Source organism: Arachis ipaensis, chromosome B8 (assembly GCF_059453495.1).
Source record: "Arachis ipaensis isolate K30076 ecotype BB chromosome B8, ASM5945349v1, whole genome shotgun sequence".
NCBI classification, from domain to species: Eukaryota; Viridiplantae; Streptophyta; class Magnoliopsida; order Fabales; family Fabaceae; genus Arachis; species Arachis ipaensis.
Genome location: NC_142443.1, coordinates 140,134,600 through 140,376,968, shown reverse-complemented (window position 1 = coordinate 140,376,968; position 242,369 = coordinate 140,134,600). Strand labels below are relative to the sequence as shown.

General features: G+C 32.7%; 21 protein-coding genes and 2 pseudogenes across 32 annotated transcripts; 10 read left to right on the top strand and 13 right to left on the bottom strand.

Moving 5' to 3' along the window:
• The first annotated feature begins 21,260 nt into the window (after positions 1-21,260).
• ERD1 (Clp ATPase) lies at positions 21,261-27,479 on the top strand. Its single transcript, XM_016315243.3, has 12 exons — positions 21,261-22,726; positions 23,206-23,369; positions 23,466-23,695; positions 23,780-23,888; positions 23,974-24,104; positions 24,776-24,877; positions 24,963-25,244; positions 25,357-25,451; positions 25,549-25,843; positions 26,060-26,293; positions 26,439-26,672; positions 26,988-27,479. Exons 1-12 carry the CDS (start codon positions 21,963-21,965, stop codon positions 27,294-27,296), a joined length of 2,949 nt encoding a protein of 982 aa, XP_016170729.1. The 5' UTR covers positions 21,261-21,962; the 3' UTR covers positions 27,297-27,479.
• A 945-nt stretch (positions 27,480-28,424) lies between these two features.
• On the top strand, positions 28,425-32,147 carry FRI (FRIGIDA-like protein). Its single transcript, XM_016316272.3, has 3 exons — positions 28,425-29,448; positions 30,875-31,050; positions 31,142-32,147. The coding sequence occupies exons 1-3, from the start codon at positions 28,554-28,556 to the stop codon at positions 31,937-31,939; spliced, it is 1,869 nt and encodes a 622-aa protein (XP_016171758.1). The 5' UTR covers positions 28,425-28,553; the 3' UTR covers positions 31,940-32,147.
• Positions 32,148-41,111: 8,964 nt separating this feature from the next.
• Positions 41,112-43,866, bottom strand: LOC110265395 (uncharacterized). Of its 2 annotated transcripts, none has more exons than XM_088497210.1 (3): positions 42,423-43,866; positions 41,953-42,341; positions 41,112-41,877 (listed from the first exon to the last, which is right to left on the bottom strand). In XM_088497210.1, exons 1-3 carry the CDS (start codon positions 43,183-43,185, stop codon positions 41,407-41,409), a joined length of 1,623 nt encoding a protein of 540 aa, XP_088353336.1. In that variant the 5' UTR covers positions 43,186-43,866; the 3' UTR covers positions 41,112-41,406. The 2 variants fall into 2 exon arrangements, with proteins under 2 accessions (XP_088353336.1, XP_088353337.1); XM_088497211.1 differs by having other exon boundaries at positions 43,238-43,866.
• Positions 43,867-44,455: 589 nt separating this feature from the next.
• On the top strand, positions 44,456-47,210 carry LOC148550088 (uncharacterized). 2 transcript variants are annotated; one of them, XM_088497205.1, is made up of 3 exons: positions 44,456-45,084; positions 45,981-46,369; positions 46,445-47,210. In XM_088497205.1, exons 1-3 carry the CDS (start codon positions 45,072-45,074, stop codon positions 46,913-46,915), a joined length of 873 nt encoding a protein of 290 aa, XP_088353331.1. In that variant the 5' UTR covers positions 44,456-45,071; the 3' UTR covers positions 46,916-47,210. The 2 variants fall into 2 exon arrangements, with proteins under 2 accessions (XP_088353331.1, XP_088353330.1); XM_088497204.1 differs by having other exon boundaries at positions 44,456-45,899.
• A 6,279-nt stretch (positions 47,211-53,489) lies between these two features.
• LOC107612852 (GDSL esterase/lipase At1g71250) lies at positions 53,490-60,578 on the top strand. The gene is made up of 6 exons (XM_021110165.2): positions 53,490-55,330; positions 56,675-57,059; positions 57,137-57,264; positions 57,702-57,944; positions 59,330-59,588; positions 60,261-60,578. The coding sequence occupies exons 2-6, from the start codon at positions 56,798-56,800 to the stop codon at positions 60,482-60,484; spliced, it is 1,116 nt and encodes a 371-aa protein (XP_020965824.1). The 5' UTR covers positions 53,490-55,330; positions 56,675-56,797; the 3' UTR covers positions 60,485-60,578.
• LOC107612851 (pentatricopeptide repeat-containing protein At4g21065 pseudogene) lies at positions 53,543-55,589 on the top strand (annotated as a pseudogene). Its single transcript, XR_015896555.1, has one exon. The product of XR_015896555.1 is annotated as a pentatricopeptide repeat-containing protein At4g21065 pseudogene (transcript).
• Positions 60,579-60,999: 421 nt separating the features above from the next.
• Positions 61,000-61,924, top strand: LOC148550087 (protein SUPPRESSOR OF GENE SILENCING 3-like). The gene is made up of 2 exons (XM_088497078.1): positions 61,000-61,162; positions 61,552-61,924. The coding sequence occupies exons 1-2, from the start codon at positions 61,005-61,007 to the stop codon at positions 61,775-61,777; spliced, it is 384 nt and encodes a 127-aa protein (XP_088353204.1). The 5' UTR covers positions 61,000-61,004; the 3' UTR covers positions 61,778-61,924.
• A 151-nt stretch (positions 61,925-62,075) lies between these two features.
• Positions 62,076-65,197, bottom strand: LOC107612850 (putative pentatricopeptide repeat-containing protein At5g08490). Its single transcript, XM_088496750.1, has 2 exons — positions 64,871-65,197; positions 62,076-64,786 (listed from the first exon to the last, which is right to left on the bottom strand). Exon 2 carries the CDS (start codon positions 64,764-64,766, stop codon positions 62,139-62,141), a length of 2,628 nt encoding a protein of 875 aa, XP_088352876.1. The 5' UTR covers positions 64,767-64,786; positions 64,871-65,197; the 3' UTR covers positions 62,076-62,138.
• A 556-nt stretch (positions 65,198-65,753) lies between these two features.
• LOC107612854 (mitochondrial import inner membrane translocase subunit TIM17-2) lies at positions 65,754-66,784 on the bottom strand. The gene has a single exon (XM_016314610.3). It carries the CDS (start codon positions 66,644-66,646, stop codon positions 65,981-65,983), a length of 666 nt encoding a protein of 221 aa, XP_016170096.1. The 5' UTR covers positions 66,647-66,784; the 3' UTR covers positions 65,754-65,980.
• Positions 66,785-75,599: 8,815 nt separating this feature from the next.
• On the bottom strand, positions 75,600-77,407 carry LOC107612495 (uncharacterized). Its single transcript, XM_016314185.3, has 3 exons — positions 77,237-77,407; positions 77,007-77,144; positions 75,600-75,860 (listed from the first exon to the last, which is right to left on the bottom strand). The coding sequence occupies exons 1-3, from the start codon at positions 77,405-77,407 to the stop codon at positions 75,717-75,719; spliced, it is 453 nt and encodes a 150-aa protein (XP_016169671.1). The 3' UTR covers positions 75,600-75,716.
• Positions 77,408-87,733: 10,326 nt separating this feature from the next.
• On the bottom strand, positions 87,734-92,728 carry LOC107611767 (amino acid permease 4-like). Its single transcript, XM_088496934.1, has 6 exons — positions 92,575-92,728; positions 92,130-92,360; positions 91,505-91,598; positions 90,617-90,831; positions 89,280-89,413; positions 87,734-88,369 (listed from the first exon to the last, which is right to left on the bottom strand). The coding sequence occupies exons 1-6, from the start codon at positions 92,726-92,728 to the stop codon at positions 87,734-87,736; spliced, it is 1,464 nt and encodes a 487-aa protein (XP_088353060.1).
• A 1,718-nt stretch (positions 92,729-94,446) lies between these two features.
• On the bottom strand, positions 94,447-97,748 carry LOC107612520 (uncharacterized). 3 transcript variants are annotated; one of them, XM_016314214.3, is made up of 4 exons: positions 97,619-97,748; positions 97,282-97,367; positions 95,769-96,680; positions 94,447-95,564 (listed from the first exon to the last, which is right to left on the bottom strand). In XM_016314214.3, exons 2-4 carry the CDS (start codon positions 97,342-97,344, stop codon positions 94,683-94,685), a joined length of 1,857 nt encoding a protein of 618 aa, XP_016169700.1. In that variant the 5' UTR covers positions 97,345-97,367; positions 97,619-97,748; the 3' UTR covers positions 94,447-94,682. The 3 variants fall into 3 exon arrangements, with proteins under 3 accessions (XP_016169700.1, XP_016169701.1, XP_020965821.1); XM_016314215.3 differs by lacking the exon at positions 97,619-97,748 and adding an exon at positions 97,539-97,563; XM_021110162.2 differs by lacking the exon at positions 97,619-97,748 and adding an exon at positions 97,441-97,465.
• A 399-nt stretch (positions 97,749-98,147) lies between these two features.
• Positions 98,148-103,368, bottom strand: LOC107612521 (uncharacterized). Its single transcript, XM_016314216.3, has 12 exons — positions 103,001-103,368; positions 101,986-102,132; positions 101,743-101,857; positions 101,545-101,639; positions 101,337-101,440; positions 100,967-101,004; positions 100,372-100,607; positions 100,110-100,203; positions 99,811-100,001; positions 99,343-99,562; positions 99,062-99,229; positions 98,148-98,616 (listed from the first exon to the last, which is right to left on the bottom strand). The coding sequence occupies exons 1-12, from the start codon at positions 103,199-103,201 to the stop codon at positions 98,462-98,464; spliced, it is 1,764 nt and encodes a 587-aa protein (XP_016169702.1). The 5' UTR covers positions 103,202-103,368; the 3' UTR covers positions 98,148-98,461.
• A 1,228-nt stretch (positions 103,369-104,596) lies between these two features.
• On the top strand, positions 104,597-106,502 carry LOC107612523 (Thioesterase superfamily protein). Its single transcript, XM_016314218.3, has 3 exons — positions 104,597-104,895; positions 104,990-105,139; positions 105,962-106,502. The coding sequence occupies exons 1-3, from the start codon at positions 104,722-104,724 to the stop codon at positions 106,103-106,105; spliced, it is 468 nt and encodes a 155-aa protein (XP_016169704.1). The 5' UTR covers positions 104,597-104,721; the 3' UTR covers positions 106,106-106,502.
• A 453-nt stretch (positions 106,503-106,955) lies between these two features.
• CDPK9 (calmodulin-like domain protein kinase 9) lies at positions 106,956-110,164 on the bottom strand. The gene is made up of 7 exons (XM_016314217.3): positions 109,314-110,164; positions 108,597-108,740; positions 108,328-108,480; positions 108,132-108,247; positions 107,628-107,795; positions 107,318-107,542; positions 106,956-107,239 (listed from the first exon to the last, which is right to left on the bottom strand). The coding sequence occupies exons 1-7, from the start codon at positions 109,870-109,872 to the stop codon at positions 107,081-107,083; spliced, it is 1,524 nt and encodes a 507-aa protein (XP_016169703.1). The 5' UTR covers positions 109,873-110,164; the 3' UTR covers positions 106,956-107,080.
• A 14,840-nt stretch (positions 110,165-125,004) lies between these two features.
• LOC107612949 (Protein prenylyltransferase superfamily protein) lies at positions 125,005-138,625 on the top strand. 2 transcript variants are annotated; one of them, XM_016314746.3, is made up of 20 exons: positions 125,005-125,518; positions 125,634-125,775; positions 126,253-126,584; positions 127,159-127,240; positions 127,313-127,604; positions 127,964-128,022; positions 128,273-128,362; positions 128,741-128,832; positions 129,000-129,098; positions 129,198-129,275; positions 134,991-135,075; positions 135,206-135,264; positions 135,392-135,461; positions 135,808-135,899; positions 136,470-136,532; positions 136,688-136,754; positions 136,926-137,195; positions 137,426-137,548; positions 137,695-137,847; positions 138,116-138,625. In XM_016314746.3, the coding sequence occupies exons 1-20, from the start codon at positions 125,103-125,105 to the stop codon at positions 138,209-138,211; spliced, it is 2,760 nt and encodes a 919-aa protein (XP_016170232.1). In that variant the 5' UTR covers positions 125,005-125,102; the 3' UTR covers positions 138,212-138,625. The 2 variants fall into 2 exon arrangements, with proteins under 2 accessions (XP_016170232.1, XP_020965816.1); XM_021110157.2 differs by lacking the exons at positions 134,991-135,075; positions 135,206-135,264.
• Positions 138,626-139,918: 1,293 nt separating this feature from the next.
• LOC107612951 (protein DYAD) lies at positions 139,919-143,906 on the bottom strand. 5 transcript variants are annotated; one of them, XM_088496262.1, is made up of 8 exons: positions 143,781-143,906; positions 142,194-142,547; positions 141,736-142,119; positions 141,596-141,653; positions 141,420-141,509; positions 140,589-140,881; positions 140,348-140,435; positions 139,919-140,255 (listed from the first exon to the last, which is right to left on the bottom strand). In XM_088496262.1, exons 2-8 carry the CDS (start codon positions 142,469-142,471, stop codon positions 140,160-140,162), a joined length of 1,287 nt encoding a protein of 428 aa, XP_088352388.1. In that variant the 5' UTR covers positions 142,472-142,547; positions 143,781-143,906; the 3' UTR covers positions 139,919-140,159. The 5 variants fall into 5 exon arrangements, with proteins under 5 accessions (XP_088352388.1, XP_088352389.1, XP_016170235.1 ...); XM_088496263.1 differs by having other exon boundaries at positions 142,194-142,479; positions 143,781-143,862; XM_016314749.3 differs by having other exon boundaries at positions 139,919-140,435.
• Positions 143,907-155,709: 11,803 nt separating this feature from the next.
• Positions 155,710-159,744, bottom strand: LOC107612952 (DYAD protein). Of its 2 annotated transcripts, XM_016314752.3 has the most exons (9): positions 159,431-159,603; positions 158,511-158,659; positions 157,829-158,175; positions 157,364-157,747; positions 157,222-157,279; positions 157,056-157,139; positions 156,641-156,927; positions 156,349-156,463; positions 155,710-156,251 (listed from the first exon to the last, which is right to left on the bottom strand). In XM_016314752.3, the coding sequence occupies exons 3-9, from the start codon at positions 158,113-158,115 to the stop codon at positions 156,156-156,158; spliced, it is 1,311 nt and encodes a 436-aa protein (XP_016170238.1). In that variant the 5' UTR covers positions 158,116-158,175; positions 158,511-158,659; positions 159,431-159,603; the 3' UTR covers positions 155,710-156,155. The 2 variants fall into 2 exon arrangements, with proteins under 2 accessions (XP_016170238.1, XP_016170237.1); XM_016314751.3 differs by lacking the exon at positions 158,511-158,659 and having other exon boundaries at positions 159,431-159,744.
• Positions 159,745-161,578: 1,834 nt separating this feature from the next.
• Positions 161,579-173,103, bottom strand: PDR2 (phosphate deficiency response 2). The gene is made up of 21 exons (XM_088496239.1): positions 172,555-173,103; positions 172,369-172,461; positions 170,473-170,675; positions 169,872-169,944; positions 169,604-169,776; positions 169,349-169,520; positions 168,426-168,530; positions 168,212-168,322; positions 168,028-168,114; positions 167,744-167,926; positions 167,584-167,634; positions 167,379-167,504; positions 167,004-167,083; positions 166,607-166,715; positions 165,641-165,769; positions 165,387-165,452; positions 165,214-165,285; positions 164,042-164,193; positions 163,692-163,803; positions 163,483-163,599; positions 161,579-162,969 (listed from the first exon to the last, which is right to left on the bottom strand). The coding sequence occupies exons 1-21, from the start codon at positions 172,801-172,803 to the stop codon at positions 161,884-161,886; spliced, it is 3,549 nt and encodes a 1,182-aa protein (XP_088352365.1). The 5' UTR covers positions 172,804-173,103; the 3' UTR covers positions 161,579-161,883.
• Positions 173,104-189,683: 16,580 nt separating this feature from the next.
• LOC110266143 (uncharacterized) lies at positions 189,684-196,319 on the top strand. Its single transcript, XM_021110154.2, has 4 exons — positions 189,684-190,259; positions 191,305-191,352; positions 191,694-191,766; positions 196,000-196,319. Exons 1-4 carry the CDS (start codon positions 189,766-189,768, stop codon positions 196,204-196,206), a joined length of 822 nt encoding a protein of 273 aa, XP_020965813.1. The 5' UTR covers positions 189,684-189,765; the 3' UTR covers positions 196,207-196,319.
• Positions 196,320-199,721: 3,402 nt separating this feature from the next.
• On the bottom strand, positions 199,722-201,260 carry LOC148550086 (uncharacterized; annotated as a pseudogene).
• Positions 201,261-204,415: 3,155 nt separating this feature from the next.
• Positions 204,416-208,339, bottom strand: LOC148550085 (uncharacterized). The gene is made up of 5 exons (XM_088495929.1): positions 207,009-208,339; positions 206,332-206,513; positions 205,465-205,683; positions 204,778-205,218; positions 204,416-204,642 (listed from the first exon to the last, which is right to left on the bottom strand). Exons 1-5 carry the CDS (start codon positions 208,337-208,339, stop codon positions 204,416-204,418), a joined length of 2,400 nt encoding a protein of 799 aa, XP_088352055.1.
• A 22,994-nt stretch (positions 208,340-231,333) lies between these two features.
• LOC107614026 (uncharacterized) lies at positions 231,334-235,978 on the top strand. The gene is made up of 3 exons (XM_016316235.3): positions 231,334-231,784; positions 233,233-233,304; positions 233,700-235,978. Exons 1-3 carry the CDS (start codon positions 231,775-231,777, stop codon positions 235,829-235,831), a joined length of 2,214 nt encoding a protein of 737 aa, XP_016171721.2. The 5' UTR covers positions 231,334-231,774; the 3' UTR covers positions 235,832-235,978.
• Positions 235,979-242,369: the final 6,391 nt, after the last annotated feature.

Sequence of the window (242,369 nt, the reverse complement as noted above, 5' to 3'; positions counted from 1 at the left end):
TATATACTAAAATTAGTTATTATATATAAATATATATTATTTAATTTATTTTTATTATATATTTTATATTTTAATATATATTTTATACTAATAATTGAGTTTAATATATACTTAACATAGTTAATAAAAAAATTATGATCTTCTTAATTATATCTTACTTTCATGTATAATCGGTATGAGCGAATAAAAAAAATATATTACCTAACAAAATTGAGGAAAAAATTAAAAAAGTAATAAAAACAAATTAGTTTCATTGTATGTTTTTATTATTTTTAATAGCTTTTTGATATTTTTACTTTTTAAATAATGTCATTAATTTTAAAATATAAATATTAATAAAAAATACTTCTATTTATATTTAAATGAAATATAGAAAAATCAGTCAACGAGTTATAGCTCAAATGGCATAATTTCTCTATACTCACTAAGAGGTTGCAGGTTTGAGTCTCCCTATTTTCGGTAAAAAAAATATGAAAAAATCAACTAATAAGAATAAAAAATGTAATTTATATTTTAATTCAATTTCTATAAAAATTATATTTTTACAAAGTTAAAAATTTAAAACAAATCAATTAACAGTTTTTAAAATTCATTGAAATCTATCTTTCAATTCATTAATGTTTAAAAACTCTTATCGATACTTTTATTTTAAAAAAGTTAATACAAAACATAGGCTTAGCATGAATAAATCTAAAACATACGGTTTTATAGCTCTCCATTAATGGTGCACAATCTTTTATAGTACTAATATTTTTTTAATATTTTTAATATTATAAAGAAAAAGAGGCATGCTACACATACAAGCCTTTTTGACTTACAAGTTATACAAGTTGTTCTAAGTCAAAAAAAAAAATACACGCCCCTTCAACAACACGTTCACTCTTCGTCTTCTTCCTCAATCAAAACGCAAACCATCAAGAAAAAAACACGCCCCTTCTACAACACGTTCACTCTTCCTCTTCTTCCTCAATCAAAACACAAACCATCAAGATTCAATGGACATTCAAAACAAACTACTACGATTCTCCAGAAACGTTCCAACTCCTCGCAAAGAGTAGAAGAAATCAAGAAGAAAAGATACAAATCTCCATAAAAAATCACCAGAAAAAAGGAAGAAACGTTATTCTTTTAGGTTTTTCTTCTAGATTGTCTCTGCCATGTGCATCATCCTTAACCAGCAAAACATTAAAAGATTTCAAGAAGAAATATACTGTCTTTTCCTGTTTTTGGTGTATTTTTTAAATTCTTTAGGTGTATTTATTTAATTCTTTGGGTGTATTTCTGTAACCGTTTGGGTGTATTTCTGTAATCCTTTCTATAACTGTTTGGGTGTATTTCTATAACCGTTTGGGTGTATTTCTGTAATCGTTTAGGTGTATTTCTAAAGTTCCATTATCTTCAAAACGATTTCAAAACTTGATTTCAGAAACCATGAAAATCGAAAAAAACGAAGTAAAGAGAGAACGCATGAAGGAGATCCAACAAATTTAGCAAGAAACTCGAAAAAGAAACGAAATCTTTTGAAAAATGGAAGTTATATATTTGTGTATTGATTGATTTGAATTGATTTAAAATTCTGTTAGAAAGACACGTAACAAGCAGCGCGTTTAATGAGTGAGTTTCGTTCAGACTTGTAAAGCTTGTAAATGTAAAACACTTGTATGTAAAGATTAATCCAAATAAAAATTGTATCACCCTTACATGTAAGTATAACCAATTCTTTTTAATCAATCAGACAAAAGAAAAAAAACTCTTTTTAATTAAAGATAATATGATTTTTCATATATTTAACAACAAACGAAAATTGTTATGTAGTCCGCGAATTATGTCTTCTACCTTGGGTAGGTGATGTTATTATGCCCTTAATAAATTTGTATTTTGGTTAAATATATATAAAAACAAGTTACTAACTGTTTCATAAACACCTAATAATTTGTCGTATAAGTAAGTACATCCTAAGCTGTACATATACAAAAATGATTTGATCACTGTTATAGGTCCTTAAATTTATTATTTTTAGCTAAAATTTATACGAAGATAATTTTGTGTAAATTATTATTATAAAAAAATTATTTTAATTTTAATAATATTTAAAAAATTATTAAAATTATATAATTACCATAATTATCATAATAATAATAATAATCGTTATAGCATGCATTTGTATATAAAACCCTAATGGTACACACTAATTAAATGCATGTAAGATTGTGCACAAAACTTATATCAATTTTATTGGGTGTTGGGTAGGTATATAATTCTAAGATGGCTGCTATTTTGAACTCGAAATTTGTTTAAAATTTTACATTTGATAAGGTTTTATTTTTTTTTTATAGTTGAATAATTCTTTTTTCTTTAAAAAAAATGAAACAGACAAAGATGGGAGAAAAGGAGTGAAAATAAAAGTAAATATTGCATTAATACAAAAATAATTTCTTTAAAAAAATTTAATATTATTCATTTTCTTTAATTTTTAGAGAATTATCAATATCAAATACTGATTAATTCAATTCAACTGAATTAATTCTTGAATTGGATTATTTGGATACAAATTTTTTAGATTAATCTTTTTTTTTTAATTTATTACAAATTTTATATCTATCAAAAATAAATTTTTTAAATAATTTATCAATATAAAACGTAATTTACTCTATAAATTGATTTTTAAGATTGAATTAGACTCATACCATTTCAATTCTAATATAATTATTATCAAAAGTTCAGCCGAAGAGGATATAATTTTGACCAAGGGTCAAAACTTGACACCTGTAGTCTATGTATCATGTAACACAAGTTGATCATCATTACGAATTTAACTAACTTGATTATTAGATTTAATTTATATATGGATCCAAAATATTTTCAAATATTAGGAATATTATCTCCCCCTAATCATATAGCAAATCAGTTTCTAGAGTTAATATTTAAAATAATTTTCAAAATTCTATCAACTCAATTTGATTCTCCAATTTTTAATTGACTTAATTTATATTTTAAAATTTTAAGATGTAGCTCAAATTGACCCTTTACCAACACCCTCCCTCTCCCTCAACAAACAACAACATTTACAGCCTACTAACATCCACACATTTCTACCCCCAATATTATATATGAAGAATCTTTCTAATAATTGATCTTTTTCTTTCTTATCATCATTATCACTATCTTTTCTCTACTAATGTCTTCCCTTTCCAACAAACAACATTAACAATCACTAACATTAACAAATTGAAGAAAAATAAAAAAAGAAAAAAAAACACAACACTACACTTTAAATTCTTTTTAATAAGAACATAAAGATGGTACAATAGGTAAGGGTGTTTTAAATTTGAAACAATGGATAGTGTGACTATGTGATTGATGGTAATATTGGGAATGTATTGCTCAACGTGTTTGTTAAATGTGGTTACATAAAAATGGAGTTCAAAATTTTTAATATGATTGTGCATAAGGACGTTATTTCTTGAGGTGCCGTTATTTGCGACATCACGATGAATGGTCATGGTAAGCAAGTATTGTAACTTTTTTCACAAATGGTAGTTCATGGTGTTGCCCCTAACGATGTCACATTCATTGGTTTGCTATCTACTTGCAGTCATGAAGGAATGGTAAGTGTAGGTGTTATGCTCTTCAAAACTATGGCGGTAAAAATGTGTGGGTGTTGGTGAGTTGTGAATGTTGTTGTTTGTTGGGGGAGAAAGAGTGTTGGTAGAGGGGAGGTGGTGATTGTGATGATAAGAGAAAGAAGGAAAGGCATGTGGTGAAGTTTGGGTGCCACATTATCACTTTGGTGATGGAGTTGGACGAAAAGGTCAATTTAAGCCACGCCTTAAAATTTTAGAGTATAAATTGGATCAATTAAAAATTAGAAGGACAAATTAAGTTAGTGGTCAAATTTGAAAGTTATTTTGAGTATTAACTCCGGTTTCTACTAAATATATATTTAGGTACTAAGATACAAACATAAAGACACAAAATTATATTTAATAGGTGAAATATAAATAAAAATATTGTATTCTTGAAAACTAAATTAATGTATTTTATATTCTTTTTTTGATAAAAATAACATAAAAATTAGGAACATATACAATTTATTATATTTATTTTTTTTATTATCACTATCAAATTTTTATAATTGTATTATTATTTTTTATTCTAAAGGTTGTGTAAAAAAAATTGAAATAAATTAATTTTTTATTTTTTATTTTATTTTATATTCAGTTTATTACCTAATTTTTATATTTTATTTTTAATATTTTATTTTATCTTATTTTTAAAAACAAATGCAGACCTATGTACTGCAGAAAACTCCAAATATTATTGTCAATTATTTATCGTTAGCATGTAAGTGTCCAATGTGCTGTATACCTAAATATATATCGAAAAATCAAACACCTAAATGGGAGGAAGGCACATATCATGTGTGACACAATTGTGGATTGAGTTTTGGCACTTTTGATTCAATTATTTTAGCTATTTTGGATCCATGTGCCTCTTTAGAAAGATATTGAGTCCCTCTAACAAAAAAGTTTTATAAAATAATGGTATCTTTTGCCAATATAACTTCTTTATTATTTTATTATTAGAATCCCGAAACATTTTTGCTTTATTTAAGGAAACCAAATAAGCATCTTATAACTTATAAAAGTTTGCCCTACAAAAAAAGGGATAAAAGACAATATGTTAATTTGGATTGGTTTTTTTAGTAATTTTTTTTATATAAAGTATTTTTATTCAATTTAAAATTTATTTAAATACATTTAAAAAAAAGTACTTTTATTAAAAAAATAAAAATAAAAGATGTTATTAATATTTAATTTTTTTTAAAAAACTTATTCAAATATAAAATAATTTTTTATTATTAAAAAAAATCTTTTTTAAAAAGATAAAAAAAATAAGTACAATGACTCCTTATAGTTACTTTTTAGCTTTTATTTGTTTTTAGGCTTAATTATGTATTAGGTTGACTCTTATAATTTTATCAAAATTTTTATATTTTAAAATTTATAATTAAATTCTTATATTAAATAAAAAATTTTAATTAGTTTTTTTTAAAATACATTTTTTGTTGAAATATTTATTATTCTTATGTTTGATGTAGATTAAATTATAGAATATACTAAAAACAAGTATTTTAAAATGATTGTGTTTTTGCTAAGAGTTAATAACTAGTAATGATTTAATTATAAATTTTTATTTAATATAAGAATCTATATACAAAGATTTAAATTATAAAAATCTAATTAAAAATTAGTAAAACTATAAAAATTAGTAGAATTATTAAATATTATTTTATGTTTATTTTAATAAAAATATATTTTCCTATCAATTATTAGAAATAGAAAAATTTTCTTGCGGACAAAATAAATTAAATTTACTCTTTTAATTAGTGCTCTGTCCAAAAAGAACGAAGTTGGATAAGTATTTCCAAATCATTGCTTTCAGAGTATCACAATTAATGAGTAAAAGTTTAAATTATATTTTTACCATCTTAAATATATTAAACATTTTGGAAACTTTTTTCTTTTGTAATTGCACTACAACAAACATTTTTAATGAAAAATTTTTAATGACAATAACATAATAATTATTATATGTCTTATTTAATTTATGTTTTTGTAGTAGTTATATATTTATTGTTATATTACTATAAATTATAATGGTAATTATATATTTTTTGTAATTATTAAAAAAATTTATAAATTATATAATTATCACTAAAATTTTTTAGCGATAAAATATACGACGATTAATATTTTATTATCAATAAATATATTCATAATTATTTTTATTATCGCAAAAAAATAAAATAAATGACCATGTTTACTTTTTTTTTTTGGTGACTAATGACCATGTTTACTTAATACGCCTTTAAGAGTGCTGTTTTTATTTTAATATATCTAGCTCTTACAAGAAACGTGCTAAATTTATAAAATGTTACTTACATTACATGTGTGAACTTGACTGAATTTATATAATCAGTTAGAGATCGAGGATCATAATTAATAAATAAAGTTCTCATAATGCTTTATTATAAAATAATTTTGCACTATAAAATAAGGCCAATAGGCTTCTCCACATACCTTTTTTTGTAAAGGCAAACATGGAATGCTACTTTTTTTTAATTGTTATCTGTCACTTGTATTAAATTTGGTGATGGTTATGGAGTTTAAAATAGTTGTCTAATTTATTAAAAAAAATAAAATAAAAATTTAATTTTAAAATATACAAATAAATAATTTTTAAATATTTAAAATTTACAACAAAAAATAAATTAAATAAATAAAAATTAAACACTAAATTATAGTTATCATAAAATTCACCATTAAAATTTTGGTCTACTTTATTTACAACAATCCTCACTATAAATAAATTAATTAGTACTTTTTTATTTTTTTTTTCCTTTCCAGTGTTTAAAATAAGCATTTAAAGAAGTAGTTGTGCACCAGGGATGGTAAGAAAACTTTACCAAAAAAGCAACGAACAAACTACAAAGGAGGAGGAGAAGCAGAAATTAACAAATATATATCCTTGATTAGATAATATAGGAATTAACTAATATATATCTCAAGTAGATTTAAACTCTTTTTTATCTTTTTTGGGGTCCTTAATAATGAGCATAAAAATATTAGGTAAGTTTCAATTATTTGGTTCAATTCTATGAAGTACGGACACTTCGTTGAGTTGTCGTGTCCGCGTGTCGGATACATTTTGGACACGACACTCACTGACACTCGTTTGACACGCGTGTCTGCTGTGTTCGACCGTGTCTTAATAAAAAATAAAAATTTTTTCTCCAGACACACCTGGACACACATGGACACACCTAAATACTATCACGTATCAGCGTGTCCTGTCTTATTCTTAACATATATTTTTAAAATAAATTTAGATATAGTATATATTATTATTTATTAAAAATAAAAAATATTTTAAATACTTGATATAATTAAAATAAGACATTAAAAATAATTAAAAATTTTAATTTATATTTTAATATCAATAAATATCAAAATATCATTACGATTTATCTAAAAAATACTTTATATTTTATATGTATACGTGTTTCCGTGTCATATAAAATTTTAAAATTCGCGTGTCGGCATATCCCGAATCGTCTCGTATCTCGTGTCCGTGTCAATGTCTATGCATCTTACATATATATTAACTTGGTTTCCTTAATTATTACTAGCTAGAAAAGATTATGAACCTAGCTACTAGCGAGCTAGTCTTCTTAATTATTACTTTAAGTGCATTCAGATGTAATTATTGTGACGGAATAATTTCTAATGATGTGTAATTTATTTTTTATGAGAATGTCAAAAGAAATAAATTATAGATTATTGGACATTTATCTCTCTTGTTTTAGAGTTGAATTTTGTATGAAATATAAGAAAAATATAAGACAACAACAAACAACAGCAACAAAATCTTGTCATATTAGGTGGGATCAACTTCATGAATTAAATAACGCTATTAAATTTTATTGGTGAATTCTACCAAACCCTCTCTAAAATAACATGTAAGTTACCCTTCATGATGTGTCACATTTTAATTGGTCATTACTTAACTATAGTTGGATTATTTTGTAATTTATTATTTGAAATGGGTAATTGTATAATTTCTTAAAATATTAAAATTCTACCCCATTAATTGAAGCACGTTCTCACGCAATCTCTTTATACAGTGCATCATTTCTTAACGAGTCGTTGAATTTCCATGGCTTGTAACTTCTTCGTTCTTCTCAGTATAGTCAGCACCGACTTCCAGTATAGTCAACACCGACTTCATTGCTATCTCATGTCCTCTCACTCAATCTCTTTTTTTTTTTTTTTTACCATGAATCATTCCTTACCAATATAATTAATGGTTAGTTTGGTTATTAAATTTTTTTCATTAAAAATAATATATGGAATATATATTCATATGTAAAATATAATATAATATAATATAATATAATAAATCTATTAAGAGTACTTAAAAGTATAATTAAAATCAGGAATATACAAATATAATAATAAAATTTGTACTCTAAACAAGTAAACATATCTTTTATCATACATAAATTATTTAAAAAAATATAAATTATTAAAATTAATAACACAAATTTAAAATGATAAAATTCAACTTTCTTACAAGTAATTTTTATAGTATTTTTATTCTTTTAATTTTTAATTTATTAATATTTTATTATTTAATTAATGATTAAACAAATTATTTTCATGAGAAATATTTTTTGTATCATCTTAAAGAAGAGACCAATATACCAATTTAAAAATTAATGTAAAAATAATATTTTAAATAAAAAATAATTAATATTAAAATTTTTAAATACAAAAGCAAATTATATAGATATTCAGGATATAAATATAAAATACATGTTTAAAATAAATAAAGGAGACAAAAATAATTATTTATTTCTCATGAGTACTTCCATTTTATCTGTTTTATTTATTTTATGCATATATTTTATATTTAACTTTTAAATATTTATACAAATTATTTTTATATTTAAAAATTTTAATATTAAATATTTTTTATTTAAAATTTCATTTTTACTTTATTTTTTAAACTACTATATTGGTCTCTTCTATAAGATAATACAAAACATAATTTTTTATAAAAATAATTTGTTTAATCATTAATTAAATAATAAAGTACTAATAAATTATAAATTAAAAGAATAAAAATATTATAACAAATACAGTAAAATATTGGATTTTATTATTTTAAATTTGTATTATTAATTTAAATAATATATTTATTTTTTAAATAATTTATGTATGATAAAAAATATGTTTACTTGTTTAGAGTACAAATTTTATTATTATATTTATATATTCATGATTTTAATTATACTTTTAAGTATTTTAAATAGATTTATTTTATTATATTATATTTTAAATATGAATATATATTCCATCTTGTAATTAAATAAATATATATTTTTTTAATAAAAAAATTTAATAACTGAATTAACCATTAATGATGTTGATGTTGGTAAAGAGTGATTCATGGCAAAAAAAAAAAAAAAAAAAAGAAGGAGGGGGATTGAGTGAGAGGACAAGAGATAGCAATGAAGTCTGCGTTGGCTATACTGGGAAGAACAGGGAAGTTACGAGCCATGGGAATTCAACGACCCGTTAAGAAATGATGCACTGTAGAAAGAGATTGCGTGAGAACGTGCTTCAATTAATGGGGTAGAATTTTAATATTTTAAGAAATTATACAATTACCCATTTCAAATAATAAATTACAAAATAACCCAACTATAGTTAAGTAATGACCAATTAAAATGTGACACATCATGAAGGGTAACTTACATGTTATTTTAGAGGGGGTTAGGTAGAATTCACCAATTTTATTATGTATCATGTCTACAGAGAGACTATTTATATATAGATCTCGTTTAACCACCTCGTGAATGGTCTTCTTAGGTCTTTCTCTATCTTTCACCTCTTGTCCATCTTCCATCTCATCCACGACTAGGTGCTCTGTCGATTTTCTTCTCACATGTCTAAACCACCTGAGACGCGATTCTACCATCTTTTTCACGATAGGTGCTATCTCAACACTCTCTCTTATATCTTCATTCTTTATTCTATCCAATCGCGTATGACCACTTATCCATTTTAACATCTTCATTTCTCTCACACTTAGCTTATGTTTGTGCTCTCTTTAACCGCCCAACACTCTGTACCATAAAATATAGTGAGACTAATAGTAGTGCAATATAATTTACCTTTAAAAAAAATATAAGACATGGTTGATTTTTTTGTTATGTTTAATTTTAAAATGATACAAAAAATAAAATAAAAAGCAAATAAAAACAAAATCAAAACAACAATAATAGTTGTATTATTTTAATTATTTTGGCATTTCTTTTACAAAATTCTATAATAATAACAATAATGCAGATCAAATATGTGCTAATTTTTTATTGTTGTTTACATGTATAAAAGGAGATTCGAATTTTTGATACTTATTTAAGCAGACAAAAGAGTTGGCCGTTCAAGCCACCAAGATTGGTTAAATACGCGCTAAACTGTTATGCACAATTTGTGTAGCTGATCAATAATGAAACTTTATGTGGGAAAAACAATTAAATAAAGAAGACTTGAAAAGTTGCTCCATTAACATTGAAGCGTGACAGTGGTAGGGTTATCAACTACACTATAACTACCCAATCTTGCATTTCTTTATCCTTCTCAATGGGAAATAAAGAAAGTGCAACATTGCTTTTTTTTTTTTTTTTTTAATTAACAAATTAAAAGATGATAGAACAAACTCTTGCTTTGGGATTACGACATATCTGAGTCTCCCAATTTATTTTTATTTGACGATTTCATTCAAATATGATTTTTAATCGTATATATTTAAGTGAAATAAAGAAAAAAAATATGACAGAAAATTTTATATAATGAAAATTATATTTGATCGTTCTTGTCAAGTAAAAAAATAATAATAATTGTGAAGAATACATCTTTTTTATAATTGCCCTCAATTTATTTTTTATTTGAGCAATATCTTAAATTAATTTCCAAATTCCAATAAAATTTCATGAAATATATATTTAATCTTTAACAATTTTAATTATCAAATTAGTTTTTTATTTTTCATTTTGCTAAACATAAAATCAATCATCAGATTAGATTCTTTTATTAGAGGCTAATAAGTTTAATCAGAATAGATATTAACTATTTTTCAGTTTCAATTAGTAGTGTGCTAGTTACTTGTTAATTACTACCTTATATAAGGATGTTTATTATTGTAATTTAAAATATGTTTTCTACTATCAGTAAATTCCATTTTTACTTTCTTCCAACTTTATAAGTTTAGAACCGTAGCAATCCACTATGAACTTTTTATTTATTTATTTATTTATTTATTATTATTATTATTATTATTATTATTATTATTATTATTATTATTATTATTATTATTATTATTATTTTGCTCTACACTAATTAAGTTCGTACAGAACTCAACTTTTCTTCATTTTTTTCTTTTTCTTTTTTCACCTTTCAAACACATCTCTAGCAACCTATCATTTTCTTTTCCTCAATTTCTTTTTGTTGTGTCTGACCCTAATTTCACGAGTTAAGATTTGAAAAAACATAAAAAAATTCAAAAATGTAGGCAAACTCTATTAGCCTCTAACAAAATAAAAATCTAAAAACTTTTGGTTATTAAAATTTGTTGGGATTACTTTTTCTAAAAATAAAAAATAAAAAATGAATTACAGCTAGTGATATATATGAGCACATCAAGTCATTTTACATGGTTTTTTAATTTATAAGAAATATTAGTGTAATAATTCATAAACAATGAAACAAGATATATATAATTTTAATAAAATCTATAAAGTATATTTTAATTAAAATATTAATTCAATAAAATTTCTCCTTTTTTTTTCCAATCATTCAACATCCAGAACCACACAATCAAAAATCAAACCCAATAATAGCACTTAGTCAACATGTTCTTCCACAAACTTGGGCGAGGGTAGAAAATTAAAGAAGCCTATTGACATTCTGACATAGGGGGTCCTTTATTTCTCGCTAAATTAATTAAAAAAAAAAGGTATTAAAAATGAGAATTTGATGCGTGAGATTTTCATTTGGTTTTTGAACTCTTAAGAATATTCATATGGATGCTATATAAATAAACTGCAACTTGGACTCATGCACATGCCTAATAGTTGGTGTTATGATGTAACAATGCACAATTTTTCAACTTGGTAATGCTAGGTAAAATAAAAAAAATAGTCAAAATTTGTCTTATTTAATATTTATTAATAATTATAATAATTAATAAATAAGATAAATTATGACTGTTTTCGACTAATTTTTTTGTTATCAAATATTTCTGTTTTCAGCTCAGCCAAAAGTTCAATAGAAAAATAAATAAATTTAAATTGGTCGAGTAATCAGTTCACTCATGTGTTTAAGTAAATATTGAGAGTTCGAATATCATTTTGTTCATACAGTAACTCATTAACTAGCTGTAGACTGTAAAAACCTACTTGCCTATACAAAACGAAAATGGATGGATATTCTCCTTTCACCCAAAATAAATAAATAATATAAATTCTATAGTAGTGTTTTTTAAAATCTACTCGCCTAATTCTTAAACAATACACAGTAAGGTTGTCAAATTCGCGAGTCTAGGTAAATTCATAGAGTTGACCTAAACTCAACTCGTAGACTCGTACGAATTTGCCTGTTATAAATTTTTTTATAATATATATATATATATATATATATATATATATATATATATTTTAACAATTTTAATATCAAAACACATAATAAATTAACATAATATTACAATTATAACAAGTACTTTAGAACATACATTCAAATCCTTCACAGGTATGCATCTAGTTCAACATAAAACACACAATCACACAATCAAAGCTTCATATAACACAGCTGAAAAAAAAAAGGAAACAACAAAGCAACAATTAAATGTTCTAATAAAATAAAAGTCTAAAACTAAAATCCTCCAATATCTTCATCTTCCATGACATCAAGTCATCAACATCATCATCTTTACCATCTTCATCAGAAACATCATTTCTTTTAACATTTTCAAACATTTTGTATTTTTGTCCCCGAATCAACAAATCAACAAACCAAATAACTAATTTAACAAAGTTATCCACTTATCTTTATCTATATCTGAATAATAATTAGAAATTATTTCAGAGTTATCAACTAAAATACAGAATTTCAGATTCAGTTGCAAAGTTATCCACTAAAGTACTAAATAGTTGCAAAGTTATCTATTAAACAGTTGCAAAATTAGTTATTACAGAGTTATCCACTAAACAATTACAAGGTTATCCACTATCAAAGTTGATAAATAATAAATTCAGATTTCAGATTTTAATTGCAAAATTATCCGCTATCAAAATTGATAAATTCATAACTAACACTAACAAATAACAACTACAAATTATAAGAAACAGCAATTAAGGAACAAACTAAATTAACACCAACATTTTAGAGTTAATAACATCCTTGGCTTCATGAACAGCAGTACCAAGAAACTATAAAGAGAGAAAGGGATTGAAAGTTAAAGTGAAAAATGCAAAAGAACCATTAAATTTCATTAAATACACAATCCAATCCATCCATAAACCGTAAAACCAATTTATTCATTATTCATGAACAATCAACACCAACTGTCCAACTAAGGTGGATGTGAGCATTTGAAATAAACCAAATTTTGCTAAGTTTAGTACCAGTCTTTCAGATATTCAGATTCATTAACAAGTAACAATTAACTAACACTAACAACTAACAAATAACAACTACAAATTACAAGAAGCAGCAATTAAGAATAGATTAAACTAATACTAACATTTCAGAGTTTTAGTCTTTTAGATATTCAGATTCATTAACAAGTAACAACTAACTACTAACGCTAACAACTAACAAGAAACAACTAAAACTTACAAGCAGCAACAATTAAGAATAGACTAAACTAACACTAGCAAGTAACAACTACAAAATGCAGCAATTCAGTAACTAATTCTGTTTTTAACCATACCTTAATCTGAATGGATGAATGGAGTCAGACAAGCGACGGGCTGTGCTGAGAAACCAGGCATTGTTGTGCTGTGCAGGCAGACAAACGACGGCAGCATCGCGGATGGCAGAGGACACGACAAACGACGATAGCGTGGCGGATGGAAGAGGCTCCATGAGTCCACATGCTTTGATGCAGAACAGAGCTAACGGAGGGCACAGAACAGAATGAGAGAGTGAGAGTGAGAGAATGGTGGAGAGGGAGACAGTGACGAGTTGCTTGGGGAACGGGGAACGTCGAACAGCGGCGAGGGATGGACGGCGGTGAGGGACGGGCTTGGAGCTTGGAGAAGAGAGTGAGGGCTTGGAGGAGAGAGTGAGAGTGAGTTAGCGCCGTTAGGGGATTAGGGTTATGTTGCTGAGTTGCTCCCTTTTTTTTTTTGGCCCAAAACGACGTCGTTTTTGGCGAAAATGGGCACCCAAATCAAACTCGCTGACTCGCCCTCAAACTCGCGAGTTTGACCGAGTCAACCCAGAAACGAGTTTGTATTCGAGTTAACTCGATTCCACTACCTAAACTCGTAAACTCGTACGAGTTTACGAGTTAACTCGCAAGTTTGACAACAATGATAGACAGTAAGTACACTTTGATGTTCTTGACAGTTTATACAGTCACACTATTCTATCAAGAAAAGTTTATGATATAATTTTAAATATATATGACATGATGCCATTATTTAATTTGACAATTATTTTAAGATTTACATGATATGACATTTAATATTCATGCATTTTATGAAAAAAATGATATTAATTATCTTCGTAAATGAGTGAAGGTAATATGGCTGTGTTGAATTTAACACTAAAAAAAGTCAGTTTTTTGTCACGTTTTTAAAGTATGTCGAAATATACGAAAAAACGTGGTGATAGCTTTTTATCACACTTTTTGAGCTATCGAGACGCTTTTAAAAAGGTCACATCCGCAAATGTGCCAGTTACTCTATCATCACGCTTTTGTCGATCTATTGACATACTTTTTTGTCTGCCACATTTAAAAACGTGGCCATATGTATGACTTTATAGTCACGCTTTAAAAGTGTACCAAAAAGTGGACACACAACCATGCTTTTGAAGCGTGCACAGAGGATTGGTTTTGGCCACGCTTTGAAAGCGTGCCGATAAGAAAAGATATGACTACACTTTTTAAGCGTGCCAATAAAATAATATATGACTACTTTTAGTAAGCGTGGTTGTTGATGACAACAAAAAAATATAGCTACGCTTAAAAAGTGTGCCAATAGACTAATTTCAAGTTAATTATTGTTACTAATTACTGCAACAAGAGAAATGAAGATGCCATGATATATTGCTTAACATAAATAATGAAATAAGAAACATTCAATGTTTGGAACTCAATTTCTAGAAGCATTATCGGGGGGAAAAGGTACTAGTTTGTTTTAAAACTTTGTACATATTAATCATTTTTTTACTATAAATAGTGGAAAAAAAATTGCCTTCACATGTAAAAATAATATAAATTAAATGACCAATCTCAGCTAATAAAGACAAATTGTTCTTAAAGGAAGGACTCTCCAAAAATGAAACTAAAATGGGATAAAAGAATGCTGGATCATCTTTCATTCTTAAGCCTCTTCTTCTTCTAAACCAGTAGTAAAAGGAAAACTTTAAATTTAACTTGATCTTGTTATTTGCAACAGAGGGTTGCGAGAGAGGGCTCAGAGAAAGAGCTGGGTGCGATGGTTCTCAGTAGTGATAAAAGGTTTTCAGCAGTGATAAAGATGAAGGATTCAGAGAGAGGAATGAGTGCGAGGATTCTCATTAGCAGTGATGAATTGGTTCTCAACAGTGATGAAAATGAAGGGTTGGAAGAGAGGACTGGATCTTTGATGGCTTGAGTAGTGAAAAGGGTTCTCACTTAGCTTCTTTAAGGTTATAGTGTTTACCTTAGAAAAAATTAAAGTGTTTGAAAAAAAAATTAGTGAAAAATTAATTTTTTTTTTGTAGGAACTCTATCACTACAATTTTTTAGGGTGTCCAAATAATTAGAGGATATGTGCACGCTTTAAAAATGTGATTGTAGGAAGACAAACTAGCCACGCTTCAAAAGCGTGTCTGTTTTTCTCTATTGCCATGCTTTTGAAGCGTGACAAAAAAAGCATAGCCAAATTACTACTCAGTCACCATCCTCATAAAAGCGTCCTTGTTTTTCTCTATGGCCATATTTTTGAAGCGTGGCAAAAAAACAAAAAAGAATAGCTAAATCACTAATAAGTCACCACTCTCATAAAGCGTGGCTATTAACTACTTTTGGCCATGCTTTTAAAGCGTCACAAGAAAAAAGTGTGCCGACAGACTTTTTTTCTTATAGTGCAAGCCTGTTTTGTTTTGTTATTTGTGATAAACCATAACAGGATAAATTACAAAAATGATATTTGAAAATATATTTTGTTGACATAAATAAGTCTAAAAGATATAAATAATAAATAAATTTTTAAAAATTAAAAAATATAAAAATAATTAAATATTAAATATATATTATCAAAAAGTTTTAGAAATAAGATAAATTTTGATATCTTTTGCAAGCATAAAATAAAACTTTTTTATTCTTAAAATTTGGTAAAAAAAAATTGTACTATGAAAGACTATTAGAAAGATTTAATTATTAAAACAGATTATTAATACAAAAATTATTAAAAATAATTAATTTTATAATATTTAAAGAAAATGACTAAATCTTTTTTTAGGAAGATAAATATATTCTTAAATAATTAATTTATTTATTTCTGTAAACATATTTTTTTAATTCTTTATTATATTCAAATCTTTATTTGTACACCTTTATTTATAATAATAATAATAATAATAATAATAATAATAATTTATTGCTGTGAATCTCAAATTTTCAATTCACCATTAGTAAGTTTTCTTATTCATGTCTTTCTTGTTTATTTTTTATTTAAAATTATATGATTTGAAATATAGCGCTTATTCACGTTTTTTTTTACTTTAGCTTGTTTGGGTGATCTTCTAAGAAAAGATCTTTTTTTGAGTTATGTTTTTTAAAAAGATCTTATGAAAAAGTAAAAGTAATTTTATATTTGAGTATCTCATGCAAAAAGATCTGTTTATCTATCAATTATATTTGGGTATAACAATATAAAAGTACTTTTTTGTTTATTTATTACATGAAAAACATCTTTTTTTAAGAGAAAAAATCTTTTAAAAAAAGATGTAAATTACAGCTTCTCAAAAAAGATGTTTTTTTTAGTGCTTTTATTTTTACTACTAAAAATTTACCAAACATGCTAAAAAATAAAAAAAGATATTTTTTCATTAAAAAAATATATTTTTTATTAAAATAATGACGCCCAAACAAACATGATGCCTAAGCAATTTCTCGCATTCTAATAAAAAACCATGGATAAAATCTTTTCCGTAAAAAATTACTTCTCTTCATCCTTGTATGTAATAATAATAAATGCCTATTCAACATCTTTTCAATTTATAGGACTATTTATTTTAAGTTTAAGGACAGTTATATTTATTTATGAAATTGTACATACAGAACAGAAGAGCGAAACAAAATATCACCAAATGACCAGTATTTAACTGATGATGTGCATATGATGCCAAATGCTACATACTCCAAACAAATTCTACAAGTGAAAATTGTGTTTATGGTTTCTTTCATGCAAACTTTGTTAATTGCTTTCTTCCTTTTGGAGTCCTTGACCTCCTTTTGTTCAAAAAACAAAAAGATTCTTTTGAGTAAATTTAAGAGATTCAACGTCATTTTTTAATTTGGCATATTTAATTTTGATCTTTAATTCTGTTAGTTTCTATTATTTTATCATTTCAAGTTTTATTTTTTGATCCTTAGTTCTGTTAGTTTCTATTATTTTACTAAATTTATGATTAGGTCTCTATATTTTTTTAAAAATATCAGAGAACTATTAGAATTTATTATTTTAGACTATCACTTAATTAATCATTAATTCAATTCTTTTAATCTAGTTCTTTTAGTCTAATTATCTAATAATATACTTTATCACATATTTTTAAATATTGATGTCTAACTAATAATAAAAAAAATAAATTTTGATGATTTTTTAGTATTCTTCATTTTTTTTAATTAAATTTTTATACTATTTCTAATTCTGTAATTGGGTCTTTTTCATATCAATATATTAATCTCGCTAAAACTAAATTTGATCTCTTAAGATGAAAAGATTTTATTATGAGCCTAGACCTAAAACCTCATTTCATCCTTAATACCCTTAAGTTAGTTAGAATGTATAGATTATAATTAGTTTTTTTTTAAGAGGAAAAAAAAATAAACACAGACTCTCATATAAAATCATTAATAGAAATTTTTTTTTTTTTTTTATAAATCAAAGATTCCGAATAACAACTTTTCGAGAAACGAAATATCGAATAAACATATTTTGGACAAGATGTGTTTATTAATTTAAATTTATATTAAATACAAGGATGAAAATAAAAGAAATAATCACCTTTATGAAAAACAAAATATAATTATGCTATATATATAAAAAAAATTATTAAATTTATTATCAATATAAAATATATATTAAAATTGAGTTAAACAACTCCAGCTATTGTTTTTTTTTTTTTTTTTTTATAGAAATGGGCAGAATCTTTATCTGGTTTTTTTTTTTTTTTTTTTTTTTGGTTTATGATAGCGGTCTGAATGGGCATTCATGCATTAAGATTTGGGCAGAATTTCGAAACACGTACGTGCCCATATCTGATCTTGAGAACAACCCTTGTGAGGATTGAAGTGGATAATTGGCCACCTTGCAAAGTTGCAATGTTTTATGACCAAATTTTTTTTGTATCTTTATTCAGTTTATTGATTAATTTTTACAGAAATTATAATTTGATGGTTAAAAGTTTAGTTTAATTATTCTGTCGGTTTGTATGATTCTACTGAATTTTTAATTAGGTTAAAAATATTTTTTTAATTAAATTCCTATATCATATTAAATTTTGTAATTAAATTCTCGTCGTGACAAAAATGTTAGAATTAACGAAATATTGCGTTAAACAAAACGAATATGCCTAACACTTGACTGAATATTATATATAGTTTTAATAAAATATTCTGTTAGTTTCAATATTTTTATAACGGTAGAAACTTAATTATAAAATTTGATATGGTATAGGAACCTAATTAAAAAAATATATAGAGACTTAATTAAAAATTTGGTGAAACTATAAGAATTAACAGAATAATTAAACCTAAGTTTTAAAGTGTATACTTTGAAAAGATTATGTTTATTTTTTTACAATAATTGTTTTAGAAATTTTTTAAACTTCCGTGAAAAATAAATATAAAGAAGACCAAAACAGACGTAAAAAAATCTAAAATTAAAATTAAACTATCTTAATTATATAGAATATATATATTATATTATATATATTTACTTAAATGAAGAAATGAAATTTTGGCACACTTCATTCGAAAAATGCATTCAGTTTTTTTTTTTTATTGTAAAAAGAAAAGTCAAAGAATCAAATGTAATTGTCAAAAGTCAACCTTCGCACTTTCCCGTATAATGAAGTAAATTCTATCAGGCAGTCATAACTTGTTTTATTTATCATTCATTAATTGTTGTGAGCAATAATTAATGCTAAATAAGATAAATTTTAGCTATTTTTTTTATCTACATAACATTACCCTATTATATATATATATATATATAACTTACCTTTTTTTATTCTTACTTAATTTATATTCATAATTTTGTGATGCTGTTTTTGTTCATATTAAAAGAAAAAGATACTAGCTTCTATCTCTTATGCCATCATATACAATGACTCTTATTATTTGTACGCTGTGAAATTTAGGAATAAATTCTCTTATTTTTTTATTTAAAAGGATAAAGTGTGTTTTTTTTAAATTAATTTTATAAATAAGATAAAAAAATATGAAAAAAACATTAAAAAATTTGAAATTATATTTTACTCTCTCAACTGAAAAAATAAAATTAAAAGAATCTATTCTCTGAACTTAAATACTTTGTTAACGTATCAGGTTTATGTTTTTTCTTTTCTATTTACTTGTGTTTTAATAAACAAAATTCTTTAGATACAATTGGATATATTTAACTATAATAATGTGTTAGCATATCCAATATCATTTTTGGTTTAAATATTTAAAATAAATTTAGAAATAATATATATTATTAATTATTAATATAATAAAAAAATAGTTTAAAATATTTTATATAATTAAAAAAATATTAAAAATATTTTTTAAAAATTTAATTTATACTTTAATATTAATAAAATATTAAGATATTATTATAACTTATATAAAAAATTCTTTATATATCATGTTTCTGTATCTAACAGAAACTTAAAATTGGTTTTGTATCATGTATTATGTCATACTTTGTATTTGTATTTGTATTAGTATAATAATATCCATACTTCATAATTTTTTAAATAACTAGGCACAAGCATACTGGAAATTTGGATATATGATATATGGTACATGTAATTACGATTATCATTATTTTAATGAGGATGATTCATTAATTACGATTCGAAATCTTAATACTTAGTTAAGCAAATTAGTAAACTAATTACTAAACCACTTAAATTAATTTCTTTCTCGAAGTTAACCAACCATTTTTTTTGGGTCAGTAGTTAACCAACCATTGAAGGTTATGAAAGATCCATACATGTGGGCTGCTTCTCTTCATAGGCCCATTTCTTGTGCAATTACGGTCCAAGAAACTTAAGAAATCACTATTATACCAAAGAAAAAAACCTTAAGAAATCACTAAGAAAATTTAATACAAACTCATTCAAGTAATATTTTGAAAATCTTGAAAGATGAGTTTCTGTGATAAGTATTTTTCTTAGAAATTCAATAGTGATCGTAAAAGAAACATGTTGGATATTATGCAATTAAAAGTTTGGAAAAGCTCATAAAACTTTAATTAATTATGGTATTAACAAATGAATATTGAGATTATATTATTAGCCAAAACAATTTTGTTATGAAATGTGAATATTTCTATCAAATTTTTGTAAAATGATAATGCTGGTAAACGAGAAAATAAAATCACTTTTAAATTAAGATATTGGACATCATATAAATGATAAATATTATAATTTAATGGAAATTAATATATTTTTTTTTATTTTTAGCAATCTTTCATTTTAAAGAAGCTAAATTCAAATATTTTAAAAGAAAAATAAAATAATAAATAAATTCCTAAAAATTTATATTTTAAATAAATTAATCTCTAAAAAAAATAGTACCAATGAAGTCTTTTAAAATATATTTTTTTAATATACTATCTTTAAATTAATCCCTATAATTAAGATAGAACACTTTAATTTAAATTAACTTATCTACATTTGTTATTTTAAAAAATTTTATTAATATTTTTTTAAAAATTAATCTATCTAAAATATAAACTTTTAAAAATTTATTTGTCACTTTTTTTTTTTAAAAAAATATGTTCATTATGTTGATTGAAGTTGTCTAAAATTATTTTCAAATGAGTTATGTTACATGTACACCAAAATTCAGCCACCAAAATCAATCACCCAAATCAACCACCCGTATAAATATATGTTATGATATAAATACACATTAAAAATAAATTAACCACAGTTATTACCACTTACTAACTTTAGTCTTTGCATAATTAGTTGGAATTTCTTTTTATTTTTCGCTAGATACAGTTGGAAAGTCGTGACAACTTTCTAGTGATTCTGACAGAAATCACAGGTAATTAAAAAAAGATTTAAAATGTCCTAATTATAATTTATTGGCATATTATCTGGCTTGTCAAGTATTTTTATCCCTATTACTCTAAATTTAACTTGATACACCACACGGCCTAACAAATAATTATTATAAAATTTTCTTAGTATGAACTGGAAAAATTAAAAAAATGATTTTTAATTAAAAAAATGAGGCGATTGAAGAAGGTAGTTGCGGGAAGTCGATGTTCACTGACCTTTTTTGGCGTTTGCCACCTTTGATTGCTCCAAGCAACTCAGGCCAAATTCCAAGTCATACAAAACCCAAATTAAAGAATGGAAAAGAAACTTGTCTTTCCCTCCTCTTCTCCATTCTCATCTTAAAAATTTCAAAGGTGACGTGTCTTCCATGCTCACTCTATACCTTCCTTCCTTCCTTCCTTCCTTAGCTTCGAAAGCGAAATCCCCAAACCAAACACAAAACCCTTTCTCTTCTTCTTCTTCTTCCTATTAATCAACGAAACCTTAGCTTAATCCCACACTTAATATTTTCTTTATCTCCCTTCATTTCCTAACACCAAAACACAGAAAACAAAAACTTATTAATTAAACCGATCGAACCAGAAGATTAAATTAAATTAAACCGGAAAGTTTAAGAAGATGCAGGTTTCATCCTCACCGGTTAGCTCACCGTGGTTCCGAGTCAGCTTCGGTTCGAAAAGCCGTTACAACCAACGTTTCCAATCGGAGTCATGCTCAACTTCTTCAACCGCCACTGTAACTGCCTCCTATTACAACTCTCCATGTATTAACGTCCTCTTCTCACGCGCCGCTCCAGCGCGTTGCAGAATCAACACCACCTCCACGGGTACCGCCACCGCTGCAACCTCGCTCTCGTTTTTGGTTAATCAGAGAAACGCCTTCACCGCGGTGGTGCGTTCGCCGATCGCAATCGGCGGCGGCGGCGGTGGCAGGAAGGTAATTAAGAAGCGAAGAGTCTTCACCGTTTCCGCGGTTTTCGAGCGGTTCACGGAACGAGCAATAAAAGCGATAATGTTTTCGCAAAAGGAAGCGAAATCGCTGGGAAGTGACTTGGTTTACACGCAGCACCTTCTGTTAGGGCTCATCGCTGAAGAGGATCGTTCAACCGACGGGTTTCTTGCGTCTGGTATAACGGTTGAGAAGGCACGTGATGCCGTCCGAAGTATATGGCAGAGGATTGGTTCCACACGTGACGACGCACGTGATGCTGGCGAGAAAGGTGGTTCGGCGAGTCACGTGCCTTTTTCTATTAGCGCAAAGCGTGTTTTTGAGGCGGCTGTTGAATATTCAAAGTCTCTTGGGCATAAGTTTGTTGCTCCTGAACATATAGCAGTTGCTTTGGTTAAAGTTGATGATGGAAGTGCTAGTCGAGTCCTTTATAGGTAGGTACTCACTAATTAAATTAATTAATAATTAATTTGATTCGAGTTTTATTTTTTAATTTTGACTAATTTGATTCGGTAGATTATTTATTATTAGACTTAATATATTTTTTTGTTACAAAACAGGCAGTTAGTTGGAAAAAATTGTAACTAAAAGAATATTTGTGTCTATTGTTTCAGACACAGTATCCAAATGTAGCTTAGATCATAACTATCTTTAATGCTTTTTTTTTTATTTGGAAAAAAATTACAAAGAAAGACAGTTAGAGTTAGTTATTAGTTACTGATTCTGTTATTGTAGCTCATCAGCATGTAAAATGTAACTATCTAGTCATTAAGCAAGTTGGTAACATTTAATTTGTTGAATAATTTTCTGGTGAAGGTGATTCCTCAATTATTGATATTTAGAAGTAGGACTATGTATAATCAATTGATTTTTCCATTGTTTTTATTTGTACACTAATATGATATGATTTCAGATTGGGGGCAAATGGAGGCCAGTTGGCAGCTGTGGCATTCTCCAGATTGCAAAAGGAGATTGCTAAAGATGGTAGGGAGCCAAATGCGGATTCCAAGGGATTGCATGACAAATCCATAGCAAGAAAACGTTATGGTGCAGGGTCCTCTGCCGCCACCACCAAAGGTAAGAAATTTGTTGTTGTAAGTTTTGTTATTTTGTATATACTTTTATGTTTGGAGGCAGGGAAGAATTTTTTGTGATCATTCTTATGATTTCCAGAACCGGATGCCATCTCACAATTTTGTGCCGATCTCACTGCTCGTGCGAGTGAAGGACTAATCGATCCTGTTATTGGCCGAGATACCGAGGTGCAGAGAATTGTTCAAATACTGTGCCGGAAAACAAAATGCAATCCCATTCTTCTTGGTGAACCTGGTGTTGGAAAAACAGCTCTTGCCGAAGGGTTGGCAATTCGCATTGCTAAGGCAGATGTTTCCCCATTTTTATTGGTGTGTTTCTCATCACTTCTGAAGTTCTTCTTCAACTGGTTTGAATGCTTTGGAGTCTTAATTTTCATTCTCTGTTTTCCGCAGACAAAACGTGTCATGTCTTTGGATGTTGCATTGTTAATGGCTGGGGCAAAAGAGAGAGGAGAGTTAGAGGAGCGTGTTACAAATTTAATAAAAGAGATAATAAGTGCAGGTGAAATATTTTTACAATAGAAAAAATTGTAGAATAAATTGGAGAATACATTGCTTTAGCTCTCATAGTTTTTATTGCAATGCAGGTGACATCATTCTTTTCATTGATGAAGTTCATACACTTGTTCAGTCCGGGACAAGTGGAAAAGGAAATAAGGGATCTGGCCTTGACATTTCCAATTTGCTTAAACCTGCACTTTCAAGGGGTCAACTTCAGGTAATTATTTGTCTCGTGTCTTCAGATTTCCTAGTTTCCTTTGTTCAAAGTGTTCATTGAAGATGAACATGTGTTCAGTTTGAAGCCTGGTTTACAATTGAATGAGATATAAGATTTTAAAGGTCAAAATCTATGGTTACTACACAGCTGCAGTTGTTTTTACCAGTTACCACTTGCCAAAAGCAATTGTACTGAAGCTTAAACTTGGTTTATAATTAACATCTGGAAAAGCACAATACGAGGTTGAAATTATTTTCGAGGATTTCTTGATGAAAAAACTAGGAGGTTGCCACCTTACTTGGAGTTAGATTGGCAACTTGCCCTAATCTTCAGGTATTTTTAGGATTAGTCCATATAAGCTACTTCAACGAGCAAATTTACAAAGTTTAATGGTCTAAATGAGAACAAGAATGTCGGAGTGCATGGACAGGGCTGTAGAAGGGCAAGTCTATGATTACTGTACTCAGTTATACTCAACAAACTTCAAGTCTATGAATACTATGTACAGGGATTCTCTTTTTCTTTTGAATAACATGTTATCTGTTCTTATTGTTATTATCATCATGTTTCTCTGAAGTTTGGGTTTTGGGGTTAAAAGAATCAAGTTACAGCATGTACTTGCTGCCACGTTGTCTTCTAATCAAAGTGCAATAACTTTACCTACTCTACAGTGTATTGCATCTACCACCATCGACGAATACAGGCTTCATTTTGAGAAAGACAAGGCATTGGCACGAAGATTTCAACCTGTTTGGGTTGATGAGCCAATTGAGGTTTGTATTCTATCTTCAAATCTATATCATTTCAACATAGCATGTAATCATAATTCGATTTCTTATCAGACTATATTGGCAATAGGATGATGCAGTTAAGATACTTATGGGTCTACGTGAGAAGTACGAGTCACACCACAAATGCATATATACCGAAGATGCCCTAAAGGCTGCAGTTCAGTTGTCAGCGAGGTACATAGTCGATAGGTATCTACCAGATAAAGCTATTGACCTCATTGATGAAGCAGGAAGTAGAGCTCATATTGAAGCCTTTAAGAAGAGAAAGGAACAAGAAACTTGTGTACTTTCTAAGGACCCTGCTGATTACTGGCAAGAAATTAAAGATGTCCAGTCAATGCATGAAATGGTATTGCATTGCTTACTGCATTCTCCAGTGTTTTTAATTTTATTTTATTTTTGGGGGTTATGAGTTGCTTATAGCTTCAGTGTAATACAACATTTCTTGCTCACTGGTTCAGGAAAGCAAGCTTAAATACTACGGCGCCTCAAGCATTGACGATTCTAATGAACTCATACTGGACTCATATTTAGCTTCTGAAGCCAATGAAAATGAGTACGTTACTTCATCCGGAAAAATGCAACCATACCTTTATATGCATGTATATCTTGGTTTGATTCCTGAGTGGCCGGCATATTCTTTTTCTTTTCAGACCTGTTATAGTTGGACCAGAAGAAGTAGCCTTAGTTGCTTCCCTCTGGTCGGGAATTCCTGTTCAGCAGCTCACTGCTGACCAAAGAACTCTTCTGTTAGATCTTGAGAATCAGCTTCGGAAACGTGTTATTGGACAAGAGGAGGCTGTTACTGCCATTTCTAAAGCTGTGAAGAGATCCAGGGTTGGCCTTAAGGATCCTGATAGACCTATAGCTGCAATGTTATTTTGTGGCCCAACTGGGGTTGGAAAAACAGAACTCGCAAAATCTTTGGCAGCATGCTACTTTGGATCGGTATGACACTACAACTTTATACACACTGTTTGTTTCGAAATTAATAATTGGAAAACATTCTTTTATCTAAAATGTTATTATCGCAAGAGAGCTTTTCTTTTCATTTTCTCCTTATAATATGCATCTTCACTGTTATTTTTCACTGGTCTGAAACTATTGTGTTGTGGACTTGTGGTTACTGCTTCATCACTTGAAATTGTTTGTTTATATTTTCAGGAGGCAGCCATGATTCGGTTAGACATGAGTGAATATATGGAGCGGCATACTGTGAGCAAATTGATAGGATCGCCACCAGGTTATGTTGGTTATGGAGAAGGAGGCATCTTAACTGAAGCTATTAGAAGAAAACCATTCACACTGGTACTACTTGATGAGATAGAGAAAGCTCATCCAGATATATTCAACATTCTTCTTCAGTTGTTAGAAGATGGCCAACTTACTGATTCTCAGGTTTGTGAATGTTGCTGTGAACCTTAATTTACTAAATATTTTTACATGAATCTCCCATTTCTTCCTTTCCTGCATCTTCTCCAAGTAAGCATGCTACTGGTGTCCTCATTTTTATATTTGTTGTTTGTGAAACTGGATCTGACAGGGTCGGCGAGTTTCATTTAAAAATGCATTGGTGGTGATGACTTCAAATATAGGGTCTAGTGCCATTTCTAAGGGTCGGCACAACTCCATAGGTTTCTTGATTCAAGATGACAAGAAAGCATCATATAGTGGCTTGAAATCGATGGTAATGGAAGAATTGAGAAATTATTTTCGTCCGGAACTGCTCAACAGGATAGATGAAGTGGTAGTGTTTCAGCCCCTTGAAAAGTCACAGGTTGGTTCAGTTTCGGTTGAGTCTAAGTCCATCAATTGGTTTTCTTTCAAAGTCCAATTGTTTTCAGTTTTCACTTATAAGCACCCCAAGGATTTTAACTAAAACTAATATCTTTGCAATTTAGAAACTTGTTGAAAAAATCTCCAGCTGCTAATACCTACAGGCATTCTTTTAATTAAAAAAAGTACTAAGGTTTAAAAAGTAAGAAAGGATAAGTTGTCTTTCGGAATTTTAAAATCACAAATTAGTCATTTTGTACAAAATTGATACAATGAGAGTCGAGAGACATATTCATGTTATTCTTCTTTGTTTCAGTTGCTGGAGATATTGAATCTGCTGGTGCAAGACATAAAGAAAAGGGTAATGCTTCTAGGAATAGATTTGAAGGTTTCTGAAGCAGTGAAGGACCTTGTTTGCCAGGAAGGTTATAACCCAACATATGGTGCCAGGCCTTTGAAGAGGGCCATTACATCAATAATTGAAGACCCTTTGAGTGAAGCATTCCTTGTAGGACAGTTCAAGCAAGGTGACACTGTCCTTATTGACTTGGATGCAAATGGTAACCCCTTTGTTACAAATCAACTTGACAAAATTATTAACATATCTGACGCAAGTCATCCCTGAAACTAAATGATGTAAAGAAGAAAAGTAGTGCAATATAGGGTATACAAAAAATACACGTCTATTGAAAAATTGTTTTGGCTCTTCTTTGTTAGCTTAGGCAAGGAATTTGTTTCCTATGTAATGAGCAACACAATCATTCTTTGAAATTTATACAAGAATATACATACATATACTTCCATACAATTCAATACACTTCTTCTCTCTCTCTTTAAAATCAAGTGTTAAAAATGGAGTGACATACTGTAACGATAACTTCACAAGTTCAGTTCCATACCATTCATCGTTATCCAAAAATGCGAAATCTTTTTGTATATAGTTAGTAACATAAGAATCTCACTTCGTCTTTTGGTACACAATCTTAAATCTTACATAAATTAGTTATACTTTTGTTAATAATCCTACAAAAATGCAGAATCAAATGCTTATACACTAGTATCTACTATTAAACCACATATTTCAATGTAAAAAAATATATTGTTATATTAACAAAATATTTAGTTCAATCATCAATATCATAAAACCCAAATAAACATGAGTATTTAATTATATGCATTTTATATCATCAATGTACAACAATTAAACTTATAAAGTTAAATTATTTTATTATTGTGCAAATTTTTAAGAGTTTTCATTGCTATACACAACTTCTTTCTATGTGATAATGCAAGATTTAATGTCAAGATAAAATTATCTTTTATAAATACACGGCAAAGAAATTTATGTCATATTACAGTCAATTTTTTTCTTCGATATATTTTTATTTTTCTTTATTTCCATTTTTATTAATGTAAAATTTGAATTTCTAGGCAAAAGATTATATATTAAAATTAGAATTTAAATTATAGTTCAATGTAAAATAATTTATACATTTTAATGTTTGTATTAGCATCTGGTTAGACAAATTTTACTGATCCCCCCTTCTTATGAGTGAGTTTTAGTGTTTTACACTTTTGTGTATAGTAAGCAATCAAATTCATAAAGTTAAATTGTTTCATAATCATACAAATTGTTATTATTCTTTTTTGACAATAATTTTTTTTATCTGTACATTTTTCAATGTCTTTCTTTCTCTTCTCATGGGCCATAACCTATTACTTTAGGCCCATTTTTTAGAACCCCTTCACTGGTAACTGCACACTGCTTCCTCTGCTTCCTCTTCCTAATCATCTTCCTTCCTTTTTTTCACAAAAAGCATTCAAAAACGAAATCCACTTTTTTATTTTATTTTATTTTTTTAAATTAATTCTATTTTCTCCCATGGCGTCCCCTTTAACCGTTAAGGAAGAACAACATAAACACCTTCAATACGATTCCCCGACAGCAACAACAACCGCAATAACCGTCAAATGCGAGCCCCAAGACCTCCCTAACAACGCTTCCCTTACTCCGCCGCCGGAAACTGAACGCGCCGCCGAAACAATAGCTAAATCGGTGAACGACCTCAACAGCTTCTCCGTCGCGATACAAGCCTTCAAGGCAAGGTACGATGAGCTCCAGAACCACCTCAACTTCATCGACAAAGCCCTCGACGCTAGGTCGAAGGAGCTCGAATCGCTACCGTCTTCAAACGGCGTCGTTCCGTCGGAGCCGCCGCAGGCCGAAACCCTAGAAGGCACCGAGGACGAGGTTCTATCACTCTGCCAAACAATGTGCAGCCGCGGGTTGCGGAGGTACGTGATTTCGCACATCTCTGAACCCAATTTGCTCCGGGAGAAGGTTCCGGCGGCAATCCGGAACGCTCCGAAGCCTGCGAAGATCGTGCTCGAGTGCATAGGGAGGTTCTTCCTTCAGGGAAGCAAGGCGTATATGAAGAAGGACTCAAACATGGTTCGGGCGAGGGAGGCATCGGTGCTGGTTCTGGAGTATTATCTTCTCTCTGGCTGCGTTGGTAGTGAGAGCAATGTGGTGGAGAATTCGGTGAAGGAAGAGGCGAACAATGGCGCCGTTGCGTGGAGGAAGAGGTTGATTGTGGAAGGTGGTGTGGCGAAGGCTTCTGAGGCTGATGCAAAGGGTTTGATTCTTTTTATTGCTTGTTTTGGGATTCCGGCTGTTTTCCGAAACGAGGACTTGTCGAATTTGCTGAGGTTGAGCAATGCCAGAGAGATTTCACATTTGCTTCGCCAATCTCAGACCCTTCTTAAGAGGGTTTCAGGTGAAAATTTCAATTTTTTTTTCTTTAATTGCGGTTGTGTTGTGAATTACTGCGATTTTAAAAAATTGTATTGTAGATAGTTTTGAGGAAAACGTGGCTGGCTCTTCTTGCAGAAGCAATGTTTCAGTTGCAATGCAATGCAAGAGGTTGCGTATGATCAAATTCAAATATTTGAACTTCATGAAATTTAGCAGAATGCAAGAGCTACTGCATGATAATGTTTGGTTCTACTGCTTTAGTTTTGAACTTCATGAAAAATGAGAGCTGTTTCGTTTATTTGGATTGTTTAGGGAAACTGTTTCATACAATTTTTTGTTGAAACTTGAATGGCAAACTAATAAGCTGGAATCTGCATGTTGTTGTAATCATGAAACCCTCAAGGATAAAGTGGCCAGTAGCTTTTATCCATACACTTGAATTTGGTTCAAACCTCAAAGTAAATATCTTTTAATTCTTTTAGAGGACTAAGTATCAGGTGCTCTGCAGGGACTCTTTGATCGGCATCATTATTACATTGATTGCAATTATGAGGAATAATTGTACTTTCTCTTGTATTTGTGGAGGCATTACGAATATGAATCCTTATCTTTTTATAGATATAAAACAATAGGCTCTCAATGCCTGTCAACTTATCTTTTATGTCAATGCACATCTGACAAGCCATTATCATTGCAATCACCTGATTTTATTGTCAGGATTATCCTCATTTATAGCGCATTATAGTTAGATTGTTTTTTTCTATGATGGATAGGATAATGTGACCCAGAAAGAAGAGGGACTTTCTATTTTCCCCTTTCTGGAGTAGTATTAATTTGTAAGTTATAACTACTTGCTACACTGTTGGTATTGTATATGTTAAACCCCGCCAAATTGACTTTTTCAACTTACTTTGAGTTACATTGCTGCTAATCTGACATAATTCAACAGTGGGCATTTTCATTTTATAGCAGAAGCTTTTGCAATTGAGAGTCTTAGAGTTAAGCTAATGTCGTTATTTATATTCCTTCGCATATTATAGGAATGCTTGTTACCTAAACTACATTACTGATTTGGATATTACCCTGTTGGCATTGAATTTTCAATTTTTCAAACTACTTGATTCTCTTGTGACAATTAAGCCTAATATAGTTTAGAATGACAAATCATTTCAAGCTTGTTTGGTGGAACAAAATATATGCAGTGGGTGAAATTTTGAAGTAAAGTGCAGTGCATTTATCTTGTAAAATTTTCCATTCTTATATCATTAAAATAAATTGAGAAGAACTTTTCACCCTCTACCAAGCAACAATGATTGCTGATCTAAATTTTTCCATCCCAATCTGATTGCATTCTGCCCTAATTAACCCTTGAAGATTGATTTTGTATAAATATGTTGTATTCTGAAGCGTTTTCCACAATCTGAATAATTTGTCTGTTTCGGCCACAGAAATTGCCGATGGAATAATGAAAAAAGGCTCCGTTGTTGAAGCAGTTGACTTGGCTTATACCTTTGGGTTTGAAGAGAAATATTCTCCTCAGACAGCACTTACATCATTTCTACAGAAATCTGAAGAAGCTTGGAAGAAAACCAAGAATGGGTCACACGATATTCCTAGATTGCTGGTATACTCTAGTTGAATAGCCTATGCCGTTATCTTTTATTAATTGCTTTCCATTATGAATATTGACCTTGATGGTATTTTATCTTTTACAGAAGGAAGCAAATGTAAAATATTTAGCTGCTTTGAAATCTGTAGTTAGCTGTTTGGAAGGTCATAAGATCGGCTTGAATGAATTCCTTCCTGGGTGGGAACTTAAGGATAAGATTAGCAACTTGGAAAAAGATATTAGTGAAATCAAGAAAAGAATTGAAGGGAAGGCCGTAGCGCCCAAGAGAAAAGTGGATAAAAGTAATCCCTCAAAGAAAGTGAAGCCTCCAGAGGCTAAACGACCAAAGTTTGCTCCAAAGGATCCGTCTATCGCATCACCTTCAGTTGCTGCCTTGCAAGAGCATAGGATTGCTAGGCATCTGGATGCCAACAGCTCATATGATGTTCCACTCACAGCACATTTGCTGGATGGGAGATCCTATGGCTACTCAAACAATTATCCTGCCACATCCTCGCTGCAACTTGGATCTGTTTCAGGATCCTTGCCAGAAAGCTATCTTGGTGGTGCAGTGGCGAGCGGAGTTAATATGGTTGGAGGAGCCATAGCTAGCTCTGCTATGTCAGCCGGAATCACTGCCACAACTAGTTCATATTCTGGCTATCAAGGAGATGCGAGATTAGACAATGTTGGGAACAATCATCTTTATAGATGGCGTGGAGTAGGGGAAGGCGTATCTTCTGATGACTGGTCACTGGTGCAGCGTTATGCTGGACAACCTACATCGGCACAAGCAAGTGCAGATGGTTTTGCAGGCATGCCTGATTATCGCTCAGTTGCTGCTGCTAGCTGCGGTGGAGGTTCTGATTTGTATAGCTTTGCCGATGCAGTTTTTGAATTGTAGTTATTTTTGGCAGGAACCTCGTCGGCGTTAAATTGCCTTTTTATTTTTTGATCAGTTAGAACTTAGAAACAAAACAAAGCATCTTCCCCGAGATTTTTTACCTGCCTTTGGAGAACAAGCAGCATAGTTGTACAATGTTAGTGTATGTATGATTTCACAGAATATATCCTTCTTGGAGTTTATTAATGTTATTACAGGAATAACCATAGCATTGTGTGCCTTGCTTGCATATTTACCCACTTTTCCAAACAATACTTTGTTAAAAACCACAGAAAGAAAGTGCCTCTTTCAATTAAGTAACCTAAATTTCAGTATGGAGAATAGAAAAGCTCTATCCTCGGATAAATAAATCTCCCTTTAGAGAAGATAACTCACTCTTTTAAGTTTTAATAGACATTATATCAAATAATAATAATAATAATAATGAAAAGTACTAGAAAAAATTTTCTAAAATGAGAAAATTTATAAAGTAATAAAATAAATGATTAATCTTTGATATGTTTGTAATTTCTATTATGTGCAAGTCTTAGCACTTTAGTAACTAGATTAGGCTCTTGTTTTTTTCATTTTATTAAATTGTTGCTTGATCCAAAATTCCAAAATGCCAATGTTGGCTTAATTACTTGCTTACTTATAAGATAAATTTATTCTTAATTTATAAAAATAGATGGATAAGTTTATCCACATTATTTATAAGACATCTTTCTCCTTCTATTAATGTCATGTCAGTAATATTATTTATTTGGCAAAATTTTAGAATTAGTCACTCAATTTTTGTCAAATCAACTATTATTTCTAAATCAACAAAAAAGTAAAATATACAAAAATATATACAAGTAATAGAAATATATGCAAATTAGGCTGCAAAATTACTAATAACAATAATTAGAAATTAATAGTGTCTAATCAAATTTGTAACCTACAAGAATCTATATCTCTATATTTATTATATTTTCCTGTTATAAACAATATAATAAATTTATAACCCCAATAATTAATTTATTAATTTCTATAAATAACTCATTAAATGTAATAAACATTCATATTACAAATGTCATAATAATCTATTAATCATAATCAATTTTACGTTACAAATATTCAAATTCCATACTATTTGAACTACTTATATAAGTCTCTTATCACCATTTTTTCAAATAACATCAAATTTAGCACAAAAAATTTATTTTTGCACTACACAACATCTCGAACTTACTCAATGGAGTATTATTCTTTTGAACAATATCACCAAACAAACAGACAAAGTTCGCATGGTTCGTCTATGAAAATCATTAACACCCACAAATGAAGAAGAGTCTCTTTACTTAGAAATGATTATATTAGATGAAAAGGTACAAAACAAACATATTTATTATATTTTTAAATTGAATTCACGAAAAAAATACTTAAATTATTTTTGCTTTCTATACTTTTTTATAATACTTTATATATAATTGTATTTTAATATCGTTAAAATTATACTTCTTTCAATATACTTTCATTGTTCCTTTTCTAATAACTTAAAAAAAAAATAAATGTAATCAATTTTTTTAACTAATTATTAACTATGATTTACTAATACTGCAAGAAACATCTTTTCATGTAATTGTGAAGAGAAATATGATGAACATATTCAAACATTTGTTATAAGAAGGAAAAGTCTATACTATAAAAAATTTAAAAATAGAAGATGCAAATGATTTGTATAGACCAATTAAATATATAATGAAAGCAAACTTTTTACTCACAACTGTTGTGAAAGAAATTAAAGATTCAGTGCATGTTTGGGCGCCATTATTTTGTTAAAAAAAGATCTTTTTTCAATGAAAAAAGATCTTTTTTTATTTTTTAACGTGTTTGGAAAATTTCTAGTAGTAAAAGTAAAAGCACTAGTAAAATCAAAAAAAGATCTTTTTTGAGAAGCTGTAATTTACATCTTTTTTTAAAAGATCTTTTTTCTTTAAAAAAAAGATGTTTTTCATGTAATAAATAAACAAAAAAGTACTTTTATATTGTTATACCCAAACATAATTGATTGATAAAAAGACATTTTTACATGAGATATCCAAACATAAAATTACTTTTACTTCTCTATAAGATCTTTTAAAAAAAGATAACTCGAAAAAAGATCTTTTTTTAAAAGCTCACCCAAACAAGCCCTCAATTTTGAACATTTTTCAATACTATTTTAAATTTGCATCACTTGAGACATTATCTGACAGAGTAGGTAAAAAAAAATATTAACAGATAATTTCACTTTATACTATTTCAATTATTCTTATTAAAAATAACTTATTCAAAAAAAAATTCTACACATTTTTGTTCTTTTTATTGTAGATGTCATTGAAAAATTGCATGCACATCAAGGGATTAAGAAAAAAGAAAAGCATACAAATTTAGGACACATCTTCAGAAGAAAAATATATATGCAAAGATGGAACAAACAATACAATAGAAAGTACATACAACTCAACAATTCATAAAGAACATACCTTCACAAGAATCTATGACAGAAAGAAGAAAGTAACAACTCTAAAATAACCAATAAAAAAAATAGGACGAGCGTCACATAAAAAGATTAAATCTATTAACTAAAACAAATGCAAAAAACAAACCACCAAATAAAAATGTCACTTTGTATAACTCTAACATCCAAATCTTTTGTATTACAAATTATTTTAAACAAAACACATTTTAAATTTAACTTTAGTTTATACATATTTAATTTTATTTTACAAAATATAATCATTTTTAATATTTATTATATACTATCATTAATTTATCGCCGGCGCATTGGGCGGATCTCATTCTAGTGGAGTTAAACCCCAAAATAGTTCCTGAGATTGGCGTCGTGCACTAAAATCATCCCTGAAATTTCAATTGCACTAATTACGTCCCTGAGATTGACAAAAATGCATCACGTTAGTCCCTAACCCATTTTCTATTAATGGCGTGATGACATATTTTGATGACGTGGCATATTAGTGACACGTGGCATGCTGACATGGATGGTTGTGACACGTGTCACAATGCTATCTGGCCACATGTCTCTTTGTGTCACGTGTCGCAACAGTATTCAATATTCATCCACGTGTCATCCATTATGTCATCATTGTAGATGCTCCAAATTAGTCCCTCACTTTGCATCAAGTGACTTATTTTAACCCCTGAAATTGAATGTCCTGCACCAAATTAGTCCATTCATTAGTTTTTTCTCATTTTTTTAAAAATTTAAAATTTTCAATATTTTAGATACATTAATTTCAATTTTATTTTTTCACATATCGTTTAAATACAAGTGCTTTTATAAAATTTTTTAAAATTTTAGTTTTAATTATATAATTTTTTTCTATAATAATTTAACATTGGTAAATTTTGTAATATATAAGTATTGATACAACCGTTATACGTCGGTTACGAATTATAGCTCGGCGAATCCCTTTTTAATCGGCACATTAACTTTGCCGACTTTATGGCATTAAACCACTATGATCGGTTACACAGAAACGGTCAATAAACGGCCATCATCTCCGAGTTATAAAGGAAACAGCTGAAATTGAAAAGGTAGATCATCGTTCTAAGCTAAAATAACTCTTCAAATAATTCTCTTTAGCTGACTTGAGCGTCGGAGTGCTTTTTGCAGGTGCTCCCCCCCCTTGTTTCACTTGGTGGTCGAGGCATATTGAAGTTCTCCAACAAGGTCGGACGTTCAACCCTCCAAGGAGACATATAGCTCGGCCACAACCAGGCAGGAACATTTGGCGCCCACCGTGGGGCCGAGGTTATAGAAAAATTTTCTTTCTAGGCCCCAAAATACCCTAACATCCATTAATGGCTGATGTGCCTCCCCCTTCTACGTCCGAGCTCCTTCGGATGGTAACCGAGCTTCAGCAGGCAAATCAACGCATGGCTGAGGCAAATCAACGTATGGCGGAGGAAAATCAAAGAATGCAACAACAAATTCAGCAGATAGCCAACGCCCGCCTTGAGCACAACGACACCCATCACGGGCGAAACACCAATGATGAGCATCAATCCCACCCAACGCATGTTTCGGAAACCCCTCAAGATGATGATGGCGGAGATCCCCATAACAATGAAACCTCGCCCAACGACGAGGAGGATGAGCCTGACAACTCGGCAGGACCTTTCACGGCCGATATTATGAACTTTCAACTGCCTAGACAATTCACATTGCCAACGACTCTAACTCCATATGATGGTTTGGGAGATCCAAAGCAACATATCAAAAAATTCCGATCTATCATGATCGTTAACGGTGCATCTGATCCTATTTTATGTCGTTGTTTTCCATCCTTTTTAGATGGTCCTGCACTTGACTGGTTTTGCTCTTTGCCTGCAGATTCCATTTCACGTTTCCAGGAGTTAGCAAAACAGTTTGAAGATCATTTTGCGGCATCAGCAATATATTTACATGATTCCGATTACCTGACGACTGTTAAGCAAGCCCCTCAAGAAAGTCTGAAGGATTATATCACCCGTTTTACAAAAATAGCCATGCGGATCCCCGACCTTCATCCTGAAGTACATCTCCATGCCATCAAAAGCGGCCTCCGCCCAGGAAAATTTCAAGAAGCTATTGCAGTATCCAAGCCAAAGACGTTAGCCGAGTTTCGAGAGAAGGCGAAGGGGCAAATCGATATTGAAGAACTTCGACAAGCTCGGAAGGCTGAAAGGTCGTCGGCTACTAAAGACGACGACAGACCTCGGGACAGTAAGAAGAACTTCAGACCCACCCCCCGCTATGAGACATATACTCAGTTTAATACGAAGAGGGACGATATTATTAAAGAGATTCTGAACTCCAAATTGATTAAACCCCCCCGTAAAGCTGGCAGTTACCCTGAACCGAAGAACATCGACAAAAGCAAGTACTGCACATTCCACCAGAAGTATGGTCACACAACCGACGATTGTGTGATCGCCAAAGACCTGTTAGAACGCTTAGCAAGACAGGGACACCTTGATAAATTCATCTCGGGTCATATGCAGAAGAGAGCTATTCCGACTTCAGATCCATCACCTGCACCACCATCATCATCATCATCGAAGGACAAAGAAAAGGCTCCTGCTCAACCTAGAGGCATAATCAATTGCATCTCAGGCGGTTATGCCGGAGGAGGACAAACAAGTTCGGCTAGAAAACGTACATACAGGGCCATGTTAGCACTTGGAGCTACCACGAGCAATCCTCAGCCAATGCCAGACGTGCCAGAGATGACCTTCTGCCAGAACGACTTTAGTTGCCAGGACACCAACTTGGATGACCCCGTTGTCATCTCTATCCAATTGGGCGACTTAATAGTTCGGAAAGTGCTGCTAGACCCAGGCAGCAGCGCCGATGTGTTATTTTTTACTACATTTGAAAAAATGAAGCTAAGTACTAACATTTTACAACCATCTGCAGGAGACTTGGTCGGATTTTCAGGAGAACGAGTTCCAGTTATGGGTTCAGTGTGGTTACAAACCACACTTGGTGAGCAGCCTTTATCTAAAACACATGATATCCAGTACCTTGTTGTTGACTGTTTTAGTCCCTACAACCTTATCTTAGGAAGACCTTTTTTAAACAGATTTGCTGCAATTGTATCCACTGTTCATCTGTGTGTCAAGTTCCCTGTGCAGGATAATATTGTCGCCACAATCCATGGAGACCTACAAGAAGCCCGATATTGTTATAATACAAGCCTAAAGCCTATCAAGAGAAGTTGCGAGCGGCGTGTAAACTCCATCAGTGCCGAACAGCCAACGCTGGCCGAGCTTGATCCCAGAGCCGATTTTCAAGATCGTCCATCACCAAACGAGGAGCTAACAAAGCTTATATTAACAGATGACCCGACAAAGTTTACTTTCATAGGATCCTCCATAAAAGACAAGGAAAGGGAAAAGCTCGTCCATTTTCTGCGGGAAAACACTGATCTATTTGCTTGGACATCAGGAGACATGCCAGGCATTGACCCATCTGTCATTACTCATAAATTGGCATTAAGCCCGGCCGCCCGACCAATATCCCAGAAAAAACGAAATCTTGGAAATGAGAAGAGGCTCGCATCTATGACCGAAGCCAAAAAGCTCATTGATGCAAATTTCATCCGAGAAATCAGGTTTACAACCTGGCTGGCCAACGTCGTCATGGTAAAGAAAAATAACGGTAAATGGCGCATGTGCGTCGACTTTACAGATCTTAATAAAGCATGTCCTAAGGACGCCTACCCTTTGCCGTCTATTGATACTTTAGTTGATAACTCTTGTGGTTATGGTACCTTGAGTTTCATGGATGCATACTCTGGTTATAACCAGATCTTTATGCATCCATCAGACCAAGAAAAAACAGCCTTCATTACTGAATATGGTAATTATTGCTATAATGTCATGCCTTTTGGCTTAAAGAATGCAGGTGCAACATACCAAAGACTGATGAACAAAGTCTTCGAACAACAAATAGGTCGGAACATTGAAGTATATGTGGACGACATGGTCGCCAAGACGAAGGTCGGCCACTCCCATATTGAAGACCTTGCTGAAATTTTTGGCCAAATCCGAGCTTATAACATGAGGCTCAATCCGGAGAAATGTGCCTTTGGTGTTCGAGGAGGAAAATTCCTCGGCTTCATCCTTACTAGCCGAGGAATTGAGGCTAATCCTGAGAAGTGTCAAGCAATCCTTGATATGAATAGTCCCACAAACATCAAGGAGGTTCAGCGATTAACAGGGCGGTTAGCAGCACTATCCAGATTCCTACCATGTTTAGCATCCAAGTCCTTCAGCTTTTTCCAATGTTTAAAGAAAAATACGACTTTCCAATGGGATGAAAACTGTGAAATGGCCTTTAACAGTCTAAAGCAATTTCTTTCTGAACCCCCTGTTTTACAGAAACCCAAGGTTGGCGAGCCGTTATATTTATATTTGTCAGTTACTGATATGGCAATTAGTTCCGTCCTTGTTGCAGAAACTAAGAGTGCTCAACGGCCAGTGTATTTCGTGAGTAAATCATTGCAGAATGCCGAGCTTCGCTATCCGAGATTAGAGAAGCTCGCCTATGCACTAGTTTTTTCGGCAAGACGACTACGCCCATATTTTCAGAGCCACACTATCAATGTTAGAACTTCTCAACCATTGCGACAAATACTCGCCAAGCCCGAGCTTGCAGGACGGTTGATAAAATGGTCCATTGAACTCTCCGAGTTTGACATCCATTATCAACCACGAGGATCTATCAAGTCACAGTACTTAGCAGATTTCGTGGCCGAATTCACAGGATCAAGCTCGGATACGAATATTGCAGACTGGACATTATTTGTTGATGGGGCTTCAAACCCTCATGGGTCTGGAGCAGGAATACTTTTGGAAAACACGGAAGGAGTTGTTATTGAACATTCTCTTCGATTCTCATTCAAGGCTAGCAACAATCAAGCCGAGTATGAAGCCCTAGTCGCCGGGCTCAGGTTAGCAATTGAACTACATATTGACAATTTGCAAGTTTATTGCGATTCTCTTTTAGTTGTTCAACAAGTAAAACAGAGTTTTCAAACTAAAGACCCAATTTTGTCAAAATATTTAGCAATTGTCAAAGACCTCATGCATCGTTTTTCAAAAGTTGAAATTAACCATATAGCGAGAGATCAAAATCACAGGGCCGACATATTATCCAAACTAGCTACCACTCAGTCACACACTGCCTCACTTTTACAATCCACCCTCCATGAGCCGAGCATAAATATACTTAATATCTATCATATAGACGATGAAGATAGTTGGCAAGACCCATATATTCAGTATCTTAGAAGTGGAGAGCTTCCAAAAGGCCTCCAGAACCTAAAAACGTTCAAAAGACAGGCATCTTTCTTTACATTACTGAATAACAAATTGTATAGGCGAGGCTATTCTCGACCATTGTTAAAATGCTTAGACAGGTCAGAGGCCGACCTGGCCTTAGCTGAGGTACATGAAGGTATTTGCGGAATGCATTCAGGAGCAAGGAGCCTAGCACAAAAAATTCTTCGTGCCGGTTTTTACTGGCCGACCATATGGAAGGACAGTCAGCAAAAGGTCCGAACGTGCGACCATTGCCAAAAACATGCCCCGATTATTAACATCCCTGCCGAGGATTTGCATCACTCAACGGTAAGCTGGCCATTTAATCAATGGGGGATGGATATTTTAGGACCTTTCCCTACAGCTCCAAGACAGGTAAAATATTTAATTGTTGCAATTGACTATTTTTCTAAATGGATTGAGGCTCAGCCACTTGCTAAAATTACATCGGCTCAAATGATATCATTTGTCTGGAAAAACATAATTTGCAGATTTGGTATACCTCGTCACATCTTAACTGATAATGGTCGCCAGTTTACCGACCATAATTTTAAGACTTTTTTACAGAATTTAAAGATAAAGCAGCATTTCTCCTCAGTAGAACATCCTCAATCCAATGGCCAGGCTGAAGCTGCAAACAAGGTTCTCCTTCAAGCTTTAAGGAAAAAGCTCGACGATGCTAAAGGACTATGGGCCGAGCTTGTCCCAGAGATTTTGTGGGGTTATAATACATCAACACACTCCGCAACTAAAGAAACACCATTTCGTTTGGTATACGGATCGGAAGCGATGATACCCATTGAGATATCACAGAGCTCCTTAAGGACACAAGCCGAGGATTATGACCATGCTCGACGAGCCGAGCTCGATTTACTAGAGGAAGTGCGAGCCGTAGCGGCTGTGCGCCATAAAGCCTTACAACAGCGAATAGGTCAGCGCCACAATAAAAGGGTGAAGCCAAGATCCTTCCACGTCGGAGACTTAGTATTGAGGAAAACCGAAGCAGCACGAAGGCCACCCACTCATGGAAAACTCGCAGCGACATGGGAAGGCCCCTACCGTGTTCACCAAGTGCTCGGAAAAGGAGCATATCGATTGGAACAATTAGATAGCACGGTACTACCTAACACTTGGAATATTCAATCCTTGAAACAATACTATAGTTAGCAATGCAGAATGCTGGCACTCTTTTTCCTACCTTGAGATTTTTCCTAAAAGTTAGGTTTTGCTCAAGGAGGTTTTAACGAGGCTAGCTTACCAAATTCAAGATGTAAAGGTACTGCGTCAGAACAATATTTATCTTCTTGTTACGACTTACTTTGTTTATGAAAATCTTATGTTACATACTTATCCATTCACAAACGGTATCTTATCAACACAAAAGTCGCATTAGACTCAAGTGCGCAAAATCAATAGCTGACAATCTTTCAGCACCTAATAATGATCAAACCCCATATGACGGTATCAGCTAAGCAAAATCTATGACAATAAACTATTCAAATATATTGTCAGCAAACAAAATAACAGTCACTAAAGGGGCCATACACACTTTAATCAAAGCACACAGTGTTCATGAGAGTATTAGCATCCCTCAACACATCACAAAATATAAAACTAATTACTTCAAACATTTCTTAATCGGCTAAATTATTATTACCCTCTTCCTCCACAACTTCTTCATCATCAACCAACTGACCATCCCGAACCACCTTGCTCGGATCCAAAGCGGTAAAATCCTCTTCAGGATGTAAGAACTTCGCTTGAATAACGGCACGTTCAAAACCCTCGGCAAAAGCATCAAGGATCTCAGCTTCATGATTAGACTCCATATGTTTCAATTTTGCTGTAACCTCAATAATCTGGTCGCTCATTGTAGACAGTTCATTTACCTTTTTTCCTAGAGACTCTACTGCCCTTTCATGATCCTCTTTCACAAGTTTCAGCTTTTCTTTTGACACTGACAGCTCCTCTTTAAGCTCGGTAAGAACAATTTCCTTTGACTTCAATTGCTCCTTCAGCTCAGTTATCTCTAAACTATTACCCAGCATCATCTTATGCCTTTTTTCCTGACTTCGCCCGATGCTAACTAGTCGAAAACCTAGAACCTGCCCAATACCAGAAAATCAGTTAGAAGTTTTCAAAAAATATATACATATATCATTACATGAAACAAAACCGACCTGCATGAATTGATCTATCCCAACATCCCCAACTTCCTCAATGCGAGCAACGTCGGGAGCAGATTGAACAATCTCATCCGCCAAGACATTGAAAGGGAACTTTTTATCCCACACAGACGAGCCATCACCCTCTTCTTCGAAAGAATGCAGCTTTTCTTGTTTAACAGTAAAATTCGATAACTCACTCAACGGTACCGCTTTTTCCCCTTCCTCCAGATTAATCACCTCAGATTTTCTCTTCTTAAAAACAATACCCTTTTTCTTCTGTGCCGGTTGGTTAACCTCAACCTCACCCTCTACCTTCTCGGCGTTTGAAGAAGACCCTTCAAAATTTTTCATTTTAAACCGGGCCCTCATGCTCGAAGCCGAAACTCCAGGAAACCTCCCGCCTACAAAAGAAACACAACCTTATTGAGAACAATTAAACAATATAAGCAAACCCAACTTACGTAGCGCAAACAGTGCCTCACCAAGGTATTGCACAACAGATGCTTTATCCTCTTCCCAAGGAAGCAAATCCGACACCGATACTAAACCACCTCGGTCAACCATTTCCATCAAAAAACTTATAATACATTCATTCCGAGGTGTTATTAGTTCAGGCCCTAGGATATGATTGGGTTGACAACACCAGTACAGGGGAAACTTCTCCCCAAGATGTTCATCTAAATAGAATGGAAATTCTTCATCTACTGGCTTTACCTTGAAGAACATTTCCTTAAAATCTTTGAAAGAAGATTTATATAGTTTGAAAACAGAAAATCCAGGAGTACTATTCAAGTTAATCCAGAGACCTTTCCATACACCCTTTGCTTGAAACAGGGAGAAAAAAAGTTCCAAATCAGGTTTAATCTCCAAAAACTCCATTAGGATTTGAAAACATTTAATGAACGCCCATCCGTTAGGATGAACTTGAGAAGGTGCGCAATTCATTTGGGTTAACAAATTGCATTCAAACTTAGTAAAAGGAAGTTTTACAGATAATTCCTCAAGCACACAGCTATACATATAAAAGTTTTCAAAACCTTTACTTCTATGAAAAATTCGATCCGTACGGTTGCATGGCAACAACTCAATATGAAAACCAGGTCTGACCATCTTAGACATATTCAGACCCTCGAAACTCTCTCTGTCAAAGAACAGAGAAGCCCTTATCTTCACATCATCATCTACCCATTCATACAAATCATCATCCTCTACTTTAGGAAAAGCTTTCACCTTTTTGTCACTCATTTTTCTTTACAGAAATTAGGAAAGAAGCAAATAAGAAAATGCAGTTACTTACCTCTTCTACTCATTGTTTTTGAAGGAAGATGAAGTGTAAACAGCAAACTGTAAGCGGAACCTGAAAAGAAAATTTCCTTTTCCCATTCATTTAATGAAACCCTTTCAATTCCAAGCCGTAATCATGGCCATCAATCCAAGACCCACTTCCAACGGTTCCAAGCCTACTTAGGAACTTGAGCCTTGCATTGAAAACTGTTGACATTCATTTATACCATCATAGCAGTTACTTTTTTAACTAATATTAATTGACGTTACAAAGTAATGAGTCAAGTTGAACTGGGGGCTCCATCCCTGCGCCGAGCTATAATTCGGCCATTTAATTTCAAAAGCTCAACCTGCCTCATTTAAAACACAGGCTAAGCTTGGGGGCTGTGATACAACCGTTATACGTCGGTTACGAATTATAGCTCGGCGAATCCCTTTTTAATCGGCACATTAACTTTGCCGACTTTATGGCATTAAACCACTATGATCGGTTACACAGAAACGGTCAATAAACGGCCATCATCTCCGAGTTATAAAGGAAACAGCTGAAATTGAAAAGGTAGATCATCGTTCTAAGCTAAAATAACTCTTCAAATAATTCTCTTTAGCTGACTTGAGCGTCGGAGTGCTTTTTGCAGGTGCTCCCCCCCCTTGTTTCACTTGGTGGTCGAGGCATATTGAAGTTCTCCAACAAGGTCGGACGTTCAACCCTCCAAGGAGACATATAGCTCGGCCACAACCAGGCAGGAACAAGTATGTTATTATAAAAAAAGAATTATATGATTGATTAGACACATTTTTTCATAAAAAAAATGTATTTTTAACAAGAAATCAAGAACTAAAATACACATTTTTTTTTTATTCTTATGAAATACATATTTTCATTGTGTGAAAATGGACTAGACCGAGGGCACTTCAAGCATCCTCACTACCATCTCCGACATCTTTTGTCTAGACTGAAGAGGTCGGAGATGGTAGTGGGGGTGTTTGAAATATCTTCACGTCAACTCCAAGATTGCGGTTCAAGGTACTCGCAAGAGAAAAAATATTTTATAAAAGCACTTGTATTTAAATAACATGTGAAAAATAGAATTGAAATTAATGGATTCAAATATATTGATTGTTCCTGCCTGGTTGTGGCCGAGCTATATGTCTCCTTGGAGGGTTGAACGTCCGACCTTGTTGGAGAACTTCAATATGCCTCGACCACCAAGTGAAACAAGGGGGGGGAGCACCTGCAAAAAGCACTCCGACGCTCAAGTCAGCTAAAGAGAATTATTTGAAGAGTTATTTTAGCTTAGAACGATGATCTACCTTTTCAATTTCAGCTGTTTCCTTTATAACTCGGAGATGATGGCCGTTTATTGACCGTTTCTGTGTAACCGATCATAGTGGTTTAATGCCATAAAGTCGGCAAAGTTAATGTGCCGATTAAAAAGGGATTCGCCGAGCTATAATTCGTAACCGACGTATAACGGTTGTATCACAGCCCCCAAGCTTAGCCTGTGTTTTAAATGAGGCAGGTTGAGCTTTTGAAATTAAATGGCCGAATTATAGCTCGGCGCAGGGATGGAGCCCCCAGTTCAACTTGACTCATTACTTTGTAACGTCAATTAATATTAGTTAAAAAAGTAACTGCTATGATGGTATAAATGAATGTCAACAGTTTTCAATGCAAGGCTCAAGTTCCTAAGTAGGCTTGGAACCGTTGGAAGTGGGTCTTGGATTGATGGCCATGATTACGGCTTGGAATTGAAAGGGTTTCATTAAATGAATGGGAAAAGGAAATTTTCTTTTCAGGTTCCGCTTACAGTTTGCTGTTTACACTTCATCTTCCTTCAAAAACAATGAGTAGAAGAGGTAAGTAACTGCATTTTCTTATTTGCTTCTTTCCTAATTTCTGTAAAGAAAAATGAGTGACAAAAAGGTGAAAGCTTTTCCTAAAGTAGAGGATGATGATTTGTATGAATGGGTAGATGATGATGTGAAGATAAGGGCTTCTCTGTTCTTTGACAGAGAGAGTTTCGAGGGTCTGAATATGTCTAAGATGGTCAGACCTGGTTTTCATATTGAGTTGTTGCCATGCAACCGTACGGATCGAATTTTTCATAGAAGTAAAGGTTTTGAAAACTTTTATATGTATAGCTGTGTGCTTGAGGAATTATCTGTAAAACTTCCTTTTACTAAGTTTGAATGCAATTTGTTAACCCAAATGAATTGCGCACCTTCTCAAGTTCATCCTAACGGATGGGCGTTCATTAAATGTTTTCAAATCCTAATGGAGTTTTTGGAGATTAAACCTGATTTGGAACTTTTTTTCTCCCTGTTTCAAGCAAAGGGTGTATGGAAAGGTCTCTGGATTAACTTGAATAGTACTCCTGGATTTTCTGTTTTCAAACTATATAAATCTTCTTTCAAAGATTTTAAGGAAATGTTCTTCAAGGTAAAGCCAGTAGATGAAGAATTTCCATTCTATTTAGATGAACATCTTGGGGAGAAGTTTCCCCTGTACTGGTGTTGTCAACCCAATCATATCCTAGGGCCTGAACTAATAACACCTCGGAATGAATGTATTATAAGTTTTTTGATGGAAATGGTTGACCGAGGTGGTTTAGTATCGGTGTCGGATTTGCTTCCTTGGGAAGAGGATAAAGCATCTGTTGTGCAATACCTTGGTGAGGCACTGTTTGCGCTACGTAAGTTGGGTTTGCTTATATTGTTTAATTGTTCTCAATAAGGTTGTGTTTCTTTTGTAGGCGGGAGGTTTCCTGGAGTTTCGGCTTCGAGCATGAGGGCCCGGTTTAAAATGAAAAATTTTGAAGGGTCTTCTTCAAACGCCGAGAAGGTAGAGGGTGAGGTTGAGGTTAACCAACCGGCACAGAAGAAAAAGGGTATTGTTTTTAAGAAGAGAAAATCTGAGGTGATTAATCTGGAGGAAGGGGAAAAAGCGGTACCGTTGAGTGAGTTATCGAATTTTACTGTTAAACAAGAAAAGCTGCATTCTTTCGAAGAAGAGGGTGATGGCTCGTCTGTGTGGGATAAAAAGTTCCCTTTCAATGTCTTGGCGGATGAGATTGTTCAATCTGCTCCCGACGTTGCTCGCATTGAGGAAGTTGGGGATGTTGGGATAGATCAATTCATGCAGGTCGGTTTTGTTTCATGTAATGATATATGTATATATTTTTTGAAAACTTCTAACTGATTTTCTGGTATTGGGCAGGTTCTAGGTTTTCGACTAGTTAGCATCGGGCGAAGTCAGGAAAAAAGGCATAAGATGATGCTGGGTAATAGTTTAGAGATAACTGAGCTGAAGGAGCAATTGAAGTCAAAGGAAATTGTTCTTACCGAGCTTAAAGAGGAGCTGTCAGTGTCAAAAGAAAAGCTGAAACTTGTGAAAGAGGATCATGAAAGGGCAGTAGAGTCTCTAGGAAAAAAGGTAAATGAACTGTCTACAATGAGCGACCAGATTATTGAGGTTACAGCAAAATTGAAACATATGGAGTCTAATCATGAAGCTGAGATCCTTGATGCTTTTGCCGAGGGTTTTGAACGTGCCGTTATTCAAGCGAAGTTCTTACATCCTGAAGAGGATTTTACCGCTTTGGATCCGAGCAAGGTGGTTCGGGATGGTCAGTTGGTTGATGATGAAGAAGTTGTGGAGGAAGAGGGTAATAATAATTTAGCCGATTAAGAAATGTTTGAAGTAATTAGTTTTATATTTTGTGATGTGTTGAGGGATGCTAATACTCTCATGAACACTGTGTGCTTTGATTAAAGTGTGTATGGCCCCTTTAGTGACTGTTATTTTGTTTGCTGACAATATATTTGAATAGTTTATTGTCATAGATTTTGCTTAGCTGATACCGTCATATGGGGTTTGATCATTATTAGGTGCTGAAAGATTGTCAGCTATTGATTTTGCGCACTTGAGTCTAATGCGACTTTTGTGTTGATAAGATACCGTTTGTGAATGGATAAGTATGTAACATAAGATTTTCATAAACAAAGTAAGTCGTAACAAGAAGATAAATATTGTTCTGACGCAGTACCTTTACATCTTGAATTTGGTAAGCTAGCCTCGTTAAAACCTCCTTGAGCAAAACCTAACTTTTAGGAAAAATCTCAAGGTAGGAAAAAGAGTGCCAGCATTCTGCATTGCTAACTATAGTATTGTTTCAAGGATTGAATATTCCAAGTGTTAGGTAGTACCGTGCTATCTAATTGTTCCAATCGATATGCTCCTTTTCCGAGCACTTGGTGAACACGGTAGGGGCCTTCCCATGTCGCTGCGAGTTTTCCATGAGTGGGTGGCCTTCGTGCTGCTTCGGTTTTCCTCAATACTAAGTCTCCGACGTGGAAGGATCTTGGCTTCACCCTTTTATTGTGGCGCTGACCTATTCGCTGTTGTAAGGCTTTATGGCGCACAGCCGCTACGGCTCGCACTTCCTCTAGTAAATCGAGCTCGGCTCGTCGAGCATGGTCATAATCCTCGGCTTGTGTCCTTAAGGAGCTCTGTGATATCTCAATGGGTATCATCGCTTCCGATCCGTATACCAAACGAAATGGTGTTTCTTTAGTTGCGGAGTGTGTTGATGTATTATAACCCCACAAAATCTCTGGGACAAGCTCGGCCCATAGTCCTTTAGCATCGTCGAGCTTTTTCCTTAAAGCTTGAAGGAGGACCTTGTTTGCAGCTTCAGCCTGGCCATTGGATTGAGGATGTTCTACTGAGGAGAAATGCTGCTTTATCTTTAAATTCTGTAAAAAAGTCTTAAAATTATGGTCGGTAAACTGGCGACCATTATCAGTTAAGATGTGACGAGGTATACCAAATCTGCAAATTATGTTTTTCCAGACAAATGATATCATTTGAGCCGATGTAATTTTAGCAAGTGGCTGAGCCTCAATCCATTTAGAAAAATAGTCAATTGCAACAATTAAATATTTTACCTGTCTTGGAGCTGTAGGGAAAGGTCCTAAAATATCCATCCCCCATTGATTAAATGGCCAGCTTACCGTTGAGTGATGCAAATCCTCGGCAGGGATGTTAATAATCGGGGCATGTTTTTGGCAATGGTCGCACGTTCGGACCTTTTGCTGACTGTCCTTCCATATGGTCGGCCAGTAAAAACCGGCACGAAGAATTTTTTGTGCTAGGCTCCTTGCTCCTGAATGCATTCCGCAAATACCTTCATGTACCTCAGCTAAGGCCAGGTCGGCCTCTGACCTGTCTAAGCATTTTAACAATGGTCGAGAATAGCCTCGCCTATACAATTTGTTATTCAGTAATGTAAAGAAAGATGCCTGTCTTTTGAACGTTTTTAGGTTCTGGAGGCCTTTTGGAAGCTCTCCACTTCTAAGATACTGAATATATGGGTCTTGCCAACTATCTTCATCGTCTATATGATAGATATTAAGTATATTTATGCTCGGCTCATGGAGGGTGGATTGTAAAAGTGAGGCAGTGTGTGACTGAGTGGTAGCTAGTTTGGATAATATGTCGGCCCTGTGATTTTGATCTCTCGCTATATGGTTAATTTCAACTTTTGAAAAACGATGCATGAGGTCTTTGACAATTGCTAAATATTTTGACAAAATTGGGTCTTTAGTTTGAAAACTCTGTTTTACTTGTTGAACAACTAAAAGAGAATCGCAATAAACTTGCAAATTGTCAATATGTAGTTCAATTGCTAACCTGAGCCCGGCGACTAGGGCTTCATACTCGGCTTGATTGTTGCTAGCCTTGAATGAGAATCGAAGAGAATGTTCAATAACAACTCCTTCCGTGTTTTCCAAAAGTATTCCTGCTCCAGACCCATGAGGGTTTGAAGCCCCATCAACAAATAATGTCCAGTCTGCAATATTCGTATCCGAGCTTGATCCTGTGAATTCGGCCACGAAATCTGCTAAGTACTGTGACTTGATAGATCCTCGTGGTTGATAATGGATGTCAAACTCGGAGAGTTCAATGGACCATTTTATCAACCGTCCTGCAAGCTCGGGCTTGGCGAGTATTTGTCGCAATGGTTGAGAAGTTCTAACATTGATAGTGTGGCTCTGAAAATATGGGCGTAGTCGTCTTGCCGAAAAAACTAGTGCATAGGCGAGCTTCTCTAATCTCGGATAGCGAAGCTCGGCATTCTGCAATGATTTACTCACGAAATACACTGGCCGTTGAGCACTCTTAGTTTCTGCAACAAGGACGGAACTAATTGCCATATCAGTAACTGACAAATATAAATATAACGGCTCGCCAACCTTGGGTTTCTGTAAAACAGGGGGTTCAGAAAGAAATTGCTTTAGACTGTTAAAGGCCATTTCACAGTTTTCATCCCATTGGAAAGTCGTATTTTTCTTTAAACATTGGAAAAAGCTGAAGGACTTGGATGCTAAACATGGTAGGAATCTGGATAGTGCTGCTAACCGCCCTGTTAATCGCTGAACCTCCTTGATGTTTGTGGGACTATTCATATCAAGGATTGCTTGACACTTCTCAGGATTAGCCTCAATTCCTCGGCTAGTAAGGATGAAGCCGAGGAATTTTCCTCCTCGAACACCAAAGGCACATTTCTCCGGATTGAGCCTCATGTTATAAGCTCGGATTTGGCCAAAAATTTCAGCAAGGTCTTCAATATGGGAGTGGCCGACCTTCGTCTTGGCGACCATGTCGTCCACATATACTTCAATGTTCCGACCTATTTGTTGTTCGAAGACTTTGTTCATCAGTCTTTGGTATGTTGCACCTGCATTCTTTAAGCCAAAAGGCATGACATTATAGCAATAATTACCATATTCAGTAATGAAGGCTGTTTTTTCTTGGTCTGATGGATGCATAAAGATCTGGTTATAACCAGAGTATGCATCCATGAAACTCAAGGTACCATAACCACAAGAGTTATCAACTAAAGTATCAATAGACGGCAAAGGGTAGGCGTCCTTAGGACATGCTTTATTAAGATCTGTAAAGTCGACGCACATGCGCCATTTACCGTTATTTTTCTTTACCATGACGACGTTGGCCAGCCAGGTTGTAAACCTGATTTCTCGGATGAAATTTGCATCAATGAGCTTTTTGGCTTCGGTCATAGATGCGAGCCTCTTCTCATTTCCAAGATTTCGTTTTTTCTGGGATATTGGTCGGGCGGCCGGGCTTAATGCCAATTTATGAGTAATGACAGATGGGTCAATGCCTGGCATGTCTCCTGATGTCCAAGCAAATAGATCAGTGTTTTCCCGCAGAAAATGGACGAGCTTTTCCCTTTCCTTGTCTTTTATGGAGGATCCTATGAAAGTAAACTTTGTCGGGTCATCTGTTAATATAAGCTTTGTTAGCTCCTCGTTTGGTGATGGACGATCTTGAAAATCGGCTCTGGGATCAAGCTCGGCCAGCGTTGGCTGTTCGGCACTGATGGAGTTTACACGCCGCTCGCAACTTCTCTTGATAGGCTTTAGGCTTGTATTATAACAATATCGGGCTTCTTGTAGGTCTCCATGGATTGTGGCGACAATATTATCCTGCACAGGGAACTTGACACACAGATGAACAGTGGATACAATTGCAGCAAATCTGTTTAAAAAAGGTCTTCCTAAGATAAGGTTGTAGGGACTAAAACAGTCAACAACAAGGTACTGGATATCATGTGTTTTAGATAAAGGCTGCTCACCAAGTGTGGTTTGTAACCACACTGAACCCATAACTGGAACTCGTTCTCCTGAAAATCCGACCAAGTCTCCTGCAGATGGTTGTAAAATGTTAGTACTTAGCTTCATTTTTTCAAATGTAGTAAAAAATAACACATCGGCGCTGCTGCCTGGGTCTAGCAGCACTTTCCGAACTATTAAGTCGCCCAATTGGATAGAGATGACAACGGGGTCATCCAAGTTGGTGTCCTGGCAACTAAAGTCGTTCTGGCAGAAGGTCATCTCTGGCACGTCTGGCATTGGCTGAGGATTGCTCGTGGTAGCTCCAAGTGCTAACATGGCCCTGTATGTACGTTTTCTAGCCGAACTTGTTTGTCCTCCTCCGGCATAACCGCCTGAGATGCAATTGATTATGCCTCTAGGTTGAGCAGGAGCCTTTTCTTTGTCCTTCGATGATGATGATGATGGTGGTGCAGGTGATGGATCTGAAGTCGGAATAGCTCTCTTCTGCATATGACCCGAGATGAATTTATCAAGGTGTCCCTGTCTTGCTAAGCGTTCTAACAGGTCTTTGGCGATCACACAATCGTCGGTTGTGTGACCATACTTCTGGTGGAATGTGCAGTACTTGCTTTTGTCGATGTTCTTCGGTTCAGGGTAACTGCCAGCTTTACGGGGGGGTTTAATCAATTTGGAGTTCAGAATCTCTTTAATAATATCGTCCCTCTTCGTATTAAACTGAGTATATGTCTCATAGCGGGGGGTGGGTCTGAAGTTCTTCTTACTGTCCCGAGGTCTGTCGTCGTCTTTAGTAGCCGACGACCTTTCAGCCTTCCGAGCTTGTCGAAGTTCTTCAATATCGATTTGCCCCTTCGCCTTCTCTCGAAACTCGGCTAACGTCTTTGGCTTGGATACTGCAATAGCTTCTTGAAATTTTCCTGGGCGGAGGCCGCTTTTGATGGCATGGAGATGTACTTCAGGATGAAGGTCGGGGATCCGCATGGCTATTTTTGTAAAACGGGTGATATAATCCTTCAGACTTTCTTGAGGGGCTTGCTTAACAGTCGTCAGGTAATCGGAATCATGTAAATATATTGCTGATGCCGCAAAATGATCTTCAAACTGTTTTGCTAACTCCTGGAAACGTGAAATGGAATCTGCAGGCAAAGAGCAAAACCAGTCAAGTGCAGGACCATCTAAAAAGGATGGAAAACAACGACATAAAATAGGATCAGATGCACCGTTAACGATCATGATAGATCGGAATTTTTTGATATGTTGCTTTGGATCTCCCAAACCATCATATGGAGTTAGAGTCGTTGGCAATGTGAATTGTCTAGGCAGTTGAAAGTTCATAATATCGGCCGTGAAAGGTCCTGCCGAGTTGTCAGGCTCATCCTCCTCGTCGTTGGGCGAGGTTTCATTGTTATGGGGATCTCCGCCATCATCATCTTGAGGGGTTTCCGAAACATGCGTTGGGTGGGATTGATGCTCATCATTGGTGTTTCGCCCGTGATGGGTGTCGTTGTGCTCAAGGCGGGCGTTGGCTATCTGCTGAATTTGTTGTTGCATTCTTTGATTTTCCTCCGCCATACGTTGATTTGCCTCAGCCATGCGTTGATTTGCCTGCTGAAGCTCGGTTACCATCCGAAGGAGCTCGGACGTAGAAGGGGGAGGCACATCAGCCATTAATGGATGTTAGGGTATTTTGGGGCCTAGAAAGAAAATTTTTCTATAACCTCGGCCCCACGGTGGGCGCCAAATGTTCCTGCCTGGTTGTGGCCGAGCTATATGTCTCCTTGGAGGGTTGAACGTCCGACCTTGTTGGAGAACTTCAATATGCCTCGACCACCAAGTGAAACAAGGGGGGGGAGCACCTGCAAAAAGCACTCCGACGCTCAAGTCAGCTAAAGAGAATTATTTGAAGAGTTATTTTAGCTTAGAACGATGATCTACCTTTTCAATTTCAGCTGTTTCCTTTATAACTCGGAGATGATGGCCGTTTATTGACCGTTTCTGTGTAACCGATCATAGTGGTTTAATGCCATAAAGTCGGCAAAGTTAATGTGCCGATTAAAAAGGGATTCGCCGAGCTATAATTCGTAACCGACGTATAACGGTTGTATCATTGATAATTTTGAATTTATAGAAAAAAAAGGAGAAAAAACTAGTGAAGGGATTAGTTTGGTGCACGACATTCAATTTTAGGGACTAAAATGAGTCATTTAACGTAAAGTGATGGACTAATTTGGTGCATCTACAATCATGACATAATAGATGACACGTGGACGAATACTGTTACGACATGTGACACAAACAGACACGTGGTGCAACTATCCACACGTGGCGCAACCATTCACATCAGCATGCCACGTGTCACTAGTCAACACATCATCATACCATTATACGTGGTTAAATCATGGAGTGACACGTCTCACTAACACACCATGTCATTATGCCATTAATAAAAAATGAGTCAGAGACTAATGTAATGCATTTTTGTCGATCTCAAGGATTAAAACCTCAAAAACAATTTTAGTGCAGGAATGTCAAGGAGAATTTTGGGTTTAAGTCCATTCTAGTGTGAAGAAAGAATGTTGTTAAACAGGTCTCTTAGAAGATCCACTTAACGGGTCTCTTAGAAACAATATCCGACGTTGTTGTTGAACAATGAACCATGAACAATGTATACAAGCTGCACGCTAACCTCATCAAAACGGGGAACCATTCCAACCCTGTTTCCCTCCGAAGCTTCGTCCTCCAGTGCGCCCGATCGCCACTACCCGAAGCTCCACGCTATGCAGCCACCCTCCTCCTCAGCCAGCCCACCATCACCGTCCCCGGCGACCCCTTCCTCTTCAACACCCTCATCAAAACCACCCCTTCTTCCCTCTCCATCTCCCTATTCGCCTTCATGCACCGAACCCCCCACCACCCTTTTGATCACTTCACCTTCCCCCTTGTCCTCACCGCCTTGAAAAGCCATCTTGACCCTCACCATCTCCACTCACTCATTATCAAGCTTGGATTCTACTCCAGTCTCTACGTTCACAATGCACTTATTGGTGCTTATGGTTTTCGTGGGTCCATTCAGTTTGCAGTTAAGGTGTTTGATGAAATGCCCCATAGGGACTTGGTTTCTTGGTCCTCCTTGATTTCTTGCTTGGCAAGGAACGGGATGCCTACTGAAGCTCTTGGGGTTTTCCGGCAAATGCAGGTCCAGGAGTGTGGATTGAAACTCGATGAGGTTGTTATGTTGAGTGTGGTGTCTGCGGTTTCGAGCTTGGGAGCATTGGAATTGGGTATATGGGTTCATGGTTTTATTTTAAGGAGTGGGATTGATGTTGGGGTTCTGTTGGGCACTGCGCTTGTTGATATGTACTCAAGGTGTGGGTCGATTGACAGGGCGGTGAAGGTGTTCGATGAAATGCCACATAGGAATGTTGTTACTTGGACAACATTGATCAGTGGGTTTGCAGTTCATGGCAGAAGTAGGGAGGCCTTGGAGGCATTTCACAGGATGAGGGAGTCTGGTTTGAAGCCTGATCGCATTGCTTTTTCTGGTGCGTTGGTGGCTTGTAGCCATGGTGGTCTTGTGGAGGAGGGTTGGCAGGTATATGAATCCATGAGAAGCGAGTACCAGATGGAACCGATGCTGGAGCATTATGGTTGTATGGTTGATCTCCTTGGTCGAGCAGGATTGCTTGATGAGGCTTTTAAGTTTGTGGAGGAAATGCCAATCCAGCCAAACTCTGTTATTTGGAGGACCCTGCTTGGGGCTTGTGTGAATCATAACTATCTTGCATTGGCTGAGAAAGCCAAGGAGCGGATCACTGAGCTGGAACCCCATCACGATGGTGATTATGTGCTTCTGTCGAACGCCTATGGCGGAGTTGGTAAATGGGTTGAGAAGGCCGGGCTGAGGAATTCGATGAGGGAGAATAGGATTGCAAAGGAGCCTGGCTGTAGTTGGCTCCATGTTGATCAAACAGTTCATGAGTTTGTATCAGGAGATAATTCTCATCCACAATGGGAAGAGATTTCAAAGTTTCTAGATTCAGTTATAGACACTGTGAAAGTTGGAGGTTACACCCAAAATACCTCCAATGTGCTGCATGACATCCAAGAGGAGGAGAAAGAACATTCTCTGGGTTATCATAGTGAGAAACTGGCAGTAGCTTATCTGCTTCTTTATCATAGGGATAGAAGGACCATCAGGGTTATCAAGAATCTTAGGATTTGTTATGACTGTCATAGTTTCATGAAGCATGTTTCAGGTATCTTTGACAAAGATATCATTATTAGGGACCGAAATCGGTTCCATCATTTCAATAAGGGATCATGTTCTTGTCGGGATTTTTGGTAAAGCATGCAAGTTCAACCTATAACCTATATTTCAAGTCCTACACTCAACAACTTGCAACAATGTCCATTTATCTATTTATAATTTCCATGCCAAATTCAGGTACACTTTCACTTCCTAATCACTAAACAAGCTTTCGTTTCCATTTTTAAAAATATTAAGGATACATATTATGTGATGTGTGGGAACCATGTCGACTCACACATCATTCACCGTTGGATGAAATGTGGACCCCAATTAGCTTGGGTTCATAGCCCATCCAATAGGATATGGTCGACATAGTATCAAATACAATGTATATACACATAACACATCTCTTACAACTATTATGCTTAAAAATAAAATGTAGTAATCTTTTATCGATTAGTATCTTGAATGTAAACATCAAGCATTTGTAGAAATTATGTATTTATGTTGCCATTGTAGTTTCAGTTCCTGTGGACACCAAACTATAAATATCATATAAAACTATCTTTTCCATTTCTACTGAATTTCGATAAGCCAAGTTTGAAAGATTTAAATTTCTTTTTTACTTGGTTATATTAATATGTAAATAATTTTTTGTTGAAACTTTATTTGATAAAGGATTATGAATCTTAATTATTATATCCTTTGGAACAATACTACATCCTTATTTGTGCTTGTTAGAAGTCATTCCAGATAGGTGTAAAAGATAAATAAATGAATAAATAAATAACAAGTAAACGGAAGCTTCCAACCCTATTCCTTGATTAGAAACTGACACGAATTCTTTTAGCATATCTATGGTTAATATGCATGTTCTACGTGCTGACATGGTACAACCTGCAATTTGCACATGAACTTTTGTTCCATGTCCAGTTTCTCAATCCATAGGTTTATCCAAGTATTTTAATTATTAGGGTGTTCAATTAGTTCATTTTCCCCATAAATTATTTAATTAATCCAATAAAATGACTCTAAATATAATAAACTACCAATTTACTCTAAATATAATAATATAATAATATAAAAGCAAATGCTTTTCATGCTATATGGGATACGGCACCACCTTGTGAAGCAACTAGCCCATGCGTCATGTTTGGCCGTCTGTCCCTGAATGGATTGTGTTGCATGAGGTTTTCTTTGTTGTTTTGGCTCTCTTTAGTTTTGTCGGTGGCAGTACATGTATATTTTTAATCGAAAAAGTCCCAACTCCTTGCATATTCTTAAAGCACATTTAATGTATACCCGAAAAACATGCACAATCAATATATATGCTTGATAAGTATACAGCTCATTATGGTGCGAAGACAGAATATAGCATCACCTTGAGTAACCAAAATAAACTTCTTTTGTTACTTTCCATGCTGGTGAGGGGTTTTCTGAAGTGTGAAGGCAATAATTCAGTGTCCATTAAGACCCCAAAGTGATCACCATATATGGTAAGATAGCATGGTCATGACTGAAAATGCCTAATATATGCAGGAAGATGGGAGAAAAAGAGAATAAATGTGAGAAGCACAAGAAATACATATCCATTATTTCCTTATAAGTAGAACTTGATTCAATTTAGTTTTCAAAGCATCAAAAACTAAAAGAGCTAAACAGATGGTGTGTTCGCTAATGGTATGGATTGCGTTTTGGACTCTGCTTTTGATTTCTGTGTCGGTAAACAACGTGTCCACCGCGACACGATCACCGATGCCACCATTTTCGGCTATGTTTGTGTTTGGTGATTCATTAGTGGATAATGGGAACAACAACTACCTGGCCTCTTTTGCAAAGGCCAATTATGTACCTTATGGCATTGATACTTCATGGGGTCCAACTGGGAGATTTTCAAATGGAAAAATGCTTGTAGATCTGCTAGGTACATAACTTTTTGCCTTTTTTTTTGTAATTACCAAAATCATAGAGTATCTTTGAGCTGATAAAACAGTTTTGCAGGTGAATTCTTTGGCCATCCATATCTACCATCTTTTGCAGCTGCTCAGATACAAGGCAGGAACATTACCTGGGGAGTAAACTATGCTTCAGCTGCAGCCGGGATACTCGATGAGACGGGGAGAAATCTGGTAATCTTTGTACTGATTAGTTTTGTTATTTTTTGAAAGGCGATTATTCACATGAAGATGTCTTCGTGTGAAGATGACAGCTGAGATCCAAGTGATTATTAATGTATTTAACTAAATTAATTGACATAACATATGTCCACATTTCAGTTATCATCTTCATATAAAAGACATCTTCAGGTGAATAACCACCTCTTTGAAAATGTATTTTATGTGAAATTCTCACATCTCGTGATCACATTTATTTATGAACGGGTCACTTACAAGTAAAACAGAAATAACATGGGGGAAAAAACATAGCATCTAAAATTTTCAGATCTATGTAAACACATTTTTACTCTCCCACTCACTCACCCCTGTAATGTTGCAATCTAAAAATTTCATACGAGAGTGTATATTCCTGTATGTCCAGATTTTAACTAACGGATTAAACGACACAGGGAGCACGCATTACCTTCAACCAGCAGGTGCAGAATTTTCAAACAACCGTAACCCAGCTGAAGACAACAATGGATGACATGAATTTGAGTCAGTATTTGGCGAAGTCATTGGCAATAGTGAATCATGGAAGCAATGACTACATAAACAACTATCTCTTGTCAGGACTATATTCATCAAGCTTCCTCTACGACCCAAAAACATATGCTGATATACTCATACAGCAATACAAAACTCAGATTCAGGTAAATTTTCCAATGCATCTTCTTGAAAAAAAAAAACGTTAATTAGGTCCTTGCTAATCATTTTGTTAAAAGAGTTTGAAATGTTCTTGGAATATTTGTTTTTATATTCAATGTAGGATCAATTGTGTAATATTCTAGAAGCGAATATTCTAAGATTATATATAATATAGAGTAAACTACCATTTGTACCCACAAAATTTGAAAACGCTGATATATCTACTCATAGAAGAAGAAAATTACCATTTGTACCCATGAAACATAAACTTTTGCTAACAAAACTATCCAAATCCAAAAAAATTATTTGAAATTTCCAAATTCCCTACCACTACCACTTACTCCACACCACCACTTTTTCAATCCCAAACCCACCACCGAAACTCTTCCTCACCACCACCCTAAACCCTAACCACTACTATCACTCAAAATACTTCCCGTGCCTCCGAGGAACATTCCAGAAACAACGATTATTTCAACCAAACACAGAACAAGTACAAACTTCAACCATGTCTTGCTGTAACCCAAAGAAAAGAAAGAGACGCACCTGGATTTAGGGTAGAGTCCTTCCATTGAAGGGGTAGCAGATGTGACGGTCATAGGATACAGATCCCAATCCGTTGGTTCTCCTGGGAGCATTTTATGGCCGCCATGAGGGAGTTCGACACCAGAGGTCCGTCGTCATCGGCAGTAGAGGAGGTCGATGAGGGTTTGGAGGAGGAGAGGCGGTCGAGGGACACGCTGACGGAGAGTTATAGGGCGCGCAGCTGGAGGCGTGGGGAGACGGATACGGCTGCGGCTACCGCGGTGACGACAGTGCGCGTTTGGGTGATTGCATCGCTGAGGGAGGAGGAACGGAGGGCCAAGAGAGCGGAGATTATTTGGAGGGAGGTCGTCTAGGAAGCTTGCCGATTTTGGATGGCGGCAATGATGGTGGTAGTTGGGGATGAGAGTGGTGGTGAAGAAAAGTTTGGGTGGTAGTGGGATTTGAGATTAGAAAAGTGGTGGTGAAGATAAGGGTAATTTAGGGATTTTAAGTAATTTTTTAGTGTTTGGATAATTTTGTTGTGCGGAACCCATATTTCATGGGCACAAATGGTAATTTCCTTCTTTTATGGGTAGATATGTCAGCGTTTTCAACTTTCGTGGGTAGAAATGGTAGTTTACTCTATAATATAAGATAACTACTAGTAAGGACATAACTAAAATTTTATCTAGTATAGGGATTAAATTATAATGGCTTAATTGAAAATTTAGTGAAATTATACGAACTAACAGAGTAATTAAGAGAGATGCTAGGAGATATAACAGAAACTATCAAAACAGTGTCTATAATCTGTTCTACATTTATTGCTTAATCTTAACACATGGAAGGTGCTACTATTCTGCAGCGTCTGCATGATTTGGGGCTGAGAAAGTTCTTGCTGGCAGGTGTTGGACCACTCGGTTGCATACCAAATCAAATATCCAAAGGCCTTTTCCCATCAGGAGTGTGCGTGGATGATGTCAACGCAATGGTTGGAATTTTTAATGATAGATTGAGATCCTTGGTTGATGAACTGAACACACAATACAGTGGTTCATCAATTTTTGTTTACGGCAACACTTATGCAGCTCTCACGCAGATTATACAAGACCCAATTGCTTATGGTAAGAAATGTCCTTAATTATATGGTTATTAATCTAGGGGGTGTATTTTGCTGCTCCTTAATTAATAATGGCACTCCTTTATTATTATTCCTAAATTGTCCTCAATTTCTATGAGCTTTTCTCATTACCGAAAACATAAAATAATGAAAATGGAGGGTAATATGGACAAATTATATAAAAAGAGTGACATTATCAAATTCAGGAATTGCAAGAGTAAACACCCAACCCGGTCCCTGTCCATATCAAATTAGGACAACGCGATCCCTCACCAAAAAAGTAACCCACGCCGGGATCGCGTTACTTTTTTGGTGAGGGAACGCGTTATCCTAATTTGATATGGACAGGGACCGGGTTGGGTGTTTACTCGGAATTGCAATAATGTAAACTATATTGAGTTCTCCTGGAGGTAAATGTATTGCACATGAGGCTAGGGGAGGTTAGTGTCATGCTTATAAGAAAAGTGATTATCACATTTCATAAAATCTATTAACACAAAATGCCTTAAAGCTTAAACTTCAAAGGAGGTTAGTGTCTATGTTTTCAAATAAAAGAATATCATAATTACAGAGTCAAAAATGAAGAAATATCATGTGTAATATCATTTAGTCTTAGAGAATAAACGTTCTTTTCCATTATCATCATGGCATGATGATGTATTTTTTTCATTTACAGGTTTTGTTGTGACTGGTAGAGCATGCTGTGGAGTTGGAAGTTTTCAAGGACGGATAAGTTGCTTACCCTATTCCATTCCATGCAGAAACAGAGACCAGTATGTGTTTTGGGATGTCTTTCATCCTTCAGAAGCTGTGAACAAAATTCTTGCTCAAAGAGCATTCAATGGATCATCCTCTGATTGCTACCCAGTTAATGTGTCTCAGATGGCACTATTATTCTAGCTTACCTATATTTCCTATTGGGCAAACCATAACTTCAGTTGGTATACAAAGGATCACATTATTATCAATAATTATTCAACAAAATTCAAAGTAATTTCTAAGGGTGAATTTTAGTATTGATGGATATCATTTATTATTGAGTTGTTAGAAGCCTTTTATAATTTTTGTGTTTAAGCTGTTTCTTGATGCATATTTGCTTTACTTGTGTTATAAATGTCTAGCGTATGATTGTTTCTTGAGAGTTCAAATATGATTATGCAGTGAACTGTTCTATTGAGAAGTTTCATATGTAATTACTACTTTGTAGTTCATTACAAGAGTGCATGGCATGTTTCTCGCTCAAAAAAAAAAAGGAAAAGAAAAGAATAGAGATTGTTGTTTATGGATTTTGTACTTGGTTGGTTTCATCCTTAATTTCTTTTTCGTCTGGTGAGATGTGTTCTGTAATTTTCTCTAGGTCAAAAGTGTATGTTTGTCATGTTATGTTTCTGACTATTGTATCCTGTGTCCCAACCGGAAGATGTATATGCAAGAAAATTTTTTCAAGGATCAGATTAAGTCAATTCATGAGACAAGGATTGCAAAGGAAGATGATTTTGAGAGGATGCAGCAGGAAGAACGTGAGAAGGTTATGCAGTCAAGTACTGCTCCTTTTAATGCAGAGGATCGAAGACTCAAGTAAGCATTGGTCATTATTGAGTGTGTTTTATTTTCCATTTGCATCTGATGTATAGCTATTTTGTGTTCAGGTAAATTTTTATGGAGTTAGTATTCTCTAGATTATTCACATGAATTAGGTTTTCTTCCAAATCTATCCCCTTCAACCTTCCAATTTGAATAATCTAGAGAATACTAACTTCATAAAAATTTACCCGAACACATAATAGCTATACATCAGATGCAAATGGAAAATAAAACACACTCAATAATGACCAATGCTTACTTGAGTCTTCGATCCTCTGCATTTAAAGGAGCAGTACTTGACTGCATTTGTGATACAGTAAAGAATGTGGTTTAATTATGTTGTGAGTGCTGTTTATGGTGAATTTCTGTTTCTCTGGATATAGGGCGGATGAATATCTGAAATTTGTTGAGGTCCAAGACAAAGAAATGGAGAACTTTGTTGCTGAAAAGGAGAAACTTTTGCGTGCTCGTGAAGAAAGCATTGCTGCATTGAAGCACAGGCATTGGGAGGAAGAGGTGCAGATGGAGAAGAACTTCGATGAACAACTTGCAAAACTCATGGAAAAGTATTCACCGCCTCAATCAGAGACCGAAGCCAGTGGTACCTGATGATTGGGGATGCAGAGACTCATACAGAGAGATAACCACAACTAAAAAAGATAAAGATAAAATCACAATTTATAGAATGACTGTTCAATGTTGGGTACTCAGATTTTGGTGCTCTAGATATTTGAGAATCTGACAGATTTGGTACTTTATTTTGGTTTTATTTAGCTGTTGTTTGAAAGGCCAATCTTGAAATTTTCTTGCTTGCATGCGGTACTATTAATAACAATAGTTTTTAACTTGGTTGATCTTCAAATTTGCGTATTGGGAAGCCTAATTTCTTATGGTTGCTCTTTTGGGTATTATCAAATGTGTTATGAAACATTGATTGGATGCCAGTTTCTTAATAAATGCATAACCAAGATTACGCTAAAAACTCTATTGGTTCTTTAATTTGTTGATCCAATGTACATAGAGTACTGTAAATAATGCTTCTTTGTGAGTGGGAACAATCCCCAGCCACAAATATATTATGTTTCTTCTCAACTTCAATCCAACTGCATCCTGCTGGCTTTTTCAAATCTTTGTTCTTCATCATCTTTCTAACCTCCATGACCCCATCCCATCTAGCATCTGCTGCATACAAATTCGATAAAACAATATAGTTTCCAATGTCGTCAGCTTTGATTTTGAAGAGATGGTTGGCTACAATGCGCCCCAATTCGACTTCATGATGGATTTTGCAGGCACCAAGCAATGACCCCCAAAGGCTGGCATTAGCTTCAATTGGCATCTTCGTGATGAGAGAATATGCTTCCCTAACTCGGCCACCTCGAGCGAGTAGATCCACCACACAAGCATACTGTTCTGCATTTGGTTTCATACCATGGATTTTCTCCATTGAATAAAATATCTGCAGACCTTCATCTACATGGCCGGCATGACTGCAAGCTGATAATACACAAGTGAAGATAACATGATCTGGCTTGATTCCCATTTTAAGCATATCAGAAAAAATTCTAAGTGCTTCTTCACTCAAACCATGCATGGCATACCCACCAATCATAGCAGTAAACATAACCAAATCCTTAACAGCACTTGAGCGAAATAGCTTATTTGCACAACCTATGATACCACATTTTGCATATGCATCTAAGAGGGCTCCTTTTAGGTGAAGATCCTCAAAACAAGAACGAATAATATAGCCGTGACATTGTGTTAGCAAGTGCGCCGATGCCATTTGTGTGCATACCGGAAGGATGCTCATGATAGTCACCTCATCAGGCTTCATCCTTCGAGCTTGTAACTCGTAGAACAGTCTGAGAGCTTGATCCCGACAATCATTTTCAGCATATACGCGGACCATAAGATTCCAGGTGGTAAGATCTGTCTCAGACATCCCACTAAAAATCATATTTGCATCATGATGTGATCCTAAACTCACATAACCTGAAATCATCGAATTGCACGAGACCAGATTCCTTTTTTCTGATAGTTTCTGAAACATTCTGTTAGCATAGTCCATGTTACCACATTTAGCATATGCATCAAGTATTGCATTTCCAATTGTGGGAGCAGTGTCACTAAATAGAGATCCAGCCTTAATAGAATAATTGTGTATTTCTTTAACCTTTTCTACTACCAAGAGAGAAGCACAAAAATGGATTGTGGCCAATACTGTGACTGAGTCAGGTCTAATTCCTAGTTTAAGCATTGAATGTAACAAGCTGAGAAATCTTGAATGATGCCTCTTCTCTCCAAAGGCATCAAGAATAGAATTCCATGAAATCAAATCTTTCCTAGGTATCATATTGAAAGTATGATATGCTTTTTCTGTATTGCCACATTTTGCATAGAAACTAACTAAAGCATTCCCAACAGTAGTATCTTCAAAAAGATGATGGTGTCTGAAGATATATGCATGGATCTGTTTCCCTACATGCAAGTTTCTCAATTGAGCACAAAGTGGAAGTATGCTAACAATAGTCACAGAATCAGGCAATAGCATCTCTAGAGATACTAAATTACTCAATAGATGCAATGCTTTTAACCATTCACCATTTGATGTGAATCCTGCAATAATAGCATTCCAAGAGACCAAGTCCCTTGCATCCATTGCCCAAAATAAAGATTCCGCTTCCATCATCCGACCAACTCTTATGTAGAAGCTAATCAAAGCATTGGACACAGAAACATCAGCTGACAGTTCAGCCCGTTGCAGCACATAAGAGTGGATTTGCCTTCCATACTGGTATGCAACGTTCTCATCAAGCAATGCACAAACAGGCAGAATATTTGCTATAGTGGCATAATTTGGTTGTGTAGGCCCTTTCACCATTGAACCGAACAACGTAAATGCGTCTTCAAACAAGAGATTCTCAGCAAGACCTGCAATCATTGCATTCCATGAAACAACATCTTTCTGACCAATGTCATCAAAAACAGCATATGCATCATGAGATACCAGCCCACACTTTGCATACATTGATATAAGAGCATTCCCAGCAAGGGTGTCTGCCTGAAAACCAGACTTAATCACATAAGCCTGCACACTCTTTCCAGCGTCGACATCCCCTAAACGAGCACAAACAGGAAGAACAATAGCAGCAGTAACCGAATTGGGCATAGCCTCCCCATTGGAGTGCATTGTCCGAAACATCCTTATCACATCCAAATCGTACTTCATGGACCCCGAAAACCCAGATAGAACAATGTTCCAAATGACAGAATCACGGTGGCTGAGCTGATAAAACATCTTATTACATTCAACAAGCCTGCCACATTTTGCATACATGTTAAGCAATGCTTTGTTGGTGACCTGGCAAGCATCATGGCCCTGCTTAACAACATAGCCATGAAGAGCTGTGCCCAATTTGAGAGCCAATAGGGCAGAACAAGACTTGAGAATTGAAGCAACAACACTGTGATCGGGTTTAAAATCTGCATAACCCTTTATGCATTGATGGAAAAGGGATAAGGCTTCTCTGTGCCTGGAATCAACACATAAGGTCCTGATCATGGAGCCCCATTTCTTGAAATCGTGCTGAAGCATGCCCTTCTTCAAAGAGGAAGCTACAAAATACGGGACTTCAACATTATTAGAATACCAAGTGAATTCAGAACAATGGATAGTGAAAAGCTACACAAATTTCAAACCTTTAAGGCTTCCAATTCCTCATTTTCATGCCACAATTGATGAAGGAAAAAAATATCTTCTTTGGCATTTTCACAAACAGTTGGCGTGCTCATTGGAAATGTCCCGGCGAGTGCTTATTTATAACTGCATTTTGTAATCTCCGGCAGCGTTTGCTAAGATTACTTCCCACGGCGGAGCAGATAGCGAAGCAGAGACCGTCGGAAAATAGCAGAATTTTAGAGATTTGGAGGTTGCAAATCTGAAATTTAGGAGCAGAGCCCAAAATCAGAACTCAGAAGTAGGAATTAGGATTATCCAACTAACTTTTGTTTCCTTTTTCATCCTCCAATTTTGTTTATATAACAGAGTCATTAAATTTTTCAAAATACAGTGATCTAACTGCTAAAGAAAAAAGAATAACATAAGTCTGATGCAATTATAATAGCAGCAAGCATGCAGATAATCTTTATTAGAATCTGCAGAGTTTGTGCAATTAAAGGAACATGTTCATTATATTATATAGAAAAAACTGATACAGTATCATCTTCTAGTTAGAGAGGTTCCACAGTAGCATTGTATGCCGAAAAAGGTTCTGGTGATTAGTGAAAAAGAAAAGAATGATGACCATCAAATAATGAGTTGAACACACAGTCCAAAACAAATATTGAAGGTTGATGTCTAACAAGACCTAACTTCTAACAAGATTGATATTCAATAACACATTTCCAAAAATATTGAGAACTGGATCGTACTCAGAGAATTAAAGAACAAACAAACACTGAGTTACTAATCAAACCCTCTAGAATATGCTTCTCAACCATGCACATGATAATATCATTATAATATTATTGGGATAAACTTCCTTAAATTTGAAAACTTTAAGCAATAAAGAAAGAACTAACATTTGCAGAGTGCAATACTAGCTGAATTCATTTATCCTTCTAAAAAGTTCATACTTTCATGACAAAATCAAGCTACAAAGCATAATAGTACAATTTAATACAATAATATTAATACAATAATCTCAGTCACTGACGGAGACTCCACCTAATAGTAATAAATTACCCCAAAAAAACCCTAACCCTTGAATTTGTTCCCCAACAAGACCACTTATTTCCATTTTTTTTCTTTCACTTGTACTCGAAATTCGGCACCGGTGGGGCATCAAAACTCTCCAGAATCTTCGTTTCGCTTTCGCCGCCAACAGACGCGGGCTCCTCCTTCTTCCCTCCAGCGAAGAGTCCACCAAACCAAGAAGTTTTAGCCTCCGATTCTGAGGCCGTCGGCGGAGAAGGCTGAGGACCGTGCTGACCCGGAAATCCGACGCCTGAAGGGTAACCGGTCAGCATAGGCTCCTCCGTGAGAGGCGGCATCTGCGGTGCATAGAAGACCTTGTTGAGCATGATCCCAGCTCCTTCAATAAGCGCCAGCAAGACACCACCGAACACGGCAGAGCGCGTGGCGACGGTGGGTCCCTGACGCATGGAGAGAAATCCTCCGGTAGCAAATCCAGATATGACTGAGTTCCATGGATCCTCCTTCTGACGAACATAGACCATGGTGCAGTCGAAGGTGGAGAAGAGTCCACCCCAAACCGCAAAGCTTCCACCCAGTCTCGGCGCGTTGAGACGCACTGCCTGTGACGCGCCGACGAGGCGTGAACCCTTGGGAGAGTTGAAGAAGCCCTTGATGAAGTGAAAGCCGGAACCTCCGACGGCTCCCATGCCGAAAGCGCCGCCTATGTCGTCGAGGATGCGATCAGGACAGGGCTCGCGTGTTGTCTCCGGGGTTCCCATGGCAATCAATTCGATTCGGTTTCTCTCTCTCTCCAAAGAGAAGAAAGAAGGAAGAAGAAAAAAATCGAACAATGTAGGGTTTTCTGACGGCGTGAAACATAAAAACCTTGCTAAAGATCCAAATATGGATTTTTCTTTTTCATTGAAAACATAAAAAAATTATAAAATTTTTTAAGTAATTTTATATTTAAATTCATCCAAGTTATTTGAATTATTTTTTTTTTCCATCTTCTTGTTTTGGTTTTTTAATTTGATTATGGAAATAAAAGTGGTGTTAAACTCGAACATGGAGAATATAGGTGCTTTAGAGCTATGTGGTGTAAGTGGAACAACTCGGAGGGTTCGAGTTGCGTTGTATATTCCATTTCATGAAAAAATTAATAACAACAAACAACTCGGAGGGTCCGTTTTCTAGTTTCGGAAATTCATATTTGATCAACCACAAGTCGGACCATGCGATTTCTTAATCAAAATTTTAAAATCAAACAACTCGCATGGTCCGATTTATGTACTCTGATTTTTTCAATTTTTTTAACACAAATCAAACCCTACGATTTGTGTATTCTAAATTTTTTTCACTTTTTTAAACACAAATCGGAAGGTCCGATTTGTGTACTCCCACAATTTTAAAAAACACCAAAAATTACCATGTTAAAATATATCACTTATTTTACTCCCATATCAAAATTTTTTAGCCTCTTGTTTTAATGTTTCTTTTTTTTATTCGAGATGTATGTCTTCTTTTTTTTTTCCTCTTTTTTTAATTATTTTTTAATTTTAATATCGTCATCATCAATAAGACTTTTTTTTTTCTCTCTTCTTTTTTTATTAGAATTTTGTCTTTTCCTTTTTTTTTATACTTCTCCTCTATCATTATTATATTATCGACATTGTCTTTTAAGTTCTAATACACATCGTCGTTATTGTTATTATCAAATTTTTGATAATATTTTCCATTCATTCTATCACCACAGAGAATCAAAATCAATAAAAATATTAATCAAAATATTAGTATTATTGGCAGAGACAATAATAATAAGGACAATTATAGGATACAGATGTATATATACAGATATTCTCTTTAGTTGAATACAAAAGTGACATGTGGATCTATGCTAATAATTGGGGGGACAACTTGATCATCTTTCTGAGCAGTTTGCAGTGTTTGCAGGGCTCGTTTATATAGTTCCATATTGAAGCTAAGCTGGTGGAAAGAAATATCATGGATGGGCTTATCATTGTTGGGCTATTATTTTGTTATTGAAATATTGTGTGGATTTCATCACTTAAATCAAAATGCTGTTGGACATCACTTATTTTTGGATCATATTAACTGATGCTATGCATATCACTTTTTTTTAATTTTTTTTGTCATATGTATTTATATTTATGAATGTAAAAATTATATTTTGTATAAATATAAATTCTAATTTATTATGATATTTTATTGAATAAGTACTTATGTAATAACAATTATGTTATATTATAATTTTTATCATAATAATATAAATTTTAAATTTATTGTAGAGTCAAAATATAAAGTGTATATTACATTGTAACATTTAAATTAATATAAAATATTGAAAAAAGATTTATTAGGTTGTTTGAATCAACAAAATAAAATAAACATAACAGCAATACAATTGTTTTAAGAGACTTGTGTAAAAAACTAATATTAATATGCATTTACAGATAAAGAAATTGTAAATGAGTTTAACTCTCTTCAATTTTAGAAAAATTATGCTTGGAGTTAAAAAATTATGGCCTATAAATGAAGCGGACTTAAACAGATCAACCCATTTAATTCGCTCAGTTAATTTAATTTTCTTCACTTAACTTAAAATTTTGAATTATAAAATTTTTAATTTGAAATTTAAATAGATATAATTTACATGAATGATTAAATTTAAGGTTTAATTATTCTGTTGGTCTCTATAGTTTCATAAAATTTTCAATTAAGTCCTTATACTTTTTTTTCTTTTTAATTGAATTTTTGTACCAATTTTTTTTCAATTAGGTCCCTCTTAGTAGTAATTTCCTTAATTGTATAGGGACCCATCTAAAAAAAATTGGTACAGGAACTCAAATAAAAGGAAAAAAATGGTGTAGAGACTCAATTGAAAAAAAATTAGTGCAGAGACCCAATTAAAAGGAAAAAAAGTATAGGGACCAAATTAAAAATTTTGTAAAATTATAGGGACCAACAGAGTAATTAAACCTAAGTTTAATTGAGTTAATAGTCAAATTAGTCCCTGAAAGACGAGACATTCTTTAAATTCTGTAGAGACTCAATTGAAAAAAAATTAGTGCAGAGACCCAATTAAAAAGAAAAAAAGTATAGGGACCTAATTGAAAATTTCGCAAAATTATAGGACCAACAGAGTAATTAAACCTAAGTTTAATTGAGTTAATAGTCAAATTAGTCCCTGAAAGGCGGGACATTCTTTAAATTCATCCCTAAAATTTTTTTTCCATCAAATTGATCCTTTAAATATTACAAATTAATCATATTTGCCCTTCAGTAATTTCATTAACAATTTTCATCAACAATTGATAATAAAAATATTAATTAACAACATACATAATACTTGACATAAATAATTAGATTTTAACTAGATATATTTATCAAAATCTATTAATTTAGTTCATTTTTTCAATTACATAAACTATATTTTCAATATAACTTAATAACTAAATTGATAAATTTTCATAAACATGTTTGGTCAATATTTAAATAAAAATTGTTAATGAAGTTACCGAATGACAAATCTATCTATCTATTCTATTATATAAAAATTGGATTTTTGCACTTAATGATAAAGTTGACGTGGCATGTTTCTAAAAATATTTTTTGATTTATTTCTTTTAACACATTAAATATAATTTATTATAATAGATTAATTATATCAATTAATTGATTTGATTAAATATTTAAGTATCATATAATTTAATATTATGTATATCAATTAATTGAATATAATTATTAGAGTATAATTAGGATAATTATTATTATTATTATTATTATTTCCCTTCCCTATTGCTTATATAATTATATGTTAGTTTAATATAGCTTTCTTTTCGGACACCGTATTAGTATCAGTATTATATTTAGACATTTAGTTAATGTTGGAAATTGGAATGTTTTATTGGTTTGTTGGGGAATAGGATCACATATATACTTCGGCTCTTGTTTGATTTATTCTAGTAAACTAATACGCAATTTAATTGATTAGATAAGTTAAATTTTAATGGTTAAAAAAAAAGTTTTAGATATTTTTATTTGACTAATTTTTTAAAAAATTATGTTTTTAATTTTATATTGAATGCCTTTAATTATTTATAATTTTATTATTTTTTAAAAAATATTATATTTTATATTATGTCATATTATCGGATCATATACTATCCGTGACGAATATAAAAAATTTGAACCTAGGAGCAAAGTATATATAATGCATGAAACAAAATAAGGGAAGTAGAGTAGTAGTTTAAGTTTAACAACATAATGGAAACTATTACTATTTAACATTTTTTATGTCTTTCTTTTTTAAGATGATTAATTTTTTGTTTTTTTATTCTTTAGAATATTCAAATAATATTTTTATTTTATTTATTTATTTTTCTATATTTGAAAAATATATATATATTTCATATTATTTATTCAATACAAAATAAGCATTTTCAAAAAATAAAAGATCTTATGACAATTATTTTTATGCTGAATAAATACTTTTACTGAAGTAAAATGTATAAAAAAAATTGATTGGTAAACTGGTTCTTTATCTATATTTTATTTTTATCAAATAATAATAATAATAATAATAATAATAATAATAAGATAGTAATAATGTTAAGAAATAAATAGTAATAAGATAATAAAGTTATATTTTTGAAAGAACATAAATAAAAGACGAATAAATGACCATTTGTATACATAAAAGATGAAAACGCTCACATATGTATCCACACTAGATCGAAACTAAACTTGTCCTCGATGCCTTCCGTGTGACAAAAGTACCTTGTCTTTGGAGGGTTAGAGTGCCACGTAGGGTACTTTTGTTAGGGGTGGCAAAGCGGGCCGGCCCGCCCCATAAACGGGACGGACCGGTCCGCCCTGCCAACTAACATGGGTTCAAAATGCTAGCCCGCCTCTCTTTATGGCGGATTGGCGGGCTAGCCCGCTTGACTTTTTTTTTTTAATAAAAATTATTAAAATTAACTAAAAAATAATAATTAAAAAATTAAATACAAATAAAAAATAGTTAAATTATAATATAATTTTTTTACTATTTTTTTAAATTTTAACTTTAATAAAATTGTTTAAAATAATATTTGCCAATAGAATCATCTTTATTTTAAAAAATAAGTCACATAATTTGAGCATATATACGAAATTGTAAAATAAAATAAATAAAGTTAATAACTAAAAGAACAATAAAAACAAAAAATGAAAAAAAATGTTTAAAAATTCTATAATTATTAATTTCATAATAGTAATCACTCTATTATTTAATTAAAAAAATAAAAATAAAAGTCTTCGGCCTCACGGACCGGCCAGTCCCGTCCCACGAAAACCCGCCACTTTGGCGGTGCGAGTTTGGCGGATTTTTTTAATTTGGCGGGCTCCAAATCCTAGCCCGACCCGCCCTTTTTAGCGGGTTTAGCGGATCGGCCCGACGAGCTCGACCCGTTTTGCCACCCCTACTTTTATCACACGAAAAACATCTTACGTAGATACAAGTTTAGTTTCGATCTAGTGTAGATACATATGTTAGTATTTTCATTTTTTATTGATATAAATGGTCATTTATTCAATAAAAGACTAATAAAACTATTTTAAAAAAATTAACACAATTAAGTTTCTATGCTATCTCATTAATCTCATACAAATATTAGGATTATGTCTACGAACTTAATATCTTAATGTAGTAGATCTAAAAATATAGATCATTGCAAAGTTATATATAAACTTTATATTAATTTTTCTATTCTTGTGTTTCAATCTTTAAAATTTTTTACAATTTAAATTAAATGTGATATAAATTTTGCTATTTTAAAATAAACTTTTTAAATCATCTCGATTTCTCGAAATAAAAATAAATGGTTCTAAATCAGATAAATATGAAAAGAATTAGAAAGTATTAAAAAAATAAATTGACATGAAGGCAGCATAAATTTCCATTTGAGACTCCATTATTACTGCTGATTGCTAAACATGGGCTGCTTTCTCTTTTTTTTTTTCTATTAACAAAATCCAAACATTTGAGGTCCAATTCATTATTTAGAACATCCAATCCAATGCTGCCACAACCCAATCCAGAAATCCACCAACTAACACTAGCAATGGATAGGCTTGACTCAAGCCACAGCCACCATCACCCAGACAAGCCCTGACACCAATTTCTATCTGTCGATCTAATAGTGAACCAAAAAGAATATCTGTATATCTGTACCAACTTGCATCTGTACTGTAGAACGACCCTAATAATAATAGAGAGAAAGAAAAAAAGAAAGGAGTAAATGAAAAAAATTCAAATAAAAAAAAAAGAGGAAAAAGAGATAAATATAGTGGTATAGTGGTAGTGACCATGATGATAATAAAAAAAATATGAAGAAAAAGAAAAAGGAAAAAAAGAAGAAAAGGAGAAAGAAGAAGATGACAAAATCCCATAACATAAATTAAATGACTTGATGTACTTGGATGTAATAAAATTATTTGAATGTATAACTGGATAAATATATTTATTCTTTGTCTAATGATTAAAAATATTAAATTTTTTTACGTAAATATATAATTATATTTATATATTTTTAAATAATATATTTAAAAATTAATTATTTTTCTAATATAATAATATATTATTATATTGTATAAAATTAAATTCTTACACTTATATTAGTGGCTTAAAAGTATATTTGCATTTTTATTTATAATATAAATATAAACACTTTTAGTCTTTTAAGTTTCAGTTCTGCTATCCGGTGTAAAAGAATTTTTTTTATTTAAATAGATTAATTTATAATTTATTAATTTCTGTAAGTGGAAAAAAAAATTATAAATTTATGTGCTTTTTTTTGTGACTAATTTATGTGCTTTTAATTATAGGTCGTACCTTTTTAGATGAATTAAAATATAATCTTATTTTTTTTATAGAAGTAAATATTAAATTAGTATCTAAAAAATTCTGATAATGATAAAATGATACCTGATTTTTGTTGTTAATAAAATAATTTTTAAAAGATTTTAAAAATTGACAAAGACACTCAATCATAAAAGAATGACATCATAGTGAATGAAAAACGTTAATGTAACCATCGAAAGAGAGTTCTGATAATGGCAGAAAGCTCCGACGATCTTCTTTTTCTTTTTCTTCGTGTTCGCTGCTTCTTCTTCTTCTTGAACATGTTACTGCGTCCCCTTCCGCTACAGTAGCAGAAGAAGAAGATCGCCATGACACACTGCCGCACTTCGTCACGTTTTTTTTTGTTCGCCGCTCCTTCTTCTTCAAAACGCTTCAGCCATGGCAATACCTCGTCGCGTTCTCGTGTTCGCCGCTTTATCTTCTTCTTCAACATGCCGTTGTGTTCCTTCTGCATCCCCTCCGGCCTTCGACATGGCAGCACCTCGTCGTTGCGTTTCCTTCCACTGGAAACATCGAAACTCTTTGCCATCATCGAAGTTCTCTTCGACGGTCATATCAACGTTTTTCATTTACTGTGACATCCTCCTTTTATAGTTTGGCAATTTTGTTAAATTTTAAAATTTTTCAAGGACTATTTTGTTAATAAAAAAATTCAGGTACTATTTTGTTAGTGTCATAATTTTTTTTATACCGATTTGGTATTTACCTCTTTTTTCATAATTAGGGGTGGCAAAAGGCCGTCCCGTCTCGCTCCACCAAAAGCACGCCATTTGATTGTAGTCTGTCTCGCTGCGTTTGTTTTCAAGAGCAGAACAAGACACTGAGAATAGGATAAGACAAGACACTACACTGATGGATAGAGACACAAAATTTTGTGTTCTTGTATTCTGTTTGGCGATAAACTAGAGCAAATTATGAAAATTCAATTTATTTTCATTTTTTTTCATTAAAAAATTTGAGATGAAAAATATAATAATAAAAAATATAATTATGAAAAATTAACAAGAATAATGAAAAAAAATAAAAAATAAATTGTGTCCCTTGTTAGTGTCTCTGTGTCCTTCCTGTCAGGATGGACACAAAATACACTAATTCAGTGTCTCTAGACACATTGTCTCTGTCCATGTCTCCTCTGCCAAACACGATTTTGTGTCTCTGTATCCCTATCTCAATGTCCTATCTCTATAAACAAACGCAGCCAAATTTCTATCCCATCCTAAAGTCCGCTAATATTTATTTTTGTTTTTAATTATTAAATATTAAAAAATATAATTTTACAAACATTTTAATAAACTTATAATTTTTAAAGACAAAAGAAATTATGATTTCTAAATTCACAAACACTAAAGTCTTTATAATTTTAAATATCTAATAAATATAATCATTAACAAAATTTTTTAAAACAAAATAATAGAATGCATGGTCCATAAAAGTAATTGCATGTAAATTTTTACTTAAATACTAAGAAAAATATTACAAGATTAATATTTATTAATATTAACTAGTATTTTAAGTTAATATTTTGTTTTTATACTATTATTATTAGCATTTAAAATTTATAATTTTAAATTTAGTACGAAAATATTTTTGTTGATCAAGAATAAAAATAATAAATTTTATTAGATATATAAAATTGGCTAGAACAAACTAATATTTACAACAAAGACACATTACAAGAACAAAAAGTTATTGGCCTGAAATGAAAAAATAAATATTGACGTGAACAATTTACCACCTTTTTTTTCTTGTGTTGTCTCTTTAGGAAAAAAAATTGTTTTCCGTGCCTTATTGTCTTATTGTTTCGATCATGTTAAAAATGATAAAATAAAAATTTTAAATAAAAAATATATTTAAAAAAATACTAAAAAATTATCAAAATTTATTATTTTTTATTATTATTTAAACATTAATATTTAAAAATATAAGTTAAAATATATTGTTAAATTATTAGATTAAAAAAAGTAGACTAATGAATAAAAATGATGAACAAAAATAATAAATTCAACATTTTTCATAAACAAAAATAATATAGTTCAAGTTCTTCTTTGTTAAAAGAAAAATTGAGATGAGTGTACCATTTACTCTTTTAGTGGCAATTTTAGGCAATAGATATGGTTTAAAATTTTATAAGAAAAATATTAGGCAAGCAATATTTTTTAGTACCTCTGTTTTATATTATAAACAAAACTCTTCTTCATTTTCTTTTCACTAATATTGTTGGCACTAACATTTTCTATTTTATAGTTAACCATTAAAGTTAAAACAAAATTCATCTTTTATTCACAACTCATAAATATTAACTCTAAAAAAATACGAAAATATATCCTAAATCTTGATAAATAATTGATTTCAACCCTATTTAAATAGTTAGATGGTAATCAATAGAGATTAATAATCATCTAAAATTATAATTTTAAGAGGTTCTTAGAACATGATAATTCCATACTTCCATAAAATTTATTTAGTTACACCAAATTTAAATCGAAAGGTTCGATTTGTAACTTAAAAAATTTTAAAATTATATTTTGTGAAATTGACTTTTCGATTTTTGTACTCTAAAATTCTAAAATTTAGTCTACATAAAATTAGAACATTCGATTTCTTTATAAATTTTATTATCACTCAAATCGGATAGTCCGATTTATTAATTAAAATTTTAAAAAAAATTACGTTCCATATTAAAAAAAAAAAAAAACACGCAAACTAATCATTCTAGTAGATAACACACCATCTTCGTCCATTCTTAAAAAAAATTAGCCACATTGGGAGAACTTAGAAGAACCTGATCTTACATTTTTTTTTCTCCTATAACAATCTTACTCGTAACAATAACAACTTAACTCCTGAAATTGCAAGAACAATGTCTCCCACAATTTTAATCATCAAAAAATATATATTTGGTGGCTTATTCAATGACATGTTTGATATCATAACTTACTGGCAAGGGCAAGATATTTGGTGTGTCGACCTTGAGCAAAAATTTTGCCACTCTTTTTCTTTCTAAACTCCACACTAACAACAGCTACAGCCTTTCCGAAACGTAGAAGCCTTGCATCGATTTCAATCTCCTCCTAAATAAAAACATCAAACAAAAAATCAATATTGCTTATCAAAAATAATATTTATATACTAAAATTAATTATTATGTATTTATGTATAAATATATGTGTTATTTAATTTATTTTTAATGTGTATTGTGTATTTTAATGTATATTTTATACTAATAATTCATTTAGTAGCTGATTTTAATATATGATTTTTGATATGCAGTTATATTCAGTTTAATTTTTATACAATTTAATTTCTATACAACAATTTTTACAAAAACAAGAAAAATAAATACGCTTTTTAATTTTGGCGTTTGCTTTTAGTAATATTTTTCAACCATATTGAGATTTGGGATATTTTTTATGTGGAGATCACAAATTTAAACCTCGAATTTGTGATTTTTAATTTTTTTTTAAACATGCAAATTCGAGGATTAAATTTATATTTTAGTATTAAAAAAATTTTTAAATGTGAAAATTAGATCCTCTAATCTGTTTTACGGTAAGAAAATGTTTCAATACAAATTTTATTATTTTTTAAATCTGTGAGTCTAATTTATTATTTAAAATTTTTAAAAAAATCATATAAAAAAACTCACTGAAAAAAATAGGCAAATAAATAGCCTCATATTACGGGTATGGGGAATGAAAATCTTTCAGAAATCTGTTTCAGTAAAAAATTTATTCAATCTAAAGGTCACCTCCTTTTGTTTTTTTGTTTTTTTATTTTAAGAAAAGAAAAAAATGATTATAAATCATAAAATAAGTCACCAACCAAACAATAACATGTATATAAATATGCCAGTAAATTATAGTTTAAATAATATAATTTTTCATATCCACTTAAAAATCGCGAATTTCAGTATAATTCTTAATTGAGATAATACTCAATTTGGTGCCTGGAGTTACACTCGAGTCTCAATTTAGTTCTTAAAGTTTTAATTGCCTCCATTTTGTCTCCAAACTTTTCAATTGACTCTGTGACAGAAACCATTGTAGGAACTAACGTGATTAAAATTTAAAAAGTTCAGGAGCTAAATTGAGACAATTGAAACTTCAAGAACTAAATTGAGACTCGAGTGTAACTTCAGGACCAAAATGAGTATTTTCTCTTCTTAATTTAAAAAAAAAAGATGTATATAAATATAAATAAATGTGATGGACACTAACATGGAGATAGGCAGCATCAAAGTATGAAACATTGATCTCAACAGAAACTCCGGAAGTCATGGGGGATGGAATTACTGCTGCGCCCACCACATCCACCAGCAAAGCGGCGGCGCCACCGTGAAAAGAGTTGTTAGAATTCTACACAACAATGAAAGAAAGAAAGAAAGAACAATTCTCATAATAAAGCAATAATAATTTAATTAGATAAGAGTATAGATTATAATTATTACGAGTAAACGTGGCGTTATGTTCATGGAGCAAAGCACATGGGCAGGCTCCATGAGATGAATTTGGAGGCCATTCATACACAAATGTTCTATGAACTTCCATGGCAATCCATCTACAACTGATGCTCTTTCCATTCCTTTCTCTAACATCTTCTTCACACATTCTAACTCCATTTTTTTTCAATTGTCGTAGCAGTATTTGCGGCTTTTTATTCCATTTGCTAGTTGTTTGATTTGGAGTTTTGGACCACTTTTATTTTTAATTTGAGTAATGTTTTGCATTCAAATTTTTTTATGAACCAAATTTAATTAAATTAAATAATAAAATTTAAAATAATATTTTTTTTTATCGAAGATATGAAGACTCGAACCCGCAATTTTTTAATTGAGTATGAGAAGACTATGCCATTTGAACTATTGTTTCTTGGTAATTTAAAATAATATTAGTATAACTGATTTTTGTTATGTTAAATTAATTTAATTTAACTTGGTTAATAAAAAGCTTTAAATATATAGTATTATTTTTTTAATTTATTCCATTTTCACGGATCGGATGGCAATCAAAGATTTACACTATGTTTGGATTAAAGAAATTTGGAAGGAAAAAAATTTAGAAAAAAAATAAATAAAAAAGTAAATTTTTTTCTTTGATAGGATGAGAAGAGAAGTTAGGGGGAAGAGAAAAAAATTGATGTGAGATCCATGTTAAAATTTTTCCTTCAATCATGCAAAAAAAAATTGATGAAAAATTAATAAATTACAAATTTATTTTTTGTGTAACATGAAAAAAGCAATAATAAATTATAACTTATATATAATATAGATAAGAGTATTAATATAATTTTATTTTATTATAATTTTTTCTTTTTTTTACTTTTTTTTTTTCATCTCAACAAAAAAATCCACTTTTATTTGCTTCTATTTTCTTTCTTTTTATTTTCTTTTTTTTTCAATTTTTTTTCTCTTTTTTCATCTTACATCTAAATAATACCTTAGATTTACGAATTAAATTGGACCATTTATGAGAATCAATGAAGTTTTGCTATTAATGGAAATATTAACATTGATTAATATAAAATTAATTTGGATTAATGGAGTAATTAGTTCATTTGAATTCGAATCTATCTTATACATGCATTAATTTATTGGCAAACAACAAATTTTTAAATGAAGATTAAATTCACGACAGATTAATTTTTAGTCTGTGGAACTAAAAAGATCCGTAAGCAACAAAAAAACATTGATTAATTAAAAATTGTAATAAAATAAAAAAATTGTAGTAGTTGATAGCGAAGTTATCGGATTTCATCATATACATGACATCGCTTAGTAAAAAAAAATTCCTTCCTAGATTAAATGACTAAAAACAATTTATGACTACAAATAATCGATAATCGATAATCGATGGCTCTACAGATTAAAAATAATGGTCGTGGTCAAAGAGGCACAAGGATTAACAAAAAAATAACATACCTTCAAGTGGGTATTTCACTTTGAGTGTGTAGAATTTTCACAAGAAAATATTTTTTTTTCTGTAATTTAGAATACAATAAAAGTATAATTTTTAATTTTGAAGAGAATTCTAATTCTCAGCTTAGTGTTCAAACTAAATCAGACTAAAAAAAGTCTCATTTACAATTTTATCATTACTAAAGATTGAAATGTCAAAATTATTCCTAATAAATAAATAAAGACAAATAAAAAAACTACAAAGACAAAATAATAAAAAAACACACAATTCATTTCTTTCATACAATTAATTGTTTTATCTTTTAAATCATGAATTTGAATCTAAAATAGAATTAGAATTCATTTAAAAAAAAAGAATTTTTTTTCTCACTTGAATACTTTCCAAACACACTCTTTATATTTATAGGATATTTTATTAGATACGAGAGAATTTTTTATAAAATTTATGCCAAAATTTGAAAAGAAGCATGTCACTAAAGAAAAACTACCTTGCTACAACCTCCAAAGTATCACCACTTCACCAGTATTATAAGTTAGAAATAGCTAGTAGCATCTAATGCCACGCTAGACACAAGAAAAACCACGGCGTTTGATTTTGATGCGCAATAAAAGCAAATGCAGCGTCATTTTTGTTTTATTTGGACATCAAAACAGTTTGCGCATGCGGTTTTTATCTTGGTTAGACTTTTTCATTTTCTCCACTTTTTTCTTCTCTTATTTATGGCACCACTCTAGATCCTCTTCTTTTATCCACGAGCCACTCTAGGTTCTTTCACTCTTCATCGGCATTAGCACACTTTTTTTTTTTTTTTGAACAAAGAGAACTCAACACAATGAAGTGGAGCAGTAAAGATTGAATGACACTAAAAACAAGACATAAACACAAATAACAAAGATAATCCGTTGTCATCTCCGACATTGCTATTAACAACCAAACGGATCAACTCCACATCATTTTCTATAATTCGAGAATGACATAATGTACACCTTTAACACTTGTCTCTAATCTCTCAAAAACTCTTCTGTTTCGCTCCACCCAAATGTTTCAAATAAACCGCAAAGAAGCCTATTAGTCATTTCTTTTGCTCCAACTTTTCGCCTACTACTCCTGTCCAACTCTCAAAGAACTCTTTAACAGACCCTGAAATGACCTATGCTCTATCGGCATATAACACACTTCTAGCATTAGCACACTTTTTCTTGCCAAATCATAAATATAAATATAATATTCACACTATTGATTCCAAGATCACTTACTCACATAAATGGCATTATTATATTTTACATCACTCAAATTTAGTAACAGTTATAAGAATATAAGAAATTTTTTTTTGAAACAAACACTAAAAGCCCGTTTGAAAAGCTTTAAAAGTAATTTTTTTGAGCTATTGACTTATGAAAAGTAGTAGTATTAATCTCTGGTGTAATTTTTAAAATCAAATTGTAACTTTTTAAAAAGCTATTTAGGAGCTTATAGAAAAGTTAAAAAAATTACTTCTCTTATAATACTACTACCTTTTTTTATCACATTTCTTTTAAAATAAGCATTTTTAGAATTAAAAACCCAAACACAAAATAACTTATTTATAAACTACTTTTAATATAGTCATTTATTTATTGTTTAAGCTAATTTTTTAAAAAGAACTTAATTAAACTGTTTACCCAAACTAGGCCTAAACATTTTTATTCATAGAGAGATAATTAACAACATACATATGAAGCCTTTATATAGACAAACCTTCATAATAAAATAATAATTTTTATAACAATTAAGCACTAGTTGTAATGATTCAAGAAACAAGTAGAAACTTTGACTAGTCAAATTTCTTGTTCAATTTTACTTCAAATTTTTAGTCATCAATCTTTAAACTTTCAATTCATGATTCATCATTCTTCTAGTATGGAGGTGATGAGTGCAACTTGTTCATGATTCTTCCAATTTGATTTGTAGCCTCCAATTTTGACTAAGATAAAGTTTGACTTGTGATTCTTCTAGCTTCTAGTTTTATCATTTATAATTCTTGTAGTTTCTAATTTCATGATAGTTCTAGTATGGTGTAGTTGTACTACTCTCTTGAATATTCTTGATTTAATTATCTAACATTGCCTCCCTTAAATCAAGCTCGTAAAATTTATCATTCAAAGCATCTTTTTCAACTTGTAAAATAACTTTATCTTCAACGGTTTTGTAAAGATATCTGCAACTTGGTCTTCAGTGGGACAGTACTCAATCACAACTTATTTCTCATTTACCAACTCTCTAATTTTATGAACCCGAATATTAATATGTTTCGATCTTTCACGAAATACTGGATTTTTGCAAAGTGTAATAGCTGACTTGTTATCGCAAAATATTGTTGTTGGAGTACTTTGTTTCTCATTCAAATCCTCAAGAATTCTTCTAAGCCAAACTGCTTGTCTTGCACAACTTGCTGCTGCTATATATTCTGCTTCTGCTGTAGAGAGTGCTACTACTGGTTATTTTTTTTATGCCCATGAAATTGCACTAGAACCAAGATGAAATGCAAATTTCGAAATACTTTTCCTTGTTTCTATATCTCCAGCCCAATCACTATCAGTGTAACCAACAAGATTCACTTCATTAGTATTTTCATAATAACTACCATCATTTAAAGTACCTTTGATATATCGAAGAATCCGTTTTGCCGCTTGCAAATGGTTGGTGTAAGGCTCTTCCATAAATCTGCTAAGTAATCCAACTCCAAATACAATATTTGGTCTAGTTGCAGTTAAGTACTTCAGACTTCCAATCAAGCTTTTGTAATATGTAGAATTTATTTCTCTTCCTTTATCTTCTCTCAACAACTTGAACTTCTCTTCGACTGGAGTAGGAACTGGCTTTGAATGTTCCATCTGAAATTTCTTCAAAATATCATTTGCATATTTCTTCTGAGAAATGAAAATTTCATCATCCTTTTGAAGAACTTCGATGCCAAGGAAATAAGACATCAAGTCCATATCCGTCATTTCGAAGTGCTTTATCATAGCCTTCTTAAATTCTGCAATTATCTTTAAATTGTTGCTAGTAGAGATTAAATCGTCAACATAAAGGCACACGATCAAGATATCTCCAGGTTCAACGAACTTGATATAAAGCATATTCTTAAATGGACATCTTTTGAAACCATTCTGAGTGAAATAAGAATCAATCTTCTTGTACTATGCTCTTGGTGCTTGCTTTAACCCATACAAAACTTTCTTCAACTTGTAAACTTTATCTTCTTCTTCAGAAACTTCATATCCTGCAGATTGCTCAACGAAAGTGCCATTTAGAAATGGAGACTTAACATCTATTTGATGTATCTTCCATTTATTTTGAGTCGAGAGTGAAATAATCATACGAATAGTGTCTAATCTAGCAACAGGAGCAAATACTTCAAAATAATCGATACCTGGTTTTGTTTGTATCCCTTAGCAACTAATCTCGCTTTGAAACGATAAATTTCACCATTGGATTTGTACTTAGTTTTGTAAACCCACTTTACTCCAATCGATTTCTTATCTGCTGATAAATCTATCAGCTCCCATGTGTCATTCTTCTGAATGGCATGAATTTTCTCATCCATTACTTTCTTCCAATTGTTGTCTTTAGAGGCTTCTTCAAAGTTCAACGGCTCACAATCTGAAAATAGAGAAAAATTTATGATTTCTTCATCGGATGGATCGTTGTCATTGCCAACTTCATAATCTGCTAATCTAGCAAGTAGTCTTCCCTCTCTTTGCGATCTTTTAGATGATTCTGGTTGTTCAGCTGTGTCAGGTTTCCTTTCTTCTACTTCATCACATGTATTTGGAATTATAGTCAGCCATTTTTCTGTCTTTGTATTCTAATCCCACATGCCTTTTTCGTCAAACGTCACATCTCTGCTGATGATCACTTTCTTTGATTCTGGATTATACAGCTTGTATGCTTTTGAGTTTGTGCTATAGCCGATAAAGATACACTTCTCGTCTTTGTCATCTAACTTCTTCCTTAATTGATCTGGTATGTGGGCATAAGCTATATATCCAAAGACTATGAAATGATGGATGGAAGGCCGCTTTCCACTCCAAGCTCCCTCTGGAGTTTTATCACGAACACTTTTTGTTGGACACTTGTTTAAAATATGAACTGCTGTTGCGACTGCTTCTGCCCAAAACTCTTTAGACATTTGTTTTGACTTGAGCATGCATCTGACCATATCCATGATGGTTCTATTCTTTCTTTCATCAACTCCATTTTGTTGAGAAGTATATCTAGTTGTTAGTTGGTGTTGAATTCTGTGTTGCTTAAAGTAATCTGAACATGCAAGATATTCTGTTCTTCTGTCTGTTCTGAGAATTTTGATTTTACAGCCACTTTGTTTTTCGACAAATGGCTTGAATGTCTTGAAGGTATCACATGCTTCTGATTCAGAAAGTATAACCATGTATATCTACTAAAATCATCAATAAATTTGATAAAATACCTACTACCACTATTGCTTGGAACTTCAACAGAACAGAGATCTGAATGCACAATTTCAAGTAATCTTCTTGCTCTCTATGGCTTTCCTGTAGGGAATAGATCTCTGTGCTTCTTTTTCCGTTGACAAATCTCACAAACACAATTGAAAATATGAACTCGTGATAGACCAGAAACAAGTCCTTTTCTTGACAGGTAATTTAGATCAGAAAAATAAAAATACCTGAACCGTATGTGCCACAACCAGTTATCATCAAGTATCATAGAACTCAAGCAAGAGGAATAAACATATTGAATTTTTAACGGAAACATTCTGTTGAATTCATATTAATTTATTTATGAACATTCTATTGTTATTAAATACAGTGCAATATCCACGATAAATTATCATCTTATATCCCTTCTCAAATAATTGCCCCATACTCAGTAAATTGTAATCAAGTTCAGGAGCATAGAAAATATCAGAAATATAACTCAGAGAACCATCTTTCAATCTAATTGGTATATGCCATTTTCCTTCAATAGGGATCTTTGTACTATTACCAAACTTCAATAATAGTTTAACTGAATCATCTAGTGAAGAAAATAACTCATCTCTACCAGACATATGATTACTACAAGCATTATCCAAGTACCATATATTTTCATCTTCAGCACATGAATTGCTTGTAAAAAATAAAGCCTGAGTACCCGGATTATCATCAATCAATATTTTGATGCTAATTTTCTGTAACGTGTGCTTGATTGTTATTCACCATTTTGAATCTGCAATCTGCTGCTTTGTGTCCATTCGAAATTGGTTCTTTCTTGATAAAAATTGCCTCGACCTCTTCCTCGGTTGACAGGCCTAAAATTCGTTCCACCTCTTTCTTAGATTAGGTGGTGTAAAATTATTATAACTTCCTTGGTTGTAATTGCCACAGCCTCTACTTCTGAAACTTCATCTACCTCTATTTTGAAGATTGAAACCACGACCTCATCCTTCTTGTGTATGGTTTGATTCTGCAACATTGTTTAAATTCACTCGACTTTTCAGGACTTTCTCGGTTGATTTTTCTAGCTTCTCCAGTATTCTACTGATGTGGCTTTCCATGGTTCCTTGTAACTCTGAAATCGTCATGGTATCCATATCGTGGGACTCTAGTATCATAGTCACCACATTATCATACTTCATCGGTATGTTGCGAAGAATTTTCTCCACCACTTTACTATCAGGCATATCTTCTCCATAGACTCTCATCTTATTGACAAGATTTGTAACACGAGTAAAATATTGCTCAACATTTTCTGAGCTAGATATCTCATACCTTTCATATTCTCTTCTGAAAGACTGTAGCTTTGCTTTTTGAACTTTATCTACGCCTTTATATGACAGCTTCAACGTGTTCCATGCTTCTTTTGCACTTTTAGCATTTGCTATTTTTTCGAACACCGTATAATCTATATCTTGATGAATTTGAGATAGCATAAATTAATCTCTCCTCTGTTGGGCAGCATCTGCTCTTTCTTGTAAACTCGGTTCAATGAAATTCCATAAGTTCTGGGCCTTCAAGTGGGTAGACATCAAAGTCTCCCAATAACTATAATCAAGTTTTCCATCTAACTTGGGACCGGACCATACAATATTGAAAGTGTTTGTCATACTGACTTTATGAATAAACAACTATGTGAGAACTTTCACACATCTCACAAACTCTCAAACACCAGGCGCTAGATTAACCAGCTCTGATACCAAATGTAAATATAATACCCACACTATATTGGCCCCAAGATTACTCACTCACATAAATGACACTATCATATTTTTCATCACTCAAACTTACTAACAATCATAAGAATATAAGAGAGAATTTTTGAAACAAACACTAAGCATTTTTATTCATCGAGAGATAATTAACAACATACATATGAAGCCTTTATATAGGCAACCTTTCATAATAAAATAGTAATTTTTATAACAACTAAGCACTAGTTGTAATGATTCAAGAAACAAGTAAAAACTTTGACTAGTCAAATTCCTTATTCAATTTTGCTTCAAATTTTTAGTCATCAATCTTGAAACTTTCAATTCATGGTTCATCATTCTTCTAATATGGAGGTAATTAGTGAGTGCAACTTGTTTATAATTTTTCTAATTTGATTTGTAGCCTCCAATTTTGACTAGGAGATAAAGTTTGACTTGTGATTCTTTTAACTTCTAGTTTCATCACTTATAATTCTTGTAGTTTCTAATTTCATGATAGTTCTAGTATGGTGTAGTTGTACAATTCTCTTGAATATTCTTGATTTAATTATGTAACATTGCCTCCTTTAAATTAAGTTTGTAAAATTTATCATTCTAAACATCTTTTTTAACTTGTAAAATAATTCTATCTTCAATAGTAATTTGTCAAAATCTCAAAGTTTTTACTTCATTCGGTATATGTGATGTATATGTCATTTCAAAGTGATTTATTAATTTATTAATAAGTCTTTTAATAGCAGTTCTACCAATTATTTTATTGTGAAAGGTCAGATCAGTTTATTCTCTCATAAGTACTTTCATATTTGGCTTAGTAGGATTAAGCTCAACAATGAATTTTAAAAAATTGTTTAAAAATTTTCCTTCTTTACTTATGTTGATTCGTGTAGAAATTTATTCAAAAAACTAAAATATTAAAGAATACTATATCCTTAATCATAAAATATCGATTACTTGTTGAATTTTATGAATTGTGTGAAAGTTGGATACTCTAAAATCATGAGTTCAAGAGTTTCATAAAACTCTTTTGATAGAAAAAAAATGTGAATGAAAGATCTCGTTGAATTGAATTGTGTCCATGAATTTAAAAAATAGCGAGAATTCTTGATCTCTCTCAATTTGAAAATCCAAAATTTGGATCGATGTCCTTTCACCGAATCCTCCTAATAAATTGCATTGATTTATATGAAAGATTTCATCTCAATTGAAAAATTTAGTTATTCACCATGTAAGAAGATTTCCGCTAAACATCCGTGGTTAACTAGTTAAAGTACCCAATTTATAATTAGTGAATTGGTAGGTTCAATTTCTATTGGATGTACGCCAATAAAACACTTACTTAAATAAATATTTTTTAAATCTATTTTATATATTATGTATTTCATATCCTATAAAATAATATTGAGAATAAAACTATCGCTATCAAGATAACAAATCTTTTATTTCCGTTCTGAATTTGTAATAAGATCAATTAGAACAAATCACACACTCATATTTCAGAAATAGAAAAAGAATAAAAATTCTATGGCCAAACTACCAAAGTCAAACTGAACCGAACTAGAAATAAAAAATTAAAATGGGGTTTATCTCTTTTATTTTTTTAAAAAAAGATATAAATAAAAAAGATAGTTAGTCGATTCATATGAATCTAATTCATAAATTTTTTTTTTACCGAATAGTTAGTCAAATAATTTTTTCTATTTTTTTTACCAAATCAAATACTTTCTTATTTATACTTTATTGCATATAATTTAACTCCATATCTATAAATATTCAATCAATAGAATCAGATGTGTTATGTTATATAAGAGAATTTTCATTTCTCTATTTCTGTCAATTTTTTAATTATCTTAGATTTTAAATGCTTTGTCTAAAATTATTTGTTTACACAGCAATGATATTCTTTGTTTCTCTTTTCTATCTTTGGATTGAAAAATACTTAAAATGGAAGGAATCGTAGCTAAATTCTTAACTCCAGCAGCAATAAGCAGATAGAGCCTTCAAGTTCAATCACATGTTGAGTAGTTTTAAAAATGTTCAAAATCAGTTATCATATTATATATATATATATATATATATATATATATATATATATATATATATATATATATATAATTTAATTTAAATTTAATATATATTTTATATTGATAATTATTTTAAGTGACTACTTTTAATATATACCTAATATAATTGAATTAGTTTATATTAAAATTTGTGGTACATTATTAGATGAAAAAAAATCCACTTTTTGTATGCATAACTTAGAAATAATGAAAGAGTAATAATAATAATAATAACAATAATAATGGAATAAAATAGAAAAGATAAGACAAAAGAACATTTTAAGTAGGCCCATTTTAATAATTATATGTTTAAAAATAATTTTGATTATTACTATTTAAGTATTATTAATTTGTCAAACTATGTCAATATTAATTTTTCTTATAATAGATCTTATTATTCAGTATCTTATAAAAGAGGAAAATGGCCAAACAAAAAAAAAATAATTAAAACAAAATAAAAATGAGAAGTGATAAAAAAAAATTAATATTTCAATAGAATTATTGTGCGGTAATAATAAAAATTAGTTAATAAAAAATACAACTAATAAGTAATTAACATGGTGGAAACTCAGATACAATCGATTTCACGTAAAATTGATAACTGAGAGCCGTTAGATGAAAATTTAGTCAAATCAGTCAAATCATCCAACGACTCTCAGCTATCAACTTCAAACTATCAACTTCATATGAAGTCAACTGCACCTGAGTTTCCACTAATTAACATAGAATGTTAGATGAAGGGACTTGCGAAGGGACTTGGGCTACAAGTTTGCACTGAATGGTTTATATGTCTTAAGGTCAAGCAAGACACCAACTATGGACCCAACAAGAGCAGCAAGTGTTACCATGAGACAAAACATACTTAAACTTTGCAAAAGAATCCAACTCCCACTCCATTTTGGGATCTTCTTCTGCTTGATATGCATTTCCACCGGAAAATAAACTGATAACGGCCAAAACCCTAATGCCCCAATTACTCCCAATATATCATTAAAGAACGGAATTAACATTGCTATAACAGTGCTTACCACAACATACAATGATCTCCAAACTAGTCTAAATATGTTTAAGTTGTATGAGGATAAAAATGGAATTTGAACTTTGTGTTCTTTTCCAAGTATTTCCCATTTTTTAGTTGCCCGTTCTTCAATAAATGCAAACAGGGGTTGAGAATAAACTTGGTATGCTCCCGCAAGTTGAATGAGTAGCGTTAAATTTGCGATGTCAACGAGCCAAAATGGTTTATCAAATGCGGTGAGTAAGTTCCCTGGTGCTGAGTTTCCAAATGCACCATAACCTATGCACCCACAAAGAACGTAGAATGTTGTGGTCGTTGCAATACTCAAATTTATAGCCCTCTTCATTGTTCTTACTTTCAATGGAGATTTTATAGTATCCTGTTCAAAAAAAAAAAACCGAAAAAAAAAATCTGAAAAAAAAATCGGAGGAGCCTGCTGAATATAAGGCCATTACGACTCGTTTTTAGGTGTCCTCCTCGAGATAACGTCATTTAAAGAATAAGGCTCATCACAACGTAAAAAAAAAAAAAAAAAAAAAAAAAAAAAAAAAAAATCAGAAAAAAAAATCGGAGGAGTCAATGTATTATTTATACTAATTAATTTACATGTAAAAAAAAAAAACAGAAAGTCTTTTCTATTACTTTTTAAAATTAAATTTTTTTGACCAAGTTAGTATCTTGAATAACAATTATATTAGATGTACAAAAAAACTAGTTATTCATATAAAATATATATTGAAATACAAAATATATTTTAAAAATAAATTAAATAATACATGTATTTATAGACAAATGTATTAAGCTTGTCCAAAATAAAAAAATGATAAAATAATAAAATAGGACTCACATATAATAAGAGTTATAAATTAAATAGTAATTAACTCTTCACTTTATTGTTTTACCAATTTCTTTTTATTTTAAATGATCTAAATTCTACACCAAAACTAATTTTTTGTGTAAATAGCATTTTTTTGCATAACTAATATATTTAGAATACAGTTGTGTTTAAATACATACAGTTTTTTGGTTGGTTACTATATTAGTTCCTTATATTTTGTCTTGTGTTTAAATACATTTTTTTCCAATGTATTAATGGAGTGACATTTATTTTAAGATGGAAATTCAAGTGAAGTCAACTTCACGTGAAATTGATACCTAAAAGCTGTTAGATAATTTGACTAAATTTTTATCTAATGACAGTCAAGTATCAACTTCACATAAAGTCGACTTCACCTGAGTTTTTACCTTATTTTAAAACTAATGATTAGGAAATAGAAAAAAGGGTATACCTGAATTTCAATGAGAATATCAGAAAATGAATATGCAAAGGCTATGTTGCCAAGAGCTTGAAATATTGCCCACACTTTTTTGGCGTGTGTTTCTGCTTCAGCTCCTGCTATGGTACCCTTGAAACCACGGTTTTCTGTTTTAAGTAGATCCAAACAAACAAAATATTAGGCAACAATTATCAAATGTTTTCATATCATAAATTATTTTTTATCTTCTATTATTATCATAACGAGTGATGAATCCAAAAATTTTAGAAGAGAGGAGCCAAATTAAATACAAAATAAATTAAAATATAACATATAACAAAAAAGTCAACAAAATATAATTTATTGTATATAAGTCAAAATTAATAATTATATTATATAGAAATTAATATTTAACTACATACTTTAAAATTTTGATATTTTTAATTTTTTCTACGATATTTCATATAATTAAAATTATTAATTTATAATCTAAAATAAAATTTGAAACATTCTCTTTTTTAACATATATAATTATATAATCTGCTAAAAATTTGTCTTTTATCTTATTTTAAACTCAGGTTTTAATAATTTTTATTGTTAAAAAAATCTATTCAATTGTTTCTATTGTCATAGAAAGAATCAAACCAAGAAATTTTTTTAGTAGTTGTTGTTCTTTTTACATTAATCTAAACCTATTTTTTTCAATAATTTTTTAATTATTTATATATTTATATACATTTATTTTTTTAATCCTATTTGTTAATTGCTACTAATATATTATAATACACATTATTATTTATATATATTAAGTTATTAACATATAAATTTTTTTTTAGTATAGAATATATTTAATCTATATATATACATATTATATAACAATAATAAATTAATAGTACTAATTTTTTTAAATAAATTTGGAAGGACTATAGCCACCTTAACCCCCTTAAATCCGCCGCTGATCATGTAGAGGTTCAATTTGATTTTTGAGATTGCACTTATACTTTATTTTTAGTCCCAAAATTTTTAAATTAAAGTACTAATTTTAGTCTTTATGATCAATTTCATATTATTTTAGTCACCAAAAAAAAATTCATATTATTTTATTAATGTATCACACAAAATGATATATAAATATATCACGCAACATATTAATAAAACAATAATAGTTAACCAATCAGATACTAAAATGACTTATAAAATATTAGTCAGACAAAAATTAAATTGATAATTTTTGAAATTTTAGTGACTAGAATATAAAATACCACCAAATTAAACCTTTACTCATTAAGGCATATAATGATTTGTGTTCAACAATAGATGATGTTAATTATATCAAGCAAATTTAAGTAGTAAAACAAGTTAAACATAACCTGAAACTTGAGCAATTCCAAGAGCCAGACCAATTAAAGAATAAGTGAAGGACATGACTGAAGCAAGTATTGAGAGCCATCTCATCTTATGAAAATTAGGAATTTGAGAAAATACAAGTTGGATGGCTCCAAACCATATTATATAACGATTGCCAGAAACATGACATGTTTTGTTCTCACGAGAGGAATGTATACAATTTGTCTTTGTGATTGTCCTACCAATCAAAACCAATAAATTGTAATCAATTTCAAGCATAATTATCTTTTTTTTATAACTTCTATATGCTAAGATTAAGTAATTTTAATAACAAGATAATACAGAAATTTTTTTTAATTAGATTATATTTATTTATTTTATTAGTATTATCAAAGAGTTTAATTTTTATATACTATTAATAAAATAAGAATACTGAATATTATATATATATACTAACAATAAATACAAATTAGGTTAAAGAAAAGTATAGATAAATAATTTTTAATTAATCAATTTTAAACAACTGAAATTAATAATCATTAATTTTGTATTTTTTAAAAAGTAAAATTTAATATGGAGTATAATTTAAAAACTCTTATGGGCTTCTTGTTGGCTAAATGTTACAGAAATTGTTAAAGTTAATTATCTAAAATCTTACCAAATTAGTCTACTATGAGAAATTAGTTTTTTTTTTTTAATAAAAAAAATAAAGCTCAACCTTCCAATTTTTATCCATAAAAAATAAAATCCATTTAAAAAAAAAGTGCCAAATTACCTCAACTTACCATTGAAATGGACTTCTTTTTATAATTATCATTCAAAAAGTCTATTACTATTTTATATATATATATATATAAATTGACCAAATGAAATCGATTTCAAAGATAAACATAAGAGTTAACTAAACTCACATCATACTAATGGCGGCCGCAATTGTATATCCTATTGAAGTTCCATAAAGATTTGCATACTGTATTATCCCACAAAAAATAGAATTTTTTCCTCCTGCAAAATAATTATGACATATCCAATATTATTTATGGAAATATTTAATTTTCAATGTATTATACTTGCTATCATAAGTTAGTTTTCTATTTTTCAAAACACCTTGTAATGAAATATATATGACCACTAAATCATAATATTTTATTTGTAAATAATATTACTCTATTTTATATGAAAATTTACCTTTTTTTTTTAAATAATTTTGTAACAATCTCAACTTTAAAGGAGAGAAAAGTTTGTTAAATATAACTACAACAACAAAATATCACTGTACTTATTAATCATTAAATAAAATTATTAGTCACAGCAAGATTCATATTAACATCATCAAATTTAGAACATCCATACCGAATTAAATATATATTTTCAAGTTCAATGTGTCATTTTTAATATTATGTGAATATGTGATTGCAATTAAAAAAAAAACATAAAACACATAAGATCATCTATATCTCTTCAAAATGCATTCTCAGATTGAAAAGGATCTGTAAATGTAAAATTCATATATAACTTAATTTTGTTTGTACTTACCTAGAATGTTATCAACCGCTTCCATGTACGTGTAGCTCCTCTTGCCAGTTATGGGGTCTCCAGCACGATAACAATTGGCAAGAAAATGTGAAGTATACAAAGTGAGAAAACCGAAGATCATCACAACAAGACCACCACTCCAACCTAATTGTGCTATCGACCATGCTAAGGATAAAGTTCCCGATCCAATTACTGCTGTTATTATATATGAGCTAGTCATCCACATGGTTCCTGCACCAAGTATAATATATATCAAATATCATAAAAAATTATATTCATTTGAATAATTAATATGTAAGTTAAAAACGTTATTTACAGAGCATTGAAATTAAATCTATTCATATATAATCAATGACAGCTTCAATTGTTCTTTTATGATTTTCTTATAAAAGAGAAAAAAAAAAGATTGTAACGATTGATTTAATTTGATTTGTATTATTATTACCTGTTCGTTTTGGGCTGCCCTCCTCGTCATAAAGTGAGACATCTTGATGATGGCTAACGGTGGTTGTTGTGGCGGCGGAAGAGATTTCATCAATCATGTTTTGTGTTGTGGCGGCTGAAGAGATTTCATCAATCATATTTTGTGTGTTATGCATGGAGACTTCAAAAATATGACTATTCTACCTTACAACTAATAACTGTAAAAGGGAATTAAGGGGAACAATAGTTATGGGACTTCTAATGTTGCGATAATCAAGGGGAATGAGGATTTTGTGAGATCAGTTGTTAATCTAAGAGGAAGATTAGGAATGCATGCAGTTAATGATTAGAAATAGGTGAACACTAATCTGTAGATGGAGAATTTTATAGGGAATAGTGTAACGCAGCTATATCTTTTAAATTAAAAATTTAAAATTTAGAGGATCCAAATTCAAAATTTTAAATTTAAAATTTAAATAGATATAATTTAAATTAATAATTTAATTTATATATTTTAATTAATGATTTAATTTATATAATTTAAATTAATAATATGCTAATATGTACCTTAATTCACGATTAGGATCGCTTAAGCAATGTAACACACCTCTACAACCACTCATAATAAGGATTGTAGTTATGTCCTAAAGTTGCGTTACATTATTCTTTATTTTGCAACGTCGTATTCTAAAAAATTGAGGTGTGTAATCTACACATGTAGACATAGTAGCATTCACCTTAGAAATAATATGCTAATTATAACAAATTCTGAACTACTTAATATACAAGCATGCAATTCAACTGATCTTTTTTTATTTTTATCTTTTTTTTGTTAGATGACTTTTTTTTATTTGATTTGATTTAATTTTTTAATTTTAATGTATTGTGAAGCCAACAAAGGCCATCCAATTCAGCCAAAATTCAATATATTTTTAATATTTAAAATTAAAAATTATTATACAATAAAAATAACAGATAAGAATTTAACTAGGTACTTTAAGTCATAGTAAAATATTTGAGCCAACTAAACTATTATTTAATATTTATTTTTTTAAGAAGTACTACTAATTTTTTTATAAAAGGTTTGGAGGCGGACATGTCCCTCCATTGCCTCACTTAAGCTTGCCTATAGTATAAAATAGTTTTATATATGTATTCAATTATATATATAGTTTTAGAGTTTTAGTGTCGATCAATCCGACGAGTTTAAAATAATTGATAGTCAAATATATACTAAAATAACCTATATTAATCAAATCATTAAAAAAAGAAGTATCAAATTATTTCAACTTACCACTCATTGCTATAATGCATTAACATTAAATTATTAAAAGAGATCTCTTTTTATAATTATCATTCAACATTCTTTGTTGATTTTCTTTGATACATTAACAATGATCAAATTTGAAATTAGGGTCTCAAACTCTCAATATTATTAGATAACTCATGATAAACATATTTGGATTGTACTCACGAATTAGTTTGAAGAGTTTAATTTGATGCACATGCACTGACAATGTAAAACATTTTACATAGTCATGCAAACAATTTACATAATCCTGCAATCACAACCTGTTTTTTTTTTGTTGACCATTCTCACAGTCAATGTAAAAAATAATTAGTTTTGCTAATGTGACGTTATGTGATTAGATACACATGTAAAATGATTTTACACTTGCAGTCCATCGAAATTAAATTTTAAGTTTGAAACCAAAAGTGTAAGGCATGCCATGCTACATTTAGATATAGTGAATGGTTTGATGTGGAGAGATATTAAGACCCGAAAGATTGATAGTGATCTGTTCTTGCTTGTGATGTTGGTAAAGTACTAGTGAGACATACTGAATAATGTGTTTTCTTCTCTTTCTTTACAAGTATTTTATAGAAGACGGACTTCCCTACAACGTGCACCATACATAGCAATGTAAATGAATGATTTCTGTCATCATGTATCTCATACATTACATTCCTTTGGCAACTGAACATGAATATTTTACACCAGCATTTTGTAAAAACTGCAAGTGTGTCTTCCTTTTTCCCTGGTCCAAGGATGATATTTACAATTTCATAGAAGCAAATGAAATCTATTTTGACAGGATTTGCGCATAGCCGCCATAGCTGAAGGTCACCTTAACAATGTATTGGCACTGCCCTGCAACAATCAAGGAGGGGCCTATAAATGTTGTTTTGAGTTTGCTGCTTACTTACAATAAGTGGCTGAACCCTGTATGAACTTGTTCGAACGAAAACAATGCAAGTGGTAGCCTTCTGTGAAATGACAGATGCATTGACTATCATTTTGCTTCTTATGTTGCCATTTGTTGTTCTCTCTGGATGAGTTACCACTACATCAGGCATCTGCAGTGGATTAGAGTGGGAATCACTGAGTTGCTCTTTATTATAAATCCTGTCCAAGCTTTGAATCGGTATCTTGTTGACTTCAAGATTCTGATTGAGCTCAGTGTCGTCTTCTAAAGCATTTAGAATTCTCTTGGCTTCCTTGGAAAAACCAATGGCGCGCCAAGCATCGGCAACCAGTTGTATAGTGGTTGTTTCTGGGGCAACACCCCTCCCTTCCATGATAACAAGTAATTCTTCTGCTTTCCAAGGTTGTTTTGCTTCTCCATATCCCCATATTAAAGTCTCATAAGTTTTCAAGTTTGCCGGAGTTCCCATTTCATGCATTCTGTCATAGAGTTTAACAGCACGGTCCATTCTTCCTGCGGCACACCATCCACTGATGATGGTAGTAAAGATCACAACATTTGGATGGACACCATATTTTCTCATGGAAGCCAGAAGAGCCTCGGCTTTTCGTGGCTGTCCAGCACGCGCATAACCTTTTGCAAGGATGCTGTATGCGTGGATATCAGGCTCTATCCCAGCCTTCACCATGTCTTCGAATATCTCCTCGCAATTTTTCATAAGACCTGCTGAGCTCCATCCATTCATGATGGTACTAAATGTCACCACATCTGGTTTTATCCCAAATTCTTCCATCAATGTTAGTGCCTGCCCAATTTTCATTTGTGAGTTACTATTTTGATCACAAATCTGATACTAAATAATTATAGACCAACGTGATACAAGCACAAAATATACATGCAACATAAGATTACTATCTCAATATAAAAATCTTGCTCTCTTTTATTATAGAAGGGAATGCTTAAAGGAAAATGTTGGATCTCATAAAAAGCATCAGATATGAGAACTCACCTCATCTACCCCATTTGTGTCTGTAATGTCTAAATATCCTTTGATTAGAGAGTTGAAAATGACGAGATTCGGTTGAACTCCAAGCTCCTTCATTCCGTAAAGAAACCTTAAGGCCTCTGTCATATTGCCTTCTTTACAATAACCACTTATTATGATACCACAAGTTCGTTCATTAGGTCTCACTCTATTGTACTTCATTTTCAATATCAACCTTTCTGCCTTTTCTGTCTCACCATTCTGAGCATAAGCCCTTGCGAACGTGTTGAAGGTGACAACATCGGGCTGCAGGCCCGACGCTACCATCTTGTACATAACATTCCATGCCTCTTCAAGATTCTTCTGGGTGCACCAGGCTTGGTTGAGAATATTATATGTTCTCTCGTTAGCTTTTACATTTTCATCCTGATCCATCATCTCTAGCAATTTCATAGATTCGGAAGGCCTTCCGGCAACTCCAAATCCTTTAATGAGGGTATTATAAGTACTAGTTGTAGGTTTACATCCATACTCCTTCATCTTCTGAAAGATTTTCATGGCTTCATCAACCTTGCCAGAATCGGAAAAGGCGTTGATCATAGCATTGAGAAGTATTGAATCAGGCTTCATTCCATTCTCTACAACTTTAGAAAGAAGCGAATTAATGGATTTGAAACGCTTCTGGCGGGTGAGGGCAGCCACAAGAGCTGTGTATGTTATAAGAGTTGGCCTATGTCCTTGTTCTGTTAAACTATTGAAGATGGACTGAGCTTCCTGTGGCTTCCCCCTTCCAATCAAAGTATTCATCAGTTTGGTTCTTGAATAAACTGTTTGACAACTGTTGTCCCGTGTGCAGATAAGGCAGCGAGATTGATCACGAGTCTCTTCTCGACTAGAGCTTAACTTACTTTGGTTATTCCTGTATTGCTGCAGTTCCTGTTTCACCATTGCCAAAAGTTGACAATAAGCTTCTATGAGCCCATCAGACAATAAGTTTATGAGTTCCTAAGTACTAACTGTAATATACTAATATTCAGGGTAACTTTGCAAATAAAACATGAATGTTTCTAATCACGTAATCATTCGAGAAAGAATAACTCATGATTTGAGATTATTGTATGGAGGAAATTGAAAGCAACACCGTTGAGTGTGTTGCAAGAAACAGTAAACTTGAAGAAGATTATTCAATATTGGTAAAAATGAAGAACAAGTAGCCTAACTGATTATACATGCTCTACACTTACATATACAAGCAGTACCTCTGCCTTGGCCAGCAAGACTAACAGCACTAACTAACTAAACAGAACCTAATAGAATATTAACTACCCTGATTCTAATTCTGTTTGCATAATTACATTCATATCCTTTTCTTTTTTGTTATTATACTTCACAGAAATGAAGATCAGTATTGCTGTCTAAAGGCTCGACATGATGGGAATAGTTGAGGCTAATCACAGTCAGAGTCACAGATTAAAGTAAATGTAACTGAGTAAGGGCATAATGAATTTGTCATAAAGTAGAGCAGTGGAGAATATACCATGAGTGGTAAATCTTTAAGACCTTCATTGCTCATAAGGGCTCCCTTTTGGGTGCTATCCATGATTCTACCCTTGGCAGCTCCTCCTGAAAGATTGTTAACTATTAGTGATCAACAAACCCTAAACATGTCAACCTAAGTGATAATGATAATTTAAACCTTTCATGCTCGAATCACCCATCCAAAGTGAAATTTTGGACCCAAAATTAAAGGTAAAGAATAGACATCAACAAGATTCAAAAGATAACAAACAATACTGGTAATTTATACTGCATAGTCAATGCAAGATGATGGTATGGTTTCGGAGGCAGAGAAGTTGAAGTAGAGGAAGGGATACCTCTGTAGAACAGTTGAGGAGCTTGTGGGAAGAGTTATGACAGTTAGAGAGAGTATAATGTTATGAATGTAGAAAAAGTAAAATAGCAATTGGAGTTTAGTGCCTTCGTGTGTGTTTGTGTGTGTGTGGCATACACACCGGAGATTCTTATCCACACATTATTATCATAATTAGATTTCCGAGGAGTGGATCACGCCACGTAAGCTTTCTATTGGCAAGATTAACCATTCACCACGTATTCCACTATTCCCCTCATTCCAACTACACTCGCTGGGAGCTCCGTTTCCAGACATTCTTTTATTAAAGATGCCATGTTGAACCATTAGGAATTAGTCTTCTAGCAGGACCAAATCCTTGTTCATTTTTCTATTGTTCATGTAACTTTCTTTTTTCTCATATCAAAATATGCTGCTCTAGGCATGATGAGAGGAGGGAGAAGATGGTGCAAGAGTAAGCTACTAATCTAGTTTGCTGTGGCCTAGATGATAATAAAAATGTGCAACACAACTTTCAAAGTTACAATACAAACAATTTAGTAGAAAGATAATTTAATTTTTAAAAAATACACTAGGAAAGTGGTAAAAAAAAAATACATGTAACCGGTGACATCTGAGATGACAAATATAAATAAATAAAACTAAAGATATTCTTGTTAAGGAAATTCTACTTCACAAAACACAAACAAAAAGCTGTATAGATACTTCATCCTTCAGTCCTATCTAATAGCAAATGTAAAGCAAAGAAAAAAAATGGGGGAGAAAAATAAATTAGTCCCCATTTGAATTCTGCAGTTTATGGTGTTCACTGTAGAATTCTATCAAAAGTGGCCGACAGGAAACTAAATCAATTGGTTTTCTTCTCTTCTTCCTTTGCAGCAACCACCTCTGAAGATTCCACAGCCTGATCGTCCTCCTCGCCTCCAAAACCAAACTCATTTACACGTTTCTTATCCACTGGATAGATCCACCGTTGGTATAAATATATGAGGAAGATGAGATCTGAAATGAAGGAAAGGGTAAAAGATATCAAGTTAATGAAAATATATTAAGAAAATGACAAGGGCGACATAATTAACATTTGCATGGACCCTAAGTAATGAACTAGGATGAACATCAGGCATTGGCCACCATACTAGTAGATTGAACGACAAAAGGCCCCCTATTCTGTCACAAAAAGGTTAACCGTCCCCACAGTCATGAAAGGTTAGACAAAGCTGCAATATAGCACAACAAAACAAGTTCTGCCAGACCTATTCTATAAATTTGGTACCACCTCCGAATCTCTAGAAAGGCAAATAGTCGAAAATTGGCATGTCATTTGTAGGAGGAAAGGAAAAGGAAAAGAGCAAGGTGTTCTATATTACATGCATATAATCCTAGAGGACATTATGCTTGGTATATGTGGCAGTTGCAGAATAGCATGTGGTTATGATCCCAATCTTACCATCGCGGAAGACAGAGAGACGATGTAGTGTTGGCATTTTGATGACAAAGGCAAAAAGATCATCAATGATGGTATTGAGGAACTTGTAAGTCATTTGTCTCCAAGGTAGATGAGCAACAGATTTAAGCTTGTAGTTGATGAACAACTGAGGGCACATCATAATAAAACCTGCGCCAGTTTCCAGTAGAGATTAGAGATCAAACTTAGACAAGTTATATATATAACTGGTAGTATCTCCTCCAGAATACAATTATAGTTGAATGAACTAGAAGAGTGCTTACCAAACATGTAGACACAGCTTGTGAGTGAAGACAAAATCCAAGAATACCAACTCTTGTGACGCTCATACATCAATGAGTAAATGGAGAAGCCAACAACAAGGAGAAATAGAACATAGGATAAATACTTCATTGCAATATCATCATACTCCTTTGTCTTGTTCCTTACATATGACTCTCGATCTCGGAGCCTCAACATAGGTATCTTTCCTGTCCTATCAATCTGGAAACAAAGAAGAGAATAAATTGCAGATTGCAGAAATCAAACAGCGTTGAAGAACATAAGTATTCTCATTCAAACAAAAAGGTCGATAAAACAGTGCCAGTAAGTACTGGTATACATGAGGATACACAGAAGTTAGCTAGAAGTCATTTCTCAGGAATGGCAGTTTTACACGACAATCACAATTATCAAATATGGTGATATACTAAATGAAAAAAAAAAAAAGAACAGAATATCACAAACAATACCTCTATACGCATGGCTTTTCCAATTTTCCAGAACTCAATAACAACGCCAATTCCAGAGCTTGCAAGAATCATCCAGGAGGTGTCATTGTCAAGCAGATAAAGGAAGATAATAAGCTGACAAATAAAGCTCACAACAACGGTCTTTGCAGACAGTCCCTCCATGGATTTATTTTTGTTCCAAAATTGGATATCTGGGAAAAAAGAGAACAGTCAGATGAAAGGCTATGACTCCAACCAAAGTCATCAGAATCTCCTTGATGGAGCAACTTTCCTGAATATTGTGATACAAAATGACTTACCATTCTTGAAAGCCAAGAAATCAAAAACAGAATGAAGTAGAGATACGATCATCGTAACTCCCAGGAGGTAAGGATTTCCTTCCAAGAATACCCTCTGACATAAATAAAAACAACTAGTCAAGAAATAGGAAAAACACAGGACTTGCAAATTATTCTCAACATTCAACAAGAAGATTCCAACATATCGATTAACTCTACTAGATATGCCCACATCATGAATTAAATCACACAACATTTTGCCAAGAATTTCTAGATAACAGACCTTTAATTCATCAGCTTCGCCTTCAAGCATGCTTCCATAATTACGATGAATCTGAAATGACTGGTCAATCTGCATGAATAATTGCCACTTTGTCATACTAATGGGACCAACCTCCAGATTAAGTGGTAACTCAGTTACTGTCTCATTCAAAGCTATCAACTTATCCCTGAGTAACCAGAACTCATTGAAAAAGACAGTTGGATAGTAGTTCCCAGTGAAAGGATCGATATTCATGTCTGGGCATTGTAGTTAAAGAAACTCATACATATGATCAGCTAACTTGCATTTCATAGTTGATGGAACAGAACATGATAGAAGATCAAAACATGAAAGGAGAGAGCATAAAGTTGTTGGTGCAAACGTATGAATGCGTTAAGACGGAATTTATATTTTAAAATTAAAAGTGAATAGAATACGACCATAGTGACAATAAGCTGTACAAGATCCTCCATCTAGAAGTTCTCCATTATTTTACATTAATGTTGCATATAATATAACCATACTCTATACAGAAGATATAGTATACAAAAACCAATGCCAAAACAAACTACAATGGGAAGGTAGCGAAAAAGAAATTAACAGAAAACAAGGATACATGGAGCAATGTTTGGTGGTATGCCTGTTTTTGGATACCTGCAAACAGGAAGAGTACAACATTATAAGCAGCGTTAGAAAGAATATCCATCAATAACTGGCTCAGACACTAGAAAGTAAAGGATGATCAGTCATGAGAATGGAACAGAGAGCCATGAAAAGGGTGAATTTCAGTAATTGTCATCACAAAGTACCCATTAAACTGTTTTATTTAGGATGGAATCATAGTTAAGCAGCTTAATCATCTACAAATTTGAAATGTTCCAATCAGAAAGCCTAATTCACCACTAAAAGAAAGGTGACACAAAAATTGGATGCTCATTCTTATATTTCCCTCATGCAAAGCTAAGGACCAAAAATAATTGACATACTGTGTGAAGTCAGCAACCAAGTTTATAGTTATATTTGGTTTCCAATATGAAACCCACTCGACAGGGCCTTCATCCTTAGAATCATCTTCGGTATCATCAACCACCTACAATAACCAAAATTGCTATGTATTGAGATCATCGCATAAAATCAGCAAGTGCCATCATGTTAAGCAACACTGAAAAATTGAAAAACGAGTTACGAGCACACCTTGGATGTCGCTTGGCCCTCAGTAGAATCCGGTGAATTCCCCAATAGACTTTTCTTTTTATCTGCTTTTGACTTGGGCAAGTATATCACAACAGCTGAAGCCAATAAAAAATAGTGCTGTCTTGTAAACCCTTAAATTTAAACTAAAAAAAGTAACAGAAGTATCGACGAGAAGGGAAAATAAATAAGAAATCATACGATGTGTTCTTCCAAATGCTGCTTGAGGTTGGTATTCTGGATCACTTGGGTCAGGTGAGTATCCAGAATGTGCAAAGAAAACATGAGCATACAGACTCCCATTGTTCTTCAAAGCCTGAAATAAAGAACAAGTCACAACAAAGTTCAATATACTTGGGGAAAACAAAATACTTTTAAACTTTCTTCAGTAATCAATGAAAGCAAATCATGCACCACAAGAAGTAGCAAGTCAGGAAGTCACACCTCAGATGGGTGATACTTCAAAGTAAGAGTCCTGGTACTCTCAGGTCCCCAAACAGCATATGGAATATTGGTTTCATGCCAAACAAGAGCACTTTCACGACCAAAGTCGTTGAACTTCTCACGCTCAGAGATATATAACCACATGTCCTAAACAAAATCACCATAAAAAAAGAACATTAACAAGTACCAAGACAAGAAGCAATATGACATAGGATTATAGCAAACACTTTGAATTTACTCCAAGTCTCCAACAGCAGAACACAGACAGATAATATAATAATACCCACAAGCTCTAAATTAATTTCCTCCATATCTTTCACCATGAGTTAATCTTTGTAGAATAATAACCTTTCATAGGCTATGATTGCAATCATTGCATGTAGAAAATGGTGGTTAATGGCAAGAAAAGAGCAGCTATTATATTCCACTTCACCCCTCAACTTCCCTTTCTGTTCCGTTAGGATCCACTCACTTTCATCATCCATAAAACTCTCAATTTAGCCTTCAGTTTTACCTAGCATTCCTTATTGAGCAATTGTCCTATTTTACATAAAACCCTAATTTTCCTCGTACAATTTCTTTTCACATTCAATTATGATTTTTTGCAAGTCTAAATCAGATATTCGGAGTTAGTTGACCATACTCGGACTGATATGATTCAAACCAAATCGGCCAACTACGAAAAAGTAAAGCTCTCTTATTCACAGGTTTTCTCCGTTCACATAAACTGACCCAAAGAGCATACTCGATAGTAAAAAAATCAACCAACCTAAACTGCACAGCGAAACTGTGCAGAAGGAAATTTCAGTTAATAAAAAAACCGCACCTAGAAGTTACAAAATTCATAACTCAGTCTAAGTAACTAAGAACAAAGGGCGCAACCTAAAGAAGGGCACTGAAATTTCCGAAATCCACATAAATCGATTAATCAACGAGCATAACAGTATGGAAGTTAGTGAGAGAAAGTGAAAGAGAGAGATCACGAAGAAGTGAGAGAGTGAGTGTAAGAACGAACTAGTTGCTGGCCTTTCTGGAAGAGATTGTTGATGAGAGCAGAAGGTTCGGTAGGTTTTTTAGGAGAGAAAAATTTGGAGGCGAAGTACCAGAAAACCGCTATGCGGATAATTCCGGTGAGGCCAAAGCCTCCTTGTTGTTGTTGCTGTTGTCTCCCTTGCGGTGCCTGGCCGCCTTGAGCTGCGGCCGTCGGCGGCGCCATATTCGGCGGAGAGAGGGATAAGGCAGGCGGTGGCGGCGGTAGAATCGAGGATCTAAAAGGAATGAGAAGGATACGACGGAGAGTTAGCTTTTTCGAGTGCGTAACTAAGTGCGGATATTTATAAAGCTAAAGATTTCTCCCAACTTGCCCTCACTTCACTTGCGCATATATATAAGGTTTGTTTGGCTCATCTTATTATGTTTAGATATAATTATATAAAAATATTTTTTATTTATTTATTACATAAAAAATATTTTTTTTTAAATAAATTTTTAAAAAAAATGTAAATTATAATTTTTAAAAATTTATTTTTTATTTTTTATTATTAAAAATTTATTAAACATGTTAAAAATAAAAATAAAAATTTTTTTTATTGAAAAAAGATCATTTTTTATTAATTTAATGGTGTCCAAACAAATATATCAATTTAATTTAATTTTGATTTTCAGTTAAAATAAAACAATTTTACACGTTAATTTAATTACATAATTACATATCAGTAAAAATAATTATTTTTTATATTAATCGTATAAATAATGTTTGATAAAATTATTAGAGATTATTTTATAAAAAATTCAATGTTAAAATTATTTGATATTTTTGTATTTAATATAATAAAAAAATGTCTTATTTTAAAAAAAATATGTTTATATTAAAAGAAAATATTTTAATTTATATTTCAAAGTATCATTATTCATCTTTTTTTTTTTTACCAAAAATATGAGACTCAAACTCGCAACCTTTTAATTGAGTATGGGGAGACTATGCCATTTGAACTATTACTCATTGGCCATTATTCACCTTACTTGTTTCTAACTAAAAAAGTATATTAATATGTTAGTGTCATCATCCACATGCACTAACCTAAGTTAATAATAATAAAAATTGACATACAGAAAAAATAAAATAGACTAACATTGAGATTGATTTATGTATTATCTTTTTAGAGACTAAAATATTCACTTTTAAAATCTTCTATCATATTTTTTGGAGATTTAAATAATAATTGTATCCAAAATCTGTCCGAATAAAATCTTAAAAATTAATATGTGAATTAATTTTTTTAAAAAACTAAAATGTCCACTTTAAAACCATAAGTATTAATTTGAATAATTACTCAAAATTTAGGCATATTTAATTGTATGAAAAAAGTTAGTAATAATATGATCGCATGAAACTAATTTGGATTGATCGGTCACTTATTCGCTTAAGTAAGTGTGGGGTTCGAACTTCACCTTATGCATGTAATAACCTATTAGCCAGACCATTAAATGAAACTCAGATCTGCAACGAATTAATCTTTAACGTGTCGAATTAATGATATCGTGGGTAACAAAACGAATTAATATTTGACGTGTCGAATTAATGATACCGTGGGTAACCAAAAAAAAATATGATCGCATGACTTGGTTGACTGAAATGCAAAGACAAACGGGAGGTTGAGGAACAAGAGGAACAAGGAAAACAGTGAGTGTATTCGATAAATCGCATCGCAGAGAAGAAAGAAAGAAAGAAGGAAAATGAACTTGGAATCGGTGAAGAAGTACTTGGAGAAACCAGGAGGTGACACGTCATCGCTTGTGGATGAACTCCCTCCAAGATTCTTGGAACCCTTAGTCCTCAATGCACTTCGCGTCGATCTCGTTGAACCAGGCCGAGTCCTCTGCTCCATGAAAATCCCTCCTCGTTTACTCGTTCGTTCGTTCGCCCTTACCTCTCAATCCTCAACAATTTCGATTCTATTCTGTTTACTCTCTCAATTTCGCTAATCGCTCTGTTGTTTCTTAGAATTCCGGCAACTCGTTGCACGGCGGCGCCACCGCCACCATGGTGGATGTGGTGGGTTCAGCTGCGATTCCCACCCTAGGGCATATGTCTGGCAGGACTGGGGTTTCTGTGGAGATCAATGTTACATACTTAGATGCTGCATATGCTCATGTTAGTATCTATCTATCTATCATCATTCATTTCTATTTATCTTTACCTTTTCTTTTCTTTTCTTTTGTGTTCTTTTAGGGGGAAACAAAATGAAATTGGCCGCTATCAATTGTCAAAATGTGCAATTCCACACTGAATTTGTCAAATGGTGAAAATATGTGGAATCTTTTGACAAATTCAAGTTGCTTGATTTGATCTTTGTATAAATTGTTTTGCGGCTGTGATGTGTTTGGTAATGGTTTGCTTTGTTTGATGCCTCAAGAAGCTGTTGGAATGGTCCCTTTGGCTTTCATGAATTGATCAACCGTATTGTTGGTTCAAGTGATATTGAGTCCTATGAAAAAAAGGAGTATATATATATAGGGAGAACTTTATTCCCAATATGATATTGGCCTAGCTCAAACTAGAGTACCTATCATTTTTAAAAGAAAAAGGTTTGAATTTATTGTTATTCACCTGAGCGCAGATAGATTGCAGTATGATATGATATCTTTCGCTCTTTGTCCGTCTTGCTACCATGAATTTGGTCACTGCTACAAGCTCTATTCAGTCTGATATCTGGTCAAGAAACAAAAATTGGGAGACCCTCAAAGATAAAACCTATGATTTTATCTGTTGACACCCTCTTTAAACTATTGCAATTGCTTATGATTTTGTGAACTATGCTCTTTTCTAATTTTGGCATGAATTGATTTATTGTTCAGTATGGATGAGACTTTGTTTTTCGATGAGTGGAATGGAGGGATCCGCTTCTTGGTTTATGATATTGGATGTTGTTGATTTGATGATTTCTTTTTTATTTGTGGCCTTCTGTTATGTTAGGAGGAGATTGAGATCGAGGCCAAGACCCTACGTGTAGGAAAGGCAGTAGCTGTTGTTAGTGTCGAGTTCAGGAAGAAAAAGACTGGCAAAATTTTTGCGCAGGGGCGTCATACCAAATATCTTCCGCTTGCCAGCAAGATGTGAAGGCAGCAACTATGCTAACGAAATAAGCAGTTCCATGTTGGCTAATATTCGCAACTGGCAAATATACGCATTCGTCACTCCTGATTTAGTTTCTTGCAAATGCTATGGTTGCTACATGTGAGATGTTACCCTGAATGATTTATAAGTTCATATTGATGTGCAGACACAGCTCATCATTGTCACATGAAGTGGCCATAACCAGCTCCTCTTTGTGACTTCATAATTTATACATATTGATTTATAGGAAAGATTTATTTTTGGGTATGTATGAATTCAGGAGCCAGAACTTATGCTAAAAAGATTTATTGGAATCTTGGATCTTATAAAAGGCAAGTGTATATTTTGTTTATCTATTTAGCTGACTCTATTTAGTTTTAAATAAGGTTCATTTGTTGTAGCTGCGTGTGCCTTTACATTTTACATTTTAGCCTTCTAAATACCACTTATTTTAGGTCAGTGCCTACTGATGCAACTACAATATCAAACATTACAGTCCTAAATTTTCGATTAGTTACCCAGCAATACTTGACAGATTCATTGGTCCATAGAGGAACACACTGAGGTTGATGACTAATTTCTGCAGATATTCTTCAACAATATAGACAGGAAATGCTCAATGCAAAGATTTGGCTTCTCTAAAATAAGGAGATTTGTACAACAAAAAAACGTGAAGGATTAATCAAATCCTTGGATCAATGATAACTTTCATTGTATGTGCGTTCCACGGAATAGTTCTAAAGTGATTAACATGTCTTGTGGAAAATATGATAGTTGATTTAATTTAGTCTTCCAATTTATCATTGTTTTTACTTTATATTATTTGTAATTATATCCTTTTAATAGAATTAGCATGTTTTAGCCTTGTGTACATCTAAAGAAAAACACCTTTATAATAATGGGTTTATTCTCATAAATACAAAATTTGGTTCATGTCACCAAAGTTTTTCATTGTTCAGAATTTTCACCAAACAATTACTAAAGGTAATCATCAGCAGATTGATCAGATCCATCCCTTGGGATTCCCAGAGCATCTCTGAAATTGAGTGTTCTTCTCATAGTTCGCCTTCCGATCGCTCCGCCTGCATTACCTTTTCTCATCATGGCAGCAAATTCGCCATAATCTATTTGTCCATCCTGCATCACAAGTCTTCCATTAATCCCTAGTAATGAATCTATGCTCAATTTATAATTGCAGGATAAAACAGTGCTTACATTGTCTTGATCAATTTCCTTGACCATTTCATCAATATGGACATCATCCAAACCAAACTCCTTACAAGCTTGTTGAATCTCATCAATGGTTATGTAGCCACTTCCATCTTTGTCAAAATAAGAGAATGCTGACAACAGGTTTTCCTCTCTCTCAAGCTTATTCAAGTGAACAGTAGCAGCAATGAATTCACCATAGTCAATTGTACCACTGTTATCAATATCAGCCTGTTTCATACAACATCATAAGATTATGTCTAATCCTTAACTTGGAAAATTGGATTCACTAAACAAATGTTAACATTGATCTTACTGCATCCATAAGATCCTTGATTTCGGATTCCATAAGTTCAGATCCTACTTTCTTTAAACCAACTTTTAGCTCTTCAAATGTTATGGTTCCGCTGTTGTCTGCATCAAGCATCTTAAACAACTCTTTCAGACCACCAATTTCTTCCTCAGAGAGCCTCTCAGCAATAACCTGGAACGAGTAAGCAAAAGTTTTGAAATTGTAGAATTAGGATCAGTTTCAAGCTCCTGGTGAAAACAATGAGGTTCTGATAGAGTTCCAAATGTAAGATTTAAGCTGAAAAAGTGAAAAGCTCTCAAAACTTTTGGTGTCTTACAAATTATAGATATAATTGTTGCTTGAAATTCAGGCCAAGGCTTTGAAGAAAGTGATCTTAGTTACATTCATTAATTTCTTTCAATTCAATGGAAAGTTTATCTTAGCAAATATAATTAATCACTTTCTCATTCTATCAGGAACAGATTACTGCATTCTTAGCCTTAACAAGATGTTATAAGAAAGCCTTACGCGCAGCGCCATCTTCTTAAGCTTATTCATTGCGGAGAACTGCTTCAGGCGCGATAAGACAGCAGAATCAAGAGGTTTATCCGGCGCAATATTGTCATCAACGATCCACGGGTGACCTGACACAGAAAAAGATGAGCTATGAGCTGTTTCGTGCAAATCAAGTTACGTGCTCTTCAAGATTTAATGATAGACTTACAAAGTACTTGGTGAGCTGTGAGCCTTGTTTTTGGATTTCGGTCTAGCATTTTCCGGATTAGATCCTTTGCGCTGCCGGAAATGCTAGGCCATGGCTCAGAGCGGAAATCAAGTTTTCCCATTAAAATCTGCCTGAAGATCCCTTGCTCCGTTTCTGTTGATCAAATAATTTGCATTAGTACTTTTTTAATTTTGGTACTTTCATTATTCAATATATCTAGATACAGTTTCGAAATTAATACAGATATTTTGGAACAGAGGGAGTAATACCTGCCCAGAATGGTGGCACTCCACTTAGTAAGATGTACAAGATAACGCCGGCACTCCACACGTCTAACTCTGGTCCATAATGTTTGCGCAGGACTTCCGGCGCAACATAGTAAGGGCTTCCAACAACATCAGTAAAAGATTCACCTGAAAAGCACAGACAATCAAATATCATTTTTAAACAGTAAACTATGCCTTAAAGAGATTGAGAAATTTAACTATTTAATTGTCTTCAAGGCAAGGATCTTAAGTTCAAAAGCACTTGAAGATACATATATAGCCATTTTCCAGAGTTCAAATATTCAGGTATATATATCTCTTTCTCAACTTGATCAGATTCCAAATCAAATGATGAAACACCATTACAAACTACAATCAATTGAAGATCCATAATTTCAATATTTTCACCATATGGCCATGATATTTAACCAAAATCAATAAGATTTAAAGTCTGATCACACAAATTCAAGAAGATAGTTAAGGCCAGAGTCATGAAACAACATTTTAAATGAAATCAGACCAATACATCAAATCACAAAAGCATTGTCTGCATTTTCTAGTTCTTAAAAATGTCAAAAACAATCGAATAAACGGGTCACCCTAATCGCGCAACAAAACATTCTTAAACATTTGCTTAAATACTATTCTTTCCTCATTAAGTAGTATCAAGGAGGGATCTATAAGTAACTGAACCAGAAGCTAGAAGCAAAGGAAACAAACCTGGTTTGTAGAACACAGACAAACCAAAATCAGTGGCTTTAAGCTTAGCATCTTCTTCAACACTATCAAACAAGAAATTCTCAGGCTTTAGGTCTCTATGCATGACCCCAAGAGAGTGACAAGACTCAACAACCTCAACAATGGTCTTAATAACCTTTGCAGCCTCTCTCTCACTGTATTGACCCTTCTTCACAATCCTATCAAACAACTCACCACCCTCACAAACCTCCATAACCAAATGAACATTTGAGATGTCCTCATAGGTTCCATGGATCCTCACCACATTGGGGTGCTCGGATAAATGGTGCATTATCTGAACCTCCCTCCAAACATCATCATAATCCTCTTTGCAGAAAAGCTTCTTCTTTGGGATTGATTTGCAGGCATATTTGCATCCTGTTGTTTTGTGTGTGCAAAGGTATGTGGTTCCAAATTGACCTTGACCCAATTTTCTTCCTAGAGTGTAGACTTCATTCAGATTTTTTGTTCTATAAGGCAAAACCCATGTTGGTTTTGGTGTTAAGGTTGTATTTTTGGTAGTAGTGTTGGATTTGGCCATTGTTAAATCTTGTTTTATGTGATGTATTGGATGCTGTTGTTGCAATTTGATGAATGATATTGATGATGGCTACAACACAAAGATGATGATGATGATGGAAAATAAGATCAAAGATCAAAGAAAGAAACAAGAATGTGTGAACAAAAGACCCTTTTAATTAGGGAAGACTTTAAACCTATGACTGTGTCAATTGTCAAAGATGAGATATGAGTCCACTCTTTTTTGTGTAGCAATAAAGTGTTTTCAACTCTCAACTTTCAAGTTTCAACTTCACACACAAGCAAAGATATTTGTTGTTTGAAGATTTAAAAAAAAATATATATGGGTGTGTTTATTTTATTAATACCAAAATTTGATGCTCAAAAAGGAAAAAAGCATTTCCATGAAACAAAAAAAAAAACAATGAATAAAGAATCTTTTTCATTTTTGTGATTGAATTATGTGTATCCCTTTTTTATATTACCACTTTTGCTATGGACTTTTGTGCTGTATTGGAAATGGTGATGGGAATTGGGGAGGTTATAAGTGGAATATCTTGGAAGCCATAATAAATACAATAATGCTGTTACTTTTTCATTCAAGTGGTGTAAATAAACTATGCTTTGGCTGTTGTCTTATTATTGTAATGGAATTAATAATTTCTAATCTAACTCATTCAGTATCATCTTGAAATGAGTTTCACATTCATGATGAAACGGTATGGTAATTAGTTTATTATATGCATGAGTTTTTTTTTTTAAGACTTGCTGATTTTACATTAAAAAAAGTTTCTATTTGCACAAAAAATTACCCACCAAACAAACTATCATATATTTATATATAACATATAGTATTTAATGGGTTATTCCTCTATGTCATTTAAGTATAATTTATCTTTTGTAAATAATTAACATATATTTTATTTTATATTTAGTTTTTTTGATAAAAAATTATATCCATTAATTTCTGAACTATTATTTTTCAATAAGATAGATATATGTTTATTGTGTACTTTTATTATTTAGTATTTTAAATGTCTTTAATCTTTTAGTGATTTTATTTTTAAAAAAATAATATAAATAAAATTAGGATAATATTAAAATGATAAAAAAAACTTAATTAACAAAATGAGGAGTGAATAATATATTAGAAAAACAAATAAAATTATTTTTATAAAAATAATAAAAAAACGGTTAAATAAGTATTTGTGTCTATTGAGCCATTAGTAACACTTAATTTATTTTTAATGTTTATTTTATATTTTATATTTTAATATATACTTTATATGAAAGACTGGTTTAATAGTTAATTTTTTATGTATATATAATATAGTTGTTTTATATCAATCCCCATTTGACACGATATGATCATTACCAGTGTATTTTTCGAAAACAAAAGGGTACATTATTTTTTTTAAAAATGATAATACCACTTCTATTTTGATAATATTATTCTTTTTTTTTATAAATTTATACAAATATATAATAAAAAATTATATGAAAAAATGATATTATAGAAAATAAGAATAATATTATTATTTCTCTAATTTCTATTGTGTAATAATTATATGATAAATTTAAAATTGTGCATTTATTTAATGCATGAAATAATTTTTTTTCATATTTTATTTGAATATGAAATATTATTTTTAAATTAAAACACTAAATAATTCCTGTCATTTAGATGTACCATATAATTATATAGTATATATAAATAATTAAATATCTAATGCATATTCCGAGTTATGCAAACTTTAACTGTGTATCAAATTAATTAGAAATGCAATTATTTTGTGTTAAAAATGTGAATAAATTCTCATAGTGGTCTCGAGATTGACGTCGTGCACCAAAATTATCATTGAGATTCCAATTGCACCAATTATGTTTCTGATATTGGAAAAATTACACCAAAGTAGTTCCTAATCCGTTTTTCGTTAACGACGCGCTGACGTGGCTTGATGACGTGGACTTTTGGTGACATGTGTCACCTCATGGTTTGGCCACGTGTAACGATACGATGATGTGTTGGTCAACGACACGTGGAATGCTGACGTGGATGTGTATGCCACGTGTCACAATGCTATTTTGCCACGTGTCAGATTATGCCACATGTCGCAATGCTATTTGTCCACGTGTCATCTACTATGTCATCGTTACATGTGCACCAAATTGGTCCCTTACTTTGCATCAAATGACTCATTTTAGTCCCTAAAATTGAATGTCGTACACCAAATTAGTCCCTTCATCAATTTTTTCTCATTTTTTTTATAAATTTAAAATTCTCATTATATATTTGAATACACTAATTTTAATTTTATCTTTTCACAAGTTATTTAAATATAAGTGTTTTTATAAAATATTTTTAAAATATTAGTTTTAATTATACAATTTTTTCTACAATATTTTATTAAAAGAATTATGTGACATATTGATATTGATTTAATAAAGAGTGTAAGTTAAGAGTATAATAATATTCTCTAATACAATTTTTTTAACATTTAACACTTTAATAAATATTTTAAAAATATTTGATAAGACACTTATTAACTAATATAAATTCATTATTCTCATCTATTTTAAGAATGTCCGATTTCTCATATAATTAACTTCTTACTAAATTAATAAGATAGATTTATACTGTCGATTATAATAATTCATTTTATCTATAACTTAGTTAGGCGACTTTTTCATATATTACACTACTAATGAAGGGACTAATTTGGTGCACGACATTCAATTTCAGGGACTAAAATGAGTCATTTGATACAAAGTAAGGAACCAATTTGGTACACATGTAACGATGACATAGTGGATGATACATGGACAAATAGCATTTGCGACACATGGCAAAATAGCATTGTGACACGTGGCATACCCATCCATGTCAGCATGCCACGTGTCGTTGACCGACACGTCATCATACCGTTACACGTGACCAAACCATGAGATGACATGTGTCACCAAAGGTCTACGTCATCAAGTCACATCAACGCGTCGTTAACAGAAAATGGGTCAGGAACTACTATGGTGTAATTTTTCCAATCTTAGGAACATAACTAGTGCAATTGAAATCTCAGAACAATTTTAGTGCACAGCGTCAATCTCGAAGACCAGTATAGGAATTTACTCTAAAAATGTATATAATAGATTTGTCAAATTTATTCTCTAATAATTTTCTCCAAAGTGTACGAACCAATTGTCTATATATTAGTTTGGTAATGTTAGAGAAACAAAAAAAAAAACAGTCAAAACTTATCTTATTTAGCATTCATTAATTGTTGCGATAATTAATGAATGTTAAATAAGACAATTCTATTTATTTTTTGTTAATTTTTTTGATTACCAAATATTTTTTATATTAGTTTAAGCACTGTATAATATGCTTCTTAGTATTATTCCATTCTGAGTAAGTAGTTATATAATAGTACCTTATTATTATATTATTATTCAAAATATTGAATATTGAATTTTCATCACACAAATAAATCATAAATCATAGACTAATATTGAAAGTAGTTTGTAACATATTTATTATGTCATTATTGACAAGTTTTACGGCTAACGTCTTAATTAAATCTTACGGTTAAAGTTGAGTTTATTATAGTAGTAAAAGTAGCTTTCTGAAACTGAATTTTTATTATTAATGTAAAGCCATTAATATTAGTAGCATTAAATCATTAATATTGATTGAGCCGGTGGACGTGGTATATCTAAAAGTGAACCCCATAAAATATTATGTGTCTCTCCCTTTTTTTTTTTTTTTACTAAAGATAGAAGACTCGAATCTGCAACCTCTTAATTGAGTATGGGGAGACTATGTCATTTGAGCTATTATTCATTAGCTCTGTGCCTCTCATTCAAAAAGACAAAAATAAAATATATGAATACAGAACTATATATTAATTAAATTGTCTATAAATATAGAGAGTAAAAGAGAGAGTTATTTGCCAATGAGTTATAGCTCAAATGACATAATCTCCTCATACTCAATTAAGAGGTTGCAGGTTCGAGTCTTCTATCTTTGGTAAAAAAAAAAAAAAAGAGAATTATTTAAAAAAAGTAGAGAGCATGAGTATATGATAATAGATATATAATTGAGATCTTGTGGTTTAGGTATTCACATGGGTGAAGATAACTAATTAAATTAAATAAAAATAGAAATATTAAAAACAATTTCGAGTTAATAAAGTGTATATAATACACAAACTTATGCTATGGTAAAATTTATAATGACAGAAATGTATCTTCCATCTAGAATGCTAGAGATAATAAAAAAATCATTTGAATATAATAATTTTTTATTAATTATTTAAATTAGTCGCTCACATTTTTAATATCAAAAGTTTTTATTCTTCATCCTCTAAAATACACCAAAACAAATGTCTAAAATTTAATTTTGACAGACAAATTAATTTTTTATCATATTTTTTTTATCAGTGACCAATAAAAAATATTAATATAAAAAGATTGACACATACACTCATATACGTAATTATCAAGTGTCTATGGTACAAGTAAGACAAATCATTTTTTGTTCTCTTGAACAATAATAGTGGTCAGATTTCCATTGGAAAAAGTGAAATGGAGTCATTTTTTGGGAAAATTCCCAAATAAGTTAAGAAGGTGGTTGAATCAAAAAATCCTTTTAATGTTTAATAAAATAATTTGTGTAATATACTAAATTTAAGAGATTATTTGTAATTTTATCTCGTCTTATATTGTAGAACAAAAGATAAAAGAAAATACAAATGTATTTTAATTCAATCACGAAGTGTAATATAACATACGTCCAATCTTTACTACGATAATGATAGAATTTTCAATATAATTAATGAGGATTACAAACAATAATTTTAAGAGACTCACACTTTTATAAACTATCTAAGTTATCCCAAGTTTAGTAATTACCTAGATACTAACACAACCTAATTAAAGAGAACCAAGTGCACTCTGACGGCCAGCGCTTTCGAAATCAAAATACTCAAACAAAAAATTAAATGGCTTTTGTATGTACTACTTTTCTTTGTCTTTTGTATCTCTCAAAGTAATTAAACTTAAATCAGACAAAAAAAATATGATAAAAATTCAGGTGAAGTCGACTTCACGTGAAATTGATACCTGAGAGTCGTTAGATAAAAATTTAGTTAAATCAGACAAATCATCTAACAGCTCTAAAGTATCAACTTCACGAGAAGTCGAATGCATTTGAGTTTCCACCAAAAAAATATATGAATGCCTTCAAATGACAAGGTAACAAAGATTGTGTCTATTCTGAATTAAGCTCGAATAGTTGCCTTCTTTCTTGTTGGATAGCTTCATATATAAAGGTTGATTGCTTCCTTCAATGTTGGAATCATTTCTAATATAATCAAGCTAGTCATTTACACATTAATGGTTATGGTCGTTGGCATTGAAGAGGAAATTCTTCCTTCTTTAATTCCATCCAATGTGCATCAGCTTTCTTTCCATATATAAACTAGTTCTTACTTGTAAAAAATCAATCATATAATATTTTTACTTAAATAATAAATTGTTTGATTGTAATATTTAATTATCAATTTATTAATACTTACAATATTCATAAAAAAATATATTAAAATATTATTAATTATGTTTATTATTACAAAAAACCAAATCAATTCTTGATTTAATATTCTTGACTTCTTCTATTCCTTTCATCTTCTCAAAACATGATAGTAGCAACTAGAAAGAAAACAACCACTCACCAATAGCAATACCTTCTCTGTATTAACAACAAGACTTTTCCATGCTGAGTGAATACAAGTTTGGAATTGAAATTCATGGGTATCATCTTCTATGCTTTTATTTATTTACTTTCTCTTCTTCCAAAAGTAATTTCTAGTCTTCTCTTTAACGTCTTTGTTCCCAAGTTCTTCCTTTTGAACAATTTCACTCCACAAAACAACAAAATTAAAGTTGCGTTTGAAATAGAGACTAAGATTAGAAGACAAAGACTGAAACTAAAATTAGATTAAATATTTGTATTATGTTTGGTGTAAAATATACTAAAACTAAATTATATTTTAGTATCTTATTTGATTCAAAATAAATATAAATATAAAATGAAAATATTTACTAAATATCCTTAGTTATTAAAAAAAATATTGTTAAAATTTTAGTATCTTGTATTCTCAATTTTTGAAAATTCTAAAAGAATTAAAATTTTATATTATAAAACTGAAATTTTAGTTCAAATTTTTAACCACTAAACACAATATTAAATCTCAATTTTTTAGTTCTAATTATAATATCTAAAAAACAAACACTACCTAATAAAAAAGTTCTTTTTGAGCATCAACATCAACAACTTTTGAATTACTTTTTTACTCACTTATTCATCCAAATCTTGCATTTCTGAATGTTGTAAAATTCTTCTTTTTCCCAAATATTTTCATCCCAACAGTTGTAACTCTCCGAAGATTTTATGACTACAACTGCATAGTATTTTATACTAGGACAAAGATTCATTTATTTTATTCAAACATGTGGATTCTTGACTGTCACGTATGCGAGTCAGCGCCTCCATATAAGCATTTTTTTATTAGATGTTGGTAAAATATTTTGGTTAAAAATTGATTTATTTGTTAGAATTAAATTTTAGATATTTTTTTTTTGTATATTTTAAAAGTTAAAAGATTAAAATATTTAATATTAAAACTTTTAAAAATTAATTTAAATAATTATTCTAATAATTCTAATATTCTGACAATATAAAATTTTATTATAGTACTAATACTTAATATTATATACAAAATACTAATATCGTTCTGCACTAATATACCCCGTCAAGAAAATACGATTAATATAAAAAATATAAATCAAACCTCCTCCTCTTATTATTATTATTATTATTATTATTATTATTGTGCAAGATCGCACCGAAAGTAAAGAATATCAGAAAAGAAATGCCATGCAATGGTCACGTGTCTCTGGCTGAATGAAAACGAAAGTTTGAGTTAGACGGTGTTTTTAAAATAATTTCTTGGCGTTTTTTTCTTAGAACAAGAAAGGATATCTATTTTGCATTATTTATTAATAAAAAACATTTTGGTCACTAGAAAAAGGGGGAATAATACTGTATCATACTATCATTATTTTCAATTTGTGGGAGGATGGCATCACATGCCATGCAAATGCAACTTTCTTTATCATTGATTCATTGTGTACTTTTTAAGGGAAAAAAAAATTAAAACAGGTTTATTTGAAGCGTATTATTAGGAAGAGAAGTCATTACTCATTAGGTATAAGTGGAAATGAGCACCAAAAATAGGTTAAACTTCTAATTATCATTAGTGACATTTATTCCGTAGCTAGATTTAACTATCTATTGTGCTAGCTGTTATATTTATAATATTTTATTATTTTAAAGAGAAAACATGGACAATTATGTGTGCATGCGTGCGTCTTGACGCTTTTTAATTTGAATATGGAAACAAAGGAAGTGTTGGACTAGCGTATGAGAAGGAGTGGTGCTTCACTTCGTTGTGAGATCAGAGGAAGCAGAATTCGGAATCTGCGAGTTGTGTCCCTCAAAATGTAAAAAAAAAATTACCCAGAACAAGAAAAACGAAGGGTCCGAATTCCACGTTTCAGATTTCAAATTCCATCAGCTGCAAATCGGATCATGCGATTTGTGAAGACCCTCCGATTTGTGTACTCTGAATTTTTTCGACTTTTTAAATACAAATCGGATACTCCCACAATTTTAAAAAGCATAAAAAAATACCATATTAAAGTATATCATTCATTTTGCTTCCATATCAAAATTTTTTAGCCGCGTCTTGAGTGGGTGTTTTTTTTTAAATAATTTCATTAGATAAATAACAAAAATGGTGAATAATATAAACAATAGACTACATTCCAAGTTCATTAAATATGAATAAATTCAATTAATTCAAAATTTAAAATTTAAAATTAAAATTATTTTTTTAATTTATTACTTACGTTTTTCAAAAAAAATATTATTTCTCTATATTAAAACGTTGTTCCCTATACTCTTTCTTTTTTTAATAGCACATATACCTAATTTGTGATTAAATTTAAGTCAATTTGGTTGTTTCATAATACTTAGTACCTGCACAAAGTATGGGAGAGTGGGAGACTAGAGATGTGTTATTGTATGTTTAGGATAGAGTATATTTTTTTCCTTCAATGTTTTAAAAAAAAAAAACTAAATATTTCTAACGCTTATTAGTTTATTTTAATTTTATTTTTTATTTGTATTTATATTTACAATTTAAAAAAAAAATAGGAATGTTTTTAAAAGTATTTAAGGTAGGACTTTTTAAAATAGTATGTACTTATCAAAATTAAAAGAGTAAAGTAATTTTTTGTCTCCGACATTTGGAATAATCTAAAAAAGTTGTCCTTAACATTTAAATTATCCTAATTAAATTATTAACGTTTTAAAATCGTCTCAATATTGTCCTGCCGTTAGTGATTTATTAATAAAAGGGTAAAGTACTAAATTGGTCCATTACGTGTGAGCGTAATTCTGTTTTAGTCCTTAAGGTTTAAAGTGTCATATTTGAATCCAAAAAAGTTTCATTTAACTTCAATATAGTCCCACCGTGAGGTCAAGGTTAAATAATTAACGGAATGTCCTACATGACAGCAGTACAAGAACAAGGTCGATAATCTGGAGCTCTAGAGGCACAAAATCAATCGTGGATGCATCAATACATTTATTTGTCATTTTTCTTACAATTTAAATGAAATATTTTCTATATAACTAAGGAGAATGATAAATAAATATATTGATGCATCCACGGTTGATTTTATGCCTCTGGAGCTTGTACTTGTTCTCCAAATTATCATTCTTGTTCTTGTACTGCTGTCATGTAGGACATTCCGTTAATTATTTAACTTTGACCTCACGGTGGGACTACATTGAAGCTAAATGAAAACTTTTTTGGATTCAAATATGACACTTTAAACCTTAAGGACTAAAACAGATTACGCTCACACGTAAGGGACCAATTTAGTACTTTACCCTTAATAAAATTGACGGTGGGACAAAATTAATACAATTTTGAAACGTTAGGGACTTAAATAGGACAAAAATAATAGGAACAAAAATGATACATTACTCTTAAAAGAATTACCAAATCAAGTAAAATGATAGTAGATTTTAACAGAATGAATTGCATTATGAATTTAAGATTTTTACTCATACTTATAAAATGACTAGTATATAAACTTTTGGGAAAGAAAAAAAAAGAACATGTACATATACAATAAAGTAAAATGTCTCTAATGTATCGATTTTTTTTAATATTTAATTTAATTAACCTTTATTTTTAACTTTTAAATAAATCTTAATTTTTTTTCTTCAATAATTTTAATTTTTTATGACAGATACTTATTTAATTTATTTTTTATTTTGCTCTTAATAAAAAATAAAGTTACTTAAAATAAAAGTATTGCGATTAAGAGTAAAATTAAAAAATAATTTTATTTATAACGAAAGTCATTTGATTAAGAATAATTTATTTAAATGCAACTAAAAAAAATTAAATAGTTATCTACCATAAAAATTAATATTATTGAAGGATAAAATTAAAATTTATTTTAAAATAAAAAAAAGTTGAACTAAATTAAACAATAAAGAATTTTAGTACATACATTAGAGACATACTTTATTATATATGTATCATGCTTATTTTTTTATTTTTTCCGGAAGTTTATCTACTAGTCGTTCTAGAAATATTCTATGATGAGTGTTCGAGAATTCGGGTGGTCGGTTGATGACAAGGTGCTCGGGGTGAAGATGGGAACCTGATGTGAACTTCCGTTGGGAGGAGCTGTGTACGCAATCTGTCGGTTGGTCGGCGGGTGGGGCCACCTGCAAAGACACTCCGACGCCAAAATGAGTGTCTGTACGATAAGGCGGCTAGGTTAGAGTTTTGGTGACGTACTTGAGGAGAGGGGTAGGTCCCTCTCCTTTATCCTCATTCGTTGGGTGGGCTTTCTTACTCGGGTCCAGCCCCTTGGAAGCTTCTGCCAGCTGTATAGATCTCCTCCAGGAGATTGTGTCACGTGAAGGACGTATCACTGCTCGACCGGGTCAGAACAGTGCCCCCAATGCGTCAAATCGTGGGGCTCACGACTGACGCATTAGCTTAGCCTGTGTTCTCGTGTGAAGTAGTCTCTGCCTAACGCGACTTCATTGGCAGGGCTCACGCCTATGGCGCTTTTCTCGCGCGCGTGAGTTTCCCCAACCGTTGCTTGAAGGCATCGCTTTAATTGATTTGAAAGGTCATAGAAAAGTCTATTATACCCTCGACCTTTCGCGCTTCTCTTTCTCTAGTAGCGGTTACTATCCCGTCTTCATAGCATCACTTCATTTTCTTCTTTCCTTATTCCTGTAACTGCCCATCATCCTTCATTTTCCTTCATTGTCACCACCATTTGCTTCATTGTGTCTTGATGTGATTATCCTCTCTCGTGGATTTTACTCTGTCCATGAACTCACCACTGCCTGTTTTCATCCACCCTCTACGTTCATCTTTATTGGTAAGTAGCCACTTGTTTGCATTACTTTACTTTACCTTCTGCCATTATTATGTTGGTTTTCTTGTTTTGGTTACCTCTAGGGTCAAACTTGGTTTTGTTAGATAGCTTTTAGGAGGTGTCATAGGTGTTTTTTCCATGATTTAGGCTAGAACGGTTTAGTGTAGAATAACGTAGTTTTAGCCTAGGACCTGCCTCCGACCTTATGATTTAACTTAAGTGGTGCCCTTACTGTAGATATGGCGATGCGATCTCCCGTGAACCATTACACGTGGTATACAACCAATGTCACAAGTACCTCTTCCAGGTTAACTGCGAAAGAGCTGCAAGAGCTCTGTGAATCGGGAGCACTGTGCGGAGGTAGTCCCGAGGAGGTGAACTATGAGCTCTTAGTCCCGGGATCCAAGAACGTGTTTGTCAACTCAACATTGATGCTCCTCGCGTCCTTGACTGGATGTGGGTGTACAAACCCATGTTTACCACTTCGGGGGTCCGGATGCCCTTCTCCCCCTTTATTCTGACCCTCTTGAATAGATGTGACGTTGTTCCATCTCAACTTCACCCGAACAGCTGGGCTGCCATCCGGTATTTTGAGATGATTTGCGAGTATTTAGAACTCCTGACTACTGTAGAAGTCTTTCTCTTCTTCTTTCTTCTTGTGAATCCTTCTCGAGAGGATAAATACAAGAAAGGATATCTCTCCTTGCGGATGGTGCAAAACCGAAGAATCTTTGGACTCTTCGAAGATTCTTTTCATGGTTTTAAAGAAACTTTCTTCAAGGTGAGGCCGACTCGAAGTCGGCACCCTTTTTGGCTCACCCTTTCTCAAATTGTTAATAACTACAAGATAGTTAGATATTAAACTTAATTTATAAAATGATTTAGATGTAGAATATTATTTGTTAGATAAACTTTAGTATAGCTTTTTACAAACAAACAAACTATATAAATTTGCATAGACTAAACTATCATTGAAAAAGTTAAGGGATGGCTTAAAAAGGGATATTCTTAGTATATTGGACTGTTGGACCAATCTTTTTAGTTCGACAAATGAAAATCGAAGGACTCTTTGACAGTTAATGTTTCTTATGTTCATATTAGTGATTCGAAGTTCAAGATGCAAGATGTTTGGAGGAATGGACAGAAGTGTTTAGAAAAGTGTTATTTTTTTTCTCGGATAATGCGTTGATTGGGCTCAGCAGATACAATTCTATTGTTCAATATGAATCATAAGCTAGTTGGATCGGAAGATATTTTAACTTTTATACAATCAAAAATGGGTATGACTGAATTGCACAGAGGATTTTTAATTGGCAGCATAACAATAATTGATAGTGGATATGAAAATTAAAAATTTTGGAGAAGATCAAATTCCTTGTGTGGCTTGCTCTTCATGAAGATTTGCCTACTGCGTCTCTCTAAACTAAAAGAGATATTGCTAATTCTAATATTTGTCCTCGTTGCTACAATTAGGGGTGGCAAACGGGCCTAAACCCGCCGGGCCGCCTCGCGTAACCTGCCAAAAAAGGCGGGCCGGGCTGGAAAATTGGGACCGCCAAATAACAAAAGCCCGCCTAACCCGCACCGCTTAAACCGTGGGCTTTGGCGGGCTTTGGCGGGGCGGGGCGGGCTTCCCCGCCGGGCTTTGTGTTTTTTTAGTGAGGGGGTATTTTTACAATTTTTTTGCCAAAACCTAACTTCCCCCAACCTAACTTACAAGAGTATGAAGATAAAAATTGAGTGATTTGGATTATGTTTATTTTGCTTTGGAGAGAATATTTATACTTATATTTTGGATGAAAACTTGGTTTATAATTATGTTTATTAGATATTTATAATTAAAAAGATTTTAATGTTTATGAATATAAAAAATATAATTTTTATGCCTTTAGAAATTATAATAGTTAAAAGTAAAAAATAGAAAAGATTTTTTTATATTTTTATATATATATTATTTAATAGTTAAAAGTAAAAAAAAAAAGAGGATACTTGGCGGGCTTAGGCCGCCGGCCCGCCAGCCCGCCATTAGGCGGGGCGGGCTGGGATTTTGGGACCGCCTCACTAGGCGAGGCGGGGCGGGTCAGCCCGCCAAAGGGCGGGCTTCTAGCGGGGCGGGGCGGGGCGGGGCGGGTTTCCCCGCTTGCCACCCCTAGCTACAATGGAGTGTAATCTGTTTTTCATTGTTTGCGTGGCTGCAGTATGGCTAAAAATATGTGCCATAGGATCGACTTTTCTTCTCAATCTTTTTTCTCGAACTATAACTTACTGGATTGGTTTGCTTTAAATGTTAAGAAAGATGATTTTCTTTTCTTATCTGTTGTGTGGTGAAATTGGCGAAGTTGCAACAATGACATTTTCAATTCTGATCAACCTTGATCTCCAACTAAGCTTCAAATTCTTGTATATAATTCTTGTCAAGATTTCAACAAATCAGTTCATGCCCGAAAATTTAGTGCCCCTCCTTTTTTGTTGATTGATTGGGTAGTTCCACCCGTGAATAAGTTTAAGATAAACTGTGATGCTAGTTTTATGGGAGATATTGATTTAGCGGATTTTTGTTGTATCATCATAAACTTAGTTGGCGAATGCATGAAATGTTGTGCTAGTCTTCTTTTATCTAGTTCAATTCTTAGAAGGGAGCTTTTTGCTATTTGGCGGGATTTGACTTTAGTTTGGGAGATGAATCTTCGTGATGACATTTGTAAAACGGATTGTCTCAAGACTATTCTTCTTATATAAGCTATAAATGCCTCCGTTCATAGTTTTTGGACTTTGAATAAAGAAAGATATTGTAAAAAAAAATTCAACATATGGTGATTAGAGACTGATGTGCTTCTCTTAATTTAGTGCTGCGTTCTATTAATATTGTTGTTGACTCTCTAATCAAAGAAGCTGCAAAACATAATGAGCATTATAAAGAATGAACTACTCCTAGTGAGGATATCAAAAGGCTAATCCAAGAAGGATTTAAGAAAACTTTTAATTTTTTAGTTGAAGAGTTTGCCGTTTTCTTTTTATTTTTCTATTTTTTGTTAAACAAAAAAAATTAGTTTAAAAGAAATAATTTTTGATAAAATAAATTTTGAAAAAAAAATTTACATTTATTTTTCAAAAATAATATCGACAAAATAAGCCAAATATAAATATTAAGTGAATTTTTTCTAATTTCTTTTACATAAATGACAAAAATTTTAAAATATTTAAAAAAATCTAACAATCAATTTTTTGTTATTTATTTATTTTTAAATATTTTTTAAAATTTTTTAACATTAGTTCAAAATCAAATATATAAAATGTTTGTCATTTATAAAAAAATAATATTTTATCAAATTGAGTTCAATTTTAAAAGATTATAATGTATTTTTTTATAAATATTTTTTTGCTCAAAATTGAATATCCAGAGGGAAAAAACCCCATAATTTACCTAATTTGTAGGTGTGTTTGTCGAAAGAAATGAATTCTCTCAATTTTTTTTAGCAATTGAAAGAGTAAAGTGTGATTTTTCTACCATTAATTTTATAAGTAGGATAAAAAATAAATATAAAAAAGAGGTCTGCTATACATACAAGTCTTTTTGGCTTACAAGTCTTACAAGTCCAATAAAACACACGCATTACACTTAATTAACGCATTACACACTTCCACATTCAAGAGTAAATAAAACGCACGTTATTCAACAATTTCCTGTTTCCAAAGCGCGCTACTCACCATGCATTATAAACGACTCTTCTTCTTCTTCCTCCATGAAAATAATTTTCTTGCCAAATTTGAAGATAATGGAACTTCAGAAATACACCCAAACGATTACAGAAATACACCCCAACGATTATAGAAATACACCCAAAGGATTACAGTAATACACCCAAACGGTTATAGGAATTCACTCAAACGATTATAGAAATACACCCAAAGGATTACAGAAATACACCCAAAGGATTTAAAAAATACACCCAAAATTCGTTGAAGTACACCTTATGCATATTTCAGAACTTTTTCTCTTTCTCCTCCTCATCTTCTGCTGCTTCTTCTTCTTCAAAAACAATTTCAGAGCTTGATGTCAAAAAACAATGAAAATCGAGAATAAGGAAGAAAGAAAACAGAGAGAAAAATACGTAAATAAAGAAGAAGAACAGAAAGAGGAAGAAGAATGTGCAACAAAAAGGAGAAGAAGGAGAAAGAGAAGGCAAGAAACGAAAGAAAAGAAGAAGAGGAAGAGAAAGAAGAACGTGCAAGAAGAAGAAGAACGAGAAAGAGAAAGCAAGAAACGAAAGAAAAGAAGAAGAAGAAGAGGAAGAGGAAGAAGAACGTGCAATAAGAAGAAGAAGGAGGAGAAAGAGAAGGCAAGAAACCAAAGAAAAGAAGAAGAAGAGGAAGAGGAAGAGGAAGAAGAACGTAGACCTTGCATTGCGTTTTTGGAGTTTATTCGTTAATTAACTTATAAAGCATACAAGCCCTAATGACTTGTATGCAGAGCTTTTCTGTATAAAAAAATAATAAAAAATTAGAAATTATACTTTATAGTTTATACTCTCAATTTTTTTTAACAATTGAGAGGATCCATCTTCAAACATCGTATGTGAGGTCATGTTGGGATAAATTGGTACTTAATGTTAATAACTTAATAACTTAATATTAATATTAACATTTAGTTTAATTTAATATGTAAAAACCCTAAACCCCTGAAGGTGGAAACCACCGGCCTCTGAACCCCCAAAAAACATGTCCACTCTTGAACCTCAGCTTCTGCACTTTCGCGCCTACGAGCTCCGCCTCATCCGCTGCACCCTCACTCCTCCTCCGCCCTCCGATTCCCCCATTCAATCCCCGCCGTCCGATCACCATCTCCACACTCTCATCAACCACCTCCTTTCTTCCATCGAGTCCGGTTCCTATCACCAAGCTCTCACCTCCGACGCTTCCAGACTCGTCTTCGGACTCGCCAATGACTCGCCCCTTCCGGACCCTGTCAACTCAGTTGACTCGGCAGAACGATTCTACTCCGAGTTGCTCCACCGCGCCGAGTTCTTCGTCGCGGACGACTCGGTCGGCGACTCCGACAAGGCTTACATGGCGATTCTCGTGCTGTGCATCGCTGTCGCGGCATTTCTAGGGTTCACTCAATGCAACTTCACCGGGTACGCAAATTTTCAAATGCTACTGAATTTATTTATTTATTTATTTTTGCGTTTCTTTCTAATTTAGCTGAGAAGTGTTAGCTGAATATGAATTGGAATTTGGATTTGGATTTAGGCCTATGAAAGGTTTACCGCGATGTCCGTTGCCTATGGAAGGTGGCGGCAATGGTGGTGAATTCGCAGAGTGGGACAATTGGGCTCGCAATCAGGTTATGGCTGCTGGCTCTGACTTGCTTGGAAAGTTCTCCAATCTTCAGGTACATTTTAAGCATTAGAAGTCACTGTTCCATACATTGCATACATGATTACATTGTGTATTAATCACAAAAATGGCTTTGTTTAATGAAATACGGAGATATTTTAGTTGAGCGAGAGATAGTTGTAGCATGAAAATCTCTTGTTGACATTAGTATTGTTTGCCATTGGAGTGAATTGCTACTCTGGCGTAGCAAGAACAAATGTTATGCTGTGAAAACTTAAAAGTTGATAATTTGGCAATTTGGGTGCTGGAACAAAATCAATGTGGTAGGTACTGAATGAGCAATATTTGAATTTTTGAGTTGCTGAATGATTAACAAAGTAACTTCTAATCGTAGTTGAATTTGAAATAGGTTGATTCCATCAGAATTGTAGGCCATCTCCACCCCCCTTCCTTTTTCTTTTTCTTTCTCTCCCTCTCCATCTTCTCTCTTTCTGTTTTCTAATTTTAGTTTTGCACATCTATTGTTTTGTAGTACATAGTTTTTTCTAAGATGTTGCTTATGCGGATGAAAGATTTGTCATTTCAAGGAGCGATATCTTCTGCATGTGAGATTAGAAGCCTTTCATGGTGGCTTGCAAGGGTTTTGCTTCTTCAGCAGAGAATTTTGGATGAGCGGTCTTCTTCTTTGTTTGATCTTTTGCATGTATACTTGGGTGAGGCTTCGCAACAATTTGGCACTTCAGAAGGTGTTAGAAGTTATTGGGATGCTAATTTACGTGATGGAGAATGCTTAGCTATTGTCTCCATGTTTCATTTAGAGGCTGGAATTATGGAATATGCCTATGGACGAGTAGATCCTTGCAGGTTAGTTACTCTGACGTTTTATTCTTTTTTAATTATTGTTTTTATTAATATGGTTGATAGTCAATTCTTTCTTTGGCATGATTAGGTTGACAAATATTCTTAGTATAATTCGTTTGGCTGTTTTTTATGGGAATGGAAGGTCCACTTCAGTCCAAGTTACTTTCAAGGCTTGCATTATGTACTTGTATATAGTGCAAGGACTTGAGAACATTTCAAGATCGATCTCTGTGTGTAATGCAGTAGTCTATCTAATAGAAGTGAATATTGATTTTATTGGTTTGATGACATGCATTTGTTCGTTCTTGTCAACTTCGAACAGGAAGTTCTAACCCAATATGTTTGACCCCCTTGACCTCTTTCACATTTTTATTCACTTTTAAGGACTTTCCATGAAGTAAAATATGGGTTGGAAATGCAATGGGTTTGAAATATTCAAATTAATATGATTCTTATAATGGTAGAAAACAATTATGTTATGAAATTTTCCTCGGGAATACTATTTGAATGTTTAAATAACTGGTACTTTTGATTCTCCTTTGATATCTTTCTATGCTGAAGTACCTTTTTGCATCAGGACACATTTTGAGTCGGCTGAGATGGCAGCTGGGCTTCAGCTTTCAGTTACTGGGGTGCTGGGTTTCCGTACTGTACATCAGGTAAACTTAGTAAATTGCACAATTATTTTGCTTGACTGAGCATGCCTTCTAATATGTAGTTCTTGGGCATAGGTAGAACCAAAGGCACAAATGGTACTCGTCACAAACACATGCTCATCAAACAATGCGGATAACCACTCTTTGATGGGTAATGGCACACAAAGAAGAGATTCCAGCTCTGGTGATGCATCTGACATACTTATGACACCAAAATTGTTAGGAAATTACGATGACACTAAAACTGGGTCACAAGGAATAGAAAATGGTGCTCAGACTACTCCCAATTTGACAGCAACACAACAGGCTGTAATTCTGGCATATTGCCTTCTAATCGAGAAGAGCTCCAGACATGATGAATTGCAGCGTAAGTTGCCTTGAAAATACCTCTGCTTTGGGGGATAAAGAGGTCTTCTAGCCTATATATGGTGTTTAGCTAAGGTTAAGAAGTGAAATAAAGAATGGAAATTGGATTAGATAATGTTGAACATTAATGGCTTTACCTGTCTATAGGTCTTTATCTAAGCCCCCTTTTTCTTGAGCTATTTCTCAAATGAATAAATTTTCATTGTGGGTGCACGCAAGAGGGAAGGGGGTGATAATTGCTATGAAATAGCTATTGTGTTGATAAGATTTTTTTTACTATAAACTATTTTAGATACTAAATAACTTAGTTCATAAAACACATTAATTCACTTAATTTCTGGCTTGTGAAATGTGTTTCAGGATGGGATATGGCTCCTTACATTGAGGCAATTGATTCCCAGCATTTGTTTTATTTCATTGTAAGTGTGCTGTCAGTGTGTTTTCATATTCCCTTGGAGATTCAGATTTTTTTATATTTTAAATATAAAATTTCAGGTAGTCCTGAGTGAAAACCTAGTTTTTTCTTCCATTTGTTTTAAAATGAGGCTTTTCAATGTACCTAGAAGGAATTTTTCAGAGCGAAAGGCTTTTAGATTTCTTCTTTCAATCTTCTTATTTTGTATTATCCAAAAACTACTATTTGTTTGATAATTTTCTTGTTTGCATCAGATACGATGTTTCTGCGATATCTTGCGTATACAATGGGAATCATCTCGAAGTCGAACAAAGGAGCGTGCTTTACTGATGATGGAGAATTTGGTACGAGTTATGTTGATTGACATGTCAATATGGGATCTCTAAGTGTATATAATTATTCTGACATATCTTTCTCTTGTATGTGTTTTTAATTAGAGGTGACAATGTTATACTTTTTTGCTACTAAAGAAGATACTATGCTTGCATTTTATGCGGACCAAAATTGGGCCATTCAATCTGTACTTTACTACCTTGAATTGAAAACGTCAGTCAATTAAGTTTCTTTCGGTATTTTGCATTGAAAGAATCCATATTTATGTAAGCATCCTTTCTATTTTGTTGGTGCTAATGTTTCAACATGTGAATTGTCTTGATTTGTTCATTGTGGCTTAGATTCATATAGCTGCAGCAGTTGATAAATATATACATCATCTTTTGCAGGTGCAACGTATTTATGAATCTTCTCCAGTTGTAGCAGAAAGAATTCCTCTTAGTTATGATGTTTATATGCCCAGTATTTCTGCATTAAGGAAGTATGACCTTCTGCTCTTTAGGTTCTTCAGATAAAAAAGAGAACTGAATTTGCATGACACCCCCCCCCCCCCCCCCCAAAAAAAAAAAAAAAAAACCAATTTCCTTTCTTATATAATCAGAAGTTAGATAATTCTCAATCTCTAATGTTTCCTTCCTACCAATTTAGGGAATATGGTGAGCTTTTGGTTCGCTGTGGTTTAATAGGGGAGGCAGTGAAGGTATTTGAAGATTTAGAATTATGGGATAATCTTATATACTGCTACAGGTATGATAGCTGAGATGAAAAAGTTGAATGAATTGTGTTCTCTTACAATTCACTCATCAAAGCAGTGAAATCTCATTTTATACTTGATTTGGAACTCAGCTTATTGGAGAAGAAAGCCACAGCTGTTGAACTCATCAAGAAACGTCTTTCAGAACGACCCAGTGACCCCAGATTATGGTATGTTTCTCGGCTTATTTTATTTTCATCTTTCGTATGTCATTGCCTAGACAATTTGATCCACTAAAATATAATGTTTGCTATTACTTGCTGATGGACTTTGTATAACTTATTTCAAATATCAGCAAAAAATAACACTCGCCTTTTTGGTTCGTCTATTTTTTTTTTGGTGACTGATAAATGGGACACAAAGAACAACTAAGGGAGAAACCATCTCCATCCTAATGGTCTCTTCTACGACACTACAAGGGAGATAAAACTCAGCATAAGATTGATAATGCTTAGCCGCCGTCTTCGCAAGAAGATCAGCTGCAAAGTTCGCTGTCCGCTGAATCAATTGAACATGCACCGCCCAATTGCGCTCTAGCATCTCATAGATCTTGAAAAGAATATCATTATCTTCCCTTCTCAACACAATTCGGTTATTATTGATCCACAAATAAGCCTCCAAACAATCTGTTTTGCAAATGACCTCCTTGTATCCATTTTCCCATGTCAAACAAAGACCCCCTCCAAATCGCAAAGAGCTCACACCAAAGGATAGGACCCACAGGAATGCTAGCTGAACAGCCCAATGCTAGCTGAACATCCCAACAACCAATTACAGATACTATCCCGCACCAAGCACCCAAAACCAGCAAGTTGATCTTGCTCAAAGAGACTAGCATCACAATTTATTTTAACATTTGTTGGCGGAGGGAACCAAGAATCAATAGAAGAGGTATGCGTAGTCACCTGATTAAGCCCCTTAGCCAAGACGTATTTAGATGCTGAATGTCGAGCAAGCATGAGAACCTTTTCCTTGCTCCAACTGTCATTTAGATTGAAAATGTCATTGTTCCTATCCCTCCAAATCCACCATAAGCCTGCTCCGCAAAGATTGCTTCGCTGTTCTGGAGATTTAAACGAAGCCAACTTCTAAAATCCACCAAGGCATCCCATCTCCTCAATCCCACATTCAAACTTTCCCAAATTGGCTTTACTTTATCACAAAATCTGAGGCAGTGCTCAATAGTTTCTAGAGCTTCATTGCATCTAGGACAAAGATCAGGTGGTGTCATACCTCTTCTGAATCGGAAGCTGGCCATGGGGATGGCACCATGCAAGCACAGCCAAATCAAAGCCTTGACTTTTTCAGGAATACTCGTACGCCAAAGCCACAACCAATTCTCATTAGGGTCTCAGGCAACCTTTCTTTTTAGAAGCCATTCATAGCCATCCTTTGTGGAGTAGACCTTGGTAGCATTAGCATTCCAAACCCAGGTAGCTGTGTTTCCTTCCTGCACGGTTGGGTTAAAATTTGAAAGATCAAGCTCAAGAGCCTCTGGAAGAATTGTACAAAGACCATCCAAGTGCCATCCAACCCCAAACCACACGTCGCCTAAAGAGAGACAAGTGTCTGAAATATGAACAAAAGGGACCTCATGAGCAAGACTCCCGGAAGGTCTCCAGGGATGATACCAAAAGGATTGAGTTAAAGGGCTAGTACTCCAAACATAGCCATCACTCAGTCTACCAGTTGCCTTTGTGATGTCACGCCATATACCTGAAATTTGCGTAGGACGCACAAGGTCCAAACTCAACGTTCCATGCACATATTTAGCTAACATAATGCGCACCCAAAGTTTGTCCCTCCCATGAAAGAGTTGCCAAACCAATTTACCAAGGAGGGCAATATTAACACAATGAGCATTTCAAATTCCTAGACCCCCATACCTCATTACCTCTTGGGTGTAGTAACCGTATTCCACCCCACCAAACTCGAGCACTGCTCATCTGTCTTCCCTTTCCACAAGAAATTACGCATGATAGCATCAATCTTAGAGCACATCTTGTTGGGGATACTTGCATTTGGTAAATGGGAAGAGAAGATGCCACATATTTTATAAGACAAAGTCTGCCGGCTCTATTAAGGAGACGACCTTTCCAACTAGCCAATCTGTTCTTTATTTTCTCCACCGACTCCAGGCAAACCGCTCTAGTCGCCCTCGGATGGCTAAGATTAACCCTCAAGTATTTACCTAAATTATTGGCAAATCTGATAGATGACACACCAGCCAGCATGTCTCTACTACTATACGGTACACTCTTAGAACAAACTACCCTGGACTTCCCAATGTTCACTTTCATGCCCGAGGCCTTGCAGAACAGATTCAAAGAATGCATGATCTGTTGGACTTGAGTTCTGCTTGCTTTACAGAAGAGAAAAAGGTCGTCCGTAAACATAAGATGTGAAATATGAGGACCCCTCGGAGAAATAGCAATCAGGTCCCAATCCCCTGAGTCCACTGGGTTAGAAATAGAGCAGGCTAACATCTCCATACAAAGAACAAAAAGATAAGGGGACATGGGGTCCCCTTGACGGAGCCCACGTTTGGGTTGAAAACCTTCTAACCTACTACCATTCCAAAGAATCGATAGGGATGATGCTTGAATACAATTCATAATGAGCCTCCGAATAGAGGTAGGGAAACCAAAACAACCCAAGGTATAATCTAGAAACCGCCCGTCTACCTTGTCATATGCTTTTTCTAGATTAATCTTGAAAGCCATAGCACCCTTCCTTGACTTAGTTTTCTTCAAGAAGTGAAGCACCTCTTGTGCCACAATAATGTTGTCAGGGGCTCCTCTCCCGGGAATGAAACCACCCTGATTCGGACTTATAATATCAGATAAGAAAGGTCTCAGGCGACTCACTAGCACTTCAGTCACAATTTTATGGACGACGTTGCCAAGAATGATAGGTCGAAAGTCCTTCATTCTACTTGGGGAGTCCATCTTAGGGATAAGCACTATAAGAGTTTCTAACACGGAGGGATTAAACAGGTCACCCTGAAAAACCCTCTGCACTAAGCTCCACACATCGTGCCCCACAACTTTCCAATATTCCTTAAAAAAGAAAGCTTGGAATTCGTCCGGCCCTGGGGATTTGAGAGGGCTCATGGAATCTACTGCTGCTTTAACCTCCAATAATGAAACAGGTCGGGTCAGGTTCTCACAAGTTTCTTGACTAAGAGAATGCCTTGGAAACTCACCCATACAACCTACCTCCACCGGATCAATTGAACAGAAGAGATTTACAAGAAAAGCCAACACTTCTTGTTGAAGAAGAGCTGGATCAGAGGACCAAGACCCGTCACTCACAAATAGACCATGTATCTTATTCGCCTTCCTTCTAATAATAGTCTGCATATGAAAAAACTTCGTGTTTCTGTCGCCATATCTCACCCATTGTTCTCGAGACTTCTGAAACCAGGGCAATTTTTCCTGGGCTGTCCTCCCTGCATCTTCGTTCCTCTTCTTTACAAGCAACATCATCACATATTTCTAGCCTTCTTTGGAGGTCGTTGAGCTTGCTTTCAAGATCCCTCTTCTTGATAAAAATATTCCCAAAAACACGAGAGTTGAAATCAAGAGAAGACTGTTGCACCTTTATAAGTTTTCCTTGTAAGTGAGAATTGTTGTCATTCCAGGCTTGTTGAACAACACTCTTATAAGAAGGATGAGTGGCCCAGGCAGCTTGGAACCTAAAAGGTCTACTACCCTTCTTGGCTGGAATTCCAAAGCACCTGATGAGCAAAGGGCAGTGATCCGAGTGCAACCGACTAAGTACTTCTGTAAATGCTTCAGGAAACATAATCCTCCAACTGGTATTACTATAAGCTCTGTCTAGCTTCTTGGCCACCTTCCTATTCCCCTGAACCCTCCTAAACCAAGTAAAATTCCTTCCTGTTGTTGCCAGATCAAACAAATTACAAGTATCTAGGACATGAGAAAAATAGCTCCTGTGAGAAGCATTATAGAAGCCCCCGTTTCACTTATTGAGGATGTAAAATTTCATTAAAATCCCCAACTACAAGCCAAGGATCCTGGATAGTCGTTCCAAGAACAGAAAGATTTTCCCATAATTCACCACGGTTTGCAGGTTGGGGACTACCGTAAACTGCACTACAAATCCAGGTTTTTCCACCCCTATCAATTGCAACAGACAGACATTGTTCCATGGTCACAATCACTCGACATTTAGCTTTGCCATCCGAGGATAAAAACCAAATACCCCCTGTGTCCATTGCCTTCCACAATTCCCACCGGAGTAAACCCCAAATTTTCCCAAAAACAATTTCATAGTACTAAAGACAACATGGGTTTCAACAAGAATAACAAAAGTAGGATTAAACCTTCTTACCAATTCCTTGCTGTGTACTCAAGTCATCCTGTTAGAGGCTCCTCTCACGTTCCAGCTGATCAAGTTCAGAGAATCACTATCCATAAAAACCAGGCTTGATGATGGAACATCGATGCTAGCCTCTCATGTTGAGGGTCCTCTGTCACCCATCTTGGTTTCCCCCTCCACATTTGCACTGCAGCCATTCTTGTCTTGGGCATGCTTAATTCCTCCTCTTATAACTTACTTTGATAAACGGTGTAGTAGAATGTGGAACAATGCCATCTTTTCACCCTCAACCCCCCTTGGTGATGCCACCATACCAGTCTCATCGTCGTTGCCACAATCTTGGGCCACATGCCCAAAACAATTGCATCTTCCACAAATAAGATGCAAGTTCTCATACTCAATGTTATACTCAAAGCCATCGATCATAATCTTCCGCTTCACTGGCCGTCCAAGATTGATTTGCACGCTCGTGCATATTTACCACGCTCTGCAGATTTGGTGGCCAAATCAACCTTCATAGGTTTTCCCACCGTTTTTGCTATGTTTAAAATAGCCTTCTCACTGTAGTACCAGATATTAAGCCCTGTAATTCTTATCCATACTAGAGTAGAACCAAAGGTATCTCCACACAGTTTGAAAGAAGAGCATCATGGCTTGGCTGCCATGTAGTTCCCTCCGATCATCCAAGGCCCCCCAAGCAAAAGTCGCTCTCTATCCTCCCACAAGTCGAACTTGATGAGAAAATAGCCGTAACCCACATCCAACACCTCATAGCCGCCTTTGGTCCTCCAAACTCCCCTCAGCTTGTGAGTAATGGCTGTGTAACTGAAAGTTTTGCCAAGGACCTTAATGATAATGGCATCCCGATAAGGTGCGGAAAGGATCTCTCTCGCCTCTTCAGTGAATTCCACACTAGGGATCTCCCCGTCTGTGATGACTGCTATTTTGTCTGCATCAAGAGAATCCACCACATGAGAAACCCTAGCGGAGGAGTCACCCACCACTTTGTCTCGAAAAGAGACCTTGAAAGCCTCTTTGTCCTTCAGAATCTTCTCTCCATCTCCCATACCCGGTACTGCTTCTCGCCCCCCATCCTTCGTGATTCCAGACCCTCCACCTTCCTCCAAAACATTCTTACCTTTCACTCCATGATCATTGATACCCTTTTCTTTCAAGACTCTCACCCTGTTACCCTCGCTGCGCTCTCCCCCCTCCCCCGCTCTCCCCACTCATTGTGTCTTTTTTGGTTCGTCTATTTATGAAAAGGAAGTCTTATTATAACAGAAGTTGCTCACCCATAATTTTTAGATATCCCAAAATAGGAGCTTTAATGGAGTACTGACTTGTATTTAGATTACATATGGCCTGTAGTTTTTGTTGGTCCGAAGATATTTGTTAAAGATTATTTGGCTCATCTTGTTATTTAGTTTTTTATTCGATTCAATCATGAATCAGTCATGATGGGTGACATGCTAGCTGGCACTATACAAGATTTTATGCATAATTTATTTCACCTAGTGCTAACAATTTCTAATTTCTAGGTGTTCATTGGGTGACATTACGAATAATGACACCTGTTACGAAAAGGCTCTGGAAGTTTCAAATAGTAGGTCTGCTAGAGCTAAGGTGCTCCTGTGTTTACATTCGTTTGCTCGTTGCTGCCTGTGTGCTCTACAAACTTTCTTATGCCATATTAGAAAATTTTAAACTAAGATTATTATCTTTTTAACAAATTTCGTTATTCTTTGATCGATAGCGTTCTCTGGCTCGCAGCGCATACAATAGAGGAGACTACGAGACATCTAAAATTTTGTGGTGTGTGCTGTAACCTGAAGCTTTTCACTATGATCCTTGCCTGTGTCAACTATTATTACATTTATAGTTTTTGGTGTTTTGACAACATTGCTATTTAGTGTGATGTGCTTTTGTTCACTAATTTCAGGGAGTCTGCAATGTCAATGAACTCTATGTTTCCAGATGGTTGGTTCGCATTTGGGGCTGCTGCATTGAAGGTGAATGAAATACTAATAATTGTAGTGGCTATTTTGGCTATTGCCACCATTGACATGTGGCGACAATCTACTAGATTAGGCCAGCTTTGGATAATTTGACAATTAGTTGCATGTGTGCACAGATTAGCACAGTAGCACTTGCATAGCTGTGTATGGTTGTGTATGCAATTGGATATCTGTGGCATCACCTGTTTGGCCTGTTAGGATGGGAACAAAATTACTCACATGCATTTGTTATGCTGACTAGGCTTGTTCCCTACCCCCCCCCCCTCCAAAAAACAAAAAAACAAGAAAAAAAACTATTTTTTGTTATCTCGTACTTTAAACTAACCATGAAATTTTACAGGCACGGGATATTGAAAAGGCTCTGGATGCATTTACCCGTGCGGTTCAACTTGATCCTGAAAATGGGGAAGCTTGGAATAACATTGCTTGCTTGTATGGAATTCTAGCTTTCTTGTTATATTTAAAAATTATAAAACAGCTTAAGCCTGTTTAGTTTGAGTGCTTTTTTTTTTTCCCTTCGGTGTCTTATTTAGTATTTTGTGAAGGAACAAATAATAATTATTAATTCTCAGTATTCTCTTTCAAAAATCTTTAACATATAAAGCAAAATGAAAGAAAAATGTGCATTTTTATCATTAATTGGAAACATAAAATGAAAATAGAAAATGTTTTCTAAATCCGAGTTAACTCTTAGTTTGTTTCATGACTTGTTTTCCAGCAAATGCGCTCGCATTTACAACATGTGCATAAGTATCTTTCCCCTTTTGCATCCTTAGAGTTTGAGCTACCTAACTAATATATACAAAGTCAATCTAACTGTCCCGAAGTGAGTTTGACATTGTAATAATTTTTCATTTTCAAACTGCTTTTTACCATGGTTTCATTGTCCTGATCTGTACAGAACAGAACTCTTTTTCAGAAAAAAAAAAGAGAGATTCAATAGTGGTTCATTAACTATTTTCTTCTAGAGTTTACTTATTATGCATTTCACTTTACATGCAGGCATATGATCAAGAAAAAGAACAAGGAGGCCTTCATTGCATTTAAAGAAGCCTTGAAGTTCAAGTATTATATTCATCCCTTTTATTAAACTGCTTTAAAGATATTTCTGGAAAAAATATGCTCGTATACCCGGTTGTGTGTATACAGCATAGCATGTGTATTAGTTCACAATCATTAAAATTTGGGGTTCATAGTAACATAATGATACTTGATGACAGACGGAACAGCTGGCAACTCTGGGAGAACTATAGTCATGTTGCTATTGATGTTGGCAATATCAGTCAGGTATTTGCTGCTTTCCCATATTCTTCTGTTGATCAAAACCAGTATTAGTTTTCATTGCATATGGATATCGTCTTCTATGTAACAAGAAGTATGAAAGATGAGATTTGTTTTCTCTGTTGTTCCATTATCTTTTGTTCTTTGTCACTCATCAAGTTTTATAAATTCTTTTAGGCTCTGGAAGGTGCGCAGATGGTTTTGGAAATGTCCAACAATAAAAGAGTAGATACAGAACTACTAGAAAGGATCAGAACGGAGGTTGAAAAGAGGCGCTCAATAAGTAATTCGGTGCCATCTGTTGCAACTGATATTACACATTGTACAGATAAACTTCAGTTAGATGATTCTCAATTAGAACTTCAAGAGCAATCACAAGCTTCTGATGATGGAAGATCACGTGAAACTGAGCAATTGATGTTGTTACTTGGAAGAGTTCTACAGCAGGTATACGATTATATTAATCTTCTGTTTATGTGGATCCCTTTTACTCAACGAAGAGTGTGGCCAATATGCACTGCCAACACCTCCAGAGGGGGCCATGGGAAAAGTGGATCATCTGCTTATTATAAATAGTATTGAACTGTAATAATGTTTCCTATGAATGTTCATAAGTTGATGCAAAAGATAGTTGGCACACAGAAATGTTCAGTTTAATATTTAATTCTCTGATGCAGATAGTTAAAAGTGGGAGTGGATATGGACCAGATATCTGGGGCTTATATGCAAAATGGCATAGAATGAATGGAGATCTCATTATGTGTTCTGAAGCCCTTTTAAAGCAAGTTAGATCACTCCAGGTATGTCTCACATGGTTGGTTAGATAGTTCTACCTTTACGCAAGAGTAAGAGTTATATACCTATGTCCGGTATCAAAGAATCTGTGCATTTGTATCGCTACAACTATGGTGAAATTCAATTTTATCATAGTATTATGTTTTCTTAGGGATCTGATACTTGGAAAGACAGAGATCGCTTCAAGAAGTTTGCAATAGCATCCTTGGAACTTTGCAAGGTGTACATGGAAATTTCCTCATCTGCCGGCAGAACTAAAGAGTTATATACAGCTGACATGCATCTGAAGAACATCATCAAACAGGCAAGATGCTTATTCTGAAGTTAACATCAAGTTCTTCTTTACCACACATAAGCCATGGTTTTGCGGTTTCAGTTGTGTGTTGCAAGATCCAATACGACACTAAATGGCATTACAAATACAAACAAGCCCTTTGAAACCTGAAAATAGAAACTGGACAACATTTTTTAGTTTATGGGCTCTGCCCGCTTTCATGCTACATATAGAAATATGCTTTTCAAGCATGTTGCTCATCCTCTAAAGTTTTTTAATTTATTATTTATATTCTCAGGCTCAGAGCTTCTCTGATACAGAAGAGTTCAGGGATCTTCAGGCTTTCCATGAAGAAGTGAAGATCAAACTCCAATCGAATTCAACACCTACCTAAAATACTTGTGGAAACATGATCAAATAAGTTGTTTCTAACTAAGGTTTCATTGGTATTCCTAAGATCAGAGGCTAACCCATCAAACTTGAATATATTAAGAATGGACATGTTGCTTTCTGCATCCATCAACAGAAGTAGTCTAAACTCTAAAGCTTGATTATAGAATCCTTGATTTGGATTATATATGCTGAAAGTAATCAAGCTGTGCCTATGTATCATATCATGTATGTTCTATATTTAAAAGTGAGAGAAGTGTTAAGTTTTTTGTGATGTTTAGATGCAAAATTCATCTCTTATTGTAACAATGTTACATGTTGTAATAGCATGATAATCTTTATCACTAAATTACATGAAGAGAGTTATAATACTCAATGTAGATGATGTTTAATAAACAGTAAAGACGTGTTTTTGATATTCAGTTGGTGAAGGTTGCAATATACACAAAATCTGCAATTTGAGAAAATGAACTAAACAGTGCACACTTATAATCTAAAGATCAAGGTATACATTGTTGCCAATTTGCCATGCATTATATTTTAAAATCCTCGTTATCATGCATTCATGCTTACTCTTTCCTCTGCTGACCAAACATCCATCCATATGAAGAATTAGGAACATAAGTACTACACACGATAGAAAATTAGAAACTCATACATAGTGGAGATAAAAATCAAGCAAGAGCTTGGTAAGGTCCGAAACAGAAACTGAATAATAAAATCATAGCAAAGCTTTAGAGCAAATACATATATTCATTAGTAACATCCAGTTTTCAGCAGCAACCCCTCTTCTCTTTATAGACATATTTGCCAACGTTTCTTCGAATTTTTGTTCTATATAACAAAGACCGTAAGACACTAAGACTTGTATTTTTCACATTAGGATGCATGAATAGCTGCTGCTGGGGTATATGGTACTAAACGTTCAATCAATGCGTGGTTTGGTTAGAGTTAAGTTGAACTCTGAGAAAAACATAAATATGCTAGTACATACTAATATGGTTTGTTCACTTGCAAAACTCAACACGAGAAAGATTGACACATGATTTATGAAGATCTTAAATCCCGTCGAAGCCATATGCCTTTTTCTCAAGTCCATCTGTATACAACTGTTTTAGACACCTTTTTATGTTTAGTATTAAAAATGATTGATAAAAAAGTGAGAGGATAGAAAATGTCTTATATACCATAAAATGTTATTTTTGAATAGTATAATCCAATTGATACTCTAGAAGAAATTCTGATAAAATTATCAAAATAGGTTATTTAACTAAAAGCTGGCCACTGAAATTTCCACTCTCACCTCAACAAATCCTAGCAGACATGGAGAGTTGTAGGGAATGGTTGAAGAACTTTAAAAGAAAGAAATGAATTTCGCAATATTTTAGACTCACTCATGGAAGGACTGAAAATTACGAATAATGATAGCTACATATCCTTTCCGATGACAATATCCGTAGGGGTATATGGTTCATTTCTAAAACTTGATATTAAACATCTCATTTTACAAGTCCCACAAAAAAAAATCTAATTTTAGAACTTCGATCAATTGTCGTGGTGTGATATACGAAAAATTATGGACGTATTTTGATGTTTACATGATAAAATTCAATGCTGTCTTCTAATCCATATAGCCGACTGAACTAGTGGTATAAGATTTTGTCGTTGTTTGTTGTCACACTAAATTTTTATTTATCATAATATTAAGTAGGCGAAGAAAATAGCCAATTTGATTGGTAACCCCACTGAAGACAGAAGATCTACATATCATAACCGATTTTACAACAAAAATGTGAACATCAGAACCTCTTTGAAGGTAAGTGGTTAGCAAAATATTTGTGGAATCAGACTCTTAAAGCCGTACAATTTCTAAACTATAACAATTTTAAGTTCAACAAAGAATAACTAGGCTCTTATAATCCTACCTTAGCTTTCATACATGGAATTGATCTCTATTTCATTGCCAACAGACTAAATATAGCATTTGAGACCTCCAATAGCTGCTGCTCAATTCTCTCTCTCCATTTGAATATATCCTTATACATCTCCTGTGAGAAAAGATGATAAAAAATGAAAATATTATGCTGAAAAACCATTTATAAACATTATTAAAGTGGCATGTACACACTATCAACATCACCTGAAACATCACCAACGAGTTGTCAAGCTCTGACTTTGAGTTAACAGTAGTAGATGAATCAGGGGTCACATTTGGTTGATCTTGTTTCCTGGGAATCAATTCCATCAAATTACTACCATTTTGAGAAGGAAAAAAAATTATTGAAAGCACAAGAACATGTCTTTTGGTTGGATCATTTTTCCAACTTGAAAGAGGGTGAGGACTCGGGGATCGGATTTAAAGAGTTTGACTTTATTGTTACCTCTTTGCGTAGGTTAGATCTTCACTAAGCTGCTGAATTGGCAGGGAAGAGTTAGGATCTTCATGTATGACCTCTTGTTGAACATTAAGCACCCCAGAACTCCCAATCCAAGTAGCAAATTTGTCTCCATGAATATGGTCTAGATTGGTACTCCCTATCCAATCTTTCCAGGTTTCTTGAGGAGGGAAAGTTGGACATTCCTTTGAGTCTTTGAGATCATTCAATTTATTTGTTATTTCTGCTAGCTGTTGCTCAACTTTAGTTTTCCAAACCACTAAATCACCATACTTGCCCTTTCAATACAATACACAACACTATAGTAAGCCAGAAATCACACGGACAAACAATCCAAAATTGAACTCACTGAACAAAACCCGAGGCCCATTAAATCTTAATGGATCTAAAAGTCCTTAATATGTTTAGTTGAAAGCAAGTTGAGAGTCTTAATTAACATACGATAAATAATTTTAAATTAATGTCACTATTGGTAATATTATTTTTTAAAAGAGAAAAAAAAATTGAAACACAAAAATATAAATAATTAATAAAGGATAGAAAAGAGACGCTTGTGTTACAAATACAACAACAAAATATTAGTTGAGAAAAAAAACAATAAAATAGCATGCAAAGGAAAAACTCAACTCCTCATAAAGAAATTGAATGTAAAAGCAAGTCCCTCTTGCTTTAGAGTATTCAGGAGTTTAAATGTTCAACATGAACTTCATAAACCTTAATAATAATATGTTTTGAGTCAACGAAGAAAAATAAAAAATAAATAAGGAAAAATCTGTCTCCTTGTGTGATAGCACAACCAACTATGCAATTAGTTACCTGGACATCCTTCAGAGAAGCCATGATTTCCTTTACGTGACGATCAATCACAACTTTCCACTTCACAAATCCCTTGCGAGTCTCTTGAAACTGAATCACAACACATAAGCAATGTAACACCATGAAGTGCTTTATAAAAGAGTAAATCATTGAACACCAAATTATTCAACATTTACCTGTATCAAACTGGTTTCAGTTTTTTGTTGCTGCTCAGCAATGAGCTCCTGCATACATCTGCAACAATAAAAATCACTAAAGAAAATAAAGTAGCTAACATGCAAAAGTATTTTTAAAATTAAGTTTCCAAGTTTTATACTTCTTCAGTTGGGCCATTTCTATTTTAAGAAGTTTCAGTTCATCAGATGAATTAGAAGCCGAAGAGGAGGTACAGCCTTCCAAAGATACGGATGGTGGCATCCGGTAAGAAAGCTGCAACTGTTCCTTTTGGTGGATCTTGTCCAAGTCAACACTCTCCAACCAATACTCCATGATTCTGTTGGTATTGAAGCACCTACGGAACCGCTCAATCCCACCAGGTGCCACTTTACCGTCAATGTGTTTCAGCAAGTGGTCTAACAGTCCAGTATCACTAATGTGCTTACGAGCAGCCATTCTTAATGCAGGTCGAGTTATTGGATGTTCAAAAGTAGCACCTTCAGCCTTTAAAATCTCCCACATTCTTTGCTCAGCCACTTTATACCTAAATTACATAACTGCATTAACTTAGTATACATTGTTATTGAACACAATAAAAATAATACCATATTTTCATACCTCTGGGATGACCATCTATTCTTACTTTCATAGTTGTGAGTCTTGAGCTTGCTAATACTTTGCCTCTGACATGACTCCTTCACCTCCCTAAGCTCACTAAGGCTAAGTCGCTTCCTTTTCTTAATTTCTGGCAAAATTTTATTGTTAATAATTTCTTCTTCTTCTTCATCATTCAGTAACTCATCCTCGCAAGTATCAAGAGAACTTTGACTTTCATATCCCTCATCCTCATGCTGACCAGTGAACATCATTCGATGACGAACACCCAATTGTTCCATCTTAACATCTATCAATTAAAGCATCCTTCGCCAGATCAGTATATTGCTAAAAATATGGATCTTGAGATCAGTAAATCTGCATTAGGATTAGAAACATAATAATAATTAAACAAACCTAAAAGTTCTGTTCAGTAATACATCAGGTGATATAGGTTAATTTAATTTAAGATTTCATGTTATGAATCTAAGATACTGCAACATGGCATCATTTCTTACAAGTTAAATAAATCCGGCTAGTACCAAATGATGACCACATTAACTCATTGTTTTGTATTATATCCAAAAATATTATGCGTTAAACCAAATAGTTCTTAAGATTCCAAAAGATTCCAATTTAGGGGAGATTTCTTAAGGGTGGAAATAGTTCTATTCCAAAAGGTTCCTCAGTTACAACTCCAATTCCCTAATCTTAGTTCTTAAGCGCAAGTATCAGTACTATTCTGTGTGTATACATCATGCACATTAGAGAAAACACTGAACTACCAAAATTTTGTTCATAACAAAACAATAGTACACAAATAGATGGCCACCAACTTGACATATTGGCTAAAATATTCGTATAACTAAGAACGTTAAATTAAAAGATGTCATAATAGTAGACATCACTCAACACTCATCAGTCATCAAAATGCTTGCTCATAATAAATAAAAATTTCAAACACAATAGATAAGTGAATGGTGAGAATGAAACATGACTCAAACATGATAAGCATTGTTCAACTAAAAGAAACCGGATCAAGCATGAGCATTTTAACATGATTGAGTCAACAAAATTGAAACGGACACAGCCATTTTCAGTATATTTAGAAATCATTCTCGCCAACCTAAGTACATTTCAACGAAGAAAACAGTAAATAAAGCAAAGCATACATCCCATACCTTAAGTAACACCACCAAAACACACAGAACAAGATCACAGTGACGAAGCACTTAAGCAAAACGCAAAACAAGGTAACAAACCCTAAAATCAATATCTCTCACTCTACCAAAGTCTCTCAGGCATCAACAACAACCAAATCAAACATTAAACTGATAAGAAAAAACCAGCAGGACGGACTAATGATTAAAACAAGGTTAATCTTCACAGGAAAACAAAGAAATGCAATGCAACAAAAGCTTATGCAGCTGAAAAAAGAAGGAATAAGAAAATGTAGCCGATTCACACAAAATGCAACAAGTTCATTGCATCGGAACACGGATATCCCCCAAATTTATAGGAATAAACGCATCTAAAAACCTAATACAGTAAGGCACGAAACGTGAATCGACGAAAAAATAGTGGCAACGAACATAAAAGTAAGAACCCTACCAATCGGTGGAGCAAGGAAGCGAAGAGAGAAAGAGAAAACGGTGAAGCTTTTTTTGTAAGTTTCAATAATAGCACCAAAAAAAGTTTCAATAATCTTTTAAAATTGTTGTGATAAGGATACTTTATCATACCTTACGTGGATGACCATTTTCCATGATATATAGTTTCCCAAGAATGACTTCATTTAATATGAAGTTGAAAAAGTTACCTAATGTACGTGTATAAATAGAGGCTTAAGCCTCTAACAATTACACACAAGCAATAATACAAATACAAAAATCTTCTCTTTCTTTCTACGTACAAAAGTTCTTTTCTATTCATATATTACAACAACAACAACAGAATAAATATATTATCCTTCCTTCCTTCTCATACAAATAAATCCTCTTTTATGTTACAATCAAATACCCTTCTCCTTATATTACTATTACAATTCTTCCTCTTCTTTTATTTTATAAGTATTTTAAATTCTATTTTCTATTACTCTTTACATATAATATTAATAGCAATATTAACCATCTTTATTATATTGAGATAGTATCAAATGCAAATCTCTCTCTCTTTATTTTTAATACTTTTCCTTATCTTTGTATATATATACACATTACACCATATAATATTATTATATATATATAAATTATTATTGGGCTAATTATTTTAATACTAGAGTCTTCTATTTATACATCTCTATTATATATATCTTTTATTTCACAATACGTTATCAGCACGAGACTCTGATCAAATTTTTAGGAAGACTCAGGTAACGAATTTTCATTATGTCGAAGCTCTCTCATCTTGAATTCAATGCTCTTGATATATCTGGAAACAATTATTTATCATGGATACTAGATGCTGAAATCCATCTTGATTCAATGGATCTTGGAGATACCATTAAGGCTGAAAATAATGCATCCCAGAAGGATAAAGCTAAAGCCATGATTTTTCTCCGTCGTCATCTTGACGAAGGATTGAAAAATGAGTATCTTACATTAAAAGATCCTGCAGATCTTTGGAAAGACCTTGAAGAAAGGTATAATCATCAGAAAACGGTGATACTTCCTCAGGCCCGATATGAATGGACGCATTTGCGTTTACAAGATTTTAAATCTATAAATGAATATAATTCTGCAATGTTTCGAATCACCTCACGAATGAAATTGTGTGGGGAAAAAATAACTGATCATGATATGTTGGAGAAAACTTTCTCAACCTTCCATGCCTCGAATGTGCTCCTGCAGCAGCAGTATCGAGAGAAAGGGTTTAAAAAATATTCTGAGTTAATTTCTTGCCTTCTTGTTGCTGAACGCAACAATGAGTTGTTATTAAAAAATCATGAAGCGCGCCCAGCTGGCGCCGCCCCATTTCCTGAAGTAAATGCGGCAAATCATTACCCCAGAAGAGGTAAATGGCAAGCTTTTAATAACAAGAAAAATTATGGAAGGAAAAAGAATTATGTTCAAAAGAGAGGATCTCACCAGAAGTGGGACAAAGAAAAGAATATTGGGCAGAATAAATCAACCGAGGAGAAGTGTTTCCGCTGTGGTGGAAAGGGCCATTGGTCTCGTACCTGTCGTACCCCAAGGCACCTAGTCGATCTTTATCAGGCATCTTTGAAAAAGAACGACAAAGGAAAGGAAACAAATTTTGTTTCAAATGATGTTGAGAACTCCACCACTCATTATGATGTATCTGATTTCTTTGAGGATCCTGAAGGAAATATTGGTCATTTGATCAATGATGGAATAGTTTAATATGTGGGATTGTGAAGTATATATGTAAATAAATAATGTAAAAAAAAAAAAAACTTATTGTTAAGTTTTATTTTCTATGTATTTAAGTTTCAAATGTGATGTACATAAATAATGAAATATTAATGAATTTTGAAATTATTAAATGTGTCAAATTTTAAAATAAAATTTTAGTATATGACATTATTTTATGTACAGTATTTCTTAGAAAATAATTCTGATCAAGTATTCAATTTAACTATGCATACTACTCATTTTATTATTATTTGTTTTTGAAGAATGGTAAGGACATGTAATGAAGATGTATGCCTTGCGGATAGTGCAAGTTCACACACTATTCTCAAAAGTGATATATATTTTACCCATCTTGTGCCAAAAGAAGAGTGTGTTAATACTATCATTGGCTCAGGCAATGTGATTGAAGGCTCCGGAAGAGCTGTAATTTTGTTTCCTGGAGGAACAAAATTTATAATAAATAATGCACTATTGTCTACCAAGTCTCGAAGAAACTTGTTGAGTTTTAAAGATATTCGCCGAAATGGATATCATATTGAGACTATGAATGAGGGAAATCATGAGTATTTATGTATTACAACTCATGATTTAAATAAGAAAGTTATATTAGAAAAATTACCCTCACTTTCATCTGGGTTGTATTATACTAAGATTAGTGCAATTGAATCACATGCCACTGTAAACCAGAAGTTTACTAGCCCAAATGAATTCATAACTTGGCACGACCGTTTGGGCCATCCGGGAACAACCATGATGAGAAGAATTATTGAAAACTCTCATGGACATTCACTAAAGGACCAGAAGATTCTTAAAACTAGTGAATTTTGTTGTGCTGCATGTTCTCAAGGGAAGTTAATTTTAAGGCCATCACCAGTAAAGATTGGATTTGAGTCCCCTGAATTCCTAGAAAGGATTCAAGGTGATATATGTGGACCTATTCATCCACCATGTGGATCTTTTAGATATTTTATGGTCCTGATAGACGCATCTTCGAGATGGTCACATGTGTGCTTATTATCTTCTCGCAACCTGGCGTTTGCGAGATTACTAGCTCAAATTATTCGATTAAAAGCACAATTTCCAGAGAACCCAATTAAAGCAATTCGTCTTGATAATGCTGGTGAATTTACTTTCCAAACTTTTGATGCTTATTGTATGGCTAATGGAATAAGTGTTAAACATCCAGTAGCTTATGTTCACACACAAAATGGGTTAGCAGAATCACTTATTAAGCGTCTCCAATTAATTGCTAGACCCTTGCTTATGAGAACAAATCTCCCAACCTCGGTTTGGGGGCATGCAGTTTTATATGCTGCAGCACTTATTCGTTTGAGGCCAACGAGTTACCATCAGTTCTCTCCTATGCAATTAGCTTTTGGCCAGCAGCCAAATGTTTCCCATTTAAGAATATTTGGGTGTGCGATATATGTTCCCATTGCGCCACCTAATCGCACCAAAATGGGACCCCAAAGAAAATTGGGGATATATGTTGGATATGACTCTCCCTCTATAGTGAGGTATCTTGAGATACAAACTGGTGATGTGTTTAAAGCCCGGTTTGCGGATTGTCATTTTGATGAATCAAAACTTCCAACATTAGGGGGAGAGAATAAGTTTCCTGAAAAGGAACTTAATTGGAATGCATCATCATTGATGCATTTAGATCCTCGATCAGGACAATGTGAACTGGAAGTTCAAAAGATTATACATTTGCAAAGAATAGCAAATGAATTGCCTGATGCATTTTCCGATACAAAGAGGATAACCAAGTCGTATATACCAGCGGAAAATGCCCCAATTCGAATTGATGTCCCAGTAGGACAAGTAGCCACTGAAGCAAATTCACGCCAGAAGCGTGGCAGGGCGGAAAATGCCCCAATTCGAATTGATGTCCCAGTTGGACAAACTGCCACTGAAGCAAATACACGCCAGAAGCGTGGCAGGCCTGTCGGTTCCAAAGATAAAAATCCTCGAAAGAGAAAAGAGGTAAATACGATTCCTATTGAAAAAGACATAGTAAAGACACCTGCAGTTGTCCAAAATTTTGATATAACGCCAGAAGACGTTCAGGTACCTGAAAATTGTGAAAATGACGAGATCTCGATAAATTATGTCTTTACAGGAGAGAAATTGGACCGAAATAAGACAATTGTCAATGAAATATTTGCATATAACGTGGCATTAGATATCATGCATGAAAGTAAGGATCTTGAGCCAAGATCAGTTGAAGAATGTCGACAAAGAAATGATTGGCCAAAATGGGAAGCAGCCATGAAGGCTGAATTAGACTCACTTGCAAAACGTGAAGTCTTTGGACCTGTAGTCCGTACACCAGAAGATGTAAAACCTGTTGGATACAAATGGGTATTTGTGAGAAAACGAAATGAGAAAAATGAAGTTGTGCGCTACAAAGCCCGACTTGTGGCACAAGGTTTTTCACAAAGGCCCGGTATAGATTATGAAGAAACGTATTCCCCCGTAGTGGATGCGATAACCTTGCGTTATTTGGTCAGCCTATCTGCATATCATAAACTGCATATGCATTTAATGGATGTGGTAACAGCCTATTTATACGGCTCATTAGATCGTGATATCTATATGAAAGTCCCCGAAGGACTAAAGATATCTAAACCATCCAATGAATATTCGCAAGGGTTATACTCAGTCAAATTGCAAAGATCTTTATATGGTCTAAAGCAATCTGGACGAATGTGGTATAATCGTCTTACTGAGTATCTGGCCAAAAACGGTTTCAAGAATGATGATATATGCCCGTGTGTTTTCATAAAGAAAACTGCTTCTGGATTCATTATAATTGCTGTGTACGTTGATGATTTAAATATCATTGGGACTCTTGAAGAGATTCCAACAATTATAAAAATTCTAAAGGAAGAGTTTGAGATGAAAGATCTTGGAAAGACTAAGTTTTGTCTCGGCCTGCAGATCGAGCATATAAAAGACGGGATCTTTATTCATCAAACAACATACACAGAAAAGATCTTGAAAAGATTTTACATGGATAAGTCACATCCATTAAGTACCCCAATGATTGTAAGATCTTTAGATGTGAAAAAGGATCAATTCCGTCCTAAAGAAGAAAATAAAGATATCCTTGGTCCTGAAGTACCATATCTTAGTGCCATTGGAGCGCTAATGTATCTTGCTAATAATACGCGACCTGACATATCATTTGCTGTGAATTTACTAGCAAGATATAGTTCCTCTCCAACCAGAAGACATTGGAGTGGAATCAAACAAATCTTTCGATATCTTCATGGGACGGTTGATATGGGTTTGTTTTATCCCTATGGATCCAAGTCACAATTAGTTGGCTATGCAGATGCTGGATACTTGTCTGATCCACATAAAGGAAGATCTCAAACAGGATACCTGTTCACATATGGTGGTACAGCTATATCTTGGAGGTCCACGAAACAGACGATTGCTGCAACATCCTCTAATCATGCTGAAATACTGGCGATTCATGAAGCTAGTCGCGAGTGTTTTTGGCTGAGGAGTCTGATTCAATATATTCTATCATCATGTTGACTGATTGATCATAAGATAGCTCCAACTGTCCTGTTTGAAGATAATACAGCATGCATTACTCAACTTAAGGGTGGATACATCAAAGGTGATAGAACAAAGCATATTTCTCCCAAATTCTTCTTCACTCATGACCTTCAAAATCAAGGGACAATTGATGTCCAACAGATCCGTTCAAGTGACAATCTGGCAGATTTATTCACAAAGTCACTCCCAAAATCCTCCTTTGAAAGATTGGTACATGAGATTGGGATGCGCCGATTTCGAGACATTAAATGATGTCGGCAAGAGGGGGAGACTGTACTCTTTTTTCCTTGGTCAGGTTTTTTTCCCATTGGGTTTTTCTTGACAAGGTTTTTAATGAGGCAGTCCCCATCACAAAGGATTTTGTACTCTTTTTCCTTCACTAAAGTTTTTTTTCCCATTGGGTTTTCTTTAGTAAGGTTTTAACGAGGCATAATCCTAAATGGTCATCCAAGGGGGAGTGTTGTGATAAGGATACTTTATCATACCTTACGTGGATGACCATTTTCCATGATATATAGTTTCTCAAGAATGACTTCATTTAATATGAAGTTGAAAAAGTTACCTAATGTACGTGTATAAATAGAGGCTTAAGCCTCTAACAATTACACACAAGCAATAATACAAATACAAAAATCTTCTCTTTCTTTCTACGTACAAAAGTTCTTTTCTATTCATATATTACAACAACAACAGAATAAATATATTATCCTTTCTTCCTTCTCATACAAATAAATCCTCTTTTATGTTACAATCAAATACCCTTCTCCTTATATTACTATTACAATTCTTCCTCTTCTTTTATTTTATAAGTATTTTAAATTCTATTTTCTATTACTCTTTACATATAATATTAATAGCAATATTAACCATCTTTATTATATTGAGATAGTATCAAATGCAAATCTCTCTCTCTTTATTTTTAATACTTTTCCTTATCTTTGTATATATATACACATTACACCATATAATATTATTATATATATATAAATTATTATTGGGCTAATTATTTTAATACTAGAGTCTTCTATTTATACATCTCTATTATATATATCTTTTATTTCACAATAAAAATATTATTATTATTATTATTATTATTATTATTATTATTATTATGCTGTGTTTTGTTTCTCTCAAATAGGGGTGTGCATGGCCCGGTCCGACTCCGAACACTTTGGAAGCTATTTTAGTGTGATTTCACCGGATTTAGGGCCGGATTCGAGTCTAATAAATAGACCCGAATCAAACCCGATTTCACCCGACCCATACACACCCCTACTCTCAAATATAGATTCACGATAAAGGCTGATTCAGGTTTATTCGAAGGAAAAAAAAAAAGATATATTATATTATAATATTGTGCTTATTCTTAAACATACTTTAAATAAAGAGTGTTATATTTTTTATTAATTAAATAAATATTAATTTTTTTATTTATTATATTTAATTATTTATCCTAATAGTTCATATTTAAATTTTAGTATTTTGAAGTTAAAATATTTTATTTTTTATTTTTATTATTTTTAATAACATGTTAATTTTCAAAATGTACTTAACTCTATTTTTTTCAATGCATAACTACCTTCACCATAATATTGTAGTATTTTCTCTCTGAAGATCGAAAATTAGACTACAGTTCAATGTAAAGAATAATTTTTTAAATTTAGTTCTAGTGTATATTTTGAATCTCTTAAAACTTACTTAAGGAATAAATAAACTACCCACTCAATGAACTTAAGTTAGGTACTTTACCTAAGTAATCTTTTAATTTGGAATATATAAAAAAAATCTTAAATAATATAATTACAAAAATAAGTACAAAATAATTGTTTATACTATTTAATATTTTATACTTATGATCAACTGTTAAAATCAATAGAATTATTACAATTCAAAAACATAAGCTTGTACTTATAATCCTCACTTCAAAATAATGCTTTCGCTTGTAACTATTTTTTAGCTTAAAATTATTAATTGTAATTATAATCGAGTTAATATTCAATTTGGTTTCTAAAATTTAAGGTTGGATTTTAAATTGAGTTTTAAAATTACAATGGACTCAATTCATAAAATTTACAATAGTTAAGACTCACTTAGAAAGCTTTAAAAGTAATTTTTTTGAATTTTTTACTTATGAAAAGTAGGAGTATTAATATTTGATACAATTTTTAAAATTAAATTGTAATTTTTTAAAAAGCTATTTAGGAACTTATAGAGAAATTAAAAAAATGACTTCTCTCATAATAAAAAATATTTTATCACATTTCTTTTAAAATAAATATTTTTAGAACTAAAAATCCAAATACAAAATAACTTATTTATAAGTTACTTTTAATATAAATATTTATTGTTTAAGTTATTTTTTGAAAAAGAGCTTAATTAAACTGTTTACCCAAATTAGACCTAATATTAGCCCCCAAAAGAGAAGAAGAAGAACACAAAAATCGTTTCACATAATTGGAATGTGTGTATTCATGCTCCACTAATAAAATTTATTTATTGAATTTAGACCAACTTAATTAAATTTAATTATAAAAAAAATTTAAATATATAACATAAAAAAAATGTCTATTTGAAAGCTTCTATGCTACTGTTCTTTACTTCTCTCTCAGTTTTATTGGCTTTATTGCTTCAATTTCTGATGGAGCTTCAACATAGAAAATAGGGCAATTTTCTTAAATAAATAAAATTGACATCAATTTTATCTGATTATACATTTTTAAAAGTGAAGACACAAATGTATTTTTTTATAAATTCATATAAACTGCTACTAATAGTAGCAGATTAGGTGATGATGAATTTAAAAAACTTCAAATTAATTTAATAATGATCAAATATTATTAAAATAATTAATCTTAAAATTATTAATTTGAATTCTAAATCACATTTGATTAATTAATAATTTTGTTGCCTGCAAATTTTGACATTGGGCATAAAGAAACTCAAAGTCCAAAATGGTTGGCAAAAATAATCAGTCTTGTGTAAAAAATATTTTAAAATATGTGGCTGAATCATTATTGTGAAAGTTGGGCCAGATTTTGTTGAACAAGTCCAAATTAATCTTTGCTACAAGACTATCATAGCTTGGTCAGAAAAATTGAAAAAAAAAAAAAAGAAGAAAGCTAGGTTGCATGCTTTCCACGGTTACCCACTCTTATCTTTGAATGGATTTCAAAGTGGGAATTGATTTTATTGCTATCAATGAGTTACACGTTACTAGACATGGGTAATGTAAACATAACTCATTTTTATTTTCTTCCTTAATTCCATTACAAGCTTTTCTCTGTTCTCTCTCCTCTCTCTTTCGGTCATGTCAAGCAGAAAAAGAGGGATGAAGCAAGTTATCAATAAAATTTACAGAGAAGCTAGAAGTAAGAAAAGGGCTAAGGTGATGATATCCTTAGCAAAAAGAAGATCCACAATAGGGTGTGGCTGAGATCTTTGCCACTAATAGTAAGATGTGGTGAAAAAGTCTCAAGCTCTCCATACCCGAAAATGGAAGAGATCCAACTCGGTCAGAGAAGAAGATCCCTGGCATGGCTCGTCTCTACTTTTGATCAACCATCACAGAAGGTAGCTACTGTAGCTACGTAGAGGAAGAGGCAGAAGATAGAGCAGATGGAGCTGTCAAGTATCAAGGACTCATCAAGGGTAGAAATCCTTCTTGGGGACCAAGTCAAGATGGAAGGTTTAGATTGATAAAGCTTGATGAGATGGGATGAGGTTGAGGTAATTGCATGTTGGATTTTGCATTCGGTTTTCTCTTCTCTCTCTCTGGCCGAACCGGTTTGGTATTGAAGAAGAAGATTAGCTCGGTTCAACCGTTTCAACCTTGGAGGCTTCCTCTTCTATAAAAGGGAGAACAGTCAAGACTTGAGACAAGGAGAAAAGAGTGAAAAGCACAGAGTTCTCATAGCTACCCAAACTAACAGAAGTTCTTCTCCTTCAATGTGTTTCATGTTGTATTTTTCTGTTTAGTTTTGTCTGTCTTGAGTCTCATGAAAAAAGGCAAATAGTGAGGTTTGTATGAAAAAGTCATAGAGCGAAAAAATGCAGAGTATACAAAATTAAAAGAAAAAGCCATAGATGTCCTAGAGGTCCTTTGTACATCTGTGTTGTGTATCATGATTCTGTGGAAATTCCCTTGCAAGTTGGGTTAACACTTAGCAGTTGAAAACTTGGTAGGTGACCAAGTCAAGTTCAGGATTGGAGATAGATTCTAGACTTGTCCCGGATAGGAAGGGTAGTTCCTAGGGAGAATTGGTGTCTATAATCAAGATGATTATAGTGAAATTCCATCATTGTTGTGATGGAGACTGGATGTAGGCTGCATTGCACTTGGCAGCTGAACCAAGATACTTCTTGGTGTGATTCTCTCTTTCTCTTCTACTCCATTTCAGTTTCTGTTGCTAAGGAGACAAAATTAAAAAATATCTCCTGACTGGGTACGAGACAAAAAGAAAATGTCTCGTGTCTGTTTATGAGACAAAACGCAGAAAAATCTCCTGAAGGTAATTTAAAAGGCAGCAAGTATAACTCAGCAAAAAAGAGGCTAAGATTCAACCCCCTTCTCTTAGTCACTGATAAACCATCAAGGGAGAACGTAAATCGCTACTGTAACCGCGGTTTACGTGCATTGAGAGGTGAACAGAAACCGCTATAAACAGCAGCAGTTTCTATAGAACGTTGTTTGGGAGGTAGTAGTGGTTTATGTGTGTTAGATGTTGAACGTAAACCGCTGGAGGCAATAACGGTTTACGTTGAATGTGATGCCCAATTGCCCAGCTTCAAGAGTGTCTAGTATGTCAAGAGCTTCCAATTTGAAATGGACGCTTCATTGTGGTAACGCTCAAGTTTCTCTCATGAATCAAAATATTCACGCTTCTATTTGGAATAGCTCCCCTCATATTAGACATTAACAATGTCCATTTTGGGAAGAAGGTAGGCTCGTAGGCATTACTCTTGGATAGCGCCCTTTGAGTTGAGCGTTACCAACATCAAACTTTCTTTGCATGCTTTGCTTGTTTCTTGAATAATATGTATTGCTTACATGCTTCATTAAGTGTCGTTAACAACGCCTTCAACATGCATGCTTCATTCTTTGATTCACGCTATTAACATGCATATAAGTTTCATGAATTAACGTTAGTGCATGCATGTGCTATTAATTAATAATGAAATGCAAAAAGCATGCATGCACTAACGTTAATTCATGAAGTTTATATGCATGTTAATAGCGTGAATCAAAAAAACTTTGGCGTTGATAACGCCCAACTCAAAGGACGCCATCCAAGAGTAATACCTGCGAGCCTACCTTCTTTTTAAAATAGACATTGTTAACGTTCAAAATGAGAGACGTTATTCCAAATAGGAGCGTGAATATTTGATTCACGAAAAAAACTTGAGCGTTACCACAATGAAGCGTCCATTTCAAATTGAAAGTTCTTGACATACTGGACACTCCAGCGGTTTACGTTCAACATCCAATATACATAAACAGCTACTGTCTGTATCGATTTATGCTCAAACAACATTCTACAAAAACCGTTGTTGCCTATATCGATTTCTGTTCACCTCCCAATACATGTAAATCGCAACTCCAGTAGCAGTTCTATAAATTCATAAAAAAATACATTTTTGTCTTCGTTTTTAAAAATATATAATCAGGTAAAATTGATCTCCATTTCATTTATTTAAGAAAATTACCCTAGGAAATATGAATACATTAATCTCCTATGCATTTGTCAACCTCGTTAAGTCTTGTCTAGATGTCCAATAATAATAATAAGAGTCTAGTTAATATATTAAAACTACTAATAAAAAAAATTATTATAAAAATTTTTCAATACAATTAATGTACATCTATTAAAAAAAATATTTAAAATTTGTTCACATACAATTTTTTTTTATGTAAAATTAATAATTAAAAACTGTTAAATAATAATTTAATCAAAATATGTTAAATCATCTAATATGTAAATCTTTATACTAATAATAATCTTAATTTATGCCTTAAGAAAACATGATAGCTAAATCCCAATAATAATAATAACAATAACTAATAATTCCAACGATACGTCCATGTTGTGCCTTAATTAGATTATTGCCAATAATGATTACATTAACATCAGAGAAAAATAGCGATGGGGAAATGGAACCAAAATTATGTCAAACTGATTATTTATTATATAATTAGATTAAATGAGCGGGAATGCAAATCTAAATACAGGAGAGAAAAAAAAATCTTCCTTCTTCAAGCGTCGTCTAAGCAAATACCTTCAAAAGATCGTGACACAATACAAACACAACTTCCAATGTTGAATAAAATGGGGGAGGGGATTAGGGGAATAGTTAATAAAAATGTAAACTGATGTTGACAATTCCTGGCAGAAAGGTTAATTATGTAAGAACCATATTTATTTTTTAATTTTAAACTTAAACATTAATTCAAACATTTTTCAATAATAACAATTTTCATTTACCTTTAATTTTATAAAATGCAAAAACAAACTTTCTTCCATCACTCATTCTGTTGATAGAAGCAGGGGAGTTGAGCAAAGAATTATGGGCAAATTAAAATTAAGAGTACAAATATGTGATCAGCGCTACTATAGAAACTGTATATATAAATATGAGACAACTTGTCCCTCAAATATCTGAAGTACAAGTTTTGAAGAAAGATCGTTGTAGCTAATTAGTTAAATACGGTAAACCCTAAACTAAACTAAAAAGGAATTGGCATAATCATTAACCAAGTCAATAAGAAAACAGTAACATTAAAATAGAAGCTCCAATGAGTACCCTACCTAGATTGATTACCCTAATGCAAAATGCCAATAAAATTTCAATGATTTGCAGCTCGTTAAGCATGTGAGAGTGAGACCTAGAACCTCTTCTATTAACTTTGGAGGTTTAGCAAAGATTTTTCAGGATCAGATTGTTAATGCTGTACAATTTCTAAACTCTACCATTTTTCACAGTGGAGGAAAAAAACATATGGACGAGGTGGTTATAATCCTATCCTACGCTTTGAAAATGATGTCTACTTCATTGCCAGCATACCGTATACAGTGTTTGATAACTCCATCATCTGCTTATCAATTTGTTCTTTCCATTTGAATATATCCATGTACATCTCCTGAGGGGGAAGATTATAAAATAATCATGAATATATGCTACTGAAAAAAAAATTCAAAAATTTATTTAATATTTTAGCAGAATCTACGGACTATCACCTGAAACATCATCATTGAGTTGTCATGGTCTGACTTGGAATTAACAGTCGTAGACGAGTCAGGGGTCACATTAGGAGGATCTTCTTGTTTGAAAGGCACCACCTCCAGCAAATCACTAATGTTTTGGAAGCCAGAAAATGAAGAATACATAGGTAGAAAAAACACTTTGGTTCAGTTCAATTTTTTTTCCCACCCAAAGTTGGGCAAGGTGAGAGTGGGAGGGGACTGGAGTTTGAATTCAAACAAATATGCTTGTTTCATTATTTATAAAAATTGACTAAAAAAGTATTACCTCCGCTTGTTAACCAATCCTTCGCTAAGTAAGTGCGTCGGGAGGGATGTGTTGGGGTCATCAAGTACAATCTCTGGTGGAACATTAAGCAGCTCAGAACTTCCAATCCAAGTTGCAAATTCATCTTCCGGTAGGTTAGTATTTTCTATCCAATCTTTCCACCTGTCTGAAGGAGAACTAGGGGGAACACATTCCCTTGATGCTTTGAGATCACTCAATTTATTTGTTATTTCGGCAAACTGTTGTTCAACTTTAGTTTTCCAAATTGCAAATTCACCATACTTGCCCTGAATATATATGAATTCATCAAATTGCAAAAATGTAAAACTCAAATATGACAGAAGTCCAACATACATGGTTCTCATTGAATCCTATTAAACAGGCTGAAAACTAGAGGTGATACACAATTAGTTACCTGCACACCCTTTAGAGATGCCATGATTTCAGTAAGGTGATGATCAATACCAGATCTCCACTTCACCAATTCCTTGTGAGACTCCTGAAAATGATGTTCAATAAGAACTACACAACGTGATATGAGAGATGCAAATCAAAGAGCTTTTAAATTATTAAATATTTACCTCCATGAGACTAGCTTCACTCTTCAGTTGCTGCTTGGCAACGAGCTGCTGCATATCTCTGTTGTGCAAATAAAATCATTAAAGAAAATATAATAGCAACTAGAGAAAAATATTTTGGGATTTCAGTTTCCAAGTCCTATACTTCTTCAGTTGGGCCATTTCCATTTTAAGTAGTTTCAATTCATCAGACGAATCAGTCTTCTGAGAAGGGGCACTGCCAGCCCTAATTGTTAGCGGTGGTATCCAGTAAGGATCCTGCACCCCTGCCAGCTGGCGGACATCATCCAAGTCAGCACTTTCCAACCAATACTCCATGATTCCTTTGGTGTTGAACCATCTTCGGAAGCGCTCAGTACCTCCAGGTGCCACTTTACCATCAATGTGCTTCAGTAAGTGGTCCAAGAGTCCAGTATCGCCAATGTGCTTACGTGCTGCCATTCTTAATGCAGGTCGGGTAATTGGCTTTTCAAAAGTTGCACCTTCAGCCTTTAACACCTCCCACATGCTTTGCTCAGCCAATTTATACCTGAGTTATGTAACTGCATCAAAACTTAATATATCTTACTAATAAAAGCACACAACAGAAAAGATTATTGTCTTCTTTTACCTCTCAGTTGACCATCTATCCTTACTGTCAGGCTTTTTTGTCTTAAGCTTGCGACTACTTTGCCTCCCACATGGCTCCTCTTTTACCTCTCTGAGCTGACTAAGGCTAATTCGCTTCCTCTTCTTAGTTTCTGGCAAAAATAATGACTCAGTATTAATGATTTTTTCTTCTCCTTCTTCATCATTAGATTCCTCTTCCTTAGGGAAGTCGGGAAGCTGACTTTCATATCCCTCATCCTCGTGCTGACCCATGAATGGCAATCGATGACGAACACCCCACTGTGCCATCTCACTAGGTATCAGTTAAACTATCTCAATTGTTCTGTTAGGTCCCTCAAGTTCTGTACACTGCATAAGCACATAAATGTAATTCAGAAAAAGGATTGAATGAGTGTTCATCCATGTTGAAATCCCTAATGTTAATGCAAGGAAGTGTCCTTACTATTCAACATGAGCATGCATACAAGGGATTTTGGCGTTTTGGAAGACGGAGAGAGGGGGGAGCACAAATAAACAAAGGAAAAACAAATACATTCTGACCAACTTGCTATCATGCCTATTCTTAACTACATGTTCCTGACCTGAGGAACATTGAACTACTGCAAAGGCAACCATCAGCATGATTGCGTGTTACGTTAGGCATAAAATTTGCATCAGGACGATAATTTTTGTAAATTAATCACCTCGGCCAAAAGAGAAGTTTTAGCCCTGAGATTCTATACGAGAAATATGGGAAGTGGGATCAGATCATCTCATCATCACCCCCATAATGATCTCGTTATCTCAACCGTCCATAGTGATCGATAGGCATCAATGTTGACCATCTAATAACCTGACAGCACCGGATATGACGAGCGGCAAACAAATAAAAGGGAATTTTATCAACATAAAGTCATAAAAACGGTCAACAGTGATGATTAAAAAAAACCTGATCAACAACCAGCATTTAACAATGACAGGTTTTCATTTAAGTCGATCCTCACAACAATTTTTCGCTAGCAATATAAATCATGCTCACAATTCACAAACCTTAAAACAAAGAAACCCCGGAAAGCAAAGCATACCCAGTAGCCCATACCTTAAGTAACACTAACTTTCCACTGAAGAAGAACAACAGGTTTCTTGACACACAAGGTTGCCCCAACCAGCTTCCATAACTGTTAAATTACGCATCCGAAACCAAAAGAGCAGGTGAACAAACCCTAACTCAAGATCTATCAACTCCATCCCAATCTAGCACACATTCACTAACAACCAAATCAAACGGTAAAAAGATTCAAGGGTTCAGCAAAACCCCACCCTAAGTCCTAAAGTTTAAAAGACAAAATTTACCTACACAAAAGTCTAAAACACATTGGCATCAGCATCAAATCTCAGAACACAAATCCACATAAAAAAAGAACTTGAAAAGAAAAAGTAGGAAAATAGAATTTCGGATTAAACACAATGCAACGAGTTAACCACATCGGAACTCCGAAAACCCCCAAATCCAAACACCCAATCACGAAAATCAGATGTTTACAACCAAAAGAAAACCTAACAATCGAAATCACACAACGTGAAATCAAAATAGAAAACGAAAGATGAGAAAGAGAAACCCTACCAATCGGTGCATCAACGAAACGTTGAAGCTCAGAGAGAGAGAGAGAGAGAGCGACAGTGTCCAAGTAAACGAAACGAAACGAAAGAAACCCCAATTGTTGTTGCAGCCGCTGCTACAAATAATAACGTTTGGAGAAAACGAATCCTCTTTCTCTTTATTGTGTCATTGTTTTTAAGGTTTTTTTTTTTTCTTGTGGGTTTTTTGGGGTTTTCACTTTTCAGAGTTTTCACACTTACTGTTTTTCTTTTTTTTTTTTTCGCACTCTCTCTCTCTCTCTCTGGCTCCCTTTTAAATAAATACCGAAACTAAACCCTAACCGCCAAAACCCCACAAAAGCTTGAAATCATTAATCAGTACTGAGTGTGGGGTCCACTTGCTTTGGACTCTTGTTAATGGCGTGTGGCGTTTCCGCAGAAAATTTTATTTTATTTATAGTAAAAGCCCTTTCCCTTCGCCAAAACTGCGAAACGGTGCCGCATTCGCCTGCGGTGCTCTCTCTCCTTTTTCACATTTCGAGAGGATCCGTAGAGTTGAGTTTTATTCTATTTCAAATTTTCAACGTGGATTTCATTATTATTATCCTGACTAAAATTAGTTATAAATAATTATTACTTGGTATTTGATTAAGAATTTATATAAAATAATATAATAATTATTATATATAGGAAATGTACATTCAATAATTATTATATAATTACTTTTGCATGACAAAAACAATAAAATTGTTTATTTCTTATGTAAAATTACGAGTTATATACTTTATTATGTATAATAAAGTTTAATACCACAAGTTTTATGAGTAAATGTATATACGAATTATAACACGTGGGTTGGGTTAGCCTGTTTTAACTTTTAACTCAATAAATGATAGATTGACCTAATAACATTCTTGACACATTAAGTGTTTATTTGTGCGTTATATATTTTGATAAAAAAAAATTTTATTTTTTAATATATTTGATAAATTTTTAGTAGTAAAAGTAAAAGTACTACAAAAATAAAAAAATATATTTTTTTTTGAAAAACTGTAATTTATATTTTTTTTAAAAGATCTTTTTTTAAAAAAAAAAGATATTTTTCATGTAATAAATAAATAAAAAATTATTTTTATATCGTTATATCCAAACATATAATTGATAGATAAAAAAATCTTTTTGTATAAAATATCCAAAAATAAAATTATTTTTACTTTTCTATAAAATCTTTTAAAAAAAAGATAACTCAAAAAAAATCTTTTTTTTAGAAATTCATGCAAACAAACCTTAAAATTAGTCAATTTAATATGGTTCACGTAATCTCATCATATATGTGAATTGAGCATGTTTTGATCCAAGTAAACTATATTTTTATCTACAAAAGATTCTATATTTTATGAAATAATCCCTTAAAAAAATGACATTTTGTCATCCAAAAATTGTTGTGACAAAATACATCACTTTTTTTCATAAGTGACATGACTTCCAATTTTTTTTGTTAAAATATATAAAAAAAGATTTAGAGGATATATACAAAAATTGATCTTTGCATCTTATTTTCAACCTTTTTTTTTACTACTCACATAAAAACTAACAAAAAAACATTTACTCTGACATAAAATTATTTTTCAAAGCAATTCTACAAAAAAATCGCATCAAAATATAATCCCTAGACTCCTATTTTGAATATCTCTATAATTAGTAATTAGTGCATTTTGTCAAATTGATATTGTTTTTGAAAAACTAAAATATCATTACTTTCCTTTCAAAATTATTTTGCCAAAAATTAAAATTAAATCCTTTTGAGATTCAAAATGGTATTTTTCTTTCCAAATTCCTATTGGCACGGAATCTCTGCTCAAATGTGAGGACGGAGCACTCCTCTCAACAGTGTTCCTCATCTTTTGCAGGTAGAATTGTAGATGTTGTAAACCAGTAATGTAGACATTATTATATACTTATATAGGACCACGGGTTCTTCAGCAATTATTAACACAACCTGGTCAAATACTTTACCTAGTTGCTTTGCTTTATTTCTCTCTTTATAACACCCAAAATAAAAAATGTTTATACAAATGTCTATATAATCGAATTCTCATGTTCACATATTTCAAAATAGGTCATGTAATTTCCACGAAGCTAGAAGTAAATCTCTAGCACCATACTTAACAAATGCAATTAAACACGTTCTTATCATTGATCCAAATATTCAAATAAACTCGTTTAACTTGGTAAGAAGTTGCAAAGGAAAATTAGTTTAAGTTCGTTCCTGTGTTTGGTAAAATGAATAGTAGCATCTAAACAATAAAAAACTCCTGTACTAAGCAAAACATCTGAGATAACTAGGGAGGGCACGAGCTCTAAAATTCATACCTTTCTCCCAAAAATGATTTTTGACATTAGATAATCTCTCCGTCCATCAAATGGGAAAATAACTATGAGACTAACAAAATTCATCGTGCCAAGTATTTCTCCTAACTAGACCTCTTTTTTCTTTTCAAAGTTAGATACCGCGTGCCTTTGGCGCTTCTTCCATGCAGGGATCTTGCCAGGGAAGGCCCATCTCAATAGTCTCTCCCATGAGTAGCATATCAAAAACATTAGAAGTGCCCATATTAATAGTTTGTCCCTCAATCCCACTGGGAGTGGCACCAACTTCAGCCAGTCATTTAAGTCCCTGAAGAGATCAGATGTAATCGCTGTAAAGAAACCTACGGCTGCTATAAGAGCATACCGGAACGGCTTGTTTTCTGAGATACTCTGGTTGAAGGGATGGCCCATGTAGTTCACGGCAAAAGTAGCAACCTGAAGCATCATGCTGACCATGTATGAAACAGTGTTGACCAAGTTGGGATGAAAATCTGCATCTGGTTCGATGCATTCATCTGGCATGTATTTTTCAGCCTCTTTCACAGATGAGATCAAGAATAATAAGTGAATGGCAAATTGCCCCATAAGGGAAAGGAAAACATAAGCACAGAAGATATTGGGGTGGGGACGTTCAGCTGAGAGGGTGGGAAGAGGGCGAGCATGGGAGATAAAGAGGAAAAACGCAGCAGTGAAGACACCACTTATTGTGGCCTGCACATCACCTAGCTTGACACCATCCAGATACATGACACTCAACACGTATGCAGTAGCAAGGCAGTTGAGGCCCAAAATTTTAAACATCTGGAGGGTTGTCACCAGGGTACTCCGACCTTGACGAATTATGTCAGTGGTGGGAGCAACAGATGCATGCTTTGCAGTGAAAGGGGATGCCATTGACGCATCACCAAGCTTGACAACGGGGGCACGGCCATCTTCCTCGTTAAGCTCTTCAAACATCTTCTTGAGCTTCTGTCGTTGCATATCAACAGCTGCCTGATGACGGTTGATAGGATCTGATTTTGAAGCAACTGTGGCTTTTGAAGTGCCTTCTCCACTCTTTCCAGGCGCTTCTAGTGCAGGCCTGGATTTCTTCGTTTTGACAGATTTTGAACCTTCTTCCCCAGCTGACTCTTTAGAGGAGTTTCCACTTTGAGTTGGAGGTATCGCATTTAGAAGAGCAACTCCTACATGGGCCTAAATTATAAGTTAGCCTCGAGTTATTCAGCTTCTTGGTAAAAGATACTTGCAAGTTACTAAAGAGCTATTATGATGCGAGTATGAGACTATTAGTATCACAGGTTACAACCAACGATAATATATAGAATGTCGATGCAAACATATATTTGACTAACTAAGAAAAATATCAGAGCGCTCATAATCACTTACTTTCAAAATCCATCTAAAAGAACTTGTGATTATAAGCTGTTTTAAATCCAAAACAAACCATGCAGACATATTGTCTTTAATGCAAGAGATTTATTAAAAGAAAGCAATCTCATTTAGATATCCAAAAATAGTTGCAGTTACTTCCGTATGAGGTTTTTGAATATGCTTGATTTCTTGGTAGATGCAGAGGTTGTAATTTGTCAACAGACTGAAAACTTAGGGCCTGATTGGTTTTTGTTTTCATTTTCAGTGCTTTCTATATTTTCTCGTCATTTTTCTTAGCAAAATCATGGAAAAAAAAAAGCTATAAACACCAATAACCTGTTTCAATGCCCCAACATCATTGGTTCCATCCCCACACATCAAAGTTATCCGTCCCACTGTCTTGTAAGTGGTCAGGATAAGTTCTTTCTGTTCAGGTGCAACTCTAGCAAACACCTGAAATAACAATTCAACAATGTCATGACTCATGATAATTGCAGTACCAAAGACTCAGCTCTAATGTTTAGTCATTAAAAATAGATCAGAACCTTCACATAAGGAATAACTCGAAGATGAGCTGATGACTGTTGCAACATTTCAAAGCAATCACCTCCAACACACAGATCATGAGTTTCCGATAAAGACTCAACCTCTTTCTCGCTGAAATCAATTAATATGTGATCATTTTAGAATATGAGATACGCATGACTTCTAAAATAAGCTTGGAAACGATAGGGTCCAAGAACTAGAGTTTAATTATTTGGCAGAGAGACGGATATAATATACCTTTATCACAAAACACAGAAAACTAACTAGGAAAGCAAATTATAGAAGTTAAAAACAACGCAACAAAAAATCAGAGAGAAGATAGTGCAACCAGGAAAAATGAGAAAAATACCTGTAGGGAATATTTGCAGTCTCATCAGGGGACATCCATTTATATCCCACACCATCACTTGCTGGGCCAAGGATTAATGTAGGTTTTGATATAATATGAACTTGGCTGGCAACATGGCAAGCTGTCAGAGCTTGGTCACCAGTAATCATCACCTAACAATTCCGTAGAGAAAGATGTCTTTGGTTAGCTGTTACAGTTAAGTAAGGACTAAGAAGCTCCTAAATATGGCATACCAAACTATCCATCTGCCCCCACCCAAAAAAGAAGGGGGTTCAGAGGTGGTTAACATAAATCAATAGAATACAATAGATCAAACATTGCTTACCAAAACCCTCGAGTATTATTAAAAAAAAGCAGGCAAGCTAACCAAAAGACAATAAAAATGTATAGTGTTTATTTATGTCATTGAGTGGCAGTATTTCCATTCTTGATTGAACTCTAATCATAAAACTTTTGTACTAAAAATTTTTGGGGTTCAAATTTCTACTATTCCTCAATGGGTTATACACAGTTATTTTGATGCAAGTTACTTGAACAATAAAAAAATTAACAAGGATTTGGTCCTGCTAAAAGACTAATTCCTAATGGTTCAACATCACATCTTTAATGGTTTCCCTCTACCCATGAACAATATCACATTTCCAAATCATCTGCTATTGACTTCGCATTATTAATGTCTTCTATTCTATACGAGCTACCCCAACCTTGTATCCACAAACCCCAGTTTTATCTCACTTATGATTAATTACACGGATCAAACAATGTTATGATGTTCTATTATAAACACTTCATTCTCTTTAATGATCTAATCTCTAATCTTATTATTCTTATTGAACTTGGTATGCCGATCCACCTTGATATATTCATGTGTATGATTCTGTCCTTTTAAGGTGTTATTGATAAAGCCTTACTACAAGAAAGTTAAATAGTGGATTCTACTGGCCTGTATGTGCTCAATTCCAAATTTGTTGATCATATACAAATCAATCAATAATCAGAAGCACCTCTGACACTGATATTGACACCATTAAAACAAAATAGCAAATTTTCAAGAAGGGAAGCTGACTCCCACTAGATACTTGAGCTTTTAGGTTGTCTACAAGGAAGTCTTTCACAGCCAAGAATGAACTAGCGTTTTTCCAAGAGAAGTTGATGAATCAAAGCCTACTTACCAAGTCATGTGAAGACCCTTTCAGTTCGGATAAAACAATAGCCGAATCTGACCTTATAGGACAATTAAATACCTGAAAATAACTTAATACCAACTTAGTATCATGTCGACAAGAAAAATTATGTGCATTGACGATAATGATTAATGAATATGAGGAGGAGGTAGATTAATTACCACAAAACCAGCAAAAGTAAGTCCACTCTCTACTCCATCCCTATCCAAGCCTCTAGCTTCACTGACCTTCAAGAATTAAAGATATAGTTAGCAACAGTTGAAAGCATAAAGGTGGTAGCTAATGATGAAGGAAAACAAAGGGAGAGCAGAGGAGAAGCAGAATGGGGAAAAAGGAATGTCCAATACACTTATTAACATGAAACAAAAAAGAAAGTTGGATATATGTCAAAAGAGTGAACCCATGAGATTCATACTGTCATGTCAGGAAGAGACTTGTAGGCCAAAGCAAGAACACGAGACCCCTGACGCGTATATTTCTTGTAGGTTTCAACATATGATGGTGGTACGTCAATGAGCCTATCTTGAATAATTTCTGGGGCACCCTGAAAGTCCATAATGACTTCATTAGAGGATTCGTTAAAGGCCAAAGCACACTAGTTCCTAGAGTTTAAACATCTTCCACAACATAAAGATGCATGCACAGTAAGGTTCATTGTTGACCAACCAAGCAATAAAGAGTAAGAGGGAAAAAATAAAGAAAAAAAAAAACTTGGAAATCAGAATGAAAAGACTCCAGGATTTTGAATGGCACTGGCACCAGTTCCTACACATACTTCATTGTAGAATGCCACATCCATAAAAGCTCTACATAAATCAGGTTAAGTTTACTGGTCAGCCAAAATCAATAGACCCAACTGCCAAACCCCATTCCACCAAAACAAGATAAATAATTGCAGTGATGACATTAACTATTATTTACCAACACACTGTAGCATTCAACATGAATGGATTAGTTATAAGTTCAGGTAGCAAAAGAGAGAAACAATAGAAAATGAGCCTTTTGTAATCAAATAGTAGGGTTCAATTTTAAAATTAACATGTAATAAGCGCTAATACATGTAAATATAATTCAATCAAGACAGGATGGCCAAAGATTTATGTGAAATTTTTTACAATAACTTTTTTACAATAGTATCAGCATATATAAAACCAAAATATTGCAATAACCGAAAATAGTGAAACATGTTATATTTAACTGGCAACCAACACTTTGACCCAAGAAAACAACAAAAGAACTAAAGAAACAACAGTGGGTATTATCATCCTATTCTAGAATCAAAAGAGACGTGCCCCAACTTAAATCGAAAGGATTTGATTATGTAACATGCATGAATAGAATATTACAGATATTAAAACAGGACGATAAGCAACCAGCAAACCTTCACAAAGGCAAAAAACTCCTCCTGAATGCGAACAATAACAGCCATTCGTTTTAAGTGAGATGCAAAATGGTACCGCTGAACAATTTGGACAGGTTGGCCACTACCCCTACAATTTGAAAACATATCATGACAAATCAAACACAATGTATTGAGAGCTGCAAAAGTTACAAAAGAAAAGCACAAAATCTGAGAAAACATGAAGATAAACCAAAAGATATCATAAAGGCTATTTGTAACATAATCACACAATCACATAACTGTATCAACCCAATCATAAAAAGTTTCTATGTCATAAATCTCACATGAATTAAAAAGACAACTGAACTGAAAAATTATTTATCTAAATCATAGAGAGGACATGCAGAATTGAAAAGCAAAAATAGATTTAACTTACTTTTTTGGAACAGCCTTCTCATCAGATTTATAACTCCAATCAATTCCCTTAAGTGCAGCCTTCTCAAGAGGATCACCAACCTGTGGAACATTAAGGAATGCATAAGAATGTTGAACATAGTAAACAAAAAACAATAGAAAGGATAAATAGACATATATACAAGTCCTGCTAGCTCTCTATCCAGAATTATGAAAGATAACGTTAAAAAAACTAATAACGATCAAGTTTCCTTACAAAAATCTACATTTATATATACACACACACTCTCTCTCTGAAATGTGACAAGCTACTGTGTTTTACTAAGCACTAGAACTAAGACTGAGAGAGAGAGAGAGAGAGAGAGAGAGAGAGAGAGAGAGAGAGAGAGATGCATACCAGCTTATTATCAACAAATACCAAAGCATGGCAAGAAGCCAGGATTTCTACAGTTCGCACTGGCACTCTACTCATGTCAGATTCCAAATCAGTGGTTCCATTCAAACCAACAACTCCAGAAAATTCCTACATCATAGTGGGGAGAAAAGTTATGGAACAGAGTATGGTCTCAATTGCTAGGTAAATACCACCGCTGATAGCATACCATGTCATCAGATGTCAGTGTCCCAGTCTTGTCAAAACAACATATATCAACCTATTGGCAAGTTCAAAAATTCAATAAGTACCACTGTGAATATATAAGCCACATATAACAAGGAAAGGATGTACAAGAGCAGAAAAAATAGTGCCAATACTCCAGGTACCTTCCCAGCAAATGGTATTCGGAAAGGCTCTGTGCAAAATATCCCACGTCGCGCCAATGCAATCAGGGAAGTATTCACAGCAATTGATAACTCCATCGGTAACTCGGGCGGAATCACAGAAGTAACAATAAGTGAACAACTTAGTATAAGTTTGTACTTGCTTCTTGTGGGATCTTCTAATCCCTGCACCAAACAATTAACATCACAATTCACTATTCAGACCAAGCCATGTCAACTGTGACCTTTCAATTCTCGTATAAGAAGTGAAGAGGAGAGGGGGAAACCTTGATAAGCACATAACCAGCAGCAATCAGAGCAAATACAACCAAGAATAAGATGAACAGTCCACTTTCCCAGCTATTGGCAGTAACCTGTGATATAAAATTTAGAAAGCCAAGAAAATACATCAATTCATAAAAAAAGGCACTGGGGTTACATGCTTGGGCAAAATAAACTGCATCAATTTACCCTTTCTGTGGAGAATAAGATTGTTCGCATCAACTTTCCTTGACTAGTTTCAAACCCTGTTCTAAGCACAACAGCCAGGCAGCCACCATCAGGCGTTTTCAGAGGGAAAGTCTGAATCCAGCAAGATTTGCCAAAAAGAAACAAGATCAGAAAGCATGAGAATAACCACCTTCACATCAATCGAAAATGTATAAATTTCCTAGCCTGAAATCACCTTATCTGGAGTGTGCTGCAGTATTTTGGTTCCACCAAATAAGACATGACTTTTATCTCGCCTTATTGACAACTTCTCCTCATTTCCCCTTCCCATGATTGAAACCTACAAGGATGTTCAAATCTAAATGAGAATCATCCGAGAACAATGTATGATCCAGCACTCTCTCTTTCATGGGAACGTTTGGGCCGGGGACAATATTGAATCCTCATAGTCAGATACATTATGTCACAAGTAAACATGGACAGCTGGACATGCATAGATATTCAAAATTATGAAAGAACAAAATCATAAACTGCATAGGATCAACACTGCATAGAAATATGGACATGAAAACAGGGGCAATCCAATCAGACACAGCAGGTCGCATAGAACGCTGGGCAACAAACCACATATTGAGCAGAATATTTGATCATATCAGAAACATCCGACTAAAGAAGTTACTCAGCTTACAGGTTTCACAATTAGTTTGCACAGAAGGCTGGACAAGAAACCACATATTGAGCAAAACTTTCTATCATATCAGTAATATCCATCTAAACAAGTTGATCAGCTTAAAAGTTAAAACTCAATTAGAGCTTAGCAGTTTGCAAAGAAGGCTGGGCAACAAACCACATCATACCAGTAATATCCATCTAAACAAGTTGCTCAGCATACATGTTAAAACTGAATTTTCATAATTGTCCATCAAACAGGATATATAACCAGCAGAATAGTATGCCATTTCCAAGGGGCCGTCAACAAATTACTACTACAGCAGGCAACAATGTCTAAACCAGAAAAGAAATAGAGGTTCCAATTTGCCAAACAGGTAAGGGGTCATCTACTCAGTTTAACAAAATATAATCACCAACCCCCAACAAATGACTTTATATTTTTAAATATCATATATCCATAGAGAGTAGATCAGAAAAGAGAAACACCTTCCATTGAGGAGTAGACTCGCCTGTCAGAATAGCTTCATTCACAATTGCATTTCCAGCCAATATAAGCATGTCTGCAGGTACAGACTTCTCCTCGCCATTCTGACCAGAAGAGCGTCCTATAGAGACAACATCCCCAGGCAAAAGATCCGTACCAGAGAGTTTAACCCACCTATAATCCACACAATATGTAAGGAAAAATAAAATTTACTCCATTGAAACTAAATATTGAGTTTACAAAATGAGACAACATACTTGCCACCACGATGGACCATAAGGATCTGACTATCCACTCTAACACGCCTTAACTCAGTAAGAGTCTTCAACCGACTCTTTGCCATGGTTGATTCAAACATGAACAGCATAAATAGAGTGAACAAACTGTAATACCAATATTCATCCAAACACCAGAGACCCACACAGAAAACCTGATCAAGATAGAAGCAGAAACTAGTTAAGAGTTAGCAAGGAAAATATAGACATATAAGAGAAATGAAGAAATAAAGCAATACAGAACGAATACCTGAAAAACAAAAAAAGGCTCCATGCAATGCTCTTTCATCAATTTCTGAAAGGTTGGCTGAGGATAATCAAATCTGCAATATCGATATGCAGACATTATAGAGGGCAATACTAATGAACACAATGATTAGAGCACGGATTAAAAAGTAAAAAGTAATCAAGATTGTCAAAAGTAGGCCATTGCATCAATTGTAGTTAAGTTCAGCACCAAAAATTGTTATGCGGGGCAGTAGATGCAAATGAAATTTACAAGGGTAAAGTATGTTTTTTGTCCCTAATGTTTGTGATTTTCTTCAAAAATACCCCTAACGTTTAATTGCACTCAATTTTGACACTAATGTTTTTTATTTGCATCAAAATTACCCATGGACGTTAAATCCATCTAAAATATTAGGAACAAAATTGAAAATGTATAGGGGTAGTTTTGAAACAAATCAAAAACATTAGGGACAAAATTGAATGAAATCAATGAATCAAAAAAGTTAGGAACAAAATTAAATGAAATTAAACATTAGGAGTACTTTTGAAAAAAATTACAAACGTTAGGGACAAAAAGCATACTTGCCAATTTATAATAAAGGACAGAGTAAAAGGAAACTCACACATTCCGCCCCCATTTCTCTGTAGCAGCAAGGATTTTAGCTTCAGAGCCATGCCCACTACACTTGAGATAATGTCCAAATGTTTCCTTTGTAGGATAAGAAAGTTTGCAAAATGTTCCCTTCTCATTTGAAAATACAAAACACTGTTTTCTAAACTCAAAGTAAATCTCCTCCAGATCCGTCGCCGATGAAGAACCTGCAGGCTACAGATGCATTGATGCAAACACTTAACCTTGTAGGCAACCAAACCAAGAGCATCTAAAAGATGAAATGGGTAAAACAAAATAAAAACTCCATCTGAAAGTCCAGGAGGCAACAGATAGATGGATTCAGAGCATGCACACCTCAAAACTAGTAAGCAGAGCTAGCATGCAACAAGCTGATTTTAAATATCAAGCAAAAGGATGCATTGCATATTCACAGTGCAGTCTGCTTTAGACATGTTGAGAAATATCAAAGTAAGGAATCACAAGTGGGCACAACTACAATTAGCAAATACAAATATGATATCAAAACACGCATTTCAGATATAAGGTAAGCAAATATGTACATATAGGCACATCTACTTATTCCTTTCTTACCCGAAAAAGCTAACCTGCTGGTTCCTTAAGAAACACAAAGAAAAAAGAGAATAAGACAACCAAGTACCTCATGCATATTCAAGGTGCATTCTACTTTAGATATATGGAGAATTATCAAAGTAAGAATTCACAATAGTGCATAACAAAGATCACTAAATACCAATATGCGATAACAAGCATGTGTCAAACAAACTAAGCTACAATTGCACAAATAGGATTGTCTATTCTTTTCAAACCTGAAAATCGTGATTCCCTATCAATTGCTTAAAAACACTTTGAATTTTTTTTGGTTTGCATGGCCGTTTTGTGTGGGGTGGGGAGGGGGGATCCAATGTAGATATACGTGACCCAACCCTCACAAGTCGGAGAGGCTACTTTTAGGATTTGAACCCATGACCTCTAATTCACAATGTAACAACCGTATGCCAGGATCAAGGCACACCCTCTAAAATAACCATCATCCCAACATCATAAAGAAGCTAAGATGATCACCCATGCTGTAAACAAGGTAGCAGAAAAAACTGACATTGAAAATTCTGGCCTTCCTTACAAAACATAAGCATCTGGTTAATGCATAACACTTATCAAAGCTCTGTCTTCTACACCTCTCAAAACCTATATATCAGCATATGAGGAGTTGCAATAAATCCCTGGATGTATACAACTTGTATTAGTTCTAGACTTCTAGTGAGTAGTAACCATACCTGCACTCCAGCCACATGCCAAAATACATAAAATAAATCAAACCCCACCCCCCCCCCCCTTTTTTTTTTCCCCTGGGGACCTGCAATTCTCATTCAAGTTTGCACCCAACCATTTTCCATCCCAGTTCACTCAAAACCAACCAGCTTACAAGGTAAATTCCACATACAAACTCCACAACTCACCAAACTACCATCCAAATTCTCCAGTTCATTATTTTGTAAAACACAAATTCCCAGATAAAGCAATACAGATATCCAGAAGAAGAGAAACAGTCACTCCCATCCATCCTATAGTCCAAATATAAGGACACGACCAGTGTTCAACTATCACTCAGTCAAATTCCAAATATACCTTTAAGTCTTCCATCCAGTAACATTGTCCTCATTCAAGTCAACAACACCAAGAAATGCACATCTCAATGAATACCTCACTTCTCATCACAAAACAAAAGCGCAAAATCAGGTCTAACAACAACTGCAGTTCAATTCATCCCCAATCACTCAACACGCAGTCAAACACTTAAAGACAAGTCTAGCAAACACTACTTCAGATAATAACAAGTACATCCATTTCAAACAAAAACTAAATTGATCCTAAACCGCAAGCTTACAATTTTCCGAAACCTGAGCGGCACGACCTCTTTGGAACCAGAAAACTTCGCCGGCGTTATCTTGCAAGAATCAGCTTGGTGAATATCTCTGACCTGAACGCAAAAACACACAAAGAAAAAGACATAAAAAAACTCCGCTGATCATCAACGCAAAGCAACAGCGTCTAGAACACGCGCGTGCCGTACCTTGCTGTAATGTGCAAAACACTTGAAATCAACGGACCAACCGGTGAAAAGCCAAACGAGGATATGGAGAGCAACGAGGCCGCCGAAAACGATGGCGGCGTCGACGAAGTCCAGGCTCGGGAGGATCGAGGCGAGCCATACGCCGTAGAGAACGGCGAAGGGCCAAACGTCGATTCGCCACGGCAGTTGTTTCTTCCGCATCAAATCGACGCGGTCAACCACCTTGCCGCCGACGTGGAAGCTCGACATTGCGCCGCAGCCGAAGAATAAACGGTTACGGCAGCTGAGGAATCGAATCGTAAGATCGATGGATGATTAGGGTTTTTGAGTTCAGATCTGAAGGGAATTAGAGAAAACTGAGATTTGAGGAAAAGATAAGTTCGGGGTTTTGAGGTTTTCGAAGAAAGTTAGAGAAAAGTGTCTTCAGTTCCCAGCTTTTTTGGGGCTGATTACTGATTACTGATTACTGCGGTTACCACGATGATTTTAGTAACTTAACTAGTAAAGCTGCATTGCTTGTTTCTTGTTCTAAATTAACCTTGCACAAATTCTTTGATTCTTAACATTTTAGCATTTTAATTTATTTTAGATTCCAATTTGATCTCAAAAAGATTTTGGATTGAACATTTACGTTGGTAAAATTTTTTTTACCTTTTAAGATTTTCAAAAATTTTGTTCACGGAAATGGTCCTATATATCACCTTAAATTAAAGAATTCTGCTAAGTAGATAACAAAAATTGCGAATAATGTAAATAATGGGCTGCACTCTCAGGTCTAATAATCTCAACCTAATTACCCATCCTTATTTTCACTTTTACCGTTTACCTGCACTAAACCCTAATTTCATCATTCCCGGCATTATCTCCTCCTGTACTGCCGTCTACCGTCACCAGTCACGAAGCTTTTCTGCGCCGCCGCCGCTCCATTTACATGGTTCGTCGTCGCTCGCTACCCCTCCCTCCACTCCGCGCCGCCGCGTCTCTTCCCTCACGCACCACTCCTTATCCGCTATTGAAGCCCGCGAAATGCACGCCTCTTCTTCTACCTCGACGCGTCGAAATTTTCGTTCTGCTATTGTTCCGATGCTGCATCTCTGGCCAAGCCTCCACACCACGCCGTCGAGTATTCCCTGTCTTCCACCGCGCGTCGCAAGTGTTCATTCACTCCATTGGTATACAGTAGGTTAGTATATAGTTCGGGATTTATGTTACAGAGGAAGTTAAACTGTATGCTTCTTTTATATACCATGGATGTTTCTTTCCAAGTATATAAGATACTAGATGTTATATACACCGGATATTTCTTTCCTATCCATATAGTCATATACTATACTGGATGTTTCTTTTTAATGCGCACCTCGCGTCAGAACTCTCTCTGGCAGCGACGAAGAACTGTGGAGGCGGAGACAGGATGCGGTGTGACGGTGGGATGAGAAAAAACCGGGACGTAGTGTGAAGATGTATTTCGAGGAAGTTAGATTGCCTAATCCTAATTATTCAAATTCAAAAATATTATTATTCCTAATTAAATAAAAATCTAATTTTTTAATTTAATTTAACATTTTTTAACCCGTTGTTTACGTTATTCACAATTAGCGTTGTCCCCTACACTTTCTCTAAATTAAAAATGTAAATACACGGATTTTCAAAATCGATTCAATCCGAACAAAATCTATTAATTGAAAAATAAAATAAAATAGATCAAAATCAAAAAATTAAAAGATTAATGTTCTTGCCTGGAGAATAAATCGGCTCTTGTGACGGATGGTTGCCGAGCTATAATCTTAAAGGTTGAATGGCCAATCCTTCGAATCCGAGCTTTTCTCTTTGGTGAGATGTGAGAGCGTGAGCGATGGAAGAAGGAGGAGTGTACCTGCAAAGGCACTCCAATACTTAAGTCAGTATTGTGTATTTTAAAACTGTCCAAAAGAAGGTACTTTACCTTGCTTTTGTATGGTGAGCTTTTCGTTAGTTACGATTTGAGCATTTACTTCGGATTGGAGGGGATTGATAACGTATATGATCGTTGTGCCGTTTGGTCAGCGGCTACGACTGAAACGTTAATCGGTCGAGTTATAGCTCATAAAAACCGAGTTGTAACGTGTGATACCGAGTTATAACTCGTATTTGTAACTGCCATATCAATTAATATTCTGCAATTTTTTTAGTTTGGTTTGATTTTTAATTATAGTAGGAATAATCTGAACCAAGTCAAACTGAACTGATAATATACCAATAAAAAGGTCATTTACGCTAATAAAATGAATGGAGTTCAAAATTACACAAATTTTCTAAATTAGAATTGGTTGCATACCTTGTCCTGAACATTTCTATATAAATCAAATCAAATTGACTCGATTTACGCTATTTACATATAAATCGAATCAAGTTGATTTGATTTAGTGAAACGATGCGTTTTGGTAACCCGTAATAGTTTACCGTCGAAATTTTTCGACAGTAAAGATGGCGTAAATTCAAATCATGCACCCCTTCCCCCTCATTCGAACCCTCACCAACATCACCACCATCCCTTTCCCTCTTGCGCTCCAGCCACCACCATCGAGACCACCGCCGTCGCCACACCTCTCCGTCACTATCAACCCCCACTGCCGACACCGCCTTCTTCTCCTTCTTCCCCTCCCTCTCAGCGTCACCGCGGTCCTTTTCTCCTTCTCCTTTCGCCCTTCTCAGCCCATTGCCTACAGCTCCCTGCTCTGGCATTTCACGACCGCCACCTCTAGTGCCAGTAACAACTTGGTGTCGTCACCTTCCTCCCTCCTTCTCCGTTGCCTTCTACACCTTGCATTCAAGGTTCTTTGTTTGGACTTTTTTTCTTTTCAAATCCTGTTAGTTAGTTTTAGTCCATTAGATTGGTTTAATTAGTTTAGTTAGTTTAATTTTCTATTTTAGTGGATTTAGGTAGTTAGGATAGTTTAGTTTAGATTTATAGGTTCTAAATTGTTGCTGAAAGTGTCTGAAACTATTTTCAGTTTGCTGGTTGAATTAATGGAGAAATTGTTGCTAAGTGTATTTGGTTAATTATTTGATTGTGTTCATCCACTGTGTTAATTGCTGTTTTGTTGTTTTGCTATTTTGAGTTAATTAGACTACTGTCTAATGAATTTATGATCAATGATGTTGACTTTTTTTTTGTCATTGATGTTGAATTTTGTGAATTGGTGTTGCAAAGATTATTTGTTAATGCTAAGTTATGTTGTTTATGACTTTGGATGCCCAATGTTTGTCAATATACCTCAAAAAGCTTTTTATTAAAAATTTTGGTCAATCTCTTGAAATCATTGCTTGCTCTCCTCTTGTTTTGACTATTTGCAATGATGAAATTTGATTTGTTTTTCCATTGACCGACGTTTTTTAATTTTGAATGTTTGAGGTTTGTTACCTAATATTGCAAGTTTGATACACTTTACCTTATGGAATTTGATTTGTTTAATTTTGGTTTATTTTAGTTTAGATTTGATTAGAATTTTAATTTTAATTTTCAATCAGTTTCAAAGTTAGTTCAATTTATTTTTCTAATCTTAGTAAATTTAGTTTTCAATTTTGAATTGTTGAAGTGTTTGGAATTGTCTAATTGTATTAATTGTTGTGTTGATGACTGTTTTACTGAAAAATTGTTTGCTAATTTGATATTTGCAGATATATCGATAGGTAGAGGTGCTGCGAATCAGGTTGCTAGTCGTGGTCTTAGCCGTGGTCGAGATAGAGGGAGGGTTTTTTCCGGTAACCCCGGGACTTCTGCCTCCTCTCTCTCGACTCTGACTACCTCGATGACGCCACAAGTTGCAGGTTTGGCGGACCAGCCATTTATTATGGTCCCTAACCCCAACTACGCTCCTTCGTCTACGGCAATGACACCGCCTCCTACTGCTCAGCAACCTGCATCCACGTCGACGCCGCCTCCAGCGACAGATGCCGCAGTCCCGGATTCCAACCATGGCAGTGAGCCAGCAGCTGATTCCCCACCATCACCTCTCATTGTATGGTGGATGATTTGGCCTGATGGTGACATGGGGTAAATATCAAGTTGAGTCTCATGTATTTCCTGTTTATTGGTTATCGCTAAAAATACCTGAAAATTGATTCTAGTTTAGCAAATTTAAGTTTAAATGTTGGTTAGTGTTTTTAAGTTTCAATGATTATGATTAACGTTGTTGCTAAAAGTTCCTAATAATTGATTAATGTCTAGTGGATTTAGGTTTCTTTGGTTGCTTGTTTAGTGTTTCCTGTTTCAATGATTATGGTTGTTGCTGAAAGTTCCTGGAAATAGATTTTTTTAGTAGATTTAGGTTGATTTGGTTGGCTGACTTGTGTTTTTTAAGTTTCAATTATTATGATTAACTTTATTGATGAAAGTTCATGCTAATTGACTCCTATATAGTGGATTTAGGTTTATTTTAGTTGTCTGTTTAGTGTTTCCTGTTTCAATGATTATGATTGTTGCTAAAAGTTCCTTAAAATAGATTCCTTTTTAGTGGATTTAGGTTGATTTGGTTCGCTGGCTTATGTTTTTAAGTTTCAAAAATTATGATTAATTTTGTTGATGAAAGTTCCTACTAATTGATTCCTGTTTAGTGGATTTAGGTATATTTGGTTGCGTGTTTAGTGTTTCCTGTTTCAATGATTATGGTTGTTGCTGAAAGTTCCTAAAAATAGATTCCTTTTTAGCGGATTTAGGTTGATTTGGTTGGCTGGCGTGTGTTTTTAAGTTTCAATGATTATGATTAACTTTATTGATGAAAGTTCCTGCTAATTGATTCCTATCTATTGGATTTAGGTTGATTCTTGTTTGTGGGTTGTTAGGTTCGCGCCAATAACAACGCGTGTATTTAGGAGATGACCAATGTTATCAAACTGATGTACAACCATCTCTGGCCCAACTACACGAAGATCCTCGCTGAGACCAGAGACCAATGGTTTCAGAAATGGGCGGTAATTAATACTTTTTTATGTTCAAACCTTTTTATTTATTTTATATCTTCTATCTTACTTAACTAATTTTAAAGTTTCTTTGTTGCAGCTGCACTTTATGTGGGACGCTGAACACGACCTTACCATTAGGAAGATATTCCACCATAAAATAGGTCGGCGGCTCCAGCAGATGTTGGATGATGTTCGTCAGGAGCGGGACCACCGGACACAATGGCTCCGACCGGACATAAAGAAGGCTCTGTTTGTTCATTGGGAGACCGATGAGAAGTTCCGGCATCGGTGTCTCACCAACAGAGCTAATAGGGCATTGGCCAGGTCGTCCAAGTGTACTAGCGGCTCAACGATCTTCATGAAGACGAAGGCCAGGCTAGTATGTAAAGTGACTTTAATTTTGTTAATAACTTAGTCATATTCTTCTGCATACCAATACTCGACATCCTAATCATATTGTTTCAATGCAACATGTGTAGTTGAAGTTGTTGGATCGTGAGGCAACGTTGGCAGAGACGTTCAAGTACACCCACACGCTCAAGGAGAACAAAGAGATACTTGCTGATCAGCAGTCTCAGGACCATTATGTGAGTAAACATACATCTAATTATCTTCTACTATAAAATTACTAGAGATTAAATGTATATCTGTCGGCGTACTAATCACAATAACTTGTGTTAATTACACAGGAGTCCTACATACAGAGACTAAAGGCCACAACTCAACAGTCTCAGCAAGGTGGCGAGGATACCGCCGATGGATCTGCAGTTGTAGTCGTCGATCCCGATGCGGTTGGCACGAGACCGCCTCAGCGTCGAACAAGAACCGCATATACAAGATGAGGTCATTTTTCGCCAGCAGTCTCCGTACATCCACATTCAAGCCGTCATCGGGCTCTGCCACCAGTCGAGCCATCGAGCCCAAGGAAGGTGTGGATTTGGAGCTGTAAGTGCAGGAGCTCTAAGGCAGCAAGCTCAGAAGCTTAATGATTATCGAGAGAGGTATCAGGAGATTCTCAACTACGTGACGTCTATAGATGAGCTCATACTGGAGTGGAGGGAGTCTCTGGAGCGAATGAAGTGTATAGAGGCTCAGATGGAGGTGTACCAGGCCCAGATGCCGCTGGTATCAACCCTACTGGTGGCAGCAGTCCTGCAGGTGGCAACAGTCCTGCAGGTAGCAGTGGTCCTACTGTGGGTGGCAACTCTCCTGCTGGTGGCATAGGGATATCACCACCTTCTGCGCCGTCAACTAGGGCCATGGGACCGACGACGACGACTACATAGATATGTAGTTATTAGTTTTTCATTTTATTGTTTCATTGTATTTATTTGATGTACTTGACTTTTAATTTATTTGAACATTGTATTATTTATTTTAAATAAAAGTTTTTCATTATTTATGAATGGACCACTAACTGTGTGAAAAAAATTAAGTTTAGAATTAAATTTGACCATTTATTTCAAATTAAAAAAAAAAAGATAAAAAAATTGACATTACCGTCGGAATTACCGTAGGAATAATCCGACAGCAATAGTGTGCGAAACAATATTTTTTAGCGCCAAAAATACCGCTGGTAGAATCCGCCGGTAACCAATTGGTTTTCTGAGACGATAATCTGTCGCAACTTCTGACATTAATTACCATCGGATGAAAAAATTTAGATAGTAAATATTTACCAGCGAGGTTTATACTTTTGATTGTTTTCGACGATACTTAGCGTTTTTCTTGTAGTGTCAATACTAACCAATGATTTACAATGCCTGAAAGCCTCGATACACGGGGGGATGTCCAAAAAAGCCAATGAAAATATCCTGATGACTCATCGACTTGTCCACCAACTTGCACAGGACTCGTCTTCAACACCCCACACTACGTGGCATCGTTATCTGCACACCCAGTACCCATCTCGGCAACTCATTAACGACTCTTTCCAATCTCTGTAAATATGCGCAACGACCTTCTGCTTAGCCAACCAAACCGTCTTATAAGTCGGTATGAATCTAAAATGTGCCTCTGTCGCATTCTACAATACCTTGAGCGACATGGCAACATCAGCTCTAATCGCAGGGAGTATGAAAGCCAGGGAGTATGAAAGCCAAAATAACATGATAATCAAGCATCTTGTGATTATTAGATATCGACGTGGCCAGACAAGTACGAGGCCCATTGTACTGTCTTATGTAACACCCTAAGTTCTTATACTATCGTGGAGGTTTTTTTTTTTTTTTTAAATAAGGTGCCACACTTGATTAAGCAAAGAAATGGCTAAATCGTTACGCAAGGAAGGAGTAAATACGTGTAGAGCGCAAAACGAGTAGCGCTAAAACGTTGGGATTTGGATTAAAGTGAAATAAACATCTTAACCATGAGTACGTTTCAAAATACTTATAGGAAACTAAAACAGGAAAAGAAGCTAACTACGTTCTAAACTAATCTCGTCGAAGAGGCTCCCCTACTTGCATCCTATCCTATCCTTGATCAGGAGTCTTTAGTTATTCACGAATCGAGGTACCAGGGGTCTCCCTTCAACACCCTTTTGCGCAGTGAAGACCCGGTTCCGTTGTGTGGGATGAACCAAAACTCGACGGGGTGCCGAAGTGGGGGAATAGGGTACGTATTCCACCTTTGGACTTCCGCAAGGGTTCAACTTCTTCTCTGGTTCCGCCTCCATGGTGTCTTCCTTCTGGCCAGGGTCGTCGGATTCCTCTTCCTCGGCCTCGGAGTCCGACTCGAGGTGTACCACCTTAGGTGACCGCTTTCTAGATGTTGAAGCATTCCTATCTAGGAAGGTTATGACGGGCAGCTGGGGTTCTTCTTCCACGGGTTCTCGACCTAAGTGGATAGTCTGGAGCACGGTAGTAGTGGTCGCAACTACCCACGCGTGCTTTGAGGGGTCATACTCAGAAGTTACCCTCGGGGGGCACTGCGTCGTCTCTATCCGCTGTGCCATGTTCCTCTGGAGATAGTATGGGAAAAGAAAGGGAGTGAGAACCTAACGTCTCAGTAGGAGTGCTATGTAACACCTCCATATCCATCTCCAGCCCACGTGCGGGATTTTAAAAACAAGCGTATAACATGGCATGTAATATGCATCTTCTTTTTTGTAAAACATGTGTGTAAAAGAAAGGGAAAACATATAGGAAAATAGAAGGATAACATCAACACAATCATAATTAAATCTAAGGAAAACATAGAACTCAAGCTTTCATTCGTGCCTTATTTCTTTCTTAATTTATAACTTATATGGAGGGTATTGAGCTCAAACCGGTATAAGTGGGAGTCCCCTTCCCTTACCGAAGGTTCTTATCCCAAACGTTTTGGCGATCACCTTCCCTTACCGAAGGATCATCTCGATCGATCACCTTCCCTTACCGAAGGATCATATCGATATCTTGTCTTTGGGGGTCACCTTCCCTTACCGAAGGATCATTCCCTCAGTTTAATTTACAACCAAAGGTTATTTAGACATACACAAGAAGGGAGTCATATAAAAAGATATATTATTATATAAAATTGATGGGATAGTCTCCTTCCCTTACCGAAGGTTTTTATCCCAAACGTTTTTCGATCACCTTCCCTTACCGAAGGATCATATCGATATCTTGTCTTTGGGGGTCACTTTCCCTTACCGAAGGATCATTCCCTCAGTTCTTTAACAAGTACGGTTATTTAGGCATATACAAGAATGAACCATGCGAGAGGAGAGGCATATATCATGATAAAAGAAGCATGTTTGAATAAGATTTTATACGAAAGTAGGTACTCTCGTCCCTAGAGGGGTATAAAATAAATGTACATTATAAAAAAATAGGATATTAATTAGCTGAATAAAACAATTATAAGAAAACATGTACTCTTGACCCTAAGAAGATATTAATGATATAAGGGGTCATTTAGTTGCATATAATAAAATAGGGTTCCTTGAACAAGATATAAAAAGGAGCATGTACTCTCAATATTAAAGGAATAATAATAATGTAACGGTATCAAATGTCATGTAAGGGCACATAGTAAAATTAGGGAATGTTAAATAATTTAATAAAACGTTATAAAGGGGCATGTACTCTCAACATAAAAGGAATAATAATAATGTAACGGTATCAAAGGTCATGTAAGGGCACATAGTAAAATTAGAAAATGTTAAATAATTTAATAAAACGTTATAAAGGGGCATGTACTCTCAACATAAAAGGAATAGTGATTAAAGGGTCATGTAAATGCACATAAAAAAGATATGGGATACATATTAATGGATTCAAGAGGGTATAAAAATAGATAATCATGCTCAGTGTAGATGAGAAATAAGCAAAGAATAATTCATGCCATAAAATACATGAAAGGTGGTAGCCATGCATGGATGGAAGAAAACAAGATAAAGCATACTACATGCCAACATAAGTAAGAAAGGCATAATTTCCTACCTTCTTTTCTAACGCTTCTTTGAGCTTGCCTCTTGTGTTTGCCCACAGAATGTTATTTCTTTGTAGAGAGAGAAGGGAGAGGATAAGTGTTTGAGAGAAGTGATTTTTCTACCTATGGGTGCTCCCCTATTTATATACATTTGGGGATGGGGTGGTTGGGGTATTTTAAATTTCAAACTGAGGGTGGTTACCAGGTTCCTATCCAAAATTTCAAAATTCTAAACTTATCTCCTAACTGATTTTTAAACTTCAAATTTAATTTTGTTTCTTAAAAGGGGCGGTTGTTACATCTTACCTCTCAGATACCCTTCCACTGGTGAAGAGTGATCCGAATCAACTATGTGCAATCGTTGCCAAAATTCTTACACTTTCCATGGTACTTGCAAAGATCAGATTCCAACACTCTGTACTCGATCCCACGGCGGATGCTATAAGTCTTTACGCTTAAGACAACCTCCTCTTTTTTCTGAAACTGCTGGCCAACTTGGAACTTAGCTAGACCTTCTATATCCTGTGTATCTCTAACCCCAAATCCAGAAGTTACTCCATGTAACCCATGTTGTGTCATGGCCTCCAAGTTTAAAGTTGAAAAGTGCGGTGGATACTGATGAGTTCTTGAACTAAGTGCTCCACCACCCTCATCTGGAATACTCATCGATATATCATCATTACTATCATCAGCAATCGTGTCGGGCTCTACATCATCATCATCATTATCACACAGTACATCTTCAACACCATCTGGTGCTCCACCCTCCTCGAAAATAAGGATCATAACACGAGTACCGGCCAACGCAATAGTAAGCTCACCGAAGAGTCAATTATCACCTATTTCTCTATCACAATCGGGTTTAGATCAGCTGCGAAGGACATAAATGCAACCAAAATGCCTCAGGTGCAATCACATGCACAGATGATGAGGAACCAACAGGCATTGAACTAGAGGCAGATGGCATTGCAGCAGAGTGAGGATTCCGGTTCAATCCTCCTGAACTACATAGCACGTCTACAAGCTTGGCCAATAGTTTAGGAGTCCTTTCCTCAGAAAACTGATGACAACAGTGGAACATAACTTGCGAATCTTCGTCACTGTTTATGATGAAAGAATTGTACTTCACACCACACGTAAAACAAAAAGTGAAATTCTATAGAATAATTTCTCCACCCGTTTGATGTCATGCTGTCCCAGTTTTCGGATTATAGTATTTTGAAACTCAATGAGACTCTTAGAAGGTTTGTTGAAGACACTCAACGGATCCTTATTAGTAAATTTTATTCCCGATCGCATTTTTTTAATCGACTCTCTATAGTGCAAGAACTAAAAAACTATTATCATTAGCCATTATGAGTCCCACTATGATGAGGATTTCATGTTCAGCTCCTATTTATATATGTAACTATTATGAGTTAAGTCTTAAAGTGTCCCTAAAGTTATACTCGAGCTTCAAAGTGGTCATTGAAATTAATAGTTACTCAATTTTGTCCCTGAACTTGTACTCCGGGACTGATACTAGTCTCCAAGGCATTTTTCGTTCATCGGAACACTAAAAACGACTTCGTTTTATATTTTTTTAAAAAAAAAAAAGAAAAACACCCGCTTCCCTAGTCCTCTTTTCCCTTTTCCTTCTATACTCCCTTTCCCTTTTCCTAACCCCTTCTCAGTTTTATTCTTTTCCTTCCCCTTCCATGTTCCCCTTCCCCTTTCCTATTTCCAGTTCTCCTTTCCCTTTTCTTTCCATGTCCCTTTCCCCTTCTCCAGTTTCCCTCTTCCTTTCCCTTCTACGCTCCCTTTTTCCTTCTCCAACCCATCTCCAGTTCTCATTTCCCTTTTTCTTTTCGTAATCACTGCCAATAAAAAGCAATACTTTATAACTATTTAAGCAATTCAAAAGAAACAAAATAATAATTTGTTAATTCACAGAGAGAGACCATGGAAGATGGAGAGAATTGTCATATTCTGCTGAGAAGAGGTAGTAGAAGAGAGAAAGGTTATAATCATGACCTATCTTCCTCTCAGATGCAAGTTATGACTTTCTTCTGTAAGGCTCTATTGCCTTCTCTCCCATTAAACAAGGAACAAAATCATGCACTTTTAGTCTTCTACAATATTTTTGGTTCTCAGGCTCCATTAACTGATGAGGTGAGTTTTGTTTTATTCATATGAATCTTGCATGTGCTATTTTTTTTCAATGATCATCACAAACTTAGCCAATTTGATTCAATTATTGTACTTGAATCTTTAGTGTTAGTGTGTTACAATTAAACAGTAGAGAAGAATTTGTGAATTGAATAAAATTTGGAAGGGAAGGGGAAGGGGAGGCTGGTTTTTTTTTTTTTTTTAATAAATACAAAATGACGTCATTTCAATGGTCTCCAATGATAAGGATGGACGAAAATTATTTTAGGGACTACTATAAGTTATGGAAGACAATTTCAGGGACAAATTTGAGTAATTATTAACTTCAAGGATTACTTTAAGACTCGAGTGCAGGTTCAGAGACTATTTTGATATATATATACATAATAGTCTTAAATGATATAATATTACATTCATGTTTTGGATGGTTAAATCGAATCAAGTATATTCCACTTACTGCATGTGGTGTTATATATAAATCGCTCGTTGATTAAAAAAGTGGAAAACAGGTTAATTTTCGAAAGAAAAAATCCACGAACACCTTTTTTTTGTTTAAATTAGTATTAGCACACTAATTCACAGCTTTTTTTTTCTTTGTCAGGATTAAGCGTGTTAGCTTAGCCGGGTTGAATTGGATCTCAAGTTATCTGAAATATAAAATTACTAAGCCCATTTAATGTTTTATTTTCACAACCTAATTTTAAAAGAAAAACTCGTTCATTTAAATCGAATAAACTAATTGGTCTTTATCTAATAAATCTAAGAGTATTTTAATAGTCAGAGTAAAAATAAAAAAGTATTTTTTATTTTTATGATTATTATTTTTATATTTTTATAAATACTTAAAGAATATAACAAATATAGATTAATCGATAAATTATTAAAATTTAAAAATAATAATTAATTTAATATAAAAGATTTATCATAAAAATAAAAAATTAAATTAATTATTTAATTAATAATCGAATTAATCCATTCAACAGGTAACTTATCCATTTAACCGCCTCGGTAAACACGAGAGAAAGAAGGTTCGAGAAAGGGAAAGCAGTTGGTCCGTACAAAAATACAAAAGTAGTAGCGAAAAGGGAAGAGAAGAGAGAATAATATTCGTTTGCGTGAAGAGGTAGTAGTGGTGGCAGAAGCTATCTGCCAATCAGGGCACACGGTGACGAGACAAGAAGAAAAGAAGCATGCAGCACAAACAACACTAATTATGCCTCACCTCTCTGCCTCCTACTGCCTTGGAAAAGAACCACATTACCTCCTATTTATTCATATCCCACCTTCCCCACCCGCCTTCCTTTCCTCTTCTTTCCATGTGCACTAAGTATCTTCTAACTCGACATACCAAAAAATAAATTAATTGAGATTATATTTAAAAATGAATCTTACTAAAAAGTTAATGGAGTATTTATATAATGTATATAATGAGTTATTTATTTGACTCAATATAAATTAAAAAATGAATATTTAAAATAAAATATTATTAATTTTTTAAATACAATACACTTATATTATCCAGAATAACCATTCAGTATCAGAAATAATAAACATATGATATCCTACTGAATCGAACATCCCTATAATCCTATTGTATATATTGTATAGATATTCTATTGGCTCCCTATACTTCTTTTTTAAAAATTTATCTTAGTTAATGAGTTATTATATTTATAAAATAAAATAAAATTTAAATTTTTAATATTTACTTAAACAATTTAATAAATTAATTACTAAATTAATTTTGCTGATTTCTTTTCATTTGATTTTGAGATTTTATTATGCTGTGTTTTTAATTTTGTCGTATTTCTTTTTTATTTTTAAATAAATTTAAATTTTTTTAAAATAAAATACGATTTATAATTAAAAAAATTCTTGTTAAATATAACTTATTCCGGTGTATATATGTATTTCTAGAGACGATGATAATGGTTGTCATTGTTAAATATAGTTTATTTTTTTTAATTTATAATTAAAAAAATCCTTAAAAAAGTCATGCTTGTTGTCTGAGTAATTTTTGTGTACTCTTATATACTGTTCGTAGATTTATATACTATTTGGTAGGGGTGTGCATGGCCCGGCCCGGCCCGGTCCCGAACACTTTAGGGGCTAATTTGGTGTGATTTCATCGGGTTTAGGGTCGGGTATGGGTCTCAAAAATAGACCCGATCATTATTTCGGGTCGGGTCTGGGCCATAGCTCGGATCACCCGAAATCGGCCCGGTGGCCCGGTCATTATACATAATTAATATTTTGTGTTATTAGTGATGGATGATGGCTATTATTATGTAAAATTTAAGTGTTGTAAACCTTAATATTTTGTGTTATTAGTCATTATATATAAGACTATAAGTTAATATTTTATGTTTAAAATGCATAAGACTTTAGACTAATGCATAATCTTATGTTATTTATATTGATTTAAATATTTGGTGTTATTAGGTAATATTAGTATTGATTATGGTTATGCTTTAATTTTAGAGAAGAGTTGGTTCTTATTATATTTTTCTAAGTGAATTTTACCATGTCAAATAATGATTGGAGTCTTGGAAATTTGGATATTTTTACATGCTAACTTACAAGAAGGTATCAAGGTAATATAATGTTAACGGCCCGGTTTTCACCCGGTTTTTACCCGGTATAATCGTGGCCCGAAAGTGTATAGGTTTCATCGGGTCTAGGGTCGGGTTCGGGTCTAACAAATAGACCCAGTATATATTTCGGGTCGGGCCTGTGTCACATCAAACCCGGTTTCACCCGGCCCATGCACACCCCTACTATTTGGAGATGATGATAATGGATTAAAAAAGTAGGGTTTAAAATATTTGAAGGGAATTCGGAATAAGACAAACTCTATAATTTTTATAGAGTTCACAAACTTATTCTAAAAAAAATCGTATTTAAAGAAATAAAATTCAAAAATAATATTTGAGAAAATATAGATTTTTTTTTATTTTATTTCTGAAAAAAATCCATTAAATATACCATAAAAATATTTTAATATTATTTATGATTATATTTTTATGATATATTTAATATATATTCTTAAGACATAAAAAATTATAAAACTCTTGATTTTATGATTAATTTTATGATATTTATAAATTGATGTTTAAATTTTATCTAATTTATTTTTATAATAAATTTTAATTTTTTATAATTTATTTATTTTTATATTTTTTAAATTAAATATTAATTTTTAATGTTTTTAATAAATAAATACCATTCTTTAGACACCATAATATTCATCTGATTTTATTCTCTGTTGCTTTAATTTTTGAATCCCGAGGAGCAGCGCAACCCGAAACCCAAGTAAATATCGCAGCTCCTGAAATAACAAAGGAAGAACAACAGAAGAGATAATATCTTTAGTTCCCAAAAAAAAAAAAAAATCAAAGTTAACTAATATTAATTTAAACACAACAGAAAATAAAGTATATATTTAAATTAATTCTTTAAAGATTCAATTTAAAATCTCCTAAGAACCAATTTAAATGTTTATTTTAAAAAACACTAAGTGATTATTAATATTTTTTAATGAAAGAACTTTAACATGTATTTAATAGTCAAATATAAATATATACAAATTACTGATTAATATTTAGTAGGATATATTAATATTTAATTTAATGTCATAATTAAAATAATCGTAAAATAAATTATAAGATTGAATATAAACAATAATTGTTTAAATTGATTAAATATATATCATGTCTCAAGTTTGATTTTTTAAGACAACATATATATATATATATATATCATAAATTTCGTGGTCAATCTTCTATTTATTGAAAGATAACTTATAAAATTAGGAATTATTTGACTTTTCAATCAACTAGTATCCAATAATTTACACTTACTAACATAAAAAAGCAATAAAAACAATGCAAATTTTACTTTCAACTTTTTTAAGGATTTTGCTGGAAAATTTACTATATGTTACGAGGGAAAGATGTATAATAATATTCAAAAATATTACCTTCGCATTAAAAATCAACCACCGTATATTTATATGTTATTTTATTTATATATATATATATATATATATATATATATATATATATATATATATATATATATATATATTTTAAAATATATTTTTATATAAATAATTGAATTATTAACTGATTTTTGATGTACAAATAATATATTGTGAAATATTTTATTTTTTGCTGTAACAACTCAAGGTTTTTAGAAAATTTTCAAGTAAAAATTTATTCATAAATATACAAAATTAATTTTGCGAATGTAAAAATTAGTTTAGTGTATTGACAAAAGTTCTAAATCTTAATTTTAGTCATAGCTAAATTTTTTAATATTCTAAATTTTTATAAATAAAAATAAATTTTTTTTTTGTAAATACAAAATTAATTTTATTTATTTATAAATAAATTTATTAGTGTTCTTAATTTTTATAAATACAAATAGTAGCAATTTATTATTTCTCATTCGATATTAGTAAATTAATATTATTTTTTATTTATTCAGTGTGTGCATATATAGTCATAAATATATACAAGACTAATTAATTAATTTAAAATTACTTTATACTACTCTAACTAAGAAAATATATAGAAGAAAAAAGTTTAGATAAGATGCATGTGCAAATTATTAATTAATTTTTTAATGATGTAAAATTTTAAAAGTAATAATTTTAATATGTGTCCTAATGCTAAATCCAAATAATAAGATAAAAATAAGGGAAAAGGTATATACACCAAACTCTTATTATTAATCTTCTTTGTTATTAATTGTGCATATATAACAAAGAGTATAGAGTAGTAGTAGATATATTATTGATGAAAAGTTTTTGACCATATTGGTATATCAATGTTTCAATAAATTTTAGCCGTTGATTTTAATTAGAGTAAAGTATCGTTTTTGTTCTCAATATTTGGGGTAAGTTCTATTTATATCCCTAACGTTTAAATTGTTCTATTTATATTCTTAATATTTATAAAAGTGATTCAATGTTATCCTATTATCAATTATACTAACAAATCAGATTATATTATTTTCACTTGGATGTATTCATTCTCAATTAGGTATCACTTGGATGTGTTCGATTTTAATATTATACCCACTATTTGTGTTTAGATTCAATTATGTCCCTAAAAAAGTGAATTATGTAAATATTGTAGAAATTAGTTTCAACATTTGATGAGCTATTTTCAGAGTAGACCATTGATTCTATCATAAACATTTGTATTCTAACTTCAAAAAGAGATTTTTAAAACTCAAATTAAAGCACTTATGATGTGTAATTGATGACAAAAGAACATCGAATCACGCTTTTACAAACGTTAGGGATACAAATAAGACGATTTAAACGTTAGGGACACAAATAGAATTTATCCCAAACGTTAGAGACAAAAATGATACTTTATTCATTTAATTATATACATATTATATTTTTTATAATTAAAATTAACAGTTAAAAATTATTAAAATATCAATGTATCGGTATACTTAAAAAAAAATTTTTTATATTATTAAAGAGAAAAAAAGTATGTGTGTGATTGAAATTGCAATGGTGGGTTGAGAACAGTGGAAAAAAGCATCCGGTTCCATAAAAGGACCAAACCTAACCACAAACCTTTTTTTAATCTTTCACCAAACAAGCCAAGGTTGCTTTATAAGGTAAAATAGCTGTTCTTGTTGTTGTAGTTATTAGTAGCCATAGCTATATACCTTACAATTCCTTCTTCCATGGCTTCCTCTTCTCACTTCCACCACCATAACCACTTCGAAAATACCAACAATTTTGCGGAGCAAGAAAAGGAACATAACTCTCAAAGACATGTACAACAAGAAGAAGAAGAAAATTGGCTCACGTTAGGGTTGGGGCTAGGAAGAAACGATGACGTCATCAACACATCATCATTCAATAATCAAGTAGTTCATCATCATCATGGATCAAACAATAATCCACAAGTTTTATTATGTTCTGATTCCTCATCATCCCATATAGGAAGCCATGGTGAACATCATCATCATCAACAACAACAAATGCTGAAATTAGGGTTAGGGTTAGGGTTTCAACAAGATTCAATGTTATTGGGGTCATCTAATAATGATCATGATGATGAAAATGGATCATCATGCCAAATTGATTCAACTTGTGGTGGTGGTGGTGGCGATGGTGATTCTCATGATTACAACAAGTGTGGATTGTGGTTTACGCTACGTTCATCTACCAACCGGTGAGTGAATGCTTTTCTTTAAATACTCTTCAATCTAATTCAACTCATCATCATCAATTAAGAGAGGGTATTAGTGAGAATTAGTATTAAATAAAACAATTAATTAATAATTTGTTATTTATTGCACTACTTGTTTCCATCTTATTTATACTAGTTATTTTTTGTTCATCAATCTTCAATCACACCCTACTCTCTTTATATTCTTATATATTTTTTGTTTTGGTTCTCATTAAAAAAGAAAAAAAAATACTTTTCCAATATTTGATATAGATGTTTCGGTTCAATTTTAATTTTTCTAGATAGATTGTATATTTAATGTTTTTTTTTTTTGAGAAATATTTGGCCCAATATTTTTTTATCAATTCTAGCTAGTTTTAGTTAGTGTTTTATTTTTATACTATCTATTAGGTTTAGAATTTAAAATTTATTAAAGTTGATAAAAAATAATAAATTTTATACATCATGTAGCATTGTTATTTTGTTATTATTAATATTAAAAAATTAATTATATGTGTATATATTGAGTGTAGGATTCTAAATTTCTAATAAGATAGATGTTAGTTTAATTTATATAGATAGATGTCTACTAATTTGATTAATATAAAATTTAGTAAGATAAGAGAATTAAATAATTGAAAAATAAAATTAGTAAAAGATATTTTTTGAATGAACTGTTCTATTTTATTTAATTACTCATTGATCATTTGAGTTATTTTTTGATAAAAAATTACTAGGAGTCAGACTCAATAGAATTTGATTAATTTGTGAATATATATAGTTAATTATTACTCATAAATTGTTCAATATTTTCACTTGTATATTCTGTATTCTTGATCTCATCACATAAGATACTAAATAATATATAAGAAATTACCCTTGATTAAATAAAATTCACTTATATATATATATATATATATATATATATATATATATATATATATATATATATAACACAGCTTTAATTTTATTAGTATTATTTTAGAGAGTGTTAATGATATTAATTATTTGGATATATGGATGGTGTTTCAACTTTCAACTATGTCAGAAGAGGAGAAGCTTTGCCTCAGATACCAAAGGCGTACATTAGAATCAGGTAATAATAATAATGGTGTAAGTTAGCATGCATAACTTATCACATCCATCATCATCACAATTTTTCCACATTGCTAATCAATAATCATGGTGTCCATTGAAATGAGGGGGTAAAAAAAAGCTATATTATTTTCCTTTTTTAATTATTTATTTTTAGGTAAAAATTCAAGTGAAATCGACTTCACGTGAAGTTGATATTTGAGAGCCGTTAAATAAAAATTTAGTCAAATTAATTAAATTATCTAATGATTCTCAGGTATCGACTTTACGCACCTGAATTTTCACCCTATTTTTATCAACTTTTTATTTTAATAATTTTTATATATGCTTGTGTTGGAAAAGGGACGAAAACATGACGGTCTTCATGGTTAAAAAATATCTTGTTACAAAACTTGGTCTCTCCAACGAAGCTGAGGTAGAACTTTTTCTCCCTTACTCTTATTTAATTAATTAGTTAATTAAATTCCATTTTTAATTATTACTTTGATCATTAATTAACAAAAAGCAAAAGCATGCATGCATTTGATCAGTGATGAAATGACAATTTCTCATCATTACATGTGTCATGTTATGTGATCATATGATATATCCATCTTCTAGCATGCATTGTCAGATTCAAGTGTTGACAAATTTTCTGTAATAATAATTAAGGTAGGTCACAAAATTATAGGGTTCATAAAGTAGGGGTGTAAGTTACCGAACCGGACCGAAAATTACCGCAAAACTGAATCGAAAATTATAACAACCAATTTGAAAACCGAAAAAATCGGTTTTTTTTTGTTTTTTTCTGACAAAATCGATCGGTTCGGTTCGGTTTTTGGTTGGCTTGATAGAAATCGAACCGAACCGAACCGAAAATATGCATACATTTCAATGTTTTAACCATTTTAACATTTAACCTAACAACAAAAATTCTCAATCCTTAACCATTTCAATATTTTATTCTTAATATTTTAGTTTATTGACTATTTTAAACCTTTAATTATTGTGATTCATATTCTTCTCATTAGAAATTAAAAACCAAAAAAATCGACTGAACCAAATCGCTGTTGGTTCGGTTCGGTTCGATTCGTTGTTGTAAAAGCAACAAATCGAACGATTGTGTGTCTGTAAGAACCGAACATATCAATTCGGTTGGTTTTTGGTCCAAAACCGAACCAAACCGAACCGATAACACCCGTCATAAAGTATTATGACCCCTTATTGAGTGATATTTTAATTTTAAAGGCTAACATAAAAAATAATAATGAACTCTAAATGTTATTTTGTTAATTATCATCATAATATAATATATACTTCATAACTACACAATAATCCCTGAAAAAATAGGGTTTAATTAATTAAATACTTTAATTTATAGTACTAGTAGTAGAGTGTACATATAGCGCCGAGTATAGGTCACTCATGACAGAGTATAGTAGTACTAGTACTTTAATTTATTACTTGCCCTGTTTAATTTATACTAATATACTATTTAGGCTCAAAATTTTGGTTATGGGATTTAGGGTGGTGTATTGGCTGGGAATGGGTGAACCTAGTGTATTTATGCATGGATGGAGGTGTCAGGTAGAAGAGTAACACGCGGGGGCGTGTTGCACCACGTGGGGAGCGTGTTGGACACGTGGCAACATATTAGCCAACACGTGGGGGTGTGTTGAAACACGTGAGGCGTGTTGAATGGTTTCTATAATACTGTAATACACTTCAAATATCAATATTCAACCAAAATACCATCTCTATTTTCATATTAAAAATAATTTCTGGATTATTTACACTATTTATTTATTATTATATTAAGTTTTGAGAAGTGAGAACAATAAAGTTCTTTCTTATGAATATATATACTAGATACGTTTGCACATGATTAATGACTTCATTAAAGGAGGTGAGAAATGTATTAATTTCATGTATATATGTCATCACTTTTCACTTTATAATAAAGAAGTCTATTAATGAAACTCTTTATGAGTAGCCTTGGCATGAGAGCCCTCATATGAATACCGAAAATATTTGATAACAAAAATAAAATCAGCTAAAATTTATTTTATTTAGTATTTATTAATAATTAATAAATATTAAATAAGATAAATTTTGATTTTTTTTTGTTTTTAGTATTATAAAAAATCAATACATTATAATTAGATATATCTTTTTTGAAAAGATTATAATTCTTATAAAAAATTATAAAATTGTATTCATTATAATCATTCCGAAAAAGATATGTTTTTATATTACATCTAATTGATGGGAATCACTTGGATGATACACTATAGCGAAACCTAATTCCAGCGGCTATTTTAAGGGAACGGTCAATTAGAACTGCCATCGCTGCTACCCTAATTTCACATATCGTAGCGTAAGAAAGTAGTTTATATATAAATTTGTTTATTTAAAAAAAAAACATGCTGCAATTTCAACCGCCGCGAAATTCATGTTAGATGTTTCTGTCGACCTTTTAGCGGCGGTTCAAAACTGCCGTGAATATCCAACGGTAACTAAAATTTCGAATTTCGCGGCGGTTGTTCCAACGGTTTTTCAAAACTATCACCGCTACTGTGCCGATGGTTGACCTGGCCGCATTTTGCTTGCCGCCGGGACCCGATGATAGCGGCGGTTATAACCGCCGCAACCCCCCAAAAAAACCTCTGCCGCTACACTGTTTTGTTGTAGTGATATATTACTAGCTAGCTAGACTTGTTCAAATGAAGCATGAGAAAAAAAAAGTGTTTAATTTTCTTTCATGTTTTGTTAGTTGAGTTACTAATTAAACTAAGGGTTATATATATGTGGGAGGGACAGAGAAAGAGAGAGTAAGCCAATTTTTCTTTTTTAATTTTAAAAATTCCCTTTTTTTTTAATTCATAAATTGATTTTATATGTATATCTAATTACGTATAATTAATATGATGGTAAAAATAATTATATTTTATATGTATTAGATGAATAATTATCTAAAAATTAGATGTAATATAAAAATATATCTTTTTCGGAATGATTATAATGAATAACAATAATAACTATACCTTTCATATATAGTTTCATACCAAGTGCTTATTATAGTTAATGATATGCCATATATATATATATATATATATATATATATATATATATATATATATATATATATATATATATATGAAGGGTAAGGTTTAAATTGAAATGTTTCGTCTACTTTTTTTTAAGCCTCGAAGCTTGAAGTGAAGTATTTCTCGATCGGATGATGAAAAAGTTATTACCTCAAAGGTAATAACTATTTGGACAAAATATCATTTAGAGGTATAAACACTAATTAATATTAATAGTTATAGTTATATAATTATAACAAATGGAAATGCTGATGAGTTAGGATCATGACTATGTCTAAAATATAAATTTCAACATCCATCCATGGTAATTGCAATTTTTTTTCCTTCTTATAACTGAGCAATGGATCTAATAAGAAACCGAGAAACAATAATACATAAATCAAAGCAAACGATCTAGAATATAAACTAATTAAAGGAAAATGAATTTGTTAAGATGTGGTGGAAGCTTACCCTTGAATTACCAATAAGAACTACCGGAGAAAATTAGCTTTTGTGGAATTAGATTTTAAGAAATGTTATGTGACTAAGTTATTTTTGTAATTAAATTAATCAAATTTTTTTTTGTATTTTCTCTTTTTTATTTGATTTTTTTTGTGTTAACAAATTATTAGACCAATTTAATTAAATTTGATTACCAAATTGACTTAATCATGTAGTACTATTGTTATATTTTTAGGGTACATTTGTTCTTATTTTTATATTTTATTATATTTTATTTTAAAAAAATTGTGAAAGAAAAAATTAGTGAAAATAAGATTTGCTGATGTAGTTGAACTTATTAGATCGAGATATACTAATAATTGATATGTTTTTTTTCCTAACAGATTAAACTTTTGAAATAAATAATTTTATAATAAAGTTTAATTCCCAATAATAATTCAATTTTTTGATATTTTAATCGTTGCAATTAAATTAACCAAGTTTTAAAATCTTCAAATAAAACTTTAATTTGAAATGTGATTAGTTCCATTATGAAGTCAATTAACCAAATTTCATGCATGGGGTCCTTGTCTTTTTAAAGCTCAACTCCTTTTTTAATTACCATTGTAATTGTATATGCTAGTGTATTAATAAACATATTAGCATCTATTGATCTACCTTTTAATAATAATAATAATAATAATAATAATAATAATAATAATAATAATAAAGTGAGATTAATTAAGATGATAAATATTTTTTATTATAACTAAAAAATTTTAGATTCAAACATTACAAATAGTAGTTTGTTTTATGAATTGAATAAAACAAAACATAGTTTAGAAAAGAAAGTTATATGTCAAATCTCTCTTATATTTCAATTACATATTGTAGGTATGTTTTATGAGTTTAATTTTAATGCACATATAGTGTAAAGCATTTTACACAGTTGTATAATTATATTTGATTTTGGGATGATTATTTACGCGGTCAATATGAAAAGTAGTTAATTTTTACTATGTGGTGTTATATAATTGGACGCACGTGTAAGACAAAATTAAATTGATGTTTTATTAGACAATGTCTAATTAATTGATGTTAGTTAGTTAATTCTAAATAAATTTGAATTTTGTTGAGTGTAGATTGATATCTTATGCATGGGTGAAAGCTTATCGCAGATACAAACATTGAAGCAAGTAAGAGAGGCTGTTTGGATACCTAGATTGGTAGAATCTTTAGATTCAACAACTTTCTCCCTTGGAGATTCCAATCATAATAATAATGATGATTATATGTCTTTAAACCATATCATGTCTCTGCTTTACCGAAAACATTGCTTTTTAAATTAGTTGATATATATATATGTTATTACTATTATTTATACTCTTGTTTTGATTTATCATCTTATTTTGAATATGGTTTTAGTAAAATATAAAATGAGAAAAAAAAATATAGTAACTGCCTTTAAATAAATCATTTTTATTGTAATTTTCTATTTTTTTTTTTAAGTTTGTGTTACATTTTGACCCAACTAGTAAGAAGATTACAATGATTCATGACACCACAAACATATGTTCTTGTTATACCTACTACTAATTTTATTCTTACACTATACATGAATCAACTACTTAATAAATATATTATATGTTATATGCTCCTATAATATAAGTGATCACTTTTTGAATATGTTGAGTTCTGATTTTTACACCATATTTACATAGTACTACTTTACTAGTATGTTTTTTTTTTCTCATTGGCACATATTTCCCATCTTTCCCACAGTTCCAATGATTTTTAACATTATATAGCAGTTGTATGTTTTGGAAATAGGGTTTTAAATACAGAATTTATTTTTGATTTTTTTTTTCATCAGCTACCAAAAGTCGCTTATTCTGGTTCATAAGTCATAACATTAATAAAATAAAGTTTTATTAATAGCATCATGTAAACACAGAGTAAGTTAGCCAATGAATGATAGTTCAAATGATATAATCTCTCCATACTCATCTAAGAGAGATTGTGGGTTGGATTCTTCCTATCTTTGATAAAAAAAAAAAAACAGAATAAATTAGAAAATATATATTTTCTAATACTTTAGATAGTTTCACCATAAATAAGATTACTGTTTTGTTTTCTTATGGGATTATGCATTTGATTCTTCTTCTTCCACTTTTCAATCTAAACTTAATTTCAACGGATTATATAACTTCACACAACATGGCTTAGGACAAATGTTTGAATTGATCCATACATAATATGAATTCTATTTTACTTAAAATATTTTTCAATCAATAAAGAATAGAGTATAAAAAAGACAGTTGAAGATAACAGCTATGTCATGTCAACAATATTATCCAAATCTGATTGGGAATTTTATATTTATTTGATTAGAAAAAGAATAGAAATGCATTAAATTAAATCAAATTGTCAAGTCAAAGACACTCATAATGATAAAGCAAGAGCAACAGGTGCTAGCTGGTTAGTTGTAAGGTGGCTACTCTGATAAAGTTGTCAGTTTTAACTTTTTGTAAAGACGTTTTACATTTTGTGATTGTTATTAATTTAAAAGTGTATCACTAAAAGTGTTGTTTAAAGAGAAAGTGTTACCCTTAATCGTAACTTGCTCTGATACCAATTTTTCAATTTCGATTTTTTCATTAATTTCCTTTTCGAAATTTCTATTAACTCTTCATATTTTGCTTCGAATAAGTTTATAATTTGTATAGATTCAATTGGTGGTGCTTTATTTAAAGGATTTTGATAAAAATAATTTGTAACTTCATAATCTAAAGTATTAACCATTTCTACTATTTCTCTTGTATTTGTTATATGATCATTTATTACTAGTCCTTGATGTATATTTATAATTCTGATTTCATATTTATAGTTTTTTAATTCTGTTTTAATTTCTATCATAATTATGATATTCTTTTTTGCATAGATTATTGTATATAAAATCTTTTATCTGTTTGTCTTTTTCTTTAGGAAAAGTCTAGGGGGCCAGCAACTTTGATAAATTCTAGCCAGCATGTAACTAGCAAAGAAAAGTGAGTCATTGGATGAAATCTCACACTAATCTCACACCATTAAAACTATCATTGATGGCTATTTGATGGCTACAAATCACAAAAGTTGCTGGCCCCCTAGCATTCCTCTTTTCTTTAATATAATTTCTCAAATCCTCAAAAACTTCTTTTATTTCTACACTTTCTCTTGTTTCTAAATATCTTTCTAATTTTTCAACTTCATTCTTCATTTTTTCTTTCAACAGTTTTAATTCTTTTAAGTCATAATATGGTTTTCCAGGCATCTATAAATTTTTTAAGTTTAATTCCAACTTGTTTATATTTATTCTTATTTCTATCCTTTTTATTATAAGATCATCAATTTCGATCTGAAGATTATTTAATTCCCTTTTATACTCCTCTATTTTACTTTTTAATTTTTTCGCCCTTTTTCTTTTTATTTTATTTTCTGGTTTTTCAATCTTTTTATGCTTCATTATTTATTTTAGAATTTCTGCAAACTCTATCATCGATTCATCACTATTTTCTAGAGACTCTATTAATTTTTCTAACTCTTCAACTTCTCTTTTTAACTTGTCATAGATTATTTTTAGAGCTTCAAATGCTCTTTGATTTATTTCAGAAAACTGTAAATAATTCAAACGATTTTCTCTTTCAAAAAGCTCTTGTTTCTTGTCTTGATATGTTACATATATTTCTTCTTTATTTATTGTCATAATTTAGTATTTAGTGTTTCATTTAATTTTTCGACCTTTTTTGTTAATTCTTTTATTTCAGAATTTTCTTCTTTAATTTTTAACTTAGATAAACTTAAAGGGCTATTAATTTTAGATTCTCTTATTTGAAAATTCGATGAAACCAATTTTCGTGATGGTTCTTTTAGTAATAAAACTGGGTTTTCAATAGCTTTATATTTTGGTATTTCTGTTTTTACAATTTTCTGAAATAATTCATCGACATAAATTCTTTCTCTGTTTTTAAATATTATACTATGATGACTATTTGTTAAAGCATAATTTATTGCATATGTAATTGAAAATGGTTCATCATTTTGTTCCATTAAATTCTTTCTGTGAAATTTATAAGCCAAACTTATAGATCTTCCAAGATTTTCAGTTGATAAAGGTATAGCATATTCAAAATGGGCATTAAATTTTACATTTACGTTTGCCAAATTTCCATGAACAATTCCAATTATATGATCTATTGGGTCATCAGTAATTCTTTTGTCATAGATTGCTAAACTTATTGGTGAATTAATTCCTTTCATATATGTAGATTTGATTAAGACTTGTATAGTACTAATATGAATCCATCCAATTTTAGATCTTTTTTGTTGATCCTTAATTTTCTCAATCTGTTTACTCAATTCTTCATCATTTATCAAAGCTATTTCAAGTTCTTCATTGGCAGATTTTATCTTTATAGGGGCTTCAAGTTGAATTTTTCCATAGTATATTATATTTTTTCTATTAAAAACTTCTTTTAAAAGACTTTGTTTATTAAAATTTTCATTTGATTTGAGATTTAATTCTGTTTTTAGAACAGCCTGTTTTTCATTATCTAATAAAGCCGTTAATCTATAATAATAAGATTCTTCCGTTAATTCTAAACTTTCTAAATAATTCATAACTAAAAAACTAGAATGAAGATGTACCTTTCTGGAGAAAAACTTCCTTTATTTAGTATATTTTACAATAGATATTTTTATCTCCAGAGGGGAGATTGTAGATACTAACTCCAGAGGGGAGTTTAGAACTATTTTTCCCTAAGGAAATTCTTTGTCAGACTACAGAATCGCCTCGGCAGCTTCCTCCTTGCTCTCCTAGCATATGAGTACTCTTAGCCTTCTGCTTTCTATTTTCTGATGCCTTCTTCAATTGCCTAAGCAACCTATTTATAATAGTTGGGTCTGATGGACAATTCCCATCCTTACCCTTCTTATGACGTCATTGCTTACGTCATTATTTGTTATCTTGCACCAGCTACATTATTGGTGCTTTATGACCTAAGCGCTTACGTTATTATGCAATAATGTTGAGGGATGCTTCAGATGCACTGTCCTCTTCTTTTATCATGTGGGCTTCAGATGTATTGTCCTCTTCTTTTACCATGTGGGTTGATTCTGTTTCATTATTGCTTTCTTCAGATATTTATGAGGCACATAGCTGGCACTTGTGGTCTTCTCTATCTTTTATCAAATAGCAGAGATTCCTCTTTATCCCTTCAGGGAGTTTTTCTAAAAGTCCAGATAAGTTGTAGAATGCTAATTCAAATTCTACCAAGAGTCTCATCTCTCTTTCTTCAATTTCATTTCTTTTGCTGGACACAAGTAGAGTATTTCTACTTTTATAATTAATCCTTGTGTGAGATTCCTTTGTTATTTTTTGAGTTCTTTCAAAGACCCTTGCTAATGTGCTGGCTAGCCTTCCTTCATGACTGTAAATTGTTAGATCTTGAATTTGATTAATTGGTTGAAAATTTTCTGGGAAGACGGACATGAATATTACTTGGTGTGCTGAAACCAAGCATTCTTCTTCTTCATTAAAAATAGGTTGACTGTTTGTAAATTTTAAGGATACATCCCTTGGATTTACATTGTCAATCATATTTTTAAATCTCTTTACTGCATCAACAAATCCTGCAGGAAACTCACTAATAATTTTTAGATCATTAAAAATTAAAATTGTATCAATTAATCCATACTGGAAGAACTGATAAGTGTCAGATGGGGAAGCATCTGGAAAGATAACCAGCTTTGTTAGTTGTTCTTTGGCAATAGGATAATATCCCAAAATTACCCTTTTTTCTTCAGTCCAATTCAGGACTATATTAAGGGTTTCTCTGAGATTTGATCTACAGACCATTTTCTTTTCCTTGATTTCAGCCCTTGTAGGAATGTTTCTTATTATTCCTGTTCTCTGGGTTTGAATTGGAGCTTTATCTGCTCTTTTTAGGGTTTGCTCTGGATGAAGAGCTTCATATTCCCTGAAGGATTCTTTTGCCTCTTCCAGTGTTAAAAATCCTCCTTTATGAATTATCCTTGATTGATGTGTGAATGGTGCTGCTTTTTCCCAGGCATCATATACTCCTTTCATGGGGCCATTATAAATTACATAATATTTTTTATCCTGAGTGGATTTTTTAATAATTTCAGCAATTGTTATATTTTCTGAAATTTTTTCTTCACCTGACTTGTCCACCATGCTTAGCTGGCTGAACTCTGATGGTTTTGGTTGTTGTGTTGATTTCATTGCTTGAATGGCCTTCTTGAGAGATTGGATCTGTGTTCTTATTTGCTGACAATGCTTGCATTTTTCGAGCTCTTGCTCATATTTTTGAATTTCTTGATCTAATGCGTTGTAGACGAACTCCATTCTCTTGTTAATGTATCTGCAATAACATTTTTGTCACCCTTAATATATTCAATCTTTATTGGATATTGTAACAAAAATAATTGCCATCTTACCAATCGTCCATGATTATAATCAACTTTTAAATTATATCATATGAAACCTGTTAGGTAACTTGAATCTGTCCTTAATGTAAATTCTCTGGGTAGTAAATCAATTTTCTATTTTTTTAAGAGATTTAATTGCTGCTAGAGTTTTCTTTTTATGAGTAGTATATCTCTGTTCTGTTGGAGTGAAAGTCCCTGAAATATACCTGCAAAGTAATTCCTTTGGGGAATATTTAGAATCTAGTGATTCTTTTTCTTGTTCCAAACTTCTTATAACTTTCTTAGCTTTTAGACATCCTGACCAGGTTATGTCTGAAGCATCTGTTTCTACTATTAAGTAGTCGTTTTCTTCTGGAATATAAAGTTCTGGAAGTTTTTCACATAATTCTTTGACTTTTTGAATTTGCATACTATCTTTTTCTTTCCATTTTCATTCTTTTTTAGTACTTATTTTTGGAAATAAGCTTTTAGTGTATTCTGTTATATTCTTTAAAAATCCTTGATCAGAAATATAATTTATACACCCTAAAAATCTTTGTAATTGTTTTCTATCTTCTATTTTATTAGGAAATAAATTTATCTTTTCTAAAACATTTGGTTGAAGTTTTAACTTTCCTTGAGTGGATAGAATTAATCCAAGGAACTCTATTTCCTGTTTTGCTATTCTTGCTTTCTTTTTGCTAAGAATTAATCCTTTTTCTTTACATCTTTCTAAAACTATTAATAATTTTTGAAGATGATCTTCTCTATCCTGTTTTGTAAAAATTAATATATCATCAATGTAAACTAAAACAAATTCATTTAACTCTTTTAGATTTTCTTCCATAAATCTTTGATAAATACCTGGGGCTTGCTTTAATCCGAATGGTAATACATTCCATTCATAGAGCAACACACTTGTTGATTCTTTTGTTGGGCAAGTAAAAGCAGTTAATTTCTTTGTTTCTTCGTCTAGACGAAGTTGCCAATATCAAGAGATGAAAACCAAGTTGCTCCTTTGATTTTTTCTAAAATAGAATCTTTGCTTGGAAGTTTATGAGCATCACCAATAGTTGCTTCATTCATCTTCTTATAATTAATTACCATCCTTTGTTTTTCCCTTTTAATTTCATTATTGTTTTCGACATAAAAGGCTGAAGCCGCATGAGGACTTTTACTTAATCTTATAATTCCTTTTTCCAAAAGATCTTTACATTCTAATGAGAACTCTTCTCTATCTCTTGCGGAATAAAGAATTTTATTTGGAACATTTATCTCTTTTGTAGGATCTTTTAATTTAATGCTTACTAATTCTTTATTTGTATTTTTAATATCTAAAGGATTTTCAGCACAAATTTCATCCAAAAGTTCTTCTATCTTTATTTCAAGATTATTTTTTGGAATATTTATCTGAAAGTATAAATTTAAATAATATGTTTCTAATATAGAAAATATTTTAAATTTTAAGATCTTATCTATAGTAGTAGTTGGTATTTTTATACGTTTTGATTTTTGATTTATTGAAGAATCGTGTGGAGCTCTTAAAACTATATATGTTAATTCTTGAATGAATGGATGATATAGCTTTAAAAAGTTATTTCATATGATAAAATCCATTCCAGAATCTAACATATATATAGATGGAACAATGAACCTATAATTTTAAATAAATATTTCAGCCATCTCTGCTTTTTGGTCAATTTTATGTATTGATTTGTCAGCTATTCTAACTCTTAATGGTTTCTTTAATTTTTTTCAATCAAGTTTTATATTTGTACTAGCAAAGTATTGTGTTGCTCCAATATCTATGAAAGCATTTATAAACTTTTCTGTTATTTTTATAGTAATAAATATGGCATTATTACTCAGTCTCTGAGTTTGTTTCTGAGACATATTCAAAAATATAGTCTAAGTTATCATCAGATTCTTCTAATGGTTCCATGAAACAAGACTTAGCAATTTCTATTTGTTTGGTAAGATCCTTTTTATCCTTCTTTTTTGGACATTCATTTGCATAGTGTCCTTTTTCTTGACAATACCAACACTTACAATTTTCTTTTTTATTTGGGCAATAGTCATTTTTTTGTCTTTTGTTTTTATTGTTATTTCTTTTTCTAAAATACCTCTTTTTTCTCCAGTTTGGATAGTATTTTCTTTTTTTAAATTGATATTTTCTTTTTCTTTGAAAATTTTTATTAAGACCATATTTTTGGGGTATCTCTTCATTATCCTGACAGCAAATTCTAATTATATTTGCAAATCTTTTTTGGTCGCTTCTTGCATACAACGTTCTTTTATTTTCTCTCTTATTGCAGAGGTTGCTCCACCAAAATTATTTTCAATTGTCCCTCTATTTATTTCTCTTATAAATCTTCCCATTATAAATTCATTAGCAGGATATGGAAGTTTTGTTATATACATACTAAGATAATGGTCTTTATCTTCTTCTTTTAATTTATAATAATGTATTCTATATTCACATATATAAGACTCCACATTACATAAATCATATATCTGAATATTAGCTAAATAGTTTTTTGCTTCTTGATATTCTTTATTATAGACTTCTTGTTTATGATCTATAATATTTTTTTCAAAAAATTCTTTATATAGAATCATCATTATATGTAATATCTTATCATAGACTGTTATTTTTGTTGCTAATTCTTCTATTATTTAGTTTTCTATTGATGTCATATAATCTCTTACAGTTCCTTTAGTATGAAACCCTATGTAATTCCAAATATCTCTTCCAGACAATTCACTAAGTTTTGGATTAGTAAAGGCTTCTAATAAGAAGGAATTCAACCAGTTCTCGAAAATTTCTTTTTCATTCCTTTTACAGTCTAAATTGAGTATTTTTTCTCCTTCAATTTCCTGGATTTTAGGAACGTATTTTGATGGTATTTTTGTATATTTTGAATCTTTATTTATAAACCCTTTTTTAAAAGCATAATTATCAAAACATGTTTCCCATTTAAATTGAGATTGATTATCCTTAGATGTTCCAGCTTCATTTTTTACTTGTATTGGAATTGTTGGTTCTTCGTCACTTTTTTTTTGGTGACTAAACATAACACAAAGAAAAAACACCTAAGAGAAAGAGTAGTACTCCTCTCTAATAATAATGTCTAAATTATTAGGGGGTTGTAACCACTCTAGGTACACCTGCTTGTTTAAAGCAGCAGTCTTAGCCATTAAATCAGCCGCTCTGTTTGCTGTACGCTGGATGAGCACTAAAGTAGCTGTCCAATTGCGCTGAAGCATCTCTTTGATTTTGCCAAGCAGATCAGAGTCATTCGTAATCATGTTGGTTGTGCCTCGCGAAACAAGAAGAAATGCATCAAGATTATCAGTTTCACATATGACCTCTTTATACTCGCAATCCCAAGCCATAACAAGCCCTCTCCAAATAGCATGAAGCTCACAAGAGAGAACACTAGAAAGAGGTATACTGGCAGAACAACCTTTCATCCAAATTCCCATGCTGTCTCTAATAATACATCCAAAGCCCGCTAATTGCCCATTTTCAAAAACGCTTGCATCGCAGTTCACTTTACAGACATTCATTGGAGGTGGTTCCCAGTTATATTGCAAAGAGAAAGGAATAATATGTTTTTGGTTAGTAACAACCTTAGAGAAATCGCGAGCAGCATGTTGAACTAAGTGAACAATTTTCTCCTTACTCCATGGATCATCTTGATGGAAGATGTCATTGTTCCTATCCCTCCAAATCCACCAAAAGGCCGCTGCAAAGAGAAACTCATTTTTGTTGAGGTTAGAACGAATCCAAGACACAAAATCCAAACTAGAGTCCTCAGCGGTCATTCCCAAATTTAAGCTAATCCAAATCTGACGAGCTTTTTGGCAAGTCCTAAAGCAGTGGTTAATATCCTCTAGAGCAAGATAACATCGCTGACAAAAATCAGAAGTAGCAAGACCTCTTTGAAATCGGTAACTAGCTGTGGGAACTCCGTTGTTGAGACAAAGCCAGAGCAGACACTTTATCTTCTCCGGTATTCTCAAGCGCCAAAGCCAAAGCCAATTTTCATTATCGTTCCAGCCAAATTTCTTCTTCAATAGCCATTCATACCCGCTTTTAGTCGAGTAGGTGAGAGTATTTGAGTTTGTCCAAAACCAACCTGTTTTATCTCCTGCCTGCTTGATAGGATCAAAGAGCATCAAATCAAGTTTAACTTCTTCCGGAATCATTGTGCAAAGAATATCCCACCGCCAATGTCCATGGTACCAGACATCTTCTAGCTTCAAGTGAGAATCAGAGATGTGCACAAAAGGAACCAAAGGAGCTAGCGTTCCACATGGTCGCCAAGCATGATACCAAAAGGATTGAGACATCCTGCCTGTACACCAATCAAAACCATCACGAAGCTTTTCTATTGTCTTATAAATCGCTCGCCAAGTGCTTGAAACATTATTAGAAAAACTGGATGAAAAGCAAGACCTCCCAGATAAATATTTTGCCAACATAATTCTTACCCAAAGCTTATCATTATTATGCAGTAATTGCCAAACAAGCTTTCCTAATAAAGCAAAATTTACACACTGGGTATCTCTAATTCCCAAGCCTCCATATTTTCTTGGAGTGACAACTTTGCTCCACTTGACATAATTTAAGCATCGCTCCCCCACCTTTCCCTTTCACAAGAATTGTCTAAGCACAGAATCAATCTTTTGACAAATTGAAGTAGGAAAAAGAGTCACTTGCATCTGATAAATAGGAAGAGAAGAAGCAACAGATTTAATTAAGCAAAGCCTGCCTGCTCTGTTAAGGAGCCGACCTTTCCAACTAGCCAGCCTATTCTTGATCTTCTCTAAAGAGTCCGCAAAAATAGACCTAGCAGCTCGAGGATGATTAAGGTTCACCCCCAAGTATTTGCCTAGGTCACTAGTAAAAGGAATATGAGAAACACCAGACAACATTTCCTTCCTTCTATTAGAGATATTTCTAGAACAAATAGCTTTAGATTTTTCAATGTTAACCTTCATACCTGAAGCTTTGCAGAACAACTCCAAGGTGTGCACAACATTCCGAACTTGATTTTTCTTTGCTTTACAAAAAAGGAGGAGGTCATCTGCAAACATCAAGTGAGAAACTCTAGGTCCTCCTCTAGAAACAGCCACACCATCCCAAATACCCTCGTCAACTTGTTTGGAAATGAAGCACGCCAATCTTTCCATGCACAAAACAAATAAATAAGGAGAAATTGGATCTCCTTGCCTGAGCCCTCTGCGAGGTTGGAAGCTGTCCAATCTATTCCCATTCCAAAGGATGGAAAGATTTGAAGCCTGAACACAATTCATTACAAGCCGAATAATCAGAGAAGGAAAGCCAAAAGATTCAAGAGTGTGCTCAAGAAAATTCCAATCAACTCTATCATAAGCCTTTTCTAAATCAATCTTAAAAGCCATAGCTCCTTTTCTAGACTTTGTCCGCTTAAGAAAGTGAAGAACTTCTTGGGCCACAATAATATTATCAGGCGCTCCTCTACCATGTATAAACCCTCCCTGAGTTGGGCTAACAATCTCATCCAAAAAAGGTCGTAATCTATTAACCAGCACTTTAGTCACTAGCTTATAAATTACATTACAAAGGCTTATTGGCCGAAAATCCTTCAATCTAGTTGGAGGGTCGCATTTAGGGATAAGAACAATCAAAGTTTCTAACAAAGAATGGCTTAAAGTCTCCCCTAAGAATGCTTTCTGAACAGTACGCCACACCTCATGACCCACCACATCCCAATATTCCTTGAAGAAAAAAACTTGAAAACCATCCGGCCCAGGAGCTTTGAACGAGCTCATATTATCCAGAGCTTCTTTAACCTCCAACATTGTTACTGGTTTAGACAAATTATCACAAGCATCCTGGCTAAGAGATGGCATAGGAATTTCTCCCATGCAATTAACCTCAACAGGCTCAGTAGAGCAAAAAATATTTTTGAAAAAATGAACGACCTCTCTTTGCAAAACTTCCGGATCATCAGACCAGGACCCATCACTGACCAGCAACCCATGAACCTTGTTAGATTTTCTTCTAATGATGGTTTGCATATGGAAAAAGCTAGTATTTCTATCACCATACCGAACCCATTGATCTCTTGACTTCTGGTACCAAAGCAATTCTTCCTGGGCTAAAACTAGATTATACTCAGCTCTCAATTCTTCTTCTTTGTGCTTCAAAATCGGATCATCGTCAGCCTCCATTTTTCGTTGAATACAATTCAAATAAGCCTCCAATTCCCTCTTTTTAATAAAAATATTGCCGAAGACCGTAGAGTTGAATTCCAACGAAGCTTCTTGAACCCCCAACAACTTCCTATGGATGCCAAAGTCTGTACTATTCCAAGATTTCTGAACAATGGCCTTGTAATCAGGATGCGTTGCCCATGCCGCTTGGAATCTAAAAGGCCGGTTTCCTTTCTTGATAGGAACTCCTTGACATCGGATAAGTAGGGGACAATGATCAGAGTGGGAACGGCTGAGAACTTCAACAAAAGCTTCTGGAAAAAGAAGACGCCATTCTGCAGTACAGCAAGCTCTATCTAATCTCTTTGCAATTTCTCTGTTTCCTTGAATTTTACGGAACCAAGTAAACCGTCTTCCAGAGGTTGTCAGATCAAAAAGACCACAAGAATCTAGAGTACTTGCAAAGACACTACTGCGAGTCGAATAGTAATTACCCCCATTCACCTCATGAACACTCAAAATATCATTAAAATCCCCAACCACCACCCATGGGTCCTGAATGCACAAACCAATATCAAGCAGATGACTCCATAATTCTACTCTATTAGTGGCTTGAGGGCTGCCATAAACCGCACTGCAAATCCATCTTCGCCCACCACCATCAATTTCCAAAGTTACACATTGATTCATAACCCAAAGAATTTTACAAGAAAATTTTAAATTAGCAGAGAGGAACCAAATTCCTCCCTTATGTCCAACAGCATCTACAATCCCTACAGGATAATAGCCTAATCTCCCCCAAAATTCTTTCATAGTTTCAAACCCAATATGAGTTTCCACCAAAATAAAAAAAGTTGGTTGAAATTTTCGTACTAACTCCTTACAGTGCACCCGAGACATCTTATTTGACGCTCCCCTTACATTCCAACTAATAATATTTAAATGGTCACAATCCATAAAAATAAATTAAATAATTGGAATTTATAATCATTCTACCTCACGTTGATGGACCCCTGTCTCCAATTGTCTTCTGGTGGACTTGCGTCGCAGAACCATCATTCTTCTGTTGAGGTTGGTTCTCCAAGTTTGTTGTTACACTAGCTTTATCAAGCTCTTTTTGTACTCGAGAATCCGTTGACAATGCTTCAATAGGTGAGTTTTGAAGCGAAATAGGACGCTGCCTTTTGTGCCCTGCTTTAAAAAAAGGAGTACTCTGATCCTTGAAAGCCACCTGAGTTGTTCCCAAAGAGCCAAGCGTGGATGGAGGATCTTTCTTTTCCTTAGGCTCCACCTTTGCATTTGATAAAGACTTCACCTTTGCATTTGATGAGGATCCAGCATGCATTTTATTAGACCCAAAAGAAAATTTCTTACTCCCCAAATTGGAGCATATTGCTACATTGGCTTTTTTTGGCACTACATTGGGGCCTTTACCCACTTTTTCCTTGCCTTTTCTACTAACTGTAACCCATTCATCCTCTTTTACTTGAGTATCCCTATCCATGCGTGATTCTTGTAAATTATCATGCACAAGACCCGCTGCTCCATGCTTCTCCATAATTAGAATTGATTTGGCATTAATTCCAAATTCAAAAGTTGAATTTTGATTTTTTACTGGGATTTGACTACCTTCTGCCGTTTTCTCATTATTATCCACCGAAAACAGTGACGGCAAATTTTTCTCCTTCACCATGGTTTCCTTCCCAATGTCATTGTTGTTCTCTTTCGCACATTCTCTTGTTACATGCCCAAAGCAGCTACATTTTTCACAAATTAAATTCAAGTGCTCATATTCTATGTCATACATATGACCATCAACTTGAATCTTTCTTATGACTGGAAGTCCCAAGTTAATTTGCACACATGCTCTTGCATACTTTCCTCTCTCTGCAGACTTGGTGGCTAAATCGATGCGGATCGGTTTACCAACAGCTGACGCAATCATTTTCATGGCTTTCTCTTGATAATAGTTAATGTTTAAACCTGTAATTCTTATCCAAACCATGGTAGATCCAAAAGTGTTTTCACAAGGTCTGAATGAAGAACTCCAAGGTTTAACCGCAACATAACTACCAGTAATCATCCATGGTCCTCCAAGGAGAACTTTTTCTCTATCCTCCAAGAGATCAAATTTAACTAAGAAATAGCCAAAACCGACATCTAGTACCTCATATCCTCCTTTGGTTCTCCAGACTCCTTTAAGCCTGTGCGTGATCGCCGTATAGCTAAAGTTTTTTCCAAGAACTTTGATCACGATGGCATCTTTGTAGGGCTCTGCCAATATCTCCTTTGCTTCTTCAGTGAACGTCACAGTTGGTATCTCCGAATCGCCTTGCTTACCAACTACTGTAGCCATCTTATCCCCATCAAGAGAATCAGCAACCTCCAAAGCTCTCCTTGTTGAGGCACCCACAACTTTATCTCTGAACGATATCCGCTGACCTTGAATCTTGTTATTGTCTCCTTTAATTCCCTCCTTTTCACCTGATGCATGCCCACCTCCACTCTCCCCCTTATTGCTCTCGCCGGCATGGCCGGCTGCCTCGCTATGTGCCACCCTCGAAGACTCTCCCCCGCTCTCTCCACTCTCCATTTCAAAATTCAAAATTCTCGGATTAATACCGTGATTATTTAGGGAGTAAAGGTGGTTCTTCGTCACTTGAATAATCTAGGATGTGTTCTTCATTTTCTATATTTTCTATATTTTCAAAAATTTACTAATTCTTCTTCTATTTGAAATCCCTGTTCCATAATATTATTTTCTTGAGCCATTTTTAATTGTTTAAAAAGCATTGTAACTTCTTCTAATTTTTCTTCAATATTCATAATTTCAATGGTGGTTTTACTTTTAATTCTGTTATGTTGATTATATTTTAAAATTTTTCTTCTTTGGGATTCTCTTTTTCCTTATTTCTTTGAAATTTTATGGATACTAATATTTCTTCAAGCATATCTACTATAGAATTTAATTGTGGGTTAAAAGTATGATAAATATGTGGGGAATCATTTCCATGGTAACATTTTTTAGAAATTCCGTGTGAAATATAAGTTTTTTCAGGTTTTTGAAGTCCTTCAATAAAACTTATAGTAAAATAAAGATTTTGAGAAAAATCATTTTGTATTGATTTTAAGAATTCAATGTCATTACAGTTAAAATTAGTTAAAATCATTAGTTTTTGATCTATTAATTTTGATAATTTAATTATTTCTTCTCTTAAATCTTCTAATTTACTTTTTTTCCATTAGGCGACGTTTTTTTTTTGTAAAAAGTTATGGTTTTAAGTGAAAAGTGTGGCTTTAGAATGTATGGTTTAGGTTTTGCCACGCAGGCGTCTTTACCATAAAGTTATTTTTGGGATCTTTATTTGAGTGGTGGCCTAGTTGTAATTCATGTATTTTGGTTCGTTGTAATGCATGTATTTTAATTTTGGGCAATTTACTTATTTAAATAAAATGGTCGAAACCTTTACCTAAATGTGCAAAACGGATTGTTGTTACGTGCATGTGCAAAAATCCTATTCTATGTAATCCGTGGCAACCCACCACGGTTTCTGAATTGTGCATAAACCGTGGCAGGCTGGGACGGTTTATGGAAAAACTGAGTTGCTTGTAAACCGTGGGAGGTTCCAGCGGTTTATGAAGGTGGCGTGGAAGGCATACCATGGTTTATGAAGAAGGTGAACTGGTCATAAACCCTTGTGGGTTACAACAGTCGCGGCATGACTGTGTTACAATGGAGTATTAGGAAAGAAAAAACAAATATTTCTACCAATTGTTTTTAAAATAAAAAAGGTATATAAAAAATACAAAAAAATAAATATAACAATTTTGATTTTAAAACCAAAAGTGCCTCACTATTCCTAACAATGGATTATGTGACAATGATTCTAATAAAATCTCACCCAAAAAATGACAATAATCCTTTTGTGAAGAAAAGAACGCTCATGGGTTAATAAGTGTCTTATTTTAATTTTATATGCACTTATTTTAATTTTATAACAGTAGAGAATTAAATATGGCTTCTAGGAATGATGACAAAAATCACATAAGCGCCTCACTAGTTTTTTTTTCTATAATTTTAATTTTTCTTCAAGTATTTTTTTAATTATAAATTAAAAAAAACAAGCCATATTTAACAATAGTAACTATTATTATAGTCTCAAAAAAATATACAGGTACACCGAAATAAATATTTAACAAGGATTTTTTTAATTATAAATTAAAAAAATAACTATTTCCCAAAAATAAAATACAACTTATTCCTGTGTACTCTTATGTATTCTGGAGACGATAATAATAGTTATTATTGTTAACTTTTCAATTTGACATATTTGAAGTGGATTATTTTTAGAAAATAGTTATTTTTTTAATTTATAATTAAAAAAATTCTTGTTAAATATGACTTATTCCGATGTACCTATGTATTTTTGGAGACGATAATAATGGTTGCCATTATTAAATATGACTTTTTTTTAGTTCATAATTAAAAAAATCTTTGAAGAAGTCATGCTTGCTGTTTGTGTATTTTTTATGTACTCCTATATACTATTTGTAGATCTATAAACGGTGTGTTTTCTGGCCATAATTGAACCTACATAAACCGTTGTAACCCACAAGGGTTTATGATCAGTTCACCTTCTTCATAAGGTTACCACGGTTTATGCCTTCTACGCCACCACCATAAACCGCTGGAACCTCCCACGGTTTACAAGCAACTAAGTTTTCCCATAAATCGTCCCAGCCTGCCACGGTTTATGCACAATTCAAAAACCGTGGTGGGTTGCCACGGATTATATAGAATAGAGTTTTTGCACATGCGCGTAACAATAATCCGTTTTGCACATTTGGGTAAAGAATTCTGTCATTTTATTTAAATAAGTAAATTGCCCTTTAATTTTGTTACAGTTGAATATGTAGAAGAAATTTGAACTTTAAAATTGTTGTCTTACTAAAATAATCACTTATCTTAAATTTATTTGTTGAAAATTATTATTGGGTTGAATTTGTTATTAATTAGATTTGATTTGAGTTTGTTGCTATTTTATTGAATAATCATTTAGTTAAATTTTTTTATTGATAAAAATTGTCATTGACTTAAATTTGTTATTAATTATCATGAACTTTGAATTTATTACTGTTTTAGCTGAAATAATTACTTAGTTAAATTTTTCTGTTGCAAAAAATTCTCATAGTTAAATTTGTGAGATGAATTGTTGCTGTAAGAATATATTTAAATTTAGTTTTTAGTTAGTTTATTAATCATTAACTTATTGACATAGATGTAAATCAAAATGAGAAAAAATGTAGTCAACTATTAAATTTATCCTATGAAACCAATTTCTGAGATTACTTTTTGTATTTAATTTACTGATTATATTATTTTTTGTTATTTTTTGTTCATTTAAATTGAAAAAATATTTTGTACCAGTAATTAATTTATTATTTATTTTTTGCATCATTAATTATATCTATAAATTAATACTTAATTGTTATTAATATATATTTATGAGGACATATATTTTAATTATTGGTTTTAATTTTATTTATAATTTTATATTTTATTTTAATTATGACCAGATCAATATGATAAACCAATGATGAATATGTATTAGTTAAACTAGTAATCTAATGACTTAGTTTCAATTACCCGTTCTAATAACTATGGTCACAGTAATTAGTTTACCTATTAAAGTAATAAGGAGTATTCCATTTATGTAAAATTCCCTCCTTATATAATTAATTATCTTTTAAATTTTAAATTTTTGCTAAAATTTGTATATTAATAAATAACATAATTATATAAAATAAAAGTCCTAATTATTACAAATAAAAAAATAGACAAATTAACTATTGGACCAAACATTTAGTTCTTAACTCTATTATAATATATATATATATATATATATATATATATATATATATATATATAATTTTGCGGGATATCAAGAATATATAAAATATAGGGTAAATCACTATATTAAGCTAAGGAGAGAAAAATATTACAGAAATTCGCTAAATCAAAAACTGGTTCATGAATCAATCAAGAGCCATTTATATATAGTTCGAATCAAGCTAATTCGAACTACTCACACACGCATACACCTACTAATTCGAATCAACCTGATTCAAATTATACCCACAGTAATTTGAATCACGGTTATTCGAATTACACTCACACATGCTGCACGTAGTAATTCGAATTGGCTAGATTCGAATTACTCATGATTTAATTCTGCCCATTCTTTTATTAAAAAATTAATAATTGATTAAAAAAATTAATAATTTAAAAATTAAAAAAATATATATTTTATTTCATGCATTAAAAAAAAAGCTAACAAAATATTTAATTACGAGACTTCTTTAAAATATTAATGAGCTATCAATTCGAATTTCATACAATACTCTTTTGCCCATTTTTAATAGCTCATGAATATTTTTTATAAAATTTTTTAATAAATTTATTTAAATTATACCACAAAAAATATTTTATTCTATACAAAATAATTTAAAAAATAGCTTAAAAGATGTTAGGAGTACTATAAAAATTTGTAATGTCCTAAGGACATTACAGAAATACTCTACATAGTCAATAATAATTTAGAAATTAAAAAAATATAGTTATAACCAGTATTTATCTAAATTACTAGAATATTACAAACTTTTATAGTACTCCTAACATTTTTAAGCCTTTTTTAAAATGGTTTTGCATAGAAAATAGCTTAAAATGCCCTTTATTCTATGCAAAATAATTTAAAAAAAAGCTTAAAAATGTTAGGAGTACTATAAAAGTTTGTAATATTCTAATAATTTAGGTTAGGGATGTCAATGGGGCGGGGCGGGGGATGCCTCCCTGCTCCCCGTCCCCGCCCCAGAATTAATCACCATCCCCGCCCCGATTTTCGCTATGGGGGAATAATTGTCCCCATCCCCATTTCCCGCGTTTCCCATATTCCCCGCGGGCCCCATTCCTCATCCCCTTATATTTAACATTCATATGAAAATTATAGTAAAAAATATCAAAAAATAAAAAATAAACTACAAAATATTATTACAAAGACACAAACATATCTTATCCAAGATTATAAGTCCAGAAATACAACATAACAAATTATAATCCATAAAATAAAATCTTAAAATACAACTTCCATTCTAAAAAAAGCAATAAAATATAGTCTTTAACATCAAGTATTCTTTGATGGTCAGCATACTCAGCAAGAGAAATCATAATTGCTTTAGATACATAGAAGGAGAGAAAATCAAGCAACTATCTCAAAATCAAACCCTAACTATTTCAAAATTATAAACCCTATATGTCTAATTGTTTTAGATACATAAAAGGAGAGAAAATCAAAATTATACAACACAGTGAGTAGGGAAGACTGAATAATAGGGTTAGGATTTTTTTAATTGGTAAAATTACTAAAAAACCCACCTATGTTAGAAATAAAGTAAGGTTATTTAAGAAATTTCAAACATTCGGGGAATTATCGGGGATGGGGCGGGATTCCCGCTCGAGTCCCCGCCCCTGTCTCGGGGGAATTTTGCTCCCCATCCCCATTCCCACCGGAAAAATTCTCCACCAACGGGGCCCCATTCGGAGCGGTCCCCGCGGGGATCCCCGCCTCCTAGGAATTTTTGACACCCCTAATTTAGGTAAATACTAGTTATAACTATATTTTTTTAATTTTTAAATTATTATTGACTATGTAGAGTATTTCTTTAATGTCCTAAGTCATTAGGACATTACAAATTTTTATAGTACTCCTAACATCTTTTAAGCCATTTTTTAAATTATTTTATATAGAATAAAATATTTTTTTATGGTATAATTTAAATAAATTTATTTAAAAAAAATTTTAAAAAATATTCATGAGCTATTAAAAATGGGCAAAAGAGTATTGTATGAAATTCGAATTGATAACTCATTAATATTTTAAAGAAGTATCGTAATTAAATATTTTGTTAGCTTTTTTGTAATGTATGAAATAAAATATATATTTTTTTAATTTTTTAATTATTAATTTTTAATCAATTATTAATTTTTTAATAAAAGAATGGGCAGAATTAAATCATGAGTAATTCGAATATGGCCAATTCGAATTACTATGTACAGCGTGTGTGAGTGTAATTCGAATCACCCTAATTCAAATTACTGTGGGTGTAATTCAAATAAGGTTGATTCCAATTAGTGGGTGTGTGCGTGTGTGAGTAGTTCGAATCAGTGATTCGAATTACATGTAATTAGAGTTCGAATTAGGCTGATTCGAACTATATATAAATGACTATTGGTTGATTCATGAACCAGCTTTTGGTTTAGCGAATTTCTGTAAATTTTTTTTTCCTCTTGACTTAATATAGTGATTTGCCCTAATATATATATATATATATATATAAAATAATAAAGGATTGGTTTCGTATTATTTGGAAAATATTTTATTTTAAAATGTTTGGACTGTCATAGTTGAATAATTTGTTTCTGTCAAATGAGGTTTTATATTCAAAATCTTACCGTCCTTTATTATCATTATCCATATGTGAGGATTGTATAAACTAAATGTTAGATATTTTTATAAAATTAGTAATTTGTATATCTCCACTCAAGTCGGATAGAATTAAAATGTGTTTGTTTTGTTGTTGTGTGATTAGAATTGGAGGCCCAAATTTTATAAAGTTTATGGACAGTCGTATTCTTTCTATCAAAGAATATATCAACTACCAATATAATTAATGAATAATTATAACACCATCAAAACTAATTTCTATATTAACAAATTGGACCACAATTAGAATAAAAAATTTAACATTTGTTAATAGTAAAAGCAATGTCAGATCTTATACAGACTTGAGCATACATTAAGCTTCCAACAGCTGAAGTATAAAAAATATTTTGTATCTGTTCTTTTTCAAGTTCATTTTTGGAACATTAATCTAAGAAGAATTTGTCACCTTTTTCAATAGGTGCAACACTTGTGAACAATTTTGCATTTTAAATCTCTCAAGAACTTTATTAATATAGACTTCTTGAGATAAACCTAAAATTCCTTTATGTTTATCTCTATGAATCTTTATGCCAATGACATAAGACGCATCACCCATATCTTTCATATCAAAATGTCTAGAGAAAAATTGTTTTACTTCATGTAACAACTCTAAATCATTTGTTGCAAGTAAAATATTATCTACATATAAGATGAAAAATATGATCTTGCTTCCACTAACCTTGTGATATATACATTGATCAGAAATATTCTCAATGAACCCAAATGAAGAAATCATATTGTGAAACTTTAAATACGACTGTTGAGAAGCCTACCTAAGATCATACATTGCTCTATTAAGCTGCAAACTAACTTCTTACCAGCACTTGAGATAAACCTTTCGAGTTGTCTCATATATACCTCTTCTTCCAAATTTTCATTAAGGAATGCCGTTTTCACATTCATTTGATACAATTCTATGTCAAAGTGTGCTACCAATGCCATAATAATGCGGAAAAAGTCTTTCTTTAAAACATGAGAAAATATTTTCCTGTAGTCAACTCATTCCCTTTGAGTGAATCCTTTGGCAACAAGTCGAGCCTTGTAGCGATCAATATTGCCTGATGAATCCTTCTTGGTCTTAAAAACTCATTTACAGCCAATGGCCTTTTTCCCATCAGACAATTTTACAAGATCCCAAACTTGGTTATCCACCATAGAATTCATTTCATCCTTCATAGCGTCTAGCCATAAATTGGAATTGCGACTTTCCATTACTTGTGAAAATGTTGTTGGGTCATTTTCATCACAAACATCATAGTCAAACTCAGCAAGATACACTACATAGTCACTAGAAATTGCAGGTTTTCTTATTTTTGTTGATCTTCTTAATGTTTCATCATCAACCTCTTGTAAAGGTAGTGGCATAATAGGTTCTTCCTCTTCTTGAAGTTGCTCTTGAGCAATATGTTCTTGAACAACATTTTCATTATGAAGAGTTTGATCATCCATCATATGATCTACTTGAACATTATCTTCATGATGTGGAACATCAGTAATAGATTGTTCTACATTGACCCTATCTGTATGGGCATTGTATTGAACAATCACTCTTGTATATGGAGAGTTTTGACAAATATTATCATTTTCAACAACTTTAAGAGGATGATTTCTCCCACTTTTCACATCAAGCTTTAAAACCTTGTATTTTTAGATTCAACTATTTTACTTGAATGGGAGGCCAATAAAATCTGTAACCCTTAGCCTTTTATGCATAGCCGATAAAATAGGCACTTATCGTCCTTTGGTCCAACTTCCTTTCTTGTGGATTATAAACTCGAACTTCAGCAGGACAATCCCAAATAATGCGTATATGATTTAAACTAGGTTTTCAACCTTTCTATAGTTCGAATGGCGTTTTAGAAACTGCCTTTGTTAAAATTCTATTTAATATATATGCGGCTGTCTTAAGGGCTTCACTCCACAAGGATAAAGAAAGATTATATTGGAGTTACTAAACATACTCCTCATCATATTTAACAAAGTCCTATTTCTTCTTTCAGATATACTATATCATTTTGAGTTTTTAAAAAATTAAATAATTTATTATTTTATTTAAAAAAATTATTCTCCTAAAAATAATTAAATTAAATTTTATGATAGCTTGAGTTTAAAATTTATTAAGATTTTTAAATTATTTTTATTATTATAATAATATATTTCAGAAAAAATGAAAGAGTTATTATTATTATTATTATTATTATTATTATTATTATTATTATTATTATTATTATTATTATTATTATTGTTAAAGTTAAAAAAAGAAAGAAAGAAAGAAAGGAAGTGGCCGAAGCCATTTGGGAACAAGGAAAAGAAACTTACTTATATGCATATGTATATATACATATAACCAAAAGAAAGAAAAGAAACGTAGCTTGTAAGTATATATATATATATACATATTGATATATTTATGACACCTAAACCTCCTATGTGTGACCTTTTCCATAAATCATGATCGTTAACACCTAATTAGCATTGCATGCTTCATTCTTGAGTGGTACAAGAGAGATAGAACCGAGAGAGAAGAAAGAAACCGTGAACTTCTCAAAAACTTTCAGCTTCAATTTCTTATGATCTGTAGCTCCAATTGAAAATTTAATTTGATAAAAGTGTTTGTATCTTTCTCTTCTACGCGTTGGCATCACTTTAATTCGGTAGAAGTTGATGGTCACATAGCTCATCTTCTCTTTGAGTTTGGCCAATTGAAGTTTTAGGAGGCACAGGCGATTTCTGACACTTTTCTCTTCAGTAGTTCTGTCAGAAAATTTCTCCAGAGTTTTCGTTGATTTTGATTTCATACGGAGGTAGGGAATTTTATTTTGAAATTAACTATTTTAATTTATGAATGCCATGGAAGTCTAGTGGATATTTGCAAATAATTTATAATTGTTTGGAATGACTGAATGATAAGTTTGAATTGTGTTTGTGACTGAATAAGTGTTTGATTTCTTGTTGTTTAGGAATACTGAAAATTCTGATTAATGGCTGGTTATAATGAATATTTGTTGAGTTGTGGTTGTTAATGGTGATGGATTTGGTATTGCTTGTTGAATGGAAAATATAAATTGAGTGTGAATTGAAACTGTAATTGATGTTGAAAACTCTGGTTATGTCAATGTCTTGGTTGGATTGTTGATTTGAGAAAAATATTGGTTTAATTCAAGAGCAAAGGATTTGATATTTGAAATGGTTGAGAGATTTTTTGGTTGGGATCCTGAAAGGGTGGCATAGTCCGAATTTTAGAGAAAATGCTGCCAAATTTTTATAAAATTCTAAGACTTTATTTAAAGTGTTATTTAAAAGCAAATTTGATTTAAAAATATTATTTGATTTCGATTTATTACGAAAAGAGTTTTGTTTTCAATTCGATTTATTAAGAAAAGTATAATATTTTAAACTCAATCTTTTGAGAAGGATTTTGTTTTAAGTTATGTTTTGAGTTCGGTTTGATAAGGAAGAAAAGAAGAAGAACAAAAAGTAAAGGAATGAGAGATAATTAAAGGAATTTCTACCACAGGAGAGCAGAGAACAAAGATTAAAGGAATATATTGATTAAAGGAATGTCTGTTACAGGAGAGCAGATGCGACTTTGTTTGGGCCTTAGTGCTAAATGTATAGTGGAGACGCCACACACTGAGAATTGTTTTCCAGATGTAAGTACATTGAAAGTCACACTGTATGCGGTCTAGCCGTAAGACTTATAAGCACACTGGATGCATCTGGAAAGCCATATCTGGGACTCGTTTCCGAGTAATGTCGGGAGCGGATAGGCAACCGACACATGAGCTCATGGCCTGCGTTAAGGATAGACATGCATCATGTTGTTTGCACAGTTGCATTAGATTGTGTTTGCTTGTATTATTTCTTTGCGATTGTGCTGTTTGTCTTGTTGCGACTTGCCTGTATGTTGAACTGAATCTCTTACTTGTACTATTAGTTTGTGAATATATTAATGTGATTAGGAATTGACGTTTTGATTGAGAATTAATTATGTGGCTGAGAAATTGTTAATGTGACTAGTCTTAGATTTAAAATTTGTTTTGGGTTTAGAGATTTTGAAAGAGGTAATTAATTAGCTAAAGTAAAACCAAGAGTATTTTCAAAAGGTTTGATAAAAAACTATAGTTTCCTTGAGTATGTTAATTATTCGCATTTTATTCATTACTTTTACAGCATTCCCGTTCCCTACTAAGAATGTGTGGTTTGTTCTCACCCCAAAAATCTTCCACCCTTTCAGTGACACGGGTTCGAAGAATCAGTTTGAACCTACGGACGATTATTAGTTTTGTTTGAGTTAAGTAATGTGTTGAGTTTCTTTCACGAAATTCCCTCGCCTTTGTTATTAAGATTTTATTTTTAAACAGAGGGATAGGAATTATATCTGAGTTCCTTTTGATTTTTTTTGTACAATATTTATTATTATTAATAATTATGTGATTATTATTACTTGGTGTTCTTTGATGATTGGGTTTGATTAATAAAAAACACAAGTTTCCGGCATATTCTTAAAATTGAAACGCAAAATTGAACTAAAGGTACAATATTAAATAGTAAATAAGGAAAACAGGTTAGTAACGCCTCACTTTTGGTACGATCATGACGTGCTAAAAGTTAGGGTGTTACATTATGGTATCCGAGCAGTTTATCCTGATTAGAGCCTTGGAAATGGACTGACTGTGCTTCATTGCATACTCTGAGTATCTGTCATGTTATAGGTCTTGTCCGAATGATGAGAATTAGAGTTTTATGCACATGACTGCCTATTGATTAACGCTGTTAGCTTACCGTTGCATATTTGTTAATGTTAAGTCTGGCCAACTTAATGTTGATGATTTATGTATACGGAAAAGTTAACGAGTTATTATAGGCAAAATAGAAGTAATAGGTAACGTGAATTATGGGTTTTGGGAACGTTAGGAGTTAATTTCTTGATGTTACTTGGTTACGTATCTGTTCTTTCATGGTTTGCCTTGAGGTTCTAGTTCGAGATTTCTTTCCTGAAAAGAGTTAACTGATTATTCTCCAACCCTGTTTCCTTGTTCATATGTAGGGCTGGCAATGGGTAGGGTAGGGTAGGGTTTGGACCCTACCCTAATCCTACCCGCGGGTTGAAAATTCTATTAAAACTCTACCCTACCCTACTCGCGGGTTGAGAATCTCTCAACCCTAACCCTACCCGCACCCTAAAGTTCTAAACCCTACCCTACCCTACCCTACCCGCAGATATATCAATTTTTTTCAAAATAAATATAAAATTCAATCATTTCAAATTTTATACATATTAATAACATAAAAAATAACAAACTAATACTCTAAATTACTAAATTGACTAACTAGTTTAGTGGTTGTTCACTTATTGTAAGTCATTATATAAGAGAGGTTGTAGGTTCAACTCTCATTTCTTTCACTATATACTTAATTTTCATAAAATATGTGTTATATATTTGAGGTGCGGGTAGGGTAGGGTAGGGTACACCCTAAACCCGTACCCTACCCTACCCGCAGGCATACCCGGACCATACCCTACCCTACCCGCAGCGGGTAGGGTAGCCTACCCTACCCGAACGGGTTGGACCGGGTTGGATACCCACGGGTAGGGTATGAATTGCCAGCCCTATTCATATGCTTTCTCATTTGATCCTGATTGCATATGTCTTCTTAAATTTTTTGGATATCCGCCTTGTGTTGTTTAAACTCCTCTTCTTGACTCGTATATTCTTTGATGTAATTTTGGACTTGTTTAATGCATCAAAGTGAATCATTGAAATCTTTGTAAATCTTGTCCGAGTTGCTTGTCCTTTCTCTAAGATCTTGTATCTTTTTGAGTGATCACTTGAGATTTGTTTTGATGTCACGTGCAACCGTTATACATAGCAAGTGGTGCGTTAGTTCTTTATGATGCATTTCGTGAATACAAAAGGTAGAGCTTGTAAGCGTGTGACGTCACAGGATGTTTTGGGGTTCTGAGTCCCATGAAGAAGTTTGCAGAAGTTAGATTTTTTTACCAGTAATGGATTGCAAAGTATTTGATGAAGTTGAGAAATTCACGAATAATCTGTTTGTTAAAGTACATTTTGGATCGGAGTGGTGAATATACCTCAGGTTGAAGTTTGGGAATTGAAACCCTGAAGTTGGTGTGAGCTTAGATTAGTGTGTGGACGTTAAGCACATTGTTTTAACTCCATGCATGTTTTATAACATTTCGTTGTCTTGCCTTATCATCACATGATTAAATCATGTTATCTTTTGCATCAAACATTTCTTGTTACTTTTGCTTTGCAATCACATTTCTAAAAATTTGAATAAAGTTTTAGCTAATCAAAGGCCTCTTTTTATAAAATCTGGTATTGGATTTGTGGAAGAGAGAAAATCAGTTTTAAAAAATGATTTTTATGCCTCTCCTTCCAAAACAACAAAGACTGAATCTGTTTTTAATAAAAATCACAAGGTCATCTCTTTCAAAAACAAGAATCCCTTTTTATCAATAAAAAATTTTAGCAAAAAGTAATATTTGTTCAAATTGTAATAGAGGTGGACATTCTTCACCTTATACTTTATTTACAAAAAGTTAGTTAATAATCATGTTTATAATATTGTTTGTGATTATAATACTTTTGGGCAACTAAAAAAAATTAACATAAAAAAATCGAAGTTAATTTGGATATCTAATTTTTTTTTGAAAGTATTGTAGACTTACCTTATATCCAAAAAAAAAATGACATTTCATATGATATAGAAGTTTGAAATAGCAATAGACAAGGTACTGCAACTAAAGGTATAACTAGATTCTGCAAGATGTTGCTGATCTATTTTTTTTTAACTAACAAAATTTTCTAAGTAGATGAGGAACAAGTTCATCTTTTTAAACTGCCACCTTTATATCTTTCTTGAATGTTTATATAATCTATGCATTTATTTCGAAAATCTTTTCTTATTGTGTTAAAATTGTTTTTAGTTAAAATATTTTTTGCATTAATCATTTTATTCGTTTTGAAAATCTTTTCTCAAATTTCTTTTCAATTATTTCTCAAAATCTCTTTTTAAAAGGAATTTTAATCTTACACCAGTTATAAATAAGAGGGAAAAAGTAAAGATTAAACTAAGCTATTATTTGATTTATGCATTTTATGACCTTATAAACTTATTAATTTATTCTTTTAGTTTTTGATATCTCTCTTGATTAAGATTTGATATATACTTTATATATATGTTTGTTTGTTGCTCTGATATATTTTATCATATTGCTTTGATACTTAATAGTCATACATCTCAAGCTATGTTTAATATTTCTTTGGCATATGTGTGCTATTTTTGTAATTCCGCTACGTTACTAATAATATTTCTGTCAACTTTTGCCAACTCTTGTTTATGATCGTGTTTAATGGAAGTGTCTTTGCGGATGTGTCTAATAAAATTTTTTTTTACAGTTATGTTTAATGGAAGTGTCTTTATAAATGTATTTTTTAAATGTATCTCTTTATACATGTGTTTTAAATATAATAATTAATCATTATTAGCAATAAATTGGCAGATTATATATTGGTACCCTATACTTTTCTTTTTGCAAATGATTAGGTTCCATAGCTTTAAGCTAAGCTTGATTAATAGATATTCATAAATGAAAAAGGAAGAGCTTGTTGAATTTCAGGTAAGTCATCCATACACTTTTTTTTTTAATTAGATTTAATTATGTTTGTCATTAAAAAAGAAATTGTTGAGACAAATTTTGTTTTATTTTTATTTTTTTGGTGAAAGAGGAGGGTCAAAAATCTCAAAATAGACAAAACAAAAAATTTCAACCGCAGCAATGATTAAGTATCCCTCATTTTAAAGATGCCAAAACTATCTAGAATTAAAGTATATCTGATTTCACGAGGAGAGTAGTCGAACACTTCTTATTATAACTTTCATGATGAATAATTTAGAAATTAATTAAAGATGATCAATCAAATAAGCTAGAATAATGCAAAGCATTTACATTAATGGGAATATCATTGAAAATGAAATTAAACAAAAAAAATTCTGCACTATCAACATAGCAAAAAAAAAAAATCTCAAAATCAAATCCTAATAACAAGGAACAACTGCACAATGCAAATTAAATAAGAAAAGTTTTTCCCTCTTAATAGAAAGCTATTGCATAGAGGTGAGTACGGATCGATTTGGTTCGGATTTATGATAAAATTAGAATCGAATCGATCAAAATGTAATTAGTTTGGTTTGGTTTGGATTTGTATTTTTTTTGTACATATACCCGAACCAAACCAAACCGATTAAGAACGAATTGGTTCGGTTCGGGTAATTGGGTACCCGACGACTTTGAAATTCATAAAAAAAAAACTAAATTTTTATCTTAAAAATTCAACAAGTACAATAAACATGTAAGATCAATAGAAATAATCCAAACATGTTAAATACCAAATACATTAAAAAGTAAACTCATTAAAATCCAAACATATTAATAATGATAATTTTTATCTAATGAAAAAGTCATATATATATTTTTTATTTTTTTATTTAATTAATATATGATCGGGTTTGCAGGTTGGTTCGGGTTCCGTATCTTCAAAACCGATACCCAAACCAATCACTAACAAAGATTATCGATTTAGTTCGGGTTGGACCCGATTACCCGTTAATTCCAGAACCAATTTAATTGATTCGGTTTGAGTTCGGACGGATAATCGGGTACCCATTACCTGTGTTCACCCGGCACACATTATCGGAGAACAAAGAAAAAAAAAATTCACCCTTAAATGCACAAAAAGACTAATTGATGAAAAGGGAAATCATCCCAACATCAAAGAAAAAATATCAAACTCTATATATTGATGAATTATTAAAGAAGAAGTCGACCAATTCGTATATATTTTCATACCATACAAACATAAAAAGAATATAATGATAATTTATAAACATAAAAAATCAATCATTAATTACCTGTTATATAAAAATACATAATTAGTGTTATAAAAATATTTAATTATGATTCTATAAAAAAATTAATTATTTTTATATGATATAAAAATATAAAATTATATATATAAATTCATAATAATTAATTATTTTTATTTTGGTAAATAATAATAAAAAAAACAATATTTTCCGCTACGAGGTAGAGGGCAGGTGGGCAAAAAATCATAATAATTAATTATTTATTTAATATAATTGTTTTTTCCAACATCATATCTTCATTGGCCTTTGGCAAAAAAGTGGAGTATGAAGGTCCACATTAACTTTGTGCTAACGTGATTACACTAAAAAACCACTCACTAAAATAACAACAAAGGAAGGTAATTTTAGCTTTAATTTTTTTTTGTTCAAATGGCCATTAAAATGGAGATTTGGTATTTTTTAATTAAATATTGAAAATGAATGTTGGGTTATTTTTTAATAAAAATAAATGATCTTTTTTAAGAATATATTGAAGCCCTATTTTATTAAATGAGAAATATGTGTCTAATTTATTTAATTAAAATTGCATGATAAAATAAATAGCGTGATAACTTTTTTTAATTTTATGATATATATTTAATAAATTAAATAATAGAATAAATTATTTTATAAAAATATAATCTTTTATTATTTTATGGTAAAAAATAGATAAGATCATACTAATAACCAAACATAGTCATTTTTTATTTAAAATAAAAATTCTATTTTAAGTAGATGAGAATTAATAAGTTAATAACTTGTAAGAGACTTGCTTTAGATTTATATCTTAATAAAATAAAATATTTATTTTTATTTTTATTATATGTTAATTTTTATTATTGTTAGTTTAGTTTTATGTATGTGGATGATACTATTACACTAGTATATTGATATACTCTTTTTGTTAAAAATAAATAAGGTGAATAATAATGTTTTGAAATCCAAATTAAAATATATTTTCTTTTAATACATCTGTTTTTTTTAAATAAGATATTATCGGATTCTTGTTGGCAATTTAACATTATGCATATGAAAATATATTTTAATTTGGTGATGAGTCATCGTCACTGGGTATATTTCTGGTGATGAGTCATCACTGGAGCACTGACGTGGTCTCTGTTTACCACGCTGGAGGGTCCAATTTTCAATTTGTACCCACATTGGTTCCTCCCTTTATATCTAACCCTATATCCCCAAATTTTCGTAAACTTCATCTCTTCTTCTTATTCATCGCACTCTCCTCACCTCACTTCACCTCCCTCCAACATTTAGCCATTGCTGATTGTCCCAAGTTGAAGAATATGAAAGGAAAAAAGTTACCTGCCTCTCTAATAATACAACTCAACATCTGGGGAAGCCCTTTTTTGGGCAAACGATGTCAGATGAAGGATCCACAGCTTTGACCCATAATCTTCCACATTCCCGTCATTCTTTGCTTAACACTTGTACCTTCTCATACAGACTATCCATCGACTCAACAATACAACTTCTTCTATGAACGATTTCAGACACCTTCATTGCCTTCACAACCGCACTATTTTGGCGGTCCCAATCTTTTGCTCTTGGTTGGCGTTCTCTTCCGGTTCCAACTAGATCACTACAAAATTTCATATGCTTTGAATTTAATTTAGCTATCAAATTTAATTTTGTTAAGAAAATTGCTTACCCTGTATCAAAATTTTTGATTTGCTTCCTCCATTCGTTGCTGCTGGAATCAGGGGTGTTACTAGCAACCCCGTGGTACTTTATGATTTATCTTCATCTTCATCTTTAACAGCAAACTTCTTTTGTGTATTGCATTTAATTCCTTTACAATCTTTTTACTTGGCAGAATTTTGAAAGAGCCATAATTTTAAAGTTTTGCTGCTTTCTACATTAGTAGAGTGGACGTTACAATTTACAAGAAACTTGAACAAATTGGTACTTTTGAGGCTTTTGATCTTAGGGGAACGAACAGAGCTTTCACCTGCAGTGCTACTTCCACCCATCATCGGCATGAGTAACAGCCCCCGATAGAAGAATGAGGAGAGTGTGATGAATAAGAAGAAGAGATGAAGTTTACAAAAATTTGGGAATTTAGGGTTAAATATAAAAGGAGGGACCAATGTGGGTACAAATCGAAAATTGGCTAGCTCAGATAGCTGTTGGACCCCTCCAGCGTGGCAAACAGAGGCCACACGTCAGCGCTCCGGTGATGACTCATCACCAGAAATATGCCTAGGGACCACTTTGAGTACTCGGAGCTCTATCTGGAGAACTAAAATGGAGAAATCGGGATCTTGAGGATTACATTGAGTATTTACGCGAATCTCAGAGATGACTATAGGTATTTACTCCTTAATTTCTAGCTATCTCTTCACACCAAACTAAGTTATATTAAATACAAAAAGATCAAATAGTTTTAATTTTGAGTTTTTTTTTGTAAAATAATCTCTAATTTTATTGATTATTATTATTATTAAGTGACAATATATATATAAACTTTTTTTTATGCAAAAGCTCTTTTTATATTATAAATACATACATAAGAATCTAATGAATAAATTTATTATTATTTTTGTCCAAAAAAATTTAAAAATTTAAAAATTTATTTTAGTTTACTTTATTTTTTATGTTGTGTAATTGATATTAATGAATATCAATGAATACATATTTAATGATGATAATTGTATGAGCATATCTACTTATAATCTTACATAATATATACATATATATACAAATATAATCAATATTTGAATTACTTCTTAATAAAAGATTTATCTGTATTGGAGTTAGAGAATACTCAACATAATGAAATGAAATATACAAACAACAAGACATGAAACTAAACAAATTAAACTATAATAATATACTTTTAATTTAAAAGAATATGAGACTTAATACATCTTTTTTTGTTAAATTTAGAATTGTGTATGTAATGAAGATAATTTAATAATTTTTTTAAAATATAATATATTAAAAATTAAATAAGTTTAACTTAATCGTAAAAATTAATTTGATTATAATATCTATTAATATTTTTTAATAAATATTTGAAGAATTTAAGAAATATAAATTAACCAATGAATTTTTAAATTTAAAAATGATAATTCATTTAATAAAAGGATAAAACTAAAGAAAAAAAATATTTATTTTAAAAAGAAGGAAGTATAATAATGCAAAGACCATCGAATAAGAAATATAATAATATTCTAGGTCTAAGCACCCACCCAAAAGTTTTGGTCTTTTCTTGCCTTGGAAGAAGAGGGTCCATAACCTATAAATATTCCAAAAAATGCTGCGTAAAAAATAACTGACAGATCAACCAAGACACTCATTATTATAAAATTCACGTATAATATAGAGAGCAATTAGCATAACATGCTACCAAATTTCATAATCAACTTCAACACTTAACGCTCCAAAAGGAGAATCTGTGCCACACCTACCTTTAACTACTTAATAAAAATACTAAATAGTACTAATAATTATTCCACTGAAATTCTTTAATCTTTGTATATTTCTTTCTGGTTATTATATACAATAATAGTGAGTGTATGTGCATATTTAAGTTGATCCTCTAAATAGGAAAGTAGAAGTCATGGTAATAAACAAGTTAGCTACTTTCTATGAAACACGGACACTTCATTGAGGTGTTCTATCCGTATGTCGGACACATTTCGAACACGACACTCACTGATATTCGTTCGACACGCATGTTTGCTGTGTCCAACCGTATCTTAATAAAAAATAAAAAATTCTTCTCCGGACACACCTAAATACCATCACGTGTCAGTATATATTATTATTTATTAAAACAAAAAATATTTTAAATACTTGATATAATTAAAATAAGACATTAAAAATAATTAAAATTTTTAATTTATATTTTAATATCAATAAAATATTAAAATATTATTATAATTTATCTAAAAATTACTTTATATTTTATATGTATGCGTGTTCCTGTATCATGCAAGATTTTAAAATCTATATGTCGGCGTGTCCCGTGTTGTATCATGTCCTGTGTCGTGTCAGTGTCTGTGCATCATACGCTACTTTATTAATTTTTGTCTATGTAAATTAGTTTAAGACATTTTACTTTGTTCAATTGCATAATTATTTAAGAAGAAAGAGAATATATATTTAGAGAAGAATATGTTACATGACTAAGTTATTTAGACAGCTAAGTTCAATTAAATTAGTCAAATAATTAATTTAAGGATTGACTATTAAAAATTTTAGTTGAGAAAAAAAAAAAGAGAAAAAGAAGATGCATAAGAAGAAAAACTTAGTTTAATTACAAAAATAATTTATGTACCTAGTATTTTTTTTTAAAGAAAAAATCCTTAATTTTTAGAGAGGATAATAGAACATAGAGTATTATGATTAAAATTTAAAAGTTCTAATGAATCCTCATATTTCTTAAATAAAAAATTTTAAATATATATTTTACTTCTGAAAATATAAAAGAACATAGTCATTAAAACATTTAAAAAATAATTAAAAATAACTAAAATTTTAAATAATTCTTCTAAGTAAAAAAAAAAATAAAAATTTAATAATCATAGACTGACTATATAAAACTCTTTTATACATTAAGAATTATAATCAATTATATATTGGCAAACCATAAAAATTAATTAAATTTTAAATTTATTATTTAAAAAATGATCTAAACAAATAAATTTAATTAAATAATTGTATACTTTTTTTTTTTATACTGATACTTTATTAAAACTAAACTCAATAAATGAAGTCACACATCCATTCTAAAGAGAAAATGGAAGTTAATTAAAGAAAGTGGTAAGAGTCATTTGTTGAAAGTCAAATGACCCGTGAGGGTTTGGAATGAACGCGCCAGAACATAGTAAGATGCATAGACACGTCATTTTCTATTGAGAGGACCAACTGCCCATCAAACACCCCTTCGGTCAGCCGGTCAGACATGGTCATTGGTTTTCCGCAGCTTTTTTTTTTTTTTTTTTTTTATGCTTTATTATTTATATATTTACTTAAGAGTTATTATTTTTGTCATCAAAATATGGAGTACATAGACTGTATTTTCCAATTAATACATTTTATTTAGAGAAAAATTTAAAATAGTCTTTTGACAATTACTTCGAAAGATAATGAGACATTTGAAAAAAAAATTTAATTCGATTCTTAATAATTACATCGAAATGACAACGAGATTCCTGTGCCAAAAAAAGTCAATATTGTTTTTTTTTTGCACAGGGACTAATCAGTCCAAAAAAATATCAAGAATCGGATTAGGTATTTTTTTTTTTGAGAACCTCGTTATCCTTTCGAAATAATTGTTAGGAGCCAGATGAAATATTCACTCTTTTATTTATAACAGGAGTTTATGCAAATAGTTTTCCATAATTATGTAATCATATCTATTTTTTTAAATAATTATTTATGCAGTTAACATAAAAAATAATTATTTTTATTAATATAATATTACGTAATTAAATATACGTATCATTAAAATTAAATTTTTACAATAAAAAATAATAAATCCTAAATGAATAAATAAAATATAAATTATATAAATATTAACTATGCTATGTGTATATAAAATATATATTAAAATAAAATATATGTATTTATACACATATCAAAAGATTGATTTAATAATTAATTTTTTGTGTGTATAGTAATTTTGTATAAATATTTATCTAAATTGAAAGAGAAAAAAGAAAATAAATAAAAAAAAGAAAGACAAGACAATTCCATTAAACGATGATAACCAAACTTATATATTATTACCTATGAAGCACGGACACTTTGTTCAGTTGCCGTGTCCGCGTGTCGGACACATTTCGGACACGACACTCACCGACACTCGTCCGACACGCGTGTCTGCTGTGTCCAACCGTGTCTTAATTAAAAGTAAAAAATTCTTCTCCGGACATGCTTGGACACACCTAAATACCATTACGTGTCAGCGTGTCCAGTCTTATTCTTAACATATATTGTTAAAATAAATTTAGATATAGTATATATTATTATTTATTAAAATAAAAATATTTTAAATACTTGAAATAAGACATTAAAAATAATAAAAAATTAATTTATATTTTAATATCAATAAAATATCAAAATATCATTACAATTTATCTAAAAAATACGTTATATTTTATATATATGCGTGTCCCCGTGTCTTATAAGATTTTAAAATCCGCGTGTCGACGTGTCCCGGGTCGTGTCGTGTCCCGTGTCCGTGTCAGTGTCCATGCATCATAGATTATTACTGTTTTTTCATTTTCATTTTCATTTTATTTTTATTTTTAATTTACTGCTTCCCAATCAATCTTTGTCGTTCCTACTTGTCTTCAAAGCCACAACAGCACACTCATTTTTCTTTTCTTTCTTTCTTTCTTTGTCTGAATCTCCCAACACTCAGAAAAAGTTCTCATGCTTCAAACTTGCAACATCCCATAACAACACACTCACACTTACCCAATAGTAAAGTTCCCACTTTTCTTTGTTTTCTTCTCAAAGGGTATTCAAAAAAACGTTAAAGTTTCTGTCTTTCTTGTTTCTTCAGTTTCAACAAGATGACACCCTCATTATCATCTCTCACGTTCTCCATTCTCACTTTCACACGTTTTCCTTCTTCTTTTGGATTTCATTGTCACCTTCCACGACAGCCATTGCCTCGTGTGGCTTGAAGGATGTTGATTTTGTTGTTTTTGGCTTTTGAAGGTTTTCTGGGGATCTTAGAAATCTTGGGTCCTTGAGAGTGTTTTCAGCTTTTGAGTTGTGTGTTTTTTTTTCAGAATCGCAATGCAATTAGGTGAGTTCAACTTATGGCTTTATAGTGTTTCTTTTTTTTTTTAATTTTCTTTTTTTAAAATTTTAAGCTTTTTTCTGTTTTTGGGTTCTTTCTGGTATATATATGCCTATTTTATCTTATGTGTTCCTACCCCCATTTTCTGTTTTAGGGGGAAATGTGGCAAAATTTGAGATTGACTAATTGATTTGTATGCTATTGCTAATTGTTAATACTCTGTTGGGGTTTAATTTAGTGGTTTTTCACTTTTTTTTTTGTGATTTACTAAAGGGAGATTATTTATGCTGAAATGATAACAATTTCAGCTGTTTATGGTTTCTACTATGTAGTGTATACCTCTTCTTGATTGGATTTGTGATGAAACAAGCTCAAACAATGTTTTCTGAGTGATTTGCTGATTGACATCATCAATTGTTCTTTCAATTTCCAAACTTAGCTAACTTGGTGTTCAAACTTCCATTCTTTGATTGTAGTTTATTCTTTGTGGTAATCATTGTTAATTTTTGGTGGCACATATCGATAATGATCGCGACACCAGTTAGGAGTTAGAGGCAATGCTGGTAGATGTTTTGATGGGAACATCTTATGTCCTCTGTTACATGAATGCTTCATTTGTCATGCATTATCTAGAATCACTTTGGGTGTGATTTTATGAACTTGCAATTTGGATTTTGGTCCTTAAGTTTGTCCCTCTGTGGGTTAGAATTGTTAGGAGATGGAAGGGTGTGTCTTGGTGTGATGACCTTTCTAGAATTGTTATGTGATGAATATATGTTTTGAGTTTGAGATGTAGAGATGATAAGAAACCTGTATTTGAAGAGGTGATTGCAATTCCTACAGCTGAATTACATCAGATTTTGGGTAATAGAGTTTGGATACCAATGGCAAAGACCAGAAAAAATATGAACAAGAAGCTTTTAGATGCCAAGTACAAAATGTAGGCCAAATAGGGAAAACAGAACAATAGGAGAGAAAAGCACCTCGGCTGATGACCGATGAGTTTGGTCTGCTAAAACCTCAACAATTGTAATCTGGCTGTGAAATGCGAGGAGTCGCTGGACATAAGATTGAATAAATTGATTCATGTTATGTTCTCCTCAGTTAGGATCTAATCTATAGTTACACTTTGGAAGTATGAATTCCGGTTTCGGGTTTATAGGGCCATAGGCTCTCCCACCACAATGGCTACCTTGGTATCCTCACCTGTTTCCTTAACAGAAAAAGGAAAATATATTGAGGGTTATATTTGAAGGAAAATTGGAAAGATTACATATGGCCTTTGAATACTTTTGTTTCTTCAACTTCGGAGATATAATTTTTTTTATACAATTTACATATAAAGAAGTGTTAACTTTTTTAGGATGCTAAACTACTTATAATATCAGGAAATATTTGTTTTTACAGATTTATCTAATGCAGTAATCCTTAACCTTATTGATCACGCAACTCAGGTTTTCTGCAAAATGGATTGGACTCGTCTCCAGCGAAAAGTGTTGATGGAAGTTTCAGGAAGTCTAGCTCCGGTTTGTATCTTCTTTAAACTTTCTTCAGAACTGGAGTTTTTGTCCTATTTGTGTTCTCTGATAGAGTTTCTTATGAACTTGTTTTAATGTCTTCATGAAAATTGATCTATTGATATTTAAGGAGCTAACTAAGTGTTAGAAAAGCTTGGTAACAGTGCATATACTATCCAGAATTTCTTGTGTGATTCTAGCAACCTTCTGTAACATTTCTTATGTACTGTATGGATTGTTTTCGTTGGAATCTCTCTTCTTTTGAGGCTTTATTAACTTAGTCTTTCTTGAAATGAATCTAGAAGTAGCTTTACCATGTACAAGCATGTAGGTTTTGTCCCTTATTTGTCAAATATATAGTTGTTACTATTTCTTATGACACGGTTAGGTTTGTTATGTCGCAGTTATTTCTGCCAGCACCGTCTCTGGTGCGTCGGGATTGGCGAAGTTTGCTCCTATTTCCAGAAGAGTGTTAAAGGGGCTCAAGGACTATGGAAGAAAACTGGTTGACCTCGAGTTATTTACACAGTATCTTGAGGCGTGGATCTCGGAGAATCTAAATGGCGATTTGGCAGATGGGAGGCAAAGATTTAGTTCACCTTTCACAACTGATGAGTTGCACAAGCTTGATATAGCATTGGAGGGAGTTCCGTTTCAGCAGCTAGTCCGAATGCCGGTCTTCTCCGATGATTGTGATGACCTTCTAGAAGATCAGTATCTTGCAGCAGAAGATTTCCTTCATGCTGTTATCATCGGCCTCTGGCGCACATTTTGGCATAGAAGTGGACCCTTACCAATATGTGTGTCCTGCCCCTCTTATGTTGGTTCAAAGTTCTGTAGTGTCGAAAAGGCAATATCGAGGAGCAGGGCGAGGGAACTGCGCGGTTTAGCTTTGATGTCTAAAAGTGAGAATGAACTAAAGACTAAATGGGATCAAGTAGTAGAGTTTGCCTTATTCAAGCCAGAAACATTATTGGACAATGTTTTCAAAGTATCGGCTGGCACTATTTGTGAAGCTCTCCTTTATGGGTTCCATATTCTTGTTTCTCGGAGCTTGAGTAAGATTAGTTCAGTCAATAGTGACTCTGTCTTCCTTCTAATTCTAGATTCCAAGTGTGGAGCAGTGATGAAGTTCGGCGGTGACCTCGGCAAACTTGATTTGCTGAACTCCAGCAATCCATATCTATCTGTGGCTGAATGGTTCAAAACACATGCTGAAATTAGTCTCACCCGTGTGGAACCGATATGGAACCGATTGGGAAATGCAAACTGGGGGGATATAGGGACCCTGCAGGTGCTATTAGCAACATTCTACTCCATTGCTCAGTGGAATGGACCGCCACGAAAGTCAGTAGCTTCATTGATCTCCGATCATAGCCTCCGGCTTCAGAAACGCAGGGCAGAATGCTGCATTGTTGAAGCTGAAAATGCACTGGTTCCTTATCAAGGAGGAACTGAGATTGTTGAATATGACCCAGATGAGTTATCTTCTGAAAAGAGAGCATGGCGCCTAAAGCTCAAGCATAATGACATATTGATCTTGGATGATCCCCAGCAAGGACAGAAAAGTTTCCAAATTCACGAATCGCTCGTCGGAGGGAACTATTATCTGTATAGTGCAGTGTGTCTTGATCATCCCTCACAGTTATTGACTTTATATGTTGGTTCACATCCTTCTAGACTTGAACCTTCATGGGAGGATATGAGCCTCTGGTACCAAGTTCAACGCCAAACGAAAGTTCTAAACATCTTGCGAAACCAAGGAATCTTGAGCAAATATTTACCGGAAATCATTGCCTCCGGTAGGATTCTACATTCCGGTCCATGCACGAAAGAGAGCCCTGGAGGAAGGTGTGATCATCCTTGGTGTGGGGCTCCAATACTTGTGACATCTCCAGTTGGGGAGCTGCTTTCATCTGTAATTGCTAATGAGGGGTCATTTTCGGCCGAAGAAGCGATTCGCCTATGCCGGGACTGCCTAGCTGCTCTAAGAAGTGCAGCTATGGCTAATGTCCAGCATGGCGATATTTGCCCCGAGAACATAATACGTGTCATCGAAAGACAAGGGACTAGAAACCAAGTTATGTTTATTCCTGTTTCGTGGGGCCGTGCCGTCTTAGAAGATAGGGACAGCCCTGCCATAAACTTGCAATTCTCATCATCTCATGCACTTCAGCATGGGAAGCTGTGTCCTTCTTCAGATGCTGAAAGCATTGTCTACCTCCTTTATTTTATTTGTGGAGGAACCATGCAGCAACAAGATTCCATTGAATCTGCATTACAATGGAGGGAGAGAAGCTGGGAGAAGAGAGTGATCCAGCAATATCTCGGCGAGGTTTCGGCTCTATTGAAAGCTTTCGCCGACTATGTCGATAGCCTTTGCGGAACACCATACCCTGTAGACTATGATATATGGTTGAAAAGGTTGAATAAGGCTGTGGAAGGTTCAGCAGATAAGGGTAAAATGATTGAAGAAGTGGCCATAACTTTGAGATTAGAGGATGCTGCAGAGTCTTCAGGAGCTTCTGGCTCTTAATTTCTTGTTGGAGAGTTTTATTTATTTATTTTTCTTTTTTAAAGAAATTAATTGCTTAATTTTTGTAAAGTGCAATTGGGAAATCCAAATGCATTTTATATATGTATGACTTTTCAGGTTAAAATGGTTCATATCTTATTGTTTTGGTATCTTCTTTGGCAAGGTTAAAAGGGTGTTCACTGGTTTTTTTTTTATCTGCATAAAATGTAATAACAAAGTTCATGCATTTTTTCTTTTTTTTCTTTTTTTATATATAAAAAAATATGTTCTAGTTCATGACTAATTTTGTTATCATGATGGTGATTTTTGTGTTGCAAGATTAATGAAAGTTTAATTGGACAGATATATAGTAAGACCTTGTAATTGGAGCATGTTATTAGTACTTTGCAAAGTGGATGTGAACAACAAAAGAAAATCAATGTAGTAATTAATTTACTTATCTGGTTGATTAGAATTATTGTATTAAAGATTAAAGCACTCTAATGCTGATAACTGTTTTTGGTTCTTGTATTTGAACTTATTAAGATCAGGACCCAAATCAATGTAGAATAAAATAAAGGGTGCATTTGGATTGGACTTTAAAAATAAAAATTAAGATATTTTTTATTAAAAAAACAATTTGGACGCAAAATTTTGGTCTAGTGGTTATCATTTATGCCTTGCAACGACTGCTGAAGGCTATCTAATTCATCCGAGTGAATCAGTTCACTTGTCATATCTTTATATATATTATCTATATATATAATTTAATAAATAAAATTTATTAATTTTTATCTAATAAATATATACATATATATTGCTTTATCCGAATTTAGATTAAATTATAAAAAATTTATTTTTTAATATTATAATCATTATTATAATAATAAATATCTAAATTTAATTAAGTATCTTATTATATTAACTATTTAGTTGAGTAATATATATAATAATAATAATAAATTATTTGACATATAATAGATTGTGTTCATACTAATTCCTAAAATTTACTAAATATAATAAGTCATTGAAATTCAAATAGGTAAAATTGTATTTTTCCCTTATAAACAATAAGGGAGCTGAAACCCATTTTGCCTCCTGAAATTTTTAACTAGCCTCAATTTCGACCCCCAAATTTATAGTTACCCAATTAATACCCTCAAATATTGGATTGTGCCCCTCGGTTGCCTCTGTAGCTATCTCTGTTAACGAAAATTTGATGTGGCACGTTAAGTTGATAGAATGTGTATCCACGTGGCACCCAACTTGCTAGAATGGATGTGTGATGAGTGAATGACGTGACAAAAGTTGAATGAACTCAATTTGCAGCCCTCTTTTCCCAATATGTTCGAGACTTTGCTGGAGAAATTGAGTTCATTCAACTTTTGTCACGTCATTTACTCATCACACATCTATTCTAGCAGGTTGGGTGCCACGTGAATACACATTCTGTCAACTTAACGTGTCATATCAGATCTCCATTAATGAAGATAGCTACAGGGACAAACGTAAGTCACAATCTAATATTTGAAGGTGTTAATTGAATAACTATAAATTTAGAGGTCGAAATTAAAGTCGGTCGAAAATTTTAGGGCCAAAATGGTTTCAACTCACAATAACGATATCAAACGAAACTAAAGAAAAAAAAAATTAAGTGTGGCAGGAATAATGAGTCAAGGGAATAAAGATCTTATAATAGACGACAAACCGCATTCTTAAGATCAGAGAGACAAAAAGTTTAAATATTCTGATGTTATTTATTTATTTATAGGTAAGACTACCTGTATTATTTCGAATTGAAAAGATTTAATCACATCTAATTGAAAAAAGAAAAAAAAAAAGAACTGATAAGTAGAATAAGTACTTTTGTTCTTCTAATATAAATCAAACGTCATCAGCATATAAATGGTACCAATATATAGTTTATGGATTTGATAATAGAATTTTTCATCTTGTTGACTTCAGTAGACATTACTTTATTCTTTTTTTCAGCTCACCTCCTCAACCACATGTTTTATACATCTTCAAATAATTAAAAAAAAAAATAGCCAAGAAAAGAAAAGAAAAAAGAGTGCCTTTAATTTGTTTTTATGGAATCATGCATGGATAATGAAGTTAATTATATCCTTAATTAAATTGTGAGCTACATTGTATATTCCATGCCGAAAAAATATATTAGCAATTAATTATGTAATAATAATTAAACAAAAATGTTAGGTGTCTAAGTTTTTTAAGTAACCGAGTTATTTAAAAATAAAATCATATTTGTGCGTTACTTTTTTTTTCTCTTTCTCTTCTTATTACGGTCCTTCTTCCTCTTTTAACGTCTTCTGTTACTATTGGTATCTTCTTTTAGAAAATTAGAGCACAAAAATTTTAATGTGCAACACATAAATTTTGATAAATAATATACAAATTTTAATATACAGCACACAAAAAATTTTAAAGACCACATATCTAAAATATTGACACATAACCAATAAAATACATACAACACATCAATTTTTGTGAATAACACAAAAATCTTGTTGCATAGTATAGAATTTTATATGTGCAGCATAAAAATTTTTGAAGGACTACATATTTAGAACATACTCACCCAACTAACAAAACATTTGCAGCAAAAATTTGTATGCTATATCGATAAGTTTGTATTATGTGCAAAATTTTGTGTCTTCGAAAATTTGTGTGCCATATCAATAAGTTTTTGTATTCTCTAACAAAAATTTGTGTGCTGCAACAAACGCAAAAAAGAAGTAATGACGTATGCACGTATTTTTTTTGCTAAATTTTGCACCAACTTAATTAAATTTCGTTACAAAAATACTTGCACACGTAGTATCACTTATAATTAAATACTCGATGGTTTCTTTTTTTTATTATTATTTAAGGTGATTTAGGGAGTAATTTTACTAAAGAGTTCATTTAATTCTAATTTTTTAAATTTATAAACATGATATATACTTTGAGAAGATTTATTTATTGTAAATTGAAGAATTCAATAAGTTAAAATAGTATATTACTATATTTTAAAAATATAATTAAGAATCATAAAATATTATCCTCTTAATTATATATTCTCCTAAATTTTTAAATAAATAGTTTTGGACTTTTTGACTTTTTACAAAATAAAATATATTTAAATTTTACTCATTTAAGAATAAGAGAAGGAACATCAGTCATTAATTAGAACTCCTAAGTATTAATTAGAACTCCTTAGTATATAAAAAGGTTTAAAAAGTGTGCATTTACAAAATTTGTGATGCAATAGGAATATAATTGAATTGTCAATTATAAAACTTTAAGAGTGACAATTTTTGTTTTTTTGGCTCACATACTTATTATTATATTGGCTAGAACTTTATTCATATTTTCCAAACCTTTACCATAGAACATTCACAGTAGTGGCTTATAAAAAGAATAATGACATTTTAAAAAGAAAAATTAGCCGCATTATTAAATATTAATAGACAAAATGTAGAAAAACGGTCGGTGTTCAATTGTTGCAACTTGCAAGGAACTGATTCTTTCTTTCCTTCAAAAAAGCTTATTATGACTTTTTTTTATTAAAAAAAAAACAAAATGCTAAAAGCTTATTAATACTGTGGATACTACTATAAAAATTTTTAATTATCTTTATAAGAAATTGTTTTTTTATCATTAAATGATAAATGATAGGATTTAATTTTGATATGTTATAAAAATATTATTATTTTTTTAAAATGTGGCTAAACAAATAAAACACACCTTAATCCGTAAAAATTTAACTTTTAATACAGTAATAGCCCATATTTAAAGAAAGGTCTTCTTTTTAAACCCGTTTTTATCAAAAATTAACTTTCTTTAGTGATCAAAATGATAATTAATTTATTTTAATTGTGTACACGGACCAGAGTTAAGTTCATTTAGATCTAGACTTAATTTGAGTACTTTATAAAGTCCATTTTAAAAATTTAAATTTGACGTTAAATTAATCCGAAATAAATAATATTAAACCTGATTGATTTGATACATATAATTAGAATATGTAATTTAAAAATTTTATATAACAAATTAATAATAAAGTTTTATTGTAAGATTGAATTTAATAAATATTATATAATATTTATACTAAAATAAATTATTTTAAACAAAAAATACCAAACATTATAAAAATATTAACTGAAATATAGAAATATTAACTGTAAATTGAGTCCAACGAAAACCAATGGCTATGGCTGCTGCTTCCATTGCAAAACTTTGTATTAAAAGCCAACCAGTCTTATTTATTTTTATTATATTTTTTGTTTAATTTAAAAAATGTTTATAATTTAATTTTAACCTTTGGAAGTCAACCATGACTATAAAGTATAATAAGCATAGAATTACATATATTATTTCTTTTATCTTGAGGTCTTGTAAGTTGTATCTATATATAGAATTTGTTTATGAAGGATTAATTGTTCTATTTCATATAAATCTTAAGGAAGTTTTTTTTTTAGCAAAGAGTATAATTAGATAAAAGGTAAAAATATTTATTAAATTTATAAAGAATATGTTATTATATGTGATAAAAAAATTTCATAATATAAACTTTTTTTTACTAAAAGAAATTATTTTACTTTTTATCATAGTATTATCCAAACTTTAAATGTCAACCATTTGTTCAATCATTATTGAAAAATATATATGAATAAAAATGGCCGGAGGTCGTTTAGGAATTATAGAAAATACCTCACTCTTTTATAGAATATTTGAAAGAGATTATTATTATATAATATGGTATATATCATCACTAACAAGTCTATAAATAAGTCAATGGTATTTGAACCATAACACACGCACAAAATAAAAAAATAAAACATAAAATAAAACAAAAAAAAATAAAATTTAATTAGGAGTACAAATTTCAACTAACTATTGTTTGTATACATGACACGTATTAGAGATATAGATATGGAATGCAGATTTTGTGTTGCAATTGATGAAGTTGAAAAATGAAAAATAACAATACAGAAATTTATTTGTAAATGGTTAAATAAATGGTGAAATGCTGTAAAATGAATGCATGGCGTGTTATGCATAAATGTGGAGTTGTTATTGTTAGAATTTTCAAAGCGTAATCTGTATTTTGGGTGAGACAAAGACTAAGAAAGTAAAGCATGTTGCAAAATGCAATTTGTAATTGGCTTGGCAGGACAGGACAACTACATTTTGAAACGTGTTCTTTGTCTCCTGCATGCATACATGAGTAGTTGTTGATCAGCATGGAGTTTGTCAAAACGCAGGTTGCGTTTGTTAGGTGTGCAGGACAAGTCGCAGGTTGCGATTGGCAGCCTTTCTGCTTGCATACGCGACACGTGTTGTGGAGGGTGGTGAATCCAGTTTATAAAAGTCAAAACGCAGGTAAGAAGAAGTAAGAGTGAGAAACCTTGTGTGAAGAAGCAAGAGTGAAAAGTAAGAGTGAAGAAGCAAGTGTGAGAGGAACATTGTTGTTGTTGTTGTTATTATTATTATTATTATTATTAGTAACCTTATTATAATTATTATCATGAGTGACGTTGTTGTGATTATTATTGTGATTATTTTTTTAATAAGCTATTAATTGTTATTATTTAAAATTTATTATTATTATTATTATTATTATTATTATTATTATTATTATAGGTTATCAGAAATTTGTTGTCCAGAAAATTAGATCTGCCAGAAACGTTTAACGACGTAGCTGCAGCATCACTAGCACTTATTGGGTTTTAACACGTTTTGCGAGTAGGCGAAATGAGAGATAATTCTGCACTCCTGAGTGCCTTGGTGGAATGATGGAGGCTAGAAACCCACACGTTTCATCTTCCCATCGGCGAAGTGACGGTGACGCTGGAAGACGTGACACATATTCTTGGCCTCCCGGTTAACGGAGAAATCGTCACGGATAGATCAGACAGTAGTCACCAGTTTTTGGTGGAGAACTGCATCGCGTGTTTTGGTCAGGAGCCTGGTCCGCACGATCACGTATTGGGTAAGGGGAATCTTGCATGGGTCCGGCGGTGTAGAGACACTGAGCCATGTGACACGCAGGAGTCCGTTGAGCGGTACGTCGGGACTCACATTTTCTGCGTGCTCGGAACAGTTGTATTTTCGGATAAGTCTACCACTCCATTGAACTCGAAGTTTCTGCCTCTACTTCAGGATTTTACCAGATTTTAGTATACAGTTGGGGGCAACCAGTTTGGCGTCTATACAGATCATTGTGTCGTACATCACGACACAACTGTAAAGAGATGGATGGGGGCACTCATACTACCTTTTGTTTGGGCGTGGGATAATAATTTTACTAATTGGCCTCGTAGTTACTAATGTGCTATTTATATGGTGGCCGTATATAGGAGTGGGGGTTTCGGCGGACCTCGCTGTGAATTTGTTTATTTGCTCCACAAAGTCGCCATTAGTGTCATTTGAGTGTATAGAGTGGCACTCGACAGACCAAGTTAGATGACAGTTTGGGCTGCAACAGCTTCCACCAGACCCGGCATTCGACATTGGTTGTGATCATTGCAGGAGGTTGACAGGTCTGCAGAACCAT

Excerpts from the sequence above, each read along its gene's own strand:
- LOC107612949 (XM_016314746.3), top strand. The coding sequence starts at position 125,103 with ATGTCCACTCTTGAACCTCAGCTTCTGCACTTTCGCGCCTACGAGCTC. Across the intron at positions 128,833-128,999 it reads AGTATTTCTGCATTAAGGAA|GGAATATGGTGAGCTTTTGG; the intron begins GTATGACCTTCT and ends CTACCAATTTAG. Across the intron at positions 129,099-129,197 it reads AATCTTATATACTGCTACAG|CTTATTGGAGAAGAAAGCCA; the intron begins GTATGATAGCTG and ends TTTGGAACTCAG.
- CDPK9 (XM_016314217.3), bottom strand. The coding sequence starts at position 109,872 with ATGGCCAAATCCAACACTACTACCAAAAATACAACCTTAACACCAAAA. Across the intron at positions 107,543-107,627 it reads TCAAGGATCTTATGGATGCA|GCTGATATTGATAACAGTGG; the intron begins GTAAGATCAATG and ends TGTATGAAACAG. Across the intron at positions 107,240-107,317 it reads AGGAAATTGATCAAGACAAT|GATGGACAAATAGATTATGG; the intron begins GTAAGCACTGTT and ends CTTGTGATGCAG.
- LOC107612952 (XM_016314751.3), bottom strand. The coding sequence starts at position 158,115 with ATGGCACAGTGGGGTGTTCGTCATCGATTGCCATTCATGGGTCAGCAC. Across the intron at positions 157,280-157,363 it reads GAAATGGCCCAACTGAAGAA|AGATATGCAGCAGCTCGTTG; the intron begins GTATAGGACTTG and ends TTTGCACAACAG. Across the intron at positions 157,140-157,221 it reads GTGAAGCTAGTCTCATGGAG|GAGTCTCACAAGGAATTGGT; the intron begins GTAAATATTTAA and ends CATCATTTTCAG.
- LOC107612520 (XM_021110162.2), bottom strand. The coding sequence starts at position 97,462 with ATGGGTGATTCGAGCATGAAAG. Across the intron at positions 97,368-97,440 it reads GGGTGATTCGAGCATGAAAG|GAGGAGCTGCCAAGGGTAGA; the intron begins GTTTAAATTATC and ends ACAATCTTTCAG. Across the intron at positions 96,681-97,281 it reads TTAAAGATTTACCACTCATG|GAACTGCAGCAATACAGGAA; the intron begins GTATATTCTCCA and ends ATGGTGAAACAG.
- LOC107612495 (XM_016314185.3), bottom strand. The coding sequence starts at position 77,407 with ATGGAGTTAGAATGTGTGAAGAAGATGTTAGAGAAAGGAATGGAAAGA. Across the intron at positions 77,145-77,236 it reads ACATAACGCCACGTTTACTC|AATTCTAACAACTCTTTTCA; the intron begins GTAATAATTATA and ends ATTGTTGTGTAG. Across the intron at positions 75,861-77,006 it reads TTGATGCTGCCTATCTCCAT|GAGGAGATTGAAATCGATGC; the intron begins GTTAGTGTCCAT and ends GTTTTTATTTAG.
- LOC148550087 (XM_088497078.1), top strand. The coding sequence starts at position 61,005 with ATGTATATGCAAGAAAATTTTTTCAAGGATCAGATTAAGTCAATTCAT. Across the intron at positions 61,163-61,551 it reads GCAGAGGATCGAAGACTCAA|GGCGGATGAATATCTGAAAT; the intron begins GTAAGCATTGGT and ends CTCTGGATATAG.
- LOC107612521 (XM_016314216.3), bottom strand. The coding sequence starts at position 103,201 with ATGGCGCCGCCGACGGCCGCAGCTCAAGGCGGCCAGGCACCGCAAGGG. Across the intron at positions 101,441-101,544 it reads AGGGCCAAGCGACATCCAAG|GTGGTTGATGATACCGAAGA; the intron begins GTGTGCTCGTAA and ends TGGTTATTGTAG. Across the intron at positions 100,002-100,109 it reads TTTCTTGGCTTTCAAGAATG|ATATCCAATTTTGGAACAAA; the intron begins GTAAGTCATTTT and ends CTTTTTTCCCAG.
- LOC107612852 (XM_021110165.2), top strand. The coding sequence starts at position 56,798 with ATGGTGTGTTCGCTAATGGTATGGATTGCGTTTTGGACTCTGCTTTTG. Across the intron at positions 57,265-57,701 it reads ATGAGACGGGGAGAAATCTG|GGAGCACGCATTACCTTCAA; the intron begins GTAATCTTTGTA and ends TAAACGACACAG. Across the intron at positions 59,589-60,260 it reads ACAAGACCCAATTGCTTATG|GTTTTGTTGTGACTGGTAGA; the intron begins GTAAGAAATGTC and ends TTTCATTTACAG.
- LOC148550085 (XM_088495929.1), bottom strand. The coding sequence starts at position 208,339 with ATGAAAGAATTTTGGGGGAGATTAGGCTATTATCCTGTAGGGATTGTA. Across the intron at positions 206,514-207,008 it reads GAGACTTTAAGCCATTCTTT|ATTGGCGTGCTTCATTTCCA; the intron begins GTTAGAAACTTT and ends GTGCATGGAAAG. Across the intron at positions 204,643-204,777 it reads GATGAAAGGTTGTTCTGCCA|GCACAACCAACATGATTACG; the intron begins GTATACCTCTTT and ends TTGTTTCGCGAG.
- LOC107614026 (XM_016316235.3), top strand. Across the intron at positions 233,305-233,699 it reads TTTCAGGAAGTCTAGCTCCG|TTATTTCTGCCAGCACCGTC; the intron begins GTTTGTATCTTC and ends GTTATGTCGCAG.
- LOC107612854 (XM_016314610.3), bottom strand. The coding sequence starts at position 66,646 with ATGGGAACCCCGGAGACAACACGCGAGCCCTGTCCTGATCGCATCCTC.
- LOC107612523 (XM_016314218.3), top strand. The coding sequence starts at position 104,722 with ATGAACTTGGAATCGGTGAAGAAGTACTTGGAGAAACCAGGAGGTGAC. Across the intron at positions 104,896-104,989 it reads AAATCCCTCCTCGTTTACTC|AATTCCGGCAACTCGTTGCA; the intron begins GTTCGTTCGTTC and ends GTTGTTTCTTAG. Across the intron at positions 105,140-105,961 it reads TAGATGCTGCATATGCTCAT|GAGGAGATTGAGATCGAGGC; the intron begins GTTAGTATCTAT and ends CTGTTATGTTAG.
- LOC107611767 (XM_088496934.1), bottom strand. The coding sequence starts at position 92,728 with ATGCATAACACACAAAATATGATTGATGAAATCTCTTCAGCCGCCACA. Across the intron at positions 90,832-91,504 it reads GCGGCCGCCATTAGTATGAT|GACAATCACAAAGACAAATT; the intron begins GTGAGTTTAGTT and ends TTTGATTGGTAG. Across the intron at positions 88,370-89,279 it reads ATATTCTCATTGAAATTCAG|GATACTATAAAATCTCCATT; the intron begins GTATACCCTTTT and ends TTTTTTGAACAG.
- LOC107612951 (XM_016314749.3), bottom strand. The coding sequence starts at position 142,471 with ATGGAACAATTGGGTGTTCGTCATCGAATGATGTTCACTGGTCAGCAT. Across the intron at positions 142,120-142,193 it reads AATAGATGGTCATCCCAGAG|GTATAAAGTGGCTGAGCAAA; the intron begins GTATGAAAATAT and ends TATGTAATTTAG. Across the intron at positions 141,510-141,595 it reads CTGAAACCAGTTTGATACAG|TTTCAAGAGACTCGCAAGGG; the intron begins GTAAATGTTGAA and ends GTTGTGATTCAG.
- LOC107612850 (XM_088496750.1), bottom strand. The coding sequence starts at position 64,766 with ATGCTTCAGCACGATTTCAAGAAATGGGGCTCCATGATCAGGACCTTA.
- PDR2 (XM_088496239.1), bottom strand. The coding sequence starts at position 172,803 with ATGTCGAGCTTCCACGTCGGCGGCAAGGTGGTTGACCGCGTCGATTTG. Across the intron at positions 168,323-168,425 it reads TGCAGCACACTCCAGATAAG|ACTTTCCCTCTGAAAACGCC; the intron begins GTGATTTCAGGC and ends TGCTGGATTCAG. Across the intron at positions 165,286-165,386 it reads TTACTTTTGCTGGTTTTGTG|GTATTTAATTGTCCTATAAG; the intron begins GTAATTAATCTA and ends AGTTATTTTCAG.
- LOC148550088 (XM_088497204.1), top strand. The coding sequence starts at position 45,137 with ATGAGTGACAAAAAGGTGAAAGCTTTTCCTAAAGTAGAGGATGATGAT. Across the intron at positions 45,900-45,980 it reads ATCTGTTGTGCAATACCTTG|GCGGGAGGTTTCCTGGAGTT; the intron begins GTGAGGCACTGT and ends TTTCTTTTGTAG. Across the intron at positions 46,370-46,444 it reads GGATAGATCAATTCATGCAG|GTTCTAGGTTTTCGACTAGT; the intron begins GTCGGTTTTGTT and ends GGTATTGGGCAG.
- ERD1 (XM_016315243.3), top strand. The coding sequence starts at position 21,963 with ATGCAGGTTTCATCCTCACCGGTTAGCTCACCGTGGTTCCGAGTCAGC. Across the intron at positions 23,889-23,973 it reads AAAAGAGATAATAAGTGCAG|GTGACATCATTCTTTTCATT; the intron begins GTGAAATATTTT and ends ATTGCAATGCAG. Across the intron at positions 26,673-26,987 it reads AGCCCCTTGAAAAGTCACAG|TTGCTGGAGATATTGAATCT; the intron begins GTTGGTTCAGTT and ends TCTTTGTTTCAG.
- FRI (XM_016316272.3), top strand. The coding sequence starts at position 28,554 with ATGGCGTCCCCTTTAACCGTTAAGGAAGAACAACATAAACACCTTCAA. Across the intron at positions 29,449-30,874 it reads CCTTCTTAAGAGGGTTTCAG|AAATTGCCGATGGAATAATG; the intron begins GTGAAAATTTCA and ends TTTCGGCCACAG. Across the intron at positions 31,051-31,141 it reads ACGATATTCCTAGATTGCTG|AAGGAAGCAAATGTAAAATA; the intron begins GTATACTCTAGT and ends TATCTTTTACAG.
- LOC110266143 (XM_021110154.2), top strand. The coding sequence starts at position 189,766 with ATGGCTTCCTCTTCTCACTTCCACCACCATAACCACTTCGAAAATACC. Across the intron at positions 190,260-191,304 it reads CTACGTTCATCTACCAACCG|AAGAGGAGAAGCTTTGCCTC; the intron begins GTGAGTGAATGC and ends CAACTATGTCAG. Across the intron at positions 191,353-191,693 it reads AAGGCGTACATTAGAATCAG|GGACGAAAACATGACGGTCT; the intron begins GTAATAATAATA and ends GTGTTGGAAAAG.
- LOC110265395 (XM_088497210.1), bottom strand. The coding sequence starts at position 43,185 with ATGAGTGACAAAAAGGTGAAAGCTTTTCCTAAAGTAGAGGATGATGAT. Across the intron at positions 42,342-42,422 it reads ATCTGTTGTGCAATACCTTG|GCGGGAGGTTTCCTGGAGTT; the intron begins GTGAGGCACTGT and ends TTTCTTTTGTAG. Across the intron at positions 41,878-41,952 it reads GGATAGATCAATTCATGCAG|GTTCTAGGTTTTCGACTAGT; the intron begins GTCGGTTTTGTT and ends GGTATTGGGCAG.